General features: G+C 37.3%; 4 protein-coding genes across 6 annotated transcripts; 2 read left to right on the top strand and 2 right to left on the bottom strand.

The window, feature by feature from the left end:
* The first annotated feature begins 58,525 nt into the window (after window positions 1–58,525).
* On the top strand, window positions 58,526–65,136 carry kiss1 (KiSS-1 metastasis suppressor). Of its 2 annotated transcripts, none has more exons than XM_059329726.1 (3): window positions 58,526–58,595; window positions 60,362–60,485; window positions 64,430–65,136. In XM_059329726.1, exons 2-3 carry the CDS (start codon window positions 60,392–60,394, stop codon window positions 64,651–64,653), a joined length of 318 nt encoding a protein of 105 aa, XP_059185709.1. In that variant the 5' UTR covers window positions 58,526–58,595; window positions 60,362–60,391; the 3' UTR covers window positions 64,654–65,136. The 2 variants fall into 2 exon arrangements, with proteins under 2 accessions (XP_059185709.1, XP_059185708.1); XM_059329725.1 differs by lacking the exon at window positions 58,526–58,595 and adding an exon at window positions 59,097–59,238 and having other exon boundaries at window positions 64,430–65,130.
* A 1,392-nt stretch (window positions 65,137–66,528) lies between these two features.
* On the top strand, window positions 66,529–90,621 carry LOC131968808 (uncharacterized). Its single transcript, XM_059329836.1, has 8 exons — window positions 66,529–66,661; window positions 74,494–74,769; window positions 77,935–78,786; window positions 80,113–80,200; window positions 80,456–80,532; window positions 85,612–85,755; window positions 89,705–89,742; window positions 89,881–90,621. Exons 1-8 carry the CDS (start codon window positions 66,610–66,612, stop codon window positions 90,118–90,120), a joined length of 1,767 nt encoding a protein of 588 aa, XP_059185819.1. The 5' UTR covers window positions 66,529–66,609; the 3' UTR covers window positions 90,121–90,621.
* A 51-nt stretch (window positions 90,622–90,672) lies between these two features.
* golt1a (golgi transport 1A) lies at window positions 90,673–99,691 on the bottom strand. The gene is made up of 5 exons (XM_059329837.1): window positions 99,570–99,691; window positions 97,007–97,098; window positions 93,960–94,138; window positions 91,405–91,468; window positions 90,673–90,962 (listed from the first exon to the last, which is right to left on the bottom strand). The coding sequence occupies exons 1-5, from the start codon at window positions 99,592–99,594 to the stop codon at window positions 90,933–90,935; spliced, it is 390 nt and encodes a 129-aa protein (XP_059185820.1). The 5' UTR covers window positions 99,595–99,691; the 3' UTR covers window positions 90,673–90,932.
* A 3,378-nt stretch (window positions 99,692–103,069) lies between these two features.
* plekha6 (pleckstrin homology domain containing, family A member 6) lies at window positions 103,070–194,174 on the bottom strand. 2 transcript variants are annotated; one of them, XM_059329833.1, is made up of 26 exons: window positions 194,036–194,174; window positions 187,044–187,127; window positions 183,882–183,996; window positions 182,734–182,850; window positions 180,445–180,517; window positions 166,778–166,878; window positions 145,873–146,054; window positions 143,102–143,680; window positions 141,506–141,986; window positions 140,735–140,821; window positions 136,762–136,815; window positions 130,394–130,465; window positions 128,865–128,945; window positions 127,488–127,637; window positions 126,183–126,278; window positions 124,901–125,012; window positions 124,672–124,811; window positions 122,790–122,957; window positions 121,457–121,523; window positions 120,953–121,056; window positions 120,112–120,270; window positions 119,095–119,247; window positions 118,489–118,622; window positions 117,266–117,414; window positions 110,739–110,846; window positions 103,070–109,100 (listed from the first exon to the last, which is right to left on the bottom strand). In XM_059329833.1, the coding sequence occupies exons 1-25, from the start codon at window positions 194,065–194,067 to the stop codon at window positions 110,749–110,751; spliced, it is 3,588 nt and encodes a 1,195-aa protein (XP_059185816.1). In that variant the 5' UTR covers window positions 194,068–194,174; the 3' UTR covers window positions 103,070–109,100; window positions 110,739–110,748. The 2 variants fall into 2 exon arrangements, with proteins under 2 accessions (XP_059185816.1, XP_059185818.1); XM_059329835.1 differs by lacking the exons at window positions 122,790–122,957; window positions 136,762–136,815; window positions 194,036–194,174 and having other exon boundaries at window positions 187,044–187,408.
* Window positions 194,175–240,827: the final 46,653 nt, after the last annotated feature.

Below are 240,827 nucleotides of genomic sequence, written 5' to 3'. Positions count from 1 at the left end.
GAACTTAAAAGTTTCTTTATTCGAAGAATGCAGCAAGTCCTCACAGAGAGAAAGAAAAGGGCTATGAAACACCTGACACTGAGTAAAAACTAAACAAAGAAAAGTAGCTCCAAAGGAGGAAAAACACTGAATCTATCTACAATAAAAACTTAAATATAAATCCTAATCTAAGATAAGGGGGGAAAACTAACTAAACTCTCGGGGGTGGGGAGACAAACTACAAACTAAAAGCGCTTCAAAAGGGAGGAACAAAACCTGATAGGAAAAATAAAAGATTCTACTAAAACACTATGAAAAACTGGATCAGGACTAAAAGGGGAAAAATAATGAAGAACACAAAATCGCTCCAAAAGGAGGAAAAAAACGGCTGACTCAAAAAACTATTAAACTGCGCTTAACTAATAAATTACAAAGAAAAATCTCTCTTGCGAGGAATCCAAAAGGTGAAACAAGACAAGCTGTGGCTGTGACAAGAAGGAGATAAGTGGTTGGTATGGTGACGGGTCAAACACACTGGACCAAGACAAGGGAAAACACAGACTATTGGAACACATGGAGGGAAGGGAGCACCAGGTGAACACAATCCGTGATTAGGGGAGACAATCAGACAGATGAAACACGGGGAAGGGCAAGTGACCTGAAACGAGAGGAGAGTTATTATTTCAAAATAAAACAGGAAATTACAAGAACAGAACACAAAATAAAACACCACCTCACCACAGTGTGACACTACCTTTCAGTTGATTATAACTTGATGTAATGATGTGTTTCCCTTTCTTTTATTTCCCTGAAAAAAGTCAAAGATATTGATATAAGAAAAAAACCCTCAACTTTACTGCAAGAAGATTCAAAGTAAAAGCTACCTAATTTGACATTTTATAGATACTTATACATTTTTGCTTATAAACACATTTACATAAGAGTAATAGTTATGTACTATACTGTATTATACTTTAATAATTTATTTCAATAATGGACAAAATGACAACATTTTATGACATTTTATTAGAATTGTCACAGTTCTTTGGAGTTCTACAGAGTTTCTTCCTGCTTACAGCCAGGAACTTCTCTGTTTTCATTGACTCCTACAGATCTCATCTGTGTTGTTTCAAGCAACAGCAGCAGCAGCAGCTGTTCTGAGTAAAAAGGCTTGGATAAAGCCACTGTACATGACCTGCTCCGCTCCAAATTGCAGACAGGCACAGTTAGAGAGCAGCTGGAGAACACAGTGCAGCATTTCGCAACTAAAGAAATAGGGAATTCCTTCTGGGGTCGGTGGAGAACAAAACAGAGCTGAAAGGAGAGTGAATATAACAATCCTGTTTGTTGGGTGGACAGAAAACTGACTTAAAATCGATGCTTACTTTACTCCTTGACTGTTGACCAACTATGTCCGTTATAAGAATATCTATTAGAGCTGCTTTGAAATACATCACCGAAAAAATGCATTCTTAAAAATGTTGCAGATTACCACTTTTACAACTATCGTTACCTGGTTAATGTGAAAGCAGCAGTGGTTTACCCTAGAATCTAGTGTTCCAGAAGCTGTGTTGTTATATCTTGCCAGGAAGGGACTGAAAAAACGCTGCAGAGTTAGGCAAAATTTAGACAAATACAAATAGACATGGCCATTTTCAAAGAGGCCCATCGACCTCTGAACTCATGAAATCTGAATGAACACAAGTTCTCTTGGTACCCATTTGCACCCCCTTATACTGCCCTACAAAGCCTAACTGCAGTAATTACATATTTGGTCGAAATTGAGTTATAACTAAAAATGAACTCCTTGATGTCTGTTTTATCTTGTGACAAAGTTTACGATTTCAATGTTGCTTTAAGTCAGATAAATAATTATATATAAACCACAAAATCCAACTCAAAACCAAGCAGTAATTGCACTTACCATGGTCTACTTTGGATATATATACACCAATTTAAACATAAAAATAATAGAACTTATAAGTTTATTTGACAAGGAAAGTGTTGTCTAGATAGTGATGAAGTAAAACAGTGAGATAAAGTTATATTAAGACTAAAATATAACAGTTCTTTATAATATTAAGTCTAAAATATGCACATCTTTGAATAGAGTTGTTAAACACTTTTAAATACACTGATAAGAAGATCAATTTGAAAATGTTTATTCACTATAAACAAAATATAATAGCTGAAAGAAGACAACAACACTGTAGTTACTGCACTCTGTTTATCATTACTATTAGAACCTTTTACAACAATTCAGTAACTACGTTTTTGGGGTCAAACGTCAAATAAATCATCATGATTTTTTAGCATAAAAATTACATCATCAATACATGTAGAAATAAATGTCATTTCAGGTACCTACCTGTAACTCACTTTGCTGGTCAGTTAAACAACTTTAAACAACTTTAAAGCTTTTTTTCCTCAGTTTTACCTTTTGCCTAGTTACTGCAGTTAGGCTTTGTAGGTCAGTATAGACATACCCACTTTATGATAATCCCATGCATTTTTTCCTCATGCTGTGAAATGTATTATTGTGGCCTATTGCATCTAAATATTTCTGCATACTGGGGTTCCTAAACACTCTGTGAATTGCATAAAGTGGATATCACTGAGAAGATGAGATTCAATGAGCCCAATCTTATTAATGTGTGATGATGTAATACCACATAGTAGCATTACATTGCAGTGAGAGCATTGTCTGAAACTTGACCTCACTGTATAAAATGAGCTGCTGTGACCTTGAGGAAAACCACAAACTAGAGATCGAGAGCATCCAGAGGATGGATCCTTGGAATATTGGCAATAAGAGGGTTCCTCAGCAGTTTACACCACAGAAGTGCTTGCTATCAATAGCTGAAAATGCAATTCATGCAGAAATCCCCAAAAAGTCCCAAGTTTTTGAAACCAAATCACTACATGGATTTTTTAAATTGTGTTTCTCAAGGTCTTTGTGTATTATTGTAATTTTATGGAGGAATTTGTGAGCTTTTTTTTTTAATCAGTTCTCAGTAAAAAAGAAAAAGGAAGATAACATTCAGCAACAAATCTGTGCAACAAATGGTATCAACCCCAAAATTGCTGCAATAACTTATGGGAGATAATTTAGCATGGGAATGGACTTCATACAGTCACAACAGAATTGTCTAAATTCTTATAAACTTTAGTCTTTCAGCGTTTCAATAGGCGTAACCAAAACAATTTTTATTACAGATTTATGATTAGAACAACTTGACACACAGCGCTGAGCTGCATCTGAAATTAATCTTCAGGTTCGCAGTTTGTCAGATGATGTACACCACTTCTATGTGATGTTTATTGTTGACCTGCTATCTTACCCCAAATTTCCCCCGATTCTCTATTAAAGGGGGTGGAATGTTTCGGGGCTAAGAGCTGCAAGGCCTCAGTCACCTGTCTACTGTAACGTCTCCTCCTGAGAATCAGGAGCAGACAGGAAACCTGAGCTTTGTTTTCCTCTGTGGTCTGGGTGTGCTTACACTACCTGTGCAGGACCTCTCCACATGTTATCTTTACGTCCAATCACCTGTCTGTTTTCATGTATGCAGTGCTTCAGTTAGGAAACTATTCTGCTTGCATTCATCAAGCACATATCTTTATGAGCTTCATGAGGAATTACTGAGATAAGACACACTCATATTGTAAATGTGCATGACTCTGGAGTTTGCACCAAAACGGCATGCTTCAACAGCCTTTGTGAAAGAGCTCTTAAGCACACTTTGTTTCTGCCAAGAAGATAAATGTAAAAGCAAACTTTTATTTTCACATTCAGAACCTGCACAAAAAAGGCTTTCTCAGTTTTGAGGTTCACAGTAAGGTCACTACAATGGCACAGCCTTATAAACTGTGGAAACTAGAGGATTAGTATAATAATGATGACTGCAAGGCTTAGTCATTCCCCCTGGCAACATTAGACCAGGATTGAATTGGTGAGCTCTCCACTCTAAAACGACAAGTTTTAACAAGTGACAAGACACGGATTCTACAGGGAAAAAAAGACCTCGGCTCACGTCTGTGCCAAATGTCGTACAGCCTTCACTGTTAGCTGCCTGTGAACAATATGCGCATCCTTTGTAGGTCTGTCTGACATATTAAATGCCAGATTGCATGCCAGCTGTCAGAGTCATGATACTGCAGAGAAAACAATAGTGAGCATCATTGTATCTGTGGGTTTGATGACCTTTCATCTGGCTGCAGCCTCTGATGTTCAGACAAAGTCTGGCAGAGGTAAAAAGGAGACGGAGATCAAAACCTTCCGCATATCTATAATTCAAGTATACTCTGCAACTTTTTTTCAGGTTGGAAGCGACTTACTTTAGTTTGTTGTATTAACCCTGTATTCTGAAGTCACAGTTTACTTCAAATGTTTAGAGCAGGAAAATATTGTATTTCAAAGTATGGCTGTGGTGCTCGGATGGTGGAGGAGTGTATAGCATGTCTGAAGTTTGCGTCTTGCTTCAGACTTATGATTGACATTACCCTTTTTATTAACCTTTACCACTATCTTTGCCTTATCTTTTTTCTTAATTCCTGGCATTTTGCTATTATTTGATAGAACAGCTGGAGATAGACAGGGAAGTGGTAGAGAGAGAGGGAACTACATGCAACAGAGGGCTGTGGGGTCAAAGGTTAACTCAGCCTTTTAACGTGGGGCACACGCTCTCTAGGGTGCTGTATCTTAAAGCGGAGTTAGATGACAATTTCCATACCATTCTTCTGCTAGTATTCCAATGTACCGCTACAGCCAGTAGCCTGTTAGTTTAGCATAAAGCACATAACTCCCTAAAAATAGTAAATTGTTGGGTAACATTTTATATTAGGGAACACATATTCAACATTAATTAGTTACTTATTAGCATGCAAATAAGTAACATATTGTCTCTTAATTAGTCATTATTAAGTAGTTATTAATGCCTTATTATACAACCAGTAAGACATTAACTAAGAGTTTTCCCTCAATAACCTCAGAATTATTGCTTATTAGAAGTAAGTAAAGGAGTTGTTGTATATGAGTTCAGATCTTAATATGCTTTACTTTGTATGGACTTTATAAGTCTCTACATAGCGGTGAACGAAACCATGGAAACGGCAAACAGCCACCTTCTCCAGACCTTTGACGTGACTGGTGGCTCCTTTTGGATGAGGATTGGTAGATTGTAATGTCAATCCTTACTCTACAAAGTGGCTCAATGGTAGACTAACATTGGCGCAAAGTGACATTACAGTCTACCAATCCTCATCCAATCTTCCAAAAGGAGCCACCAGTCACGTCAAAGGTCTGGAGAAGGTGGCTATTTGCCGTTTCCATAGTTTCGTTCACCGTTATGTAGAGACTTATAAAGTCCATTCAAAGTAAAGCATATTAAGATCATAACTCATATACAACAACTTCCTTACTTACTACTAATTAGCAATCATTCTGAGGTTATTGAGGGAAAACTCTTGGTTAATGTCTTACTGGTTGTATAATAAGGCCATGCAGAATAAGGCATTAATAACTACTTAATAATGACTAATTTAGAGCCAATATGTTACTTATTTGCATGCTAATAAGCAACTAATTCATGTTGAATATGTGTTCCCTAATCTAAAGTGTGACCTAATTTGAATGTTACAGTGTAATGAGCGTGTGTGTACATGTAAATAAAAAAATGTAGTGAATCAGTTAAGCATTGCACCTGGTGAATGTAAAACGTTTATCAAACACATGTGGGATCTGAGATCATATTTCTCAGAACAAGAAACATAAAGGCTATTTCTTCTCTCTGCTCCCTGAGATGTGCATTGGTCTTTCCCATGGCTGCCTCATGTTGCTTGTTGCTGTCCCCCCTCTTTCATTGTTTAGACAGCTTGAGGCCTCCTCAACAAGGGCAAGTTGATATTTATGCTGAGGCTTTCCGACTGACCGTGAGCAGGAGGAGCTTTTGCCCACACTCAGGCAGTCTGCCACTGATACAAACATTTTTTCAAATCACTTTATGAAACAACAGACAGGTTCAGACCGTGGCCCTCAGATCAAACAGGTGAGCCTTACCCTCTGTTTTTTGTATCCCACAAGCGCTGGCAGGCTACGTCACCACACGCTCCGCTCACACACTTTTTCCATGGAGTATCTCTCAATGCTCCTCTTTTTCCAATCGATCTGGAAAGATGTTCCATCTCAATTTAGGGCTTGAATGTGTTCCAGTGATAGCTAACTGCAGGAGCGGATCCACGCTGCCGCCTGACTGGCTGAGAGTGTAGTTCAGCATGAGGTCAGAGGTGTACGTCGGTGTCATCCTCCACCCAGAAAAAACACAGCTGGCCAGACCAGTGATGTCAGATAGAGGATGATAATTAAATAAGTGATGCCGGCCAGGCTGATTGACATGGAGCTAATATGATGTAAGGACTCAACGGATGAGCACAAAGAAATGTACAATTACTCGGCTGAAGTAGCGATGACTAAATGATTATCAGTTAATCATAAGGACCTTCATCTCTCTAGCTCTACAATCAGCTCCACGTATGTCTTGTAAAGGATAAAGGAAAATCTTGGTGCAAATTGAGTACTCCTGAAATAGTTTCTGCTATGATTTGTATCAGTTAGGTTACCAAGTATTTGCTGAGAATTGGAACCAATTCGACAGGTTGTAAAAAAGCACTTAACAATTACAATCATGTTACTTCTACTATGGCCCTGTTTACATGAAGACAATTGCGGGTAAAAACGTCAAAATATTTTTTTGGAAGTGCCTTTCGCTTAGACTGTGACGGCGTTTTTTGGGTTTAAAAACACAAAAATCTGAAACCAGCCTCGGAGTGTAAAACTGTAATCAGATCTGCTCACGTCACGTACGCGTTTAAGTCACATCCATGCTCCAGTACAGGGAAATAAACAAACGTGGGATTATTTCCATGCGTCAGACCTTCAAGCTGCTCTGGCAGCTCTAATAAACTTACAGGAGTCTTTCCACCAAATGTACAGGATATGTACAGACAGTATTAGTGAACAGAGAAGGATCTGTAATTACCTCTATCACATTTTGGATGCACCAATTGGTGGGAGGCGAGCCAGGCGGCTTTGGACGAGACCTGGGAGATCTAGTGGATGGTGGAGAACTTTGTGGAAGGAGTAGCTGATGAAAATGCATGGCGTGAAAACTTCCACATGCCCAAAGATGCTCTTATCGCTTTAAGTGATGCTGCCTGGCATGCATACTCAGATTTTTACTCAGACACGCGCAGATTTCCTCCCGAAAACGCTCGTCTAAAAGTGAAGACGCGATGCCACTTTTGCGTCTTCTGTTCAGACATCATCATGTAAACGTAGCCTTAATTTCAAGGTGAGTGCACCCAAAATCTTGATAATTTTAATCCTTGATTTTACTTCCAAGTGAGGCAGTGTGTTGGAATTTTTAGTCCCATCACATTGCTGAGATGACATCCAACAAACAAAAATCAACAGTAATAGTTATTTTGGACTTTTGAATTTGTGTTTGTAGCCACCTGATGGATATTTACTCTTTTAGCTCTGTTTTGGTCTCCACCAAGAAAGACATATGTGTCTCTTTTGCTTCACCTTTAAATCTTACGGCAGGTAGCGAACTTAGGAGAACAGCTGCATTAGGATGACTCTTTTGTGGGTTAGCCAATATGCACAACTCATTTGATGCATTGTTAATATAGAAATATGACTGCTAGAATATTTGGTTCAAAGGGTACAGTTAATTATTTTCATGGAAATCTGTGTGACAAACTATTGGTGTGAAATAAGAAAATGTTTTTTTTATTTTTATTAATTGGTTGAGCTAACCTTTTAATCATGTATTTTACAGTTTACAGTAAATTCTCAGAAGATTGAGTCGTTGATAACTCACACTATTTAAAGGGTGTTTATCAGTGGTCATCATCCCATAAGTATGGGCGAGTAGGGGCCTGCCCCACCTTCTAGTAGGTACAGCAGGAAGTTATTAGCTCATTCAATGGGCTGCAATACAGTATTTAGGGCTGTTTCCACTACTGGGTAATACCTGGTATGAGGCGGGTCTCACTCGCCGAAATGCCCCTAATTTGAATACGAGCTGTCCGGAGCCGGCTTTTGTCGGGACTTTTGTCGGGACTTTTTTCCCCTGAAAAAAGCCTGGTTACTGATTGGATAGATTGCAAATCGGGATGTGACGTAGTACTCTACACGACAACAACACACGCCAATTGTAAAAGCGGGTGAAGCAGTGTTCCGAACTTAGCAACTTTGTTGCTGAATTTAGCGACTTTTCAGACCCCCTTAGCGACTATTTTTCAAGAAAGCCACTGGAAACAAATCCAGCGACTCCTTCTTACTCTTCGTAACAAGCTGCTAATGAGCCGGCCTCCGGCTCGTTAAGAAGAGCCACCCTTAGCGACAGTTAGCTACAGTTAGCTCTGTAGCAGTACAGTGTGTATGTGCTGCTGCTGCAGGAGGTGTTCACTTAGCGATCTCAGTTTGTTTACAACAAGCACCAGACACTCTGTGCACAGTTAGCAATGCTGTTAATTCACAATCATTATGTTTATGATCAGCTGAGACTCTGTGCATAATTAGCCATGCTGCTTTCAGCTGCTGACGTTGTGCACAGTTAGCGACGGTGAAAACCATACGTCACCTCCAGAGTCTCTAAATCCCTCTGGAGGCTAACTTGTAGTGGAGACACACAGAGTGAGTGGACTTTTGAGAGGGTGTGGCCTGAGACTTTCCCGGTGGCCACTTTTCACCCTAGTCGAAACATGGCTTATGTGTATGGCGGTGCCTGCTAGTGACCATAGTAGTCATGAACAACGCCAAGGTGGGAGTGATGTTGTCGTTGCCATGTGACTACATAATTTTTGGCATTTACTTGCATTTATTTTACTTTTCAAACTATCTTTTATAACATCCAACCAGGATGTTTTTTTGCTTTGTAGCCTGAACCGAATCAAACTGAAATTGGAATGTAACGAAACATCAACTGTCTGTTGAATTGCTGACAACATCCTCCTGGACCTACTAGGAGGTGGCACAGGTCCTTACTTGCCCATACTCATGAATGATAAGTGCTGCTGCTGAACGCCCATTCAATAGTGTGATAACATTCAAGTCAAGTGACAGTATCTTACATCAGCAGTAATGCCAAACAATGTAAGGCTGTCCTACAACACACATACATATAGAGGGCTCTGGGAGATGAAACGTGCTGTCTGTAGATTTATGAAACACAAGTGTAAAGCTGTAAAACTGTACTCCCATTGTGCACCTGACATCTGAATATCTGATCAAATCCAGCTATTTACAAACTTGTCCTTAATTTCTGCGCCACATGATAGGCCGACCCAGCACAGACACAATAGCTGTTTCTCCCCCTGGAATAATGTAGCGCTCCTCTGGAATGCCTAGCAGGTTCCTGGGGGCCATTCCCCATTCAGCAAACAATCACTGCCAGGTAATAAAAGAAGCATTTGTGTGATATGTCAGCAGTGTGCACAAAGCTTAAAAGCAGAGAGATGGTGTGGCAAGATTGCATTCACTTTTTCCCCAGAGGTGAAAGCTATACTATTATTACCAGTAGCCATTGACACAGCTACAGTACGTCTTTGAAATCAAATGTGGCAAAGGCACTGTCAGACGATACTTGTGCGATCACAACCGCAGCCATAAATTGCAGTTCCTGAGGTCCAATGATTCTCTGGTTACAGCTGCAAGTACAACAAAGCTTTCACTCTGAATTCTTCATCTGTCCAACAGGAACATTTTTACACAGAATATGGACCTGTCTTGTTCTTAAACCACTCGTATCTTTGGAAAAAGTATTACGTATGATTTTTTAAAATAGTTATTACACTGCAAAAAACAACTGACAAAAAATAAGAAATAAATAACTCGAATTGAGCTAATACATGCTTGAAACAAGTAAAATTATCTGCCAGTGCACTAAGTAAATTTCTCTTTCTTTAAGTAAGTAAAAAATATCTAGAAACTGGAAAAACAATGATGTCTTAAAAAAAGGTCCAAAAATACTTATTTTGAGCAATTGTGGCTTGAAAAGCCCAACTGTAGTGATATTAAAATAAGCCAGTAATACTTGAAACAAGCACGTTTTTCTTTTCTCATTTTAGTATCTGTGGGTAGGTACTGGTGGGTAGAAAATACTTTTGAAATAGCATTTAAACTACATGCAACTAAAACTCTCAATTGGAGCCAATGTTTTCAGTAACAGCTCACCATATTCAACAGTTGAATAGATTGAAAAGCATGAAAAAGCTCACAATGTCAATCCTGAAAAGAAGTCTTTACACAAAACTGAAATCCCTGTGAAGGGTTATTCACTCATTTTTGTTACAAAATGACATTTTTAGGTTTTACTAACTATACAAGACAAAAAAAGACATGTTCTCAAAATAAGCACATAAAGCTATGGTGGGTAGGTAAATTATACTCAAAACAAAAATAATTCAGATACTATTGCTAGATATAAGAAGAAAATACTTGGTAAGCTTCATGTTTTTTGCAGTGTATTATTATTTGTAGTATTTGCAGTATAATTTCTAAATTTTTCAATTGGAAATTAGATTGGCATTCTGTCTGGTTTGATCAAATCTGGTGTTACTTCACTCCTTTTGTCTCATATGTTGCTTGATGCTTCCCTGAAATCCCCTGTCAGTCAAAGTGTGCAGACCCACATTCATTCCGTTGGGTTTTCCCTTTGATATAGTTTTGTGCTGTGTTATTGCTCTTTCTGTCTATGGTGGCTGCTGTTGTTGCTAATGCATATCAAAGGGTTTCTTTTGGAAAAGTTACACAGGCTTCTCTAATTTTCAGCATTATAAAATGTCAGTGAAACTCTGACAACAATCTTTAACTTTATCAGCTTGTGTGAAAACGTGTCTGTGTGCACAGACTTGAGATCCATCAGTAGTCTACAAGACAGGGTGCCAGAGAGCCATAAAGCTAGTCTGTACATGTGTGTTTTCTACATGCTCCTGGAACACACATGGAAACACACAGGTTTGTTTTGTCTCATCTGCCTGTGGTGTAACCGTGAGCTACAGACTTATTAAAGCTATTCATCATTTCACCCAGTGCAGACTGTCACAGCAGTGTGGTAGCTGCAGGACAACATCAACATGACATATGCGGATTGGAAATATCAGCATTTGTTCATAATTACCTTAATTCTGATCTTTTATTCATTATGCTCATTCTCTGCATAAACTGCTCTCAAAATAGCTGCTGCAGTAAAAAAAAAAAAACTGTTGTTTTTACGGTAAAAATATGGCAGTTGTGGTTGCCAGAATTTTACTGTAAAAAATAAGGTAGAACTTTTTTTAATATTACGGTAAAAAGATATTGGCACTGTTGATTTCAAGTTTAAGATGCCATTTATTCCATTTTTAACGTATAAATAAAAACCTTTTCCATCTAAAGCATGGATGGGCAACTTAAATGCTGGAGGAGGCCACAATTTTTCATGGACACTACCACAGGGCCACATATACAGTAGGACTGTGCACTTAACCAGATATGATAAAAACTGCAATTTTAAATATGTTTACAGTTTACAGTGCAGTAACATATTTCATGCTCAAATGCATGTATAACAGTATAAATAGGAATACAAAAGGTTTGAAACAAATAAAAAATAACCACAAGAACAGCAGACCAACATTAATTGCAAGAAGTAATTTTTGTGCATTTTTACACTGCACTTTTAACATTTCATGCTCAAATGCATGTAGTTGTACTGAGGGCCACTTCAAGTGAGGGTGCGGGCCGTATGCGGCCCCCAGGCCTCCAGTTGCCCATCCCTAATCTAAAGAATATAATTGACCAGAAAATACTTTATAAATGCTGCATAAATAAGAGATTTCACCGTTAAATATTACAGTATATTTTATTAGAGATATGATGTTTAGTACATTTAATAGTTAGAAAAAGTATTTTTTACAAAAGATAAATGCAAAAATTACAGTGATGCTTGTATATATACATATTACAGTATATTTTTGTTAAAAACACGGTGCCAGTGAATTTTACAGTAGAGTAATGTCCATCCATCCATCCATCCATCCATCCATTCTCGTCCGCTTATCCGGGGCCGGGTCGCGGGGGCAGCAGGCTAAGCAGTTGTTTTTTTAAAAACCCTGTAAAAATACTGTTTTGGCTGATATATACAGTTACGGTGTTTCATTGTTACTGAAACTGAATTAACCCATTTATTATTTTACGGTCTTTTACTGTCGTGGTTTAGCAGTTTTTCACTGTAAAATCTACATTTTACAGTGTAACCACCTTAAACCACAAGTAAGGCTGATGCTTCTATACATATTTCAGACACTTGAGCAACACTTTAGATGTTACAGGATCAAGCCTCTTGACGAAGAACATTTCATCTCTGCATCACAGGGAACACACATGCTTTATACGTAGTTATATTTCTCCATGCATGAGCCCCTACATATGGACCTCAAGTCTTTCCCAGTTATAAGTAATGACCTCATCATTGTGTCGGTACAATTATGTCTTTTGCAGACCGATGGGCTCATGGCCGTTGTCCCAATAACAAACTCATGCTTTCCTTTATAAGACAAAGCTGTTGTGAAGATTATGTACTGATGTCAGTGGAACAATCATGTGCTTTAAGGTAAAACCTATGACAACGTAAACACGTAAAAAAAAAAAAAAAGACTGTAACAAAATCAAGCTGTTATTAAATAATGTTAACATGTCATATCACGGAAGGTTTAAACAAGTTTAAACTTGATTTAGATTTTTTTCTCAGAGCGGACAGTTGGGTGATTTATGGTGAAAGGGTTCCATATGAATGAATGTATGCGCCTGTTGACTGCTAGATTGTTAAAGTTAATCCTCTTAGTTCCAATGCAATGTTAAACACTGACAATGGGGCCCCATAATGTGGCTATCAGGAGCAATCTCATGGCTGTGGAGATGCTAAACAGCCTGGTGTGTTGGGTTAGGCCCCCAAAAAGAAGTGTGTGCTTGGAAAGAGGAGCAATATTTTTCAAATTGTCTGGCTGGTGAGCAATGATAGAGCTGCCTGTCACATTTTTCTCCCTGACTACAGGGGCTCCCTTTCAGAGGGGCTCTCAGGCCCTCCACTGTGAGCACCCTTCCGGCCTTGTTTGCATTCAAATGTGATAAAACTAAGAGGTGACTTTCCCCCGCTGCTGGGCAGAAAACGGATTAGGTCAAAGTGCCAGGCTTCTCGGGGATCCTGCCTCAGCCGCTAGTCACACCGAGGAAGAAAGGAGGCCTCACTAAGCTCAGCTTTGGAAGCCAATTGAGGGATTTTGCTATCCCTTTCACACTTCCAGTGTTCCCAATGGCAGCTAGCCAGCCATGGTGACCCGCTCACAGACAAGGTTAGTCATTCAGCACAATCGCCTCCCATTACAGGGTCAACTCTCCCCAGCTCGGAGCTTTCACTGCACTAATGCTTGAGTCGAAGCAAAGATGGGGCCAGTTATTGTGTATTAAGGAAAATTCCTAAGCTACTATTGATTTGCCACATTCAAAATATGTTACCTGATTTTATTAATCTGTTTCTGATATATTTAAACACCAACAAAGTTGGGTTTAGCTTTTTACTGCCATTGTTAGGTGATAGGAAAACATACTGTACACCTCCAGGTCTCAAAGTGTTCTTGGTACCCAGGTCCAGTGCCTAACATGGCAGCTGTGTGTGTGGATGGCAAAACATTTCATCTGTTAATATCAAACATGTTGCGTAAGTGTGGTCCATTCACCATTTCCTATCATTCCAAAGGGCATTAAACAAGTGAAACTGAACTTAATAGAAACACTTATCAGCTTGATGTGATGACTTCAAATTGCCGTAACTCACAGGTCATAAGTATACAAATCATCCACTCCAAAAATCAGGAAGAATATTTTTGTGTAATATTTCTTTTTTTAAATAACAAATATAGAGGCTATATTTTCAGATGGGGGGTACATTAAATAATAAAATTGAAAATAAAAGAGTGGAGAAAGATATGAAATGTCAATCAAAAGCTGTTTAACACTTCTGTGTAACGTGTAACATTATGCTCTCCTACACCATCTGCATTAGAGCAAATAATAGAATAAAAACGTTCATATTCTGATCTATTTAGTGATGTCTGTGACTGTGCTTTGGTTATGTTTGTTTCTTTCTATGTGCTGTACACAACTCTTTCTTGATTTCAATGAGATGACCTGATGAAATAATGCTGCTTTTCATAAATGCAGGAATATGTTTTGGAGGAATGGTGTTCATCCCTCTACTAGAGATCCACAGACTCTGTGAGAGTTTTCTATTTTTAGACGCTGTATGCCATGCAGCGTTGAAGAGTTTATTTTCCAATAGACCTCTACTCTATGGTTGTTGGCCCCAGATTACAACCAGTTGACTGTTTGTTTAAAGCTCAGCTCTCTGTTGACATTGGCTTAATCCACTGCAAGACACAGGATGCTTCTATTTGAAAACAACAAACACACTTCCATTTACATGCTATGGGACACAAGTTCACATTGCCACATGTTTACGATTTTTCTTTTTTTCATGGTCATGTACAAAGTGATACTGTTTGTCAGATTGCAGCCAGTAATGATTTTAAGACTTAAAATCAACAATTTCAAGGTGGATTTAATGCACTGGTCTCAAACTCAAATTTCCACTGGAGGCAGTATCAAAATAACCAAAAAAGGCACAAAATTACAAAAAAAAAGACACAAAATGACAGAAAAAAATGAAATTACTTAAAAAAGACATAAAATGGGGCATACCATAGGGGCATTGTCCTCGTAAGCGGGCGGCCCGGGTTCGAATCTGACTCGGAGCCCTTTCCCGCATGTCTTCTCCTCTGTCTCCCCCTTCACTCTGTCCTATCAACAAAGCCCAAAAATGGCCAAAAAAATATCTTTAAAAAAAAGGAAAAAAAAGACATAAAATGATCAAAAAAGATATAAAATGATCAAAAAAGACACAAGATTACAAAAAAAAAGACACAAAATGACCAAAAAAGACACAAAGTGACAAAAAAAACTAAATTACTTAAAGAAGAAACAAAATGACCAAAAAAAGACACGGAATTACTAAAAAGGACACAAAATTATTAAAGAAAGACACAAAATTATTTTAAAAAGACACAAAATGACAAAAAAAAAAAGACACAAAATGACCAAAAAAGACACAAAATGACCAAAAAATACACAGAATTACCAAAAAGACACAAAATTATTAAAAAATAGACACAAAATTACCAAAAAAAATGACCCAAAATTACCAAAGAAAGACACAAAATTATTTAAAAAAGACACAACAATATTTAAAAAAAGACACAAAATTACCAAAAAAAGTAATTAAAGGGACCTTCCACACACAACACGGTAAAGTGCCATTCATATAAAACTCACATTAAACTTTCATATCAAGGTGGGGGCCACAAATTATCGTCACAAGGGCCGCAATTGCGAGTTTGAGACCCATGATTTGATGACTTTGTGCCAAACATATTTTCAAACTGTCTTATTAGATGACAGATTGATACTATATAACTCCATCATGGCTCTATGTTCCTGTACATGTTGGTGCATACATGCTTGGGTTGATGATCAGAGGGCTTGAGAACTGGGGCGCCATCTGCAGGTTCACTCTGTCGTGATTCACAGGACTCACTCCACAATAACTTCATTCACATACTCATGTCCTGAAGTACATCACAGATAGTTGTAATAAGATGTTATTATTGTCGACTGATGAGTTTAACCCTTTGATGCACAACATGGGTCTGAAGTGACCCAACTAAGTTTTTATATATTCTATATTTGTATATCTTTGCAATAAATTAATTTCATCATTCAGTATTGCAGGTTTTCCTCAATTAACTTGTTTTTGATCATCGCACGTCCTCATTTTTTGTTTTCATTTCTTAGTTTTTGAATAAAAAACCCTTTTTGTATCACTATGCTTCAAATGCACAATGTAATTTTGACCCATGTATGTAAACATGATGTAATAATACAAAAACCATAAAGAAAGGTAAAATGGATATAATGATGTGTTGTAATAAAAAAAAAGATATTCAAACACACAGCCAGCATGAAATAACATGGGAAATTAATGTGGGTCATTTTTGACCCATGTTGTGCATTAGAATGTGTTTATGTGTTGTCACCAATTCACCAATCACCAATTTAAAACCTGACAAAGAAGACACAAATATTAACTCTCCTATTTTGTTAAATTGGTGTTTTTCCAATGTAAATTATTATTTGGTGGCTCTAATAAGTCTCAAATGTTAAAATATATGATTTTCCAATGTAATCTGGTGCTAACAACTCTTTTAAAGTTAAAACACATATACTCAAATTGTTAATTTAGTGAATCACTTTTTGTATCACTAGGCTTCTAATGCACAAGGTCATTTTTGTAAACTTTATGAAGAAAAATAGTTTTTGTATTACTACATCAAGTCTGAAAGGAAAAATGGATATCATGATCTGTTGTAATAAAAAAAACAAGATATTCAAACACACAGCCAGCATGAAATAACATGGGAAATGAATCTGGGTCATTTTAGACCCATGTTGTGCATTAGAAGGTGTTTATATGTTGTGCATCAAAGGGTTAAGGTGCATGTAGTATGCTGATTACCTTTTGTTAAACTTCCTCTTACTGACACATTCATTGGATGTTGCAGTGATTAGCTCTTCAGCTGTAATTCATTTACCAAAAAGTCTGAAGGGAAGCTAATTTGAATGCTGGTAAAAGTAAAAAAAAAAAAAGATAAAAGTTAAAATGTTTCTATTACTTCATTATGAAATTGTTTTAACTTCATCGCAGTGGTTCATGGGGTTTTTCTTACAGTTATATTATCAAACCAAAGCTATGGTCTGATCACACTGAGGTAGTTCTGCATGGTCACAGTTACGTAGTATACATAAAGAAAACTCTAATCTTCTTTCACTGTAGAGTCAGTTTGATGTGTTCATTATCAGAGAGGATAATGACGTTCATAAATTCAACTGTTTAATGAGTAGAGCTGTAAAGGTGAGAGCTTCAGAAACATATCTGAGAGTGGATCACCTCAAAGCTGTGTCTAACAAGTGTCATAACACACACTACACACACAAAAATTGGAACAAAAGACTAGGAAGGTTTTGGAACCCTCAAAAACAGCTGTTTCTAACATTCCACAGTAAACAGGTGAGTTGGTAACAGGTGATAAGATCATGATTAGGTTTGAAAGGAGCATGTTCGAAAGACTTTGTTGTCCACAAGCAAGGATGGACCGACCCAAGACCTGGGTCAATCCTAGTATAAGGCTGCAGCCTGTCCATGTTTTTAATTCTATGGAGTCTTGGGCTATTTTGTCCATTTTTGAATCCCTTTCATGTATTTTCTTGTCATTGTGTCTTTTTTGGTCATTTGTGTCTTTTTGGTAATTTTGTGTCTGTTGTGTGTTTTTTAGTTAGGTATTTGTGTCCTTTTTTTGTCATTTTGTGTCATTTTTGGTCATTTGTGTATTTTTTGGTCATTTTGTGTCTGTTGTGTCTTTTTTTTTTATTTTGTGTCTTTTTTTGGTCATTTTGTGTCTTTTTTTGTCACGTTGTGTCTTCTGTGGGATTTTTTGGTTATTCTGTCTTCTCATTTTGTGTCTTTTTTGGTCATTTGGTGTCTTTTTGTGTCTTTTTTTTTGGTCTGCTTTGTTTTTACATCTGAATGTGATGAAGAAGCCATGCTTTGGCACTTTTGGAGACTCCAGAGGCTTAATTGTGGCCAAATAGTTATATATATATACATATATAATTTATGGCATGCCGTTCAGGATATTATTATATATATAGATTCAAAACCTGAGAATATATATATATTGAAACCTAAGAATATATATTTCTATCTATAACAACACTGGCCAGCACGAGTCACCCAGAACTGTAGACCGTCCACCACCTGCCTGCTTTTACATTTTTTTAACCTGTGTGATCTTTGCATGTCATCACACGTTTAGTCACACGCATGTAGATCAGTCACTCTCTGTAACTGCATGTAGTGAGCGTGGCCGAGCCGTGTGGAGAGTAAATGGACAAAAGCTTGGAAGGAGCACAATAAAAAGAGAAAGGCCAAAACATAAAAGCTACAAAATTACAGATATATTCATGAGCAAAAGGTATGGTATGGTTGTTTCAAAAATAAAAATAAAAATTCTATTCCACTGGAGTGGAGTGGAGATGTACAGTTGTTGTTCTGAAAATAACACCAATGTTAGTTCTGGCTCAGTTTTTTCTGTGGGGCAATCTTCCGGCAGAGCACATTAGCATAACAGGCAACATGACTTGTAGGTTGTGGCATATTGCATATGCTTCATCTCCCCAGCACGATGGAAGACATCATACACGGTCTCTTCGTATCACAATGAAAGTGGAAGAACAATTAACAGAGGATTGTGTCTGAAAACAAAATTGTTCCAACTTTATGGGCGAACGTGTCACTGCTACTTAGACTATTAGCATTAGTATTATTTCTTCTCTTATTACTGTTACTGTGCTGTTTTTGATTCTCTTTACCAATAATTTGGGCCAAGTAGCGTGCATCCCATGGCAAAAGCACAGTTGTTACTGCAGCAGCTGGGGTTTGATTCCAGTCCTTTGCTACATGTTGTCCCCTCTCCCTCTCTCCCCTTTCCATCACTATATATAGGGCTGTTTCCACTACCAGGCAATACCTGGAATGAGGCGGGTCTCACTCGCCGAAACGCCCCTAATTTGAATATGAGCTGTCCGGAGCCGACTTTTGTCGTGACTTTTTCGACCCTGTAGAAGAGCAGGGTCTTTTTTCTCCCCTGAAAACCGCCTGGTTAAAGAAGTGTTGCCAACTTAGCGACTTTGTTGCTAAATTTAGCGACTTTTCAGACCCCCTTAGCGATTATTTTCAAGAAAGCGACTGGAGACAAATCCAGCGACTCCTTCTTACTCTTCTTAATGAGCCATAGGCCAGCTTGTTTGCCGCCGTTAGCAGCAGTTAGCTACAGTTAGCTACAGTTAGCTCTGTAGCAGTACAGTGTGTATGTGCTGCTGCTACAGGAGGTGTTCACTTAGCGATCACTGTTTGTTTACAACAAGCACCAGACACTCTGTGCACAGTTAGCGATGCTGTTCATTCACAATCACTATGTTTATGATCAGCGGAGACTCTGTGCATAATTATCCATGCTGCTTTCAGCTGCTGACGTTGTGCAGTTAGGGACGGTGAAAACCATACGTCACCTCCAGAGTCTCTAAATCCCTCTGGTGGCTAACTTGTAGTGGAGACACGCAGAGTGAGTGGACTTTAGAGAGGGTGTGGCCTCAGACTTTCCTGGTGGACACTTTCCCCCCTAGTGGAAACACGGCTTATACTACCACAATTAACAGTGCTGCTAGGTAGCGAACATCCCAATTCCCATGCAGTGATTGTCTCTGGAATCCAACAAATCTTACAGTTGTTTGGTAAGGGAGATGATAGTTATAGGGAACTTTTCTGAGAGATCAAGGTCACAGTTCACATCTGCACCTGGTGGCCTTAATGACATAAATGATCTGAATTATCTTCTATCATCACCTGCATATAGCTGCACATTGGAGCTAAATGAACTTCTTTATGTTGAATGTGCTGAGAGAAGCAACCCTGCAGGTGAACACGTGAACAAAGGAGTGCTGCACTGAATAAAGCACTTCCAATCATGTAATATATAAGATGTGCCTTCACATCTTATTTTCAAAGAGAATACTTACGTTTCCTTCAGTTAATGTTTGTGGTAACTGGTAGTCTAAACCAAAGCTTTGTCTGAAAGCAGTGGAGGTAATTATGTCTTCACATACTCTGATGACTCTGACAGCAGGGAAATTACTGAGCTGTCCCCATCAGTCAAAGGGGAGGAACTCTACATCATGGCAAAGGTCCTCCTCCTGTTTCCTTCCAGGAGCAGATGAAAGAACTGTCACTTTCATGAACCCTCGTAGCACAGTGGCCGTGAGATAAGTGATAACACAGCCAGCCACCTAGAGCCTGATGCAAGGTTATAATAGTTCTGGATTTTTCAGTAGTTTTAATGTTCCTCAGTTTGTGCTTTGTTTTTACAGTTTTTCACAACCGCTATGACCCGTTTGTCAGAACCTTAAAAACTTTTTCAAAACTGTTAACGCACATCACACCTGATACACACAATCCCCCAAACAGTTAATTTCATGGTCAAAATCACCCAGTGTAACTAAACACAGACACACACTTCCAAAATACAATAATACACTAACACAGTTCACCAAATCTACCAAAACACTGACACACGTTGTCTTCCAACAGAAACATTTAGTCAGTCACAGCACAGCGTCATAAAAAACACTGACAACTGATGGAAGAACACAAACCGAATCACTTTGCATGTTTCTTATCTACTTTTTTTCCTTTTTCTTTTACAATCAACAGATTATTGTATTGATCATACATGTAAATTAACCCTCTGGAGTCTCCAAAAGCTCCAAAGCATGACTTCTTCATCATCCAGACTAGAAAACAAAGCAGCGTGGAGCCCTACTGTAAATTTACCTCTAAAGTTCTGGCTGTAAACTCCATGAGGCCAGTTTCAGTTTGATGATGATATACCAAGTAAATCTGGAGACAAGCTCAAATATATTTAGTATAAAATGATAGAACTGAATGGAACCCTCTTACAGTTTTTCACAACCGCTATGACCCGTTTGTCAGAACCTTAAAAACTTTTTCAAAACTGTTAACGCACATCACACCTGATACACTCAATTCCCCAAACAGTTAATTTCATGGTCAAAATCACCCAGTGTAACTAAACACAGACACACACTTCCAAAATACAATAATACACTAACACAGTTCACCAAATCTACCAAAACACTGACACACGTTGTCTGCAACAGAAACATTTACAGTTTTTCACAGCCGCTATGACCCGTTGTTCAATACTTTTACCGCTTTTTCAAAACTCTTCACACAGTTACCACAACATCAGCCTGTGTGGGCGATACAATTAACACAATTCTTCTTCTTTTGACACAAAATACACACATTTTACACATTTAAAATTAGTTTTAACTCCTTTTACATACAAGCTCAATCAAGACCAAAACAGTAGATGTTAACTGGTGAATTTTCAATTGCTTTCACACAGTTTGTCAAAACAGAAGACCTCATGTTCAAAACTAATGAATTGAAGATTACATTGATCACAGCTTCTGCTCCTTTTTCTTTTTGTCTATTTGACAATACAGTAATGAATGACAGCTGATTTTTTTTTTACCTCTTTACTCTACTGTAAGTCATTTTAATTTGCAATACAGTAAAGTGTTTACTGCAAATCCTGTCATTCACTATCTTCTCCTTTCATACGTAAACATTCTGCAAAGCTGCTCTGACATGGCTCGTTCACTTTCTGTACTGAGTGTTGTACAAAAAAGGACCAAAATTCATGGCCAACAAATGAAAAATGAAGAACATCATCACAAACATTGTCTCTATGGAGGCTATTTTGTCCATTTTTGAATCATTTTCATGTCTTTTCATGTCTTTGTAAGTCATTTTGTGTCTTTTTTAGTCATTCAGTCCAACATAAAATGTGATTTTGAATCTTTTTTTACTTTCAAAACACTATCATGTTTCAATAAAGAATTTTACAGTAAATGTTGCAAATGTGAACAAAGGTCGCAAATACAACATATACGTAAGAGGGTTCCATCCAGTTCTATCATTTTATACTAAATATATTTGAGCTTGTCTCCAGTTTTACTTGGTATATCATCATCAAACTGAAACTGGCCTCATGGAGTTTACAGCCAGAACTTTAGAGGTAAATTTACAGTAGGGCTCCACGCTGCTTTGTTTTCTAGTCTGGATGATGAAGAAGTCATGATTTGGAGCTTTTGGAGACTCCAGAGGGTTAATTTACATGTATGATCAATACAATAATCTGTTGATTGTAAAAGAAAAAGGAAAAAAAGTAGATAAGAAACATGCAAAGTGATTCGGTTTGTGTTCTTCCATCAGTTGTCAGTGTTTTTTATGACACGGTGCTGTGACTGGCTAAATGTTTCTGTTGGAAGACAACTTATGTCAGTGTTTTGGTAGATTTGGTGAACTGTGTTAGTGTTTTATTGTATTTTGGAAGTGTGTGTCTGTGTTTAGTTACACTGGGTGATTTTGACCATGAAATTAACTGTTTGGGGAATTGAGTGTATCAGGTGTGATGTGTGTTAACAGTTTTGAAAAAGTTTTTAAGGTTCTGACAAACGGGTCATAGCGGTTGTGAAAAACTGTAATCAGTCACAGCACAGTGTCATAAAAAACACTGACAACTGATGGAATAACACAAACCGAATCACTTTGCATGTTTCTTATCTACTTTTTTTCCTTTTTCTTTTACAATCAACAGATTATTGTATTGATCATACATTTAAATTAACCCTCTGGAGTCTCCAAAAGCACCAAATCCAGACTTCTTCATGACATCCAGACTAGAAAACAAAGCAGCGTGGAGCTCTACTTTAAATTTACCTCTAAAGTTCTGGCTGTAAACTCCATGAGGCCAGTTTCAGTTTGATGATGATATACCAAGTAAAACTGGAGACAAGCTCAAATATATTTAGTATAAAATGATAGAACTGGATGGAACCCTCTTATATGTTAGATTTGCAACCTTTGTTCACATTTGCAACATTTACAATTCTTTATTGAGCATGATAGTGTTTTGAAAGGAAAAAAAAGATTCAAAATCACATTTTATGTTGGACTAAAGGACTAAAAAAGACACAAAATGACCAAAAAGACACAAAATGACTTACAAAGACATGAAAAGACATGAAAAGGATTCAAAAATAGACAAAATAGTGCAAGACTCCAGATAATGTTTGTGATGATGTTCTTCATTTTTCATTTGTTGGCCATGAATCTTGTCCCTTTTTTGTACAACACTCAGAACAAAAAGTGAACGAGCCGTGTCAGAGCAGCTTTGCAGAATGTAAAGAAGTAAAGAAGAATACAGTAAATGACAGGATTTGCAGTAAACAAAAAAAATCAGCTGTCATTCATTACTGTATTGTCAAATACACAAAAAGAAAAAGGAGCAGAAGCTGTGATCAATGTAATCTTCTATCCATTAGTTTTGAACATGAGGTTTTCTGTTTTGACAAACTGTGTGAAAGCAATTGAAAATTCACCAGTTAACATCTACTGTTTTGGTCTTGATTGAGCTTGTGTGTAAAAGGAGTTAAAACTAATTTTAAACGTGTAAAATGTGTGCATTTTGTGTCAAAAGAAGAAGAATTGTGTTAATTGTATCGCCCACACAGGCTGATGTTGTGGTAACTGTGTGAAGAGTTTTGAAAAAGCGGTAAAAGTATTGAACAACGAGTCATAGCGGTTGTGAAAAACTGTAATAGGATGGGTGGGGTGGAGGGTTGGGGATGGGCGGAGGGTGTTTGTTTCTATGTTTTTTTATCTTTTTATTATTATTATTTTCTCCTTTTTTTATGTAAAGCGCTTTGTGTTGCATCTCTCTTGTTTGAAAAGTGCTATACAAATAAAGTCTGATTGATTGATTGATTTTAGTTTTGATTTCGTTGTCAATTTTTGTTTGCAAATTCAGGTAGTTTTAATGAGTTTTAGAGTGAGTTTGCTAGTTTTAATTAGTTTTTATTTTTTTGGAAAAATGCTTAGTTTTAGTTTAGTTTTTATTAGTTTTAGTGTTAGTTTGTTTTTTTGTAATGGACTATGTGTTTGGTGCGAGATTAAAATAGGTCATAATAAATGTTTCCTTTATTTCCTTTGTCTAATCCATCTCAGCCCCAATACGTTTATTAAGTCATAAAACCAGATAGATGAAATAGATTTCATATCAACCAAAAAGGTTTACGTATGAAAAAAGTTGACAAAGAAGAAAACGAAGGACATTTCACTATAATTTCAGTTAGTTTTGTAACCACAAAATACAGTTTCAGTTAGTTATCGTTTTCTCAAAAGCTCTCGTTTTTATTTTTATTTCAGTTAACAAAAATGTTTTTTCCATTCTAGTTTTTTTTATATTGTTAGGTTAACTAACTGTAATAACCTTGGCCTGATGATACCCAGTTCTACATCACAGCTCTGCTAAAGATCACACAGACAGCCAAGGGCCGATCTCAATCATCATTTAGACATTTAGAGGCATGTTGAGGTGAAAACAGAATTAGTATTGAGAGGGTGTAGAAGAGAAATAATTAATAAAGGTGGAATACCCCGTCTGGCATCACATCAAGCTGAGGTTCACCACAAATTAGCACCACAATAGGTACAGGTGTGTTTGTGCTGTGAGACTGACGATACTGACAGTATAAAAGTAACATTTGTAGTTTCAGCCGCATCTTTAGTTGTGGCTGCACAGGGGTAACCTGAAGGAGGTGTTTGTGAGTTACAGTTTTTTACAACCGCTATGACAGGATTTGCAATAAATACTTTTCTGTATTGCAAATGAAAATGACTTACAGTAGAGTAAAGACGAAAAAAAATCAGCATTTAGCTGTCATTCATTACTGTATTGTCAAATACACAAAAAGAAAAAGGAGCAGAAGCTGTAATCAATGTAATCTTCAATCCATTAAAAAAACGTGAAAGCAATTGGAAATTAACCAGTTAACATCTACTTTTTTGGTCTTGATTGAGCTTGTGTGTAAAAGGAGTTAAAACTAATTTTAAACATTAAAAATGTGTGTATTTTGTGTCAAAAGAAGCAGAATTGTGTTAATTGTATAGCCCAGTTTTGAAAAAGCGTTAAAAGTATTGAACAATGAGTCATAGCGGTTGTAAAAAACTGTATTGTATTTTGGAAGTGTGTGTCTGTGTATAGTTACACTGTGTGATTTTGACCATGAAATTAACTGTTTGGGGAATTGTGTGTATCAGGTGTGATGTGCGTTAACAGTTTTGAAAAAGTTTTTAAGGTTCTGACAAATGGGTCATAGCGGTTGTAAAAAAAACTGTAAGAGAGGGAGGGTGACAGCCCTTTCACAACCGTGCTGAATATCTGTATTCAGGAAGTTCAACACCTGGTCCATGCTGTTCATTGTACTGGTGAGTGCACACAGGCTGACTCCTTAAATTATCATGTCTTCATAGACGTCCCCTCAGTGATCCTACCTCTATATTAAGTCATTAAGTTCTCAACCTTTCCCATTCTGGTTATTAATAGACATAATTTGGACTTAATTGCAGGTTTATAACTCACCAGTAATGATAGGAAGCACTGAGGTTCTCTTTGAAGTGACATGCCAATCTTCTGGAAGATGGATAAGCACTAGTCCTGCAGATCAATCTGATACCTTCATGTCAACAGCCTCCGGGGTCATAAAGAGAAAGGTTTGTTCATTTGTAAAACACACAATTGCTTCAGTTCGGAAGATTACCCATGTCAGTGAGCCTGTATACTGCTGTGCTGAAGTGGAAATGAAGCAGTACAACTTTTACATGTGTGTGTCTGAGGACTTTGAGGCATCATTAGTTGAGGAATTTGAAGCCCTCGGCATGTGTGGCTCAATTTCCGTAACAGGATTTTAGATTTTCCGATTTTAGATATTACTTGCACCACTGCATATTTAGTTGTATTTCTACTGTCAGCGGTTTATTTGTAAACACAGATATGAGTTATGAGCATATAATTCAGAGCCTATTTCAAACAATGTTCCCTTTATGCGTCCCCTCCTGTGATCATTTGTCAGTTGCCCCTCCCCCTCCCTCCCAGCAGTGATATAGCTCCAGGTCAGTCTGTCAGGTAAGTTTTACCTGCAGCTGAACTCTGCACCACCTCCTGTTGAAGCCGCGAGCACCGGCAGTGCTCTCTTATCCACTGAACAAACGGTGAATTCCAGGTTCATGTCCTGAGGCTGTGTAACTTCCACCACATATAGTCCCAATTGAGACTGTCCTCCCCCCAGAAACACCCCATAATTCTTTTGTACAAGCAGCTTATTATGACCCATGTTTACTTTTTGTTCGGCAGCAACCTCTAGTGGCTGTTGTAAATGAAGGGAGCAGAGCAGGAGGTCAGGTGAGGGAGTATAAAGAGCAACAAAGTCCATGTAGGGAGGAGGTGGTGGAGGAAGGATGGGTCAAACTAACCCTTGAGACAGCTGTTCAGTGTAAAGTAATGTAATGTAACTATAACTAATGTAAATATATCACATTCGTGATATAGTACAAAAGTACTATACAGATAGTAGTACAAAAGTACAAAAGTACAGATAGTAGTACAAAAGTAAAGTAAGAAATGCACAAATTTAAATCCACACCATGATCTTTCCCTAAACCTAACCAAACTGTCACCATACCAGCCCAACCTTTTCAATTTGTCTGCAAAAAACACAATTTTACACTTTCAAATTATATGCAGTGCCTATGCCAAAATCCAATTTGTCATGCATATGATACGTCAATACTTCCATGTTTACGTTTGGAGTTAGTGGCGCCCTCTGGTGGCGGTTGTAATTATGAATGACTCAAAGTGGAGTATAAAGTACGGTGGCCCTGAAGTGCAAACCACGCCAGCAATTCATCACAACATACCAGCAATTCGCCACAACACGCCAGCAATTCATCAAAACGGAAAGGGTAGGTACATATTGGACACTGATCCTCCTGGTTCCTGCCGTCATTCGCTTCTCCATAGTCAAACCAGCCGTCACTATATAATGCAGTGCGCCCGTATTGTGATATTTATGGTAAATTCATTGAGACTGCTCAGAGTGAGCTGACATGAAGGATAAACACTTACATGTCTTTTTTTCTCACATTGCAGTATAAAACTCTTTACAACTTTACATGGACACACCACGTGATATAATCAAATTACGTAGCGCCGAAAACATATTTGTCGTAAAAAAAAACAGCCTGGTTACTGATTGGATAGATCGCTAAGCGGGATGTGACGTAATACTCTACACAACAACAACACACTGCATTTGTAAAAGCCAGCGAAGCAATGCTGCCAACTTAGCGACTTTATTGCTATATTTAGTAACTTTTCAGACCTCCTTAGCGACTATTTTTCAAGAATTCGACCTGAGACAAATCCAGCGACTCCTTCTTACCCGGAGGCCAGCTTGTTTAGAAGAGCCGCCGTTAGCGGCAGTTAGCTACAGTTCACTTAGCGATCTCTGTGCACAGTTATCGATGCAGGTTATTTCACGATCACTATGTTTATGATCAGCGGAGATGCTATGTATAATTAGCCATGCTGCTTTTTTTTATTGATCAGCTGCTGACGTGCACAGATAGCGACGGCAAAAACCATACGTCACCTCCGGAGTCTCTAAATCCCTCTGGGGGCTAACTTGTAGTGGAGAAACGCAGAGTGAGTGGACTTTTGAGAGGGTGTGGCCTGAGACTTTCCTGGTGGCCACTTTTCCCCCTAGTAGAAACACGGCTATAGACTACACTTATATAGCTCTTTTCCAGTCTTTGCGACCATTTAATTATGGACAACACTCGTTCAACCATTCACACATGCTCATACCGGTGTCCGAGGCTACCATACATGGTGGCATCTGCTACAAATTCATTCACACACCGATGAACGCAGCACTGGGATCAATTTGGGGTTCAGTATCTTGCCCAAGGATACTTCAACATGTAGGCTGCCATGGTCAGGGATCAAACCACTGGCCTTCCGATCAGTGAGTGGTCACTCTACCAACCGAGCACAGCAGCCGAAGATTTCTCACTGTTCCTGTGATCTAAAGTTTTTTTTCTGCATGAGTTCTGGCTTCTTGGCATCTTCATGGTAACTCTAACTCCAAATCCTCCATCAGTTAAATAAAACCATTGTCAGCAATATAAAAGCACATCTATGAGATTATCCGCAACTTTGAAGCATTATTTGTTCTCTTAAGGCAACAATAATTAAAAATCTACCAGGCACAGTTGTCTTACACTCGTGACTTTAAATGGAAAACAGTTTAAAACTGGACCCAGGTAAGGTGGCTGCCATATGGTTTCATCCCAGAATGGTAAGTCCTTATGGATCATTGGATGTTTTACATCTATGACAAACATTCATTTGTTAGCCAGCTCACTGCTAGCTACAGTAACAGCCACCTGTACTTGACACAAACATTTTGAAGATTTTTCCTTTAGCAATGCCAGGGTGTCATCCCTATGTTTCCGGCTCATTTTAGAAAAAAGGTCCTATGTTCCCCGTTTTTCCCAAAAAGGGTCCTATGTTCCCCTGTAGCAATACATACTGGGGAGCATTGATAGATTGCAGGGAACATAGGACCCTTTTCCTGATAAAGGGTCCTATGTTCCCTGCAATTTATCAATCTTTACGGTAGACTCTCAGCATGTCGCTGGCCCACCTTAGCTCAAGCAGCCCAAAACTTAAATTTGCACAGCAGCTACTTTCTGGTTACTTTGCAGTTATTGTTTTGCTTCATAAATCTAGGATTACTCATGTTTGTATATTCCCACCCCTAATCATATTGTCTTGCATCACGGCTTAGCTTTTTCCTTTTAGGGTTAGGGTTAGGGTTACGTTATTTGCATATGCGCGTCAAACAGCCCGTAGGACTACATAAGCCTATTTGCCATTGAATTTGGCAGAAATGGTGGAAAAAGTGACAGACAGGGAACATCGGACGCTTTTTGGGAAAAGCAGGGGTCCTATGTTCCCCAGTCTCATACAAAGAGGGGAACATAGGACCCGGGGATCATAGACACGCTCCCCAATCCCAGCTAGCCAACAATCAGGCATATAGTATTTTCGACATGGATCACATTCAGAGTATTGTGTGTCAACCCTGCCTAAAAGAAGCACCACATTTTGGCTTCAAATTACATCAACTTAAAGAAGTGGCTTACACATGGATTAAGTACTTTCATTCAATACATATTTTACATTTAGAGTTATAATAACATGTATAAACAACTTTCATTTTAATGTGTAATAATTGAGACTATCATCCCTTACCAAAATAACATTGCCAAACAGTAATTAAGTACATACTGTAGACATGATCTGACTGAACACCTCATGGGAAATAGAAATAGTGCAAACCTCCAAGTGTACACACGGTTCTACCTCACACTCTTGGCACTCACATAAGGGGTCTTTCACATAGATTCATTGTTACACATAACTGTGCGGTGTTCAGGTTTAAATTGCTCAGAACTGGCTGAGACCATAAAGCGTAGGGTTACAACTGTGACACAGCTACCCAACGTGCCACACACAATGACAGGATTCATTATGTTTTGCCAGACAGGATGGCAACGGAATCAAAGGAGACTAAGTGCAATTATGTTTTTTTCTATCTCGTGCTTTTTTGTAATGATCTGCACAAATGATCAAACAGGTCATTTTCTTACAAGACCTACAAATGTTCTCAAAGACAACACTATCACATCTCAGTCTTTCTGCTGAATCATCAGCACTGAATCATCAAACTCTGTCTGAGAAGCCTTCAGATTCTCACAAACAACTCCAGTGGTTGCATGAATGCATCAGTGTTGCTTTTTGTGCTGATTTATTCAGCTTGTGGAAGAACACCTAGGGATGTCATGTGACAGGTGGAGAAAAAGGAGACACTTGTGCTTTGCAGGCCCCTACCACAGACAATTAAACATATGGCTGTTTGGAGTAGAGCACACAAGCAGGTTTTACTAGTGAGGACAGGACCTCGCTGGAATTCCTGAGATGTGCACTAAGTCGGCAGTAAAAACACTCTATGTATCTATCCAGGACTCCCACACACAGGCAGCCCAGTGTAAAGTGGTCATGCATCCCGACGGATCTGTCACCAGATGCTTAGTGTGTCCCACAGTCGCTGACGGCCCTGGCCCGCTCTTTGTCTGCCTGACTGCTGCACAACAGAGCAGATTCACATTCCCCACATCCACAGGCAGCACTTGGCACCACTCTGTGGGAGAATACTTTATGATGACCTGACACACAATTTGTCTTCTCAATTTGTCACCCACTGAAAGGACGTTCATTAGCTGTGGATGGGATCTTTTTCCAATCTGAAGCAGGGAGCATCTGGCCTTTGTGATGTGGTTGACTGCAGGCAAGCAGGAACCCTACTGCTCAGAGCTGGGTCAGGCTACATTCAGCCTACAGTACCTGTTCAATTATGCTACTACTCATCTCTCTGCACTGGCTCCCAAACTCAAAGCCTTGTCTCTTGCTAACAAGACAGCAACGGGGACAGCTCCTACATATCTGAACACCCTTGTTCAGGTCCACAAACCCTCCCATCCTCTACGCTCTTCCAGTGAAAGACGTCTGGCTCCTCCACCGCTGAAAGACTCTACGTCCCAAACCAGACTCTTCTCCTCTGTAGAGCCCCAGTGGTGGAACAACCTTCCAAACTCCATACGATCTGCTGAATCCCTCTCAATTTTCATAAAGTGGCTGAAGACCCAGCTCTTTACTGATCACCTACACACATAATCAACACACAGCACGCACACATGCAAAAAAAAAAAAAAAACCTACACTTGCGTCCCAAAAACTTAAATTTGCACAGCAGCTACTTTCTGGTTACTTTGCAGTTAAGTTTTTTGCTTTGTAATCTAGGATTACTCATGTTTGTATATTCCCACCCCTAATCATATTGTCTTGCATCGAGGCTTAGCTTTTTCCTTTTAGGGTTAGTGTTAGGTTATTTGCATATGTGCGTCAAACAGCCCGTAGGCCTACAAAAACACTTACGTCCTAAAAGCACTTACGTCCTAACAGGACTCAACGTATTATATGCCACTTACTCTTGCTTATTCTTGTGTTGTTTCTTGACTTTATCCTTGCTTGTGTTGTATGATCTCTCAAATGTACGTCGCTTTGGATAAAAGTGTCTGCTAAATGACATTGTAGATTGTAGATTGTAGCTTCTGTCTGCTGCGCTGTCGCTGGGAGGTGTGAGGTGTAAATCACAGAGGGGCTTCCTGCTCTAATTCATAGAGAGTCAGGGCTCAGCACAGGCTCAGACTCAGTGAGGATTCCATACCAAAGAGGAAACATGCCTTTTGAAGTAACACAATACTCCAAACAGACAGAAACATTGTTTCTCTTAAGGCAAGGCCCAACTCCTCTCTCCTCATCTATATGAAAGCACTGTCCATTACTTCGTGTTGGAATATTTATTGGCCCTAAATCCATTTGCAAAAGACAACGCACATTCCTGAGCTGATTTGTTACTAAAGGCTACAACACCTCTCTAGAAAGCAGAGAGGAATGCCCAGCTGAGAGGAACAGAGAAATAGACATGCAGATAGAGGGAGGGAGGAAGAGCAGTGTGACTCATCTGGTAGAATCTAAGGTTTCCATGGACATTATTTTTAACTTTTTTTTTAGCTTTTTAACGTGTTATAACTGGCCAGCCAAGTCGGTTATATGTAGAAGTGATATGACACTTATTTCTACATGTATTGATGATGTAATTTTTATGCTAAAAAATCATGATGATTTTTTTTTTTTACCTTTGACCCCAAAAACGTAGCTATTGCACTCTGGTGTTGCTGTAAAAGGTTCTAATAGTAATGAAAATACAGAGTGCAGCAACTACAATGTTGTTGTCTTCTTTCAGCTTTTATATTTTGTTTTCATTAAATAAACATTTTCAAATTGATTTTGTTATCAGTGTATTTAAAAGTGTTTAACAACTCTATTCATAGATTTGTGTATTTTAGACTTGATATTATAAAGTAATGTTATTAGTCCTAATATAATTTTATCTCACCTTTTTACTTAATCACTAACTAGATAATAATTTCCTTTTCAAATAACCTTATAATTTCTATTATTTTTATGTTTAAATTAGTTTATACATCCAAAGCAGACTATAGTAAGTGCAATCACTGCTTGGTTTTGAGTTGGATTTTGTGGTTTATATATAATTATTTCTCTGAAATAAAGCTAAATTGAAATCTAAAACTTTGTCACAAGATAAAACAGACATCAAGGAGTTCATTTTTAGTTATTACCCAATTTTGACTAAAAATGTGTTTACTGCAGTTAGACTTTGTAGGGCAGTGTACATCTGATACAGATACAGATTCGGTGAGTTGGTTAAAAAAAGATACAGCAGTGAGATGATCAAATTTCACACCTTTTCATGCCTTTATTTTTTGTAAACAGAGTTATGAATATAGATAAAATCCTAGTACAAAGTATGTACTGTAGAACACAATTCCTGTCCAATGAGGCTTTGTTATCTAATTGTTAAAAAAACAACAGACGCCTCATTTGACAGCTTGTTTTTCTTAACATTGTCAAACTGTTGTAGCAGTGTTGTCGTCTTCCAAGATCTTAGCAACTTTTAACACTACTAGCACAGTGTTAAAATAAATAAAAAGGATATATTTGCAGTCTAAATAATAACTCTAAAGTATGCTTGAATTATTTTTTTAATATTCTGCTGCAGACACATGTAAACAATTACACTGTATGTCCAAAAAGGTTCAAATGTAGAAACAACAGACATTTAATTCACATTCCAAAATATGTTTATAAATGTTTCGGTAACACGTTACAATAACCAGCTAAATTATGTTTATAGATGGTTTATAAACCAATTATTAACCATTTACAAAGTGCTATACATATTTAATCCTTAAATGTTTTCAACCAATTTCTTAAAGGTATATGAATGATTTCAAAATCATTAACATACTTAATATGGTGTTAAAAATGTTATAATCAGTGCAACTAAAACTATAAATAAACTATTCATTATAATTTAATTGTTTGTTAATGTTAAAGTAACTATAAACTTACATTAATATACCATCTATTTGCTATTTATAAATTATTTAGTTAGTTAAACATTAATAGATGATGTATTGACCATTCTACGTAAATGGCCTATATACGGTTTATAAATGATGATTAAACATTAATAAAGTATCTGTTTACCATTTATAAATGATGGTTATTGTAAAGTGTTACCAATGTTTCAGATCCCATCAAAAATGTGTCGGTATAAAATGCATTTCTGACGTCCAAAATACATGTCAATTTTTATTATTTACAAAGTAATAAAATAAATAGCTGACACTTAACAGTAAACATGCAATCATCTACACAGACAGAGATTATTTTAGCATGCCTTGTATGTCTTAGAGCATAACTACAAAAACTTTTTCTTCAGTGCACAAGATCTTGTGTATTTGAACTAAAAACCATGACAAATGACTTGGAATTTCTTTTTTTCCTGTAGATGTAAGCACTCGGGCAAAACCCTGTGAGTGTGATTCACTTGTGTCCGATGGAAGTATTTTTACAGGATAAATAAATCACCTTGAAACAGAGCTGATCTTGGCAGAACCAAACAAGTAGCTTTGATTGAGGCATAAAGTAATGTCACAGTCTGCGTGTGTGAGTGTGTCATAGCAGCAGCACAGAAGCAGACTGCATACCACACAGGGAGACAGCACTGGGATCAGTCATCAGGACCATTATCCTTTGTTGTAGCCAGACCCTCCTACGTCAGGTGATGAAAGTTCAGGTTAAAGTGCACTTGGCTGAGAGAAGCTCTCTGCTTTCTCAAATCCCCAAATTAATTTGACTTAATTGGACAGAAATGTTTGCAGACAGCACATATGTGCCAGTGGCCTTCAAAACATTAAATTAAATTGTAATATTTACATATTATTGTAAATTATTAAATATATTTCCACATGGATAATAAGGAAGTTTGGGTAGAAGAAATATCTGTTTCCTTCTCATTTGTGCTTTCCAGAATAATGTATTTGGACACTGGTAGACTAACATTGGCGCAAAGTGAGCCACTTTGTAGAGTAATGATTGACATTACAATCTACCAATCCTCATCCAATCATCCAAAAGGAGCCACCAGTCACGTCAAAGGTCTGGAGAAGGTGGCTATTTGCCGTTTCCATGGTTTTGTTCACTGCTATGTAGAGATTATAAAGTCCATACAAAGTAAAGCATATTAAGATCATAACTCATATACAACAACTTCCTTACTTACTACTAATTAGCAATAATTCTGAGGTTATTGAGGGAAAACTCTTAGTTAATGTCTTACTGGTTGTATAATAAGGCCATGCAGAATAAGGCATTAATAACTACTTAATAATGACTAATTAAGAGCCAATATGTTACTTATTTGCATGCTAATAAGCAACTAATTAATGTTGAATGTGTGTTCCCTAATCTAAAGTGTTACCGAGTTTTTGTAAGTTCTCTTTTTGGCCAGGGGTGCTGTGAAAATGAAGCCTGATGGGAGGAGGTGAAAGGAGTTGTGAAGGGGTGAGAAGGGTCCTTGGTGAGGAATGTGCCTTCCTTTTTAACTGCATGACTGTAAAGGTCTGCGAGTAGAGTTTGAGTGGTGCTGGTGATTTTGGTTGCTTGCTTGATGATTCTTGTGAGTTTTTTCTTGTTTTTCTCTGTGAGGAATTAACACAAGCAATGACTGTTCCATGAGCTGTTCCTGAGCTCAAGCAGTCAACGGCCACCCATCAGTTGGGTCCAGTTGTCGTGGTCTTCCTCAAGAGGGTTCCTGCCTAAACTGTCGTCCTCCAGGACACTCCCCACTATGGTCCTGCCTACACAGCAAATCCCTGGGGCGTCTCCCATAGTGGTTCTCTGAGCGGACCTACCTTTGGGCCAAGCTGCAGAGCCAATAAGTTCTCCAGCATAAACGGCACAGGAGGTGTGTCACTACCACAAATAACTGCACGTAGGTACGTATCGCGGCTCGCGGTACAACATTGTGTTCTAAAAATAGCACACACGTACGGTCTGTGGTTGTAAAAAAAAGGCTGCAGTTTCTGTGGATTTATGTTGTAAAATGACTGACCTTAGGTTTAGGGCAAAAAACTTGCTAAGGCGTTATAAAAGACAGTTTAAACAGTAAATAAATGAACGTAAATGCCGGAAGTGAAGTAGTTAGGCTGAAAAATGGTTTGCTTTTGTTTTCACACAGGATGAGTACCCTGCTCTCCTGGGTGAAAGTCCACTGCTTGTTCGACCCATCAACCACCCCAACCTCCATCTAAACACGGAAATCCGCCGTTTTAAACTTCGCCTGGCTGTCAATCACTACTACGTCAGCAAGATGGCGGTGGGTGCATTACAGTGGACAGTGAAATACGGAGTCTCTCTCTTAGCTTTCCCCTCTAGACAGCATAGTGTTAATTCAGCTCTAAAATCGTTTGGGACTCCTTGCAAAGCAAAAGTAGTTTTCAGATTACTCTTCCACTCTCCTAAACCAATATCTGAGTCTCTTCCTTTAAACCTAGATGTCATCAATTTAAACATAGGAACCATACCAACCGGTCTGGACACTGCACTAAGAGTTTTCTCGAATAGGACCAGGTTGAAGCTCACTTTGATCAGTCATGTTGGCCTTGCCCACCACTGGTTTCTTTATTGGTCAATCCTGCTGACAACGCCAGTCGTAAAGTGTTCTTTTAGTTCGAGTGATTGACCAGCCAGTGGATAGTGGGCAAGACACAACAAGATGATTTAAATGACTCCTTTATTATTTCTATGCATAAATATCTAAAAGTTAATTGGAGTCCAAGGGGAATTCATTTAAAAAGACTAGAGGGGGATAGCTGGAGGTGTCGGTTCTGCGTTGCCTGGTGAGTGGCCGGGCTTCACTGTCACGAGGCTGGCAGGCTGGATCCGGCTGGTCGACTGCTGCTGATGCCTCATGCTGTGCTGCTAAGGACTGCTGCACTCCACTGTGTGGCTGCAAGGCGCTGCTGCTGCTCAGTCGTTGCAGTTGCTTCCAGTCTGACCGCCATCCTTGAACTACTCTAGCCCACGTCACACACCACACCACCTGTTACACATGCATTGTTGAGTCTCAAGTTTAACAGGATCAGCTCTTCATAATCTTACAGTATATTCATAAAAAACCTCCTCTCCTTATTATTTTCTTTTACCTGGACCTAATCCTCTTCCGTATTTTGCTTCCTAACCTTCACAAATGTGTTTTAGTCTTTTTAGTGTTTTCAACAGCAGTACAGCAGTAGCAGCCCATTTCAGCATCTAGGTGGGAACCTATTTTCTGTTGACATAAGCATCTATAACAACCAAGTTCCATGTATTTGTCCACTTTATCTGTTCTGTTCAGTTTCGTATCATTCTGCTCATGAATTCACATTGTCGCAGCAGGGAAGAGCTGAGACGAGGTGAGTGTGCAGAAGGGTACGAGCAGGATTCAGATTCATGCAAAGCTGCAGTTAATTCCCTCAAAGCCTCACAACCAAACCACAAACACATAAGAGGCCACCCACAAAAATGTTTCTCATAACAGCTCCAGTCTCCACTGATAAGCCCAGAGCCAAGATAAATAAGAACACGCTCCTCTGCCAGCCTCCTAGTTTACACTGTAAATACTGTTGGGAGTGTGGATGGCAGTTGGTCAACATTTCCTCTGTAAAGTCTGCCACACCAGTTACAGGTCCTCGTCTCACTGCCAGGTAGGAATCATATTTTTGGAGCTTTCTAGTAATCTGGTCCAGGGATCAGAGGAAAAAACTCCTAGGAATTGTTTAATGGGTATTCAACTCCCAGAATTCATGCCATTTGTTTATTTTAATTTCCAATATTTAAATTCTTATTTAATCAAAATCCATTACAGTTACTTAGTAAAAAAATCTGTAATTAAATAAATAAATCCAAATCCATCCATCCATCCATTCTTGTCTGCTTATCCGGGGCTGGGTCGCGGGGGCAGCAGGCTAAGCAGGGCATTCCAGACGTCCCTCTCCCCAGCCACAACGTCCAGCTCCTCCTGGGGGACCCCGAGGCGTTCCCAGACCAGGAGAGAGATATAATCCCTCCACCGTGTTCTGGGTCTTCCCCGGGGCCTCCTACCAGTTGGACTTCACCAGAACACCTCTAACGGGAGGCGCCCTGGAGGCATCTGACCACCTCAGCTGACTCCGTTCAACACGAAGGAGCAGTGGCTCTACTCCGAGCTCCCTCCGGATGTCTGAGCTCCTCCCCCTATCTCTAAGGCTGAGCCCAGCCACCCTACGGAGGAAACTCATCTTGTTCTTTTGGTCACTACCCAAAGCTCATGACCATAGGTGACCTTCCGGTTCAGCTCCTTCTTCACCATGACGGTCCGGTACAAGGCCCACATCACTGCTGACGCCGCACCAAATCGCCTGTCCATCTCACGCTCCGTTACCCTCACTCATGAACAAGACCGCAAGATACTTGAACTCCTTCGCTTGAGGCAGTACCTCTCCCCACCCAGAGGGGGCAGTCCACCGTTTTCCGGCAGAGAACCATGACCTCAGACTTTGAGGTGCTGACTCTCATCCCAACCACTTCGCATTCGGCTGCAAACCGCCCCAATGAGTGCTGGAGTGCTGGCAAATAAATTCTTCTTGATAAAAAGCATGTAGGATGTAGAATATAACCTTCTTTCTGTTTATTTGCATGTTTTTTCCAAGCAGGCAACGTGGCTTGGCAAAGCTGTTGGGACAAATTTCAGAGAGGTAGGATGACATCCAGATAAGTTCCATCGCTTTGGCAGTATGTGCTAAAATTTTGAGCACTATTTTTCATTGGTTCTATTGCTTGACTTTGCAACGCCTCTCGTCAGCCAATCAAATCAAAGCGCTATTCACAATGTGAGTCTGCCACGGCTGCGACCAGCTCAGCAAACCAAGGCAGGTGTTGGAAGTTTCCTTTTGAAATCAAAAAAGGGCTTTTATGTTACTGGACAGTGTAAAGCTTGTTTATCAAGAGAAGAAAATGTCATGTTCTCACCATTTGTTAGAAATGAAAAGTCATCAAAAAGTAATAATATATAGGTCTAATAATTTAAAAGCAGTTACAGATGCATCTCAATAAATTAGAATATCATAGAAAAGTTAATTTATGTCAGTAATTAAATTAAATTAAATAACTTTTAAATACACTTATAACAAAATCAATTTGAAAATGTTCATTCACTGAAAACAAAATATAAAAGCTGAAAGAAGACAACAACATTATAGTTACCGCACTCTGTTTGTCCTTTTACAGCAAAACCAGAGTGCAGTTACTACATTTTTAAAGGTCAAAGAAATGATCATGATGAGTATAAAAATTACATCATCAATACATGTTAAAATAAGTGTCACATCACTTATCTACATGTAACCAATTAGGCTGGCCAGTAAAAAAAAAGGTTAAAAAAAAAAAAATAAAGCAGTTTTTCTCAGTTTTACCTTTGCGTAGTTACTGCAGTTAGACTTTGTAGGGCAGTATTAACACTTGATAAATACTGACTGTTTGACACAAAATTATTTCAGGTTTCAAAACAGCTGTAGATGACCTTTCCTACACTAACTTTCTTCATGAATTCTGTATCAAAGTGTTTGAAGTGTCTGTGCACAGGTTAAACCCCTAAATTAGTTATCACCTCTGATGTGTGTATGTTGAACAGATGAAACATACTTTTGAAGCCTTTTTGTTTATCAAACAGAGAGCTTGGTAAAATATCTGCCACTTCAGAGGGGAGAAACTGTCTGGCCGTTCTTAAAGGGAGAAATAACAGGAAACACAAAGTCACGCGTCGAAAGACAACTGATGAACGGAAGCAGAGCTGTGCTTTGTTGGCCGGTCAGGTGTCGTCTCTGCCCTGACCCCACACCCACACTCACCTTTCATGTGCAGCAACAAGGATTATTCACGTCTCTCTTCTTTTCTTTTTTTTTCTTTTTTACCTCTACAACATTACAGTTGAAATCCTGAAATGAAAAGCTATTTTCTGCACACATTTTATCATTTAATGTTCGGTATTTTAATATTTAATTCTGAGGCACTGTTGTGTTTATCTATTTTTTTATTCTTCTAATTTTTAAGAAAAATCCTTTGAAAATTTGCTCAGACTTTCACTATATCATAACGATAGTACATGAGACAGATAAAGAAAATCTGGCTGCTTCTAGTGCTTGCAGTAGCCTTGCAAGAGTTTGCCACTCCCACAGGAAAACTACCAATCACAGCCCAGGATTCTCCTACACAGTGTCAATCACTGCTCGTGAAATCCACAAGGATTTTTAGGGGGAGAGAGAAGGTCAAGTAGATGCCACACAGAAGTGGTTCAACATCTGAAAACTGGGAACCTAAAGAGTAAGCACCTGCCTCTTACAGACCACAACTTTCAGCCAAGAAATGAAGAACGTCTCCAGCAACAAGAAAAACATCCTGTTAGAGAAATAAGAAAATAAAATGGATGTTGGTGCTGGTAGCTGAGGGGCCGATGGTAGACCGAGAAAACCTCCATTTAAGTGATGCCGCCTGGCATGCAACTTATCCTCAACACATATTTGTGGCGTAATAAATGGTAATTTAATCAAATTTAGGTCCCGTTTACATGAGGACGCTTGCGGGTAAAAACAACAAAATATTTTAAGGGAAGTGCCTTTCATTTAGACGATCCCAGCTGTCATTGGGCGAGAGGCGGGGTACACCCTGGACAGGTCGCCAGACTATCGCAGGGCTGACACATAGAGACAGACAATCACACTCCCAGTCACACCTACGGGCAATTTAGAGTCACCAATTAAACCTAAGTGCATGTTTTTGGACTGTGGGAGGAAGCCGGAGAACCCGGTGAGAACCCACGCTGACACGGGGAGAACATGCAAACTCCACACAGAAGAGCCGCAGGCGGGAGGCGAACCGGCGACCCTCTTGCTGTGAGGCGAGAGCACTAACCACTACACCACCGTGTAGTGGGCTTAAAAACGCAAAAATGTGAAACCAGCCTCCAGAGTGTAAAACTGTAATCCGCTCCGCCGTAGCGTGTCCGTCTACACTGCCAAGACACAAAACTCTGCTCAGATCTGCTCACGTCACGTACGCGTTTACGTCACATACATTCTCCAGTACAGGGAAATAAAGAAACGTGCGATTATTTCCATGAGTCGGACCTTCAAGCTGCTCTGGCAGCTCTAATAAACTTACAGGAGTCTTTCCACCAAATGTAGGAGTCTTTCCACCAAATGTACAGCATATGTACAGATAGTATTAGTGAACAGAGAAGGATCTGTAATTACCTCTATCACATTCTGGATGCACCAATTGGTGGGAGGCGAGCCAGACGGCTTTGGACGAGACCTGGGAGATCTAGTGGATGGTGGAGAACTTTTTTGGAAGGAGTAGCTGATGAAAATGCATGGCGTGAAAACTTCCACATGCCGAAAGATGCTCTTATCGCTTTAAGTGATGCCGCCTGGCATGCATACCCAATCACATTCACACACTTCTGCGTCACCGTGTGCACCCATTCCTCCCGAAAACGCTCGTCTAAACGCAGAATAAAAAGTGAAGACGCGACGCCACTTTTGCATCTTCTGTCAGGACCGCCATCATGTAAACGTAGCCTAAGTCTGTGTTCCAAACTATGGTAAATTAGCTGGTGTTGGCCGGAAAAACATTGCAATCTGGTTGCCATAATGATGTGTGACTATTAACCACACTCCCATTCTCTGTTTGAGAGAGAATGTTCACTGTTATTAACTGTTGGATGGTTCATCCAATCACCTGCCTGTTTTTTTTTTTTTAAATCAACTGCTCTGATCCAAACAGTTTCCACTGAGGGCTTCTGATTCTGTGTAAATGGTAACTTCAGGTTAGTAAAACTAGGCTTGTTCTGCTGAACAAACAAAGCTCCCCAAACTGACAGCACATACAAACTATGACTTGAGCAGAAGTACAGTAGTGGGAAATGTACAATAGGGCATACTGTAAAAGTTTGTTGCCCAAGGAGTTGTTGCCCCACCAATTTTTCCATGAACATGCTACTGGTAGTAATCAAACAGTAATCAAAATGCTGAAATATTGACGACCTGTTCAGATAAAGAAAACCGCTGTTGTTATCATCACAGCATACTCACGCTGTGTATGTCCTGTAAAGTTTAAAAGCTTTTGGAAGAAAAGCAGAGGGAATTACCACAAAGCCTCAGGGGCTGAGACAGCTGATAATAGCACTGTACTCATCATAGCATGCAGGGAGTAATTAAAAAATTACCTGGAGTTTCTTGCTGCCATGTGAAAAATGTGATCAGCTTTGAAGGCCAAGTGAGGAATTATTTTCCACTTACTGTCATAAAATCAAGGAGTATTGTTTTGTTTATTCAGAAATTTATTTGGGCTGCTATGAATCTGAGATTAGATAATAATAAATCCACTGTGTGGTACTTTCTAAGCCACAAATGGCAAACAGATAAAGTTAACAACAACACTGGTGAACATAGTGGAGCATTTAGCATATACAGTCTATGGCAGGGATGAGCCACAATTTTTCATGGACACTACCACAGGGCCCAACATGGTCTCAGCGAAATCTGTGGCTATTTCACGGATTAGTCACGGAATCGCTCAAATTTCCGTGAAACTGACACGGATTTCGCTACAATGCAAGTTAATGACATCATCAGTCATATTTTTCTGGCATCTTCACCACAAAGTGATTATGTACATTCACTGAGTGAAGATTTAGAAAATAAAACATATATTTCTCGCTAGAAATGTGATCAAAATCCATTTTTATGCAGAAACTAAGTCAAAATATTGATTTTTCACTAAAAATGAGAGAACTGTCCGCCATGTTTTTTGTTCTGACTGCTGGGACCTTGAAAGTCACGTGACTTGGAACAAACCAATAGCCACGGGATATGACTGTCATTAACTTGCATTGTAACGAAATCCGTGTCAGTTTCACGGAAATTTGAGCGATTCCGTGGCTATTCCACGGATTTTGAGTTAAGCGAAATCCGTGGCTATTTCACGGATTTCTGTAAGACCAGGTTGCAGGGCCACATATAGGACCGTGCACTTCACCAGATATGATGAAACTGCAATTTTAAATATGTTTACAGGACAGTAACTTAACATATTTCATGCTCAAATGCATGTTTAACAGTATAAATAGGAATAAAAAAGGTTTGAAACAAATAAAAAATATACACTTACTGTGATTTAATCTTTTTTCAGTGCAAGAACAGCAGACCAACATTAATTGGTAAAATAAAAGTAATGTTGTGTATTTTTACACTGCATATTTAAGATTTCATGCTCAAATGCATGTAGTTGTACTGAGGGCCACTTCAAGTGAGGGTGAGGGCCGTATGCGGCCCCTGGGCCTCCAGTTGCCCATCCCTGGTCTATGGTAAAGAGCCCAATATTTCCCTCAGGAGTTTGTGGAGACTAAAGGAGATTGAAGTTCAGCAGGTGGAAAGAAACACACCTACAAATGAATGCTTATGAGCGTTTGTCAAAATGAGAGTTTTGCAGCTAAAATAGCACGCATGTCATTATACATACATACATTTCGCGGTTGTAAAAGAGGCTGCAGTTTCTGTGAATCTACACTACAAAACCACTGACCTAGGCAAAAAACGTCCTGGTAAAACGTTATAAAAGACAGTTTAAACAGTAAATAAATGTACCTAAATGCCAGAAGTGAAGTAGTTACGAGACATGAGCCACGTAAGTTACGTAAAAAAATGTAATTTGCAAACTGTGAGCCACGGAAGTTAAGTAAAAAACAGAAGTTACGTAAAAAGTTGTTCACATGACGCTTTCATTTTGTTTTCACACAGGACATGAACCCATTCTCCTGGGTGAAAGTCTGCTGTTTGTTGGACCCATCCACCTCCCCTCTCTCGCTCCCTCCCATCCGCCATTTAAACTCTGCATCGCCATTAATCATTACGACTACATCAGCAAGATGGCAGCAGAGGACAGTCTAAAACATAAATGTGAGTCTTATTTTGCTGCCTGTACACTGTTAAAAATGTCTGTAGATTTTACGATGAAAAACTGCTAAACCATGACAGTAAAAGACCGTAAAATGATAAATGGGTTAATTTAGTTTCAGTAACAATGAAACACCATAAATATATATCAGCCAAAACAGTTTTTACAGTTTACAAAAAAAAAATACTCCATTGGCGCCGTGTTTGTAACAAAAGTATACATTGCATTTATTATTGTAAAAATACTTTTTCTCACTGTTAAATGTAGCCTACTAAACTCTAACAAAAATATACTGTAATATTTAATGATAGAATCTTTAATTTATGCAGCATTTATAAAGTATTTTCTTGTCAATGATATGGCACAACAGCATTTCTTTTGATGGAAAAACATTTTATTTTTTACAGTAAAATATGGAATAAAAGGGCAATCTTAAACGGGAAATCAACAGTGCTAATATCATTTTACCGTAATATTAGAAAAAGTTCTACCGTATTTATTACGGTAAAGTTCTGCCAACCACAGCTGCCGTTGTTTTTACCGTAAAAACAACTTCTTTTTTTTTTTACAGTGTACAAACGCCTTATATTGATATATTTAAAGGGAGACCAGTCTGGCTAAAGGGCTGGGAAAGGTGGATTCCATTGATACATGGTGGCTTGACAGGTGATTTCACACCCATTCTGCTTCACAAAGCCCTGTGCTGCAAGTGAGAAAGATTACCTTCCTCCAACTTTGAAATGTTTTGTTTCTCAAGTTCACGGAAGAATAACCCCCTCGTACAAGCTGCTGTAACAGAAACATCAGGAAGTGAGCTCCTGCCTTTATGCCTACTGTTGGGCTCAATCAGGACTCAGATGCAGAGCAGGTGAACTTAAAAGTTTCTTTATTCAAAAAATGCAGCAGGGTAAGTCCTCACAGAGAGAAAGAAAAGGGCTATGAAACACCTGACTCTGAGAAAAAACTAAACAAAGAAAAGTCGCTCCAAGGGAGGAAAAACAATAAAACTATCTACACTAAAAACTAAATATAAAAATCCTAATCTAAGATAAGGGGGAAAATACTAACTAAACTCTCGAGGGGAAAACTATTAAAAAATAACACCTACAGAACTGCGCTTAACTAATAAATTACAAAGAAAAATCACTCTTGCGAGGAATCCAAAAGGGCGAAAACAAGAAAAGCTGTGGCTGAGACAAGAAGGAGATAACTGGTTGGTATGGTGACGGGGTCAAACACACTGGACCAAGACAAGGGAAAACACAGACTATTGGAACACATGGAGGGAAGGGAGCACCAGGTGAACACAATCAGTAATTAGGGGAGAAAATCAGACAGATGACACACAGGGAAGGGCAAGTGACCTGAAACGAGAGGAGAGTTACTATTTCAAAATAAAACAGGAAATAACAAGACCAGAACACAAAATAAAACACCACACAGTGTGTGATGAGGACATTACCCGTGTCATATGACTTTAGAAGAGTTTCATCGTTGTGGAAGCCAACAGAGAACAATGCCAGTTTATACAGATCCTATTGTGTTGTACTGTAGATGCATTATGGTGATGTGATGTGACAGACCTGAGTCTGACTGTGCCCATATATGTCAATGCATTGCATCAAACGAAATGTCTGGCTCAAAAGAAAGATGAATCTTTCTCTTTCATGTGAGGTAATGAAGTTCAGAGCTGAGTGCTGTGTTTGAAGTTGTCCAACAGTGTGTTTGTTGAGGCTGGGTGGGTTCACGTCTCAGTCGGCTCGGGTGCTACAGGTCAGCTACACGGAGGGTCGGCCTGACAGCACGGCCCTTTGTACTCAGGCACAGGTAGGCAGCGCTGCTTTGATCCTCGGCTCAGCTGAATCACACAGCGGCCACTACAGAGCTGTGATTATGAAGCTCAAAGCTGCACACTGCAGAACAAAGCCTGCATCTACAAAGAAGTGATCATTTTCAATTTCCTTGTATTATTACCATATCAGGATATCATCATTTTTACAGATTTTGAAGAGACGTACTGGGAACACATAGTAGGGATCAAGGTTATTTTAGTTAACGAAAACTTACAAAATAACGAAAACTTGAATTGAAAAAAACGTTTTCGTTAACTAAAATTTAAAAAAAAAACAAGTTTAAAAAAAAAACCGATAACTAACTGAAACTGTATTGTGTGGTTACAAAACTAACTAAAACTAACTAAAATTATAGTGAAAATGTCCTTAGTTTTCGTCTTTGTCAACTTTTTTCATACGTAAACCTTTTTGGTTGATATGAAATCTATTTCATCTATCTGGTTTTATGACTTAATAAACTTATTGAGATGGATAAGACAAGGAAATAAAGCAACATTTATTGTGACTTTTTTGAATCTCACACCCAACAAATAGCCCATTACCAAAAAACTAAAATTAACACTAAAACTAATAAAACTAAACTAAAACTAAGCATTTTCCAAAAAATAAAAAACTAATTAAAACTATCAAACTCACTCTACAAACTAATTAAAATTAACTGAATTTGAAAAGAAAAAATCACAACGAAATTAAAACTAAAACTAATGAAAAATCCAAAACTATTATGACCTTGATAGGGATGTAACCATACAGCCACAATTTTGTATTTTTTTAACAAAATGAAATTGAGGGAAAAAATGTGAATGAAAAAAAAATCATGTTTCTCAGACAAAAATATATTTTATCTTATATTTTCTTTAAAACTGAAGATTTTTTTGATTTTTATTTCAGAGGTAGGATATAATAAATGCAAAACAATGCAATATTTATCTCAAATAACAAGAAAATGCAAGTGAATTTTAAAATCATAGAGTATAAAAAAGAAAAGAAAAAACAAACAAAGAACATTTTTTTCAACTTCTCTTTAATGTTTTTTTTCTTTTGTTTACATACAAAAATAAAGAAGATACATGTTAATTTATGCTTTAAATCAACACGAAAATACTGAATGATAGTAGAAAAATAAAAGCAATAAAAAAAAACAACAACAAATAAACAAAAACCCAGGTGGAGTCAAATCAAATACCAAAACAGTAATAATAAGGTTTAAAAATAAAAGAAGGAGATTTAATTAGTAATAATACAACTTGGAGGATGTCAAGTGTTCTAAAATTTGCAGTTGTTAATTTTTCATGGGATTACATTCAGTATAATAGTCCATAAATTGCTGCCATATTGGAATTAGCTCCCCTAAAAGGGGGCGGAGCTCCCCTAAAAGGCGTCCGATCGGAAACAGTGCAATGCTGCAACACATCCTATGTAAATAATGATATTTTGAAAAATGAATTCAAAAATCTTCAAAATCGAGGATGCACACCTTCGTGTCATGCACAAGCCACATACCAAATCTGAGGTCAGTCTGACTAACAGTCAACAAGATATGCCCTAGACACACACACACACACACACACACACACACACACACACACACACACACACACATACATGCTTCTTGCTTTTATAGATAGATGACAAGGCAGAATTGTGTATAAAAATGAATTTTGTATTTTCCCTCACTCTTTCATTGATTCATGTAATGTAATGTTATGTCCGATCTCAGCAATAACATAACATTCTTGGCACTTCAATTGTGTCAAATGATATTTGTTTATAGAAAAATGAGACAAATCCTCATGCAATTAGTGCAGTCTATGTTTTGCTTTAAGCTCTGTAAATATTGATTAGAGCAGCTTTAAAGCCTTTTTGCTAAAACACTGAGACTGAATCAAACAATAAAGTTGCTGTAAAGCTAAAATAATGAATTGAGAGTTAAGCCTTATTGTATTAAAGCTAAATGAGCCCCTGTAAATGAGCCTTAAGAATCAAATTAAGCCCTTTGATTAATAATGACTAATGATTTGATTAATGATACATACAGTATTTTATGAAGTAACAGTTGTAATTGTTTCTCTTTTAGAATATTTTAGCTACCTAAATATGGAAAGGTATGATAGACAATTTCTTTAAACAGTCTTGTATATTTAAAACATATGAACCAAACAACCTGGTCTCACAGCAATCCCTGAAATAGCCACGGATTTTCTTAACTCAAAATCCGTGGAATAGCCACGGAATCACTCAAATTTCCGTGAAACTGACGCGGATTTCGCTACAATGCAAGTAAATAACAGTCATATCCTGTGGCTATTCCATGGATATTTTTTCCTATTGGTTTGTTCCAAGTCACGTGACTTTTAAGGTCCCCGCGGTCAGAACAAAAAACATTGCGGACAGTTCTCTCATTTTTAGTGAAAAAATCAATATTACATAATACATAATCACTTTGTGACGAAGATCTCGCCAGAAAAAGACGATCCGCTGTGTTTAATTTTGAAATCTCCCCGATCTTCTGTGTATTTAATGGATCAAACCTTCGCCCATGACATGCCTTGTGCCTGTGGTTGATTTGTTGATCAACATATTATTATTCTGTTGCAGACGTTGACAAAGTGACGACTTACGATCAAATTTGTCCGCTGTTTTATTTTGTAATATACCGGATGTGTGGCGCAATCTCATTGAGGCGCACTCCACTGTAAATGCTGCTCTCCTGTTTTAGTTAAAATATCTTCATTAAACAAACATTGATGTCTTTTTTTAAGCATAGATAATATACATGCAGTAAAATTATTTATTAAAAAGTGTGTGATATTCGATATATTGGGTAGAAATAGGTTTTCACAACCCTAAAACGGAAGAACTACAACTATGGTGCTGATGTCGACATAAGTGCTGAAGAGAGGTCTAGGGAGTTGTAGTTTTTTTAATAAAACAGTATTTGGAAATACTTGATTATTGGCTTTCCATGGGTTTGAGGGGATGTCAATCACATTTTGGCATCAGACTTTAAATATTGTCTTGTTCAATGGGGGATTTTTTATTTTTTCAGCATATCCTAAAGCCCCCCCACCCCCACCACTTAGTGACTATGCTCACATTATAATCCATGTTGGAACCAAACAATGATAACCTATATGTCTGCCTGGTTTCCTGAAGGCTGAAAACAAGTATGTTAAGGAATGATGAAGTGAGCTTTCAAGTATTTTGCTCTCTTTTTACTGTCAGTGCCGCAGGTAAAGTCAGAGCCTGGTATGTCAGGGACACTCTTTCTCTTCCCCCGGTCATATATCCATGTACATGATGTATTGGAACTCATTCCTCTTGTTCACACGACACCAAATCAGTTCACAGACAGGGTTTTACATGTTCCACTCATTTCTGCATTGGACGTTCATGGAGCGCAATGATTTCAGAAAGTTTTTACTCTGAAGCAATCAGTAATATTTTATTGGCTGAGTATAATTTATAGGAAATTCACAGGTGATCTAACCTTTTCCTCATTCATTGACAATTTTTCTCTCTATCATTCATCTCAATCAGCTGACGATGGGCATTTACTTTCTAAACCAAACAATTTTGTGCCAAGAGATCACCAGCCAATCATGTCCCTGCTGTCTAAGTTTAAAATTTCCTCTCTTGTCTGCTGCTGTCAGCGCCACTTCAGGTGAATTTCTCAGTATTATACTCAGTATTGCTCACATTACCTTTTCTTCCTGTTTCTGTGGCAGCCTAGGGGCAAGTCGGCATCCAATTCTCAGCGGAGGAGAAATATCTACTCTGTAATTCATCTTAAATGCTTCTTAAGGTAACTCCATGCAGGCTTGCAGGAGTGCAACTAGTTCATCACCAGGGAAAAACGTCACCACAGATTCAGGTTTAAAAGCAACATGACATGACGTGGGGACTAAACATTCTAAAAGACTGCGTGGTTCACATCAGTAATATTGTAAATCAATAATCATAAGCATATTATTTATTGGATTTATCTTTACGGTAAAATATGGAATAAAATGGCAATCTTAAATGTGAAATCAACAGTGCTAATATCATTTTATCGTAATATTAGAAAAAGTTGCACCATATTTATTACGGTAAACTTCTGGCAACCACAGCTGCTGGTTTTTCACCGTAAAAACAACATTTTTTTTTACAGTGAGTATTCAGCCTGATGAATCCAACTCACCACATTTTCCAACAGTGAATATTCCACATAATGCACTTTGATGTTTGCTTTTCAAACAGAAATACAAATCTTATTAGTCATGTTATCTTTTTGTATAATTGCATACTTTTGATCCATGTACCTTTCCACATATGGGCCTACTATATAATCAAAAGTAACAGTGGGCGCAATTATAGGAATTTTCCATAAACGGCCTTTCCAAGAAAAATACTCTATTACCTGAAATAGCGTGATGATGACTGCAGTTATGACAAGGAAAAATTAATCTCACTGCAAGAATGAATCACAGCAGACAACACAGTAAACCTGGCAATACTCTATTAAGTATGACTAATCATGAGTGTGCCCACAAGCTATATGCAGTGTGGTAAACAAAATGAGGACTTTACACAAACAGAAGCTCTTTGATTTCTCTGTGGGTTTTGTTCGGGACACACAGATGGTGCAGCATAATCTCTGTGATCAACCCGAATACAAGATTAATAATGTATAATTAAAAAAACACAGAGGGTGTTATCTGCTTTGGAAGAAACACATCATATCTATCCATGGAAAAGCTGACTCATGGTTTCACACAGTGTCTGCATGATAAGCATCCACTAATAGCTTGGTCTGACACATTAGTACAGTGGGAGTATGGGACTGAACACAACATTAATATAGAATCAGAGGTGTGTTAGTCAGGAAGCCCCTGTGAAAAGAATGGGAACGTGTTTGTGTTCACATGTGCTGGGTTGGAAAATGTCGGCGTGCATTTCATGTGTTGCCACTCAGACAGTTTACGCAAGTGTATTGTGCAAGTGAACATTCTTTCAACAATGTAGTGAGTCTGTTGGATTGGTACAGTCTGCTGCCCTCTATTGTCAACTTGCAGTTCATGGAGGTACCAAAAGTCTGAGAGCATCAAGCAGAGGGCTCTAAAATATATACATGACATAAGACATGAAAAGAAAATTTAACTCAGTTGGCCTTTTTTAGGATAAAGCGATTATTAAGGAATACAAGATTACAATATTTTGTTTGTTTGTTTGTTTGTTTCTTCCTTTCTTTCTTTCTTTCTTTCTTTCTTTTTTCTTTTTGTCTTTCTTTCTTTCCTTCTGTCTTCTTTCTTTTTGTCTTTCTTTCTTTCTTTCCTTCTGTCTTACTTTCTTTCTTTCCTTCCTTCTTCTTTTCCTTCTTTCCTTCCTTCTATTTTTCCTTCTTTCCTTCCTTCTTGTCCTCTTTCCTTCTTTCTTTATTTCTGTCTTTCTCTCTCTCTCTCACTCATTCTCTCTCTCTCTCTCTCTCTCTATCTATCTATCTATCTATCTCCTAATTTTTAATTAAATTAGATTTGCTTTATTGGCAATAGGTTTATTTGTGTTCAGTTATAATTGGTTGACTGTGGTTGGTGTGTAGAGGACAGTGTTGCTGTGTGTCCAGTAGGGGGCAGCCAGCCTCAGAATCCTCAGCTGACATAGGGGACTTATTACTGGGCTCAGCTCTTGGGTTTGGAGGGCTTTGGAGTGGAGTGTTTCTCTGTCTTTCTTTCTCTGTGGTGTTAGCTATGGATATAGAATTTCAAGTGTTAAAAGATGACAATTAAGGCTATGTAAAATGTCTTCATGTTAAGCTTTTTGCTGCATACTCCGGAAGGAGAGTGTGGATGTACATCTTGGCCCAGTACTTCATGACTTACACTATTTCAGGGTCAAGATATGGGTTGTCTCAGATAGAGCAACCTGCTCTTCAAAGCTGGGGTCATTTCCTGGATGTGGATATTGTGCAGGACACAGGCATACACGATCATTTAATTTATTTCATCCATGTACATTTACATTTATGTTCATCCATATTGGCAATGCCCCACCTCAGTCTTGAGAACCTTTCTTTAAGAGACCAAAGGCGTGATTGATGACCTGCTGCTTTGATACAATGGCGATGTTGCAGCTGTCATGTGCTGGTCACATATTTCCATGATCACTGTATGGTGAAATGAGCAAGAATTGGAATATAGAGCATCGTCTAAGGCAGGGGTCGGCAACCTTTACTAACAAAAGAGCCACTGTTAGCCAAAAAAGAGAAAAAATCGCGGAAAGGAGCCGCAAACCTTATTTTGAGCCTAAAATGAAAATTTAACACCCTAACAAGTCTAAATTAGCCTACCAACGTTATTAATAGTCATATTGAGCATTTATTAATATGATTTTGAAAGCAAGTCTATCTAAGGAAACTCAAAACTAGACTAAAAGCTGGCAAAACTTAAAGGCTAAGGCAGATTTTCGTAAGCTATGAAGCACATTTTAGTTGACTTAAATGTCAAAGCTTTTTTAATATTCTGTAAAAAGGCTATACAATTTTACAATTGAAGAATAAAAATTGTTTTTGGCCTACACCACTGATAAATGAAAATTGTAATGTAAAAATATATATATAATTTTTTTGTCACTGCCACGGGGAGCCCCTGCAGGCGGCCACATGTGCCTACCCCTGGTCTAAAGTGTGAAATTAACCATTAATTTTAAAAGCCAAGTGGTACAGGCCAGACTTGACTTACATGCTGAAATTCATGAATTATACTGTTGATATTGTTTAATAGACACAATTGCTTGAATGTCAATGCTGATGATCACAATAATATTATCTGAAATTACAAATTGTAACTATAGGGCATAAGAAGACACAACATCCCAACTGGTCAGATACCGATGCTTTGTCATGGCCCTTGGTGTGTGATATCGCACATGGAACCCCTTTGTTTCTGTTTCACTTGCCATAGATAGTGAGTCAGTTCCCACTTGTCACATGGATAGTGGATTTTCAAAACAAACTTAAATGTAACGTAATGGTCAGTGGAATGCTTAGTGTTCATATTTTTAAGAGCAACCTTAAGACTTATCTTTTTAATTTGGCTTTTACTTGAACCATTGTTAGAGATGTTTCTGCTCATGCTTATTAGTGTTATAACATCTTCTCTTTTATTTATTTATCTATTGCTACTATTTATATATACATAGTATCATGCGCTACTTCTTAATTGTTTATTTATTGTTTTTATCTTTTTTATCTAGCTTTTTTTAACTTTTTATTATTATTATTATTATTATTTACTTTTATTTTATTTATTTATTTTTTAATCTAATTAATTTCTAAGCTGCCTCCAGTGTTTCCTCACTGCTCTATGTTGAGATGGAGCTTCCTCAGTCTGTGCTAGGGTGGGTGGATGGAGGGTCAGGGTGGAGAGTGCTTGCTTGTTTCTATGTTTTGTTATTATTATATATTATTATTATTATTATTATTATTATTATTATTACTTTCTCATTTTTTATGTAAAGCACTTTGTGTTACATTTCTCTTGTATGAAAAGTGCTCTACAAATTCAAAGTCTGATTAATTGATTGATTGATAGTGCGTCTCATACACACTGTGAAGTGTACCTTTTGCAAGTTATTGTTGGTATCTGACAAGTTCGGAGTGAGAACGAGCTTTAAGATATCTGTCATGCTTATACATGGAAAATTAGACCATATTTTATTAAGCTATTTTTCTTATTTATTAATGTTCATATGTCTTTCTCAGACATTTATAATTTCAAAATAAAATGAGCACAGAAAAAGACAAAAAAATGTTTTTCTTGAGCTCAATAAAATGCTATGTCCCGTCAGTTTCCACTGTGTGCTTATTAATGGTCATGACCTCCAGGCCTTTGTCTTCACTACAAACCTCATTTCAGGTCTATGATAGAAAGACCAAAGTAGTAACCAAATCATATCTGAGTGTGCACATGGGAATATTACAAATCATTGTAGGACCAAATGTCAAAAGTCAGGTGGATGAAAAGGATGAAAAGCAGTAATAGTGTAGTGTGTATGTTGGTGCATACACACACACACACACACACACACACATACACACACACACACAGACTACCAACCAGTGGTCAGTGATGATGACGCAGTAGGTGTCACCCTATAAAAGAGACCTGTGGCCTCGGAGGAGGGGCAGGGGGGTATCACTCAGATCTCGCCTTCAGCACACTGCAGGTAAGATCACATCATCGCATTTTATTTCAACTTATGTCCTTTTTCTGTCTCCAGGAAGTCTTTGTTTTGTGATATGAAGATGTAAACAAAAAAAGGGCAGTAAAACTAGACTAACAATCAACAGATGCTGCACTCTGTGACTGCAATGTAAAGGAAACCACACTGAGGTTAAAAAAAATCAGTAAATACAATAATAGCAATAATTGGCTACAGAATTGGCCATAGTTTTATCTTGAACATTGATATTCTCTGAATGACATGACATTTAAGATAAGTAATATGTCTAACTAAAATAAAACACATAAATTAATTTCAATTTGCACAATTGATTGTGAGTTTGTGTTGCTATTGTCATCTTCTCCCTGCTCTTGCATAACATGTTCATCTCTCCTGGATGAAGCTGGGAATTTTCAGCTTTTGTATCTTCTCTTTTATTTTTATTCATGGTACATTTGTTGTTTGCCCCATACTTGAATAGAGCAGGTCTAATACGTCATGATTACAGATGACTGCGACAACATGTGAGCTGCAATAATTCATTTCAGAAAATATGTGAGTTTAACACTAATATGTGTGTCTCCACCATCAGATAAATTATTCGGAATTTACTTTTTTGAAACTTGCATTTCCTCCATCAACATCTTTGTTTTTTTTAACCAAGAGGGCCATATTTGCATGTGGTTCAGAGTTGGTTCAACTTGCGAACCAGCTCTGAACCTGTTTGCTTTTCCACAGGCTCTACAGCCACGTCACTACTTCACTGTTAACGTATGTCTCCACCCTCTTGTCAAGTATAATAACAACGGCAGACTACATATATCTCTACAACACATCTATACTGCTCATCTTGATCACTATGGATGCCGAATACATTCTTATTAAAACTTAATCTAAGATGTTAATGTTGGACTTTTTTGTAAGCTAACACTAGCCTTTTAATGTTAGCACGCTAGCATGCCCAGGGGTCATCCCTATGTTCTCCGTTTTTCCCAAAAAGGGTCCTATATTCCCCTGTAGCAATACATACCAATCTGCAATCTTTTAATCTTTACGGTAGACTCTCAGCATGGCCAGCAGGCCTACCGTCACATGGCCCACCTTAGCTCAAGCAGCCCAAAACTTAAATTTGCACAGCAGCTACTTTCTGCTTACTTTGCAGTTCATTTTTTGGCTTTTTAAATAGGGCTAGATTAGGGTTAGGCCTATTTGCCATGGAATTTGGTAGTAATGGTGGAAAAAAGTAACAGACCAGGGGACATAGGACCCTTTTTGGGAAAAGCGGGAAAAAGGGTCCTCTGTTCCCCAGTCTCATACAAAGAGGGGAACACAGGACCCGGGGAACATAGACACGCTCCCGCATGCCCATATCAATCACATTGCAGTTAAACAAATCAATTAAATGAATGATACACGCTTTAGTTGGTCTCTCTCGACAGCATCGAGATGGTCTTGTTGGTCAGATAACCCCACCCCCAGCCCCTGACGTAGTGGTTCGCAGTTCAAGACCAGCAAAGAGTTGGTGCCACTGTTGAACCAGGAACCAGCTCTGGTCGAAAAGCCCTATTACAACCGAACGCTGAACAAGACACTTTTAAAATGCCCAACATGTTCAAATAAACTTTCATGAACTGAAAACACACGGTGAAAGGGTCAAAGTTCTGAGATGAAAACACGGAAAACAGGTTCACGGCCCTTTGGATGTACACAGTGATGTGGATTCACACTGTTTTGCTTCTATCATGATGACAGCTCGTCTTGTTAGAAGAAATGCAGGCTTAAGTACGGTGGCCCTGAAGTGCAAATCACAACGGCAAATCAAAAAAAACAACGGCAAATCACAAAACACAAAGACAAATCAAAAAACACAACGACAAATCAGAAAACAAAACGACAAATCAGAAAACAAAACGAAAAATCAGAAAACACAACGACAAATCAGAAAACACAACGACAAATCATCGTCACTGATTGGACTGGTGGTCCGTAGTCACCAGTCCAATCAGTGACGACTCGACGATGTCGCCCGAGGGTACCTACCTTTTGCGGTTTGGTTAATGTCGTTGTCGTTTCTGATTTGCTGTTGTGTTTTTTGATTTGCCGTTGTGTTTTCTGATTTGCCATTGTGTTTTTTGATTTGTCTTTGTGTTTTCTTGATTTCTTGATTGTGTGTTATTGTGTGACTTTGCTATTTTTAATGGTTAGGTCAAATTCACCAAAGTGAATATTAGGATATTGGTTTTTTTTAGGCGGCTTACATATGTTTTACTGCTGCCTCCATTGCATAGCAGTACATTGCTTAGCTTCCACCAGGTACTGTAAGTAATAATTGAACTATGGAAAAAAAATATTTCAGTGTAAGATGCGAATTAAAACAGAATTCATCAAGTTCAGAATGAGTGATCTATTATGAAAAGTTTTAGTTTGAGCATTAGATAACTCGTCTTTGTGTTGTATTGAAGTCAATGTGGGTCGAAAGGATTTGCAAATCATAGCATTCTGTTTTTCTGTTTTTCAAAGCATCCAAACATTTTTACCAACCAGGTTGTACATTCCTAACATGACCATTGACGAACACAACAGGCACTGATGAATTATTGATCAAAAACATTGTGAGTTTTTCATCTCTGTGTGGTGTGTTGGTGCTGACGTCAAAGCGATGCGTTACCCAGCAACCAGTGTCCAGCTGCTCTCATTGAGCTGGTGTGTGTGGACTGTACTGGTCCATGTTACAGAAAAAAGACCAGTTATACTGTCCACACTAACATTATAACCTTCACATGTCATCATCATCTCCACATATCAAAACCTAGTCACTACAGTGTGTGTTAGGGCGTTTTCACAAGTCCGAACCAATGTCCGTGTTCTGTTCCATTGTATACGCTGTATGCGTTGTTAGGCCGGCCATCTGACCTCAGTGTTACTTCCTTAACGTTCATTCATTACCATTAACCGCTTATCCGCATTCGGGCGCATTCTGGAGCCCATCCCAGCTGACATTGGGCGAGAGGCGGGGTACAGTCTGGACAGGTCGCCAGACTATCGCAGGGCTAACACATAGAGACAGACAATCACACTCTCATTCACACCTACAGGCAATTTAGAGTCACCAATTAAACCTAAGTGCATGTTTTTGGACTGTGGGAGGAAGCCGGAGTACCCGGTGAGAACCCACGTGGGAGAACATGCAAACTCCACACTCCTGCCGCAGGCAGGAGGCGAAGCAGTGATCCTCTTGCTGTGAGGCGAGATCGCTAACCACTTCACCACCGTGTAGCCCCACTTCCTTTAACGTGTTGACACAAAATTAATCCAGAGAGCCACCTTTTACCTGTGCTAATACTTTTGCTGGTCTTTTGCTACCAGCAGCACCAGCTTAATGAGCAATACGTGAGAGTGCTTGGTATTCCAAGTAAAAACTGTATCGCCGTCGACAGGAGAGGAGGAGAAAACGGCTCGCAATCCTGCCAGTTATGGCAAAGTCTTTTCCTGTACCGTAATTCGAGAGCAGAAGAAGAAAAAAACTTCCTGTCATTGACACGAAGGTCCGAACTATAAAAAATAGTTGTTTTCACACTGCAAAAGGTTCGGACCTTGGTTGGTTTGGTCCGGACCGAGACCACCTCTTTTGGATGGACCAAACTTCAGTCCTTTGGTGCGGACGTGGTACCTTTGACACCTGGAATTTAGGTTTGGATCAAACTAGATAGACCAAACGAGATAGGTGTGAAAGCGCCCTTAGTCTTTGAGGTGTTCAGTAGGCATAGACGGATTATCATGACCACGGGCCCTGGACACAAACTCGCCACGGGCCTCTGCCTACACACGCAAACAGTGTGCGTGCAAAGGCGCTCTTCCCATTACGCACATAACAACACCGGGCAACACACAACCACACAAAATAACTGTCATTTTAGGTCTGTTTTGTTTGGCACCTGCCACGTACAGGACGATATACACATCGACGGATTATCATGACCACGGGCCCCTGTCTACACACGCATTATGTGCGCGTGCAACGGCGCTCTTTCCATTACGCACGTAACACCACGGGCACACACAACCACACAACATTACTGTCAGTTTAGGTCTGTTTTGTTTGGCACCTGCCATGTACAGGACGATATATATATATTATGGGAGAGACAGAAAGCTCAAATAGCCAGCCCTTGTAGTATTAATTAAAAATATAGGTAACCACCTATTTTTAAAAACGAAACTATCAACCAGCGCATCCAGAGTGTTCCATTAATACTCTCTCTCTCCCTCGCGCTGGCCGGCGCACACAGACGCACTTACACACACACATACAGGCACATGCCATGGAGGAGTCATGTTGTAATGGTAATAAAAAAAATGCACTAAATTGCGCTAATGTATTCAGACCATCCGACCGAACACGACACTCGGATGCCGAGTACTCAGATACCGGCTACAGTCCTAGAAACTACTCACCTAAACCAACGGCTTCTTTCTGGCCTTCTTCGAGGAAAAGTCCTTGATAAAGTAATCACAACTCTCTGACCAGTTTGGCCTCTACGGCCAGTTACATAGTGTGGTTTCAGCCGTTTCAGCTTTTTCTTCCCTCTGTTTTTTTTAGCTGATCCACTGAGCGCCCACGTCTCCATTTTAAAAACGCACTTTTTTCAATTTTGACCCCAGCGACCAGCGTATTGTGTCATCACACATTACTGATTTAATCTTATAATTTCTATAGCATTTGATTGATTTTATTATCATTCTACATTTTCAAAGCCACATTCATTCCAATATATTTTTAAATTGTACCAAAAAAAAAAAAAAAAAAAAAAATCTGAAGGCCAAGGGCCCCTATTGGCTCTAGGGCCCTGGGCACACGCCCACTTTGCCCATGCGGTAATCCGTCTATGTCAGTAGGAGGTAGTTCTTGTGACTCCAGTCACTGAAGGCTTTTATCAGATCTATATCAGAACCTTACTTATCAAGAACAGCGACCTCATGGTCAAAGCTGACAGTCACCAAAGTCATTAACTGAGGAAGTGACAGCCTTACTGAAGACCCGCCTTGATGAGAGGTTTGACAGATTGCACTTTTACTTACATTCTGACACCAAAGGGTTGTGGAGACATGTATATATATATGTATATATATATATATATATATATATATATATGTATATATATATATATATATATATATATATACACACACATATATATATATATATATATATATATATATATATTGTCCACTGTACATCAGTGACAAGTCAAATGCAGGTTTCATTTTCAATGCAGTTTCATTTTGATTGTGACTTAAATAGTATTTACACAAATTGGAAAATAGGCTACATTGTTTATATTGCATTTAATTTTCACATTTGTTTTAACATGTGAATATTGTCCACTGTACAGCAGAATAGGTTTTCATTTTCAAATTGTTTAAACACTCCATTCTCATTTCAGTTTTGATTTAAATATTGCTTAAGAGATCCATTTTTACCAACGTCATGTTATAATGTGAGGAAGGTGTTTTAATAATGTGCCAAAATTAGGTTTAAATTTGTCAAGTAAAGGGAAAATAAGTTTAATAATATGTCAGGATTTGAAATTTAAAATTCTAACACTGGCTCTGCAATTACATTACTCATGGAAGTTGTCGGAAAAATTGCAGCTAAACTTTCTACTTTGTTTTTACATTACATGCTTGATCTGCTACCTCTCTAGGAAGCATCCAGACCCCTTAGGTCATCTGGAACTGGCTTGTTGCGTGTCCCAAGAACAAGAACTAAGCGGGGTGAGGCAGCTTTCAGTTATTCTGCTCCTCACCTGTGGAACAAACTACCTGTAGATCTGAGGTCTGCACAAACGGTCAGCTCCTTTAAATCAGGACTAAAAACAGTTTACTGCAGCGTACTCTTCTAGTGATGTGCGGATCGATACTGAAATATCGATACTTCCGATACAAGATCTGTATGCTCTAAAATCGATTCTCAAATGAAAATATCGATACTTTTGATACTTCAGTCATTTGTGGTAATGTATATTATTAACAGGAATACGGTGGAAAGTAACTAAACTATTCAGATCTTGTCTAAATGGCACGCTGCTGGTAGGAACTACTTTTTCTTCCGCCTGCCTTATACGTAAGCGCAGTGGCACGGTGGCACGCTGCTGCTCACTCTTCTCTCTCTCCGTGTGTGTAATTGAATGGCGGAGCGGAGAAGAAGTTGTGTGTGGAGTTATTTTAGCTCCACAAACAGCCAGGATGCAGTGTATGACATCTGTTGGAAAAGTGTTAAGAGTTGTGGTAACACAACAAACCTGGTTAAACACTTAAGAACAAACCATAACTCTGAATATGAGGCATTTGACAGATGCTAGGGCAAGGCAGACGTCTGTGGCGGAGTCCTTCGGTGCTACAGCCAGACGTTACCCAGGTAAAGAGAGAGACAACGCGGGGCTTTCAGCGCCGCTAAACACTGTTGCTGTTGGAGTTTTTATAGGATTATGAGACAAGTAACAAAAATGAATACATGTTTCAACAAATAGTTGCATGAGTTCAGTTTGGAGTAATAGCCTAATATGTGTATCACTGAGATAATCTCACATATAAAGCCTAGATTTATTCAGGTAAGGTTTCCTAAAATATCGATCATTTAAAGTGGATTATATAGACTAGGTGTCATTAAATTATACAGAGCAATTGTGATAAAACAGCCACGGTGAACTTAATAAAATATATAGCCTACTGGAAAAGATGGATAAAAAAAAAAACATTTTAACTATATAATATATTATTATTTACAATGAGTCTAATTTGCTTTAACTGTTAAATACATTTTTCAAAATGTTGGTATTTACCAACTTGTGCAAACATTGTGGCATCTACTTAATTAAATATTTTACTGGCACTTTTTGAGTGACCCAGGATTATAAAAAAAAAGCAAGTGTTTGTATCCCCTTATTCCCCTTATATATATTGTGAATGAGGCTGCTACCTCAGTGTACTTCTGAGTTTGAAATAAATAGCTAAATAAGTGACTCTGATGTCTTGTATTCTTAAACTATTTGAAATACACTCCTTTTTTTAGATTATCCAGGCACATTAGGTGTATTTGCACAAAGTATCGGATCGGTATCGCCGATACCAGCCTGAATTTTACTCAGTATCAGATCGGAAAGGAAATTGGTGGTATCGAACATGCTCTACTCTACTGCCCTTACTTTTTAACTACGCAATGTTTGACTTGTGCTTTTTATTATTTTATCTATTTTCTTATCCTGCTGTATCTTATTTTATGTTATTTGTATTTTTATTTCCATTTCCCAGTTTTTATTGACTGTTTTTACTGTTTTCAATTGTGTCTTGCTGTTTTTAATGTTTATGTGAAGCACTTTGAATTACCTTGTGTTGAATTATGCTATACAAATAAACTTGCCTTGCCTTGCCTTTGTTAAATCTGTCAGCTGCAAAGAAAATGTTAGAATTTTTGCTCCACCTTAAAACCTAACCTCCACTGGGATTATTGACATTTTAATCGTTTCTGTCTGCTTGCACAGGGATCGCAGCAGTCTTAACATACTGCTGTCATGATGCCACGACTCCTTGTTGCTCTGATGATTGCTGCTTTGTCAACAGACGTCTACACCACCAGCATTTTTAAATCCACCTACTACAATGAAGGTACAGTCACATGTTGAAGGCACTAAAATCATTCTGCAATTACAGATCACCTTGAATTATATATTGTCTATGTATCTCCTCAACAGCAGTCAGTCATCAGTGTTCATTTACTGCCAATGTGTCGCCAGGGGTAAAACAGAAGTGCCAGGGTATAGTATATTTTATGCCACAAATGGTATAATTTATGTTACATGTGGTATAAGAGTTTTGTTTTAGTAAGAGGGGCCTCACCCTGACCTTTGTTCAGAACAGAGTCTTCAGGTACCAGCCGGGGGCTGTGGGGTCAGAGATATATCAGACAGAAGAGGCGTTGGAATGTGGACATAAAAAAGTATAGATTGTATCCTTTTAAGGTAAAAAGTAGATTTAGCAGTGTGCTTGTGCCCGGGAAGACGCGCCCAGGCGTTGCGTATGGGCTTCAACATTTGAATAAATAACCTTACACACAGAGAGAAAATTCGGTAACACTTTACAATAACCATCATTTATAGATGGTAAATAGACCATTCATAAATGATAAACAGATTATTATTTATTTATTTAACAGTTTATTAAAGTTTAATCATCATTTATAAACCGTATATAGGTAATTTAGAATGGTAAATAAATCATTTCTTAATGTTAAACTATGATTTATAAATGGAAAATAAATGGTATATTAATGTAATTGATAGTTACTTTACCATTAACAAACAATTCAATTATAATAAATAGTTTATTAATAGTTTTGCTCTCATTATACAATTTTTAACACCATATTAAGTCTGTTATTGATTTTTAAATGGTTCATATACCTTTATGAAATTGGTTTAAAACATTTAAAGATTAAATATGTATAGCACTTTGTAAATGGTTAATAATTGGTTTATAAACCATCTATAAACATCACTTAGTTGGTTATTGTAAAGTTCCCGGACACCTTTTTTCAGCAGCCTTGAAATTGACAAAGTTCTCCTCGGCTGTACCTCGGCAGTGTATTCTGATGATTGATAATAAAGAAAACCAAAAGGAACTTCAACTTGGTCTTTAATCCACTTTTCTCACTCAGAGAGGTAGTAAATTTATACTACAAGGGTAATCACAAGAAGTTTTGAGGTTGTCTGACCACGTAGGAAATTAAGTGTTTCCTGTTGTTTCACACAGCAACACTCAAAGGCAAGCTGAGTGAGAGAGGCTATGCAATATCATTTAAAAATGGAGATAGAGGACACATTAGTTGTCAGTCTCTCATCACGTTCATAGTATTGCACTTGGTACTAGCTTTGTCACGATACTAAAATTTTCAACCCGATACCGATACCAGAAATATTTTTATTAACAAGAAAAATGCAACATGTAAAAATTAACAGAACCACAGGTTAAATATTTATAATAAAAAAACAGTTGTGCAAAAAGAAACTGCAACTATGATAACAAGCTTCAGATACTCGATACTTTTGAAAATGAGTATTGTATCCGGATACAACGTTTTAGTGTCGATACTTTTATGAGTATCGATACTTTTGACAACCCTACTTGGTACATGTAAAAATTGAAGGGAATTGTAGTGATAAGCAATGACAAAGGAGACACAGTTGAATGTCAGCTTTGGGGGGAATATTTTCCCTTGGACAGGTGTGGGAAAATGACTCTTACCATTGGACTTTAAGAGAGAGGAGGGTGTGTGAGGGGGATATAACCTATGCAACAAAGGCTGGATGTTATTTCATGCACAGTCACCTATTCTGCCCTACAAAGTCTAACTGCAGTAACTACACAAAGGGTTAAACTGAGAAAAACTGCTTTAAAGTTTTATAACGTTTTAACTGGCCAGCCAAAAGGGTTATATGTAGGTCAGTGATATGACACTTATTTCTACATGTATTGATGATGTAATATTTATGCAAAAAAATCATGACGATTTATTTGACCTTTGACCCCAAAAACATAGTTACTGCACTCTGGTTTTGCTGTAAAAGGTTCTAATAGTAATGATGAACAGAGTGCAATAACTACAATGTTGTTCTTTTTTCAGCTTTTATATTTTGTTTTGAGTGAATAAACATTTTCAAATTGATTTTGTTATCAGTGTGTTTAAAAGTGTTTAACAACTCTAATCAAAGATTTCTGTATTTTAGATTTAATATTATAAAAAAAAGTTATATTTTAGTCTTCATATAATTTTATCTCACTTTTTTTATTTAATCACTACCTAGACAATAATTGCCCTTTCAAATAAACTTATAATTTCTAATATTTTTATGTTTAAATTAGTATATATATCCAAAGTAGACTATGGTAAGTGCAATTACTGCTTGGTTTTGAGTTGGATTTTGTGTTTTTTTATATAATTATTTCCCTGAAATCAAGCAAAATTGAAATCTAAAACTTTGTCACAAGATAAAACAGACATCAAGGAGTTCATTTTTAGTTATAACTCAATTCTGACCAAAAATGTAGTTACTGCAGTTAGACTTTGCAGGGCAGTATTGTCTACTAAGCTACCCCGCAATATTCTACTATAATTAAGTCAAACTTATTAAGTCTTATTTATTTATGTTTATTGAGTTTGTGTCTTAATGTTACACTTTAAAACATCAACTGAAATTGAAAGTACTTTTTTTTGTTATCATAGGTGTAATAAATGGTTAGAGATGGCAGGGATACATCCCTACAACTTCCCTGAAATTGTATCCGCCACTACTGCAAAATCAAATATAATTTCCATCAGCTTTAAGCAGGGTTACCTCACTGATATTTCCACTTAATGACAAATGGTTTCTCCTGGTGTTTGTTCACCTTCAGGAGCATGTCTCGACTTTTTTAACTTGGGCCGCCCTAGTGGGGCTCTGACCTATGCAGGGGTGGCAAAAAGTATGCGCATATGAATGCACACATCAGAACAACATAGGACATATTCAATTATACCATTTTAGAACTATGATACATGCCAAAACGGCATGATTTCCCCCCCAAAGTGCATGGGATTAGCAGAAAGTGTATGTCTGAAAAGGGGGGACTCATGGGTATCCATAGAATTCATTTCAGACAAGTAAGCATGGCATGGTTGGTACCGATAGGTGCCTTACATTATTAGTTTTAATATGATACTAATATTTTCTGACATTACAGTATCATACAGTTTCTTACATTCAAATTTGTAATTTTGGTAACACTTTAGATTAGGGAACACATATTCAACATTAATTAGTTGCTTATTAGCATGCAAATAAGTAACATATTGGCTCTTAATTAGTCATTATTAAGTAGTTATTAATGCCTCATTCTGCATGGCCTTATTGTACAACCAGTAAGACATTAACTAAGAGTTTCCCCTCAATAACCTCAGAATTATTGCTAATTAGTAGTAAGTAAGGAAGTTGTTGTATATGAGTTACGATCTTAATATGGACTTTATAAGTCTCTACATAGCGGTGAACGAAACCATGGAAACGGCAAATAGTCACCTTCTCCAGACCTTTGACCTGACTGGTGGCCCCTTTGACATTGCATTTGACATTACAATCTCATCCAATCCTCCAAAATGAGCCCTAATCTAAAGTGTTACTGTAATTTTAAACAAATAGACCTACCCAAAAAAAATATAATTTAATCTTATCTTGTCTTACCTTACTTTATTTTTTATCTAATTAATTTCTAAGCTGCCTCCAGTCTGCTCCACATTGAGATAGAGCTTCATCAGTTTATGCTTGTTTATAATAGGATGGATGGATGGAGGGTCAGGGGTGTAGGGGTGTTATTATTATTATTATTATTATTATTTTCTTTTTTATGTAAAGCGCTTTGTGTTGCATCTCTCTTGTATGAAAAGTGCTATACAACCAAAGTCTGATTGATGATTGATTTTTTCCAGCTGCATAACTTCTCTTCTGCTTTCAGTTTGAATCATGTTGACTCAGTCAGAAAGGTGGAAGCCAGACATGTTTGTCTTGTTTGTTCTTTAGATCAGGCCATACTCAAAGCCCTGAGAGAGTCAAGCCACGTGTCACTACCAACATCTGCAAAGACTTCTGGGAATTCGCCTGGTGAAAAAGTCTACGGAGCAGATGGGAAGTTTCCTCTAACAGCATGGTGGATGTCAGAGCTGATTCTCCCTCAGACTGTCAAGAAACGTCAAGATGTGTCCTCATACAATCTCAATTCCTTCGGTCTACGCTACGGAAAATGACAGGAAGCCTTCTGTCTGTTGTTTTTCTGTGTTAGAGAGGGAGATATTTTCACTAACTTTAATTGTATTTGTACATACAGAGTGGGGAGAGAAAATAAAAAATAAAAAAAACAATGTAAGTGTTAAAGACTCAATTAAAAAAAAGTTATGAAGATTTATAAGATCTGTTTCCTTTTTGGGACCCAGAAGAATGGGGGAGTTTACACTCAAGAAGCACAGATTACCAACCAAGTATTCTGCTCTACAAAGTCTAACTGTAGTAAATACGCAAAAGGTAAAACTGAGAAAAACTGCTTTAAAGTTTTTTAACGTTTTTAACTGGCCAGATAAATGGGTTATAGGTAGGTCAGTGATATGACACTTATGTCTACATGTATTAATGATGTCATTTTTATGCAAAAAAATCATGATGATTTATTTGACCTTTGACCCCAAAAACGTAGTTACTGCATTGCTGTAAAAGGTTCTAATAGTAATGATAAACAGAGTGCAGTAACTACAATGTTGTTGTCTTCTTTCAGCTTTTATATTTAGTTTTCAGTGAATAAACATTTTCAAATTGATTTTAAGTGTATTAAAAACAACTCTATTCAAAGATTTGCATTTTTTAGACTTAATATTGTAAAGAAATCTTATATTTTAGTCTTAATATAATTTTATCTCACTTTTTTACTTCATCACTATCTAGATAATAATTTCCCTTTCAAATAAGCTTATAATTTCTATTATTTTAATGTTTAAATTAGTATATATATCCAAAGCAGACTGTGGTAAGTGCAATTACTGCTTGGTTTGGAGAAACTTATTGTTTACAAATAAATACACATTCAAATGTGAGCATAGCAATTAATCTAAATCATTTTCCTTAATTAAAATAGATTAATCGATTTTCTTTAAGCTAAATAACTGTGATTGTGACAAGAAGTGACTTCTCCAAAATGTGGCTGTGACTGGAAACAGAAATGTGCAAAAGTAGCTAATTTCAAAAAGCTTATTTTTTGTTATGAGGCTAAATTTAAACCCATTTAACAATTCTAATCCGTTAATAGGGTGTCCTGTATTACATTTAACTTGTTCTGACCATATTTCCTGAACAAATTAAAGTCACAATTTTGATATATGATATAGGTAAATGGTTATTTGTTATTATTTATTATTGATTTATTCTTATTTCGTTACTTAAGAACAAATCTGAAAAACAAGTTGTTGTTAAACAGCACTATTAATGTCACAATTTTGATAAATGTTGTGGAGATGCAAAGAAAAAAAGGCAAATTTGTGTCTATTTTTTAAATTTAAAAATAAGAAATATCATAAACATAAAAACCATAAACACCCAATGTATCCTATATGTTACATCATGGATCTTTAGGGATACATTTTTTTTTTTTTTAAAACATCATAAATGTGTACTAGATGGTCCACTTGGTCTCTGGTAGATCCCCCATAATTTTCCTTTAAGGATTACTGGGTCTGGGTTCTTATGGGTTAATAATGTCTTGGTTATGATTATGGATTGACTGTGAAACCAATGCTGACTGTCAGTGGAAACATTTTATGTTCAGTCTAATGATCTGTTCATTCACAGAAACCCCAACTTTCTGCAGAATTCAGAATTAGTTTTTCTCTATTAACATAATCAGACTTTTACCTTGCTCTTAAGAGTCATTATTGTGCTGATGAGACATTTTCAACCTGCTGAAATGGCATCTCTTCATGTCTATTTTAATCTGCATCTCCCCCATCCTCCTCTGAGGTAAACCACAACTTTCCACTGAGGCAACAAGTTAGATTGAGTTATGATAGGATTTCCTGTCAGTACTGCACAAATCATTTACTGTTAAGTTGTAGCTTATAGAAGAAGAAGCACGAGAAGTACATCAGAAGTACTTAACTTACCGCACTTACTCATATAATAATATTTAATATTCAAGTCTGGATCTGCGTGATAAGAAGATGAACAGCTGTGTTGTGAATATCTGCATATTTCTGTTCCTTACAGTGCAGGGTAAGTGAATTTTATTTTACTTGACTTTTTCATTAAAATAAACACAGACAGGTAACTACAATATTTTATGAAGCTATTTTTGTAATTAAAAGAAACATCACATTTTTGGCAACATTATGCAAAAATAGGTTTATGATCCGGGTCGGGGAAACAAAAGGCCAAAGCAAAAGAAAAAAGAAACCCTGAAAACAGAATTTCACCGATGAACAAGAAAAAAAATATGTGGTGCATATCGTGTACATTTTTCAAAATACAATAAAATGTTGTCCAGCACTGCAAATGATATAAATGGACTCTAAATACACTTTATTTTACAACTACTGGGCCTTATTCACTGAGATATTCGGGTTTTTTTTTCTGAAATTAGTCTTGCAGACTCAATTTTGAGACTATATTGAAGATATTATATGAAACTAGAAGATTTTAGGAATACATTGATACCAGCCAAGGTTACTTGTCAGGACGGGTTGAAATAACACATCAAAGTTTGTCTATTTTTAATTGAGGACATGGCATTTTTCAAAAACAGCCCTCTGGCCTCCCAATGAAAACGTATTTGAATATTCATGCTTACTGTGCTCCCTAAACAGTCTGTAAATTACATAAATTGAGTATTGCTAGAAAGCTAAGACTTGTGAATTCATTGAGCCCAATTCTATTCATATGTAATGATGTTCGTCCCCATAGTAACCATTTAATCATATACTGACAAAAGGGGGTTTCTCCGCAGTCTCCAAAACAGAAGTGCTCTCAGCCAAGCGCGGAAAATACTAAATACTTATTAAACAAAATGACGTCATGGAATTTTCTATGTCCCCAAAAGTCTGGGTATATTGATGTAATATTCTAGAGGGGTTTTTAGCAATTTTTAATCATTTTCAGTATAAAAAAATTGGCCTAATTCAGCAACAAATGTGTGAAACAAATGGAATCAACCCAAAAATGCTGCAACCACTGCATATATTCATACACACAATGTTCTAAACCCTTAAACATCTTTATAAGTGTAAGTAATTTAATTAATTAATTAATTACAGTTCTTCTCAGTCGTTTTGGTGCATTTCTCACATCAATATTAACATTTGCACAACAGTTAGTTCAACCTCCACAACATTTAGTCATTTGTGCTCATCATAGTAGCAGTTTCTCATTCCTTACAACACATTACAAATGCTTTTGGACATGCATCAAGTGCTTTCATACAACTCTCTGCTGTTTTATAACATTATCATTTGCTTATGTCATGTCAGTCAATATTAACTATACTCGTGAATTCTGAATAGTCATTCCATATAAAATTAATAGTCCTCATTTCATTGTTTGAGTCATTACATACAAAAATGTTGAAATAGCTGTCAAAATCTGTCAATACATTTTTTTGACTAAGAAAGACACAAAATGACCAAAAAAGACACAAAAAGATAGAAAATGACTTAAAAAAGACACAAAATGACCAAAAAAGACACAAAAAGATACAAAATGACCAAAAAAAGACACAAAATGCCAAAAAAGACACAAAATGAGAAGACAAAATGACCAAAAAAACCACAGAAGAAGACACAAAATGACTAAAAAAGACACAAAATGACCAAAAAAAAGACACTAAAAGACACAAATGCCAAAAAAACACACAAAATGAGAAGACAAAATGACCAAAAAAAACACAGAAGAAGACACAAAATGACTAAAAAAATACACAATGTGACCAAAAAAGACACAAAATGACCAAAAAAGACACAAAATGACCAAAATTGTATTGGTCATTTTCATATTGGATAGCTGAAAGGAGGAAAGTTTACTATTTTTGACTAATTGACTTCCCAATTCATCTGACATCTGGAGTATCCACCTCGCCATGATTAGTTTATCTCTTTCACAATTTGAAAGATCTCACTTACTTAGAACTGGTTATTGTTTCTGAACACTGGATTGAGCCCAGCATCGTGCCAGCTACATCACCATGTTGCACAGAGAAACTGATGCAGTTAAGAAGGCGACATAAAATATGACTTAGAATGTGACATATTTACATATACAGAAGTTAACTTTTAATTCAACTTAACCAATAAGAACCTACGGTGACACGTGTGTAACAAACACTTTAAATGTTCTAGAATCTCCCGTATACAGCTTTATGCTTCACCTTAACTCATTAAGTCCTGAAGCAAGACTTCTCCAAAATGTGGCTGTGACTGGAAACAGAAATGTGAAAAAGTAGCTAATTTCAAAAAGCTTATTTTTTGTTACTAGTCTAAGTTTAAACCCATTTAACAATTCTAATCCATCAATGTCCTGTATTGCATTTAAAATGTTTTGACCATATTTCCTGAACAAATTAATATAAAAACAAGATACAAAAATATCGCTGTGACGTATACGTCAAATCGGGCTTTTAACCTAAAAATCAAAAACCTCATGTGACGCATTTGTCACAATAACAAAAATGGTAATAGGCCACTCAATTATTTTCTCTGTTTAAATTATTTTAAATTAATATATATGCTCTGCTGTTAAATTTAAAGTGTATTTGACCAAAAATAATCAAAAAATAATCTATATATAATCTATAATCCTATCCTATCCTGTCACAATTTTGATATATGTTGAGGAGATGCAAAAGAAAAAGGCGAACTTGTGTTTCTGTAAGCATAAAAGGTGTCTAGTTAATTTATTGTAAAATAAAAAATAATAAACATAAATTCCATAAACGCCCAATGTAACATATATGTCACATCACAGATCTTTGACAGATATTGGTAGTATTAAAAAAAAAAACACATCATAAATGTGTTCTATGTGGTCCACTGTGGTATATCCCCCATAATTTCCCTTCAAGGATAAATAGGTCTGGGTTCTTACGGGTAAAATTCTTAAAACGTTGCCTTTTGCTTTCATGTGGGACACAAACAGGCTTCCTGTGTGTAAATCTATGTCTGTTTGACATGACCATGACCCCCTCCCTTCATAAAGTGTGACGCTCGTTATATCACGCTATCTTCTTATTTCCGGAGCGTTTACTCAGAACATCTGATATTATCACATTACTTACATAGGCTAAAGCCTGTTGCATGTCATACAGATGCTAAAGGGTGACGGAAATGTTCTCTATTACGTAAAGTATCTATGGTTAGCAGAAACATGAAAAAATGCCAACGAACATGGGTAAAGAGTCCTTTCTTTATGTTGGAACTATTCTTTTGAACAGGTTACCTGGTTACTCAAATCAGTCAGAAGCATAAGCAGTTTTAAACAAAACTTGAAAAAAATGGTTTAGACACCAATCTTAGACTGCAATTTGTATTTGTCATGTATATTTGAAACTGTAATTTATGTTTTTATGTGTCTTATGAATGATTGATGTATGTATGTATGTATGTATAAATGATGCATGTATGTATGATATGCTGCTACTTGCCCCTGTCTCCTGCCCTATAGGGACCACTATGGAAATAAGCCTTAGGGTTTTATTGTGTCATCCCTGACTATTTTTTTAAATTTACATAACATATGGCACAGGTTGCTGTTTCAATTTTTTATAGCAAGAATGGTCAAATAAAATCAATCAATCAATCAACACACACGGTTGCCCATAAAGTTGGAATTAAATATTTTTCACCTCTTTCCATGAAATGATTGTGATAATGTGATTTATTCTTGACAGATAAAGAACTTTTTTTTAACTTAAAGAATCTATTCCAAACATATCACAATGAAAATTAAAACACAATTAACAGAGGATTGTGTCTGAAAAAATTATTCCAACTTTATGGACAACCATGTATTATATTATACTATAGACAAAAAAAGGCCTGAAAAATAGGCCTGACTTTACATGACTCACTCAACAAATCTAAGACAAAAAAAAAATTCTAATCATTATCATTGTAATCATAACGTGCACAACTTATTATTTATGGAAGCAAATCAGGGTCATTAATATTTTATATTTTATATTAATATGCTGGGTTGATTTATGGCAGGTGGGTCACCGTGTCAGATCTCGGTTTATACGTTACAGTGATCATTATGTAAAACGATTAAGCTAATAAAACACAAATATCCCATAGAGTATAATATAATTAACTATCATTAGTTATCTTTATATATAGATATATAGATATATATATATATCTTTATATATTTATATATTTCATTTACACGTAAAAATGCTCTATGAACCACAATATATTTACAATATAATATGCCAAAAAGATGCATCATATTCTGACATGTAAACCTCTCGCCATTGTCATGACCCATGTTTTTTTTTTTAAAACAATATGTTTATTCATTTTCACAGCACACAGTGAAAAACAAACAAACACAAAGAACAAACAAACAAATAGAATAAAAAATAAAATAAAAAACACACTGGGCTATACTACACTACAACTCGGCTCACAGACACAAAGAAAAATACATACCGACAGATGATTCAGAAATTATATAGATACAAAAATAAATTACAGTTAAGCACCCCACATGTTCCAGTCCTATGTAAATCCTTGTGTAAATATGGTTGAAATATTCATACCAATGTATGACATAAAAGGGTCCCATATTCTATGAAAGATGTCATCTTTATCATGTAGCATACATAGATAGTCAAGATATATATATATATATATATATATATATATATGTATATGTATATATTCTATTATAAAATTATGCCATTGTGTTCTAGAGGGAGTTTTATCTGTTATCCAGTTTAATAGAATACATTTTCTAGCACAGAAAGTTAACATTTTGTACGATTTCGTCTCATATTTATCAACAATAAAGCCATTTGATATCCCAAGCAACATGCATAATGGGTCACATAGCAGATTCTTAGATAAAATCCTATTAATCTCCTTCCCCACCATGTGCCAGAACTTTTGTATGTTCCTGCAGGACCATAAGCAATGAGTCCGACTGCCTATCTCGACTTTACATTTAGGGCATAAAGGAGAAAGGCCAGCATTAAATTTGTGTGTCATGACCCATGTTGACTGGTTTGGTTTGCATAGTCAAAAGACTGGTTGAACTCAACACAAGTCAGATAACCCTGGAAAAAAGTCCAGGAAGGAAGGACACAATTAAATGTGTTTCTTCTAGTGGCTAAATAATTTTTGTAAAGATCATAAAAAGAACAACCTGTTTCCACTGCTGTAGATCATGTCAAGGTTTCCCCTTAACCCGTGTCTTGTGCTTTAATTGGTGTAGCTGCCCGACAGAATCCCTGACAGGTCAGGATTTTAGCCTGCTAGATATGTGACATCCATCTATGATGCATTAAACAGTGTTGGGCCAATGCAAATTTGATCTCAGGCTTTTGTAAAGGAGTGGAAAATCAGGGCCAAAGTCATGTAGTGTGAGGTTTGCATGGATTGTAACACGAAAGTTACAATGTTGTGCACAAATATTTTTATATCAACTTCATTATTTTAATGTGCATTTCTTATTTTTACATTTTCTTATTACACTAGTACCATAATGCGTCTAGCTTAACATTTTAATTTTACATATTTCCCTTGCATTTATTCCTGTGAGACCATGTTGGTCTCTGCATGTGGCCTCTACTCTGAGCCTCTGCTCGACACATGAGACAGGATGTGTGATCCAGCTTACAGTTTTTCTCAGTATCTTTGGTACATTTATCACATGACCATTTACATTTGCACAACAGTTAATGAATTTCTCAAAACAATTAGTACAAACTGAAAAACCCAGTTGATAACCTGTAAAAGTGTGTCACTTGCTCAAAATGGAGTCATAGCTCATTCCTCAAAAGCAAGTATTCATGTCAATGAAAGAGTCAGTGACATCAAGATGAAAAGTCCTGACACCATGTTTATGAACGAGATAGTCAAATGTCTCTGTCATGTTTTCATTATGACACACACTACTCTGGAAATGTTTTCAATGCAAAAAAATCTGATCTTGGTGACGCTACCTGAAAATGCTCCAGACAGCACTATATACTATTTACACAGCCATTAGAAAACTACAGTAAAGTTACACATTACTGTATTTAGTGAGGTAACTGACTACAACACACTGAATATGTATGTTTCACATTTTTACTATATTCTCTTTTCAATTCTAATTTGTTTACAGCATTGGGCAAAAGGAAAAAAACACCCTTATTTACCACATCATAAAGTCCCTTTGGGTAGAGCTGTAAACAATATAGCAGTACATATTGGCCAATATCATCTCTGGCAATGCAGCGAGGAAAGTATCTCCTCGAGTGGTGAATCCACCCTCTGCAGTGTTGCAGAAATGATCATCACTATGTCCTGCTTGGTTCATATATGTTGTAAAGTGTTTATGGGTTTATGGATTCAGCTCTGAGTGATTGTAGAGAAGTGGCTTACCATTGGTTCAACTAATGCTTCACACAGCCTTCTCATCAGTGAAAGCTGAGGTTCACCTGAGAGAAATGTATTCAATTTAGGAGACATTTTCAGTAAACATGTTTTTTAGAAAAAAGTATAGAAAATTTGCTTGACAACTAGTTCAACATTTTTGTATGTAATGACTCAAGCAATGAAATGAGGACTATTAGTTTTATATGGAATTTTGACTGACATGACATAAGCAATGATAATGTTATAAAACAGCAGAGAGTTGTATGAAAGCACTTGATGCATGTCCAAAAGCATTTGTAATGTGTTGTAAGGAATGAGAAACTGTTACTATGATGAGCATAAATGACTAAATGTTGTGGAGGTTGAACTAACTGTTGTGCAAATGTTTATATTGATGTGAGAAATGCACCAAAGTGACTGAGAAAAACTGTAATATTTCCTCCAAAACACATTGGCCGAAGTAAATTAGAACCCAAACTTAACTTGAGCAGACAAGGTTGGTTGTTGGTGTGGAGGCTCCCTCCTCTTGTAGCGGCCCTCAGGGCTTTATACTCGCTCCACTACCACATTCCTACTAGGTTTTATTAACTATTTGCACCAACTAACATCATAAACAAATATAATTATACATGACTCCAGTGCATGATAAAGATGATAATCTTCCACTGGTCTATAAATAGAGTCACTAGTCTTGTCACCTTCTTGAATCTGATATAGAATGGAAATGTGCAAGTGCTGCAATTCTGTGGGACATCATGGTTTGCATCTCAGATACAAGCCAGACGAAGAAGAGAGAGCACAATATCTTGATCAAAGAGCCGAGTGTGTGTGTGTGTGTGTGTGTGTGTGTGTGTGTGATTTCTTGTAGTTCCCACATAGTGAGGACAAGAACACGTTTTTAACCAACAGAGTGAGGGCATTTTTGCAAAGTGAGGACATTCCTCACTTCTTAAAAGGCTTTTTTGAGATTTCCGACTTTGTTTTAAGGGTTCAGGTTACAATTAGGTTCATGTTTGAAGAAATTATTAATTAACTTACTGAAACTGTATTGTGTGGTTACAAAACTAACTGAAACTAACTGAAATTATAGTGAAAATGTCCCTCTTTTTTGTCTGTCAACTTTTTTCATACATAATGAAGATGGATCAGACAAAAGAAATAAAGGCAACATTTACTGTGACCTCTTTTAATCTCCCACCCAACAAATACCCCATTACAAAAAACTAAAACTAACTAATGAAAAATTCAAAACTATTATAACCTTGCTAGGGAATTCACTATTCCAATGAGGGCCCTCACAAAGATAGAAGTACAAGAATGTGTGTGTGTGTGTGTGTGTGTGTGTGTGTGTGTGTGTGTGTGTGTGTGAGAGAGAGAGAGAGAGAGAGAGAGAGAGAGAGAGAGAAATATGTGAGAAGTTGAATTCTGTGAACTGTAACTATTATCTGTTAATATTTCTGTAACTTGTCATTCCAGGTACTCTGGGATCAGAGCTCACCATCAAAGTGTGGAAGAATGCTTCTGTAACACTTGAATGTTACAGCAGCGAGAAATTAGTCAAGTGTTGCCCTTCAACCCCTCAGAATTGCCCCAAGTGTACAGATACTGCACCACTGAACCACCCCTCTGTAACTTATAGCAGATATAAATATAATATGTTGTCTGGACTCAAACCCAGTGACTCGGGTCTGTATGTATGCTTAGGGTCACACAGAAATCTTGGGAAGAAGTACAGGCTAAATGTGATTGAAGGTAAGTTATATGTTGTTGTTGATATTTTTGTGATAAGTGATTTTGTTTGCAAAACAGGAAGTTCTTTGATCAGTCAGAGCTTCTAAACCGACCTGATCTGATTTGTGATTTGTCTCAACAAGCCACATGCCTCCACCAACGCAGTCTATCAGATTTCTTTCACACAGTTCCATTTTTGGTCCAAACAGCTAGTGAAACTCAGATGGACATTGACCAAATGTCTGTCGAATGGCTGGTAACTTTAACATTCAGGTGTCTAGTTTAAGGATATTTAAGTGATGTTAGAAGAATGTAACTACTAGTGAAGGGACAATGAAGCTTTGTGAAGCATTTGCTTTATTTTTTGACCCCATAGATGGCGGTCTTGGCTTAAAAAAAGGCTTTAGCAATGGTAATTGAGTGTGTTTACAGCCCTTTGTTAAACAAAGGGTGCCATCTAGTGTGCCCTGTAAATAAAACAAATGGTTCACAAAGCTTCGTTGTCCCTTCACCAGTAACAACAAGTGATCCACTTCATACAGTAAAACTTCAATTTAAAGCCCCAATTAGGACAGAGATATACTTGCATGTCACTGTGTGCATGATAGCGACCTTGCGTGTCCTGCAGCTGTTTGGAGGGTTGGTTTTGCATGTCGCCAGGAATTAATTCTACACATTTGCAAGATGAAATACACACATGAAGAGTAGGGGCAGTGTAGGAGCAGTACTCACCTTCTTGTATTTTAAGTGCTTGATTTAACAGCCCTCATAACCTCACAACACTGTCACTTTTTCTGCTGTGATCTTAGAATTAACATGATAGCAGAGACAGTTTAAAGTTTCGGTAACACTTTCTAAGACTACATCTATAGTGCATTCATAGTGAATTATAATGCTCATTATAATCAATCATAATGCATTATGACTGCACTCATAAACACATATAAAGCTTCATGATGCACTATATCAACAGTTATAAATATAGCTTATAATGACTTATAAATCCAAGTGTCTTATGAGTGCTCTTGACTGGTTATAAACTACAGGCTGACTGATGAGGCTTATAATACATTACAACTACTCATCTCTCTATACACACACCTCAACAATCAATTATAAGGACTCATAGGATGCCATAAGTATAAATAAATGATCAATGTATGCTTTAAGTAAATTGAGGTTCATATAGACGCATCTATAATGCAGTATAGCTAATCATGATGTTTCATTGTTGGCGTTAAGTAAAGTGTAACACATTTTCATGCATTTAAAAGAAGCTATGCTGCATCATAAGTCATTTCGTCAGATACCAAATATAGAGAATTACACTAAGATTAGGAATGTAATGGTAAAGCTCAGTTTCAACCTGTAGGGGGCAATCCACGTGCATATTTTGTCCACAAAATGTATATTTTTAAGATTCACAGATTTGGAGCTCAATCAATCACCAACACTACTTAATAAATCTGTGAATCTTAAAAATATACATTTTGTGGACAAAATATGCATGTGGATTGCCCCCTACAGGTTGAAACTGAGCTTTACCGTTACATTCCTAATCTTAGTGTAATTCTCTATATTTGGTATCTGACGAAATGACTTATGATGCAGCATAGCTTCTTTTAAATTTATACTTATGGCATCCCATGAGTCCTTATAACAATTGATTGTTGAGGTGTGTGTATAGAGGGGTATGAGTAGTTGTAATGTATTATAAGCCTCATCAGTCAGCCTGTAGTTTATAACCAGTCAAGAGCACTCATAAGACACTTGGATTTATAAGTCATTATAAGCTATATTTATAACTGTTGATATAGTGCATCATGAAGCTTTATATGTGTTTATGAATGCAGTCATAATGCATTATGATTGATTATAATGAGCATTATAATTCACTATGAATGCGCTCATAATGCACTATAGATGTAGTCTTCATAGAAAGTGTTACCAAAGTTTCTATCTGGTATCTTTGAACTGCTGCTCCGTGTTAGCCTGGCTAACACCAGACTATATCACAAATGAGATATAGTCTGGATACCACCTATTCATTTTTCCATAGAGGAGGCATGGTTTACGATCCTCCAGAGCCAATCGTATCAGTTATACCAGATGACGCATGTAGAGCGACAGAAATTGATGTTTACATAGCCGGACTAGCCCATCTCTACTTTGAGACTAAAATGTTTAATTCTGCTTCTGCAATGTTTTTCTGCAGCATGTCTCTGTAGTTTCAGCTCATAGTCTACCGGCAGTGTTGGTGTGTGTGTGTGTGTGTGTGTGTCTATGAGAGAGTGTTGCTTGCTGCTTTGCTTCTCCAGTTCTCGCTTTCTGCAAGATTATTTATTTTTACACCTTATTTCCCCCTCATGTAATTCAGCCACATACATCCACTGATTTTATGGTCAATAGACGAGCTGCTGGGGGTCTCTGGGCGGCTCCGCTGTCCCCCGGCTCGTAGCCAGATCACCGGCGTTACAGACCATCTAAAACATCCTTTTTGGTGGTGAAACAGGAGTGTAAAGTCAAACGTTGTTCTTCTTTTAAAATCAACTTTGGGTTTAAACTATCTAGAACACTGTCTACAGCTTGATCCAAAGAGAGCTTGGCTTCTGCTGCAGCCATGTTTGATCTGTAAGCAAACTACAAAACTACAAGCTTCCATCTGTCCAATAGTACGCATCATCGTCTTGCCGTCCCTCCCCGTTCTGTGATTGGATCCTTAAAACAGGGCTAAGAATCTGCCATGGACACCAGATGGTCTTGCAGTTCGCAATGAAATCGAGCTCACAAGGCAGTATGGGTATACCCAGGCTAGTTAAAACTTCAAAATTTGTTAAAATGTTAAGTCCTTTAACGTTTCACTTTTCCTCTACCACGTGTGAAAAATCTTTTACCTTACCGTAACTTTTTCAAAATGTGTATTTGTATGATAAGTCACCCAAAATTGTCTCTATAAAAACAACATAGCTAACCTATTCCCATAATCACTCACTCCGATTCATCAGATATGTGCAATGCAAGGTTTCAGTGAGGCTCAGTCACCTGATTGAATGTATAAGCTGTCTCTTTCTGCTGTGAATTGTTTGCACACATTGTTGACAGCAGAATAAAAGTTGTTAAATGGATGTCACCAGTCAAACTGTGCTCAGAGCCTGCTAATGGTTTTCTTTAATTTTTTTTTATCAGATAAAAACCCAACTGTTGTGATCGGGACTGTGGGACAACCCATCATCCTATCATGTTGCCCTGAGCTGGACAACATGACTTCCTTAGGGAATCACTGGTGCCGGTTGGCCAACGCCAGTGCGTGTCACGGCTCATTCAGCCTGGAGAAGCGTAATCTAACACACAACGATACAGGGTCTTACAGAATCACACAGACTTTTCAAAATCAGACAAAGGTCCATGTAGTGGAACTTCAAGTAAAAGACAAACCTGATTTTTTGCAGGTCAGTCCTGTTCTGATCAAGCATGCTCAGCTTCAGATCCAATGCCAGTATTCCCAGGAATTGCAAGACTATCAAAAATCTTGGCTATGTAATTCTGCTGCATGTCCCGAGACAGTAAGGAGTGTAGATGACAGATTCCAGTCTGCCCTAATATTGACTATTGATCATGCAGCTTGCTCAAGTATTACGTCTTTCGAATGTGTGGCAGAGAACAAAGGACGCTATATAAAGTCTAATGTTTATAGTAGAGCCTTGCCCCGAAATCCTGTTTTAGATGTGGAGGTACCTTCTTATGTGAGGTTTGACAGTAAAAAAGTGAAAGTAAACATTTACACCCAGCTTACTCTCATTTGTTACAAACGTGATAGGTATTATGACTATTATGATAGATTTGGTCCAAAATACGAACATATTTTTCGACCCCCAATTACTTGGTGTCGACTGAGTGGTATCTCTTACTGTCCGAAAGTTACAGAGAATGTAGTAGAGACAAGATTTTCACTTAACTTACAAATATGTGTCACTCCAAACGACGATGGAGCAAGATATCGCTGCAGCGGGAATACAGAGATTCAAATTGTTGTCAATGGTATGTACATAAAGATTTAATTTTTATTCTATTTATTTTTGTTACATTGTTTGTGATGGATGAAAAAATGTAAGATAGTATCACATGAACTGTTCAGACACATGCAAAAGGATTGTTTGGGAACAAAACAAACATAACAAATCTGTTATGACATCTACATATGAAGACTTAAAATACAAAAGTATAGATTTCTCAAACCACGACAACAGCAGCTTATTTAAATTCTCTGCAACATAAGCTAATACCGACTCTATCACCACACAAGCTGTCAATATGTTACATTTTATACTCTCCAAATAACCATTTATTTTTCCCTATGTTTTTCCTTTTTGTATATTACTTACTCTCCTAATGCCAATGCCTTTTGTACCTGATTATGGCATCTGCAAGCCTTGTAGAACCTGATAATGTAATAACTTCCTGATAATGTAATAACCCCAATAATGTAATAAAAATCTGCACTTGAGTCCATTGAAAATGTAATAAAACCTGATAATGTAATTACTTCCCGATAAAGTAATAAATTGCATTTCCCAATAATGTAATACACTTTTTTACAAACAATGTAATAAAGTATAACACCAAGCACCTTTAGATTTCAAGAAGCTGTTGAATGCATTCGTGTGTCATGGATACCTCGTTTGTGAAAAACGGGTCAAAAGTGAATAAACATTCAACTTTGACCTGATGGTGGCGCTAGAGCTCTTGAGCTAGAGTTGCCTACACAGTATCACCACTTGAACCCAAGTAATGGGTGGTCTGCTGTTAAATTGTTACAATATTGGGGAATTATTACATTATCAGGACTTGTGAAATGAAGGCTAACCTGATAATGTAATCACCTCCCATTAATGTGATACTTTATTACATTATTGGTAAAAAAAAACAACAACAACAGTGTATTACATTATTGGGAAATGCACTCTATTACATTAACGGGAAGTTATTACATTATCAGGTTCTATTACATTTTCAATGGACTCAAGTACAGATTTTTATTACATCATTGGGGTTATTACATTATCAGGAATTTATTACATTATCAGGTTCTACAAGCCTTGTCGCCTATATGAAAGACCTACATGCTATACATCCTTTGAAACATCCCCACCTCACAGCCTAACCTTCTGTCTTGACACATAAAGGGCACACTAATTCCTGCATTGGATGTGTACATTTCACATGACTTAAAATGTAAAATCATTGGCAAAATACATGGGAGTAGGGTTGCTGGCAATTTTCCACTGCTGAAATCCTGATAACCATTGATGCAACAAAGATGCATTCTATGTACAATGACATCACATTATACTTGTCATTTTACAGTACCTCCTCCTCCTGCTCCTCCTCCTAGACCTCGCCCTCCTCCTCCTCCTCCTCCTACTCATAATCCAAATATTATAAACTCAACAAGGTTGTATTATTTGTTATTCTTTCTATCTATCTATCTATCTATCTATCGATCTATCTATCTATCTATCTATCTATCTATCTATCTATCTATCTATCTATCTATCTATCTATCTATCTATCTATCTATCTATCTATCTATCTATCTATCTATCTATCTATCCATCCATCCATCCATCCATCCATCCATCCATCCATCCATCCATCCATCCATCCATCCATCTATCTGACATATATTTTTGTCTTCTCCACCCAACAGTGCAAGCATCATAATAGTTGTGGTCACAGTAATTCTTCTTATCATCATTTTGTTGGTTGCTGTCTCCAAATTCCAGGGTAAGTTTCAAACAATACATTTATATAGATTATTACAGTTTTCCTCAGTCTCTTTGGTGCATTTCTCACATCACTACATTTGCACAACCGTTAATGCATTTCTCAAAACAATTAGTACAAACTGCAAAACCTAGTAGATGGATAGTTGAGGTTTATGGATTCAGCTCTGAGTGATTGTAGAGAAGTGGCTTATCATTGGTTCAACTAATGCTTCACACAGCCTTCTCATCAGTGAAAGCTGGGAGATCTAGTGGATGGTGGAGAACTTTGTGGAAGGAGTAGCAGATGAAAATGCGTGGCTTGAAATCTTCCACATGCCCAAAGATGCTTGTAGTGGGGCGGATTAGCTCAATATTTCACAACAATCGTTCACTTTGTGATAAAAGCATGAAATTTGGTAGATGTGTTGGTGAATATGTTTCAAACAAATCTGGATATTGGGCCACCTCAAAAGCGCCCCCTAGTGGCCATGGCAGGCATTTGTTATACGAATAAATCAATGATGAATAAAAACTGCCCTTTTAATAATACCAACTGGTGATGAATTGTATATTTTTGGAAAGCCTGATTAGTCACCTTTACAACGAGGTACAGCTTGTAAGGATAGTGCATTCATGGAATGAGCAACAGGGCTAAACGTGTGGGTAGCACCCCCCAAAAATGTGCATCCCCTGTGGGGCGGATTAGCTCAATAAATCACAAGAATTGTTTATTTTGTGATAGAAGCACACAATTTGGTGGATGTGTTGGTGGATTTGTTTCAAACAAATCTGTATATTAGGCCATCGCAAATTCCAAGATGGCGGCCATTTTTCAAGATGGCCGACACCTTAGTGGAGCAATTGAATGATATAATGGTTTATTTGGTGATACAAGCATACAAATTGGCATGAGCAGTATCTGTGGGTCACTTGACAATAAGCCACCCACAGTTACTTGGGTTGAAAAAAAAACACTCCCAGTCACTTGAAATTTCTATTTTCAAGATGGCCGCCCCCTGGATCCTCAAAAGATCGATTTTCTCATAGAAATGTATTGGGATTTAGATTATTCTGGAAAACAAGTTTTAAAACATCATAATACAGTTGTGTTGAGTTGTTGATCACAGACAGATTAGACAAGAGTGAGTGTCTGCACTACCAGGGCACACTGGTGATATATGATTGCTGTTAATCAGAGTGGGGTTCAATGTCAGCCAATTGTAAAGTTAGTCAAAGAAGAGACGACAACTCTCTGAGTAGTTTGAGTTAACCGGGTGGTGTACAGATCGTACAGGGTAAAAATGGCATTGGATGAACGATTGGACTAAGTGTAGGGTTAAGGCATGAACTTAGTTGTATCCCATACATCAAAGTGCTTATTAAAAGGTGGTAAAAGGATAAACCCTCGGCCTCTGCCTTTGAATTTGCTGCAGACATTGCAGAAGCCATCATAACAGTTGAGAAAACAAACAGCAGGACACCAAGATCATACTGGTTATAATCCCATTGCAAGAAATGTTCCATTATTTCATAAAACAAATGCTCTGCCTATCTTACGTAGTCCAACCCGACTAGATGAAGGTGATGGCATAGAAAGCACATTGACAAGAAACAGAGCAAAATATCATTCAAGCTGTAAACTTATGTTCAATAACACACAGCTGGAAAGGGCCCAAAAGAGAGCATCTACTGCTGCTAAAGACACTAAAGATACCAAAGATATCCATGTCAAGAGGTCAAGAAGATCCCAGACCTCTTATGAGGCTGGATATGTGTGGGGACAGGCATTGAAGAGAGACATCCACAAATGCCAAGCCCGTCCGACTGGGGATGGGTAAACAGGACAAGGAGTGGAAAGTCTTCTGGACTCCACTTCCACCTATTGCGGAGAGTTGTTGGGAGTTGACAAAATGTGGGTGCACCAAGGCTTGTACTGGAAAGTGTAAGTGCTACAGATATGGACTCAGTTGCACATGCCTATGTATTGCCCCTGCTAGAACGTATTTGCTTGTTTCTTTTGCCAGTGTTATTCCCTGTTGTCTTTTGTGTTTTGAAGTGTAGGCCTATGGCTTGGCTTCCCCTCGCCACATCGGCGCATTATGTTCTATTTTGTCACCAGCCTATTACTGTGACATGTTCAGTTTTTACTTTGTAACATTGCTTTCACATTTTCAGTTTAGTTCCCTAGTATAGTTTCAGATACTGTTTGTCATGGTTCCGTGTCAGCCAGCCCTGCTGTTGCCTCTGGATCTGTCATTATTGCCATTCAGTATTAACCATTGCTCAATTATTATTTTGGAGCACTGTCCGTTCAGCACCACAACTGTGTTTCCCCACCCCTGAGTATTTATTTGGCATGTTTAATGGCAGTAGTAATGGTTAGTTATAAAAAAAGTAATTTAAAAAAGTATTTAAAAAAACCCTCATGGTAAGGGAGCCTGTGTACCTTGGTGAACCCGGAGAGCTACGCCGGTGGGAGGGAACTCCTGTCAGGTTTTACCAAACTGGACAGGTCGTGGGCAAGGAGTCAGACAAAGCACAGTCAAACAACCTCTCTTGAGGAACCCAATACATTTCTATGAGGAAATTCATAATTTAAAGGTTCACATGGCAGGCGGCAGTCATCCTGAAAAAAAGAATTGCCGCCTTGAAATTTCCAGTAGCTGTGGCTGGCTTATTGTCAAGTGACCACAGATACTGCTCATGCCAGTTTTTATCCGTATATCACCCAATAAACCATTGTATCACTTAACTGCTCCACTAAGGTGTCAGCCATCTTGAAAAATGGCCGCTATCTTGGAATTTCAAGTAACTGTGCGTTGCTTATTGTAAAGTGACCTACAGATACTGCTCATGCCAATTTTTATGCTTGTATCACCAAATAAACCATTATATAATTGAATTGCGCCACTAAGGTGTCGGCCATCTTGAAAAATGGCCGCCATCTTACAATTTCAAATGTCTCGGACAATTTTTTTGTTAAGTGACCCATGGAGACTGCTCATGCCAATTTTTTATGCTTGTATCACCAAATAAACCATTATATCATTCAATTGCTCCACTAAAGTGTCGGCCATCTTGAAAAATGGCCGCCATCTTAGAATTTCAAGTAACTGTGGGTGGGTTATTGTCAAGTGACCAACAGAGACTGCTCATGCCAATTTGTATGCTTGTATCACACAAATAAACCATTATATCACTTAACCGCTCCACTTGGGTGTCGGCCATCTTGAAAAATGGCCGCCATCTTAAAATTTTAAATGTCTCAGACAATTTTCTTGTCAAGTGACCCATGGAGAGTGTTCATGCCAATTTTCACGCTTGTATCATAAACTGAAAGATTATATCACTTAGCCGCTCCACTAACAGAAGAATACAAGCCAAAGAGGAGGCCGTAGCCTGTGAATGGGAATATCAAGACCTAATAAAATGTTATACAAAGTTAATGTTTGTTTCTATTAGACTGTAATAAAACTTTTGTCACTTTAACATGTCTCTAAATTATATTTGTGGTGCTGAAAACATGAAAAAGCAGCTGTAGGGTAGGCAAACCATTCCACGCCAGTAACCACCGGCGGCCATTTTTAAAAATGGCCGCCACAGCCATCAGAATTTTTTTTTGCGATGGCCCAATATCCAGATTCATTAAACATGTCTTCAGCAATGAGTGTACCAAATTTGATGCTTTTATCACAAAATGAACGATTGTTCAGCTAATCCGCCCCACTATTGTAGAATCTGATAATGTAATAAATTCCCGATAAAATAACCCCAATAATGTAATAAAAATCTGCACTTGAGTCCATTGAAAATGTAATAAAAGCTGATAATGTAATTACTTCCCGATAATGTAATAAAGTGCATTTCCCAATAATGTAATCTACTTTTTACCAATAATGTAATAAAGTATAACACCAATCACCTTTAGATTTCAAGAAGCTGTTGAATGCATTCGTGTGTCATGGATACCTCGTTTGTAAAAACGGATGAACGGGTCAAAAGTTAATAAACATTCAACTTTGACCTGTTGGTGGCGCTAGAGCTCTTGAGCTAGAGTTGATACACAGTATCACCACTTGAACCCAAGTAATGGGTGGTCTGCTGTTAAATTATTACAATATTGGGGAATTATTATTTTATCAGGACTTGCAAAATGAAGGCTAACCTGATAATGTGTTAACCTCCCATTAATGTGATACCTTATTACATTATTGGTTAAAAGTGTATTACATTATTGGGAAATGTACTTTAATACATTATCGGGAAGTTATTACATTATCAGGTTCTATAACATTTTCAATGGACTCAAGTGCAGATTTTTATTACATTATCTGGGTTATTACATAATCGGGAATTTATTACATTATCAGGTTCTACAATGCTCTTATGACTTTAAAACTCTGAAGTCCAGGAGATTTTGGTTCAAATTTGTCAACTTCCTATTCATTTCTGTCTGTGTTTAGCATCTTTCAGTCTGTCCTTACATCACATGCATGGCTCCTTTTTCTCGTCACAAACTTGGCTATCAGTCAGATTTTTCATTTTATTTTAATTAACAAAGTATAAAACTGCCACAAACTGAAAATACAAACAAAAGACACAGGTGTCAATGGAAATGTACTATTTTTTAAAAACCATGTATACACACAAAACAGCATAAAATAAATAAATAGTAAAACTACAAAACAGTCTATTTGCATGTAAATTAAAAATAGCAATAGTTTTTATTGTAGAAAGAAAATTCACAATTTTAAAATGGTCTAGAAACATAAATGACACACTGTGAAAGCTCCTATGATGCACTTTCAACTGGCTTTCTCAGATTTTCTACATATCATATATAAATAAAGTTATTACTGTAAATAAAACATGTGTATTTTCAATAAATAGATGGACTCCAGAGGGTTAAGTGCATTAAGGAAAGCATTGATCAGGATGATTTGTGAGCCTCTGATGTATTATGATCATATTTTGGCAAAGAGACAAATATACTGCTGCTTCCATTTTATTGTTGTATTTCATTGAAAATATTTCTTTACCTTGTGTGTGTCATATTTGCAACAAATGAATAAAAACGAACTACAATTTTATGTTTTAGGTAAAAATATCAGGGAAAGGCTGTTTGCAAGGAGAACAGAGTTGACAGCAGTTGACGCCCATGCTAATATGTACGCCAACTTAGTTGCCAACTATTATAGTAACAATCGACGGATAGCGCCGCTGCCTGATAAACAGGAAGAAGGTATGTATGTTTTCTCTCATCTGACCACAATTAATATTTTAAATATTAAAGCCATACTTACTTCAATATTTTGGGGTGCACTTAAATACACTTATTTTGTGTTTTTACAATGGCAGTCAGAAGGCATTGCCATTGTGTCCATTTTTTAAAGGGGCCGCACATAACTTATGGCTGCTTTTTAGCAGTTAAAGAGGCAGATATTTTTGGGTGGAAGACAAACTTGAGCTAAATGAAGAGTAAATGTTGGACATACATTTGTCAGGTGGACACAAAGGACAGGACAGTCCACAGGACCAAGACACCAGGACACCAATAAGACCTAACAATCTGTATCAAATTGGACAAAAAGAAAGAATAATATGCCCTTTATTAGACAGTAATAATAGTTAAAGTATATCCTTACTTTAAAAAAAAGTTAATTTGCAACCCTGATTAGGCCCAAACTAAACTCTATTATGCCAAATTATACTATAATTGGAAACCAAACAGGAGTTTTTGCAATATTTAACACCATTTTATGAAGTCACAGTCAAATAAAAAAATAGGCCTACAATGTAGATATCAGATCCAACATTAGCCATATTTAAAGCTACACTGTAAACAATTGTCTTGTGAATTAACAATAAAATACTGGCAGCTGGGTTGCCAGCATTCTACTGTAATCTACTTTACAGTATGTTATTGTGATAAAACCACATACTGAATTACAGCAAAATCCTGCATTTCATTGATTTTTACAGTAGACTAAAACACAGTATAGTGCTGAAGCTAGATGCAAAATTGTTTGTCTTTTTTTTGGTAATTCTGTGTCTTTTTTGGTAATTTTTTTTTATTTTTATTTTTTATCATTTTTTGTCTTTTTTGGTGTCTTTTTTAAATTAATTTTGTGTCTTTTTTTGGTCATTTTGTTTCTTTTTGGGGTCATTTTGTGCCTTTTTAAAAAAAATAATTTTGTGTCTTTTTTGTTAAGAAGTTCAGTAGATTTTTATAGTAGACTAAAACTGTTGCAGTATACAATGCAGTCATTTTTTTGTAAATAGAACTTATTACTGTCTGAAAGCCAATTACTATGAATTAAGCGCTGTCTTCACTGTAACCTCAGTAAATTTAATATACCATATACTGAATGAGTTAGTTAAGTAAAATACAGCCATTAAAATATCATATATTTTATGGGAAATGGCAAGCTACCTACAAATATTGCCCAGAATGCATTGTTTTCTACAGTATAATACCTTTTTAATGGAAAACGGTATGTTACTGTCACAATTTGGCTGTTTTCTTACAGCAATTTGTTACAGTGTACAAAAAAGAGCCTATTATAGCTTGATTAGACAATACAGGGTGCAATTGGACAAATATAATGCAATATGAATGAATGCATTATTTATTTATTTTGAGCAAAACAAAATAATGAAGAAAAACAGCATGTTTGTATATCAAACAAAACATCAGTAAAAGGATGTTTACTGATGTTTTGTCATTCTACCCTTTAACTCTTCCACCAACCCATTCCACAAATCTGCCCTATACACTGAACTACACAGGCTTTCAAAGCTGGGACAATCAGTGCAATGGACTGTCCATCAAGGTATGTCTAAATATTTTATTTCACCTGTTATAATTATGAATAAAATATGCTATGAACATCATAAAGGCTAATAGTGGGGCGGATTAGCTGAACAATAGTTCATTTTGTGATAAAAGCATCAAATTTGGTACACTCATTGCTGAATACATGTTTAATGAATCTGGATATTGGGCCATCGCAAAAAAAATTCTGATGGCTGTGGCGGCCATTTTTAAAATTGGCCGCCGGTGGTTACTGGCATGGAATGCTTTGCCTACCCTACAGCTGCTGTTTCATGTTTTCAGCACCACAAATATAATTTAGAGACATGTTAAAGTGACAAAAGCTTTATTACAGTCTAATAGAAAAGAACATTAACTTTGTATAACATTTTATTAGGTCTTGATATTCCCATTCACAGGCTGCGTCAGATCTTGATCAACAAATTATTTACAGTGACTCATCTAGTGATATTCTCAATAGCTTTAAATGATTCTTTGACCCAGAAAATGTATATTTTGACACCAAGATTGACCTTCTAAGTGGCTTGGAAGATATATTGGTTCTCATAGACTTATGGCTTATGGCTTATATGGCTGCCATCTCCGATCTGCAATCTTGACGAAGTGGCTCCTACCAAAAGTTGAAACCTTTGGTGATAGAGAGCATGTGGAAAATGTTTGGTGCTTTTGTCCGGCGTGTTCCCTTTCTTCTCAAATCTGGTCCTAAGCTGCCTGACTAACTGTGATGGAGTTATAAAATACATTTTTAAAAAAAGAACCACATGGGCAAAGGAGACATATGACATATAGTGTATGTGTTCGTGTGTGTGTGTGTGTGTGTGTGTGCCTGTGTGTGTGCCTGTGTGTGTGTGTGTGTGCAGAGAGGGATGTCCACATTCCACAGGACATAATTTAACAGTGTCTTATTATAGCTTTCACACCCAACAGCCACTGATACATGTTCCAAGCTAACTAGCTAGCTTAAGTACCTATTTTTGCTATCTTGCTAATTTACTTTTCCGCCAAGGCCCATGATGATTGTTTTTCTCTTTAGCCTTTATGATGTTCATAACATATTTTATTCATAATTATAACAGGTGAAATAAAATATTTAGACATACCTTGATGGACAGTCCACTGCACTGCTTGTCCCAGGAAGCAAATGCTAGCTAGCTCATTTGCTAGCTAGCTCGATGGCTAGCCGGATTGTGGTGAGGCAGGAAAAATAACTGAAAGAGTGTCTAACTGGATTTTTGTTAATTTAATATGTGTATTTACATTTTTTAATTTACGTTTGTATATTTAGTTTACATTTTTTAAATATTTTAAGAAATAATTTAAATATTTTTAGTAATTTTAACGAAGAAAATGACTGCTATGGCCACTAGGGGGCGAATTTGCGACGGCCTAAGATACAGATTTGTTTGAAACATATCCACCAACACATCCACCAAATTGTGTGCTTCTATCACAAAATAAACAATTCTTGTGATTTATTGAGCTAATCCGCCCCACAGGGGATGCACATTTTTGGGGGGTGCTACCCACACGTTTAGCCCCGTTGCTCATTCCATGAATGCACGATCCTTACAAGCTGTACCTCGTTGTAAAGGTGACTAATCAGGCTTTCCAACAATATACAATTCATCACCAGTTGGTATTATTAAAAGGGCAGTTTTTATTCATAATTGATTTATTCGTATAACAAATGCCTGCCACGGCCACTAGGGGGTGCTTTTGAGGTGGCCCAATATCCAGATTTGTTTGAAACATATTCACCAACACATCTACCAAATTTCATGCTTCTATCACAAAGTGAACGATTGTTGTAAAATATTGAGGTAATCCGCCCCACTAATGGTAAAATGAGTGAGAAGCAGATTATATATATCATATCGGGTATGGTCTTAATTATAGTCAGACAAAACACAGAGTCAGAGGACACAACATGTACTATTTGACCTCTATCCAACATAATTTCACTCTGTTTCAAGAAAAGATGTACGTTTCATTATAGTATTGATGGGGACACACATCTGGATGTTATCACACTATTAAATGGGTATTCATCAGCGCTTATCATCCTAGAGGTATGGGCGAGTAGGGGCCTTCTCTACATTCTGTTATATATATATATATATATATATATATATATATATATATATATATATATATATATATTATATTGTTATGTCTCATTAAAGTGCTGTAAAATAAAGTGCAACATAGATACCTACCAATGTAAAGCTGATCTCTCTGAAACAACGTTTCACTTCTATGTCTCAGCAGACAAGTCCTTAGACTAAATTCAAATATTTGAACTGTTTGACCATGATTATTAATAATTAATAAAAAGCTTTTCTGTCTTTCTTGATAGGGGACGACAAGGAGGCCTCAAGTAGCTCAGATGATGAGGTGAGTCATACAACAGGATATGATGCATAAAATATGTAATATGTTATTATCAGTTTGTAATTTTAGTTTAAAATGAGTGCATATACATTTTTCTCTGTTACTCCTGCTCAATGATTCCCTCTTCTTGTTGTTCTCCAGTTTGAGGAGTTGCCTGTTCGCCCACAGACGTCCTCCAGCGTCATACAAGAGGAAACAGATTATGTCAGGGTTAAACCTGGGAGAGCAGCCCGAGCTCAGAGCAAGACAAACAAAGCCAAGAAACAGTTTCAGGGCAGCGCTCAGAGTAGCTCAGGGTACTCTGAGGACAAAGAGGATGATGATGAAGATGAAGTCACCTACACTCATGTGATCATCAAACCCAAACAGCAACCTAAGTAGCTCCATCAGAAAATGAACTGTGGAGTAATGATGATGACGAGTTAGGTGACGAGAGTTTAATGAACTATTCTTTAATTTTATTCTTCAATTTTTTTTTTAATATATTATTATTATTTGGCATTTTTCAAGCTTTATTAGACAGTGACAGAGAGAATGGAAGAGGGACACAGAGACAAAGGGACTTCAGGTAGCTCTGCTGCTGTAATTTTGCAATCTTATGTAACTCATTTGTATTGTCTGTGTGGTATACAGTGTTACATTTAAGGCCATTCAAGTGTAAAAATATTTTTAGCTTTATGTATGAAATGTGTTTCACATGAGGTTGTCTGTTTGGTTCGGTTCTGTTGATTTTGTGGATCCTGCTTTAGTGTTCAGGAACTTTTATGATGTACTTATTTCCTATTTTTTGAAACATGTGGAATGACAGTGCCATAATCACATCCTCCAGAAATAATATATGTTATAAAATAACATGTTAAACTCAACAAAGACACATTTATTTTGTCATTTATTATATTCAACAAGATACTAACAAGGTTATTGATAAGTTAAAAACGTTATTGATTCCGATAAAACAATACATTAAATGTATAACATGCTGTACAAATGCAAGATTTTAATAAATGCTGTTTTAAGTTTTAAGTTGGTGTAGCTTTCTGGCAACTTATTTTCTCACTGCTTGGCAATTGGTTGTAATCCTATATGGCACACAATACAGTACATTGTAAATATATATATATATATATATATATATATGAACAGGCAACAGTCAAAGGGCATCAAGCTTCCTTCCCTTCTGCAACGTGTTCTGCTTACACCATGGAGGAGCTGCTGGGGAAGAACTAACAGAAAGAGATTTAATTATTATTTACAATAATAAAAAACCTTGTTAAAGTATATTAACCCTCATGACGTGAAGACATAAAAATGAAGCAACGTCAAGCCTTGCCATCAGCTGCCCTCTAAAGTTCTGGCTTGAAACTCCATACCAGATTTTTTTTGATGATATTCAGCCATATAAAATTGGAGATAATGTCAAACATATTAAGTATAAAAATACAGAACTAGATATTATCCTCATTGTACCTCTTATATGTTATATTTGCAACCTGTGTTCATATTTGCAACATTTAAAATTCTGTGTATTGGAACATCATTTTCAAGATCAGATTTTACGTTTTCCTTTGTTTCTTTTGGGTTCAAAATTTTGATCAAGTCAAAGTTAAGACATAGTAGCCCAAGATTTCAGAGGGTTAAGGTACGTATAACAAGAACAAAACTTACTGCATCGAGGAAAGGGATTTTCACAGCTGACAGCACAAACCCCAAGGCCATGGGGAAGAAGGACCTGACAGGAGAAACATGAGAGTGTGATGGGAAAACCCCTCTCTGTAACATAGGCTGCTTTCTGACATTTCTGGCACACTGTAAAAAAAACCCTGTTGTTTTGTACAGTAAAAAAAATGGCAGCTATGGTTGCCAGAACTTTACTGTAATAAATACGGTGCAACTTTTTCTAATATTACGGTAAAATGATTAGCACTGTTGATTTCACATTTAAGATTGTCATTTTATTCCATATTTTACCGTAAATTAAAAGTTTTTCCATCGAAAGAAACGCTGTTCTGCCATATGATTGACAAGAAAATACTTTATAAATGCCAAATGAATTAAATATTTTACTATTAAATATTACAGTATAATTTTGTTAGAGATATGATGTTTAGTACATTTAACAGTAAGAAAAAGTATTTTTACAAAAAAGAAATACAAAAATGATGGCTTGTATATATATGTGTATATATATATATTTTACAATACATATTATGCTACCAACATGGTGCCAGTGTATTTAACAGTGGAGTAATGTATTTAAAAAAAATTAAAAAGTAAAAAATACTGTTTTGGCTGATATATACATATACGGTGTTTCATTGTTACTGAAACTTTATAAACCCATTTATCATTTTACGGTCTTTTACTGTCATGCTTTAGCAGTTAGAAATGCAAAACATGGCATCTATTACGAACTAATGTGATCATTTATAGTGTGAGATACAGAGGATTACTGAGATGACAGAGATTAAAAACATTGACTATCAACTAAACGACTATCAGTTACTGTTGTTGTACTGATTGTATTGTGGATTATAACTCATTTACTGCATGGGGAGGTTACTGGTGTGAATGCTGGAGGCATTTGAAAGACATTCCAGCTACGTCATTCCTCATTTTTACCTTTCAACCTTTCCCAAATATTCCACATTTTCTGGACGAAATGTTCAAATCTGACACGAATTCATGTTTTTTCATATCACTCATTCATTCATTGATTCATTCATTCATTGATTCATTCATTCATTCGTTCATTCATTCATTCATTCATTCATTCATTCATGTAGGAACTACATTCAATCTTTAAATATTGCACATTGCACGTCTTTCAAATCCCATTTCACAAAAGCACCACATTTTTTTCCACATACTCTCTATCACCATAGGTTTCAATTTTTGGTAGGAGTCACTTCATCAAGATTGTGGATTGGAGCCATATAAAGTCTATGAGAACCAATATATCTTACAAGTCACTTAGAGAGGTCAATCTTGGTGTCAAAAAAGCTGCAGCACTTGAAGGCCTACCTGTCTGGGTGAAAATGAACATACCTATTTGATCAAATAATCATCTAGTGATATTCAATCCACAATCTTGATGAAGTGGCTCCTATCAAAAATTAAAAACTATGGTGATAGAGAGCATGTGGAAAAAAATTTGGTGCTTTTGTCCAGCCTGTCCCCTTTATTTAGCTAAGCCATCTGACTATTAGTAAAAAATGCCATTCTCATCTTTTTACATTAGTGTGTATTGCATGGAATGTTCAGAGCTGAGAGTGGAGAGGAGCTGTAAAATATTCTGAAAAAAAAATAGCTTCAACCTACGGAGCCCACGTAGAATAAGACCCATTCCCACTTTACTACCGATTCCTACTACTTCAGCCTCTTCTGACTCACAAGCCAGCATTGCAGTGTAGTGTTAGCTTTTCAAAAACCCTTAAAATCATCTAAATACATTACTGTTGTTATTAAATTTTCAATGGCATTCATATTATTTGATCCTACTACTTCAGTTTTTCTGACTCTTTCAAGCCAGTGTGGCAGAGTAGTGTCAAAGATTCAGCCTCCAGCATTCACACCACATTTTCCTCAGAAATTGCATTCTCTAATTTTGTGTGCTTGCTTGCAGAAGCACACAAATTGTTATTCCACAATCTTATTTTGTGTGCTTGCTTGCAAAGGCACACTAATTGTTATTTTGCGGGCTGATTTTGTGTGCTTGCTTCCAAAAGCACACTAATTGTTATTTCGTGGGCTTATTTTGTGTGCTTGCTTGCAAAAGCACACTAATTGTTATTTTGCAGGCTTATTTTGTCTGCTTGCTTGCAAAAGCACACTAATTGTTATTTTGCAGGCTTATTTTGTGTGCTTGCTTGCAAAAGCACACTAATTGTTATTCTGCAGGCTTATGTCTTCTTATTCTCTTTTGATTTGCCACGCCCCCTTTTCCATAACTTATGAACCGTTTGTCGTACAGACTTGTATACTCAGCAGAGAGTTCCTGTTTAACCCCCGCCCCTTTTGATAAGCCACGAGAATAACGGTCCAGATGCAAGCACACAATCAAAATCTCCTCAGAAATTTTCTAGTTTATATCTATTTTTCACATCATGGTGTTCCAAATAAAACAGACAACATTGGTGTAATAATACAACCAGACCTTTAGTATCTCCACAAACATATTTTTTACTGAAAAATGTTTTATTTGCCAACCTAACTGGACTTACCTGAATAAAAGCACAAAGCCATAAATCTCCACCAGCATTCCAATGATTGGCCAACGGCACAGCACCAGAGAAATGCCTCCCAAGAAGAACAAAGATCCCCTAAACTTGTGTCTTTGGAAGAAGAAGTGGGCTGTCCTCCTGATGCCAATGATGAACGTCAAACCAGTCAGAAACAGAATCTATATGTTGGCATTCAAATAAAAATATGTGAGAAAATATCAAACACATTCTCACACTATGAATGTTTTAATTAGATATTAATCTCCTATTTACAAACTTAATTAACCTTTTATTTTAACTCATTTATTTTAACTTCCACCATCATCTATTTCTACACCTTTTCAGGTGAATTATTCCAAATAATTACCACATGAAAGTTAAGTTTCAGTTCCAAATCATGATGAGGAGACCAGTATTAAAATCCAAACATTACATTAACAAGGACTTAGGATGGTGACTAGGTGTCAGTTTTTATCCTTAAGTATGGACACCTTTAATATTAGAAACCAAACTCATTTAAAGCATGTAGGAGGAACCTAAATTCAGCCACATTATAAGCATTGTTCTTAACTTCCATATAATCTGCGGAAATGATCAGATGAGTCCCACTTGATCCAGATGGATCAAACAAAGTAAAACATTATCAATTAGTTACAAGAATCTCTACTAATATTTTACTATCCATGTTGATTAAAGATACTGGTCTATAGTTACCACACTGCAAAAAAAGGTGTGTCTAAAAACAAGACCAAAACACTAAATCTGAGGGAAATGATCTTGCTGCATGGACAGATAATTTAACTTGACAAGATTTCTTAAATTAAGATTATTAAATCTAGAAATAAGCATGTTGAACACTTAAAATAAGAAATGACCTCTTAAAACAAGATGAATTATAAAACACTTGAAATCTAAAAGTTTTTTTTATCTTGGTAAGAAACAAATAATTTGCAGTGCACTCTGCTCAGACCAGTTCATCGCTGCTTGCAGCTTTAATTTATCTTGTTTTAAGAGTTAATTTCTTATTTTAAGTGTTCAACATGCTTATTTCTAGATTTAATAATCTTAATGCAGCAAGATCATTTCCCTCAGATTTACTGTTTTTATCTTGTTGTTAGACACACTTTTTTATTTTTTTATTATCACGGCTGATTTCATACTTGTTTGTACTGATTGGTATGTGCCCTCTACGTACGTCATCCTGATACATTTAAAGTAATCCTGGTGCAAGAATATCAATACATTTTATATAAACGTCTGCTGTTAATCCATCATTATATAGCATGACCTAGGTTTTTTTCTATAGCTATATCTCCCTCTAGTGAGTCCCTTTGTTGTGTTGTTGATTTCATTTCTTAATTAAAATAGCTTCCTCCAGTTTTTGTATCAGAAGTAGCTTAAAGTTTGCCGTACAGTTTGAAAATATCAATTTCTGTTAATAATAAAATCTGATTTTTTCCGTTTATCCGGTATTTATTTTGACCTGTGTTTTATATCTTATATCCTATAACCTAACCCTAACCCTAGAGGTAAAATAATCTGGCTTGTAAATGGAGGGTTGCCTGTTCGGATCACAGGGCTGACAAGTCACGGCTGAGGTGCCCTTGAGTAATGTGCTGCCCCATGTGTAAAGGGATGGGTTAAATGCAGAGGTTGAATTTCCCTGTTGTGGGATTAATAAGTGGATCTTAATCTTAATATCTATTGTTACTCTGCTCCCTTGAATAAATCAGGGAATACTCATGTACAACCCAGATTAAAAAAACCCAGTGTAAAACATAATGTGGTAACACTTTACAATAACCATCATTTATAAATGGTAAACAGATAGTTTATTAATGTTTAATCATCATTTATAAACCGTTTATAGGCCCTTTAGAATGGTAAATACATCATTTATTAATTTTTAACTAACTAAATAATTTATAAATGGCAAATAGATGGTATATTTATGTAAGTTTCTAGTTACTTTACCATTAACAAGTTTTAGTTGCACTCATTATAACATTTTTAACACCATATTAAGTATTTTAATGATTTTGAAATTATTCATATACCTTTAAGAAATTGGTTGAAAACATTTAACGATTAAATATGTATAGCACTTTGTAAATGGTTAATAATTGGTTTATAAACCCTCTATAAACATCACTTAGTTGGTTATTGTAAAGTGTTACTCATAATGCGATAATGTGGTAATCCTTTTTATCCTTTTTTTATGGAAAGGGACTTTTGTGATTGTTTTTTTCCAACATTTTGCAGCAATAATATAAAACAATATCTTTAGCTACCAAATACAGTAATTCCAATCAAATAGACACAAAAGCCACTATTGGTGTTTTGGTGTCTATTTGTACACAAGTAATTTAGTTTTTCTTTAGTAATGTACACTGTAAAAAAATTCTGTTGCTTTTACAGAAAAAAAATGTCAGCTGCGGTTACCATAATAATTCTGCAAAAAATACAGTACAAATGTAAACAACTTTACAGAACAACTTGTACATTTTACTGGTATTCAGTGTACAACAAATAATAACTGAATGTTAATTTACTGGTATTCAATGCACAATAAACTAAATCTGCATGAAAATTTTGCATAAATAATTAGTATATAAGCAGCATCAGCCTGTTAAATTAGCAGTAAAGGACGGTATAATCTACAACTTTAAAATGTAGTTTAAAAAAAAACCCCGACAGTTTTAGGATGTAAAATTTACAAGTTGTTCTGTAAAGATGTTGACATAATGTATTTTTTTACGGAAATATTCTGGTAACCACAGCTGCCAGTTTTTTTCGGGACATTTTTGCAGTGTAGTTGAATACAGTATATACTTGTTATATTATACTTCTACTTGGCTACACTTCAAATGGAAATACAGTAATGCACTTTTAATTGCACTCCATTTGTTTGTTGCTATAGTCCCTACTTATACATGTGTGATGCATTGTCCCATAAAGGTGTAAACTGGTTTTGAATGTGAATATGAGCCAGTGATGTTGATAGTAAGGTGAGATGTCGACACAGAGCACGTGTGAAGATTACTCACATTCCCGAAGGCCAGCAAGACAGAGTCAAAATACAGCAGCACCCCAAAGAGCAGGAAGAATAAACCAAATCCCATCAGCCCAACACCAATCTCTGAAAGTCAATCATACACAGTGAGAACATGGAAAAAAAGACAAAGTCAAAGTGTTTAGCTCATTTGGTGGATAAAAAAAAGAAGGTGCCCAAATCTTGTTGTTCAAATCTTTTCATTAATTTATTACAGTTAACTCTCCATTCTTACAACACAAGAGACACTGATAAACTTCATCTACTACACATACTCAGTTTTCTTTTGCTTACAGAAGCTTCATACAGCAGGAATTCTCATATTCATGTGGTTAAACTATCTCCATTAAGTTAAGACTGAAAGCTTACCTGTTAAACCTAGACTCCTAATAGTTTCTTTTCCAGTATAGTTGTCATTGGATCATTATCTCTTATGCATGCTCATATACTCACACACTCTAATACAGGGGTCTCAAACTCAAATTACCTGGGGGCCGCTGAAGGCAGTATCAAAATGACCAAAAAAAGACACAAAATTACAAAAAAGACACAAAATGTCTGAAAAAAACAATAAATTACTTTAAAAAGACACAAAATGACAAAAAAGACACAGAATTACCCCCAAAAGACACAAAATGACAGAAAAAAACTAAATTACTTTAAAAAAATACCCAAAATGACCAAAAAATACACAGAATTACCAAAAAAAACCACATAATTATTCAAATAAGATACAAAATGACAGAAAAAAACCTAAATTACTTAAAATGACACAAAATGACAAAAAAAGACAAAAAATTACTAAAAAAGACACAAAATTATTTTAAAAAAAAGACACAAAAAAACAAAAAAGACACAAAATTACTGAAAAAACACTAAATTACCAAAAAAAGAGACACAAAATTATTAAAAAAGACAGAAAATTATTTTAAAAAGACACAGAATTACAAAAAAAGGACACAAAATTACCACAAAAAAAGTAATTAAAGGGACCTTTCACACACTACACGGTAAAGTGCCATTCATATAAAACTCACATTAAACTTTCATATCAAGATGGGGGCCACAAAATATCGTCACAAGGGCCGCAATTGGCCTGTGCCCCGCAAGTTTGAGACCCATGCTCTAATACAAGTATTTTACGTTTATACCCATGTTTTTATTTCTGACTTTTCTGTGTATGTGTGCTATAAATGGCACTTGTATTGCTCTCTTTTTGTTGTTATTTGTTGTTGCTTTCTCTCATTATTGTTGTTTTTATTTTTGAATTTTCATATACTTTCTTGGGGAGGTGCTTTTTATAAGCCCATATAGGGTTTTTTAACCTCTCCTGCACTTTCTATTCTTATTTCATTTCTGTTTTTTGTAATTGTCCTTTCCTATGGTGCAAATAAATAAGTATAAAATACAAGAATGTGCCTATATAACTACAACAGTAATGATTTGCATGTGAATGACGAGTGTGTGTGTGTGTGTGTGTGTGTGTGTGTGTGTGTGTGTGTGTGTGAATACCTAAATAAAAACTGCAGAGATGAGCAGGTTTGAATATTTTACAATAAACAGACAAACAATGTTAGCCATTTAAAGGAGAGGAAACATTATTTGTGTGATGATAATTTCTGTTTTTAGCCTTACAGAGTCTAGCTATTGAGGAATCCATAAGACATCATCATTCATTAGACCATATTAAACATTTACACAAAGGTCACAGGGTTTGATGTGTTCTGACCAAGGTTATAATAGTTTTGGATTTTTCATTAGTTTTAGTTTTAATTTCGCTGTCAATTTTTGTTTTCAAATTCAGTTAGTTTTAATTAGTTTTTAGAGTGTGTTTGCTAGTTTTAATTCGTTTTTATTTTTTGGAAAATGCCTAGTTTTAGTTTAGTTTTTTTTAGTTTTAGTTTTTTTGTAATCGGGTATTTGTTGGGTGCGAGATTCAATAAGGTCACAATAAATGTTTCCTTTATTTCCTTTGTCTTATTAACCAGATAGATGAAATAGATTTCATATCAACCAAAAAAGTTTATGTATGGAAAAAGTTGACAAAGACAAAAACGAAGGACATTTTCATTGTAATTTTAGTTAGTTCCAGTTAGTTTTGTAACCACAAAATAAAGTTTCAGTTACTAATCGTTTTTTTAAAAACTCTCGTTTTTTTATTTTTATTTCAGTTAACAAGATGTTTTTTCAATTTTAGTTTTCGTTATTTTGTTAGTTTTCGTTATCTATAATAACCTTGGTTCTGACTCAAGTTATGCAATTACTGTGTATAGTTTTAATTTTCAGAAAAAGTACAGAGAATATAGTGTAGATTATATATCAGATATTATATCAGTGCTGATTCTGTGATAGATGAGTTACCTGGACTGATCAAAAAGAAGAAAGTGAATCTCCCTCAGTGGTGACCTTGTCATATACTATACTCTTTTATTATCCTGTGTCTTTTATCTGGAGATTTCATTTCACAAGCAAATGGTGGTATCCTGAATCCGACCAATGCTCTGCTCTATCAGCTTCACCCTAACGCTTTAGAAGAGAACAACTGTTGAAAGACTTACTCTGGAACTCTGTGATGGAGACCATGGTAAATACTTCTGTCTTCCTTCCACTTTAATCCGCTGGTTGTTTCTCTGTGAATGTCAGGAACAAATGAGTCCTTTCCTTTTCTCATCAGTGACCTTTGTGCATTGATGTTGTCAGAGTGTGAGGTGAACATTAACCAGAGCAGGCGTGTCACAGGGTCAACTACCTGAATGATGTCATCAGCCATTCAAAGACATTTCATTGATTTATCCCTTATCTAGTTTTGACTGCTGGGTGATTTTTGGCAGAGTTTAGTCCATTATTTTCCATCATTTGCAAATACTAATGTTTGCATCGAGTCAACAAGTTACCATGAATCAGCTGCTTTGCCCTTCAGTAGCTAGACTGTAAAAAAAAAAAAAAAAAATGTTGTTTTTACAGTAAAAAAACGACAGCTGTGGTTGCCAGAACTTTACCGTAATAAATACGGTGCAAATTTTTGTAATATTATGGTAAAATGATATTAGCACTGTTGATTTCACGTTTAAGATTGACATTTTATTCCATATTTTACCGTGAAAAATACAGTTTTTCCATCAAAAGAAATGCTGTTCTGCCATATGATTGACATGAAAATATTTTATAAATGCTGCATGAATTAAAGATTTTTACTGTTAAATATTACAGTATATTACTGTTAGAGATATGGTGTTTAGTACATTTAACAATGAGAAAAAGCATTTTTACAAAAAAATTAATAAAAAAATGATGGCTTGTATATATATTACAATACATATTATGTTACAAACATGGTGCCAGTGTATTTTACAGTGGAGTAACATATTTAAAAAAGTAAAAAAAATACTGTTTTGGCTGATATATACATTTATGGTGTTTCATTGTTACTGAAACTGAATTAACCCATTTATTATTTTATGGTCTTTTACTGTCATGGTTTAACAGTTTTACACCGTAAAATCTGCAGACATTTTTTTTTACAGTGTAGTAGTAGTTTGATTAATAGTAATACTGAGTGGAAAATGTCCAATTCTATCAACTCAGGCTGTATACAATTATAACTGCAATGTCTTTTCTCTTCAGAATAAAGTTCCTTATCAGTATCTAGTATTTATATTCTCAGGCATTTCAGTGCTGTAAAATTGTAGGTTGATAATAATTACTGATTGTGCAGACATTCTAAAGTACATTTGAAGTGTGATGCAATCACTTGACTCCAGTAATCACTTGAAGCAAAACAACTAACCACATTGGGACTGACTATATTTGCACTAAATTCAGTGAAATCATTTTATTCAGCAAATAAATCAAGATTAGATACTTTGTTTCCATTTTCACATGACAGATTAGAAGATATACAGTGCAGAGCATGCAGCAGCAGTGATAGTAGCTAGTTCATAGCACAAGCACAATCCTAAGCGTGTGGGATCATTTTTCCCTGTTTAACACCCACCTCCCTTAAAAAAATATATATATAAATTTAAAAAATGTATAAAATTATATCTTTGTGGGGAATTTTTACATTTTTTTTTTTTTAGAAAATGTGAGTATACTCTGAAGTTACAGAACACTCTGCCATGCATTGCACCTTGATTCCTTTTTTTTAATCATGTTTTTGTACATTGATGAAATTATTAGACGAGCGCCTGGCCTATTTATACATTACTCATATCCATGTACATTTTTACTGGAAAAGAAACTTACAAAATGTTTAGTGCGAGCACATAGACTGTATATAAATAATGGACAGTCACCATGACATCACCCATTGGTTTGTGGCTCACTGGAAGCCTCGAGTTCAGCGTTACACTCGTCGCCATCTTGTTTCCGATACGGGGAGCAGACGGGAGCGTGTCTATGTTCCCCTCTTTGTACGAGACTGGGGAACATAGGACCCTTTTTCCCGCTTTTCCCAAAAAGGGTCCTATGTTCCCCGGTCTGTTACTTTTTCCACCATTACTGCCAAATTCCATGGCAAATAGGCCTAACCCTAACCCTATTTAAAAAGCAAAAAAATGAACTGCAAAGTAACCAGAAAGTAGCTGCTGTACAAATTTAAGTTTTGGGCTGCTTGAGCTAAGGTGGGCCATGTGACGGTTGGCCTGCTGGCCATGCTGAGAGTCTACCATTAAGATTGATAGATTGCTACAGGGGAACATAGGACCCTTTTTGGGAAAAACCTGGAACATAGGACCTTTTTTCTAAAAAAAAAGGGGAACATAGGGATGATGCCGAGCAGACCATATCTGGACTGTGGAGGAGCGAGAGGGATCTGATCACTGACTACAGCCTCTCTACACCTCAACCTGACTGAGAGAAGCTGCTGCTAATTCATGTTAGCATTAACTGGGATGTTAGTTTTGGCTAGCAAAAAAAAAAAAAAAGTACATTACTTACCTAACTTGTCTGTTAGTCCAACCAAACGCTGAACAAGACATTTTTACTGAACAAAACGTTCAAATAAAAGTCATTAAGTGAAAATACAGTGAGGTCAAAGTTATGAGACCAAACCGCTAAATGTCCTCTTTTATATCTATATAATGTTATATATAACTTTATTGACATGATGTTCTGCTTCTCTCCTGATGACGGCTCGCCTTGTTAGCCACCTGTCAATCAAAGGTAGCCACGACCCAAATCATATGATTCTTTATCTTCTGTTTTCTTCTAAATGGGGCCATTATTAGAACTATTAACATCAAATCGTCTTAAAGAAGATTTTTTACTAGCGATTGAGACCATAGTGTTGTCCTAAAAAATTTCTGAGGTAATAAATCAAGTGAGAAGTTTTCAAATTTTGCATTGAAATGAATGGACAGATTTTTTTTGCAGCCAAACTTAGCGCCCCCTGCTGGAATTTTCGCTAGAATGCAGCTTAAGTCACTTCCTGGTTTGCCTCCCTTCTCAGACACGGAGGTTGCCGCCTGTGCAAGCATCCCTCGAGCTGAAGAGTGGTAAAATGTGAAAGGGTAATTCTTATGTTTTTACAACTTTGTTTTTTTTAAATTGAATTTGTAATACCAGTCATGATTGGTGATGACACTCTACTCACCAAATTAATAGCTGAGATCTGGGAACATGATAATATATCACGCAAAATGAGTCAGGCGATAGTCAATGCTAGTATTTAACTGTATATGTTAAATACATCTTGATTTTATTTCTGTATAATAGTGCTAATTATGATGTCTTCAGTTCATTTCCTCACTGAGCTTTGATGTGAAAGAATCCAGTCTGTTTTTTTGTTTCTGCACTTTATTCATTCAGACATACAGTTTGATATAACAAAGACTGTAGAATATCATCAAGGAGCCTATTGGTAATGAGCGGGCTGGACAGTTAACCTCAGTAGTCTTTTTGGCAGTGAACCTCATCATCAACAGGTGGATTAAAATTAGAGCAGTAAATATATCATTATTCCAGGCAGCGAGACATGTTTTATCATACAAAATACTGTGATGAATTCAGAAGCAACTAGAGAAACACGTTATTTGTATACATTCACTTTATTGCAAGGTTTTCTGAAAGCAAGCGTATTATTTGTCTATTTTTTTATTTTTTTGATCATTTGCATAGTTCAAGCAGTTTGTCTATTTTTTACCCAAAATAGCAATGGTTACATGTGATAGTAGGATATACTGTAACTGAAATCCAAAATATTATATACATTGACCAATGTATATAATGTATATATTCTTTATTTTCATCATCCACAAATGCTACATCTAGTATCAAATATTGAACACCACCTTTTTATGCTGTCAATTCTTAACACATCAGATTCCAATTAATCGAAAAATATCTATGTTCTGCTCCTTCAAACAATCCTCAAGAGCAATAAAATAAAAAAGTATTTTTTTTTGTGAAAAATGCAAAATGTAATTGAGTGTAAAAGTTCAACCTGTCAACTTGTCATTAAATATTCGTGCATCTAAAAAAATATGAACTGCCTCTTTTGAATGTATTCCCTTTCTAAAAACGAACAAACAAAAAAATCTAAACAAGAAAAAATAGAAGTTTTCTCTTAAATCCTTGTTTTGTTTTTGCGTTGTGACAGCTGTTAACTGCTTTCAGCATAAAATTCTATTTTCTTAATTTGCTGTTGCAAATGACTCTATGTGGATGTGTGTTTGTGTGTGTACTGTGGGTGTGTCAGTGTTTAAATCTGGAGGAAGTTGCAATGAAGAGGTATGGACGTTTTCAAAAGCATTTTGGACCTTTTTGAGTTACAGATACTAATAAAATCCAGTCACACTGTTGTTGTATTTACATCTTACCTCTGAACCACATAACAGTGTTCAACCAGTGTCTTCAAATACAAGTGAAATGGAATAAAAGTAAAACAGACTTTTTAAATTATATATAAGGTACTATAAACTAAAAAGAAATTGACACCAACAAATCAATGCTACTATGGAAATAGTAACACTTTACAATAACCATCATTTATAAATGGTAAACAGATTTATAACATTTATAAACCATATATAGGCCATTTAGAATGGTAAATACATAATTTATTGATGTTTAACTAACTACATAATTTATAAATGACAAATAGATGGTTTATTAATGTAAGTTTATAGTTACTTTAACATTAACAAACAATTAAATTATAATTAATAGTTTTAGTTGCAGTCATTTTAACATTTTTAACACAATAATAGGTATGTTAATAATTTTGAAATCATTCACATACCTTTAAGAAATTGGTTGAAAACATTTAAAGACTAAATATGTATAGCACTTTGTAAATGGTTAATAACTGGTTTATAAACCATCTATAAACATCACTTAGTTGGTTATTGTAAAGTGTTACCAAATGATTTCATCTCATAATAATAATAAGTTGAGTTTTAATATTGGCAACACGCACTGGTACCATCAATCACAGCATGTCCTCCAGATTGAAACTCCTCATTAATATGTCCATTCATCACAACATATAAAACATAGAAAGGTTTTAGACTTATGGCACTGCATGATTGGATGAAATGTATTTGGGATATGTTAGATGACAGTGTTCTCCAGTATATAACTCCTCTCAATGACTGCATCATAAGCTGACTCATCTTCACACAGACAAGAGTTACTCTTCTAAGGTCACTTCTATTTTCACTTTCCACATACACTGTACCATTTCTATTCAACATACTTAACCTATATATCTGCAGACAATCACTGGGGAATTTCACTATGACACTATGACAAACTCCACTGAAATTGGTGCTAAATGCAAAGGCATTTACTAAAAGTGGTGCACACAGTGGGCGAAGTTAAGAAATATGAGGTTTGTATAGAGCAGTGTACTGTGGAGGTCAGAGTGGTGGATGGCTGGATAAATCTTCAAAACAAGACTCCCTGGTATTCATCCCATTTCCTACCAGTCATCTGTGCTAACCATTTGTAGAACATGATAATGTAATAAATTCTCGATAATGTAATAACCCCGATAATGTAATAAAAATCTGCACTTGAGTCCATTGAAAATGTAATAAAACTTGAATGTAATAACTTCCCGATAATGAAATAAAGTGCATTTCCCAATAATGTAATAGACTTTTTACCAATAATGTAATAAAGTATCACATTAATGGGAGGTTATTACATTATCAGGTTAGCCTTCATTTCACAAGTCCTGATAATTTATAATTCCCCAATATTGTAATAATTTAACAGCAGACCACCCATTACTTGGGACCAAGTGGTGATACTGTGTATCAACTCTAGCTCAAGAGCTCTAGCGCCACCAACAGGTCAAAGTTGAATGTTTATTCACTTTTGACCCGTTCATCCGTTTTTCACAAACAAGGTATCCATGACACACGAATGCATTCAACAGCTTCTTGAAATCTAAAGGTGCTTGGTGTTATACTTTATTACATTATTGGTAAAAAGTGTATTACATTATTGGGAAATGCACTTTATTACATTATCGGGAAGTTATTACATTATCAGGTTCTACACCATTTCCTTTTCTAACCACCAGATGGCTGCCATCTTTCTCTGACGGTAAGAGAGGTTAGAAAAAGTCTTGCAACACTTAGTTTCAAAGCTGACATGAACACATGCTGAAGGAATACTGAATTGGAGAAATATTCTATGAGGAAAAAGCTTCTGTACTTGTCTCTTCTTTTAGTCTTTGCTGTTGCCTCAGACAGATGTTTCTTTACATCTAAGACAGGGGATTGTGTCATTGCCAGCTGTTTCTCTGAACGATTTATTGTGAAAGTTGAAGTAAAGTATATGGTGGTGCTCTTTATTATAATGCTTGAGCCACACGCAGTATCCCAAAGTCAAGGAAGGATGCTCAAACAGCTGAATTTGAAGGCTGCTACGTCATCGACATCAACCGAAGGACTGTCCCAATGTCCTGGATCCTCCAGAGGACAGAGTCCTTCTTCTGCCCAAATTCCAAGGATGCATGAGTGTGTCCTCCGTGCGCCCCGAGTACCCATAAAGCATTGCGGTCACCAGCCTACCTGGAGATTTAAAAATGGCGAGCGTAGGAACAGCAACGCCGGCGGCACAATATGAATTTAAATATATGCATAAACAACATTAAGTTAATTAATGCCGCCTCAGTCGCTAAAGTTATTGTTAATAATTTATATGCGTCAGATGATGATTTACTATGTGCAAAGTATATATAGCTATGCCATTCAGAAAGTTATACATTTCTTTATTGTGTTAACAGGGACCAAGAGTCCGCTATTATCCGTTATTGTTATTTATAAATAACTGTTTTTGTACTGTACTGTAAAATAAAATAAAAAATCACAGAACACATCTCCATGGTGAGTTATACTCTCTCTGCTGCTTTATGAAAGTAGCGGCCAAATTCAGCTAGGATTCGTGAAATATTCATGTTTAATCCACTTTGTGGCTTTTACTTGTTAAATCGTGGAGATTCAACCTTAAAGCATCTTCTTCCATTTTCACAAATATGTGTCAGAGTGCTGATGCCAAAGACACATCATGTTGTGAAGTGGTTTAGAAAATGCGGCGCTGAATTTAAGCAGGACGTCCAGTTACGCAGTGACGCACACCTGCACACTCGGAAGGCTGTTCCATTAGTGGTTATACCAGTGAAAGGAAGGACTCTGGCCTCTGGAGGACCCGACTCTGAAGGAAGGATCCTACCAAGGAAGGATCCTTGACTTTGGGATACAGCCACAGCATCGACTGAAAACATGTCACTTCCTGTCTGACACTTCAGACCAAACAAAACCATACAGACAGCGAGTCCAAGCCACAGGGAATGTCTCTGCCTTAGTGTCTAACAACACTCCACCATGCAGATGAGACAACAGATCCAGAACTTAACTAAAGTCAGTTAAGGACTTCATCTTCACAGTCTGACTGGCTTCCACACCAGATAGTTAATGCACACAGTACAGAGCAAGGTCATTATTTCCAATGAAGAGCAGCTGAGTGAGTTCTAGCTGTGCACATGGCTTTGATTTTTCTCCATTTTTTGTGGTAAAAGTTCAACAAAATTGAATTTTTGACCACCAAATATGAAACTTGACTTTGATTTTGATGTGTTGCCTCAAGCAGCTTTGTAAGATGGCTTGTTACGCCCGCACATGTAATAATGCCCACAAACGTAATAAAAATCTGCAATAATCCCGCAAACGTAATACATTTTCCACAAACATAATAGCCGCTGCCTACTACAAACGTAACATGCGATTTTCCACAAATGTAATAACTATTAATAATAATAACTATTACGTTTTCAGGGACTTATTTGTGGGGAAGTAAAAATCGTCAACTTTAAATATTGTAATAAGTCCCAACAAATGTACTTGAATGATTGAGTTTCAAACTTTTGGGATGCCATATATTTGCATATTTCTTGAATCTGGATTTTAATGAGGAAAAAGGATATTAACAAGATAATTTTACTTTTTGGGTGTGAAAGCTATACGAGTCACATTAGCCTATTATTCAAATAAAGGTATTTTATAAAGGCTACACCTTAAAACATGTCTAGAAGGAGTCTATAATAATTGAATTGCAGCTGGATTTTGCACCCACGGTCAGTATTAGTAGTGTGTGTATAAACAAACAACAACAACCACAACAACCATTATTCTTGTTATTACATTTGTGGAAACTTATTACAACATTGAAAGTTGAAGATTTAACACTGTAACACTGAACAATAACCCTCATTTATAAATGGTAAACAGATACTTTATTATGTTTAATCATCATTTATAAACCGTATATAGGCCATTTAGAATGGTAAATAGATAATTTATTAATGTTTAACTTACTAAATAATTTATAAATGGCAAATAGATGGTATATTAATGTAAGTTGATAGTTACTTTACCATTAACAAACAATTAAATTATTATTATTTTCACTCCCCCACAAACGTAAAAGTTATTACATTTGTGGGAAATCTCGTGTTACGTTTGTAGTAGGCAGCGGCTATTACGTTTGTGGAAAATGTATTACGTTTGTGGGATTATTGCATTAAAAGCTGCAAATTTTTATTACGTTTGCGGAAAATGTATTGGGTTTGCATTAGAAGCTGCAGCTTTTTATTAGGTTTATGGTTTATTACGTTTTTGGGCATTATTACATTTGTGGGCGTTAGATTGGTTAATGGTTTATGTAATGCTCTTCCTCTTCAGGTCTGTCTCGCAAAACAAACTCTGAGCTCCTGTGTGTTTGGTGGAAAAGATGGGTGATACATAATCCATGTGACATTATGTTTGACCCTATGAGATGTTTGTATGTAATATATGGTTTTGTATTACTGTAACGGACAAGGCTACTAGGACGGGAGTAGTGTTGGGGTGGAGGTCTTGGAGAAACAGGCATCACAGTGAGTTCCAAAGGAGAGTCCTCAGCTTTTTATAAAGGATGAGAGGCTTCGCTCTTATTTCAATCAGTGTGAGAATATGTCAGTGTGGGTAAATGCCCTCAGTCTGTCACCACGAGCCATGGCGGCCCAGAACCATGATCAAATCCTTTCTATAGCTTTTCTTTTGTCTACTAGTCACCCTCAGAGACGTTCATGCGGCCTCATCCTAAACCTAGATTCATCTCTGCAGCTCTTTTCCTCGCTCCTCTTCAGTGTGGCCCCTTCATGTGCAGTGTTCCCTTGTAGACTGATCAACACTGAGCCTCAGCTCACTGTCATTTTCTCATTATGACTGTTAAATATCTTATTATCAATGTAGTACATCAGTCTCTACTTTGTAGAATATGTCCTGAGCAAAATTATATAGAAATATTTCACACCTTTAAGCTGGTTAGAGATCTGGAGCCTTTCTTTGTGTCGTGGAGCACACACGCTGGAATTTCGGGATGGGGGTTAGGGGAGCTAATAAGTCTTCATAGCTTCCATGGGGGTTTTAAATTCACTGTTGTGTCCTTTAACAGCTTTCCGTGCTTTCGTTGTAGTTCGGTTTAGGTGCTTAAAAAAATATAAAAGTCATTTGTCTGGGGCGATCTTCATTGATCAGTTTGTCCAGTGAATCCTCAGAAAGATGCTCCATCAAACTTGACAGCAGCCAGGGCTTGAGCTGCAGAGGAAAATAAGCAAAGAAAGACAGAGAAGAGAGATACATCATCCTGATTATAAGCATGTTGGGATGCTTTGTTAAACGTAAATAATAACAGAATGCATCAAATAGAGTTCATATTAACACAAATATAAATGTTCATCAGATTGGACACATTATTATTCCTATTATTTTTATGCTTAAATGAGTATATATATCCAAAGCAGGCAGTGGTAAGTGCAATTACTGCTTGGTTTTGAGTTGGATTTTGTGGTTTTTAAATCATTATCATATCATATATCATTTCTCTGAAATAAAGAAAAATTGAAATCTAAAACTTTGTCACAAGATAAAACAGACATCAAGGAGTTCATCATTAGTTATAACTCAGTTTTGACCAAAAGTGTAGTTACTGCAGTTAGACTTTGTAGGGCAGTATAACATTCAGTTTTATTTATGTTCAAGACAACGTCACAGCTTGTTTGGAATCAGGGTTGTATAACTGCTGTGGTATAGCAGAAAGACAGAGAAGAGAGATACAAAAATCATTTTAGATTGCCTGTGTCGTTGGGGACTGATTCATGTTTGCCATCATGGGAAATAAATGGGATTCTAACTTTGTAAACCATTTTAGGATTTTCTTTTTTGTCATCACTGCTGCAGGGAACATTTCATACAGGAAGGGCAGATCGGAGACTGTGTAATGCAACACAATCTATCTATAGCAGATGGTAGCTGCTTGAGATTTTAAAAAATCCTCAACAGAGGTTCCAGATTAGTTCTCTTGACTTTCCTTTGTGCTTTTTTGGAAAAAACATGTTGGACCTTGTGTTGACAATTTTGAGACTGTACCTTGAAGCTGAGTAAAGGAGGTTAAAATAGACTCAGACTGAAGTTTTATGCATAAAGCAAATACAAAAGTGAAAAAAACCCTCATTGGTGCTTTTCTCTTGAAATTTGTGTGGTGGAAATTACTACCGCTCTTGAGTGAGAAGATGAATCAAAGATCAAGTCGAAGTTCCTTTTAGTTTTCTTTATTACCAGACATCAGAATACACAGCGGAGGAGAACTTTGTCAGTTTTTTTCTGCTGAAAAAAGGTTTCTCCAAGTCCAATGAAGCCCTCAGTTCTCTCTGCTTTTTCTGTTTGTTTTAGATCATTTAAACAATTCAATTGTAACATCCCACACCCCACGTATAGGGCACGTTTTTCCATGAACGTGCACGCTGCTAAGTCTATTTTTTAACCTTAAAAGGATACAACCTATATTGTTTATATTCTTCTTCCACAGCCTCTAATGTCTGACAAATTTCAGATCCTACAGTAGGTTATTTCTAGATTAATGTGGCTGTTACATGTTAAAGAGGTTAGACTGAGGCCTTTTAGTAAAGCAGAAGACTTACATTAAAAGTAACATAAAATATACCACTTGTAACATAAAATATACTCCATTTGTCTGACAATGAAATCTATAGATCATTTATTTATGGTACAAGTTTGAGGGTGATAGGGAGTACTTGCACCCAAAACTGGGTCGTCATCTTAAATGTAACATGAATCCCAGGAGATCAGATCAGGAGAATCGTGTGCAAAAGCAGTCTGAGAGAGCGGGACAAGCAGTGGGTCTAAACAGGACGGGGGGAGGGGACTGGTACTCACCTTGTATGACTCACGCCTTCATGATGTGGGTGGAGTTGGGAAAGTCAGCAGAGGAAGGGGGTGGGGCCAGGCAGGTCGGGGAGGTGGGGGGACTGGGGGCGCTCTGTGCTGGAATGGGCGGTGGGAGGAGTGAACATGGAGAAATGGAAAGACAATTAAGGTGTGAAGCAATCAAAGAGAACTACATTGAGGAAGGAGGTGAGGACAAGGGACACTGTGCATTCACATAAAGCTACATCAATTGTTGATTTTATTCATTCTTCTGTATAACGTGTTAACCCTCGAGGCACCTTAGGGACCAAACGTGTTCATTCAGCTGATTTTATGTTTTTGATTCTCAATATATCAGTCAGTGTAAAGGCTTATTGTATGAAACTTGGCCAGGGTTTTTTTTTTATTATAATTTAATAAATGCCCAAATTCCTATTTTGCAAGGTGTATAGAATAGGAGATACACATAACACTCACACTTTGACCCTTAAGGTCCGTTTTGGTCCCATTGACTCCCATTATAAACACATATTTTTGATACACTGTAATCCTGACATAATATCATGCTTTTTTCCATGAATACCTAATAAATCTAAGCCTCTCCCTTCAAATTAACTGGAAAATAGGTTTTAGGTCTGATGACCCCCCTGAAACCACCAGGGGCAGCAGAGCTAGATCACATACAGTTTCAATGGAGGCCTGGTTCTCTTACCTTGCAAAATGCATGACAATGAAAAAGCTGAACACCATAAAAATGTTCTTGGTGTGTTGGGATTGATATAAAAGGAGTTATCAATTATTAACTTAGTCAAGACTGTAATAACATTACCCAAATTATTCCACTTTATTTCACCTTATTTTTGGAAATATTGCATATTTTGCGCTTTTGCCCTCAAGAAAATCAGGGGTTGTTATGACAAAAAGGGCATTAAAACATAAAATAAGAAAAAATAAATAAAAACTTTTTATATCTATTGTTAGATCGGAAGCTGCTAAAAGGTTTGATGCGGTGAAAGTGAAAACAAATATTTATATATCACATTTTTATGACACTTGTATGAGAGGGACCGCTTCGGGACCTTAAGGTGTAAAGTGTAAGGTGATTTTAAAGAGGCCTCGAGGGTTAACATCACTATGTACAAGTAGAGCTAGCAGCTCTGGGAGGAAAATAAGGTTTTGAGCAAAATGCTAACATGCACACAATGACAACGTTTACATCGACGTTTCTCACTTCATGCTTACCACATTTACCATCCAGTTCATTGTGACAGCATGCAACATCTGCTCATTAACACCTAACTCAGTGTTTAGCTTAGGCTGGTGGAAAGTGTGAATAGTTTTACAGGTATTTGTCTCAACATTTACATTTAGACCTGATAAAGCTATTCAAATGTATCCTCTGGGAACCATGCATGACGATATTCACTGGATAAGACTTGGTCGGTGATACATGTAGTTACTGTTGGTGTGACAAACCTCTGGCTCTCTGCCTTACCAGTGCTATGGTCTTGAAATGAAGACTTTGAGGGGGTAGTTTTGTTTTTTGCTGAGTCCGCAACACTTTCTATGGTCACCCTGGTCACACATGTCTGCCTCTCCTTATCTTTTCCTGAATACAATTTATTATAAATTACACGGTAGTACAGTTCTACAAACCATAAAGTTAGAGCAAAACAAGGTAAAAACAAAACAAAACAGAATTACAAGAAACAAACTGAGTGTAAATACAGTTGTTAAGCTGAATATGGGCTCATGCAATAATGCCTGATGACATCATGACTTCAAAATGTATGCAATGAAAGAGCGAGTATCTACAATCCTGATTATAAGCATGTTGGGATGCTTTGTTAAACGTAAATAATAGCAGAATGCATCAAATAGAGTTCATATTAACACAAAAATAAATATTCATCAGATTGGACACATTATCATTAGCAAACTATTCTGCCCTATAAAGTCTAACTGCAGTAGCTACACAAAAGGTAAAACTGAGAAAAACTGCTTTAAAGTTTTTTAATGTTTTTTAACTGGCAAGCTAAATTGGTTATTTGTGATATGACACTTATTTCTAAATGTATTGATGATGTCATTTTTATGCTCAAAAATCATGATGATTTATTTGACCTTTGACCACAAAAATGTAGTTACTGCATTGCTGTAAAAGGTTCTAATAGTAATGCACAAACAGAGTGCAGTAACTACAATGTTGCTGTCTTCTTTCAGCTTTTATATTTTGTTTTCAGTGAATAAACATTTTCAAATTGTTTTTGTTATCAGTGTATTTAAAAGTGTTTAACAACTCTATTCAAAGATTTGTGTATTTTAGACTATTATTATAAACAAATGTATACATTTTAGTCTTAACATAATTTATCTCACTTTTTTACTTCATCATTATCTAGATATTAATTTCCCTTTCAAATAAACTTTCTTTTATTTTTATGTTTAAATTAGTAAATATATCCAAAGCAGGCCGTGGTAAGTGCAATTACTGCTTGGTTTTGAGTTGGATTTAGTGGTTTATATATAATTATTTATCTGAAAAAAAGCAAAACTTAAATCTAAAACTTAGTCTCAAGATAAAACAGACATCAAGGCGTTCAATTTCAGTTATAACTCAATTTTGACCAAAAGTGTAGTTACTGCAGTTAGACTTTGTAGGGCAGTGTAGCATTCAGTTTTATTTATGTTCAAGACAACGTCACAGCTTGTTTAGAATCAGGGTTGTGTAACTGCTGTGGTATAGCTGCATTATCATATGAGTGTATTAATGCATTCAATAGGAATGGTATCATAGTGTGTATAAATGTACAGCTTTGTCTTTGTTTTGTTTTTACAACTTTGCTCTTTTTCCACAGTGTTGACCATCATTGTATTTGCTATAATAAGATCTTATCAACTTTGCAGCTGACGACAAACCAGTTTGGAGGTCAAACTGAAAAGGAGTGCACCTGAAATCAGTGTTCTGATCAAACAAATACCTGCTCTGGACTGATTTTAAGGCCTGTGACCTGAAACATACCAGTGATCCTACAGACCAGTGGTTCTCAAATGGGGGTATGCGTACCCCCTGGGGGTACGTGAGAGTAGCATCCAAGTAGCATGCATGCAAAAATCCTTTAAAAGTAATTATTTAGTAAATATTTTAGGAAAATATAAGCATAAGTTTAACATGAATTTTATATTCAGTAGGCTATTCAATTTCCTGGTCCTAAAAACCCAGAGTGTCCCCCATACCAGGATGGTTGGACCCAACCTGTCATTTGCCACCTGGCATCACCTGTCAATCACTTGACAACTCAAAGATGGAGTCGTGGTTGAAGCGTAGCAGTTATAGTTTTAAATGCTTAAATGCTCACTGTTTTTACTACATTAGTTTGAATCACTACATTTTAGTGATGAGAAATATTTGCAATACATTTAGTCATGGATTATTAACATTTAAAATGTTTGAATTTTGTATGTGTTGATCAGTTCCAAAGTTTAATAAATCAGACACTGATGGCACAGTGCTCTGTTTTTAACTCTCTTTTTTTTTTCAACCAAAATGCTTTGCCCTGGTTAGAGGGTACTTGGCTGAAAAAATATTTCACAGGAGGTACATCACTGAAAAAAAGTTGAGAACCACTGCTATAGATCATACCAGTGGGAAAAGTTTCCACACTTACACACATATTTAACTTTTTTGCCTTCCTAGACATTGCTGAGGTGTTCTGAAGGATTCCAAGTTTGTACAGTAAAATGTAAATTCATATGCTCCAACGAGGTTACTGGCCAATACCACAAAAAATACATTTAGAAGCCTTTTTTTAAATGAGTAAATCAATTAAAATGTCATACCTTAAAACTATACATTTTCTGAAAATATAAAAAAGTTTATGAAAATTGGACATTAAAAGGTTTTGCTTTTAAAAATATCCAAACTGATTCCATTCAGTTTGCTTGACTTTGGCAAATATTGGGAATTCAAACAACACATGAAGACCAGCATTATGTTTTAGATGTGGGTTGGGTGAATCATGGAGGATCGTGGCTTGTCATGGGCTGTGTGCGAATGGGAGAGGGCGGAAATGCAGAAACTTCCAATGTTACCAGCTAATTAAATGGCCGTTTTGGTTGTTATCAGTAGTTTCCAGGGCTTGAAGCAGAAAAAAATCCTGTGCCTGAATTTTTTTTTATGCATGGGGGGGGGGGTCTTAGACGGTCGGATACATGGACGACAAGAGTCGGATTGTTGAAGTGGAACAGCATACGATCATTTATGACATTTAATATATTATTTCTATAAGGATAGATGGTCAGATCAACAGATCTTCCACGTCGGAGAAGCAAAGTAAGTTGTTTGTTGTTGTTGTTGTTGTTGTTGTTTACCTTATACGCAGTTTATCACGGGATCTCGTACATTCAGGATTATCGCGTGTTCTCCTTACCTCGGGTGTATACGGCTGGCTCGCTACGCTGCCGTTCCGCGCACGGTGGGAACTGACGCCGGGCAGAGGACGGAGCAAACCTGCGGCGGAGCCGTTCCGCGCCCGGTGGAAATCCCCAGTAAGGTTGACGTGTGGGAGAGCGCACATGTAGAGCGGACCGTATAGCCGTGTTTCGACTACCACCGGGAAAGTCTCATGCCACACCCTCTCAAATGTCCGCTTACTCTGCGTGTCTCCACAACAAGTTAGCCCCCACAGCGATTTAGAGACTCTGGAGGTGACATTTGGTTTTCGCCATCGTTAACTGTGCACAGCATGATCATAAACAAAGAGGCATGGCTTATTATTATGCAAAGTGTCTCCGCTGATCATAAACATAGTGATCGTGAATTAACGGTACGCGCTAACTGCGCACAGAGTGTCTGGTGCTTGTTGTAAACAAACAGATCACTAAGTGAACACCTCCTGTAGCAGCAGCACATACACACTGTACTGCTACAGAGCTAACTGCTGCTAACGGCGGCTCTTCTTAACGAGCCGGTCGCTGGATTTGTCTCCAGTCACTTTCTTGAGAAATAGTAATGACTTGGGTCTAAAGCACGCTCGCCGATGAGCCGCCTTCTTCTTCTCCGGCAGGCTATACGCTATCCATCGTAATGCTGCCCTCCCCGGTCATATCCAGATCTAACTAAGGGTTTTTGGTGGGGTTTTTTTTTTTTTTTTTTAAACATGATTAAAAAAAAAAAAAAACCCGAGCCGGATTTCCGGCACCGTGCCGGAGGTCTTCAAGCCCTGAGTTTCATTTGTTACAGTGCAGCTCTGAAGTCCCTCCAACTGTCTGTGGGGACTAAACTGCACTGCAAAAAAGGTGTGTCTAAAAACAAGATAAAAATACTAAATCTGAGGGAAATGATCTTGCTGCATGGACAGATAATTTAAGATATCTTGTCAAGTGAAATTATGATTGTTAAATCAAGAAATAAGCATGTTGAACGCTTAAAATAAGAAATGAACTCTTAAAACAAGATACATTATCTAACACTTCTAAATCTAAAGGTTTTTTTATCTTGGCAAGAAACAAATAATTGTCAGGTCACTCTGCTCGGGCGAGTTCATCGCTGCTTGCGGCTTTAATTTATCTTGTTTTAAGAAAAACACTCCATTCCTTCAAACTACCATGCTCTAGTTTCAGAGTAGTTAAAACAAAGCCAAAGATCATATTGCCACTCAGTGTGACAATTAAATGCCCTTGCATAATCTCAAAAATGTGAACTTCAGGATTCAATCTCACAACATTTATTTATTTGGGCCTGCTTGCAAAACATATCAGATTTAAACTCTGTTCAAACATAATTTCAGCTAGCTTACATACATGGAGGAAAAGACGCAATGTGTGAATGAAATGAAAAAAGGTAAACAAAATGCCACACATGGAGGTATTTGAGCTATGTAAAAACATTATTGAAAAGACTTTTAACCCTTTATCGGGCGAAGAACTATATTTGGTAACTTCAGTAGATATCAAAATGGGGTCCCCATGTCTCTCTGTGAGGTCGTAGAACCATATGGATTTGTAATATTTTGAGAAAGAAGTTGCTAATTTACTAGATTGAAGTAGCAAAACTACAAGAAAAAAAGTTGCAGATTTACGAGAAAAAAGTGAAAAAAACAACAACTTTTCTTCTTGCAGATTCACCACTTTAAAACTCATAAATCTGCACATTTTTTCTCTCCTAGATTTGCCACTTTAAATCTCATAAATCTTCACATTTTTTTCTTGTAGATTTGCCACTTTAATGTCGTAAACTTTTTTCTCAAAATATGACCCCCCTCCCCCGGGTCTGCATGTTTTTTTTTACATTCTGGCTGTATGTAATATCCTCCAATATTCTCTAGAGTATTTCAATGAGTGCCCTATTAAGGGTTAAGGACTTCACTAATTCTATGACTTATCCAGGCCTGAAAAATGAGATTGTCAGACTTTCCCTGACTGTGGGAACCCTGGTATTGGCTCCTGATAACAACAGCCATTTAATGGTCTGATAATGGTTTGAGGTGTCTGTGACATGGTGATGGTGGCTGTGCAGCTGTGTGCTGCGTCCTCACCAGAGAGAATGCGGCTGCGACGAGAGGCTTCAGCAGCCAGAGCACAGGAGATCTCTATACGCTTCTCCTGCTCCTGCAACTGCTGCTGGGAGTTGACCGGAGCTCCGCCCTCCACCGGGCCGTCCAGAAGAGGAACCATGTTCTGCAAACTGTCGGTAGGGGACGTGAAAGGGGACGCACACACAGAAGAAGAAAAAAAGTTTGTTAGTCAGAGATCAGATATGCTACATCTGACAAATATAGTGCAATAGCATCTGGATGTGAGGATTTTTGGTGTAATATCTGAATCTGATCTTTGCGTAGAATATTGCTAAAATGAGCAGTAATCTCGAAAGCAGCAATAGCAATTAAAGACGAGCTATTATACTCATTTACAGGTTCATATACTTTTAGTTTGGATTTCTACTAAAACATGTTTATATGCTTTCATGTGAAAAAACAAAACAAAAACAAAAAACATTTCTCAGACAGTTCTGTTCTAACCAGTCTGCTGTGATTGGTCAGCGTTTCCAGGTCCTTGCATCTACACTTTCATCTCCTCTGCAGCTCGCTGCAACCAATGGGGGGACTGTACTACTGTACACATTTTCTACAGTGACAATCACCAATAAAAGAGCCCGACCAATTACACACAAAAAAATTGGAGTGACATTTACTTAAAAAAAGCTAGGCAAGTTTTTCCACACAGAAAGTGTTTGTAATCTTTACTCAGGCTGTTTCTAAATTAATATTTATTTAATAGAACCACTTATTTTTTTTATTAAAATACACAAGTAAATTGCAGATTCACTCATGTCCCTCAATTACACTTTACTTGGAAATATCAACTAATTAGCCAATGAACTGGTTTAGTGAATATTACTTGGAACGAATGATTCAATTTACATACAAAACACATAAGGACACATAATAACAAACAATCACTAAGTAACGCACTACATTAAAAACTGCTATTTTGAAGAAAAAACACTGAATTTGTATTTCTTTGTAGAATTTATATAGATGTTTGAAATAATAATTACAGGGCGAAAAACATTTTTTTTTCAGTGCAATATTAAAGGGAAAAATTCACTGATGACCGATATTTCTTTATTTATTCATAGTTTAAAGAAAAATCAGCACTTTTTGTTGTAAAGAAAGGAGCAAGAAAAACATACTGCAGTGGACCAATAGGTATGGGTTTATACTACCTTTAAACATAGTGAATATGAGTCAAAACCTACTTTGATTTGGCAATGAGGGTCTTGATTCTCTCCAGTTTCTTCTGTTTGGCCTTCTGTTCCTCCGGGCTAAGAGGAGTGTTATTCTCCTCATCCAGGTAGCGCTCCGGGATCAGAACCTTGTCAGGAGTCATCAGCTAGAACAAATGCACCTAAATAAATATGGATCCACACACATATTGCCTACAACCACACAAACACAGTGATACACCAATGTGTAACAGTGGATGACTTTTTAGGGCTCTCACACTGTAAAAAAATAACTGTTGTTTTTACGGTAAAAAAACGTCAGCTGTGGTTGCCAGAACTTAAGTGTAATAAATACGGTGCAACTTTTATAATAATAAAAGTAATATTACGGTAAAATTATACTAGCACTGTTGATTTTTCATGTTTAAGATTGTCATTTTATTCCACATTTTACCATAAAAAATAGAAAGTTTTTCAATCAACTTGTTCATTTGTATGATTTTCTTTGCCTGCTGTCAGTAAACTTGCCTGATTTTAACATTTTTACTTTTTACTGACTTGTGACATGTGCATGATGTGAGAAAATTGAACAGAATGAGAGGAGAACGAGGGAGCAATGCATCAGCTGAATGATCTCACGTCTTTGCTGATGTCCAGGTTGTAGGGTTCTGGTTCAGATGTTAACCGTCTCAGGCGAGCAATTTCTTCCCGCGGTGACTCCTGCCCTGGGCCTCGAACCGCTGCCTCTAGGTCTTTTATATCAATCTCATGAGCTGTCAGTCGCCTACGAATCTGTCCACACACACACACACACACACACACACACACACACACACACAGATACAATCAAATCTTCTGTCAGTATTAAAAGAAAAACTTATTTTCTTAGCATCTTTAGAATCTATACTGAGCCTGACATCACCAGACTAAATTGCCCCTCCTTGGTTTCGGCAATTAATTGTTTCAGATCTGCCACTCTGCACTGTCTCCTTGACTTTTGCCCCATGCCAGAAATGGATTTACACTATTCTGCCCAACAAAGCCTAACTACAGTAACTAGCAAAAGGTAAAACTGAGAAAAACTGCTTTAAAGTTTTTTAACGTGTTTTAACTGGCCAGCCAAATTGGTTATATGTAGATAAGTGATATGACACTTATTTCTACATGCATTGATGATGTCAAAAATCATGATTTATTTCACCTTTGACCCCAAAAACATAGATACTGCAATCTGGTTTTGCCGTAGAAGGTTCTAATAGTAATGATAAACAGAGTGCAGTAACTACAATGTTGTTGTCTTTTTCAGCTTTCATATTTAGTTTTCAGTAAATAAACATTTTCAAATTGATTTTGTTATAAGTGTATTTAAAAGTGTTTAACAACTCTATTCAAAGATTTGTGTATTTTAGACTTAATATTATAAAGTAATGTTATATTTTGGTCTTAACATCATTTTATCTCACTTTTTACTTCATCACTATCTAGATAATAATTTTCCTTTCAAATAAACGTATAATTTGTATTAATTTTATGTTTAAATTAGTATATATATCCAACACAGATGGTGGTAAGTGCAATTACTGCTTGGTTTTGAGTTGGATTTTGTGGTTTTTATTTTTTTAATAATGGCGAGGACCATCACATGGTTGATCATACCACTTTGTAGTTGGCTGGAGACTGGCCACCAGAGAGGTTTAGACTCCGCCTCTTGTCCCTCACAGAGCTGCTCTGGTTGCGTCGGATTCGCTCGTTCTGCTCCTCCACGCTCATCTTGGACTTCAGCTCTGCAGGAAAAACTGCGCTCTTTGGACGCTCCTGTGACAGGGATGTGGCACAGAAACACGCTTTCATTTATGCAAGATTTCAGTCCTTGTCTTGTTGGAAGTAAGCAGTGTCTTTGGAAAAAGTTGGTCAGATAATACATAAAGACAGACAACACCAAGTGAGATGGAAAGAAGTTCAAGTTCTTTCTCACAGACAGAAGCTATTATATGGTCTGACTTGGCAACCCAAGCAAACCAACATAATGTGTGGAATTCCCAAAGGTTCAATCTAAAGCCTAAAAGCCACTGTTCCATCTTAATCATTGCATATTTGGCATGGTATCGGTATCGGAAAAACTCTCATTGTATCTATGATTTGTCTATTAATGTTGTATACTATGATTGTTGTTTACAATACACAATGTAAAGCTCACTGAATTGCCATTGCATATTAAATGCTGAATAATGTTGGTGAATGATTATGGTGAATTACTATTTTAAAATTTTTGGCCCAATATCTTTTTGACTTTACCTTGTGCTTGGAACTACACTGTGCTTTTTATCTTTAGATAGCACATAGCTCTTGCATGATAAGATATGGGTAATTCTATCTATAATCATTCTTTGATAACAGGATATTAAATTCATCATCACAAGGAAAGGTCATGCACTGATCATGGTCAAAACATATCTGAATATCACTATCTCATGTGTCATAGTTGAGGTTGACATACCCTTGAGATTCCATTGGAAACTCTGCCATTATGGCGGGACACTCCAACAGAGCTGTTGTGTGATTCATCTGTGGGGGACTTTGTTCTCGGAGGGACAATGCCAACTGTGAAGGAACACAAGAGTTTAGTTCGGAACCATGGTACAGAAGAGAAACCTGAACTCTCAGAGATAACACTACAAGGTGATACATACATAATTTGTCAGTTTCAGTTGATTTAATGATACAGTCACAGTTTTTCAAATGTATCTTTTTGGTGCTTTGAGCAACACAAGCCAAGTGCCATCTAGTTCCATTATATTCGAGAGAAAGCAGACATCTCTCCAGCTGATATCTTCAACACTGGGCAACACACCAAAACAATCATAACAGATAAGAGGAAATGTGTGTTTTTGATTGGGGAGTGAACTGTCGCTTGAATTGCTAGATTATGGTCATCAGCTTAGACAGGATCAGTAGCATTATTACATGGGAACTTGAGCATAGCTTTTTTTTTTCTTTTTACCTTTATTCATGGTGGATTGTCTGTCCTGGTCCTGCATGTCACTGCTGTTGTGTTCTCCATATTTGGACTGCAAGGCAGAGGATAGATATATTTGTTTTTTTAGCAATGTTAAACCTGAATGAGGTGACTAATCCAAAGCTGCTGATTAAACACAATGCTTCAATACATTAGCAACACATCACTTGCAGACACACACTGCAAAAAAGTGTGTCTAAAAACAAGATAAAAACACTAAATCTGAGGGAAATGATCTTGCTACATGGACAGATAATTTCACATGTTGAACGCTTAAAATAAGAAATGAACTCTTAAAACAACATAAATTAAAGCTGCAAGCAGCAATGAACTGGCCCGAGCAGAGTACACTGCAAATTATTTGTTTCTTACCAAGATAAAAAAAACTTTAGATTTAGAAGTGTTAGATAATTGATGTTGTTTTAAGTTAATTTCTTATTTTAAGCGTTCAACATGCTTATTTTGAGATTTAATAATCTTAATTTAAGGAATCTTGTCAAGTGAAATTATCTGTCCATGCAGCAAGATCATTTTCCTCAGATTTAGTGTTTTTCCTGTTTTTAGACACACCTTTTTTGCAGTGCAGTAATGACTCCATCACACAAGCACGTGAGACTGTGGCATTTCACAATAAAATCTCCTGTTGCATCTTTACATTGCTGAGAACCTGAGAGTCTGATATGGTTTCTTATTTCTACTGGAATAGAAACTTCTCCACAAAACAGATGCAACATGGTGATGCCTTGAATTATCTGTGTCCTGTAAGAGAGGTGGGAGGTGGGAGTGGTCACTACAATGCTGCAAGCATCACCTCCATGAGTGAATGACTTCCACTATGCTGCTTCTTGGTGGAACTATGCATTAACTAAAATGACTACATCACCAGCAGACACTACACAAAACAGCACATGGAGAGTTTGTCAGATGATAAGTGGATGTTGAGAACTCTTGGCAAAAGAATGCCTCCGTAGCAAAGCACCTGCAGAGCATTTTGAGCAAAAAATATATGGTTTAGTTAAAAAAAAATGACATGTCTTATTAGAGCATGCATCTTATATGGCTTTGACTGGCAGAGGCATTAAAAGGAGCAAAGGGAGAGCAACCACACAAGACAAAGAGGCGGAGATGGAGACACAGAGGGGGAATCAGAGGCAATGGAAGGAGTGTTCAAACAAATGGAGGTTTGGAAAGAACATATATAAATTTGGACGGATGAATGATTTCTGGCGGTTATGGATAATGTGTTAAAAGATGACATTGGACAAGAGTAAGGACTGGGTGATGGGAGGGCAGGACAGGGCCAGAAACACCCAAATACCTTTCTGATGTGAGAATCTTCACCATCAAGGTAACCATCATCGATGCCCAAGCTGCGTAGCCAGGCGGTGCTGTCAAAGGGTAAGGGAGGGACGGAGGGAGGGAAGGTGGAGGAGGGCTCCAAAGGGTAATAGGACTTAGGGAGAGGAGGCCTTGGGGGAACACTTTCCTAGATCACCATGAGGGCGGAAGGGAGGGAGGAAGGAAGGAGACAAAGGATAGGTGGAAGAGAGAGTGCTGCACATCAGGAGGAGTGATAATAAGCCAGGCAAAGTGCAGAGCAGAAAGGACTCATGGGAAAAATTCTGTGGAATGTGGTCTTTATCCAATGTTAAGAAGTTAGATGTGAAAATCCCCAGATGGCCAATGAAATACCTGACCCAACAGCTAATGTGAAGTCACAAATTCAAGTCTCTAAAAGGCTCTATTAAACAGCCATGACTGTAAGATATTTGTCACCTAAAATAGAAGTGTGAAGAGGGCCAATGTGGCAGCATTGCTTTGCTAAGGAACAGATGAGGTTGGAGTTGGCATTGAAAGGGTAAGGCCAGTCAATGCTGTCTAAGAGAGAACTTGCACCGGAGCAGATAGTCCAAATTGTATCAGTTCAACTTGTATCATATTCAAGTACCAAACCAGAGTCAAATAACTAGCTAATTATTCATACCATGTAGGGTTTTATGAAAGATTGACACTTATGCCTTTAACAGCACAAATAACGCTTAACGTACTGAACTGTAGTCAATACATCAGGGTTAAATGCAAATACTTTCTTCACCATGAGATCCCTGTAAAGCAGTTAAAGAATGTGCTACCAATAGCTTCATTAATGGGGACAGAAATTGTGTCTTGATTACCTAGCAATCTAGCAATTGCATTGTATTTTTTTCATGATATGACCGAATATATTGTCCATTCATTTCCAATATTACAAAGTTTAACAGATTGCAGGTGGAATTTTTAGTATCAATTATGACGTGGTGGATCATTTTCTTTTACAGATTGGTCTGCTTGAAAACTTTATCTGAGAGATTACTGGGTGGGTCAGACTGTGTTACGACACAGGCTACTGGAGCAATGCTAAGTTCCCCTTGATTATTGGGGTAAGTTAGTGGCCTAGCAACTGGACCAGCAGGACGTGATGACCGAGAAGCTAGTTGATGATTGAGCTCCGTTTCATGGAATGAAGATGTATAAAGATCTGGGCTGTGGCTGTAGTGTAATGATAAAACATCGGACTGATATGAGTCCTGGAGGAGATGGATCTGGGATTCAGGCAAAGACAAGCGTTTGCTGGGGGAAAGGTCACCATGGTAACCTGCTGAGAAGTGATATGGATGGGAATCTGGATAGACATCTTTTCTGAGGCCAACTCTGACATCTTGGCTGCAAACCTGTGAGGTTAACCAACTAACTTCCTGAAGGTCTGAGTGGGTTTCGACTGTCTCTGAATGCTCAACAGTATATTTGGAGTCCTGACATTTTAATTGGAGAAAACTGATCTGTTCTCCTGCTCTGGCTTTGGCTGGATTTATAGATTGGTCGATGTTGGTTCTGCAGTTTTGGTCTGTTTCCTCTATCACAGGGTCTAATCTACCCAAGGACTCCCCAAGGCTTTTGAAAGCTAGAGAGAGCTGAGGAAAGGTGTGTTCATGGGTTTCACAACCATAGTAATTTAGATTTTCAGCATGCACGCTTGTGTCAGGCTCCCTGTAACTTTTGGGTCTACACCTGGGCTTTGGGTCTGTTTTGAAATGAGGCACTATGCATGACTTAGGACGGGGTTTAGGGCTTGTTTTTTTATGCACTTCAGGGTTGGTTCTAGAGTCAGAGCATGGTTTTGGACTGGGGTTGGTCCCTGGCTGGGAGTGTCCGGTGCTTACCTCCGGGCCCAGCTGTTTGGTGGGGGAGGCGTGGGAGCCGGGCACTGGGGAGAAGGGGCTGAGTGGACTGGTGAGGCTTACTGAGCTCAGGGGACTGGCTGGACTATTGGTGCTAAAGGAGCCTGATGCACCGCTGGCCACTGTAGAAGAAAAAGAGAGACTCCTGATGAAAAACACTGGTATTTTCAAAAACGTCATACTCATTTATTTTTCATGGGTCGTGTGTTACCTCTGTGCTTGGCTGTGTCAGTGCCTCTGGATGAGTTATTCTTGTGGAGCCCCTCTAACACATCCTGGACTCTCCAAAACTCTTTCTGGATGTGCCTACGAACCAGTTCACTCTGCAAAAAGCCAGGACAGAAAAAAATGACATGAACGAGGGAGCTAAACTACTGAAGAAACACGTTGAACTGTTGAAAGTGATGTCTATGGGTTATCAATGAGGATTATCCAGAGTAACAGGAACTTTGTTTCTATTAGGAAATGTTGCTGTGAAACAACGTCAATGTATTTTTTAAAATTCTGTAAATTAAATAAAAACTAGAGCTCAATACCATGGAGCTAAGTGGAAAAGAAAAATCTAACTAAATCAAAATTCAAATCAATAATACTTTATTTATCCCCGAGGGGAAATTCAGTACAGGAAACAGGAAGAGAAAAGGAAATTTAAAGTAAAAATACTCAGATGGTGATATATATATATATATACATACATATGTACATATACGGTAACACTTTACAATAACCAACTAAGTGATGTTTATAGATGATTTATAAACCAGTTATTAACCATTTACAAAGTGCTATACATATTTAATCTTTAAATGTTTTCAACCAATTTCTTAAAGGTATATGAATAATTTCAAAATCATTAACATACTTTATATGGTGTTAAAATGTTATAATGAGTGCAACGAAAACTATTAATAAACTATTAATTATAATTTAATTGTTTGTTAATGGTAAAGTAACTATAAACTTACATTAATATACCAACTATTTGCCATATATAAATGATTTAGTTAGTTAAACATTAATAAATGATGTATTTACCATTCTAAATGGCCTATATACAATTTATAAATGATGATCAAACATTAATAAACTATCTGTTTACCATTTATAAATGATGGTTATTGTAAAGTGTACATACCTTCACTCGAGATCTCTAGATTTAAAAGAAGAGCTTGAAAACATGCTGTACAACTACAAAAATGAAAGAATGCTTGCTTACGCATTAAAAGGAACAAGATTCAAATTATTGTTGCTCGCTGATAAGATTATATCTCAGCCTGTCTCAGGTGTTTTATTTTTGTTTTGTTTTTTGTTTTTTTTCATGAAATCTATGTCATGATTGCATTTCTTAAATCAATGACTGGTAAATGGCTGACTGCTTATAAGTTTCTCTGTTAGTTTCTTAGACTTGATAGTTTTCAGATAAACATTTGCAAACAAGTTTTCCATCTCCTGTGTAAATGACAGCTGGGCTTAAAAGACAAACAGCTCTTCACCTGCCCTCCTGCATTCAGCTGCTCCCACAGATCTCCATGAATGGCGTTGGCCTCATCCTCTAATGCTTCAAACTCCATACGGGTGGTGGTTAAAGCCTAAGAGAGGTACAAATAAATCCAGTCATACTCAGAGAACACTTCTAACACCAGTGACAAACAAAAAACCCCAAAACATGTCCTTCTGATAAAATTATTTGATTCTCAGAATGAATTGAGTATAAATGAAAAACTAAGATCTAAATAATATTATCTAAAATATTTAAATTAAAGTTAGCCTTATTTTGATACAACCTTGATTTTGCACTTGAGCCGTCCTTCTTGTTCACTATTGAACATTTTTTGTCACAAAATGTAGTGTTTAGATCTGATGATGTGCAACTTTGGGAGAAACAGCTTTATAACAGACGAACATGGATGTACCAGTAATGTAAAGTATACTGTCCACTGCTATATATGCATAGACAACACAACATTATGTAAGACAAGTAAGGGTTAAACAAAGAAGCTCTAATTCCACAAGCGTGGCCTGTGGACCAATGGTGGCCCCCTATGCATTGTACAACCCCAATTTGTAAAGTTGGGACTTTGTCTAAAACGTAAATAAAACACAATGCAATACCTTGCTAATCATGTTTGACATATGTTAAATTGAAAGCTGCACAAAGAGAAGTAAAGTTTATGTTCAAACTGGTAAACTTTTGATTTATGAATGTACAATCTGAATTTGATGTATTCTGTTTTCATTTACGTTTTACAAAGCATCAGGGTTCAGGGATCAGAGTTGCATATTAATCTTCAGCTGTCCATTCTAATACTTTCAGTGGCTTAATTTTAATACACTACTCGGCTACTGTGTCAAACTGTGCATCTTATAGAAAGCCAATGGTCGGTTGTCATCAGTGCTCGTCTAGAGCTAGCGGTTCAACAACTGAACGACTCGCGGCTGCATATTGTTCCGTGGACATTTAATCACATGCTGGTTCCCTAAATAAGCTCTCTGTCATCAGAACTATGAACACCCCTGCTCTAAGAGATCTACTACTACACACAGTTTGAGTAACAACTCTAAAAGTTTAGACAAACAATAGTGAAAATACTGAGTCAGCATTGCCACAACTAGAGACTTGTTCAGTTTTGTATCACACGATTCACAAATGACCTGATGACTAAAACTGCATTATAAATGACAGGATTAATTGTCAAAGAAAGACTTCATTTGTAAACATCTCTTTTCCAAAATACAAATACAGAAGGTAATCTTTTCTAATTGCATTATAGGCCCTGATTTGTTATGCATAATCTTACACTGGAGGCCTGGGAGAGCTCCCCTCTGATGTTGATGAGCTGGTTCTGCAGGGTTTCCTTTTTGAACAGCAGCTTTTCCATGGCCAAAGGCTGATTATGGTACAGCTCCATCTCCTGATGAGTTGCTACCAGTGCTTCCTCTAGGCTGTCCTGGGAACAGCAAGCATGACAAGCAAGAAAGGAAGAGTTCAGTGTAAAAAAAACCCAGTGGAAACAAAGACATATTCCAGTTTATTATACAAATTGTCACTAGAAAAAAATCTTATCTTATTATTATTATTATTATTATAATGTGTGAATTTCGGACATATAACAATAGCTTTTTTTAAACATAGCTACTCACAGTTTCTGATAGGAAAGTGTTAAGGTGTGCATGCCACATATATTGAATCTTAACATGTTATTACAACACACTGTATATGCCAATTACACATGGCCTATTGTAGACCAGTGGTTCTCAACCTTTTTTCAGTGATGTACCTCCTGTGAAATATTTTTTCAGCCAAGTACCCCCTAACCAGAGCAAAGCATATTGGGTTGGAAAAAAAAGACTTAAAAACAGAGTGCTGTGCCATCAGATTTATTAAACTTTGGAACTGATAAACACATACAAAAAAAAAAAAAACCTATTTCAAACATTTTAAATGTTAATAACCCATGACTAAATGTATTGCTAACATTTCTCATCTCTAAAATGTAGTGATTCAAACTAATGTAGTAAAAACAGTGAGCATATAACCATTTAAAACTATAACTGCTACGCTTCAACCACGACTCCATCTTTGAGTTTTCAAGTGATTAACAGGTGATGCCAGGTTGCTCTTTTTGGATGAGGATTGGTAGATTATAATGTCAATCTACTGTCTCTACTAAGTGGGTCACTTTGCGCCAATGTTAGTCTACCAATGTTAATCCACCAGTGACCCACTTTGTAGAGTAATGATTGACATTACAATCTACCAATCCTCATCCAATCTTCCAAAAGGAGCCACCAGTCACGTCAAAGGTCTGGAGAAGGTGGCTATTTGCCGTTTCCATGGTTTCGTTCACCGCTATGTAGAGACTTATAAAGTCCATACAAAGTAAAGCATATTAAGATCAACTCATATACAACAACTTACTTACTTACGACTAATAAGCAATAATTCTGAGGTTATTGAGGGAAAACTCTTAGTTAATGTCTTACTGGTTGTATAATAAGGCCATGCAGAATAAGGCATTAATAACTACTTAATAATGACTAATTAAGAGCCCAAAATGTTAATTATTTGCATGCTAATAAGCAACTAATTAATGTTGAATATGCGTTCCCTGGTCTAAAAGTGTTACCAAAAAATCTTTTAAACACATAGTATAATACTGTGAACAATGATGTACCTTGTCCATTCGCAGTCTGTGCACAACTGCCTCGTGATCTTTTAGAATTCGGTTCTGCTCACACAGTCGACCCAAGAGTTTCTGTGTCAGACAGGACAGCAGGTGTTGGTTACCACATATTCTGCATGTCATACACCATGTAGAAAAAAATCACAATAAAGAGATATTGTACAAAATATTTCTGTGTTAAGGCCAAAAGTATATAGAGACAGCTGAACATATGAGAAAGCCGAACATGTCAGACAATTACTCTAAGATGTATCATGTGAAATCTACACCACTTTGAAGAACAATGATCTCATATAAGAAACACACCTCTTCTTTTCATGAAAAATATAATTAAAAATGAAGCATACTTTAATTTAACTTCTTTAAGGAAAACTTTGGAAACACATCTTTCATTTTTAGAACAATACCTAAAGGCAATTAATGCTCCCTTTTTTATAAGAAAGAGAAAATTCTCTTGATACTTTATGGTAAAAGTGCTGGCAGGTAAAGTACAATTTTAAACTAAAAGTAACTCCCTCATTGACAAAAATAAAAATAATAATCTGCTGACCAAAATATAATGACTTAAGGCTATGTGACTCAGTACAAGCCAGACATTCATCCATCGTTTGTCCTTACTAATAATAATAATAATTATTTCCTGTGCTGAGCTCACTACATTGTATAGCTCATTCTCTATATGTCATTCTTCTTTCTGTGTCCAGTTTGAAACTCTCTGCAGTCACTCGATATGTTCATGTTTTGATCGTCTAGATATTTCATAGAACATAGTAAGACAATCAAATTCATGAAAACTGTTTTGCTCAGAATGGATTTAATGTTGTTACTTCATTTCAGTGGTCTCCATCTCTGCCACTGTAGAGATTAGAGCAAAACCAGCAGTGTTACTCCTGTGACTGTATCAACCATAAGAACCACATTCAGTTCAATACTATTGATGTGATTTGTGTCCAATATTCATATTGATCTGTATGAATCTTCAGCCCGTCAGAAGGTTTCTTTGATGACTTTTTTGTTGGTTTGTTTTCTTAAGTGCATCTGTTTTGGTCTATATTTTATTTATTGTCTCCCTGTTTTTGGAGTCAGCTCTTAATCTCATTGTACACGTGTATAGTGACAAATAAAGGCATTCTATTCTAAATGTCCCCAGCATTGACATATTTGGATTGTGAGAGGATTCAATCATTTTTGACAAGATTTCTGATGGTATGTATTGAGCTCCATCCTCATTGCCAGGAACTTCTACCATGTTAGCCAAAAGGTTGGCCATAGACTGAACTTTACGTTGATTTCCCATTCTTCCCCATTTCTTTTTACAAAAATGGCTAGGCAAATCACCATTCCCAATCATTCCCCATGTTTTAATAGCTTATCATAAGAAATGTCTTATGGAAGAATAAGAAAAAAGTATGGCACACAGAATTATTTTATACTTTAGGATCCAGATTAGCGGCCAAGACCATTGATCAAAAAGTGTGAATGTTATTAGTGTGAATATTATTATCGTGTACATAACTTACACTGGTTTCAATCTCATTGAGCTTCAGTGTAGGATGTAACTCTCTGCTGTAGACATCATGGAAAGGAGGCACCTGTGGATACAAACATTGAACAAACTGACTTAATGATCAACATCACGCAGCATCAACAATAACAATCTAATGAGAGGAAATCTATTCAATGTTTACGTTCTTTATTCTGAGGACACAACGCTTCATAATTTCAGAAATTCATTGAGATCAAAATGTCTTTGTTGGCAGAGAAATAATTGCCACTGCAGCCTCAGTCAGCCTGAGACAGAGCTACACTTCCTCACCAAATGTCAAAAATATAAACTAATTAGAAAAATTTGAATCCATCAAAAAAGTTTTTTTTAAATGGTCAGATGAGGAAAAACTGCCGTTCCTCCTCGGGGAAGTGAATGACAGATTGATTATAATTAATTTATTGTAAATATTGCTTTCCTTACTGTTATCTTTTTTTTTTAAACTTCTGACGCTTGCTTTGGCAATATGTACAGTATTACGTCATGCCAATAAAGCCAAAATTGAATTGAATTGAATTGAATTAATTCTCTGTCAACAAAGAAGTTATTACTTGATGGCTATTTGTGATTTTTTTGTCCTGGCTGAGGTTTTTTTTCCCACAATTTCTACTAAATCCAACATGTAACAGCTGCCCTCAGTGAGACGGAGCCTGAAGAACTCCATGAAGCCAATCTTCAGTCTGATACTAATAAGATCTTGGAATAAGGACGCACACCTGCACATTGCCTCATTTTTAAACATCACAGAAGCTCTTTGGTTCTGCTCTCAGAATGAAGAACTAAATTAAAAGATGTCATGATACATCTTGGGAGTGTGGCTACAGTATAAATAAGGGGAGAGTTTCAGCATCCCTCTACCACACCTCGAACACAGTTGTTCCATTGGCATATACAATGTGTCCTCCTAAGATCTGTGATTGAATGGGAACATGATGAATGTATGTATAACTAACAGTAATGAAATGGTAAATTGATAATACACACTTTTATGGAAGTGACATATTAGCTGAATAATTCCCAAAGAGGGCACTGCAAAAAAGGTGTGTCTAAAAACAAGATAAAAAATAAGAAATAAGAAATTAACTCTTAAAACGGTAACACTTTACAATAACCAACGAAGTAATGTTTATAGATGGTTTAAAGACCAATTATTAACTATTTACAAAGTGCTATACATATTTAATTTTTAAATGTTTTCAACCAATTTGTTAAAAGTACATGAATAATTTCAAAATCATTAACACTCTTAATATGGTGTTAAAAATGTTAAAATGAGTGCAACTAAAACTATTGATAAACTATTTATTATAATTTAACTGTTTGTTAATGGTAAAGTAACTATAAACTTACATTAATATACCATCTATTTGTCATTTATGAATGATGTAGTTAGTTAAACATTAATAAATTATGTATTTACCATTCTAAATGGTCTATATACAGATTATAAATACTGATTAAACATTAATAAACTATCTGTTTACCATTTATAAATGATGTTTATTGTGTAGTGTTACCCTTAAAACAAGATAAATTATCTAACACTTCTAAATCTAAAGGTTTTTTTTTTTTATCTTGGTAAGAAACAAATAATTTGCAGGTCACTCTGCTCTGGCCTATTCATCGCTGCTTGCAGCTTTAATTTATCTTGTTTTAAGAGTAAATTTCTTATTTTAAGTGTTCAACATGCTTATTTCTAATCTTAATTTAAGAAATCTTGTCAAATGAAATTATCTGTCCATGCAGCAAGATCATTTCCCTCAGATTTAGTGTTTTTATCTTGTTTTTAGACACCTTTTTTGCAGTGGGTTCCTAATGGATTGAAAATACTGAGTAAAAATCGAGGTGAAAGGTTTGAAGACATCAACACGACTGTAGAGGAAAAGGCTTTGCTTTAAGATAGACCTTCTAATAGTCTGCACTGGTATCTGTGTGTGTACATTCAACATCTCAAGAACGCTTTTCACCCTTAGTTTGTTTGAAATCCATGGAGGTCTCTAACTCAATAAACGTGTTTCCATTAAAGTCTAATCAAATTTTGCAGAAAGAAAATGTGAATTAGGGACATTTCCATCAACTGGTTAGATTATATCGAATAAATTAAGCTGCATAAGCGTACTTTGGTCAGAAGATGGCAGTGTAATGTATTGGTGTAGGCTAATCTGTCAGTTATGTTATAAAAAAAATATGAAAATGTATAGTGATCAATTAAACATATTTGTTGTTAATAATAGTGTTTTTTTGTTTGGCTTGACCGGGCCTCAGTACTTCATTTCGTGCCTCATCATGTGCATGCATGTGTTGTTGGTATGACAATAAAGAATTCTTTAATCTTAATCTTAATCTTTAAAATATGATTTCATTGGAAATCAAGACCAGCTGTAACTGATGCTCTCTGATCTAAAACCAAACGTTTCTTAAATAAAATTGTGGGGAATGGGTCAGCAAGGTGCTAAAATAAAAGCTCTTGTCCACAGCAATATTTCACTTAAAGTGATGCAATGACACTTAATTTTAAAACTAAATACTATAAGTCTGCTTGTTGATTCTCTCACAAACTATTTTCCTCCCTTCTGCTATCTCAGCTTTCTATTTTGCAGGGTTAACATTGCTGCATCCAGGGCTTAGTGCCGCCCAACACGTGGTGATTGACGTAAAGAAATACAAACAAGCCAGAGCGTTTTTCCCCTTTCACAGAATGAAAATGGGGACAGCCAGCTCATCAAACAGTACTACAGTTCTACTAGTGGACGTGGTCACACCTGCAGTCTGCACATCTTTAGCATATATTGTCTACCTAACTCAACATGCCACTCAACTTTTGTCACAAGCTGTCGTCATCTCAAAACCTGACTACTGTAACGCCTCCTGACAGGCCTACCAGCCTGCACAACAAAACCGCTTCAGATGATCCAGAACGTGGCGATGCTTCTGGTCTACAACCAGCCAAAAAGGTCACATGTCACACCGTTGCTCATTGAGCTCCCCTGGCTACCTACAAATCTCTCATGCTGGCCTACAAAGTTGTCTCCGGTACTGCACCCAGCTACTTGAACGCCCTGATTCAGGCATAAGATACCTCACGACCATTGCGCTCTTCCAATAAACGGTGTCTGAGCGTGCTTGTACGGCGTGAGTGAGGCTCGTCACAGCCTTATTTGTTGGTGAGGGCCGCATGGTCCTTGCAGTGGTGGTGTGGACCGGGGTGTGTCCACTCCCTAGGACTATGGCACAACGGATAGTATCATCTTCTCCTGTGTATTAATGTATTTAGTATTAATGTATTCCCAGAGTATTCACACTTTTCTTTGCTCTCTCTTTCACAGGGTGTGGAGCTGTGGTCCTGCTCGGCATCACTCCTGCTGGTCTCACTGCCGTGGATCTGGTTCGGCCCCAGATAGGAATGCTCCTCTCCTGGTGATGGTGAGTGTAGAGTGGCTACACTCACCATCACTACTGGCCAATGGTGGCGCTTCATCTCCTGCTGCTGTCTCCTCCCAGAACTCCTGCTCCTCTCTGTTTCTCTCTCAAACGTCTCTCTATCCTCCCTCCCTCTCCCCCTTCAACCTCTATCTACTCTGTTGATCTGTACAACGACATCTATTGACGTCTGTCCGTCCTGGAGATGGATCCCTCCTCTGTCGCTCTCCCTGAGGTTTCTTCTTCTTTTTCCCTTGTTAAAAGGGTTTTTTGAGGAGTTTTTCCTGGCTGATGTGAGGGTCTAAGGACAGAGGATGTCGTACCATGTACAGTCTGTAAAGCCCTTTGAGGCAAATCTGTGATTTGTGATTTTGGGCTATATAAATAAAACTGACTTGACTTGACTTGTCTGGCTCTGCCCCCCCGTTGGTCCAAGGCAATCCAGACTCTTTGCATTTCTTGTTCCCCGCTGGTGGAACACACTACCAGTTCCTACCAGAGCAGGAGCGTCCCTCTCTACCTTTAAAAACCTCCTGAAGACCCATCTCTTTAGAGAGCATCTTCTCTCCTAGACCACACGATAATTCGACTTCTTAAAGAATTGTCACTAGCACTTATTGAGGCACTAATAGCACTTTTTGCACTATACCCTGATTGTTTCCCTTTTTTTTTCTCCCTGTAAGTAGCTTTGGATAAAAGCGTCTGCTAAATGACTAAATGTAAATGTAGAACTTTCCAGCAGGTGTCTCACCTTTTGGTTTTGTTTTCATTTACTTGCTAGTCAGGACCGGTACGCCTTGCCGGTGAGTAGCTGCAGACTAACATAGTTGGTGTTTAAATATCATATGAATGAGTGTATAATTTCATTCATTAATTCTGTGTTTTTTGTGTTTATGTTTGCATTACAGGTTTACAACCTAATCAACGTCACTGTATAATTTTCTAATTAATGCCACTAATAAGCTAACTAGCGGTAGGCTATCGTAGTGTAACAGCTACCCAGTGTGTGGATGCTTGTTGTGTGTGTGGACTTAATAAAAATCATAAGTGACTGGAGTTGTATCCGCCGTACCTGTCCCGATAACCCTTCCAGAGGGGAGTTTATTAAACTATAGGAGATAAATTAGTAAAAGTCTGGACAGTAAATGTCCAAATTTGTAACAAGCCAAAATGTTACATCGACAAAAAAATGTCAGTATGGAGCATAGCAGAAATAAGCAGATGAGGGAATTTAAACAGACCCTTGCAGCCAAGCTGAAGCAGAAAATAAATTAATTTACAAAGAAATGATGGAGAAAATGTAAGCATAAATATGTTTGACTTTGAGTGACAGTATGGACAACATGCAGACAAGACAAGGACTGAAGAAAAGAGAGGCAGGCTTGGCTAAGTAAGGAATATCTGCTCTATTAGTGGTCTTTACAGGCCTTTGTCCATGCCTTACTAATACGACTAGACTGAACGAGCAGACACTGGCTAAGAAGATAGCTTATTAGTTCCAATGTCAAAAAGACAATTCAGAAAACAGTCCAGCTGGAAAATGGAAGCAGTAGTATTAGTTAAGGGTTAGCCCCAGTGCTTTAAGTGGGCCGGTACTCTCCGGTACGGAGTACCGGCACTTCTCGATTTTAGCCTCTTGCGTACTGGGACTTTTTACGGTGTACTGGGACTTCTCATGAGCTCATAGTACCCTGTCCAGTTCTATTTCTCTCTACTCCTATGGCTATACTACATTACCCAGTGTGCACCGGGGTGTGCCGTCTTGCGAGTCGAGTGTGCTGGAAAGGACGTGACGAAGAGATCTCGTGGACGTTGAATGTCAACAGCGCGAGTCGAAACCCTGTGGTCGAAACCAGTTCAGTTTAGCCTACAGCTTAATGGTCTAGTGAACCAATCCTGGTCACAAATGTTGGCGTGGCCCCAGAAGGGCCAGAAAAGAACCCGGACCGGCGGTGACGGTGAGAATGACACGGGAGGTCAGACAGAAGTTAATTTTGAATTAAGTTGAAATATAATCACAATTGTCTTATACTGACAGTCCACTTCTTTTGACACATCTGTACAATATAAAATCCATGTCTGTCCTTGATGTGTGTCCACAGGGTATGTTCAGTACCTGTCTATTGTTTTGTTATGATAGAAACAAACACAGGAGTATGTCATTTAATTGATTTACTTTGCAAAGCTTCTCCAATTTGGTCTCCATCTTTTATCCATGTCGGTTTTTGGTGTGTGTGTGTCCACAGGGCATGGTAGGTGCCAGTTTGTTCCTTTGTGCATCAGCCTGTAAGCTACTTGAGGACCGCCCCCCTGAAGACCTCCCTTGGGCCACATGCAAGTGAACAAACATCATTTGTCTGGAAAGTTCAATAAAACAATTTTCTTTTTAAAAATCAGCATCATGTTCTAGTAATGGAGTATATCACTTAATGTACCAACGCTCACCGCCTAATTTACCTGGCAACAGTTGAATAAGGGGAGTACCGGCACTTATTTCATTCCACTTAAAGCACTGGTTAGTCCATAACAGAAGAGCTATGATTTAGTGGTGCTGGAGGAAGCCTGCCTCCCTGCGGTGCTCTCTCCTCTCTTACTTGTACACAGAGCTTTGCAGTTGAGGATGAGTGCTCAACCATTCTGGTAACCGTGCCAATAAGGTGGCTTCCCTCGAGCACCTGAAGATGCAGCTCAGATTACAGACACCTGACAACAAGCTAGTGTAACAGGATGGATGGATGGAACAACACTGGAAATGTGTTAGGGTAATATTTTTCAAAGCTAATTTACAGGCAAGGGAAGAAGAAACATGAGAAAGGAGTTGTTTAAAGGGAATAAAGAGGGAGAGAGGGACCAGGCACTGACAGTGCAACACTCACTGGGAAACAAAGAGTTTAAAAAAATGTAGTGTGCTCATCCTCTTACCTGCTGGTCTAAGTAATCAAGGTTGCGCTGGAGCTGAAGGTCTAATATGTCCTCCTGAGCCAAGCAGCAACAACAGCGACACACATGGAAATCACACAGACACATACTGTACAGATAGAAGGCTTTCAGATAAGACAGCAGCAAAGCAAAGCACCAATCTGCCAATCACACTCAAATTGGGCAATGATCAATTGTAGCACTTTAAATATAATTAAATAGATGTTACTGACTGCACAGTTTAAGCTGTGAATTTCACTGTTCTTGGCTCTTTTTAGCCAATAAAAAACAAAAGTAAAAAAAACAACTCTCTGAAGTCTGAGAAAGAAGCCCCAGAATAAATAAGCAACAGAGATTTCTAAGTCGTACTTGGTCATTTGTCATAGAGGTGGTTTAGTTGTTTTCTCATGGTGGTTTAGTTGTTTTCTCATGATTCTAAACGTCTTCCCTCAATCTTTCCCCAGCCATCCTCTAACTCTAACTTTTTATTATTGTCACCGATCATGATGATGTCATTCATCTTCCCCTCCTGTCTGTAGCGTGTATTAAGTGGGATTTAATTATCCACTCCTTGTACCTTTTGGACCAGAGTGTCACACCGTGGTGAAGTGGTGTTTTATTTTGTGTTCTGGTGTTGTTACTTCCTGTTTTATTTTGAAATAGTAACTCTCCTCTCGTTTCAGGTCACTTGCCCTTCCCCGTGTGTCATCTGTCTGATTGTCTCCCTAATTACCGATTGTGTTCACCTGGTGCTCCCTTCCCTCCATGTGTTCCAATAGTCTGTGTTTTCCCTTGTCTTGGTCCAGTGTGTTTGACCCGTCACCATACCAGCCACTTATCTCCTTCTTGTCACAGCTTGTCTTGTTTTCACCTTTTGGATTCGTAGCAAGAGTGATTTTTCTTTGTAATTTATTAGTTAAGCGCAGTTCTTAGTTTCATAGCTTTTTGAGTCAGCCGTTTTGTTTTTCCTCCTTTTGGAGCGATTTTGTGTTCTTTATTATTTTTTCCCCTTTAGTCCTGATCCAGTTTTTCATAGTGTTTTAGTAGAATCTTTTATTTTTCCTATCAGGTTTTGTTCCTCCCTTTTGGAGCACTTTTACTTTGAGTGAGTTTTTCCCCCTTATCTTAGATTAGGATTTTTATATTTAGTTTTTAGTGTAGATAGGTTCATTGTTTTTCCTCCTTTGGAGCGACTTTTCTTTGTTTAGTTTTTACTCAGAGTCAGGTGTTTCATAGCCCTTTTCTTTCACTCTGAGAGGACTTACTCTGTTGCATTTCTTGAATAAAGAAGCTTTAAGTTCACCTGCTCTACATCTGAGTCCTGACTTGAGCCCGACCTGACACAGAGTGCCTGCCTGACACACTCTACCCCCTTTTTCTGTCTCCTCCTCACTGATACGATGCAATATTGTATTGAGCATGTTTTCCCCATGAGCCTTCATATGATGTGCTCGACGAAGGACTTACATGGGTAATGTAATTACAACCGAGCAAACTTGGTTACTGATGATATACTACACTATACTATACTATACTACATGGGTGAAAACTTCTTCAGATGATTTTCGTTAATCAATCATATTTGTAAGGTCAAGAAATAATAGGTAAGGATCAATTTCTTGCTTCAACACAACTGCTTACTCACCAAAGTGCATTGTGTGAATCATTGGCTTTCATTGGAAGCTGATGTTGTTTTCAAACAGTAAAAAAATGCCTCAAATGGTTCCCCCAGTGTCCACTGTTGAGGGCAGTGAAATAGAGGTGGTTCATATGTATAAATACTTAGGAGTCTTAATTGATGACTCACTCACCTTCAAGCCACATATAGAAAATCTTGTGAAGAAGCTGAGGCTAAAATTGTTTTTTTATTTTAAAAATTAGTTGTGTTTTACTTTTAATGTAAACAAGTATCTTGTCACTGCAACATTTTTGTTCTGTGTTGGATTACGGAGGTCTTTATGAATGCTGCTGTTTAATGTCATAGAATGATTGCTAACTGTAAGATGTCCACTCACCATTGTGAGTTACACTCTGGGGTAGGATCATAGACGGATTACCGCATGGGCAAAGTGGGCGTGTGCCCAGGGCCCTAGAGCCAATAGGGGCCCTTGGCCTTCAGATTCTTTTTTAATTTATTTTTTTGGTACAATTTAAAAATATATTGGAATGAATGTGGCTTTGAAAATGTAGTATGATAATAAAATCAATTAAATGCTTTAGAAATTATAAGATTAAATCAGTAATGTGTGATGACACAATACGCTGGTCGATGGGGTCAAAGTTGAAAAAAGTGCGTTTTTAAAATGGAGACGTGGGCGCTCAATGGATCAGCTAAAAGTACACAGAGGAAAGAAAAAGCTGAAACGGCTGAAACCACACTATGTAACTGGCCGTAGAGGCCAAACTGGTCTGAGAGTTGGACTGTGATTACTTTATCAAGGACTTTTCCTCAAAGAAGGCCAGGACAAAGCTGGAGGTTTAGGTGAGTAGTTTCTAGGACTGTTGCCGGTATCTGAGTACTCAGCATCCGAGTGTCGTGTTCGGTCGGACGGTCGGTCTGGTTTTGTGCATTTGTTTATTACCATTACAACATGACTCCTCCATGGCACGTGCTGTATTTGTGTGTGTAAGTGCGTCTGTGTGCGCCGGCCAGCGCGAGGGAGAGAGAGAGTATTAATGGGACTCTGGATGCGCTGGTTGATAATTTCGTTTTTAAAAAATAGGTGCTTACCTATATTTTAATTAATACTGCAAGGGCTGGCTATTTGAGCTTTCTGTCTCTCCCATAATATATGTATCGTCCTGTACATGGCAGGTGCCAAACAAAACAGACCTAAAATGACAGTTATTTTGTGTGGTTGTGTGTTGCCTGGTGTTATGTGCGTAATGGGAAGAGCGCCTTTGCGCGCACAGTTTGCGTGTGTAGGCAGGGGCCCGTGGCGAGTTTGTGTCCAGGCTCCGTGGTCATGATAATCCGTCTATGGGTAGGATGACCTGCTCTGGCCACTCCAAGGGCTAGTCATTGGTAGACTTTATTTTATAAGGCAATATTGGGACTGCTGCCTTCATACATTTGCCCCTTAATTACTGTGAGAAATGCTGGATCACAAGGTCAATTGTTGCTTTCTGTCCCTTCTGCTCGTACGGAGTTGGGTTAAAGGGCATTATTTATTTATTTGAGCACTTTTAAATCCAAACTGAGAGTTATTGAGGCCAATTCCACAAAATGCACTTGTTTCTCATAAGGTGTTTAAGGTCTGTGTCTTATGTAAATATGTAACTGTATTTTGTGTTTGCTGACTCTTGGCCAGGGCTCCCTTGAAAAAGAGGTTCTTAATCTCAATGGGATATTTCCTGGTTAAATGGCACTTAATAAATGTACCAAAATCTTTTCCTTTCTGGCAAAGCCAATGTTTTGTTTATTAGTCCAGCAGCTTTCTTCTCCTCTGCTTTTACTGAAACATTGCACTGTTTCCTGGCACATTACTCTCATCAGCTGTGAAAACTGCCTGGCCATGTTTTGTTTGGTTTTCTATTTTCACTGCCCCAGTTTTGTCTCGTAAGTCTGCGACTTTTTTCGTGCAGATTTGCTATTTATTCATACTTGGCCTTAATATGCCGTCATAGGCATACTATTATTTCTCATTTTCAAGTGTACACTCACACACATACCACACACATTCATACACATATGCGCACAAGAGCGGTCCCAGTACAGTGTTAGGAACAGGCAAGCAGAGAGGAGTGGAAGAGAGAAAAGTTTGGAAAAAAGGTCCAGTCAGGGAGTGATGTGTACAAGGTTAGTGCAGATACACAGAGGACAGATGTGCACAAGAACCCCCAAAGCAAAGCTACACATACAGAACCAGTGCATTTAGTGCTGTGGTTTGAGACTGAGCCTCCACTACAGAACTGTCTGTATGACTAAGTATGTTACATATCTGAATATGTAATACAGCACATTACAGACACATACCATTTTATTGTGGATGGAAGGGGATACAGGGTAGTTGTAGTGGTATAATCCTTGGCTTAAAGACCTCCTATCACCAGGGTAGTCATACTGAAGGAGGGAGGAAAGGTAATAAGGAAAGAAGGAAGGGAAGAATGGAGGCAAGAATGAATGAAAGTTGTTAGAGTGGAGTAAGATGAATATAGTAACAGCATACAAAAACAAGACATTGATTTGTCATTTTTTCTTTCTTCCGCATTGCCTTTTTTAGAATCTTTTTGGACTGCTGAAGTTCATTTGCAGCTTTGTTTTCATTTTAAGGCTTAATAGTTGAGCCATTTTTTTATTTTATTTACTTTACAAAAATCAAAGCTTACATCAATCTTATTATCAGGGAAAATACAGTTTTATAGAATTTAGAATACAAACTACTGATTTGTTCTCATATGAATATATCACTCATTTCATTTATAAAAATCTGAGTATCATTCGTTCTTTTCATTTTCTACTGGTAATCAAAATCAAATAATGAAAAATTGACTGGTTATTTTGTTATTTGTTTTCTTTATTATAACACAAAAAACGAACAAAATGCTTGTTTTTTCATATTTCAATTTTATTTTTATTTATATGTGATTAAAATGCGATTAATTTCGATTACCGGTAATTAATTACAAAGCCTCTAATTAATTAGATTAATTTTTTTAATCGAGTCCCGGCCCTAACGGATTTATAAAAGGCAATAACCTTTTATATCAACTATGTAATCCTCCAGACAGGCAGTAATGATTTTACCTTTGGTGAGCTGAGGGATCTCCTCAGGCTGTAGACGGATGGATCAGCATAGATCACATCGTCCCTCATCCTCCCTTGAAACTGGTCGAAGCGGCCAGACGGTGATCGAGCCGGCGAGGCAAAGTTGCGTGGCACCGGTGAGTAGGGCCCCCCCGACGACGAGGACGGTGACCTGGGCACAGACCTGGAGCGGGGCTGTATGGACAGACGTCTCATTGTTGTTTCCATCCCACCATAGTACGCTGGCCCCCATTGGTCCCTGGGCATCGGGGCTCCATACAGCTGATGAGGGCCGTCCCTCAGAGAGTGGCGCTTCTCCTCAGCGGTCCAGCGCCGGTCGTACCCTCCCACAGCAGACACAGAACAGATGCTGTCAGGTCGGATGCCTGGTGGATACATAGGGTACTCCTCCACATACTGGGGACCACCAGGGTAGCCGTAGTATTCACCCCCACGGTTCACTGGATAGTAACGAGATGGGCTGGAAGGACAAAACATGTAGAAAAAAGCCTGATCAAAACATTATGTCATAATTGTGTGAAAACTGCATTTTAGGTTTGTTACATGCAGTTAGGAAGCCTTTTTGGTAACACTTTACAATAACCATCATTTATAAATGGTAAACAGTTTATTAATGTTAAATCATCTTTTAAAAACGGTATATAGGCCATTTAGAATGGTAAATTCACAATGTATTAATGTTTAACTAACTACATCATTTATAAATGACAACTAGATGGTACATTAATGTAAGTTTATAGTTTTACTTTATCATTAACAAACAATTTGATTGTAATAATAGTTTATTCATAGTTTTAGTTGAAGATGAAATAGATTTCATATCAACCAAAAAGGTTTACGTATGAAAAAAGTTGACAAAGACGAAAACTAAGGACATTTTCACTATAATTTTAGTTAGTTTTAGTTAGTTTTGTGACCACAAAATACAGTTTCAGTTAGTTCTCGTTTTTTTAAAAACTCTTTTTTTCTTTCAGTTAACAAAAATGTTTTTTCAATTCTAGTTTACGTTATTTCTTTAATTTTTCGTTAACTATAATAACCTTGATTAGAACAAACATCTTATGCTATCTTGGTTATTATTGTAATCTCCAACACATTTAATCACAGAGGGAACTAACCTCCATTAGCTAGATCAATTTCACTCATGATCAATAGCATATCAGGCTTCCAAGCAGTCATATGAAGTTCTGTAAGCATTAGCCACTTGAATTAAGAGGTCCTATGAGTAGATAATATTGCATGTTTAATATTGCCAGTGAAAATAGAAAACCAAACAAAACATGACCAGGCAGTTTTCACAGCAGTATGCAATATCCTCAAATATTCTCTAGGGTTGAAATTTGGAATTCGCAAGTATTTCAATGCCTTATTAAGGGTTAAATTTGATGAAATGTGCACATGGAAATAACACTAAAGAATGCATGCAGGTGTTCGCCCACATGCAGCTGGAAAAAATATTATCATTGTAAATGCCTTACAGTACAGCAAGCAGCATCAGTTTCATTATAGTATTGCCATGACCTCTGAAGCATCAACTGAAGGTAAGAGCTAAGAACAGAAGAAGACATGTTGTACCTGTTGAGGTCCTCCTGGGACGCCATGCCCCGCCGCTGGTTGACCCACTGCTGCAGCTGGGCCATGGAGCTCTTCCTCTGAGCCACCCTCTCTGGGACCGTCCTGGGGACGAAGCCCCTCCTCAGCACCACGTTGTCCTGCTGCTCCCTAGGGTCGTGGGATGGGCCAACACCCCCTTCTGGGTGTCCCTGAGGGCCACTATGTCCACTATGACTCCTGGGAGGAGTGGGTTTCCCATTGCTGTTGTCAGGCATGGCGTTACGAGGGCCGTAGTTGCCCCAACCGTTGGGATGGTGGTTTGGGTGGAAGGCGTGGTCACGAGCAGGTCCTCCCCCTTCATCCCGACCTTCTCCTCCTCCTTCTCCTCGTTTTCCATCACTCTTTTTCCCCTCCTGATCGGAGCAGGGGGTGGAGGGTGGCGGTGTCTCGAGGCTGTTGACACCATCGTTCTTACGGTGCGGGGGGAGATCACCGTCAGTTTTATTGTCTGTTTGTGTTGGCGGTCGCTGTTGCATTTGTGGTTTTGGTGCTTTGGTCACCATGGTGTGGTTGAGATCCACTGTGGTTTCAGGGTTTACTCTGTGGAATTTGAAGGAAAATTATCATGATTATACCATCACATTCCTCATTGGTACACTGCAAAAAAAAAAGTTGTGTCTAAAAACCAGATAAAAACACTAAATCTGAGGGAAATGATCTTGCTGCATGGACAGATAATTTCACTTGACAAGATTTCTTAAATTAAGATTATTAAATCTAGAAATAAGCATGTTGAACACTTAAAATAAGAAATTAACACTTTACAATAACTAACTCAGTGATGTTTATAGATGGTTTATAGACCAATTATTAACCATTTACAAAGTGCTATACATATTTAATCTTTAAATGTTTTAAACCAATTTCTTAAAGGTATATGAATCATTTCAAAATCATTAACATACTTAATATGGTGTTAAAATGTTATGAGTGCACATTAAACTATTAATAAACTATTAATTATAATTTAATTGTTTGTTAATGGTACATTAACTATAAACTTACATCAATATACCAGCTATTTGCCATTTATAAATTATTTAGTTTGTTAAACATTAATAAATTATGTATTTACCATTCTAAATGGTCTATATACGGTTTATAAATGATGATTAAACATTAATTATAATATTAATTGTTTACCATTTATAAATGATGGTTATTGTACAGTGTTACCATTAACTCTTAAAACAAGATAAATTAAAGCTGCAAGCAGCATGAACTGGCACGAGCAGAGTGCACTGCAAATTATTTGTTCCTTACCAAGATAAAAAACAACTTTAGATTTAGAAGTGTTATATCATTTATCTTGTTTTCAGAGTTAATTTCTTATTTTAAGCGTACAACATGCTTATTTCTAGATCTAACAATCTTAATTCAAGAAATCTTCTTAAGTGAAATTATATGTCCATGCGGCAAGATCGTTTCCTTCAGATTTAATGTTTTTATCTAGTTTTTAGACATTTAGACTTTTTTTGCAGTGTTGTTTTGATTTTTTTAGTGTGCATTTCTTCTCCATCAGCTCTGCCGCTGTGCCATGGGCTACCTTTGGCAGCATGTGTGCATACTACAGAGCTACATCATTCTGAGGTTTGTGCCATGCTATTCCCCAGTAACAGTTTCATTTCACTATCTGAGCATGAATTACTAATACATGTTTACAAAGTACAACATTTGTTTGTTATTCAATAATCCTCCGGAGGTGTTCAGCTTTGTAACTGTAAAGAAATCAGTTGCTTGTTGAAGATATTTTTAGATGTGTGATTAATGGAATACTGTGCAAATGAAAATACCAAAAAACATCATGATGTGGTTTCCTGCCATTTACACTGTTCTTGATAGCACCACCAGATACATATTACCTCTAAGACATGAACAGCACATACTAGCCCATACAGTACTGCCTAACTGCAGTAACTACATTTTTGGTCAAAAATGAGTTATAACTAAAAATGAACTCCTTGATGTTTGTTTATCTTGTGACAAAGTTTTAGATTTTAATTTTTATGGTTATTTCAGAGAAATAACGAGGTAAAAATTGCAATAACTATAAAATCCAACTAAAAACCAAAGCAGACTGTGACCCAGTGCAGCCTTGTATTTCTTCATTGTGTCGAATAGTGAAGACAAGAATAATAGAAATCATAAGTTTATTTGATAGGGAAATTATTATCTAGATAAGTATAAGTGTATATATACATATCAAGTTAAAACATGAGATAAAATTATTTTAAGGCTAAAATATAACATTACTTTATAATATTAGGTCTAAAATACACAAATCTTTGAATAGAGTTGTTAAACACTTTTAAATACACTAACAACAAAATAAATTTGAAAATGTTTATTCACTGAAAACAAAATAAAAAAGCAGAAAGAAGACGGCAACATTGTAGTTACTGCAATACTATTAGAACCTTTTACAGCAATGCAAAAGCAGAGTGCAGTACCTACATTTTGGGGGTCAAAGGTCAAATAAATCAACATAATTTTTAGCATAAAAATTCCATCATCAATACATGTAGAAATAAGTGTCGTAACACTTATCTACATATAACCAATTTGACTGGCTGGTTAAAACACGTTAAAAACTTTAAAGCAGTTTTTCTCAGTTTTACTCCTTGAATAGTTACTGCTGTTAGACCTGTAGGGCAGTGTACATGTCATGACAGGGCATATTTGATATATTTTTGTATGTCCAATATGGTTTTGTGCATGTATGCAAACAGTACCTCTGTGTTGACTGAATGTTGACCTCTGCAGCATCACTCATAGCTCTAATCCACTCTTCCTGTTCCTCATGGCCGTCTGAGCTGAAGTAGTACGTCCTGGTTCCAGCATGCTCTGCCTGCATGCAAAACACAAAAGGTTCCTTCAAGTCACCGTCCTCACCCTCCTCCTTCTCTGACCACACCTGAAGAGGGAGACAAAGCACAGCACATACAGTATGTTAGTAACAGTCCATCCCTGCAGTGATCACACTCAACATCCCCATGATGTTTATTAGCAGAAACATCTCTCCTCATGCAGCGGAGAAGCATATTAGAGATTTACAGGGAAAAGGTTAGTCGGGTTTATTTTTGGCAAACCACTTTATTTACAGGTTGAACTGAAAGTGAGTACACCTGACATGTTGCTATTAATCATTCACTGCATATGAACACTGTGAGAGCACTCACTCATACTGTACAGTAAGTATTCTGCCCTACAAGTCTAACTGCAGTAACTACACAAAGGGTAAAACTGAGAAAAACTGCTTTAAAGTGTTTTAACGTTTTTTAACTGGCCAGCCTAATTGGTTACATGTAGATAAGTGATATGACACTTATTTCTACATGTATTGATGATGTAATATTTATGTTAAAGAAATCATGACAAATATTTGACCTTTGACCCCAAAAATGTAGGTACTGCACTCTGGTTTTGCTGTAAAATGTTCTAATAGTAATCAGTGCAGTAACTGCAATTTTGTTGTCTTCTTTCAGCTTTAATATTTTATTTCCAGTCAATAAACATTTTTAAATTGATTTTGTTATAAGTGTATTTAAAAGTATTTAACAACTCTATTCAGAGAGTTTTGTATTTTACACTTAATGACATAAAGTAATGTTATATTTTAGTCTTAATTATTATTATAATAATAATAAATGAGTACATATATGCAAAGTAGACGGTGGTGAGTGCAATTACTGCTTGGTTTTGAGTTGGATTTAGTGGTTTTTATATAATTATTTCTCTGAAATAAAGCAAAATTGAAATCTAAAACTTAGTCACAAGATAAAACAGACATCAAGGAGTTCATTTTTAGTTATGACTCAGTTTTGACCAAAAATGTAGTTACTGCAGTTAGACTTTGTAGGACAGAGTACACCTGACGTGTTGCTATTAACCCTTCACTGCATATGAACACTGTGAGAGCACTCATATTGTACAGTAAGTATAGCAGATCGAACAGGAAGTGTGTCTCTAAAGTGTGATGGATGTTTGCAGCTGACAGGTTGAGGGTCTCAGGACAGAGTGTACTGATTGAGGAGTCCCTTGAGGCACATTTGTGATTCATTATATTGGGCTGTGTTAATACAAATGACTTGACTGGACTTGAGTTTGGGTCAGTGGTGGAATGTAACTAAGTACATTTACTAATGTACTGAACTCAAGTACAATTTTGAGTTACTTGTACTTGAGAATTTCCCTTTTATGTAACGTTATACATCTACTCCACTACATTTAACTGACAGCTTTAGTTACTTTTTCAGGTATTTCAGGGTTTTTTGTTTTAGTTAAATTAGCCCTATCTTTACTAAACTAAAAAATGCTGCTTATATAAATGCATCAATAATAATAATCCAATAATATATTTAACAATCTGAGTGGGTCCATTCTGCATAATGAGTGTTTTGACTTCTGATACAGTACTTTTGATGCTGATACTTTACTTGCAGGAGTAATTTTACAGTGTGGCATTAATACTTTTACTTTAATATGGGATCTAAATACTTTTTCCAACACTGGTTTGGGTAATAAATTCACAGCTCTTATTAATAATACTGATCTTATTAATGACATTAATATAAAAAAAAAGTTGTAATAAACCAGAATTATTATGATCCCTGATTTTGTTACACACTGTTACACTAGCAGCCTAAAGCTTAAATATCCTCTAATATGGTTTGAGACTCAAACCAGTACACAGCAATGTTATAAAAGTTTTTTCATTAGTTTTAGTTTTAATTTCGTTTTTCGTTTTAATTTTCGTTGTTTCCAAATTCAGTTAGTTTTAGTTTCTTTTTTAGAGTGAGTTTGCTCATTTTAATTCGTTTTTATTTTGGAAAAATGCTTAGTTTTAGTTTAGTTTTTATTAGTTTTAGTGTTAGTTTTAGTTTTTTTGTAATAGGGTATTTGTTGGGTGCGTGATTCAATAAGGTCACAATAAATGTTTCCTTTATTTCCTTTGTCTGATCCATCTCAGCCCCAATACGTTTATTAAGTCATAAAATCAGATAAATGAAATAGGATTCATATCAAGCAAAAGTATGAAAAAAGTTGACAAAGACGAAAACGACGGACATTTTCACTATAATCTTAGTTAGTTTTGTTACCACAAAATACAGTTTCAGTTAGTTATCTTTTTTTTTAAACTCTCGTTTTTATTTTTATTTCAGTTAACGAAAATGTTTTTTCCATTCTAGTTTTCGTTAACTATAATAACCTTGGTACACAGTTGAGTTTTAAAACTAGGATTAGTAGGGTGGTATTGGTTCAAATAACAACATCAGGGTGTACCTCAGAACAGCAGATTTTACATACAGTCAATAAAAACACACACCAAACTGAACAAGACAAGACTGTGATGCATGAATCCTTAGGTATGCACCAGTTATGTAGACATGCAGTACAATACACCATGCATTTACAGACACAACAGGCAATACAAAGAAAGGAGGTAAAATATCAACACCGTACCAAGTGTACTTTCTATCACAACAGGAGACAGCGATGGCCAGCAGACCTCACAGGGGTGGACACAGGTGGGAGGGAGAGGAGACAATGAGTGGAGATGTTAAGGGTTTTTGTTGTATAAGGTCACAGGTCATTGATGTTAGGGCCTTTGTCTTCTGTAAAGCAGTGGCTGTCTCTCTCTGACAGATGGTTGAGAACATCTGGAGCCTCTAAAAGTCTTTCATTACGAAACAGATGCTTACAGACTGTAGGAAAAGTCTAAAGCTGTTAATGTAATGTGTATTTTTTAAAGCATGTATGTTTTCAATGCCATATTCAATGTGAATGGATACTGATTTTAACCCCTTGGAGTCTTGGGCTATTTTGTCAGTTTTTGAATACTTCTATTCTATTCACATTTTAGTAGTGCCGCTTTCTCTGCCTAATAATGATACATAATATTTATTATCATATATTAATACTTAACTGCTAGATCTATAACTGAAAGTGCACACGCACGCGCACACGCGCACACACACACACACACACACACACACACACACACAAACACACACACACACACACACACACAAACACACACACACACACACACACACACACACACACACACACACACACACACACACACACACACACACACACACACACACACACACACACACACACACACACACACACACAGGAGTACCATTATTGTCGTTTAATATTCACTCTCTGTCCGTCTATGTCACTGTATTGTATTATTGCACAATAAAAAATAAAAAAAGTTTTTGAATACTTTTCATTGACTGAATACATCACTGCCACTTAAAAAGTGTTTACTGTGCTAGTACATGTTTGTATCACTATTTTCAGCACCTCACCTATTTGATCTGATGAATATTTTTTTACTTTGACTTACTGGACTTTGAACCCAGGATACAGAAAAAAAAACCCAACAACATAAAACTGGAGTTTCAAAAAATATTTTTTTTTACTTATAAAACATAATCATGCTCAGTAAGAATTTTAAATGTTGCAGATGTAAATATATATATAAAATGAGGATCTAGTTCTATATTTCATACATATATTTGACCTTATCATCTGCTTTACTTGGCCAATCATCATCAAACAAAAACGGTGGAGTTTGAAGCCAGAAATTTAGAGGAAACTCAATGTCTGGGCTTGAAGTTTCTTCGCTATTATGCCATGACATAATGAAGAAGTAATGTGTCAGTGCTTTTGTGAACTCCAAAGGGTTAAATACAAGTCAGTCTAAGTCTCCTGCATGTGAACAAAAAAAATGCAAACATGTCCCCATAATGATACTTATTTCTATGAGCAGACAGTAATGTTTAGGACAATGCTAATGTGACCCCATAAACTCATTCCTTATAGGTGGAAAATAAGATGAATGAAATGAAACATACTGATAATAATGGTAATTTACAAGAAAAGATGCAGTTGACGCCACAGAATTATGTAACATGTCAGTGAGAACAATTTCAGAAATGTACCACAAGAGGGCAGTACAAGAGAAGAAGTCTGACAAAGGTCATTCACTGAGGTTTAGTAAGCATAAGCTGCTGCTTTTTCTCAGGCTCATTCACCAACCCAGAATTGATGAAAAGCCTCTACAAAAGACCTGAGATTAAAATGTCATTAGATTAAAAGTTTAATAGTATAATGTGTTCTACTTCACTTCAGATCACGACATGATGGAACATATTTCCTGAAAAATTCCCATCATCAAATAATTCAATTAAATTTTATCTAGATAACCCAGAATCACAAATCACAGATTTGCCTCGAAGAGCATTACAGTCTGTACACCATAAATGTTGTTAAGGGAAAAAAAGAATATCTGCGTGCATAAAATGACTAATTTTACTACGAATAGCACCTGGAGAATGGCATCAATCATGACCACTCAAACGAGTCATATATAGTACACAGCCAGGCCAAAATCCTAAAAATCAAGTCTTATTTACTATGTTTCTGTGTATATAAGCGTCTTAACAAGCTGATTACAACATGTGGGTCACTGTTATTTCATCTGCAGAGTGAATATATGATTATGCTATATATACTATAGTATATGATTAGTATGGATTCATCATAAAGGTTCTATTACCTTTCGTTCAGATGATGTCCAGAAAATTATGTCTGTGTATCACACAAGGCTTAAAACATTTCATCAATAATTGTTTGTGTGGTCAGTGCTACTTTGCAACTTGTTTTCTAGCACAACGCAGTTCTTCCATTGCAAAATTGCCAAGCGGACCCTTAGCAGAGTAAACATTCATGTTGGTCAACACACATACTTTCTGCTAATGAGGTCTAACTCAGTTTGAACTAATCTCATTTCAAGTGAATGGCTGTAGCCTGAACCCAGTCCTACTCATGATTTTACCATTCATCTCCAACAATAAATTCAATAAGACAGTGTGTGCAAATCGGTATAAAAGATGAGTAGATATGTCATTTTAATCAGATTTTCAACCATGATCTGCAATTTATGTCAAAACAAGATCATGATGCGTGTGTGTGTGTGTGTGTGTGTGTGTGTGTGTGTGTGTGCGTGTGTCCTTGGTAGAGTGAAGGATGCTGTCAGTGATTGGTGTGACGTTAAGGTCGTCCTTGGCTGCTGTGTGCAGCAATAGTGACCAAAGACAACTGCGTGTGTGTGTAGGAGGAGGGGCAGCACTGGCCTAAGACATCAAGAGGAAATGATGTCACAAATAAAGAGGAGTCACTTCCTTCCACGGTGGAGCACTCAGGCTCCGCCTCCAGGAGTGACGCTAAGTGATGCAATTCGCTGAAATGGATGAATAATAAGAGGCAGCAGTAACCTAGCAACAGAGGTGGGGCTATGAGAAGGGTGTGTGTGTGTGTGTGTGTGTGTGTGTGTGTGTGTGTGTGCAGCCTCGCTCCTTTATTGTCCTTCCTTTGTCCATTCATTCAGGTAGTCAGAGGGAGGAGGATGGATGAACGGGAGAAAGGGTAACATATGTCAACATTATCTCTCACACCTTTCTCTTTTTTAATAACAAAAGAGAAATAAGGAAAAGAGAAAAAAAAGGAAAACAAAGGCAAAAAGGCCATTGGTAAGGGAATTAAATAGGAAGAAGGAAGGGAAGACAGAAGGAAGGAAAACATAAAAACAAAGAAAGAGATAGTGACATAGCAGCTATAATAAGGAAAATATAAAAAAGAGGGAGAGCAAGGGAGGACAAAGCAACGGCAGAAACTAGAACACAAAGATGAACAAAATGAGGAAGAGAGGGAAGAACAGATGGAAGGAAGTAAACTGAAAGTAGTGAATAAATACAGTGAGATAAGGAACATGGGAGGAAAAGAAGACAGAAGGCAAAAAGAAAGCAAAACAACTTATGAATCAGAAAAGTAAATGAAAAGATGATCAGAGAGGCACAGAGACAAGGGCTAAAATGAAGGAGTTGGGAAGGGAGGAATGGGAAACAAAGAGAAAAAATGTCAGATAAAGGAAGAAAGCAAAGAGAACAGTATGGATGCATTCCTCATGTGATGCATCCAGGTGTCAGAGGCAGCCTATGGAAAGGCTTTGGTAAATACTTTATCCTGCAGACCTCCACAAGAGCTTCCTGCTCAGCTGCTGCTGTGTGGGAAGTGTGTTTGTGAGTGTGTGTTAAGATGTGTGAATGAAAGAAATATGCTTGAATGTGCATGTGTTTGTGCGTGTGAACTATGACTAAATGGCCTCAGGTCAGAAGGAACTGCAGCACCTCTCAGCCCCCACAAACACACACAGCACTGTGGGTCATCTTTCTCCAAGATGTCCCTGAACTGAAATATTTTCATGATATTGAGCACTATAAAACTAAATAGGACATAGGGCTGGGCGATATGGACCTTTAGTCATATCTAGGGTTGTCAAAAGTATCGATACTCAAAAAAGTATCGATACTAAAACGTTGTATCCGGATATGATACTCATTTTCAAAAGTACGGAGTATCTGAAGCTTGTTATCATAGTTGCAGTTTCTTTTTGCACAACTGTTTTTTATTATAAATATTTAACCTGTGGTTCTGTTAATTTTTACATGTATTTTTTCTTGTTAATAAAAATATTTCTGTTAAGTTTTGGGGTCTTTGTTTTTATCCTTGTGGTATCGAAAATGGTATCGAGTATCAAATGTTTTCCTGAGTATCGGTATCAAGTTGAAAATTTTAGTATCGTGACAACCCTAGTCATATCCCGATATACTGTATTTAGGCTGATTATCTATATACGAAATATATCCCGATATTTTTATCGCAAAGTGAGCGCAAATGTTCAGTCAAAGTCAAAGCCAAATATGACATGTCACAAGTAGTTTTATTGAAACTGTTTATTAGACCACCGTTGTAGCCATTTTCCATGGTTTTCTTGATAATGATATTGGTTATTATCAAGAAAGCCACGAAAAAAAGGCTAGATATGTACCTTTAGTTGTACCAGGCATTAAAATGAACAAGAAATTGAAGAAAACAAGGGTGGTCTAATAATTTTTTCCATGACTGTAAATACTGTGAAACAATAGGAGTACCTTTTTTTAACATATCAATAATGATCCAAAATGAGTGGACCACATCTTATTCTCGCCACCTGTACAGCTGTGGACATATTTTATGGTGTAATGGTCATCTGTCTAGAGGTAGACCGATATATCAGCCAACCGGTATATCGGGCCAATATTTGCGTTTTTTACTTGTATTGACATCGGCCAATACGTGCACCAGGCAAGACTTGGTGCAAAATTTTCCATTCTCTGGTGAGCTGCTGCTGATACCAGAAAAAAGAAAAACACATCAAATATGTAGATCATCTGAGGCGCCACCACCTCCAGGCCTAGAACAACATACAAAAAGGAAAGGAAGATCGAGCAGAAGAATGTTTGTTTTGTTAACAAAACTTTTTAAATGTTTTGTTTAAATTGAGACTTGTTTTTGCATTTGTTATTGTGTCATCTTTATCATGTAAATGGAGGGAGAAAAGGCAATATCGGCAAAAAAAAGTTGGCAGCACATATCGGGGATCGGTAAAGACTGATGTCAAAATATTGGTATCGGCATCGGCCTTAAAAATCCTGTATCGGTCGACCACTACATCTGTCCAACAGTTTGTTCAAGAGCAAGAGAACTCTACAGATACTATACAATTGCTCTAAACTTAAATGTGTGTATTCATGGTCTCCAGAGCATGATTTTTGTTGTCTGTTTTGTCTTTAATCCAAACTAAAGACATTTAATCATCAAATTGCTAGACAACCATAGAATCAGCTAAGTGTCACACAGTGTTACTAAAACAGGGTGAATGACCTCATGGTCCCGATGAGTGACTCATAGTCAAGTCACCATGTTCCAATGTCAGTCACCAAAAGTACACTATAAAGAAGCACACATTTAGCATCAGTGTAGCAGGGCTGATGGAGAGGAGTCTGGAGGGTCCACGCCTTCATGAACACAACTAGAATCTGCTCTTTCAACCCATCATGGCTGTCAAAAATAGACTATTTTTAGTGAAGCACAGCAGAGAAATGTTTCTGGGACGTTTCTGAAATGTGCTGTAGCAAGTATGGTGGAATCCTAAGCATTATATAGATCCATCAGCTCCCAGTGGAATAGTGTTGTAACAGATGTCTATTTACGGCAAGATTATTACATTTACATTTACATTTAGTCATTTAGCAGACGCTTTTATCCAAAACGACTTACAGGAAGAAAGGGGAACAATCAAGGTATAGTGTAATAAGAGCCGTTAGAGCAGCAATTAGTGCTAGTGACAATTCTTTAAGGAGTAGAATTATCGTGTGGTGCTAAGAGAGAAGATGCTCTCTGAAGAGCTGGGTCTTCAGGAGGTTTTTAAAGGTAGAGAGGGACGCCCCTGCTCTGGTAGGAACTGGTAGTGTGTTCCACCAGCGGGGAACAAGAAATGCAAAGAGTCTGGATTGTCTTGGGCGAACAGGGTTAACAAAAACTAACGAAATAACGAAAACTAGAATTGAAAAAACATTTTTGTTAACTGAAATAAAAGAGAGAGTTTTTAAAAAAAAACCAATAACTAACTGAAACTGTATTGTGTTGTTACTAAAGTAATTAAAATAACTAAAATTATAGTGAAAATGTCCTTAGTTTTCATCTTTGTCAACTTTTTTCATACTTAAACCTTTTTGGTTGATATGAAATATATTTCATCTATCTGGTTTTATGACTACAACTTATTGGGGCTGAGATGGATCAGACAAAGGAAATAAAGGAAACATTTATTGTGACCTTATTGAATCTGGCACCCAACAAATACCCCATTACAAAAAACTACAACTAACACTAAAACAAATAAAAACTAAACTAAATCTAAGCATTTTCCAAAAAAATTAAAACTAATTAAAACTAGCAAACTCACTTTAAAAACTCATTGAAACAAACTGAATTTGAAAACAAAAATTGAGAACGAAATCAAAACTAAAACGAATGAAAAATCCCAAACTATTATAACCTTGATTCGCAGGTGACAGTATATATTGCTACTGCCTGCTTAAATGCTTAAATGTTCACTGGAGATAAAAATGACTCACTCCTCAGTCATTCAAGACTTTTAAGTCCTCGTGTCTTTTGTCTGCATACACAGAGAGGGAAGGCTTGGTGCCTTGGCCAGGGACAGTGTGACACATGTTTAAACATGTGTACTAATGGAAAAGGTCAATTTTCAGCAATGTGTAGACTAATCCTTCTTATTCAGCTGAATTAGTCAATGTCTTCCAAGTATTTCATAGTGTTCTTGTAGTTCACTTAATAAAAACAAGGATTTTCAAATCTACTGCTAAACTCTCTCAGCACCTTGAGTATTTGCCAGTCCTATGTTTGGAAGAGGATCATCTGGCAGTGCACGCTGAATAATGTCGCCTCAGTCAATGACATGAACACAAAAACAGAGAGGAAGCAGCCCAAAGGAATAACCACTCCTTTCTTAGCCACCTGATAGTTCCAAGGAACTGTTTGCTGCCAGGAAGGGAGAGGCTACACACACTTCACACATACACACCCATAGGTGTAACCCTATGAATCTGGCTGTTGACTCGCACTGTTTAATAATTTACCCTTTAAGGGAGTTATGAGCACAAGGTATTTATGGCTTTTTTTCCTACATATTCAAGCTCTGCAGGCATAATTTTACATATATATACCTTATTTAGCGTCAAGCTCAAACATAACTGTACTTGGAGAACAAAAACCCCCAAAGGACATGAATGAAGATTGTGTCCAGATACAGATCAGTGGTTGTGTTTGATTCCAACAGTGAAACATAAAAAACCTTCAGCTGGACACTCTGCTTACTGAATGTCTCTGACTAGGACCACACCTCTCCAGAGTCAGATAGTGAAGCAGCAGTGGAACAGGTTTAGACAGCTCTCTGACTGAGCTTCTGATTAAGGGCAACACTCCTAAAGAGCACAGATCTCTGATGGACGTGACTGTTTACAGTTTAACACAATTTTCTTTTTTGTAAAACTAGATTAAAACTAAATCTGGATTTTTGTCGGAGCCACTAAATCAGCAGAGAAATCTAGTGTCATCACCAGGTCAAAACGTCCATTAGTCCAGTACTTTGGCTGATGAACAAACTGCAGCTACAACACACCAACTAAAATGGTGAACATGGTAAACATTACCTGCTAATCATCATCATTGGGTGTTAACCCTTCATACATTAGCATTTTATCTCAGCACGGCCTCACATCCCACCTAATTTGAAAGTTATTGCACTACAGAATGGGTGCTATGCAAAAGCGGGGTGTCTAAAAACAAGATAAAAACACTAAATCTGACGGAAATGATCTTGCTGCATGGACAGATAATTTCACTTGACAAGATTTCTTAATAATAAAAATTTCTCAAATCTAGAAATAAGCATGTTGAACACTTAAAATAAGAAATTAACTCTTAAAACAAGAGAAATTATATCAAACACTTCTAAATCTAAAGTTTTTTTTATCTTGGTAAGAAACAAATCATTTGCAGTGTGTAAGCGGTTATCATTCCCATAACGATCAGCCTATTCAATTGGCTGCTATATTAACATGTGTTAGTGGCCCTGCTCTCTAGCGATGGTACTAACTACACCAAGGGGTCAAAGTATCGTCTCTTAACTTCAGTGCATATATTTTACTTTTTAAACTAAGACCTAACCAGATTTTTTCCCTCCTAAACTTAGACAAGTAGTTTTGTAGTTAAATTCTAATGAAACTGCAGCCTTTAAACATAACATCAGTGCTTAGATTTCAGGGACCGTCCAGTTAAATGGTCTGGTAACAACCTACTGGACCTATAAAAGGAGGAGCAGGCCCCTACTCGCCCATACCGATGGCAATGATAGGCTAATAACCCTCATTTAATCCTGTGATAATGATCGTAAAGGGTGCACATCAACTAGTGAGGCTGGAGACTCTACGCCTTGTTAAACGTAGGGTTCTAAGGGCGAATATCCAGTTTTACTGGCCTAATTAGGTCCAAGCAGGTAATTGAGCTTAAACCAGTTTGATCTTATGCAAACCGGCTGAACCAGCATTTGTTATGGTTATGTTATACTAGAATTGAAAAAACATTTTCGTTAACTGAAATAAAAATAAAAACTAACTGAAACTGTATTTTGTGGTTACAAAACTAACCAAAATTATGGTGAAAATGTCCTTCGTTTTTGTCTGTCAACTTTTTTCATATGTAAACCTTTTTGGTTGATATGAAACCTATTTCATCTATCTGGTTTAATGACTTAATAAACTTATTGGGGCTGAGATGGATCAGACAAAGGAAATAAAGGCAACATTTATTGTGACTTTTTTGAATCTCCCACCCAACAAATACCCCATTACAAAAAAGTAAAACAAACACTAAAACTAGTAAAAACTAAACTAAAACTAAGCATTTTCCAAAAAATAAAATCTAATTAAAACAAGCAAACACACTCTAATAACTAATTAAAACTAACTGAATTTGAAAACAAAAAATCACAACAAAATTAAAACTTAAACTAAAGAAAAATCCAAATCTAACCTTGGTGTCAACAACATCACAGTGCTAAATCAACATTATTACACCGGCCCAAACCTTGTTGAAAGATACAGGTTTAGTCAAATAATTTCCAGAATAAAGAGAGTTACATATCAATACTTCAAAGCAGAACCATTCCAGATGAGACAAAAGTGCTTGTATGTGCAAGAATCTATGGTGCCACAAAACATCACTTTAGCTCCATTCAGACAGGATAGATAATAGAGGATTAATACTAATTATAATAAATTGTGTGATCAAACATTTCCTGTGTTTCCTGATATAAAAGGCATTGTTCTAGACATTAATCTAATTATAAACACTTGTGATCTGTAGCCTTCAAATTGACTCAACTACAGCAGGTTCCAACCTCTCCATGACTAACAGCCTAAACCCAGTACTCAAGGGACTTTCATGCAAATCTGTCACATCTGACAGAATAAGAAACATATGTATTAAGCATATCAATATCAAAAGTTTTAGGGGCGTCCCGGTGGCTCACACCGGTAGAGCGCTTACCATGTATGCCATGTGCTGCGGCGGAGCCGGGTTCAAATCCGGCCTGAGCTCCCTTTGCCGCATGTCTTCCCCTCTATCACCCCCTTTCTATCTATCACTATAAATAAAGCAACAAAATGCCAAAAAAAAAAAAAAATCTTTAATATCAAAAGTTTTAGAAATTTTGATTCATTCAATCAAATTTTCCTATGTTATATGGGTCAATAAAAAAAAAAAAAGAGAGAAATAATGCACTTAGTATATTCCTCATAAGGATTATGCATTGGCCCACAGACAGGGAAAACCGCTTTGACAGATCATTCGTTCATATGCATGAATCAGGGTAACACACATACAAACAGACATATTATGTAGACTGTCACATCTGAAGGAAGAACCTTGTGGTGTGGTGGTGGAGCCCGCCCCCGCTACACCACTCTGCCAGGAGCAGAGCAGGCAGAAGCTCTGGAGACAGACAGTTGGCTAATTAGCTAGCTCGTCAATGACCATAAATAATAACAGAATGTACGTCGCTTTGGATAAAAGCGTCTGCTAAATGACATTGTAGAATTATAGAATGTATTATTTTATCCTACCATCATATTTCTACAAATTAAGGCAGGTACTAATGGCAAGCACTAATTTATGGAGCTGTGCAATTTACTGCATTTTTCACAACACAGTAGGGCTGGGCGATATGGACCAAAAGTCATATCCCGATATAATTGGGCTGAATATCGATATATATCCTGATATTTTTATTGCAAAGTGAGAGAAAATGTTCCGTCAAAGTCAAAGCCAAATATGACATGTCACAAGTAGTTTTATTGAAACCGTTTATTTAAGTGAACATAAATACTGTATAACAACAGGAGGACCTTTAAAAAAAAAAAAAATCAAAGCTCCATAAAGTGCATATTTAAATACCAAAATATCTTAAATAAAAATAGCCCATGAAATAAAATAGGCCAATCTTTATCTGAAATCAAAATATTTATATGAGAAAAGAATTATAAAAAATAACTAAATATGACAAACCCTAGTAAGGGCAGCATTTATATATAAATAAATAAAAAATTTAACTATATCGATATATATGCGATATGGTCCATATCACATTTAAAAATATATCAATATGATTTTTATATCGATATATCGCCCAGCCCTACAACACAGTCTTTCAGAATAAAAGCCTCATGTTGACAAATTAAGGGATTCGGATTCCGCTTGTGTAACGCAAAAAATAAGCAAGACCCTGAATTTGCAAAGGATCTGTAGTTGAACTGCAGCGGAGCCGTGCCTCAGCCATGCTACTCATGCAGGGTGTTCTAACCTGTTAACATGAACCTTAAATAAAAACCAACCACAATGCACAGTCGCTGCTCACGTTGACAGTGTGGCCCGGTGGTTAGACCCAGTTGCTGCTGGCCACCTGCCCACTCTTGGGCACCATTATTCTACCATAAAAGCATGGTGGAATAAACAAATACATGGATGATAAATGGCTAAAATTTAACAGTATAATGCTTCATCAATACACTTATACAAAGCATAGGGATGCATGTTGCTATTGCCAGATGAGGGAGAACTTTGTTTAGCTTGTTTTCTGTAACCATTGTTGCACAAAGGCATAAGCCAGCTGTCAGCTAGTTACATCTAAAGTGGGTTGGAAAAAATGATATGAATGAAGTCAGTGTGGTTTTTAAAAATACATTTTTTTATAATTATTTATTTCCATTTATTTTTGCTGTTGTCGTTAGTTTGTTGTCTGTTCCTTTTCTTGGAGATCCTCATTTGGGAAATACCAGTTTGCCTTGTATATATGTCTGTTTACCCTATGTTTTGTTATTTACTTTGTGAATATATACCTTGAAAAAAAAGGAAAAAAATGCAAGGTACAATATTGTAAAGAAAATGAAATGACTGATTATGTTTTTGAAAGTAAGAAGCCTTGCAATAAAGTATTTTTTTAAAAAGTCAGTGTGTAATTTCTCTCAGGCCGTTGTGCATCGGGCTGCCCATAGAGGCCTGGAGAACTGTTGCTTTGTTGGATATGCAGCCGCTTTCTGTTGCATTTGTCATCAGGGTTTATGTGCATTGGGCTCTGTCATATTTCTCCATTTGCAGAATATTAACTGTTAATGTATTTGTTTTGGCTTTCAGTATGACTTTTTATTTATTTATTGGAAGCACATTTACATTGTGGTATTTGGATTTTTGTATGTTTTTGTATTGGCATTGTTTCTGATGCTGCAGCATGTTTGGAAATATTTGGGACTTTTGTAGCGGGTTGGCCATTGTTGGCCATCGAAAGGCTATAAATGTGTGGAGGAATTACAACAGAAAAACTATGACTTCCCAACCCGTGCTTCAAATATATCAATTGGCAGACATGCAACAGACAGCCTAAATGAGCTTTAAGCATCTATTTACCTGTGCTACACGCCTCGTGTCATTTGTTATAAACAGAAGTGGTTGGACAGGAATCACCAGACCGCTTTGAAGGAGGCATGCTGGAACAGGACCTCTGAGTGTCTGAGCTCCACCTCTAAGACGCCTCGAGGGAGTGTGTCTTATAAGACCAAACAAGAGGAGCCCGAAAATACACACACATATTCAACTGGCCAGCCTACACAACACATCCGAGCCACTCATGTCGCTCAACAACATCCTGAAAGCTGATACAATGTGCTTTTTAACTGTGAGTACTTGAGTAGTGAGTAGAAAATGCACTAGGGCACTGTCATAAACTTGCTTTATCTGTACTGTAAATACCTACAGTAACAACTCTCAGCTGCTACAAAAACAACCTTCATCATTCATTTATGCTTACTGCAGCAACAACATCTGACCTAACATTCTGGGATGCTGTTAAGAAAATAACAGAGAAGATAGCATTGACCAATCACATGCAAGCGCACATCCCCATTCCTTTCTAACATAAATGCCATGTTTCTCATTTCTTTCTTGCTGCTGCCACAATGACAGATAAAGTAATTGCCAATGAAATAACATTACAAAGTTGTTAAAATGATCCTGTTTAAATGGACAGGATCAAATTTCATTCATAAAACAACACTCCCACCAGCACAGCCCCTTATGTTGTTTTCACGTAGGGCTGTTTTCAGTTTGACCAGACGTTAACACTCAGAAATGTGAATACTGAATAAAAGACATTATGGAAATAATATCAAATAACATAGAATGAAAGCCAAGACTATGAAATAAAACTTTGCAATGGAAATTTCACTCAGTGTTAAGAGGCAATATGTCACACCGCGGTGAGGTGGTGTTTTATTTTGTGTTCTGTTCTTGTTATTTCCTGTTTTATTTTGAAATAGTAACTCTCCTCTCGTTTCAGGTCACTTGCCTCCCCTAATTACCGATTGTGTTCACCTGGTGCTCCCTTCCCTCCATGTGTTCCAATAGCCTTTTTGTATTCCTCGCTAGAGTGATTTTTCTTTGTAATTTATCAGTTAAGCGCAGTTCTTAGTTTCATAGTTTTTTAAGCCGTTTTGTTTTTCCTCCTCTTGGAGTGATTTTGTGTTCTTTATATATTTCTCCCCTTATCCAGTTTTTCATAGTGTTATTGTAGAATCTTTTTTTTTTCCTATCAGGTTTTGTACCTCCCTTTTGGAGCGCTTTTAGTTTGTAGGAGTTCTTATTTATTAGTTTTCCCATTGAGAGTTTTCCCCTTATCTTAGATTAGGATTATTTATTTAGTTATTTAGTGTAGATAGCTTTCAGAGGTTTTCCTCCTTTGGAGCGACTTTTCTTTGTTAGATTTCTACTCAGAGTCAGGTGTTTCATAGCCCTTTTCTTTCACTCTGTGAGGTTTTTCCTTGCTGCATTCAAAAAAAAAAAAAAGAGACTTTTAGTCCTTACTTTGAGTCCTGACTTTAGCTCGGCCTGACACAACACAGAAAAAGTGTTCAAGGTGTTCAAAATGTAATTTTTTTCGTAATTTAAGGGATCGTAGAGGTTACATCCCATGTTTAATTTTTATCTTCATGACATCACATTACATGTAGTAACTGTAACTGGTTAGCCTGATGGTCCCATGACACTCTTAAACTGAAGTATGGTTAACCAACGTGGGTTTTGAGGGCCATTACTGCGACTGTGGCTACCAGGGATTCTCATGCACTTTTGGTCTTTGACCCTGTTTCAAGTCACCAAATTTTCATTAACAAGGCGAAAACATATATCATAAACTTATCATGTAAACATTACAACTTTGAAGATTTCCAAATTAAAATCCTCTCTCAATCTCTTATTGTGTCTAAATGTAGCACTCAAAGCTGATATACTTGCATGTTTAATTGCACTTATTAGAAGTTGCTTTGAATAAAAGTGCAAGCTGTTTGTAATTTGGGTAAAGTACAATATTTTAAACATGTGCATTGTTATATTAAACACATCCATAAATACTGTCCATTTTCAAATTTTAAAAAAGGCAATCTAAAGGAAGCTGAGGAAACTAGCCCCAGTCAACCTGGACAGAGCCAAAAAGAAAGCAATGGCAGGAGCATGACACCCTACCGATTAACAAAAAGCTGTCGTCAAAAAGATCAGCGATAAGAAGAAACAAGACATAATAAGATGAGAGATGAAGGGGAAATAGCAGCTGAGTCTGGGATACCACCATACCACTACCCTCTTTCTGCATGAAGATTAAGATTGAGTTTAAGATTAAGTTTAAGATTAAAATTGAAACACAGAAATTCATTCAATGCAATGACTGATCAAAAAATGTTAAAACATAACAAATGAAATGTGTGATATCTGATGCTGCCGTCAGTCCGACAGACAGAAGTCAAAGTCAACACCTAAACAAACAGCGACTGAATGTTGCACTGAACCCAGACCAGCATGATCTGGAGAGAGGGCCAAGTTCAACAACTGAAGATAATCAAACAATGTTGCAACACGAGGTGATGGCAGATATTATATGGATTTGATGTAAACAGGTCTTCTGCTACACTGCTGCAGTACCTGTTCATCCACTGTCCACTGGTTAATTGTAATATTCCAAGAAAAGTCTTACAATTAAATATATATGTTTTTGTGCATCTGGAGAGCTTGAGTTAGCATTCAGACTGGAAGTAAGGGAAGGGACCAACCTGGCTCCATCAAAAGTTCAGAAATGAACATTCCCAGCCCAGGTATTAGGGCTTGGCGATATATCAATTTAAAAGATATATTGATATATTTTTAAATGTGATATGGAATTAGACCATATTGCATATATCGATATAGTTCAAATTTGCACTGTGATCCTTGCTCCATTTTTTTTATTTAAATGTTCACTTTATGGAGCTTTGACTTTAAAAAAAAGGTGCTCCTTTTGTTATACAGTATTTATGTTCACTTAAATAAACTGTTTCAATAAAACTTGCGACATGTCATATTTGGCTTTGACTGAACATTTGCTCTCACTTTGCGATAAAAATGTCAGGATATATATCATATATCGATATTCAGCCTAAATATATCGGGATATGACTTTTGGTCCACATTTGTTTATTTAGAAGGATCCCCATGAGCTCGACCCTAAAGTGGAGCTACTTTTAGTGGGGTCCACATTTAAAACATACATAAATAAAATGAAAAATATATATTCACATAAAATGACAAGTATATTCATTCCAATCATGGCATACTGCATCATAGTTTGACTGATTACCAACATAAATAAAAAGTAAAAAAGTTATCATGCCTGGAGTATTTACATCATACAATGTCGTACAGTGTCATACATACATCATACTAGGGTTGTCAAAAGTATCGATACTCAAAAAAGTATCGATACTAAAACGTTGTATCCGGATACGATACTCATTTTAGTATTGTATTTAGTACAGTATTGACTGTTAATATTTTTCTAATTGTTATTGTTTATTGTATTTATTTATTTTTTGCACTACCTCAGACCTGAAGCTTGTTATCATAGTTGCAGTTTCTTTTTGCACAACTGTTTTTATTATAAATATTTAACCTGTGGTTCTGTTAATCTTTACATGTTGCATTTTTCTTGTTAATAAAAATATTTCTGTTAAATTTTGGGGTCTTTGTTTTTATCCTTGTGGTATTGAAAATGGTATCGAGTATCGAATATTTTCCTGAGTATCGGTATCGAGTTGAAAAAATTTGTATCGTGACAACCCTACATCATACAGTGATTATTTAATTACATATCGCCCAGCCCTACCAGGTATACTGGACTGCCCAGGCCAGCATCCCTAAAAATGTTGCCCATTTATTTTGTGAGGACAGGAGATATTTTTTGCTGTGCAACTCTCTGCTGTGAACAAGCTGTATCTATCACTCTCTGCCTGGCAGAGTGTTGAGTTTAAAATCACTTTGATTCAAAGGCTTTATCACCGTGTTTTATGTTTACCTTTCTGCATGATATTTTATGTCTTATCTCTATTTTTATATCTCCAATATATTTTTAAGCTTTGCTTTGCTCTGCTATTTATGCAACACGGCTTTGAAAGCTGCACACATATCTGATCTTTGTTAATATTCCACACTGTACACTGCAAAAAAGGTGTGTCTAAAAACAAGATAAAAACACTAAAGCTGAGGGAAATGATCTTGCTGCATGGACAGATAATTTCACTTGACAAGATTTCTTACATTAAGATTGTTAAATCTAGAAATAAGCATGTTGAACACTTAAAATAAGAAATTAACAAGCAAAATCATTTCCCTCAGATTTAGTGATTTTATTTTGTTTTTAGACACCCTTTTTTCCACTGTAGTGTGTTAATATTACCTGCCTGGGTCATGGCAGGCTGACTGGTAAGTTTGGACACTAAACAGTACTGAATGTCCAGTCAGGACATTAGCTAACAAGCAGCACCCTGATCCTTGGCAAGCTGTCAAAGCCACGCTGAGTATATTTACTCAGTCTGTCTCCACTGCAGGTGTGTGTGGAGAACCTTTGTGCAAATTAGCGTGTATGTGTGTGTGCATGTGTGTACACACTGGGTACATGCACTGGACTTTGCACTAGTTTGAACTGGTCATGCAAAGAAAGAAAACAGCAGAAAGGACTAACTGTTCTAAAAAGTGAAGAAAACTGATAATGACAAACAGTGACTGCAGTAACAAGAGAGGCACAGAGAGAGGGAAAGATAAAAGAGAGAGTGAACCCGACAGAGGGCTGGAGAGAGAGCTGTCACTGTGTGTGTTTCATGCTGATGCTGAAGGGAAAACAAGGCTAACTTTCCAACTTATATAAAGCTTTACTCAGCAGATTCAGACTCAGCCAACCTACATTACATCCTCATCGTCTCATCTTTATTCAGCGCTGACAAACAGCTCTGTCAGGTGGAGCCTCTGGAGCTGTGTTCCTACCCAACTGTCAGACTGCTGATGTGATTCATCAGGATCTGAGAAAACACAGCCTTGATCCGTTTTTATGGAACAGCAATTATACAAATATATATATTATAATTAATATAATATATTTTTAGTGCTTGGTTGTCATCACCTCCCACCAATAGTACACAAATCTTGTGTCTTCAGACTATGAGGATATCTTTAAACTAGGACATGGACATGTCAGTGTGGCTGTCCATCTTTACTGCAGATGTGATTCTACTAGGGTTGTCACGATACTAAAATTTTCAACTCGATACCGATACTCAGGAAAATATTCGATACTCGATACCATTTTCGATACCACAAGGATAAAAACAAAGTTTTAAAAAAATTTAACAAAAATATTTTTATTAACAAGAAAAACTGCAACTATGAAAACAAGCTTCAGATACTCGATACTTTTGAAAATTAGCATTGTATCCGGATACAACGTTTTAGTATCGATACTTTTTTGAGTAACGATACTTTTGACAACCCTAGATTCTACTGAGTTGATCTGCTGTGTACACTGTATAGATCTACTATATTGGATAATACTGGATTTCCAAATACTTGCAAATTAATTGTTATGGTGTATAATTTATGAAAAATTCACAAAATAATTGCATCAATCAATGTCAGCAACAATCTCAACAAAAGCAATATCTGATCAAAAATAAGAAACAAAATATAAGAATCTGCTTCAACACTAAAATTCATCTATTCGTCTAATACAAGGTCATTTCCCCAACTGAAAAAACCCCATAAATCCTCCATTCTGATGATACTGAGAAACCCCAGTCCCCGTGAGGCTCGTTTACAGTCATAAATAGCATCACGTGACTCAGCCATGAAGGCAGTCAGATTCAATCAATCAACCACAACCAAACCAACACCCTTCACTACACCACAGCCATCCAACCAAGGAACAAGTTCAAACATTAAATGCTGCTTTTGCAATAAGCAATATTGCACAAGGAGGAGTCTTCAAGGGAAGAGCAAATGTAGGAAATTGCATTTGTTCTCACTATTTATCATTACTCAGGAAACCAACAGCTAACCGCCTTTTAATATTACTGCTTTGGAACACTTCTTACAGTCTTTTTCCAAAATAGAATTTGTTTTTGACTGTTGATTGCCTCACACATTGAAAGTCATATGCATTTTGCTGCCCAGTACCCGTTGCATCCTTTGCATGAAATGCAATTGCACATAAAGCTCCCAGCACCCTCTGTCCCCCACCAGGATGTTACTGACCTTAAAGGCAAACTTGCGGGTGATGTTGTCTGAAGGCTCCACTCCTCCAATTCGAAAACTCAGCAGTGGCAAACTCCCTAACACTGTGTCCTCATTCTCATCTGTGAAGAGAAAAATAAAAACATCTGAGAAAGAATCAGAGAAACAGAAAAACAATCTGGAGCATGGCTACAACCACTGTGTGAGAGAAATAACAATTACAGCCTGAGCCAGATTATTCAACCTGCAGGATAAAAGACAAAAACAGAGGAGGAGTGCTCAGAGTCCAAACATGAGAGTGGAATCCAAGCCGCTCTCCTCCCAGCACACTCTCGGCTCCCACGGTGACAGCTTCCTAGAATAGATATCCATTATGGTCCGAGGGTCCCTGTGATAAGCAGCGGTAATGGCTCGTACACTCACCAGGATCCAGCGGTGATAAATAGAAGCACTGTAGAAGGGGAACACCGGTGCTGACTAAATAATGAAAGGAGGCATGAAAATTTTAGCAGTTTGAAAAGGGATATACTCCTCTCTCTGTGACCTCCTGCCTCTTGCTTCCCGTACAGAGCTCTGCACTGACACTATCTCCACTGAATGTTTGTGTATACGTGTGTGAGTGAGAGAGAGAGAGAGAGAGAGAGAGGGAGAGAAGGAGAGAAAGAAAAAAGGGGCAAGGGAGCAGGGAGAGAGCTCTGGGGGAGGGGCTTGTGCAACAATACCGTGTGTGTGCATGCGAGCATGTCTGTGTATGTGTGTTTGCACGAGATAATGATCATCCCATGTGACTCAGTGTTGCAGGAATCTCGGCCCCCAGCCAACTGTACCTGCTGCTCGTCTGCACCAATGACAGACACACACACACACACCCACAGATGCATGCGTAAAGGGACAGTGGGTAAACAGAAACACTTCTGCCTCTCTTCAATGCGTGTCGCCCACCCACATTTGCATGATTTATTAATGTCTGCATTTATAAACTGCAAGCATGCACATGTCTCATCTTGGACTATATGACCATAAACCACACAATGCAACATGCATAAAAAATACTTTATAATGATGTAAAACACAAAACTATTGCAAGTCATTTTACATTTCAGTGAAGCTAGTTTGAGGTATTCTCACAGGGAAACTGCCTAAATCGTATAGACTTCAAGAGTTTTTATTAGTGGTCGACCGATACGGGTTTTTTAAGGCCGATACCGATTATTTTGACATCAGTCTTAACCGATCCCCGATATGTGCTGCCGATTTTTTTGGGCCGATTCTTAAAGCCAATATTGCCTTTTCTCCCTCCATTTACATAATAAAAATGACACAATGATTACAAATGTTACACAAGCCTCAATTTAAACAAAAAAAGAAACATTTATTAACAAAACCAACAAAATATATTAACAGTTGGATATCAAACAATGTGTATGTTGTTCTAGGCCTGGAGGTGGTGGCGCCTCAGATGATCCACATATTTGATGTGTTTTTCTTTTTTCTGGTATCAGCAGCAGATCACCAGAGAATGGCAGATGTTGCACCGAGCCTTGCCTGGTATTGGTATTGGACTGAAACACCAGTGAAATACTCTCTCTTCACAAGGAAAAACACTAGGGGCAGACTACCATTAAGCAAAGTAGTCAACTGCATGGGGCCCCAACTGAAAGCACCCCAAACAGCTAGATTTATTATGATGTTTAGATATGACAAATTAAGAATTATTTTAATATTCAAACCCATTTTCTGTGGTAGCCTATTAGTGTAAATTAGTATTTAAAAACTTACATCATTATATAACATCAGTATATCCTTCACTTAACATCAGTGTATCCACCAAAGTGAACTGCAGTCAATGAGCCAGGACTTGTATGTAAAAGCCTGCTGACAAGGGTGCCGACATACTCATCTCAAGGCCCTGTACCCCCACCCCCACTACACAGAGCACTGTTCTCTGCACTGTTTATTCAAAGTTTATTAACATTAAACAGGTTGTGTGTCCAAAATGCAAAACACCGAAGTAGACCCGATGAATGGTTGTCAAGATATGCGAACAACACACACACAAACACACATGCACACAAAAACAAACACAGAGAGAGAGAGAGAGAGAGAGAGAGAGAGAGAGAGAGAGAGAGAGAGAGAGAGAGTCCTACTGTAAAGCATTGGTAACTGGTGTATGAACAGATGCCGAATTTAGTGATAATACAAGATATTTATTCTAGTATTTCTTATTGTCGCAAATCCTTCCTGATCTCTCACTGGTTCATTCTGCCTTGTTTTCTCTTTCTCTTTTCATTTGAGACCAAGAGAAGGATGGAGAGAGCCATGAAAATCAGGCCTAGCAAGACTCCACTGGCACCTTCATCGCCTCCTTCGTCTTCAGAGGTGCCTGTACGAGTTCCCCAAGCACACTGGCAAAGCCCAAGTAACTTGCTCATGCTACACTCACCACTGGTGAGCTGAGCCATCCACCCCAAAATGCCCTTTCCCCTTGCTCCACACCCAGCCCAGAACCACAGACTATTCCTACAAGTCCTGAGACACTAATTAGGGAGGGGACTTCCTTGACACTACCCTAGCCACCCAACAAGGGATTCAATGGGAATTCCTTTCTCTATCCTATCAGTTCTGATTTCAGTGCAACTAGTGGATATGATTGTTCTGTTACCGACAGAGTGGTTCCAATGTATCTTTGCATGCCAAGTAATCACCACACGACTCTACTAGTGGTTCCCCTGGCTCAAGAGAAAGGAGATACTGACTGAGAATGCATCAAAGTACATAAATATAAAAAATGAATCACTGGCTGCTGGGATCTTCTTCTCTGGGGGGAGATGGACAAGTACCTCAGACTGAATGGGATACTGTGGCCCGAATGACTTCACAGTTAAAAACAAGTACCCTCTTTCATTGATATCATCTGCTTTTGAGTTACTGTCCAAGGAGTTGGGTGAGTGGAAAACTACCTTCAACAGCCCCTGAAGCCACTACGAGTGTCTGCTGATGCTCAAAACTGTAGTTTCATATAACCAAGGCCTCCTTCCTGGGTTGCTACCAGTGACCACAACCATATATCCAGGATGGAGCTGCAGCAGGGGCTTTGGAAATTTCTGCTGAAGATTCATGTGGGACTTTTTCCCTCCTGCTGTGGTCCATGCTGCAGATAAATCATTTCTTTTTCAAAAATTCTAATACTTCCTGATACTTCCCGTCTATTAATGGCCAACAAAAAAATAATTTCTAACTTTGAAAATGTTCATGTGAAGCGAATTATGGAAGGTCTATGGGAATGTAATGGGGCCCCTTTAGGGAGTTTTCCTACTGAGATGTTATTGCAAATCATCCATGAGTTGTTTCAGGGGAGAAGTGGGTTGCAGCCCTCAGGGGGCCCAAACAGCCTGGGCTCCAAGCAGGTGCCTGCCTTCCTTTTCAAAAGGGAACCTACCATGAAAGTTAACTTCTTGGAGTTCATTATGGGATTTAAGATAATTATCTTGTTGAATTAGCCACTAGAAGAAGGAAGGAACTCTGGTACCTCCCTCTATTTGGTGAGTACCTCCTTCAAAAACCTAGAAAGATCCTGGCGAGTTTTGAACAATGTCCTGCATTCAGGGCCCAATCACAACAGTACACTGCTGTCCTCATCAGCTTTAGGAAGGGAATCTGCTCCTGATATTTAGCAAATGTTTTATTGTGTCTTTGTTTGACAAAGAAGACAGGGATGTTCTGCATTTCTTGTGGTATAAACAGAATGACCTTGACAATTATGTACTGAATTACCCTATGCGTGTCACATGCTCAGCCACTGCCTGTCCACAGCTGTTGCAAACTAGAGCAACCCTAGAGGGGGAGAAAAACTTTGGCAGTGATGGTCATCATTTCATAGAGATGGACGTCAATGTAGATGATGTACTCAAATTGTTTCCAACAGAGGATAAAGTGGTGGATGTTGAGAGAGTGTGATAATAAGATATCAACCTCCACAAGTTTGTATCCAATAAGGCAGATGTCATGATTCATTTTCTACAGAGGATTGGGTATAAAACATCAAAGCCCTGGACCTTTTTTGCCTATGCCTGTTGGGCGAAGCCACTTGGAATATGACAAGTGACATGTTCATGTTCAACATCCCTGAAGGAAGGCTTCTTTTAAAAGAGCTCGTTTCTTAAGCTCATAGAGTGGCAGATATGGCAGGTCACACCACAGGAGCTTAACAGACTAAATTCTCTCAAATGAAACACTTCCATTTCACTATCAAAGGCGGGAAGAATTGAGCTGTGTGTCTTTTTGGACACTCAAGAATGAAGGATGGTCTCACAGAGTTAAGTTTTCCTGGATTGGAACTTGATATTGCAGTGTTGGCCAATAAATTAACTGAAGTAGTCAAATGACAGCCTGCCCACCCATGCAGAATAGTGGAAATATGTCTGCAGAGAACAATCAAACAGATCATGCTCCAACATCTTTATTGGCAGGACCGTTACAGAGCACTGACTGGCTGACAGGGCTTGTCTATTTGCTTAAGCCTAATAGTTCAGCATTAAACAAAATTTTCTTTAAGCCGAACTCCCCAGGCTACAGCCCTCTTCACCAAGGCCCAAGAGAAGTAGCTGAGCACTAAGCACTTTGGTTGTTTCTCTTCATGGCAAGTACTGACAAGGGCCATAGTTATAGTTACTAGGACATATTGCACAACATTTCCACAAGCTACTACATGACCCAAACTGTGTAAATTGGCATTTCTGTAAAAGATGTTTCACCTTTACTGACCTCACAAGGCTCACATCTTAACAGGGTGCAGAAGGAGGTGTATGAGGAAGAGATTGGTGGCATTAAAGTATGATTGAACTTCAAAATGCTTTCTCAAGAAGCTCCAATCTCTTGTGGATGAATGGTCTTCTGCAGGTAGGATGCACACAGTCCAAGTCTGAAATCACAACTATCCTCATCCTTGGAAAGAACCATGTTGCGATGTTACTTATTAGCTATCACCACGAGCAGATTAAGCATCAAGGAAGGCACATTACAGAGGATGCTGTCCTTGAAAATGGTTTATGGATAGTTTCAAAGACAGAAATCAGTAGCTTTATCTGTAAGTGTGTATTGTGCACATATCATTAGGGAAAAGTAGAGCAGCTACAGATTTCTGACTTACCACCAGAGACTCTATAGCTGTGTTTGGACTAAGGGGGAAAGTGGCCACCGGGAAAGTCTCAGGCCACACCCTCAGAAAAGTCCCATCACTCAGTGTGTTTCGACTACAAGTTAGCCCCCAGAGGGATTTACGAGACTCCGGAGGTGACGTATTGTTTTCGCCATCGCTAACTGTGCACAACGTCAGCAGCTGAAAGCAGCATGGCTAATTATGCACAGAGTCTCTGCTGATCATAAACATAGTGATTGTGAATTAAAGACATCACTAACTGTGCACAGAGTGTCTGGTGCTTGTTGTAAACAAACAGAGATCGCTAAGTGAACACCTCCTGCAGCAGCAGCACATACACACTGTACTGCTACAGAGCTAACTGTAGCTAGCTGCTCTTCTGAACGAGCCGGCATCCAGCTCATTAAGAAGAGTAAGAAGGAGTCTTGGATTTGTCTCCAGTCGTTTTCTTGAAAAATAGTCGTTAAGGGGGTCTGAAAAGTCGCTAAGTTTAGCAACAAAGTTGCTAAGTTGGGAACACTGCTTTGCCGTCTTATACAAATGTCATGTGTTGTTGTCGTGTAGAGTACTATGTCACATACCCCTTAGCGGTCTATCCAATCAGTAACCTGGCTGTTTTCTGGGGAGAAAAAAGACCCTGCTCTTCAACAGGGATGAAAGAGTCCCGACAAAAGCCGGCTCCGGACTGCTCGTATTCAAATTAGGGGCGTTTTGGCGAGTGAGACCCGCCTCATTCCGGGTATTAGCCAGGTATTGCCCGGTAGTGGAAACAGCCCTGATAAGAACCACCCTTTACATATTGTGTATATATGGATGTTTTGGGTAGTCAACACATGGTGGACTAGAGATGACAGTGCAGAGAACAAAAAGAGAAGGGTTTCATTGTTAACATGTACATCTACAAGAGATGACCATGTGAAGCTCAACTTGCATCAATGGATAGGATGTACAAGAGATAGATTACTTCTCAGTAAACATCCAGGACCACGTACTTCCTGGTTCTCAAGAGATTTCAGACCCATTTTGGATCTCTGCTTTCTGAACCGATGCATTGATCTCAAGAAGTTCCATATCAAGGGATTACAGAAACTTCAGGAACAGATCAAACTTATGGTCGCATACTTTAATATCTGAAAACACAGGAAATGTTTGTGTTTTACCTTTCAGGGGACAGAGGGCTACTCCCTGGTCACCATATCCTCCCTTAACAGGACAAGAACACTGGTCCCTGGTTAGAATACCCAGGGTTTAACTCATCTGCCATCCCTCCACCCCAACAAGGCTAGGCTGAGATTTTGTTGTAAACAGTCCAATGTTGCTGAAATGTATGACTGTACTGCAACAGTCTCCCACTTGAGCTAGCTATCCATTAGTAATAATTGACACAAGCTTCATGTGGCAATTTACCACGTTGACAGCTAACATTTATGTGTCATCCTCTGTGCCTGAAAATTGTGTGGAACACACTAAGAAACAACTTAAGAAGCAACTTTTCAGCAAGTACTTCAGTATTGCACTGTTGGAAACATGGGGGACTCACACAGACAGAATATAAAAGAATGGTCAAATTTATGCAACAAAGGCTGATATGGGTCAAGCCAAAAAGACTGGATCCCAAAATTCCCAAAGTAAACTTTTTGTGGTCATCTGGCTATTTTTCTCAGACCTGACAAATCTCCTCCACAGCACCAGAAGGCATTATATGAAAAGTGTAGCAGGATGAGTTGATTGTTGGTTTTGGTCTCTTCTGGGTTTTTTTTCTTATTAGCCAGAACTGGATGGTAAAAGGTGCTTGATAATTATCGGGATGTGCTTCAATTATCTTTCCCTCATAGTAGGAATAAGAGTCACTAACTTTTTCTAAAAGCTTCTTGGCCTCTGTATTTATGTTGTTACTTAAAATAGTTCAGTATTGTAGAGTTGGAAACTTGAGGGACTCACAAATGACAGCATATAAAAGAAAGGTCAAATTAAAGCAACAGAGGCTAATATGGGTCAAGCTCCACAGAGACTCCTAAAATGCTAAAATTCCCACAAATACTAAATAAAACTCCAGTGATTGTTGTTCGACATCATTTTGACATCATCAGGCTTATTTTCTCAGACCTGACAAATCTCCCCCACAGCACCAGAAGGCATTATAAGACTACAGGCTGACTAGTACTAGTACTAAACATGACTAGTCAGCTGATGTAGTGGAGTTCCTCTTCAAAGCCTGTGTGCAGGCCTTAACATAATGTATAAATGAACATCCGTTACATTAGCCCTTGCCAGTCAAGTTCATCCAGTGCTGATTAAGCCTATCCCTGGCAGAGAAGGCTTCTGTATTTTGCAATAACCAAAATTGTGGAATCTGTTGCCTGTAGCAGCTTTCCCTGACTGGTGCACTAGAACTTACTACTGTGGGACAGGTTGGTATTTGTAAAATGCTAGTGTGGCCGTTAGTTGCACTTGAAGAGAGCACTCCTGGAGGTGGGGAAGATATGTGAGCTCTCCTACAGGGATGCACCATAAAAAGATGTCAAGGGTGTGTAATTACTCTAACTGCCAGAGTGAGGGGACAAAAATTCCACGCTTCAGATTATTTGAGAGTAGATACAAAAAAGGTTTAACCAGTTTGTACAACCATCCCTGTTCATCAACTCATTAAAACTCAACACTATCTAAAAGAAAAAAATATATATATATACATATATACATATATATGCATACACATATATATATGTGTATATGTATATATGTGTATATATATATATATATATACACATATATACATATATATATGTATATATATACATATATATATATATATATATATATATGTATATATACATATATATATACATATATATATGTATATATACATATATATATATATACATATATATATATATGTATATATATACACATATATATATATATATATATACATACATATATATATATATATACACATACATACATATATACATATACATATATATACATATATATACATATATATATATATACATATATATATATGTATATATGTGTATATATATATATATATACATATATATACACATATATACACACATATATATATATATATAGAGAGAGAGAGAGAGAGACACAGAGAGAGAGAGGGAGAGAGAGAGACACAGAGAGAGAGAGAGAGAGACACTGAAGTTTTATTAAAATGTATATTAATATGGTGTCTTAACAGACACTCTAACTGTTTTTTAGAGGAGCTAGGGATAGCCCTGTAAAACACAATCCAGACAAAACCAGTCCTGTGCTTTTTCTCTTACCCTTGTGCCCATTTTTTGGCCCTTGGTCCTTGCTGGCATAGCAATAGCAGTGGTAAATTGCACTGTCACAAATTCCTCCCTCCACTGCTCCCTCTCTCTAAGCCTTCTTTTCCAAAACACAGCTGGGCCGGGCAGAGACGGAGGGAACAAAACATACGTGCTCAGAATAAAGAGAGAAGCCCCCAGCACAGAAGGAATTAACATCAAAATAAGAAAGAAAAGACAAGCATGGGCCATGTTTGTAATTAGATGTTTGTAAAATGATCTTAACCGTAACCTGGATTATTTTGTCAAATGGTTACAGAGAGAGGAAGACAAAAGGGACAAAGGACTGTGTATACAAGCAAAAAAAGAAATAGTACAGCAGTTAATCCAGAAGTGACTGTGTTGTTGGGTGGTCTACTTTTATCACAGCATGTTTTTGTATGCATCTTGTGGGACTATCCTGGCCTCATTGCTGGAATCATGCACAAGGTTATTCAAGGCTGCAATCAGCTCTGAGGTAGAGGACAAACAGGAGTAACAACAGATCACTCAGGCATGAGTCCCATCGTACAGGACAGTTACTGTAAGACCGTTAGTGAAAGACAAGAAAAGTCCCCTGTAGTCATTACAGGACTGGAATACCACTGCATTTTCAAAGGGAGGGAAATACAAAGCAAATGTATTTGGATACATATTTAATGAAAATAACAGAATGATACATTTTCTATTAAATTATAAAGTTTAATAATGACATGTAGAGGTCGACCGATATATCGGCCCGATATTTGCGTTTTTTACTTGTATCGGCATCCCAAGCCGTTCATTTTGACATCCCTAAAAAGCATCAAACATTAATTTTAGATTAATGAGATAATAAATGACATTTGCACAATGTCTGTTTTAGAGGTCGACCAATATATCGGCCGGCCGATATATTGGTCGACCTCTAAAACGATATTTGCGTTTTTTACTTGTATCAGCATCGGCCGATACGTGCTTGCGTTCACCGACCCATTTCACTGAGCCAACAGCAGGCAAGGCTCGGTGCAACATCTGACATTCTCTGGTGAGCTGCTGCTGATACCAGAAAAAAGAAAACCACATCAAATATGTGGATCATTTGAGGCGCCACCACCTCCAGGCCTAGAACAACATACACATTGTTTGATATCCAACTGTCAATGTGTTTTGTTTGTTTTGTTAATAAATGTTTCTTTTTTTGTTTAAATTGAGACTTGTGTAACATTTGTTATCATTGTGTCATTTTTATCATGAAAATGGAGGGAGAAAAGGCAATATCGGCTTTAAGAATCGGCCCAAAGAAATCGGCAGCACATATCGGGGATCGTAAAGACTGATGTCTTAAATAATCGGTATCGGCATCGGCCTTAAAAAACCTGTATCGGTCGACCACTAGTACAAACATTCACTATAAATGTTAATTTGTTTTACCTTCAATATTTTCTTAACCATTCAATCATCAGCTAAAGTCAATGAATAAAAAAATGTATCAGTAAGTGTAAAACCATTGAAAATAATTGAGTTCAGATTAAAATTAATTTGGCTACTTTTATCACTTGCAGGCTAACTGCTCTGAAGTGAAGGGGCTCTGACAGGAAAAGTAGAATCTCTTTTTTTGGAAGTGAAGTTCAATACAGACTAAATCTGGTTGTAGAAGGCCCGACATGTATGTTGGAGAACAGCCACAGCCACTTACAGTATGTCACAGCTTTATGTGACATAAGAAATCTGTTTTGCCAGCAGCTATTTTTCCTTTCTGATAATGTATCACTGTCTCTGTGCTGCTTTGTTTGTGCTTGTTTAATCTGTGTTAATGAAGATGAAACTTTGAAAGAATAAATTCTTTAAGATTCCGTTTAAGTGTTTTATTTTCAGAGACTGCAGCCAGCATTACCATGGTGATGTACTCGGCTGAAAAGAGAGCTACTGTCATGAGAGCAGAGCCAGGCTGCAGCCCAAAGTTAGCTCAGTGACCCATTAACGTGCATGTGAGAAATGATGAGTGTGTGCATACACACATCTTCACATATGCACTCAAACACAAACACTATGCTCTTAATATGATTACAGAAAATGGTCAGCAGTGATGGTCTGAGTGAAGTATACAAGGCTAGCAATGATCTAAATAGTTGGGTGAAGTAGTGTTTTTATTCATAGATATACCTCTGTCTACAAAAGATCTCAAGCAGATTTTGGTGATATCCTGTACCATACACAACATAATCCACCCAGGTTAAATATAGCAGTAGTACAAACGTTTAGACTTTACAGGAAGAATGACTGAACTACTCAAAACTCAAGTGATCCACTGCCAAATCGTGATCTGAAAATAACTTTCAATAATGAAAAAAAAGAGGAAAAAAAGCCCACCAAACTTTAACTTGCTGTTAGCAAATATTTACCACCAGTAGAAATACTTACAGTACAGCCTGACTGAGTTATGACAACATGGCCTGCTCCAAAAAGACAGTTCAGACAGGGACGTCCGACACGTTTTATGCGGCAACCCCTGCATTGCAGGCTGCCGGCGTGGAAATGTACGGTGGCCCTGAAGTGCAAACCACACCAGCGATTCACACAACACACCAGCAATTCATCAAAACGGAAAGGGTAGGTATTGGACACTGATCCTCCTCCTGATTGGTTCCTGCCTCATTTGCTTCTCCGTAGTCAAACCAGCCGCCCCTATGTATATACGTATATGTAGTTCGCCCGTATTGTGATATTAATGGTAAATTCATTGAGACTGTTCAGAGCGAGCTGACATGAAGGATAAACACTTTACTGTCATTCTTTCTCACTTTGCAGTATAAAACTCTTACCTGCAGAGAGGAGATGAAGTATTAACTTTACATGGACACACCACATGATATAATTGCATTGCGCGGATATATTAAATTATATCAAAAAATAATCTGTTTCCAATCAATAATTCCAGTCTAATATAGGAGGACCTTGGGTATCTTCTCATTCACAAACTTACAGAATGTGTCACTGTGGAATATCAGAATAAATGCCCTTTGATATTTACTGTACAGTAATTATCCAAGCACATTGTATTGTGAATTTCGCCGACACAACAAATACATTTTCAGCGCGATGCAATTTGATTATATCACGTGGTGTGTCCATGTAAAGTTAATACTTCATCTCCTCTCTGCAGGTAAGAGTTTTATACTGCAAAGTGAGAAAGAATGACAGTAAAGTGTTTATCCTTCATGTCAGCTCACTCTGAACAGTTTCAATGAATTTACCATAAATATCACAATACGGGGGCACTACATATATAGGGGTGGCTGGTTTGACTATGGAGAAGAGAATGACGGCAGCAACCAATCAGGAGGAGGATCAGTGTCCAATATGTACCTACCCTTTCCGTTTTGATGAATTGCTGCCGTGTTGTGGCGAATTGCTGGTGTGTTGTGTGAATTGCTGGTGTGGTTTGCACTTCAGGGCCACCGTAGACACGCACCACCCAAACTGAAATGAATTGACGCGTCCGGCTTCCCTGTCCCTGTCTGAACTGTCTTTTGAAGCAGGCCATGTTGTCGTAACTCAGTCAGTCAGTACGTTTACATGCACAGCTTACTCGAGCTATGCTCAAAATGTCTCTTTCCTCTTTGCTCTGCTGGCCGCGCAGGGTAATTAAACATTTAACCAAACAGGCACAGTCGCAATAGTGTTATCATTGTCTTATTTTATTTTCACAGCATAGGTGCTAATTTAATGTAGGGCAAGGAGAAATAGTTTTACTTATGTACCATGGCTTTACCACAAAATCGAAAGTTAAGTGTAAGTCCACCTTAAACAAAGTTCAAACAATCGATCCGTCAATGCATATAACAACACTGCCACCTACTGTTGAGGAGTGCGGCCATTTGTGAATCACGAGCTGCTTGTTTGTTGATTTTCTCAACAAGAACGTCTCAAAAATACGTCATTGAGGAAAGAGATGCGTGTGTGTGATTGGCGATCCACAAATGCTGAATCACACTTCACAAACAGCATTTTCAGTTTTACAAATGTCTTTTTTGTTTTTATAAATGGAAAACTGGGTATTTACAAATACACAATATATTTACAAATACACACTTATTTGTAAAAAACAAAATACAAGTTACAAATTAGAAATTTGTATTTGTGGATAGCAAAACACGTGTGCAAATCAAGGACTATTTGTAGATCACCCTCTATGCGTTTATGGGTATTCATGAGGCAAATTCAAGCCCATACATAGCAACCAACATGGCTGAGTTATACCTGATTTTATCATTTCATGTCATTTGTGGACGCTGAGACCAAAGCCATAGTGTGTGCAGAAACTATTAGTCAGGCGGCTTAGCTAAATAAAGGGGACGGTTTCAATTTTTGGTAGGAGCCACTTCATCAAGATTGTGGATCAGAGATGGCACCCATATAAAGTCGATGAGAACCAATATATCTTCCAAGCCACTCAGAAGGTCAATCTATCTGTCAAAATCTACCTTTTCTTGGTCAAGGAATCATTTAAAACTATTGAGAATATCGCTAGATGATTATTTGATCAAATAGATATGTTCATTTTAACCCAGACTGGTAGGTCTTGAAGTGCTGCAGCAGGGAATCCTGAGTTGAAAATGTTTGGAATCTATGTTCACGGGAGAGTGCTGATTAGCTTCCATGTACACTGCTAAATAAAATCAAGGGAACGCTTATCTCATGTCAGACCTTGTATATACATTTTTCCCAACAGAAAAAGTAGATTTTGACACCAAGATTGACCTTCTAAGTGGCTTGGAAGATATATTGGTTCTCATAGACTTTATATGGTTGCCATATCTGATCCACAATCTTGATGAAGTGGCTCCTACCAAAAATTGAAACCTATGGTGATAAAGAGCATGTGGAAAAAAATTGATGCTTTTGTCAGACGTGTCCCTTTTATTCTTAAATCTGGTCCCATGCAGCCTGACTATATGCTTTTCTGCTGTACTTACACATTTCAATGATTTTACACATCATCAGTAAGCTGTATGTTTTTGTTGTTTCAGAGGTGACAAGCTAAATGAACAAGATTAACAGGTTTGTAATACACACACTAGCAACACACACACACACACACACACACATATAAATATATATATATATATATATATATATATATATAAAAGAAGACAGCCTTTCATCACAAATACTATAAACTGAAAGTCAGAAGCAGATATCTGAGCTAAAGAACAGAATGAAGCACAAACCTTTGTAGTAGAAGAGACATCTGTCGGTGAGGACAAACCACCTCTTGTTCCACTGCTTCACTCCACTGCTGGCCTGTCGGAACAAAAGTCACACACTTCTGAAACCTGTTGTGCAAAGCTCTCTCCACACTGTCAACATGTACCGTACTAATGGTGTGTGCCTGCAGGTGAGCTGGCTGCATCTCTCCTGCCACCAGGAGCTCCTCGTGCAAATCATTCAGAACAGACATGTTTTGAATGGGCAGTAAAGGAGCATTTTACAGATGCCAACCTGAGCAGTAAGTTCTGACAGCAAGTACACTGTAAAAAAAAAAATTTTGTTTTTATGGTAAAAAAAACGGCAGATGTGGTTGCCAGAACTTTACCGTAATAAATATGGTGCAACTTTTTTTAATATTACAGTAAAATGATATTAGCACTGTTAATTTCACATTTGAGATTGACATTTTATTCCTTATTTTACCGTAAAAATAATAAGTTTTTCCCATCAAAAGAAACGCTGTTCTGTCATATAATTGACAAGAAAATACTTTATAAATGCTGCAAAAATTAAAGATTTTACCATTAAATATTGGTTTTGATATGATGTTTAGTACATTTAACAGTGAGAAAATGTATTTTTACAAAAAATAAATGTAAAAATTACAGTGATGGCTTGTATATGTATTACAGTATATTTTTGTTACAAATTAACCCATTTATCATTTTATGGTCTTTTACTGTCATGGTTTTTCGGTGGCCCTGAAGTGCAAACCACACAAGCAATTCATCACAACACACCAGCAATTCATCAAAACGGAAAGGGTAGGTACATATTGGACACTGGTCCTCCTCCTGATTGGTTGCTGCCGTCATTATCTTCTCCATAGTCAAACCAGCCGCCCCTATATAATGTAGTGCGCCCGTATTGTGATATTTATGGTAAATTCATTGAAACGGTTCAGAGCGAGCTGACATGAAGGATAAACACTTTACTGTCATTCTTTCTCACTTTGCAGTATAAAACTCTTACCTGCAGAGAGGAGATGAAGTATTAACTTTACATGGACACACCACGTGATATAATCAAATTGCGTCGTGTCGAAAAATGTATTTGTTGTGTCGGCGAAATTCACAATAAAATGCTTAAATTCCCACGAATACTAACTTAAACAATTTTTCAGCAAGTACTTCAGTATTGCACTGTTGAAAATGTGGGGGACTCACACAGACGGAATTTAAAAGAATGGTCAAATTAATGCAACAAAGGCTGATATGGGTCAAGCTCCAAAAAGACTGGATCCTAAAATTCCCAAAATAAAACTTTTTGTGGTCATCTGGCTTATTTTCTCAGACGTGACAAATCTCCCCCACAGCACCAGAAGGCATTATAAGACTACAGGCTGACTAGAACTAGTACAAAACATGACTAGTCAGCTGATGTAGTGGAGGTCCTCTTCAAAGCCTGTGTGCAGGCCTTAACATGATGTATAAATGAACATCCGTTACATTAGAACGTGCCAGACAAGTTCATCCAGTGCTGATTAAGCCTATCCCTGGCAGAGAAGGCTTCTGTATTTTGCAATAACCAAAATTGTGGAATCTGTTGCCTGTGGCAGCTTTCCCTGACTGGTGCACTAGAACTTACTACTGTGGGACAGGTTGGTATTTGTAAAATGCTAGTGTGGCCGTTAGATGCAGAAGATATGTGAGCTCCCCTTCAGGGATGCACCATAAAAAGATGTCGAGAGTGACAAATTACTTCAGACACTTTTGATTTCATGTACAGTTTAAATTGCATGTTTAATGTTTTTATGGCGGTTTTAACTGGTGGTTTAGGGGCACAGAGGGGCGTCTCCTCTCTGTGGACCCTGTACAGGAGACGCATTCCTGTCCTGTTTACAAGAGCTGAAGGACTTTGTACAGAAAGGTCTTGCAATCAATTTGATTTTGATAATGAAATTGTACCAATTTGGGAATTTAACTTGCATGTCAAAGTAAATGTTTCTTATTTAAAATGACATGCTGTGGTTCCCAGGTCTAATCCAGGCCCAGACTTTATGTTACTGCTGCTGATAGTTTGTCCATAAATTAAGACTTATTTAGTGTCACACTGCCAATTTAATTGAGTGATATGTTTGCATATATAATGAGTGGTGTGATAACTGCAAGATGAGACGGATCAAGCCAAGTTGATTCATTTCTAGTCAGTACCTCTTTTTTTAAGATTTAGATTACTCTAACTGCCAGAGTGAGTAGACAAAAATTCAACGCTTCAGATTATTTGAGAGTAGATAGAAAAGGTTTTACCTGTTTGTACAACCATCCCTGTTTGGTCACCTCTGCTTTGGGATTCCTGCGCATAGAGTTGGAGCGCTTCCCAAATGTAGCTGCCGATCTTGGAGTAGTCCTGGGAGTACGAGACGCCTGCAAGTCAGAAGAGATGGATGGATGGACAGATATAATTTTAGATATATATCTATCGATTATTTCTATATTATCATTAACATTGATGAAATACCAAAAATGTACTAGTTAAAAGTGCTGTATAAAGGACCAACAGACAGTTGAGTATTTGTTTTCATGTATGAACCGCATGTACAGATGTTAAGTGAACTTCCACATAGGAAAATGCTCAATAGTGTGTGTGCATTACTGATTACAAAAATATATGTTTTGTCATGTCTATTGATGTAGCTAATTCATGAATCAAATCACTGTAACATGGAGTTGGATCTGAGGAGTTATACAAAACATTAGTCATTGGGTCAAAAAGATGTGAAAGAGAAGTTGTTTACTCTAAGCCAAGACCCTTTAACAAACAATATTGAGTGTGATCACACTAGTTCCTCTGGAATGATGATATCCCCAGTCCACATACTGCAACTGTGTGTGTGCGCGTGAGTGTGTGTGCGTGAGTGTGTGTGTGTGTGTGTGTGTGTGTGTGTGTGTGTGTGTGTGTGCGTGCGCGCGCGCAATGCAAAAAAGGTGTCTAAAAACAAGATAAAAACACTAAATCTGAGGGAAATGATCTTGCTGCATGGACAGATCATTTCACTTGACAAGATTTTCTTAAATTTAGATACATTTAGAAATAAGCATGTTGAACGCTTAAAATAAGAAATTAACTTTTAAAACAAGAGAAATTAAAGCTGCCAGCAGCGATGAACTGGCCCGAGCAGAGTGCACTGACAATTATTTGTTTCTTACCTAAATAAAAAAAAACTTTAGATTTAGAAGTGTTAGATAATTTGTCTTGTTTTAAGAGTTAATTTCTTATTTTAAGATACAACATGCTTATTTCTAGATTTAACAATCTTAATTTAAGAAATCTTGTCAAGTGAAATTATCTGTCCATGCAGCAAGATCATTTCCCTCAGATTTAGTGTTTTTATCTTGTTTTTAGACACACCTTTTTTGCATTGTGTGTGTGTGCATGCATGCGTGTGTGCGCTCACCCGGGTGTAAGGCTGGGCTTCTGGGGACAGGTCTGACACCATATTGGCACTTTTGGAGTGAATGATCTTCTCAGTAGTAATATCCACCTTCCCATTCATATCCAAATCACAGTGCCTGAACAGAAGAGCAGATTCATGAGCTCCTATTGGCGCACCAGTTACCAATTTGCACTTCTACCCCTTATTGTCCAAGAGAAGTGACAGAATAATCACTGTGCAAAATGAAAAATGGTTAAAAAAAAACTTATCCGAACAGATTTTTCAAGGTGCTGCTCCAGTCTACCACATTGCAGACGTGCCTTGTCTTGTCTGTTTGAAGACCTTTTTCACCTGAGAAAACACCATCTACATTTGGCTTACAAGGACATCTAGTGGTCATGGGAATAATGATTCTTGGCTGTTAGATTTAAAGGTGGAAGGAGTATGATGTTATTATCAGTTCGTGCTGGTTTAACCATGACCAGGCAATGACAAATGACCGGTTTTGCCATTTAGTTTGGAGGATTTGTTCTCTGTTATAAGTCTTACATTAAAGTTCTTACTCAGACATGTTTTAAGCGTATATAATGTTAACATTTCGTTTAACATGATGTCACACATAAAAAGTATAAACTTTGAAAAGGTGCTGGAAGCTTCTTGATCTCCCTCATTGAGAAATTCTGGATATGTAAGAGTGAGTACAGTCTCAATACATTTTAGAGGACATAAGCATTAAAAAAAGTTTACTTTTAAGCGGATAACGGCCTATGTCAGAGTTATATGATATGCTCCTTGGCTTTCAACTAGTGGTCGACCGATACAGGTTTTTTAAGGCCGATACCGATTATTTTGACATCAGTCTTAACCGATCCCCGATATGTGCTGCTTTTTTTGGGCCGATTCTTGAAGCCGATATTGCATTTTTTCCCTCCATTTACATAATAAAAATGACACAATGGTAGCAAATGTTACACAAGTCTCAATTTAAAGAAAAAAAGAAACATTTATTAACAAAACACATTAACAGTTGGATATCAAACAATGTGTATGTTGTTCTAGGCCTGGAGGTGGTGGCGCCTCAGATGATCCACATATTTGATGTGTTTTTCTTTTTTCCGGTATCAGCAGCAGCTCACCAGAGAATGGCAGATGTTGCCCCAAGCCTTGCCTGCTGTTGGCTCAGTCAAATGGGATAATTCATCGGTAAACGCACGCACGTATCGGCCAATGCCGATACAAGAAAAAAACGCAAATATCGGCCCGATATATCAGCCGGCTGACATATCGGTCTACCTCTATTACTCATGAATCTGTTTTGTTTATTTGCTTAAAACAAAACAAAAACTAATTTTTAAAAAGTTGTTGCAATGAAGTGTGTTGTTCAGGCCAAGAAGTCATTCCTGCTGGAATGTACATAAAAGACATTGTGCACATTCGATAAGAAATGTTAGGCCTAGAACAACATACACATTGTTTACTATCCAACTGTTAATATGTTTTGTTTGTTTTGTTAATAAATGTTTCTTTTTTTTGTTTAAATTGAGAATTGTGTAACATTTGTTATCATTGTGTCATTTTTATCATGTAAATGGAGGGAGAAAAGGCAATATCGGCTTCAAGAATCGGCCCAAAAAAATCAGCAGCACAAATCAGGAATCGGTGAAGACTGATGTCAAAATAATCGGCATCAGCCTTAAAAAACCCGTATCGGTCGACCACTAGTCTGTTTGTCCAGTGTCTAAAATGCTTCCTGGAAGCCTTATAAGGCCAGCTAAAGATCTGTCAGTGACAACTGCAGTTTTATTTCATGCTGCTTCTACTGGAACTGCATGGAATGAATAAGAAGTAATGAATCACACACTTCTGCTGCACTGGATAATTCTTTCTCTAGGGATTCAAATCGATTTAGCAGACAAAATAATTGTTATGACGTAGTTCTGACTTATTTAGCCAAAGAAAATAGGCCTTAAAATGCATATGTATGCGTGACTGTAGGGTCAGAGGTTGCTAAGCAGAAAAGAGTGTGGACAGAGTGTGGAATGTTGTGTTTACAGTTTTTCTCAATTGCTAAAACACTATTTCCTGTTGTGTGAATCAATTGCTCAGTTGTCTAAACTCATTCCCCGAATTGAACATCCTTGTGACAAAACCATAAACTATCTTCTTCTAGTAAAACACTATTTGCAGATCTCAGTCATTCCTTTTGCAAAACTCCAAACACAATTCTCATATAATATGACACAGTTGTCACTGTGATGCACTTGTGATACATAATGGTAACAACAGGTGACAAAACGTTAACACAAATGAAACAAATGGGTCATCCATTGAACACAGCTATTCAAAATTGATCACACTTTCTCTCTTCATGTCAAGACAACATGACAACCATTATAAACCAGGTCAGAGTGCAGCAGGTTGGTCATATCTGATCAACTGTGTAAAGTGGTTTGAGGATTTTTATTTTTATTTTTTACCTTTTACAGTACATTGTAGGCTGTACACTTCCATTTGTATTTGTCAATTTCTGGATTTTTTCACAGTATCTATGTTTCAATGCAGAGTAAATGCTGAATCCACTGAGTTGTGCAATCTTTTTTTATTTTATTTTTTATCTTTGAGATGCAAAATGCATGTGCTATAGTTTAATGTGACCAATAAACATTTCTCCATGAGCTACATGCCTTGAACACTGTGTTTTCTATTTTTTGGTGTAGTGTGTAATGAATGCTCAGCAGTTTTTCTATTTTGACCAATTAGTTCAAGATGTGACAACATTGTTTGGTTTTGAGAACAGGTAAAACTATTTTGAGGTGATGGGATGGTTTTGCTAAAAGAATCAGAGGTTTTGTGAATGTTGTGTGAGAAAAGAGTTTTGTGTTTAGAATTCTGAGAAAAGAACAGGAGGATTGGAAAAATGTGTTTTAGCAATTGAGAAAAACTGTAATCCAGTTGTGAATCCTAGTCGTAGCTTATGAAGACAGTATGATACTAATCCTTCTGTACACACATCTGGAAACAGATACAAGCAGTCCTGAATGCAAACACATGCAGCTCCATGAATAGAAACCAACAGGCCTGTGTACAGTATCTACTGTATCCTACTGCCTACCAGCTGCTAGCTGAAGATGTGTTACTATTACCATCTGCATGTGTGTCTGTGTGTGTGTCTCTGTTACTTACTGCAGATAGGAGTGTATTGTTGTAGGCTCTTCCAGCTGGATCGGGCTCAGTGCTGGTCCAGCTGGTCTACTGGGGTCATGTTGACTAGAAACAGACAGATAAAGGACACAGTAGATATAGGTCAACATAGGTCGTCAAAGATGACATCCCAAGATGTCAATCAAACCTCCATTGTTCAGTTAGGATTATCAACAAGGATAGACATAATTACAGTATCATAACATGCATCTTAATTCCACAGTTTTGTTAATTTTGATCATTTGTATCAGTTATGATGCAGAAGTAATGTGTTTTGGCCACAAATAGGACAATTAGGGTTGGGCGATGTTGACCAAAAGTCATATCCTGATATATTCAGGCTGAATATCGATATATGATATATATCCCGATATTTTTATCGCAAAGTGAGAGCAAATGTTTAGTCAAAGTCAAACCCAAATATGACATGTCACAAGAAGTTTAATTGAAACGTTTATTCAAGTGAACATAAATACTGTATACTGTAACAGTACACATCAGGCAGCAGGGTCCACATACTGTATCTGCTGGAGGACAAACAGATCAGCTGCACAGTTCTGATACAGAAGTAATAATGTGTTTTGGCCATGATTGCAATAGGACAATTAGGGCTGGGCAATATGGACCAAAAGTCATGTCCCGATTTATTTCGGCTGAATATCGATATACGATATATATCCCGATATTTTTATCGCTAAGTGAAAGCAAAAGTTCCTGACCCAAATATGTCATGTCACAAGTACCTTTTTTAAAAAATAAAAATAAAAATATCTTAAATAAAAGCCGCAGCTTGCCTGGAGCAAGGATCATAGTGCAAATTTAAACTATAACGATATATGCGATATGGTCTAATTCCATATCACATTTAAAAAAAATGTCGATATATATCTTTTATATCGATATATCGTCCAGCACTAAGGACAATACATTTTCACAATTCATCTAGTACAGAACTCTTCAAATATTATGATCCAAAAAGATTTGTCGTGACTTTGCTTATTTTTGAGGTGATGATGACAATTAAAACATGGTATACTGAGGTAGTAGCGGCAGAAATGGGCGCTGGGTTTGACCATACGCCCAGTCGCTGATGACATCACAAAATGAAAGTGATGCATCAGCTGATCAGAACACAGCAGCACTGCAGCTGTCTGCCTACATCAGCTTCGTCTTCACTTAATTTACTTTACACTATTCAGAATCCTCAGCTTCTTCAGGGCGTCAAACTCACATGCTGCTGTACAAGATCCTCAGGCTGTGTGTGTGTGTGTGTGTGTGTGTGTGTGTGTGTGTGTGTGTGTGTGTGTGTGTGTGTGTGTGCAGTAGAACACACATAATGACTCATGAGCTACCAGACAAATTACATTCTGGGTTTGTTTTGAATCACTGAATGTGTGAAGTCCCTGTTGATTTTTGAGAACTGGCCTCTTGTTTACTGCTGGTGGCAATATGGCTTCTGGTAAACTGTCATAACAATAAAGTCACGGAATTAAACTGAATCATCACAGAGTCACTGATACATAATCACAACAGATTAGTGTGTTCATATACAAATAACTTGCCTTTAAAATATTTCTGCCAAAAAAACAAAACAACAAAAGTACAAAAATATTTTGTGGTTCTGTGCACCTTAAATTCCTTGGTTAAGGTTATGGAAGGATATTGGCCTTGATTAACCTTTTGATGCACAACATGGGTAATAATGACCCACATTCATTTCCCATGTTATTTCATGCTGGCTGTGTGTTTGAATATCTTTTTTTTTTTTATTACAACAGATCATTATATCCATTTTTCCTTTCATAATTTATGAAGGAAAATAGTTTTTGTATTATTACATCAAGTTTACACACATGGGTGAAAAATGACCTTGCATTAGAAGCGTAGTGATACAAAAAAATATACATTAAATTAACAATTTGAGTATATGTGTAACTATGTTTGTCTTCTTTTTAAGGTTTAACTTTAAAGAGTTGTTAGAACCACCAGATTACATTGGAAAATCACATATTTTAACATTTGAGACTTATTAGAGCCACCAAATAATAATTTCTATTGGAAAAACACCAATGTAACAAAAAAGGATAGTTCATATTTGTGTCTTATTTGTCAGGTTTTACATTTTCGATTGGAAAATTGATGACAACACCTTCTGATGCACAACATGGGTCTAAAATGACCTTGTGCATTAGAAGCGTAGTGATAAAAAAAAAGGGGTTTTATTTAAAAAGTAAGAAATGAAAACAAAAAAATAGGATGTATGATGATCAAAGACAAGTTATTTTAGGAAAACCTGCAATACTGAATGATGAAATTAATTTATTGCAAAGGGAGAATATACAAACTTAGTGGGGTCACTTTAGACCCATGTTGTGCATCAAAGGGTTAAATATTGAAAAAGTTGGTAACACTTTACAATAACCAACTAAGTGATGTTTTTAGATGATTTGTAGACCAGTTATTAACCATTTACAAAGTGCTATACATATCTAATCTTTAGGTATTCGTTTAAAACATTTAAAAGCATATGAATCATTTCAAAAATCATTAACATACTTAATATGGTGTTAAAATGAGTGCAACTAAAACTATTGATAAACTATTAATTATAATTTAATTGTTTGTTAATGGTAAATTAACTATAAACTTGAATATACCATCTATTTGTCATTTATACATCATGTAGTTAGTTAAACATTAATAAATTATGTATTTACCATTCTAAATGGTCTATATACAGTTTATAAATGATGATTAAACATTAATAATCTGTTTACCACTTATAAATGAGGGTTATTGTAAAGTGTTACCAAAAAGTTAATGCTGACTGCTTGATTGCAAATAATGCTAGTGGTAAATCAAAGAATTTTGTCAAGAAATGGCTACTGAATAGTTATGGTACAGTCTTAGGAGGCTGCCTTGCAAGTAATTAGTTGGGAGTGTGTGATTGTATGTGTGTGTCTATATGTGTGAGACACAGTCTGCCAGGGCAGTGCCTGCCTGCACAGAGATAACCTACAAACCTACATAGAAACAGCTAATGGATAAACAGTACACATCAGGCAGCAGGGTCCACATACTGGATCTGCTGGAGGACAAACAGATCGGCTGCACAGTTCTGGACTGTCAGAAATAGTCTCCACATCTCAGGAAGCAAATATCGCTATATGTATCGCCACAATTTTGCCAGATGTTTTAATATAAACTAGGCCATTTCAGTTAATTCTCTGCTAGTACTGACGGAATCAGCATCAACTTTTTAGGCTGTGCTATGCAGGGCGCACCTCAGGGGAAATTGTAACTAATATGCTAAGATAAAGTAATAATCATTTTCTTATCAAGCTTAGGTAATATTCTAATACCTTAATGTGGGATAGAGTCTTACAGTGCATGGAGATGCTACTGTAACAGAAAGCAATTAGTATAATGTACACATAGCAGAAATAAACTCTTGTATTTCCACACTGTTCATGTTTTTTATTTTAAGATAACAAGACACTGAAAATAAGATGGATTATTGTGTAAATACATCGCAAAATTATTTAAATGTCTCTATTCAGTAGGTGTGAGATTTTTTTTTATAATTTCAGAATAATAATTATGAAGAAGATTTTTGAATAAAAATGTACAGAATATTTCCATTTAGTATCATAATTGCCACTGCTGTTGATTTTTGGTGTGCAGATGTGCACCATAGGTGCAAGATACACCGTTTTAGATTTGCCATACTTATTAGTAGAGCTGCAACAATTATTCGATTAATCGAACAATAATCAACTATTTTGATAATCGAATAATTGGCTTGAGCAGTTTTTTTAAAGACAATAAGTCCAAATTCGATGATTTCATCTTCTTCAGTGTGAATATTTCTGGTTTCTTTGTTCCTTTATGACAATAAACTGAATATCTCTTTGGTTTGTGGACAAAACAAGAGATTTGACGACGTCATTTTGTGGTTTGGGAAACACTGATTGATATTTTTATACATTTTATTGACCAAACAACTAATCGATTAGTCGTTTAAATAATCAACAGATTAATCAATAATGAAAATAATTGTTAGTTGCAGCCCTACTTATTAGAGTGAAGGCTTTATTAGCATATATTATTTGCTATGCTTTTTTTTTTATTATTAATTCTACTTTTTTTCCGACACTTAACTTACTTCTGCAAACAAAAACCATTCAACTATCAAACTGGTTAGCTCTTTAAGGACATTCCTGCTATATTTTTTCATTTTCATACATTTTAGAATTGTTTAAATACTAAGCTTTTTCTTTACAATGTAAAATGAATGGAGTCAATCTTCAAATCCCCTCAAACCTACTCATTTAAATTCTACTGCTACAGACTTCATTTAAACTAAATGTTTAAACAGTTCACAAGACCTTGAACTATTAAGTTGTCAGCCTTGTTAAAATACTACATTTATCATAATATGTCTACACTGTAAAAAATAATCTGTTAAATTTACAGTAAAATACCGGCAGCTGTGGTTGCCAGAATTTCACCGTAAAAAATACAGTGAGTGGGTTTTCTACTGTAAATTTAAATGTAAATATTATCAAAAACTGTAATTTAGACTGAATGGTCCCTTTGTTTTTACGGTAATTGTGTCCTAATGAAAATATGGTATTTCTCCTTTAATTTTACATAAAGGAAACTTTTTCTACAGTGTAAAAGTTTTGTACTATTCCCTGATTTACTTTAATTAAAAGCATCTCCTACAGTGATATTCAATTTTTAATTTTACGTCTACACTGTAAAAACAAATCTGTTTAATTTACAGTAAAATACTGGCAGCTGTGGTTGCCAGAACTTCACTATAAAAATTACAGTGAGTGGGTTTTCTATTGTAAATTAAATTGTTAATATTATCAAAAACTGTTATTTAGAATATACATTTTAGAATAGCAATTTGAATAGTCCCTTTGTTTTAAGGGTAATTGTGTCCTAGTGAAAATATGGTATTTCTCCTTTATTTTTACATTAAAATTGTTATATTTTTACAGTAAAACTGTGTTTTCAAAAGTTTTTTCAAAAGTTTTGTATTATCCCTTGATTTTCAGTAATTAAAAGTGCCTGTTATGGTGATATGCAATTTCTGATGCAATTTGACTGACTGGTTTGAAACAAGACTGGGTCAAAACCTGTTATAGGTCTGGAGCCTGTATGTGCTTGATTGTGGCCAAATTGTTACATGGACAGTCAGCAGTGGTGTCTATAATGTAAATTCCAGAATATTAAATGTTCATGTGTAGTGGACCCAGTAATTGTTACTAAAGTGTGTTGAAGTAGCACATGACATGGCACATGGCTAAGCTCAAAATGGCAAAGCTCAGCATAGTTACAACCCATGACTGTTAGGACCATGCCCACAGCCTGAGGACTCAAACACGTTACCAGCTGGCTGTCGCGCCTCTTCAATTAGAATTATTGATAGAAGGAATATCTCCATTCAATCAACAAAGCAGAATTGTCAAAGCAGCAGCCTTTTTTATTCATACCAATTAGGGCTGGGCTATATATATATATAATATATATTTATCGATATATTTTAAAATGAGATATAGAATTAGACCATATCGCATATATCGATATAGCTAAAAAATCAAATTCTGTCTTTACATATAAATGCTGCCCTTAGTCGGGTTTGTCATATTTAGTTATTTTGTAATGTTCGTTATTCTTTTCTCAAATAAATATATTTATTTCAGAAAAAAGATTGGTCTATTTTTAGATTAGATTAGATTAGATTCAACTTTATTGTCATTGCACATGTACAAGTAGAGTAGCATGTTTTTTCTTGTTTATGATTTTGGTTATTATCAATAAAACCATGTTAAATGTCTAAATATCAGCTCTTAAATTAAACTCTTATCAGCTATTTTTGTTGTTATCTTTATATTTGTCCAAACAAATGTACCTTAGTTGTACCAGCCATTAAAATGAACAAGAAACTGAAGAAAACCAAGGTCTAATAATAAGCTGCAGCTTTTATTTATGATATTGTTTTATTTAAATGTGCACTTTATGGAGCTTTGATTTTTTTTAAAAAAGGTACTCCTGTTGTTATACAGTATTATGTTCACTTAAATAAACGGTTTTAATAAAACTACTGTCATATTTGACTTTGATTGAAAATTTGCTCTCACTTTGCGATAAAAATATCAGGATCATATATCGATATTCAGACTAAATATATTGGGATATGACTTTTGGTCCATATCGCCCAGCCCTACTGTACACATACATTCGCTGCTCTGGTTCAGGCACGACATCAGCGACAGCCCTCACCAGTATTCCCCCCGCACCGGGCCTGAAAACCTCCTGTTTCTACAGGTCGAAAGTTTCTTTGCTATCAGTGTAAAGTCTGACACTCCCCAGCTAGCAGCAGATAGCAGTTAGCTAACAGGATACTCTGTAAATCACAGAGAACCATGCTTTCATAGGGCTGGCTCCTAGGGACTTTAGCAACAGCTTTTTTTCATCTCATTTATAGGATAAAGATAGATTTATGATTATGAGTGGTACAAATGTAGTCTAGTTTAATGATATAAAAAAAACAATAACTAGAAAACGCAACCAAAGGAATGTTTATCACCAATGACCTAGAAGCAAAACCAAAACCAAAGCGACAGCTTTAAAGTCCTGCTCCTGATTTAGCACTGCACCACACACTAGCCAGACACACCGCCACAGTATGTCACATGGTTATCTCACACACACACACTCACACACAGAGCACCACACTGTACTCTCTACATTGCTGTACGCAGCATGCACACATCAACCATCCGTACACAGCAGGGTTTATGGCTTCCCTGTGCTTCCTGCTGGCACTGCATTGCAGTCATCTCTGACCTCCAAGCTCCTGGCTGTCCACTCCTTCAACCTCTCCTCCTCCTCTCTTCTTCCTTCTCATCTTGTTCTAACTCCAGCCCTATGTGTGACTTCCTCTTCACTTCACCTACCTGACTCTCCTGTCCACACGGAACTTCAGCATCCTCCCCTGGATCAGTCATGTACCGACAGTGTAGGAGACGGGACGGATAGACGGACAGATGGAGGAGAGATGGGGAGATAAGCAGAGAGCTGGGGAGCAGCTGGACACATGTAGGAGAAAAGGAAGATACACACCGCAGTCCTCTTCTCTCTCCTTCAGACTGCATGCCTCTCTCTCTCTCTCTGCTTGTTTCCCCACCTGTCTCACCCTCCCTCTCCCCTCATGCTGTATCCCCCTCCTTTCTCTCTCCCTCGCTCTCTCACTAGCTGCCTTCTGGCTGAGAATTGCAACACTCAGCTGATTCAAACCCCTCAGCCTGGTTGATATACGCTCTATCTCTATCAAGGTCTCTCTGTCTCTTGATCTGATTTGCTGTCCACCTCTCTCTCTCTCTCTCTCTGTCTCTCTCTCTCTCTCTCTCTCTGTCACTCATTGTCTGTGTATCAGTATCTCTTATTCCTTTCTTAACCCTCTACACTGCAAAAAGAGATGTGTTAAAATAACAACCTGGTCTCACAGGAATCCGTGAAATAGCCACGGATTTGCTTACCTCAAAATCCGTGGAATAGCCACAGAATCACTCAAATTTCCGTGAAACTAACACGGATTTCGCTACAATGCAAGTTAATGACAGTCATATCTCGTGGCTGTCATGAACATTTGCTCTCACTTTTGCGATTAAAATATCGGGATATATATTGTATGTCAATATTCAGCCTAAATATATCAGGATATGACTTTTGGTCTATAGCCCTTGTCTGGCCTATCTGGAAAGTTTTAAGCCTGGTTGTATGGCAGCATGGCATTCTTACTTGAATCCTGTGGCCCCTTGTGTTCTATGCAGTTCTGACCTTGATATTCAAGACCTTAAACACGAGGGTCAGTAACCACCTCAGGAGATGGCTGTGGCTGCCAAAGTCCCTGAGCACTGTATGGACACCACAACAAACTGCCACCGCCCTTCAAGACCTTGGAGGAGGAAGCCCGCCAAGCACCCCAGCTGCATTATTTATAATGTGACACACACATTTTAGGATTTTAGCAAATGCATATTATGTAGGGCTGGGCGATATATCAATATAAAAAATATATAGATATATTTTTAAATGTGATATGGAATTAGTCCATATGGCATATATCGATATGGTTTTAAAATATATTTCTTTATATATAAATGCTGCCAGAGCTGCCAGCTCTGAAATAATTTAGCAGTAGCCCTCAGTTTGGTTTGTTTCCAGCATTTGCCAGGAGGAGCACACAATTTTGATGGTATCACACTGTTGAATGGACATTTATCAGCAGTTGTCAGCACATGAGTATGAGGGGCCTGCTCCACCTGCTAGAAGGGCCAATAGATCGTTATCAGCCCATTGAACGGGCTGTTATATTAGCATGTGTTGTTTAGTGAGGCCCTCCAAACCTCACATCGTCCTCATAAAAACTGAGTATGTTATTGACACTGGATGCACTGCAAAAAATTGGTGTCTAAAAACAAGATAAAACACTAAATCAGAGGGAAATGATCATGCTGCATTAACAGATAATTCCACATGAAAAGATTTCTTAAATTAAGATTATTAAAGATAGAAATAAGCATGTTGAACACTTAAATTAAGAAATTAACTCTTGAACCAAGATAAATTATCTAACACTTCTAAATGTAAAGGTTTTTTTTATCTTGGTAAGAAACAAATAATTTGCAGTGCACTCTGCTCGGGCCAGTTCATCGCTGCTTGCAGCTTTAATTTATCTTGTTTTAAGAGTTATTTCTTATTTTAAGTGTTCAACATGCTTATTTCTCGATTTAATCATTTTAATTTAACAAATCTTGTCAAGTGAAATTATTTGTAATAAGATAATTTCCCTCAGATTTAGTGTTTTTATCTTGTTTTTAGACACACCTTTTTTGCAGTGTAGTATTGTGTTTGTTTGCCAGTTGAACTATTAAGGGTATCTGTACTGATGTATTGGCAAATGTAATGCTGGTACAACATTTTGTTTCTATGTTCTTCTGCTGCTTTTGGTTGTTTAGGCATCTTCTTATATAAAGAAGAACTGCTCTCCTCAACACACATCGCACTGAGAAGCTCACATATGATGCCTCTTGGGCCCACAGTCACATGCATTTGTCGAGTTCAGCATTAAAAGCAGCTTCAGTAGGAGCCCCTGGGCCCAGAGCTCAGCAGGACTCACATATTAACATGTCATGCTGTCAACATTATCCCTTAGAGGCTGTACTTAATCACATATAGCTGGATACTGTCTCTGCTCTTTATGGCTCCTCACAGAGATATGCTCTATGTTCTATTGTGATGAACTGTACTTCAAGAGGCAGTCAGAAAAATGTATGTTGCAAAATATCCCCGAATGATATCCGCATGGGGTTCAAATGCTTTTAATTTATATCAGTGACTAAACTAAACAAATTAAGTGAAATGGGAACCCTTTGTTTTTCCTGTCTGTTTTCATTTTTGTTTATATTTGTCATTTTTTCCTCCCTAAATTTCTTCATTCCTTCCTTGTAGATTAATGCATGATAAAGTCATGTGTGATGCAAATTAGAGGTAGACCGGTATATCGGACCGATATTTGCGTTTTTTACTTGTATCGGCATTGGCCGATACGTGCGTTCACCGATCAATTAGCCCATTTCACTGAGCCAACAGCAGGCAAGGCTCGGTGCAACATCTGCCATTCTCTGGTGAGCTGCTGCTGATACCAGAAAAAAGAAAAACACATCAAATATGTGGATCATCTGAGGCGCCACCACCTCCAGGCCTAGAACAACATACACATTGTTTGATATCCAACTGTTAATATGTTTTGTTTGTTTTGCTAAAAATTTGTCTTTTTTTGTTTAAATTGAGACTTGTGTAACATTTGTTATCATTGTGTCATTTTTATCATGTAAATGGAGGGAAAAAAGGCAATATCGGCTTCAAGAATCGGCCCCAAAAAAATCGGCAGCACATATCGGGGATCGGTTAAGACTGATGTCAAAATAATCGGTATCAGCATCGGCCTTAAAAAACCTGTATCAGTCGACCACTAATGCAAATGCTGATGCAAAAGAAACATTTCCTGTTGTTACTACTTCACATTAAAACTTACCATTAGCTAACAATGGTAATGCATGCAGGAAATGCCAAGTTAGCAGAGCTTCATTAGTAGTTCTCTTCTTCCATAAACACTGGTCTAATCAACAATATACTGACATATTCTGCGCTTCTAAGCCAGTTAACTGTTTTAAATAATAAAAGGAGGAATAGTACAAACAGAAATAGCCACAGTGAGCTGAAAAGGGCTGCAGGTGACTTACTGTTGTTTGAGACTTAGAGATATGGTTGAAAACACTTGACTCATCAGTGTCCCAGCAGCAAGGCTTGGGCTGGGCAGTGAAAGTGTGTTGGAAGGCAGAACCCTTTAATACAAGCCCACATCAGCTCCTCGCTACCCAGCACCCTAGACCCCCTTCTATTAGCCTACCGATCCACAACAAAAACCGCAAGCAGAAAGGCTGGCAAAAGCAAAACCAGAATCGGAAATGCAAAAGCAGCAAAAAAACACTTATTCAAAGACAGATTTATTTTGGAATAACACAAATAATTTGATAGTAAGTTTTGAATTTTGTCTTTTACTTTATTTATTTTTGTTAAAATTTTGTATTTGATATTTTGATTAAACTGAAAATCCTTTGCATTTGATTGGATCTCTAAAAAGTGGGCAGGTTTAGAGTTTAGCAGAGCTACTGTAGCCAAAACATGCTAGCTGGTGAAGATCAAGCAACGCTGCACCTCAGCCCTCTGTAATTTAGAAGCAGTTTTGGGCACTTTGCCAGGTGTTCATATGTCTGTCTGTGGACAGATCTTGTCAACACCATAGCAGCACAACTGTTGTCACTTCAGTTGCTAAGCTAGCCTGAAATGGATAAAAATGATTTTTTTTATTTATTTCATCTCGACTTAAAGGTTAGAGGTTGGAGGTGGAAGCTACAACATGTTGAGCATCTGTTTATGGCTCATTGTCTAAAAGGCATGCTCGGCCGGCACAGGGCCAGCAGAAAGCTGGCTACAGTCCAGAGCTGAGAGCTGCCAGCGTCTGCATGGCTTTAGGAAGGGGAGTACCTGTGCCAGATATTATGAGGCTCTTCAATTACCATCAAACAGTGATGTCCTGCACACAGCCAATACAGCAAAAAATGTTATAGAACTTACAAACTTGACAAAATGTGTGTAATATTACACTTTCATTAGCTGCTGAACATATTCTTACAGCCATTCATTTCACTTTGTATACATAACACAAAGCTAATGGCTATTTGATATCATTCTGACCTAGGGCTGGGCGATATATCGATATAAAAAAATATATCGATACATTTTTAAATGTGATATGGAATTAGACCACATCGTATATATCAATAGTTTTTTTTCTTTCTTTATATATAAATGCTGTTCTTACTAGGGTTTGTCATATTTAATTCTTCTGTAATGTTTGTTATTCTTTTCTCATATAAATATATTTATTTCGGAAAAAGATTGGCCTATTTTATTTCACAGGTTATTTTTATTTAAGATTTAAGAAGATTTTTTTAAATTTAAATGTACACTTTATTAAGTTTTGATTTTTTTTAAAAAAGGTTTCTTCTGTTATACAGTATTTATGTTCACTTTAATAAACAGTTTCAATAAAACTACTTGTGACATGTCTTATTTGGCTTTCACTTTGACTGAACATTTGCTCTCACTTTGCGATAAAAATATCTGGTTATTCATGTATTCAGCCTAAATATATTGGGATATGACTTTTGGTCCATATTGCCCAACCCTATTTTGACCTACTGGAGTAGTTGAGGTCAGACGTTTTGTTTTTTTCATGTTTTGACATTGGTACATGTCTGTATTAATAAGCATAGTATGTTCCTGAAATAAAGTTTTGTTGAAAATGTGCTTTGTTCATTTTGCCTTTAGTACCATACCTTCAGTTAAATGAAAGTTGTTCAAATGCAAAAAAATATATAGTATAGCCTTCAAAAAACCAAAATCATAGAAATGTTACTTTGAATGTCTAATATAGATCAATAATTCCAGGAGGAAATCCCTTAATGTTTAAAAATCTATTTAAATCCTTAGATGCTGAATATTAGCTCCAAATGTTACATATAACCAAAGGTATGATCAAGTGTAAGAGTATGACTTAATAACATGATCTAGCCAGTCAGCCTATTGATCCTACTAGCACACCACTGAGCTCTATGTGATAAGACTTAACCAGCCTGATCAATAGTTGAGGGCCAGACAATCTGCTGACTATGCCTCTGTCTCTCCAACACCCTGCCAGCCTGCAGCAGGAGGCACAGTAGTCAGTAAACAACAGACATGTCGCACAGCAAGTGTGGTGGGGCAACATAGTGAATCTGGGATGTACACAAACCACAGGGCTAACATGACCCACCACATGTCAGGCGTTAAATGTATATAGTTCTGAGTTGGAGGTAAAACGTATAATAAAAAACAAACTATTTATTATATTATTTTTAAATGATTTACAAATGAACAGTGCTCCGACTACTTCCATTACTTGAAGCCAGTAATGTACTGGAGTGCAAGTTTGCAGTTTTAGTGGAGTTAAGAGAAGAGGTGGAATTAGCATTGTAGCCATTGTTTACTGATGAAACTTTGGACTATTCTGTGTGCAAAATCAGTGATCACAGACAGATACTATAAGAAGTTGTCCCTGAGCTTAGGCTTTGTCCTAAACATCACTAGCATTATCCCACCCTAGTTAAGTGCTCTGGGCCCCTAGTACATGTTTTGACCATGTGATTTATTAATAATAATAATAATAATAATAATAATAATAACTTTATTTATATAGCACCTTTCAAAAGTAGTAACAAGGCATTGTATCAAATGCAATTAACTGACAACAACAAAATAAAACCACAAAAAGAAATGACATTGGACTTAAAAAATTTAAAATCACCATTCACAACAAGGTAATCATACAACGATAATAAAAGGAAATTAAGAGAAGGCCAATCGATAAAAGTGAGTCTTTAGAAGAGATTTAAAAGAAGCCACTGAGCTTGCCTGCCTGAGATCGCCAGGCAGGGATTTAGAGCTAAACTAGGCCTGGGCCGATAATCAATAAATCAATTAATCGCACGATAAATTAAATGAAGTCGATAATTTTTCCGGCCTCGTTATATCGCCATGCGCATGCGCGTTTGTTTTCCTCGTCTCTCGCCTCCAAGCAGGCTGGATGACAAGAGGGTTCACTCTGTGCTCGGTCTCAGCACCTGGGCACTTTTGTTCCATAGCGGAATGAGCGGAGTGAACCCTCCTGTCAATCATCCAGTCTCTGTCGGGTGAGGCTGGGCCGCTAGCATTGGCTACACACAAACACAGAGTAGCAGTGCAGCCGCAGCAGGTGAGCCTCGTGTGGAGAAACGAGACGAAAACCATGATTAAAAAGCCCAGTGCCACAGCCCCGGTGTGGGAGTATTTCGGTTTTAAACCCAATGAAAAAGGTGAGCCCCAGAACATAGACGAGCCAGTATGCCAGCTTTGTTTAAAAGTGGTGGCAACAAAAAAAGGAAATACTACCAACCTGCATGCCCACCTTAAACACAATCACCCGACCCAGTTTTCCCAGCTGGGGAAAAAAAGTGCACCTGGGGATGCAGAGCCTTCGTCGTCCTGACAGTCTACACTGACTGAGGCGTTTGGTCGACAAAGCAAATACAAACGAAACAGCGCAAAATGGTGTGCACTCACAGAAACTGTTGTCCGCTACATCGCCAAAGAAATGATGCCCTTTAGTACAGTTGAAAAGCCAGCATTTAGAGAAATGCTGCAAACGTTTGACAGACAATACGAATTGCCTGGGAGAAAATATATGTCACAAACGGCAATTCCAGAACTGTACAACAGAGTGAAAGATGACATATTAAAGGACATCAAAGACATCACATTTTACTCTGCCACTACAGATATGTGGTCAAGCTCAAACATGACCCCCTACATGAGCTTGACCATACACTATATAACTGCTGACTGGACCCCGCACTCCAAGTGTTTAGAGACCAGATATGTCCCAGACAACCATACTGCTGACACCCTCGCAGAAAACCTTAAGGCAGCTTTAGCAGACTGGGGATTGGATGAGAAGAAACTAGCCTGCATCACAACAGACAATGGTGCGAACATTGTGGCTGCAATAAGAAATCTTGGCTGGCCATGGCTTAATTGCTTTGGCCACAACCTCCATCTTGCTGTGTCCCATGGTCTGGACAGCGACAAAGATCGGACAGCCCGTGCCATAGGACTCTGTAGAGGTTTGGTCAACATATTTCACATGAGCTGGATTAAGAAGAGAGACCTGAGGAAGGCACAGGCTGAGGCCAATCTCCCCGAACACAGTCTAGTGCTGGTGCGTGATGTTTAATTCATTGATAGTTTAATTTAATATGCAACACTATATATGTATGTATATATATATATATATGTGTGTGTGTGTGTGTGTGTGTGTGTGTGTGTGTGTATTGCATATCATTTAATATATAAACAATATAATTATTGTGCAAATAATTAATGATAAATAATTGAAATGTATAAAAAGCAATATTTGTTTAAGACTGTTGATGTAGACCAACTAATGAAAAATAACAAATAGGGCTATTATCTTTCCCACAGGATGTTGCGACACGATGGGGCACTAAGCAGAAGATGGTAGAGAGGGTGCTGGAGCAGCTCCCAGCCATAAGACGTGTCCTGGTTGAGGACAGAAAACATGGCCACCTCAACCCAACCTGGCAGGATGTTTCTGTGTTGGAGTCCATCAACGCAGCAATGAAGCCACTAGCTGACTTCACAGATGTCCTCTCAGGGGAAAAATACGTGACAGTGTCCTCGGTTAAGCCTGTACTGGAACTGATTAAAGGTGAACTTCTCTCTCCAGGACCTGATGACACTGCACTGACAGCCAGTATTAAACAAAACATGTGCAGGGTACTGACTGAAAAATACAGCTCACCTGCAATCCAAGTCCTCCTGAGAAAGGCCACCATCTTGGATCCAAGATATCGTGGCACCATGGAGGAGGCAGAGGAATTGGATGATGTCAAACATCAGATTGTGCAAGAGCTGCTGGACTTAAAAGAGCCAGAAGGAAGTGGAGAAGGCACTAGTGGTGAGAGCTGCAGCACAGCTGCTGCTGCTAGAGGGAATGAGGACTAACCTCCGGCTGCACCCACAAAGAAGAAGAGGCTGAGTGACCTTCTTCAAAACAGAAGAGCTCACCTCACAGGTCATTCCCAGGCTGCAGTTCCAAAAAGAGTGCAGGCTGATGCAGAGCTGACCAAGTTCCTCCAGGAAGATACACTTGATGTATCTTCTGATCCCTTAATGTGGTGGCGTGACAATCAAAGAAGGTACCCTTTGATGGCCAAGTTGGCACAAAAATACATGTGCATATGTGCAACAAGCACCAGCTCGGAGAGAATGTTTAGCACAGCTGGCAACATTGCTACTCCAGAGAGATCCTGCCTTAAGCCACACAAGGTCAACATGTTGGTTTTCCTTGCTAGGAATCTGCCAAACTAAAGTAGCTACAGATTTGCATATGGCCTGTGTTTGTGTTGTAACTCTGCACTTTTTGTTTACAAAGGTCCTAACTGGATTGACAGTGTTACCTGTTAAGTAATGTACAACTCTACCTCTGTGCCTTTAATGTTCAGTATTTATTGAAGTGGAGTTTTGTTTGCCAATACTTGATAAGCCATTTTATTTATTGTTTTGGTTGTGTGTGGTTTTATATTTGAGTGCTGTTTTTCTTCACAGAGACGGGGTCTATTTTATTGTTTTTGGTTGTGATTTTTATTCAAGTGCAATTTTTGTGAACAGAGACTAAGAGTCCATTTTATTTTTGTTTATTGGTTTTTGTTGTTTTATTTACTTAGAATATTTAAATGTTCTTGATTACAATGGTAAACACTGTGAAATAAACGTTTATTGTATATTTGAAAGGGTGTGCTGTGCATTATTATGATATATTATCATGTTGACAATAATATCGTTTATCGGCAATAATGTTGTGGGACAACTTATTGTCCAGCAAAATTTGTTATCGACCCAGGCCTAGGCTAAACATCCCTTTTTCAAAAGAATGGTGCATGATGCTCAAAACTTCAAAAATATTTTGAATACAACAGCAATCACACATCAACAAATAATGACATATCATAATTTTTCAAGCCAAAATCGCCGCAATCCTCTCTTCTGTATCATTCAATGCATTGGGTTTATTTTCATTTTGTGCATCCTTAGTGAGGTTTCATTTAAACTAGGGCCGGGACTATAACACGTTAAAAATTTGACGCACTTATTTTTGCACCGCGGAACGTTTCTCACTGGATGAGTTTCAGGCGGACCGATTATACTGGAGCACCAACTAGCGTTCATGAGTTCAGACAACAACAAACCACAGTGAACATGAAGGAAGAAGCTGATGAGACGCTTTGGTTGGCCCCGTGGATGATGGGACATTTTGTTACAAAAAACCAACGGATGGAAGCATCGATAAGAGCATGGTTGTGTTGCTATGCAACAAGGAATTCACATATCACCGCAGCACATCCAGCCTCAAGCATCACCTCAATGCAAAATATATAGCAGCTAGCATGGACGCTAGTGTGCTAGTGTCAACCTACCTATAGGGTACCTGAATTTCTGAAATGTACTATATTTCTAAATATGCTATTGCTACACTTAATGGCAAAAATTGGTCAAATATTTATATGCGATTAAAATGCAATTAATTTTGATTAATTAATTACAAAGCCTCTAATTAATTAGATTAATTTTTTTAATAGAGTCCCGGCCTTAATTTAAACACTTAAAAAGAGGAAACTACCAACAAAACATGAAGGGGTCCAGGGTGTAACCGTCGCCCAATGTCAGCTGGGATCGGCTCCAGCGTCCCTGAATAGGATAAGCAGTTACAGATAACAGGGTATGGAATGGAACACAGCTTAAGATTGCTCGGCTGGGAGTTATGGGTGTTGTCCTGCAATCTCTGATCTTATCCAGGTAGTGTTGTAAGGATGACAAAACACCACCAGCTTCCAGGCTGCAGCTCATTTTAAAAAAGCACATTCCCCGGCCCCTGATTCTGAGCTTTGTCTTGATCCATCTCCTGTCTCCTTAACTGCCAGCCCACCTGTGTCATCGTTTCTGTACATTCCAGCAGGAATGACTTCTTGACCTGAACAACACACTTCATTGCAACAACTTTTTAAAAATTTGTTTTTAACAAATAAACAAAACATTTTCAAAATAAAGTGACAACTAAACACTGCTACATTTGTCTTGACAGAGTGATCGGAAAAATGGGGAAACAATTCAAAAACCAAGAGGAAAAATAACAAGCAAGGCTGTAGCCATGAACCCGTAATTTTTTTTGGCTGGAGTAGTTGGCAAAATGACAAACCAATAAGCATTTTCCATTCCATCATTTCCCAGAAAATTTGTAAAGTGCTGAAAGTATAAACAAAGGTAAACACAAGTGACTTATTATTATTGCAAAAACAGAAATCAATGTCAAAGAAATCAAATCAAAGAAGCCAGACCCATTGAAATAAATTTGCTGGTGATAATGTCCCCGCGGCTCGTTAAGAAAAGAAAGAAGGAGTCTCCAATAACACCAGAAAAAGTCGTTGGATTTGTCTCCAGTCGCTTTCTTGAAATATGGACACTGAGGGGGGTCTGAAAAGTCGCTAAATATAAGAACAAAGTCGCTAAGTTAGCAACACTGCTTCGCCGGCTTTTACAAATGCCGTGTTGTTGTGGCGTCGAGTACTACGTCACATCCTGCTTAGCGTTCTATCCAATCAGTAACCAGGCTTCAGGGGAGAAAAAAGACCCTGCTCTTCTACAGGGCCAAAAAAAGTCTGGACAAAAGACCGCTCCGGACAGTTCGTATTCAAATTAGAGGCATTTCGGCGAGTGAGACCCGCCTCATTCCAGGTATTGGGCTGTAGTGGAAACAACCTGAAAGCTACGACAACCAGAGGGGAAAAATCTATGCAACAATATGAAACCAAGGACTGAAAAGCTCACAAAATGCCGATATCTCACTAAAATATTTGATTTCAGCATGCCAAATGATCATTTTAGCATTCTATGACTACCAGAGAGTGCAAGGTAGCTGTTAGCAAGCTAATGTTAGCCATATGTTAGCAAGCTAAGGAACTTCCAAACATAATACTGCATAATAATAAATAATTAAACAATTATGTTATGATTTCGCCTATTCTTCAGAATCCACACATCATAATTCATTTATTTATTTTACAATTAAACATGATTGTTAGAGCTGCAGTTTTTGTTTCTGTAGGTTTCTTTAGGTAATTACAAAGGGGAGTTGTCCTCTAGGAAATACTTAGTATAGGTTGCACCTTGTTCCCTTGCTCCTCAGCCTTCAGGAGGCCCCCCCTCTCCGCACTTTTCATCTCCTATGAAGTGCATTTAAGTGATTGGGCCATATGATGGTAGACTTCAATCCTTTTGTGGATTATGGGTGGGAGGAGGGAGGCAGGGAGTCGGGAGGACACATTAAATGAATAGCAAAAACAGACTAAGCTGTCCGTCAACACAATACACAACCTCTCACAGCATTGCCTGGATTAGATCAAAGAGAATATTCACATCAACAGGGACCCCAGAGACCATCGTTCACACTGTGGACAACTGTACTGTATTTCTGAGCATTCTATTGCTAATTATCACTATGACAAATGGCTGATAAAGACAAACTCAACCCCCTGCAGTTTGCATACAAACAACACATGGGAGTGAACTATGCTGTCCTCTACATGCTTCACCGTGCCCTTGCTCATCTGGAGGAAACTGGTGCTGATGTGAGAATCATGTTCTTTGATTTTTCAAGCGCATTCAACACCATCCAACCCAACATACTCAAAAACAAGCTGACAGAGATGGGAGTGGATCTTTCCTTCATCTCCTGGATCACAGATTACCTGACAGGAAGACCACAGTATGTCAGGTTGGGGAACTGTGTTTCTGGGACATTAATGAGCAGAACAGGGGCTCCACAAGGCACTGTACTGGCTCCATTCCTGTTCACACTGTACACAGCGGACTTCAACTACAACTCTGAGTCCTGCCACATCCAGAAGTACTCGGACGACACTGTTATTGTGGCGTGTATCAGGAATGGACAGGAATCTGAATATAGGGATCTAATAAAAGCCTTCAGTGACTGGAGTCACAAGAACTATCTCCTACTGAACACCTCAAAGACTAAGGAAATGATCAGAGATTTCTGCAGGTTCAAGCCACCTCTTCAGCCAGTGAACACCTGTGGGGTGGACATGGAGGTGGAGCCAAGTTCTAAGTATCTAGGTGTATACCTGGATAATAAATTGGACTGGTCCCTAAACACAGACGCTCTCTTCAAAAAGGGGCAGAGCCGCCTCTTTTTCTTCTTGAAGCTCAGATCTCTGGACACCTGTAGTAAGATGCTGCAGATGTTTTATCAGTCTGTGGTGGTAGTGTGTTGTTTTATGCTGCAGTCTGCTGGGGAGGCAGCATCACACACAGAGATGAAGGCGGTTGGACAGACTGGTCTAAAGAGCTGGTTCTGTGGTTGGAGCCAAGTTGGACACACTGGAGGAGGTGGTGGAGAGATGCACTATCAAGATGTTGGAGGCCATCCTGAAATACCCAGATCATCTGCTACACAAAACCTTTATGGACCAAAAAAACAGCAGTGGACGGCACCTCTCTCTCTGTTGCAGGACGGAGAGATTCAAAAGATCCTTCTCTCCTACAGCCATTAGGCTGTCTCATTCTAACAGATTCTACCAGACTAACTGAATTTACCCTCGGGGAAAAATAAAGTAATTTTGATTTGATTTTGATTGATTGAAAGCATTGCACAAAGCTAGTAAGAGCTTGTAATTGGCTCCAAAAGGAACATGTTTCTTTTTTAACTCTAAAACTTTGAAAACTCTTCAATTTCACCACCTCTTTTATAATTCATTGATTTTAGTGGGTATTGTGATTCTTTTACTTCAGTAAAAGTACTCCTCCTCCTAAGTAGAAGTACAAAAGTAATATCAGCAAAATGTACTTTATGTATCAAGCGTATGTAACTGCAGTAAAATGTCCCTCCCCTGTGAGTGATACATTAGATGAACTGATGCAGCAGCGTTAATTATAAACATTTCTGATATGTCACGGTATGTCATGTAATTCCTTAATAATCCATAACATATACAGTTTAATATCCAAGACGTTCAGTCAGGCTTCATGTTCTGTCAACATACTGATATGATGATGGGAGAGAGCATAAGCAGCATTTATGGGAACAAGCCACTGCTACTTTTCACCAATTAGGCAGATAGAGAATCAGAGTTCAAGCTTAGATTTTAAGTAAAGCAACATGTCTAACAGACTCCAACTTAATAAATTGCTGCTGGTATGCAGTAAAGACTGAAAACATGCAGGACAATGAACTCTTTTCTAGAAAACAACTGCTAATGAGTTGTGATAGTTTGTCCTTCCCTGTTACAGATGCACAAGGTTCAAAATGTTCCTGATAGGCTTTTTTCCAGGAATTTGTTGTTTACTGAAGTAATTATCCGTCTGAACACTTGTGTGAATACATTTTTCTTTTATTAATTAAATAATCATTAAATAATACATTTATCTGCAAAGTAAAATTTATTTTGAAAAAACATTAACTTAAGATATCCTAAAAATCTGTATTTTACATGTACACTGCCTGGGCTAATGTAGGGCTGGGCAATATGGACCAAAAGTCATATCCCGATATATTTGGGCTGAATATCGATACGATATATATCCTGAGATTTTTACCACAAAGTGAGAGCAAATGTTCGGTCAAAGTAAAATATGATGTTGTCAAGTAGTTTTATTGAAACAGTTTATTTAAGTGAACATAAATACTGTACAAAAACAGGAAAACCTTTTTTTTTTTTTTTTTTTTTTTTTAAATCAAAGCTCCATAAAGTGCATATTTAAATAAGAAATATCTTAAATAAATATAGTCTATGAAATAAAATCTTTTTCTGAAATAAATATATTTACATGAGAAAAGAATAACGAACATTACAAAAGAATTAAATATGACAAACCCTAGTAAGGGCAGCATTTATATATAAATAAATAAATAAATAAATTGAAACTATATCGATATATGCCATATGGTCTAATTCCATATCACATTTAAAAATATATCGATATATCTTTTATACCGATATATCGCCCAGCCCTAGGCTAATGTACAATTAAATAATAAATATCTTAGTAATAATAATAATACACATTCATCACCTTACACAAATGTTATTGCAGGTGGAAAGAATAAAGAGTTATATCTGTGGTTCTGTGGTTCAGACATGACCAGCGTTAAGTCAGCATGAGGCCCCTGCAGGAGCCAAAGTGTAGGTGTCATACAGGAGTCATCATCCTCCACACCATCCATGTCAGGCTGGGCTGTGATTCAGCTAGTTTAAGTGTTGCGCTGAAGCCTGTTGCCTTTATCTGGATATTCTCTAGCCCTGTCAGCAACAACAGATGCCTCTCATAAATCACCTGCTGGCCTGATTTCATAACTTCACAGCAGCAGAGCACCAAACACAGGCAGCAGACGTCTGGCCTAGTTGGCAGCACCAACCAACTTCCTTGTTTTACAAAGTGAAGGGAACCCTGAACCATAGTGTCCCCTGGTGGACAGAGCAGGCACACACAACAGCCATTGCTAAAGAAAAGACTTGAAATAACTCACTAAAAAAACCCTAATGGTCAAGGGTTTTCAACTCAACTTATTTTGTCCATTTTTGAATCCTTTTCATCCTGCCTGTATAAACCACTTTAAAAATGTTTAAATGCCATGTTGGTATTTTTTTTTCCAGCACAACCTCACCTATATGACCAAACAATAATTGATTTTTTATTCTGACTTACTGGATCAACATTTTGAACCAAAAAGAAACGAAAAATCAACATAAATGTGATCTTGTGATTGTGTGTGATCCTGTCATCCAACTCTGGTTTTTATTCTAGGGGACTCTATTTTATGTGTGTCTTGTTTAGCGTAACAATTTTGGTCATTTTGTGTCTTTGTAAGTCATTTTGTGTCTTTTTTGGTCATTTTATGTCTTTTTTTTTCATTTTGTGTCTTTTTTAGTCATTTAGTCCAACATAAAATGTGAATTTGAATCTTTTTTTACTTTCAAAACACTATCATGCTCAATAAAGACATTTAAATGTTGCAACATATAAGAGGGTTACATCCAGTTCTATCATTTTATACTAAATATATTTGAGCTTGTCTCCAGTTTTACTTGGTATATCATCATCAAACTGAAACTGGCCTCATGGAGATTACAGCCAGAACTTTAGAGGTAAATTTACAGTAGGGCTCCATGCTGCTTTGTTTTCTAGTCCCGATGTCTTGAGAAGTCATGCTTTGGCGCTTTTGGTGACTCCAGAGGGTTAAACCGTTCCTATTTGTAGAAGCCCTATTTAATTAGGTGTGTGTAAAAAAAATTATATTTTAAATTTCAGCCACACAACCCCTTTGGACCCTGTACATATTACCCTGACCAACTCATTCCATGGGAGAGAGAGAGAGCAACTGCAGAAAATAGAAGATTTTATCTTTCAAATGAAGCCTCATACATGTATTTTGGCCTTACAGTTCTTCTTTTATAAGCTTTGGCTCAAAATTTATTTTGGCTTAATCCTAACTGGACTATGAGGGAGGAATGTGAGCTTCATCCCTCCTTCAGTTCAGACCCACTTGAAAATTAACTGTGCCAACATTTGAGGCCACATGTTTAATTTAATTTTCAAATGCTGTCCCTGGAGCTTAGACTGTATCATTTTAGAACTAAAAATAACCCAGCGACTACTGACTGGTGACTACTCATTTCATTTCATGGTACCTGCATGTCAGATCCGCCCTGAAACTGCATCCAGGCCAGCCAAAGCAAATTTGAAAAACAATACTTTTGTTGGATACTGTATTATTTTGACTTTAACAGAAGTTCTCTCTCTGGGAGAGAGCTGATATCCGTGACTCCTTATCTCCCCTTGCTCTATGACACACGCCTCGCTGTCAACACAGAGAAGGAGGCATTCTTCGTTAACCCTTTTAGGTTATAGAATTTCAGTGTTGCTAAGTCGTTTATTTATATACAGTTGCAAGAAAAAGTATGTGAGCCCTCTGAAATGACCTAGTTTTCTGCATTAATTTGTCATAAAACGTGATCTTATTTGCATCTAAGTCCCAAGTATAGACACACACAATGTGCTTAACCTACTAAGACACAAACAATTATAATATCTCATGTCTTTATTGAACACATCCATTAAACATTCAAATCAAATTTTTCGTGGAAAAAGCAAGTGAACCCTTTGGCTAAAAAAAAAAGTGATCTCCAAAGACCTGCGATCAAGAGTTGTTGATTTGCATCAGACTGGAACGGGTTACAAAGCAATCACAAAGACTTTAGGTATTCACCAGTCCACAGTTAGACAAATGGTCCACAAATGGAGATGATTTAGTGCTGTGGCTACTCTCCTTAGAAGTGGCTGCCCAGCCAAGTTGACTCCAAAGGCACAATGCAGAAAGCTCAGTGAGATAAAAAAGAACTCCAGAGTAACAAGTAAAGACTTGAAGGAGTCATTGGAACTGGTTAACATCTCTAGTCATCTCTAGTCTTCCAACACACAAGATTGAACAGGCATGGCGTCCATGGCAGGAGGAGGCCGCTGCTTTACAAAGAAACATCACTGCATGCCTCAAGTTTGCCAAACCTTGACACAACACTACTGGGAAAATGTTTTGTGGACTGATGGAACTAAGGCTGAATTGTTCATGAAGAACACGCAGCAACGGGCATGGTGTAAAAAATGGCCCTGCTTTCCAATATGAGAACAACATTGTTAACACTGAAGTATGATGGAGGAGCATCATGACTTGAGGCTGTTTTGCTGCCTAAGGGCCTGGACCACTTACTATCATTGAGGGGAAAATGTATTCCCAATTTTATCAAGGAATCCTACAGGATAATGTCAGAGTGGCTGTCTGCCAGCTGAAGTTCAGTAGAAGTTGGCTAATGCAGCAAGACAATGGACTTAAACCTCAAAGTGAATCGACTTCCGAATGACTTCAAAAAAGTAAATCCATCTTTTGGAGCATCCCAGTCGGAGCTCAGACCTCAACCCAATAGAGATGCTCTTGTGACCTCCAGAGAGCCGTTCACACCAGACAATCTAAGAACATGACTGATCTGAAGCGGTTCTGAAAGCAAGAATGGTCCAAAATTCTGAACGTTGTTCAGGTCTGATCAGCAGCCACCAGAAGTGTTTGGTTGAGGTTATTGCTGCCAAAGGAGGTTCGACCAGTTATTAAATCAAGGGTTCACTTACTTTTTCCACCATCACTTTGAATGTTTAATGGATGTGTTCAATAAAAACATGAAATATTATAATTATTTGTGTTGTATTACGTTAAGCACATTGTGTTTGTCTATACTTGGGACTTAGATGTAGATCAGATCACATTTTATGACAATAATGCAGAAAACCAGGTCATTTTAGAGGGCTCACATACTTTTTCTTGCGATGTAGAGCAGAAAAAGAAGAGATTGATGGAGGAAGAGGCAGCTGGACAAGAGTAAATCTTGGACTGACTTTTAGAGAGCTTTGCAAAATAAAAGGCTGCAAGACAGACACCAGCCCGACCTTCTTGTTGAACTATCGATAAAAAGTTATACTGGCTAGGGTTCCTCATCCAATCATCCAAAAGGAGCCACCAGTCATGTCAAAGGTCTGGAGAAGGTGGCTATTTGCCGTTTCCATGGTTTCGTTCACTGCTATGTAGAGACTTATAAAGTCCATACAAAGTAAAGCATATTAACATCATAACTCATATATAACAACTTCCTTACTTACTACTAATAAGCAATAATTCTGAGGTTATTGAGGGAAAACTCTTAGTAGATAGATAGATAGATAGATAGATAGATAGATAGATAGATAGATAGATAGATAGATAGATAGATAGATAGATAGATAGATAGATAGATAGATAGATAGATAGATAGATAGATAGATAGATAGATAGATAGATAGATAGATAGATAGATGCTTGCCATGCAGAATAAGGCATTATTTGCATGCTAATAAGCAACTAATTAATGTTAAATATGTGTTCCCTAATCTTAAGTGTTACCGAACATTTTATAGAATAAAAGAGCCATTATGTGTATGCATTTTCCGCCCCATTGGAATCAATGCACTCAGATCTGCTGCTAGTCTTCTAAAGGGGCATGACACTAAGAAAACCAGTGAACCATGACGCTTCTAAACTGTTTCTGGTTTGACATCATCAGAGCTACCTCTGATGACCCGCCCCTCTCCTTTTCCCTCCAAATTTCTTCTCTCCCTGCAGCTCCTAAGCTTGCCCCTCCTCCTTCTATCTGAAATCACCCTGGCCTCCATCACTTTCTATTTCACTCTCGCCTTCCCACTGCTCTCCCAATACACCCCACTAGCTTCTTTTTCTGCAGATAGTTGACTAGCTGCCAGGGTTAGTGAGGCCAGAATGAGAGGAATTTAAACAAGGGGGAGAGGTAGAAACAGTCATAGTGGAAGTATCTGCTCCTTTTCCTCGAGGGCAACTCTCACTGACCACACATGAATTACAATCCCCACTGAGCAGCTGCAGGCATCACAACACTCCTCCCTTCCAACACTGCACCATTTGTTTTGTGTGCATTACATGTTTAATACTTGTTTCAGACAGAGGGGCAGTCAAACAAAGACACTTCTCCAGAACGCATAATTCGAATAATCAGTGAATAATTGTTAGAAATAATCTGTTATTCTGTCTCTTATTCTGTCTCAGTGGATGTGGGTTGCTGTCTGTTGACATACATCATTAGCTATGCGTACGTGGTTCACTGTGTGTGTGCCCTCTCTGTGCATGCAAGATGCTTTGCTACAATGCTCATGTGCTAATATTGTTTTTAAACTATGATTAAGCTAAATAAATTTACTGCATCTGCTTAAACTTCCTCTGCCCTATTTAGAGTAATAGTATATCATCACAAATAGATATATTTTATGTTTTATTGTTTTGTTGCAAAATCTGTGTCTCCGATAATATCTCTGCAAGTCATACCAAGGCAGGAGTTTGTGTTTTGAAAGTTTTGTTAACAGGTCGGGTCACAGATATGATGTGCTGAGCAGAAAGATAACCGTCTTCTCTGCTTGGTGACATGAGGTGTACACATATGCAATAAACTGACAAATCAGTGGATCAGAAGGAGATCTACCAACATTCTTAGTAAACTTTGTTAGGATATAAAAAAGGGTTCAAGGGAAAGTAGACTGGTCCAGACTTCATGAACTCACCAGCCTTTGTGTTATCAGGGAAGTGTAGATTGAACCCAGGGACTCGTAATAAAGTGAAGTTAAGCTATTAAGCTGCAGTGATTTCTTCCAAACATGCTTCATGTTAAAATGGCAGTTAAACGTCTAGCTGTGTGGCAAAATATTTTGTAGGATAAGAATGGAATGTCATTCACCATTTTGGAGGAGCATCTACAGTGTACAGTAGCTATGATCTGTAAATATGTTTTCTGAATATGGCTTTACTTCATGCTGCTGACACATCTTGCATCTGTGAAAAGATGACCAGTTCCATTAACACATTGCATTTATGCACTTCATGGCTTTTCATGTAGTATCCATCTGTTTCTCCATACGTCGCTTTCCTTGTGTTCCAGTTTTCTACCATCTTCTATAGACTTCAGGAAACCAACGGTAGGCCTGTCACCATAACAATTTTTTTAGGACGATATATTTTCCCAGAAACTATCACGATAAACGATAGTATTGCGGAGTACATCCTTTTCCACAGTAATGTATTTTTAAAGCTCAAGAATATTAAACATTAGAATTGTGGACGATAAATATTAAAACATCCTAGATAAATAAAACATAAATAAATGAACTACTATGAAAACAAATAAAATAGACTTTCTGGCTCCTTTGACAGATAAATATTATATTATTATATATTATAAATAATATATAAACAGCTGTTTCTGAGAATTTTTCGGCAATCCCTACTGCCTGTCAAACATGTGCAGTATTACTGAAATTGCACAAAAAGTCTGTGTTATAATGTGTCCAATGTAAGAGTGGTGTGGCTCATTTAAGAGGCAGGACAGTCAGTGCTAACAGTTAGCTCTGTAGCAGTGCAATGTGTATGTGCTGCAGCAACATGTGTTTACTTAGCGACCTCCGTTTGTTTACAACACGGGTCGGCAACCTTTAAACCTAACAAAAGAGCCATTGTTGGCCAAATAAAGAGAAAAAATGTTGGAATGGAGCCGCAAACCTAATTTTGAGCTTTACAAGAAAGATAAAACAGCCGATTAGGTCTAAATTAGCCTACCAACATTACTAATAGGCCGTAAGGTGCATTTATTAATATGGTTTTGTCAGAATTTTTTGTCAGAGGACACACTTGCAAATGAGAGGCTGGACACCAAAGTAATATCTCAGGATATTTGGAATCGAAAGCTAGTCTAACTAGGGGAACTCGCCAGACCGCAAACTTTCATAAGCTATGATGCACAGTGGGCTAAAATGTAAAATGCCCCAATACTTTTTAAATAGCATATATAAGGTACACATTTTACAAATGAAGAATACAGATTTCTTTGGACCAATCACTGAATATTTTCTCTTTATCAGACCATTCTCTGTAAACCCTAGAGATGGTTGTTAGATCAGCAGTTTGTGAAATAATCAGATCACCTGTCTGGCACCAACAACCATGCCACGTTCAAAGTCACTTCAATCACCTTTCTTCCCCATTCTGATGCTCAGTTTAAACTTCAACAGCTCGTCTTCACCACGTCTACATGTCTAAATGCATTGAGTTGCTGTCATGTAATTAGCTGATTAGATATTTGTGTGGGCAGTCGAACAACTGTATATAATAAAGTGGTTGGTAAGAGTACAACAATATGTAAAACTAGAAAATTTCCTCTGAGGAAATTCTGAAAGTGCCACGGGGGCTACTGCCGGTGTGTGTACACTATGATAAGATTCTTCAGAGATTTCAAACTATGCCCTTTAACCTCAAAATGTGTGTGTGTGTGTGTGTGTGTGTGTGTGAAACGTGTATCTGGAGGAGTGTGCTTGCTTACGCGTGCATTTGTGTGTGTGTGTGTGTAGCGAAAATCGCATAAAGTTACCTGTGTGAGTGTGTGTGTGTGACAATTTTTTCTCTCCCTCTACACTCTGGTGATGATGTCATACACTGTTACACGAACATTCCGTGCAATACACACCCATTATAATCTCATGGTCATTGAACAGGGACTGATAAAAAACTATTTGACCTATCAAAACGTGGATTAATACACCGATACACAAGACTTGTGTCTACTGTTTGAAGTATAAATGAAGTCTCTAGGTGAAATGATGCCGGAAAAGTAGACGTTTAAAAATCTCCAATTATTGTTCTTTTTCGCTCATTTTTTTTCGGCTGTCCCATTCATTTCAATGCAAAATTTTGGGCAGTTTTTCGCAACTTACGTCGCGAAAAATTTGTATTCTGTAGAGAAAAGTAATACCACACCGATCTCGATCACACCGCACGTTTTGATATATAATTTGTCCTGCAACTCTTCAAGTTGTAGGACTAGTAGCTGGACGAAATTGCGTCCGGAAGAGGAAGAAGAAAAAATCCACAGTATAACAGTAGTGCTCGGGGCTTCGCAGCTATTGCTGTATGGGACCAGTGCTCAGTGTGATTGCCCCGAGGCCCTAATGACATTCATTTTAAGGGGACCACTGCTTTTAGAAAAAAAGAGAAACCCAGACACTTTTCCAAGAATACAAAGAGGGCCCTTTCAATTTCAACCTGTGCTCCACGTAGCTATGCAACCTATTCTTATTCTCAACTTATCATGTAGCTAGACAACACATTTGGGTTAAATGAGGTACATTTTTGCTGTCAATTAAGATTCATAGCCTACATAAGTTAAGTAGTCCACATAAAAAAGTCAATGTTGACTTTTGGTTTCAAACTGGAAACAAACAACTTCCTCCTTAGTGAAAATCTTGTGTTTGTTTGACTCATCCAGACACCCCATCCTGCTGTAGTGGTCTTTCTCGCACTTTGTACTATGTCACCTCCACACCAATATGATGTAGGTGAATTAAATTTGGTTTGCAGTTATTAAGTAATTGAATAATGACATCAACCACAACATGTCTTTCTTGAGACATTAGCTGTGTTTCCGTCAACAAGTTTCGATGTGCATTTTGAAGTTTTGCATGAGAAATGCTTGATGGAAATACCAAAATTGAAAAAATGTATAAGTTTTGACGTAGCGAACATTAAACGAAAGAAACTAAATGAAAGAACCATTTTAAGTTGCCCAATTGAATCTAATACATATTTTCTCTCATGGGTGGCCTCTCTCAAGTTGTCTGATTAGCAACCTCTTTTTTCTTTCTTGCACAATCTCTTCTTCTTACTGTTTACTGACGGATTAGCCTACAGCAATTACACTGCCATCTTCTGACCAAAGTATGTTCACGCAGCTTTGTTTATTCGCTCCAACCAGTTGGTAGAAACATCCCTAATTCGCATTTCCCTGTGTGACATTTCAAAATTCCGCTTCAAAATTTGATTTAACTTTGATGGAAACACTTTAGTGGTCTTTCTGGCACTTTGTATTATGTCACCTGACTTGCACTGCCTGTTTAATATTGTGGATGGGTTTACCTTTGAGTTGACTGAAAGCCTGGTGTGTCCCAGATACTGAAGAGTGCTTTGTGCATCAGTATCAGACTGATGATGTGAAAAAGCTCCACACACACAGACATACACACACACACGCACACACAAACAATTGTTAAGAGCTGGAGTGGGGGGGCCCAACTGTGTTGCAGATATTATTCTACAACAGGTGACTTTACAAATGTTGCAACCTATGTCAACCTATGTCAACCTATGTCTCCCTGACTCCCTTCAAACAATAAAAAATCCAGCTCATGGGGAAATGCCAGCTACACTGCAAAAAAGATGTGTCAAAAAACAGGATAAAAACACTAAATCTGAGGGAAATTATCTTGCTGCATGGACAGATAATTTCACTTGACAAGATTATTAATTCTAGAAATAAGCATGTTAAACGCTTAAAATAAGAAATTAACTCTTAAAACAAGATAAATTAAAGCTGCAACCAGTGATGAACTGGCCCGAGCAGAGTGCACTGCAAATGATTTGTTTCTTACCAAGATAAAAAAAAACTTTAGATTTAGAAGTGTTGGATAATCTATCTTGTAAGGGATCAACAATAAATGCTACAATATGAGAATGTGAGACAATATATGGACTACGATAGGGTTAGGTTCGACTACTGGAGCACAGTGGAATGTTTAAAGAAGACTCAAGGCAGATAATTAAATGAAATAATATGCCGGCTTTAGTTATATAGAAAGATAGAAAAGATTTGACATTACACATATCAACAAATGAAATGCTGCGGTATTAAATTCACAATATCTCAATCCTACCTTGGGTGCACCCTGTAACCTCAACTTTAAATTCAAGCACAGATTTTCAATTTCCAGTCCAGTTCAAACACTCATGATAAAACAAAAATAATAATAATATCAAAGCAATTTACAGACACTATTCACTGAAGGAGGATATCCAATAACTCAGCCGCTAACACACACTTCTGGGAATGAAAAGGTAAGTCCATATGTATCAAGTCAAAGTCCAATGAAAAGGTCCAAAAAAATAGGAGTGAGCTCAGAGCTCAGAATAACATCAGAGTTCCCGTGGAATGGATAAGTGTGTAGTGAAACAGGGGGAATTGTATGATAGAGCTGAGCGTGAGGTGTCTGTAGATACTGGGCCTACCACACCACCGAGTGTAGCAGGAGGTGTCCAGGGACCGCAGGATATCTTCAAATCTTGTCTCTCTTCTAGGTCTACGTGGACATCTACATCACTGGAAGGTCCAAGGAATAAACAAACCAAAAGAAAAAAAACCTGACCTGGCCATAGACAGTGTCAGAGAAGTATCATGAGCATCAATAATCTATTTTGTCTGTAGTTAACATCAAGTAATTTGTATTGACATGAACTTTAAATAAACAACGATATGCAATATTGCACAATCAATTTTTGTATAATCCCTGTAATATGGCAAGTTATAGATTAAAACAATTTAGCTGCCATAGAAATTGGCTAAATACACATACTTAAAGTGCAAAATGAAATAACATCCCTTCATGAAATAGTGCTCAATAAATGTAAATAAAATTAAATCCCTCATTTAAATGAAATAATCGTGCTCACCAATTTCTGTGCTGAGAAGGCTAAACTAGCACGAAAATTAAAGGCATCCAGGAAGTAAAACCACATGGGGGCTAAATAAACATACAGTACAGCCAATGACACCAACATAACTTTTTAACTCATTTCATATCAGATAAGTTAGCTTTCATCGTGGATGAAATAACAATGAAATAAATCGTTTATGGACCATTTGTTTTACCTTGCTTGTTGAACCTGAAACGAGGCAAAGTTGTCCTCAAGGGAAAATAACGGCGATGTCTGCACTTTCAAGCTAGCGCGAGCAGTCGGCTAATTAGCGGCACAACAACACCAACCGAGTTGTCTAACTCACTTGCACTAGCAAACAACTAGCGACCGTGACTTTTATATTCTCTAGTAAAATCCGTTGAGTTCTGTCTTGTAGTTGTCTTCCGTTTCTCTCCTTATTTCATTCAATTTTTATATCAACACAACTCTCACCATGCGTCTCTGTCTCTGCTCCGTTCTATCTGCCCCGTGCTCTGCAAGACACACCCACTTGCTACCTGTCCGGAGCAGGTGGGCGGGACTAACCATCCCAGCGAGTTGCTGGTTGGCTGAGACAACCTTTCAGAGCTATTCTGTAGTGTTAATTGGAGATCAACCATTACTTGACATTTTCTACGAGACTAGTTATATTTGCTTGAGTTACATTGCAGAAGCACAGTTATTCACCATGTGACTGTTTTTTTTACTTTTTAATGCAACCCATTATATCATGTGGGTTACACTACCAACACATGTATGGCTTTATTATGAGAGCAGCAGAAATAAGACTTGAACTGGATATGGTGTCTAAACAACTAGAAACACTAGCAAGCAAGACAAAATTAGTGCCGTGACATTTTGCTTCTCTGTGTCCTCTTTCATCCTTTGGGTCACCGCCTCTCTAATCGTCCAACATGCCGATGCCAACCTGCAGCCTGCCAGCTTCCAGGGAAACACAGCTCAATGCTGAGGACCAGCCCTTATACTGAACACAACTGTAGCCTACTCTGAGCCTCAATAGAGAGGCTTTAAAACACAACAGAGACCCAACTACAATCAAGTCAAGGTACCTTAAAGGAGCAGCTTCACCCACTACAAAATCATACTCTGGAACATTAATGAAAGTAGTTGTCCTGGGTATTCTAACATTTTTTTTTTACTTCTCCTTCAACACCAATACGATGTAGGTGAATTAAATTTGCTTTGCAGTGATTAAGTAATTGAATAATGACATCAACTGCAACATCTTTCTTAAGACATAAGCTGTGTTTCCATCAACATGCATTTTGAAGTTTTGCATGAGAAAAGCTTTATGGAAACACCAAAATTGAAAAAAATTATAAGTTTTGACATAGCAAACATTAAACGAAAGAAACCAAATGAAAGAACAATTTTAAGTTGCCCAATTGAATCTAATCCATATCTTCTCTCATGGGTGGCCAAAGGTTAGCAACCTCTTTTTTCTTCTTATTTTTTTTCATGCACAATCTCTTCTTCTCACTGTTTACTGACGTATTAGCCTACAGCAACACATTACAATGCCATCTTCTGACCAAAGTATTTTCATGCAGCTTTGTTTATTCGATCTAACCAGTTGATAGAAACGTCACCTAATTCGCATTTTCCTGTGTGACATTTTAAAATTCTGCTTCAAAATTTGTTTTAACTTTTTTTTCTTTTCACAACACAAACATGAGGTCATATACAAACTTTCTGTCACATTGAATAATACACATAAGCGTTCACCACAGGGTTATAAACTTTTGTTCACAATCTTCAACAATTTCAGCCGTCACACTCTGCATCGGCTAGGTATGTAACCTGTTTAGCCCAGTAATCTTTCCCCTTTTCCTTCTGTAATCTCAATGCCAACGTTATATGTTCCATACTGTATATGTAATTTATTATATTTTTCCAAAGGTTCAGGGTGAGAGGTTCTCTAAGAAGCCAGCTATTGCTTTTTTACTTGCTGCCATGAGGATCTTTAATAAATATCTGTCCCTGTTATGCAGATCCCTTGGTATATTCCCCAAATAAAATGAGAGACAAGTGAAGACAATATCAACTCCCAGAAACCTCTTTGTTGTAGCTTGTACTTGGGTCCAGAAAGGTTGCAAGGTGGGGCAATCCCAAAAAATATGGGTATGGTCTGCCATTAGTTGACCACACTGTCTCCAACATTGGGTCTGATGACCTGTTTGTTTTGATTTTAAAAATTGATTTAACTTTAATGGAAACACAGCTACTGTCTCTGTTTACATTAGAACTTGGATGGGGAACTAATTCATAAAATCTCTTCAAAGAATTCAAAGATCATCAACTCAATCAGGATATAAACGTGCATAACAAAACAATACAGACACACTAAAAGAACACAAAAGTAGAGGACGACACATACAATACTTTCTATTTCCTTAAAGTAAAACCATTCCAAGCAACATTCCAAGTCTGATTATGCCACACACATACACACAGACACACACACACACACCTGCGTGTTTGACATGTGTATTCGAGGAAAGTTCAGGACAGGAGTCTGCACTGAAACACTATTCCTGACTTGACTGGTCATTTAACCATCTGTAGTCATTACTTCTTCATGAACTAAAAACAAAGCCCAGATGTTTGATGATGATATACCAAGTGGAGGTAGGGTCACATATATTCTGTATAAAAATATAGAACTGGATATAACCCTCTTGTATGTTATATTTGCAACCAAAATTCTTCATTGAGCTTGATCGTGTTTTGGAAGCACAAAAATCTTATTTATGTTGTTTTTTCTTTGTTTCTTTTGGGTTCAAAATGTTGATCCAGTAAGTCAGGATGAAAAAAATATTATCTGGTCATATAGGTGAGGTTATGCTGAAAAAACAACAACAACAACAACATGGCATTTAAACATTTTTAAGTGGATACAGGCAGGATGAAAATGATTAAAAAATGGACAAAATAGCCCCAGACTCCATAGAGTTAAAAGGTGTTGATCAAACAAAAAGTGGCATTACTATGTTTCTATTTCCATAATAATAATAGAATGTGGTACAGAGCAGCCAATATTCTAAAAGAATGGTGTATCTTTTACTGTGTGCACATAAATAAATACCTTGCATGTACACATATTTAACATGTGCATACAAGAAACATATCACATGTACACAGTTACTGCACTGAAGATATAGAAATCTCATCTTTCAGGACTTTGGGGACATTATAGATTATTAATATCCTCACCACGCCAATGTACTGAAACACTGAATCCTCATAAACACCAAACACTAACTGAAGACAATACATTTTACCACTGGAGTCGAACAATATTTCCTCTCTGCATAGTTTAAACAAATGTTTGTTGTTTACATGGTGCAGGGAGCTTCCTCAGTGCAATACACACACACAGTTCTCTATCCCATGGTCACACCCCACAGACAGAGCTTTATTTAGTCCTTCACATCAGCAGCAAGTCTGGCTTCAGCTGCAGGCTTCACACAGGCACACACCCACCCACACACGCACACACAAATACAGCAGCATATACACAGTGAGCTGTGTCTCCCTCGCCAGAAACTGAACACAAGGACAGCAGAAACTGGAAATCCCTCCATCGTTTCTGCCCCCTCCTCCTCTTCCTCCAATGTTTCAAATAAAGACCATGTGCAGCTGTGCTTACCTTCTTTCACCTTCCCTTCCTTCACTTCTTTCTCTTCTTTGTTGCTTACTCTCGGTAGCAGCCGCCTACAACATGCTGGGGCTTTGCTGGAATGGGCTGATCCGCGAAAAGCCCCACTCGTCTGGCGAAAATAAGTGAGAGAGAAAAAGAAAGGAAGAGATTCAATCTGCATGTGAGCACAGAATCGAAAGAAAAGAGAAATTTGAAACCTCCAAGCCTCCAGTAACAATCACCCCCTCCCTCCCTCCTCCTAATGCTGTCTACCTCCATCTCCCTCTGTTTCCCTCTCTTTCCTTTCCTCTGCTTCATCTCCCGCTCATTCATTTAGAGTATACGCCAAAGCATTCACCTCTTCATCCTGTCCTTTTCCCCAACTTTTCCTGTAACTGCCACACATTCTTTTCTTTCCCTCCCTTCCCTCACAACCTTTTTTTTTCTTCCTCAGACCTTCATCTCTGTCTGGCTCTCTTTAATCTTTTGACTTTCTTCTGTTCTGATGCAGTCCAAGTTGCATCAGGGTGGAGTGGAGGAAGAGGAAAAAAATATTCTTTCCTATATTTTTACCATGGTCAATTTAGAGACTTTTTTCGTGTGTTTGCATGGAGGACATCCTCAGGGAACACAGATTTAGAGTGTAAGCTTGAAGCTGTAGCTGTAGCTGTATTTTCTTTCTGTACAGAGAAGTTAAGAAGAAAATATATTTTCCATATCCTCCTTTTTGAACAAAGAGTCCATTCCAGTGTGACAGAACTGACCCTGGATTAACGCACGCAGAGTAATCTGATATTTTTCTTTGTCAACAAATAGTTAGTACGTCTCTTAATACTTTCTTACAGGAACATGTCCTCACAGGACTTGCAGTAGGCACGATGATTGCAGTAATTGCTAAATGTCAAACTGATATTTGAATCCGACATCTGCAGTACATCAGTGCCAAGGGTTCGCTGGGTGAAGTGCAGATTAAACCTGAGGATGGAGAATCTGGAGGCATGTTTCCATTATGATCAAACTAATTCAAACCGGACTCAAAACACAAACTATCCTCCAAATTATGGTTTGAAGTAGGCAGCTCAATGAGTGTTTGCTGTTTTATTAAATCATGCTTGTTAACTCTTGATGCTAAACATATTGTCACCCCTTCCAATGCACAACATGGGTCAAAAATGACCCGCATTCATTCCCCATGTTATTTAATGCTGGCTGTGTGTTTCTGTGCTCTATCTTTTGATATCAACTTATTTTATGATTGCATATTCCAAGTATTCTTGAAATATCTTTGTTTTGATAACAAAAGATCATTATTTACATTTTTACCTCTCATACTTTATGAATATATATATTCATAAAGTATGAGAGGCAAAATGTAAATAATGAAAAAAATAGCTACTTAGCCAAGTAATTAGCTATGTAATAATCCCAAAAATATTTACATTTTGCCTCTCATACTTTATGAATATACATATTCATAAAGTATGAGAGGCAAAATGTAAATATTTTTTGGATTATTACATAGCTAACTACTTGGCTAAGTAGCTTGCTAAACTAACTACTTAGCAAGCTACTAAGCTAAATACTTAGCCAAGAAGTTAGCTAAGTCGTTAGCTTAGCAAGCTACTTAGCTAAATGTTTAGCCAAGAAGTTAGCTAAGTCGTTAGCTTAGCAAGCTACTTAGCTAAATGCTTAGCCAAGAAGTTAGCTAAGTCGTTAGCTTAGCAAGCTACTTAGCTAAAAAAAAATGGATAGCCTATATGGGTCATTTTCCACCCCTGTTGTGCATTAGAAGTGTAGTGACACAAAAAGGGATTTTATTTAAAAATTAATAAAGGAAAACATAAAATTAGGATGCATGATGATCAAAAACAAACTATTTGAGGAAACCTGGAATACTGAATAATGAAAATAATTTATTGCAAAGATATAGAACAAAAAAACTCATACAAATCGGGTCACTTTAAACCCATGTTGTGCATCAAAGGGTTAATACCATAACCTGATTTAGGAAACAAACATCTACAAAATAAATCAACTACTTTATGAAACACCCCTCTTGTTTTTACTGCAATCCAATGCGAAATTAAACCTAAATAGGTTTTTCTTGTTACTTGTTGATTTATCTTCATTCATTATCTGGGGCACAACCTGGACAGGTCTTCAGACTATCATAGAGACAGACAACAACTCACTCTCATTCATTCTTAGGGCAATTTAGAAACACCAATTAAACCTAAGCTGCATGTTTTTGGACTGTGGGAGGAAGCCAGAGTACCAGGAGAGAACCCACACTGACACACAAAAGTATTCCAAGACCATAACTAGTACATAATACCCCATGCCCAAATGTTTAATCTTGATGCTTAGATAGTTGGTCCATATCTAACCCAATAAGTGACAAGAAACTTTCATAAAAGCAACATATATACTACTTAAAGTATAAAAACTTAATTATAAAACATATGATAAAACATCAAAATACGACAAAAAATAAACTCAAAAAACTTGCCCCCCGGTGATTATCGCCACGTGCCGGCTGCTGAGCACGCACACATCTCCAGTCTCCTTTGTGTCTGACTGAGTGTGTGTGAGTCTCTGTGATTATGGGTGTAACTGTTGCTCAGCATTAGTCACAGGGGGCTTCTCAGCACAACACATACGTGTTGGGACAGGGCCCTGGGTGAAGAGACAGGAGATGGAGGTGGCTAGAAGGAGATTTAGAGGCTGCAGCTCATCTCTCACATGACGCACACCTTGTCTTGCGAACATGTTCACACAAGACACACACACACACACCCCACTTGAGGGGTGCCCCACCTCTCGCCCAATCTCAGCTGGGATCGCCTCCAGCCCCCACAACCTGAGTTTGGATAAGCAGTTACGGATAATGAATGGATGAATTGTTTTTTTTAATAATTTTTTTTTTAACCTTTATTTTACCAGGACGTCCCTTGAGATTGCAATCTCTTTTTCGAAGGAGACCTGGCCAAGATTGGTTGCCAGTTACAGATTAAAATGTAGTAAAAACAGCAGAAAAGAAAAAAAAAGGGCAATACACACATCAACATACAGAAAGGAACTGAATCCAGCTCAGGTAAATCAAGTGCACTTTTCAGTAACATGGACCGTTTAAATTGCTTTAAATTTTGGGTCTGGATCATGGTGGCACCATATTCTACTCCCAAGCCACATCTTTCAGCTCTTACTGGGGGATCCAGAGGCCTTCCCAGGCCTGATATATAATCCCTCCAGCATGTTCTGGGTCTGCCCCAGATCTCAAAGTTGGAAGTACTTCCAAAACCTCCACAGAGTCATTCAGGGGCCATCTTTTTCTGATGTTCAAATCACCTCATGTGAAGCTGCTGCCTCAAATGAAGGAGTTCAAATACCTCTGAGTCTTGTTCACTGTGTGAAAATATTGGGGATGAACTGTGCATGGGTGATTTAATAAGGCTGATAATATAGATTGTATAGATTGTAATTGTTCGGGGACACAAAGAGACTTTGCTGCTCTGCTGACAGAGACATTTAGGATGTGATTGGTTGATTAAAGCAGACATTAGAGGAACAGCTAAGGGAAGGTCCACTTTCTGCAGAGCATGAGACTGAGACAGAGTGACATGGCCAGTGGTGTGTAAACGACCGAAGAGCTCCACTTGAGTACAAAGTCGCCTACAACTACTTGACTGAAGTTAACATCAAAATGACCATTTGAAAACAAACTCGAGTAAAAGTAGATTATTCTGATTCCTTATGAAATAATAAAGACAGAAAAGTAACACCAAGGGCTGATCACTGGAAGTAGATTTGAAATTAATTATGGAGAAGGAGTTTGAAGAAGGCCTCAGGGCAGAAGCAGAAGAAGAATAAAGAAGAATAAAAAAAAGAAATGCATATAGTGTCACGTTCCTTGTTCTGGCCTTCTGTTTCCCTTATGTTGCAGTTTTCATGTTTACTGTTGGTAATCACATCTTGTCTTGTTTCAGGTTTCGTCTCTCCCTGCTCCCTTGACTACCCACACCTGCTCTAATGTGCCCCACCTGTGTCTCACTGTCTCCCCTCCCCTTCAGTATTTCAGTCCTGTCCTTCTTTTGTTCTGTGCCCTCTTGTCAGTAGTTCCAGCATTCTTTCTGTGAGTTTTCCTGTGTTATTCGACCTGTTTTGGATTATTGGTTTTCGGATTTAGCTTACTGGTTTGGATGCCTTTGCCTGCCTGATTGCCTCCACGTGTTCCCAACCCTGGTTTCAGTAGAGAACGTGGTCAATCGAGAACCGTGCTGTCTGAGGCTACATCTATACATAGCAGGGTATTTAGAGAAACGAACGTGCACACAACATCGTTTTCAAAAAAGTTGTCATTTAGATCAACCCGCATATTAACTCCATTAACCCCCATCATAACTATGCAGCAGTGTAGGGAGAAGGATAAAGCCATGCAAGCCAATCAGAATCCTCAGAATCAACAACGAATAACACAAGCGACTTCCTGTTCCTTTCAAAACAACTAGATAGAATGAGCGTGAGAACCTAGAACCCCGTTTCTCCCAGTTGACACGACAACACATAACCGGAGTTTTCCAAAATCTCCACTTTGCAGTTTTTAGAAATAATCGGTTTCTGTGATAAAACGGGGTTTTCATGTAAATGAGAGGCCAAACCGCATGGAAACATCTGCGTTGTAATGGGGCCTGAGTCTATTTGTGAGTCCACATCCCTGTGGTCCAGCGTAACATGGGGCCAGAGTGTGCAACACTTTCTTCCCACTGTCATGATTATGACAGATTTTCTATTAATGCACTTAATTGACTCAGCTAATTATTATGACAAAGTTCAGCTGCTGGGGAACATTGTATTTACATATATTTACATGTATTTTGTTTGTATGACTGTTTGTGTGACGCTCCGCTAAATGATGGACAGCCCACTGGCTCTGCAGTTGAAACAGACTAGAGGAGAGCATGCACATTAGTGTTTATTTGCAGTGCTGTGTTTATACTTTGAGCCTCAGCAGATAGCCTTCCACAACTAACACCAGCTAAGAGAGGTGCTAGAGAAAAAGTATGAAAGGTTTTGACGGGAGCCTTGTTTCCGTAAGTCTTGCTCTTCTAACTTTGTAAAACAAACTGTTGCAATAAATATGTATGTATAAAATCGATGTAGATATTTGTTTAAAATGATACAACAGCATGTAGCTGCAGTGATTCAACAACTTTGGTATTGGACTGCATTCCAGATATGACATTATTTAGGTTGAAATTATATTCATTAATATTTATATATTTATAGATATATTGTATGGCACACAATTTTGTCCATCCTGCTCAAGTGTTTGTTAACATTGGTTAGCTAACTTAACGTTAATGTAAAAGCTTGGCAGACTAACATTACTAACGGTAAATGCTCAAACAGAAGGTGGACAGCATTAACCCTTTATCAGGCGAAGAACTATATTTGGTAACTTCAGTGGATATCAAAATGGGGTCGAGAAAAAAGTTTAAAATTGACTAGATTAAAGTGGCAAATCTACAAGAAAAAAAGTTGCAGATTTACGAGATTTAAAGTGGCAAATCTACAAGAAAAAAAGTCACAGATTTATGAGATTTAAAGTGGTGAATCTGCGAGAAAAAAGTTGCTTTTTTCCCACTTCTTTCTCTTAAATCTGTGACTTTTTTCCACACAGATTTCCACACAGCAACTTTTTTTTGGGAGATTTGCCACTTTAAATCTCGTAAATCTGGTACTTTTAAATATTTTTATTTTGGATATCCGCTGAAGTTACCAAATACGGTTCTTCGCCTGATAAAGGGTTAACTAATGACAGCGAGCTGAGTAGCATGCTGGTTAAACAAGGTGCCCAAATGAGCTTTGAAGAAAAATAGTTCATCTGACTTTTGTTAACAAGGGTTTCTCTGTATAGCTAAACATGATCACATTGAGCTTTTGGTAGCAAAGATTGAGAGTTTAAGATGAAGGTGATTCAGAATGAACATAGTATCATCATTGCCAGAAAAAACTGTTCATGGATTTGTGTGTTTAACCCTTAATAGGGTACTCATTGAAATAAAAATACTTGCAAATTACAAATTTCAACCCTAGAGAATATTGGAGGATATTACATATTGCCAGAATGTGTAAAAAAAAAAACCCATATACATATGTTTTTTTTTCATAATATATAATAATATTTTGAGAAAAAAGTTTACGAGATTAAAGTGGCAAATCTTCAAGAAAAAAGTTGCTTTTTTCCCACTTTTTTCTTGTAAATCTGTGACTTTTTTCACACAGTTTTGCCACTTTAAATCTCTTAAATTCACAACTTTTTTTCTCTAAATATTCCCCCCCCCTCCCCCGGGTGTGTATTTTTATTTTTATGCCCTAATACGCCGTCATAGTCAAGTTCTCTTCGTACAAGTCACTAAAGATTAACTCTGTACAGCTGTTTCTTGCAGATTTTTTTTCACAATTTTTCATTTTCACATTGGAGGTCAAGATCAATAAAGTTAATATTATTATATTATTATCATACTGATTGGTCAGATGTCATGGTGTCACTGTCTGTGACGTAGCCTGATCTTTGCTGATTAGCTGGAAGAAATCACGACCAAACAGAGAGACATGGGGACCCCATTTAGATATCCACTGAAGTTACCAAATATAGTTCTACGCCCCATAAAGAGTTAAGGGGTATTGATGATCCAATGAGGTGCCAAAGGAAAGGTCAGGAGGTCACAACAAATATTAGGAATACATCTTTTTGGCAATATTCATATCAAATTTAACGGCAATCTGGCCAGTGGTTGTCCTGATCAAAGAACAGGACATATGGATAGCCTAACAAAGTTTAACATCTTTTCAAGAGAATTGATAAAGAAAAAAAATGTTGAAAAGTTGAAACAAAAGCAAATCATACAATAACATTCTCTTAACGATGTAGTGTTATGTTATACCACCAGTTGCAACTATTTCTACAGTGAGTTAGAGATTTCCTGTTAAAACATCAAGCTCTACTCTACTCTACATACATGTAGCCGGAGTGCTTGAACCCTCCAGCCTTCCATGGAGCCATGCAGAGAGATGAGGGAGCGGCCAGTCTCTCAGAAAATTATGATGGGAACACATTAATTATAGAGTGGATGTACATGCAGGAGCTATTTTGGGGACGGCACTGCATTCGCTTGCACACAGACACCAGCAAACACACACGGACAGAAAATGATAGCTATCATTATTTTAAAGCAACCAAAAAAACAACAAAAAAAACATTTGGGTTCGGAACAGATTGATATGATTCAACTTGTGCTTCTTATTATGTTGCTGTGTGAAAGTATGTGTGTATGTGTGTTTGTTTATGCACTAATGTGTGTCTCTTCTCCATCAATGTATTTTGGAAATGATTCAAGATTGATTGATTTCTGTAAAGAAGACACAGGTGAAAGCACCAGGTGACAATTCTAGATAAACACAATGGAACAGAGTCCAGCCTAATGCAGTAAAGCTCTCAGGTATTCTGTATTGCTATCAAATATCTAATCTCCTGTTTTGACGAGGTGCTCCTGAATGCACCATGCCCTGTCAGTGCCAAACTCGTAGTCCTCAGCAGCCACTGTACAAAGGCATGTATATGAAGCTCAGATGGCTTGACTGAGTAATAAAACAGTGGGCAGAAATGCAATTCTCCCACAACAAAATAAAGTAACTAAGGGCCCTTTTACATCCCAAGTCAAGATATAAGGTATATAGAAATAAAAAATTACAAATCACAGATTTTCCTCAAAGGGCTTTAAAGACTGGTATGAAACCCTCTGTCCTTAGACCATCGCATCGGCCAGGAGAAACTCCTATTAACCCTCTGGAGTCCATGAAAGCACCGGAGCACGACTTCTTCATGACGTCACAACGTAAAAACGAAGCAGCATGGAGCCGTGCTGTCAGCTGAACTCTAAAGTTTTGGCTTTTCCAGAAGTTTCCATGTCCAATTTAATGCACCACCAAAAATGTATGTATGTATAATTACTGTGTATAGGTAAGTTATATTTATGTTTTTGTAATACAAGACATGTTTAGACAAGGATTTTAACTAGTTATATTTAAAGAGAGGGGGTGGGAGTTTCACTCCTTCTCATTCCTTTTTCGAATATGTATTCTATATCTCATGTTCAATGTTTTGTCTTACTCTTTTTTTATTATTTTGTTTTCATATTCGAAATAAACTTGAATCAATCAAAAAACCTAAAAATGCCAAAATACATACAGTAAATATTTGCACACATATTCTAACAGAGGAGAATGACTCAAATTGTGGTCTGCAGTCTTTGAAGTGGAGACCTGACAACTGGATAGATGGAATCAATTAATCAACAATTATTTGGAAGTACGGAGAGGGAATGTTGATCTAAAAATGAAAACAAAATTTTGAACGAGACTAAAAATTCTAATTACATCAGCAGCACTTTGCATCCAACTGCAGGGTTTAAAGAATCAAGATTTAGCAGCATAATCGCTGTGAGGCCTGCTTCTGGCCGTCGTGCTGCTGTACAACAGGGATGCTCTAAGAGCCGTTGCAGTGGATTAGACCTCTCCCATCTGATGAGAGAGGAACATCTGCATTCTTAAGCAGACTGAAGGATGAAACAGCACCAAGGGTGGGGTGAGGGTTATATAACCATGGCAGTGGGTGGGTGACGGGTGAGGGGGGTCTGAAGGCCTAATGACACTGCAGATTTGTGGAGCAGCTGCAAACAGGCTTATAAGCAAGTCTGATTGTTGACTGCATATCTGCTCCAATGCAGACACTGTCTTCACTGTGCTGTTCTAACTTGTTTGTCCTAGTTGCTGCTGTGCATGTTTAGAGATAGAGCTGGAATGTTTCTGTTTGATATGTGCTGCTGTAGCAGTAAAGCTATGTTTAGACTAACATCGCTGTTTTTGCTTGCTTCTTGTGAACTCTATCTCCTAGGAATTATGTTTACACACAACTAATTTTCAACGGGATATTTTCTGAGGGAAATGTAATGCATAATGTAATCCATCTTGGATTGGATCCACTTGTTACAGCTACAGCATTAGACAGCATGTACACTGTGGTCTGGTTAAAAACAGATGCTGTGTCTCTTAATGTATGAAGCCAAAACAATCATCTTTCCTGACCATAACTAATGGCTTTTGTTGCCTAAATCTGACCAAGGAATGGAGTTTGGATGTAGTGCTTGGTATGTACATTTAAGGCTGGGCAATATATCGATATAAAAGATATATCGATATATTTTTAAATGTGATATGGAATTAGAACATATCGCATATATTGACATAGCTAAAAAAAATATTTCTTTATATATAAATGCTGCCCTTACTAGGGTTTGTCATATTTAGTTTGTTTGTAAAGTTTGTTAATCTTTTCCCATTCTCTTTTTTTTTTATTATTTAATCCAGAAAAAGATTTGCCTATTTTATTTCACAGGATATATTTAGTTAAGATATTTTTTTATTTAAATGTGCACTTTATGGAGCTTTGATTTAAAAAAAAAAAAAAAGGTAATCCTTTTTGTTATACAGTATTTATGTTCACTTAAATAAACGGTTTCAATAAAACTACTTGTGACATGTCATATTTGGCTTTGACTTTGTCTGAACATTTGCTCTCACATTGCAATTAATAGGATATATATCGTATATCGATATTCAACCTAAATATATCGGGACATGACTTTTGGTCCATATCTTCCAACCCTAGTAGTAGGTATTCAGTACTGTTGTTGATTGATCCAAGTCCAACTCTTTACATTTTAGTGCACAGTAAGCTATTTGAATTCCACATATTGCATTATGAATTATATGGCATTAGGGAACGCATTGCTGTGAAGGCCAGTGAAGGCAGCATGTCACAGTGAGAAGTGGACTGAGCATGCAACAACAGGGCTATTCATTTGATTATATCTGCACTGGTACGCAATATCTAGTTAGAAATGAGCACAAGTTGTTTTATGTTGGGCATGTCAAGTAAATAGATCGTCTGTTAAGACTGATAATGTTGAGATTGTGATGCTAATTTCAGTAAGTGTGCTTTTTAATTTCCAGGATATAGCTACTTAAGTGACTAGCCTGGGGTATAGTTACTCTTATTCTTCTCTCACCATGATCTTTCTAACATTTTAACCAGACATAACCAGACATAACCAGACGTTAATAGTGAACGATGAAGGAATAATAAATGAGAAAAGATTGGCATTGACTCTACCCGCTCTCTCCTTTTCCCTCCCTTCCTTGTGCTGCTCCCCTCTCTCTTCTCCTCAGGGACTAGTTAATGGTCTTTGTCTCTTTGTGTGAATCCTCCCAGTATCAGTAATGGCCGTCTGTCATAGCTGAACGCCTCCTGCGCTCACATCTGTTCCACACATCCTCAGTTTCTTTCATAATTCAGTTGGAAAATGACAAAATATTGAAGCTAATTGTATATATGAAATCACATTATACAGTAGCCTGTATTTTAAGTCTGAGTTTGATTCTTTGATTTTATTGATTTATTATTGTAGTCGTTTTCAAAATCATAATTAAGAGTTTAATTAGCCCTCAAACAGGGGAAAAAAGAAAAACTGAACAAATGCCGTACATTACAGCATACAGCTCGAACAGCATTTCTTCTGTCGAAGCATATGCATAAGCAAAACACATACGCAAAACAAACAACACAAGTGCAAATGCCACAATGCAAATACAAAAACAACAACGCAAATGCAAAATCAAGAACACAAATGCAAACGCCACAATGCAAATGCAAAAACAACCATGCAAATGCAAAAGCCACAAATACAACAATAATGATGTATTAATTAATGAATTGATGTATTGAATTTGCCCAATGGACAACCATGTACAAATGATATGCCATAGACAGTGTTCAAAAAAGTGTATAAAGCCCCTCTTCACAAAATGATTGTTTCTTAATTTATTGACTGGACTTCTTCTATTTTACACGTTGACCTTTTTGACTGGACTTCTTCTATTTTACACGTCGACCTTTAATGAACTCTTTCACTTTTTCTATTCTTTTATTTTTTATTTGATTGCATTAACACAGTAACACGGGTGGAGCTGCCAGCTCAGGTGGAGCATCACAGGTAAAGTCTGTGTATACCAATATTTATTTCATAAAATTGTACTATTTTAAATTTTCACAAGACATTTCACTCACAGCTTTAAGATTCATACTCACATAAAAACAATGCTAACCCAAACAATTTCTCAGACTCACGTATGAAAGCAAAATTTTGTGTACAACTACATGGGAAGCATAACATCTATCGATCATACAAACCATGACCACAACATACAGAATTGTTTCTTATCTGCTACAATGTAAAGTGCACATCTCTAAATACAATTAACGTTAAAGTTACACATAATAGTGATGACACACACACACACACACACACAAACACACACACACACACACACACACACATATATATATATATATATGTAATTCAGTTATTTTAGCCACTTTCTCTCTCTGTCTCTGTCTCTGTCTCTCTCTCTCTCTCTCTCTGTCTCTCTCTCTCCTGCTCAATGTGCCAAATGTTAGCTACTCCTCGGTCTCCTTTACTAATATTGGTACATGTAATAAGTGTAGTTGGAGACAGTAGTTGTGTTGGGGGCAAGGCCGACCTAGTGCAGCAGCTGGCTGGCTGTCAAAAGGAAGCATAGTCAATATCATATTCCATCTATCCCCGAGGCTACAAACCTTAAACCTTTACGTTAATGAATGAAATTTACAAAAACGGCTTTAACATAGTAACAACTAACTAACTACTTTAAGAAAAGAGTAATGTGTTACATTACTAGTAATCTGAATACTCTAACATGTTACTTTATAATGTGTTACCCCCAACACTGCTTATCTTTAATGCATGTGTATTGCTTATAAATATTGCTTATTATTGTCTATTTATCTCTCCATCATGTGACTTTTTAGCTAATCCCATAGCTATACATACTTCCGTCAGCTTCTTTAGTTTAGAGTCTCCCTCTCCTGCTGTGTGCTCAAATGTTTAGTTACTTCTCTGCCTCCTTTACTGATAGTGGTATATGTAATAGGTGGTGCTGCTCCGTGTCATGGACCACTAATTATTAACATTAGCTACTGCCAGATAGAGGTCAACTGATATATCGGGCCAATATTTGCGTTTTTTACTTGTATCGGGATCGGCCGATATGTGTATGCGTTCGCCGGTCAATTAGCCCATTTCACTGAGCCAACAGCAGGCAAGGCTTGGTGCAACATCTGCCATTCTCTGGTGAGCTGCTGCTGATACCGGAAAAAAGAAAAACACATCAAATATGTGGATCATCTGAGGCGCCACCACCTCCAGGCCTAGAACAACATACACATTGTTTGATATCCAACTGTTAATATGTTTTGTTAGTTAGTTTAGTTAGTTTTGTTAGTTGTTAATAAATGTTTCTTTCTTTGTTTAAATTGAGACTTGTGTAACATTTGTTATCATTGTGTCATTTTTATCATGTAAATGGAGGGAGAAAAGGCAATATCGGCTTCAAGAATCGGCCCAAAAAAATCGGCAGCACATATCGGGGATGGGTTAAGACTGATAATCAAAATAATCTGTATCGGCATCGGCCTTAAAAAACAGTATCGGTCGACCACTATAGTGCCAGTTCCCCATAGCTGGTACGGGCCGACCTAGTTTAGCTCCTGCTAGCCATCTTTTGACACCTCCCATGTGGCAGGAAACCAGGGCGTCTGGGTGTCTGTCTGAAAGAAGCATAGCTGGAAAAAAAACAAAACAGCGGTGCAGTTCCACCAACTGCTTCATGTTTCCAACCATTTCTCCACTCAAAAACACACCTGCTGAGAAACCAACTCTGATCACTGCCGATTCTCTTCTGAGAAATGACACCATTGACATTGAATCCAATTTAAAAGTGCTGGCTTAGGATAAGCTAATATACAGTATGATTGTTATTCACGTCAGAAGGAATGGCAACCAATTACGCCATTCACACCAGGGCTAATTTGGAGTCAGTGTGTACCAATACAAAAAATATCAAATCTGACCAGTGTTGTTCAGGCATGTTTAGCTGCTCATCATTCCAGCGCTGGCTGTCTAGGTGGTTTGATGTGGGCTTCCTAGATAATTAGTGGGTGTAACTGTCCCTGAGACAGTTTATTTCATGGTCATTCAGGTTCATAAAGTTATTAAAGGTGATTAAAATGCAATAAATAAGATGGTTTATAAATATATCTTATAGATAAAATGTTTTGTTAAAATGTATTTACTTTTGAGGGACTTTTATTGTGAAATATAAGGGTCTGATTTGAAGGCATTGTGAGGTTGAAATGTGGCCGGGTTAGTTTATTACGGTTCAGTTGCATTATGGGTCAGAGCAGTAGAGTAGAGCATGCAACTCCAGAATAACAATTCTACATGTGGTCCAAGTGGCGCACACAGTAACTTTCCTTTTATATGTTTCACGTTTATGTGAAACACTCTTAATGTGCCCTATTATGGGTATTTTGTGATGTATTTGAAGTTCATTTATTCCAGCCATTTCTGTTGTGTCTATGTGCTTCAGACATTACAATGAGACTTAACAGTGAGTGGGAGCACAAGTTTCACTGTGTCTGCTGAAGTACAGAGAGAGAGAGAGAGAAAATAAACCTTCAAGACATCTGTAAGAATCGTGGCCATTCATTTGGTTGGACCGGTATAGTTACAGTGGGCTTTCTGGGGACCTAATCTGATTAGGAGCCATTCTCATATCTAGAAACCTAATTAAATGTATTAGTGACAACTCATGATTTTAGACCAAAAGGCAGAGTTGCAGTCTTACACACTTCTCTGCACTTCCATTAAAGCAGAAACATACCCAAAACCTCATGCAGACTTTGAGTCACAAGCAACTAATCAAAATTAAAACCATCACTGCAATAGTTCAACAAAATAGGAGGAATAAATGTGGACTCTTAAATATCAGATCACTGTCATCCAAGGCTGGCTATCATGAGATCAGATTATCATATTGATTTATGATTTATTTGAAACCTGCCTGCATCATGATGGATATCTTAGCGTAAATCAATCCATTCCTCCCGGTCATATCAACATAGTTCTTAACCCTCTGGAGTCTCCAAAAGCACCAAATCCAGACTTCTTCATGACATCCAGAGTAGAAAACAAAGCAGCGTGGAGCCCTACTGTAAATTTACCTCTAAAGTTCTGGCTGTAAACTCCATGAGTCCAGTTTCAGTTTGATGATGATATACCAAGTAAAACTGGAGACAAGCTCAAATAGATTTAGTATAAAATGATAGAACTGAATGGAACCCTCTTATCTGATTTGCAACCTGTGTTGACATTTGCACCATTTCAAATTCTTTATTGAGCATGATAGTGTTTTGAAAGTAAAAAAAGATTCAAAATCACAATTTATGTTGGACTAAAGGACTAAAAAGACACAAAATGACCAAAAAAGACACAAAATAATCTAAAAAAGACACAAAATGACGAAAAGAGACACACAATGACAAAAAAGACACAGAATGACTAAAAAGAGACACAAAAGGACAAAAAAAGACACAAAATGACAAAAAAGACACAAAATTTGAAGACAAAATGACAACAAAAAAATCACAGAAGACACAAAATGACTAAAAAAGACACAAAATAACTGAAAAAAAGACACAACAAAAGATACAAAATGACTTACAAAGACACAAAATGACAAAAAAAAATACACAAAATGACCAAAAAATGTTAAGCTAAACACACAAGACACTAATAAAATAAAGTCCCACTAGAATAAAAACCAGAGTTGATGACAGGATCACACACAATCACAAGATCACATTTATGTTGATTTTTCTTTGTTTCTTTTTGGTTCAAAATGTTGATCCAGTAAGTCAGAATAAAAAATCGATTAATATCAGGTCATATAGGTGAAGTTGTGCTGAAAAAAAAAACTAAACAACATGGCATTTAAAGATTTTTTAAGTGGATACAGGCAGGATGAAAAGGATTCAAAAATGGACAAAATAGCCCCAGACTCCATAGAGTTAAAACACAGGCTGAGGAGGGAAAGATGCAACAACACTTGACTCAAGTCTTTTAATCAACCCAAACCCTGAACTAAATTATAACTTGTTTGAAAGACTTGTTCTTAGTCTTTCACATCCAACCTGAAAAACATTATACTAGTGCTCTTATTTTGATTCTATTATATTCACCACCAACGCTACTACTATCATTAGTAGACATGATTATAGTGTCGTTGCTATTATTGTTGTCACTGTGCATCTTTGTCTTTCTGTCTCTCTCTCTCAGCCCTCCCTCTCTATCCTCCCTCCCTCCCTCCCTCCCTCCCTCCCCCCCTCACATCTATTGTAATTTCACTACATTGATATGTTCTGTACAACGACATCTATTGCATGTCTGTCCGTCCTGGGAGGGGGATCCCTCCTCTCTTGCTGTCCCTGTGGTTTCTTTTCTTTACTTTCCCCCCTGTTATAGTTGTTTTTCAGAGCCTTCTGTATCTGATTTGATGGTCAGAGGACAGAAGGTGTATCCTGTAAAGCCCTTTGTGGCGAATTTGAGTTCATGTGTGAATGTGTTTTAGTCTTTTTAGTAATTTTATGTCTTTTTGCGTCATTCTGTGTTTTTTTTTTGTGGTAATTTTGTGTATTTTTTGGTAATTTTGTGTATTTTTTGGTAATTTTGTGTATTTTTTGGGTTATTTTGTGTCTTTTTTGGTTATTTTGTGTCTTTTTTGGTAATGTGTCTTTTTTGGTCATTTTATGTCTTTTTTTTGTCACTTTGTGCCTTTTTTTTGGACATTTTGTTTCTTTTTAGGGCCATTTTGTGTCTTTTTTGGTCAATTTGTGTCTTTTTGTGGTCACTGTTTGTCATTTTGTGGTCAAATTGAGTCCTTTTTTGCTTAATTTTATGTATTTTTTTGGTCCAAGATGTTTTAGTTGTTGTCTGCTTCATTATTTGTCCATTTTGTCAGTATCAACTGAGTTTGTATGATCTGAACTGTGCGTGTGAGATTCTGTTCAGTGAGCGGGGGTCGCGGACAACGTGCATGTTAAATTGGGGGTCGCGACTCAAAAAGGTTGAGAACTACTGGCGTAGTGGTTAGCACACTTGCCTCACAGCAAGTGGGTTGCCTGTTCGACTGTGGCTTGTCATGGCAGTTTTGACAATTGCACTAAGTTAATGGGTAAGCTGGCCAAACAAGAAGCACACAATACTCAGTTCTCCAGGTTTCATGAACACATCCATACTCCAATACACCGCTCAGTCCCGAATGGTTATTTAACTAAACAACAAAGTCCCGTACACCGCTCCACCGCTGAATGAGAGCGTGATCGTCTGTCTCCATGTGTCAGCCCTGTGATAGTCTGAGACCTGTCCAGGGTGTACCCGCCTCTCACCCAATGTCAGCTGGGATCAGCTCCAGCCCCCCACGACCCGAGTGTGGATAAGTGGTTAAAGATAATGAATGAATGAATGTTTAGGAGTCAGCTCAGTCGCACCCTCCAGAACTAAAATTTAATTAATTCATTAATTCGTTAATTAATTGATTGTAATGTTATTGACACTACAGCGTGTTATCGGCCACCATATTCTGCCTTTACACTCTTTTTAATCTACCTCATTACATGCAACACCAAAAATACCTTTCTGTCCATCTGTCTCTCCCTCCCATATATCTCCTCTCCATTCACCCTAAAAACCTTTCACCTTATTTCTCTTACTGTGTGTGTGTGTGTGTGTGTGTGTGAGAGAGAGAGAGAGAGATCAGGTACTTATCCTTTTAATCCCTATCACATGGCTACCATCAGCGAGTTTAGAAGGAAGATATACCTTTGTATGGTTCACATGCAAAACAGTTTTTTGACTCTGTACATTTCCATCAGTTTTTCGTAATGTAACTTATAAACAAACAAGTATCTTCCAACACTGATCAAATTAAAGTGGCAACAACAATAGTTACACCTGGGTTTGGGCGGTATCACAGAATCATGTTGTACAGGATATTTAGAAATCCAGACTGTATGTTTGCCAATACTGTCATAGGTGCAGACGCTGCTCTTTCAGTCTAATCCAGCATTTCTCTTTTAGTTTAATATATAAAGTGTTTAATGTACAGCACACACCACCCGAGGTGAGTCTACTGGTGAAACAGGCACCTGGGATGAGAAAAATGGTAACTTACAATAAAACAATAAAAAAGTCAAATGCCTCTGTTCCTGTTTGGGAGGTTTTTGGGTTTAGTTGTCATGACACTCTCCTCTGTCAGTCCCAAAAAGCTCAGAATGATAGCTACTGATTAAACTATCTACACCAAAAACACACACATTTCAGACTAAATGGGGACAGCTTATTGCATGTAAGTCTATATAATGTCAACAAAACTGACTTGAGTAAATGTGTGTGTGTGTGTGTGTGTGTGTGTGTGTGATGCACACACACACACACACACACACACACACACACGCACACACACTAAATCTGAGGGAAATGATCTTGCTGCAGGGACAGATAATTTAACTTGACAAGATTTCTTAAATTAAGATTGTTAAATCTAGAAATAAGCATGTTGAACACTTAAAATAAGAAATTAACTCTTAAACAAGATAAATTAAAGCTGCAAGCAGCAATGAACTGGCCCGAGCAGAGTGACCTGACAATTATTTGTTTCTTAGCAAGATAAAAAAAAAACCTTTAGATTTAGAAGTGTTACATAATTTATCTTGTTTTAAGAGTTAATTTCTTATTCTTAGCGTTCAACATGTTTATTTCTAGATTTAACAATCTTAATTTAAGAAATCTTGTCAAGTGAAATTATCTGTCCATGCATTTCCCTCAGATTTTGTGTTTTTATCTTGTTTTTAGACACACCTTTTTTTGCAGTGCGCACACACACACACACACACACACACACACACACACACACACACACACACACACACACACATACATCAAGGGCCATACTAAACTTTCTATAAGGCTCCGTCTTAATCCTTTCTATCCTCTTCCTATTTACACACACACACACACACACACACACACACACACACACACACACACGCACACACACACACACACACACACACTCATATATGTACTGCAGTATGTCTACACAAACACACACTGATGACAGAGTGGGGTTGAAGGCATCAAAGCCTTTTCATCCTGCTTTGCCCGTGATCAGCTCTGCTGGGAGGATTGGTCTGGAATTGGCTGGGATTAGCTTAACGCTGCCATGTGGCATCCACAACAGCTCCTTGCCAAATGACATGCAGACACACCCACAGGAGAAGCAATCTGTTTTCATCTATGTATTTTTCTGTACCTACACTCACTCATGGTTATGACTCTGCTATGACTGCAAATAAACTGTGAAAACATATTTAACTGTAGCCAGAAGAGCTCTGTTTGCCCACGTTGGATTTCTGTGGGTGGTTGACAAAGGGTTAATAGAAGTGGAGAATCCCTTTTGTCTGGTCCAGGAGCCGTGTGTAACTGAAGCTGCCAACCTCTCCCTGTCTGCTCTCCTCTCATTGGCTTAAGGTGGTTTCCTTGTCCAGTTCAGATATTGCACTGTAAATATTCACAAT

This window comes from Centropristis striata, chromosome 3 (genome assembly GCF_030273125.1).
Source record: "Centropristis striata isolate RG_2023a ecotype Rhode Island chromosome 3, C.striata_1.0, whole genome shotgun sequence".
In the NCBI taxonomy this organism is placed as follows: domain Eukaryota; kingdom Metazoa; phylum Chordata; class Actinopteri; order Perciformes; family Serranidae; genus Centropristis; species Centropristis striata.
The sequence above is the reverse complement of the archived record's forward strand: the minus strand, read 5'-3'. Positions and strand labels throughout refer to the sequence as shown.

What these genes read in the sequence shown, in the direction of transcription:
- kiss1 (XM_059329726.1), top strand. Translation starts at nt 60,392, where the DNA reads ATGATGCCACGACTCCTTGTTGCTCTGATGATTGCTGCTTTGTCAACA. An exon ending in ATCCACCTACTACAATGAAG is followed by an intron (nt 60,486 to 64,429) that starts GTACAGTCACAT and finishes TTTGTTCTTTAG; the next exon opens with ATCAGGCCATACTCAAAGCC.
- LOC131968808 (XM_059329836.1), top strand. Translation starts at nt 66,610, where the DNA reads ATGAACAGCTGTGTTGTGAATATCTGCATATTTCTGTTCCTTACAGTG. An exon ending in TCTGTTCCTTACAGTGCAGG is followed by an intron (nt 66,662 to 74,493) that starts GTAAGTGAATTT and finishes TTGTCATTCCAG; the next exon opens with GTACTCTGGGATCAGAGCTC. An exon ending in GATTCAAATTGTTGTCAATG is followed by an intron (nt 78,787 to 80,112) that starts GTATGTACATAA and finishes GTCATTTTACAG; the next exon opens with TACCTCCTCCTCCTGCTCCT.
- golt1a (XM_059329837.1), bottom strand. Translation starts at nt 99,594, where the DNA reads ATGGTCTCCATCACAGAGTTCCAGA. An exon ending in CTCCATCACAGAGTTCCAGA is followed by an intron (nt 97,099 to 99,569) that starts GTAAGTCTTTCA and finishes ATTGACTTTCAG; the next exon opens with AGATTGGTGTTGGGCTGATG. An exon ending in AAATCCCTTTCCTCGATGCA is followed by an intron (nt 90,963 to 91,404) that starts GTAAGTTTTGTT and finishes TCTTTCTGTTAG; the next exon opens with TTCTTCCCCAGCAGCTCCTC.
- plekha6 (XM_059329833.1), bottom strand. Translation starts at nt 194,067, where the DNA reads ATGCTGAAGTTCCGTGTGGACAGGAGAGTCAG. An exon ending in ATGTCTCTTCTACTACAAAG is followed by an intron (nt 166,879 to 180,444) that starts GTTTGTGCTTCA and finishes TTCTCTTCACAG; the next exon opens with ATGAGAATGAGGACACAGTG. An exon ending in CTCCAGCCAACTACAAAGTG is followed by an intron (nt 119,248 to 120,111) that starts GTATGATCAACC and finishes GTGTGTGGACAG; the next exon opens with ATTCGTAGGCGACTGACAGC.